This window comes from Anabas testudineus, chromosome 7, assembly GCF_900324465.2.
Source record: "Anabas testudineus chromosome 7, fAnaTes1.2, whole genome shotgun sequence".
Lineage (NCBI taxonomy): Eukaryota > Metazoa > Chordata > Actinopteri > Anabantiformes > Anabantidae > Anabas > Anabas testudineus.
In genome coordinates, this window is record NC_046616.1 from 16,288,176 (window position 1) to 16,566,680 (window position 278,505).

The following is a 278,505-nucleotide window of genomic DNA, read 5'->3' on the forward strand; positions in this document are numbered from 1 at the left end:
TGAGTCTGAAACACATCAAGAGGACATCAGCAAATACAGAAATCAAGCAAATGGCATAACCAGAGGATGACCCCAATGAAGAGCAAAAATCCAATAAAAACCCAATGACGGAATCGTTTCTCAATTGTCCCTAAATGTGTCCTTCAGCTCTTTAGCAGTCACCTGAAATGCCTTTAACTCAGTCCAGCAGTACCATAACATCATTATGTATGACTCCAAATGAACCTTTTGAACATTTTAACTATGATGCCATAGATCACCTAACAGTCCTCATGAATTCCATATTTGGACTAGTTTAGTTACTAAACTAGTTTAGTTACTAAACTAGTATGTCTCTTATGCTCCGACTTTACTGTAGAAACAGTTTAAAGTAATAATGACTGTGTGCTGGCATGTGTATAGTTTCTTTTTAGTCATAGTAGCAGTTGGTGATAAAATATCTCTAACACGGATGACGCTTTATGACTTTGTTAATCCCTTGATCTTTTTTCCTCTAACATGACTATATGGCTAAAATTTGTGATTTCATGTAAAATGTGTTATGGATGGATTATTGGGAAATTTGGTTCAGACATAAATACCCTCCATATTAACACCATTAGTCCCAGTTGCATGTTGTGTTTAGTGCTAATTGGGAATTGTTAACATGGTAAAACGTCAAGAAATCAGCCTTATTATCCTTGTGAATAAGTTAGCAGCCTTGAGAGCTGGTATATATTATTTCAAAAAGTCCCTCCAAGTAAGATAAGATGCCAGACTTGCACATAGTGTGTGGCCTATATATCTTGGAGAGTCCAATCCCTACGCAAGGTGACAAGCATATTTGGTGTAACCTGAGTAGGCGCCCTCTCTTGTTACCTCTCTGACCTAGATAATCATCACCTGTCTGTGTTTTGTGTCCCTAGCAGGCTAAGAGATTTATTAACTAGCAAGAACGTGTAAGGTCTCAGGACTGCGTTCCAGTTTTGTCCATTGGACCTGACGGTGACTGGCACTCACGCCTAAGGTGGCAGGCAGCTCTGTATCAGAAAGTCTGCATGGGCTGCCAAGTATGTGGCGTTGCACGCCTGCCTAATATCTGGTTGAGCCCCTGGGCTTACGGAGGCTGGAAATGGGGAGAAAGTGCGGAGGCCCTACATTGGGTCCCAGGTGTGCAGTTAATGCTACCTATCAATTCCTGCTCAGGATGAGGGAAACTACAAGCCAGATCAAATCATGAGTCAGAGCTGGTGGATGCATTTCAGTCTGCCTTATTGCCTGTCTAGTCACATGGTAACAGCACAGACTGAGATGGAATGAGTCAACGGCTGCAGGAATCACATCCACACATCCATCCAGGTGATATGTGGGAGAGTGTGAATTGAATCTCGACTCTTGGGCTTATCACTCAAAATTCCATGTTACAATCATATCTATGTTTAAAGACGAACAGGGAAAAAACATCAGTGGCATTCAAGGAGAAGGAATGGCAGAGTCTGAAGCTACCTATTATGTAGCTCCCCATATCCACCCACTGCTTGGTCCAAGGCTGTCTGTGCTTCTGTGCTGGGCTCACACAGGGACTCTCTGTGATACAGCAGAGCTCTCAGTGCTGGGAGCATGGCACTGAAGCCAAAGTCCTGTTGTCCAAATCCATCGGCACTGTCTCATTTAGCAGATAAGAGGCTAATATACAGGGTGGGTAGGAGGTATCTACAAATACAAGGCCTCTCTTGTCGCTTGCTTGCCATTCTCCACATTCCTGGAATGTGTATAGGCATGTACAGACAAACAAAACCTTGAGGATCTTTTTCCCTTTATCCCCCCCAGACTCAGGTGTGTTGTAATAGAATGTAAATCACAATATATTTGCTCTGCCTGAAGAGTTTCAGATATAAATCACAGTTGTCAATGAACCTACTGTTTTTATTCTGCTGTTTTATGTTGTCTAGAAAGCAAATAATCCTAGTTCCAAGCAGTAATCCAATGCTGGTTCTTTTGTATTTACTCAGTTAATCTGTGTCCAGCATGAAAATGTTGAAAACACTTTTAAAAAGGTGTCCACAAGTCTTTTCCACGGTCAATCATGAGCAAGAAAAGGCAAATGTTTGCCTTTACCAAAGTCTCACTGTCGATATGAAAAGAACACTTGTGTTTTTTTTATCTACAAAATCTTTTTAAAAAGGCCGCAAACACTTAACTACAAGCCATTTCCTAAATAAAATAATCTGGCAAAATTGTGATGTAAATCCAGGCCTGTTTGATAAAGTATTAAGTAGACAACTTGGTTTTCAACTTGCCAGTTTTGATACTCACTACTGCTGCAAAATATCAGTCGTGACAAAGAATGTGAGGGTTAATACGTGGCCCTAATCCTCAGATCAGCTGTGTATTTGCCAACAGCAGAACACTGCTTCTTTGCTAGCCAGCTTTTGATATAAATGCATAGTAGTATGAACATTTGGATCAAGACCTTTGACAACATACCTTGTTTTATGGTTTAACCGCTGCTTTTTAATACTTGCCACAGAGACTAGCTTCAGTACAGTTAGTGTTGTCACACTATAGTGAGTTTGTGCACAAGTACAGCATTGTGCTCGAGCACAGATCTCATTACCTACCAGCACGTCAGCGCGCTTTCAAGATCAAAAGCTGTTTTAAGGCTTAAGGCTCATATCTGACATATGAGACTCGGCAGATAGTCCTGTCTCTGAAGTTAAAGACAAGAGCTTTGATGGGGTCCTGGGACAGGAAGTTATCATTAAGTTACTTTATGTCACGCTTTTCTGTTTAAAAAGCAACTGAATGATTGAAGATTTACAACATAGACTCTGAACCGTTTTATCAAAAGTAATCACACAGTTTGAGGAACTTTATCAATACGTAACTTAAAAAACCTGTTATTGCTTCACTTCTGTATTTTCACGTTGGTTTATGCATTTTTAAGTTTTTGTTCTCTCCTTTGAAATAAATGCCAGAACTTCATACTTGTTTTACCATACTCATCATATCAAGTTAGGGCCCACAGGCTGTTTCCAGCCATAGAAACAGGAACTACACCCTCATAATGTTGCCTACATTGCATATTTGTGCAGTTGAGGATGACACAGTATCCTTTGGCCTGTTCAAGACATAGCCTAGAGGAGCACTTCCTCTCACATCTGCCATGATCTCATCCTCAGGTTATTTGACACTGAATTAAGGAAACTACAATCAAGGGCCTTGACTGTGTCAACTTTGATTAAAACGTAATGCAGGGGGACGCACATTACTATTGAAAGATGTAGAAATACAATAATGAATGTATCATAAAATCTATGAAGAGTTTAGTCAGTTAAGCATTCAGCGATCCAACCATGGAACATGGAATCTTTGACATTAACTTGCTTTGTCAGGTCGCACATCTTTGCTCTGTATTTATTTGCAAATAATTTGCTTTCCATGGTTTCAAAGTGCACATACAGTAGCTCTACATATACCTTTAAATTGTGTGCTAATGGGGTTGAGCAAGCAAGCGTGTGTAATAGCTGTGAGGAAGCATACAAAATTCACTTTCCAGCTCTCATTTTACTGGCCATCACTGAGATCTGACCTTTAACCTCACTGCTACTGTGACAACTAGGCCACCGCTGCTCCTTAGAAATGAGATGATATAAGAACTTAAGTAGATTAGATTCTCATGCTGACATATTTTGTCTTTTCATATTTCTGTCCATGTCAAGTACCATAACATTACTTGACGTGGGCATCAATGCTCTGTGGATGTTCTGTGACTATCAGTGGAAGAACTACTTAGATCTTTTATTTCATACTATTAAAATTAAAGTAAAGTCTCAGAATATACTTTTACTTCTAACTGTGTTGTACAGCTTGTGAATTTCCCCTATAAATTATTAAAAACATTTAACCTGTATTTATACATCATGATAATAAAATATGTAATCTGAATATGCAAAGTGGCTAGTGACTAAAGTTACTACACAACATCTACACAAAATAAACAAAAATTGAATCACATGGGAGCTTGCCATCACCAGTGCCAGTTCTGCTTGAGACAACAACATTTACAGAGCACGGCAGGCATAATCCGGGTTCTGTAAGCTATTTAATACTAAATCTCCTATTAGTAAGCTTTTCCAACTCCAGTCTGTTCTGTCTCCATTGTACAAATAAAATATTTGCTTCAAAGCCAAACATCTTCAAGGGAATATAGTATGGAAATTAGTTTTCCAATTTGCATCACCATTCTGCGTCTAATTGCAAAGGGTCACAGCTATTTTAGCAGTATACATACTAGATGCTAACATGCAGATGTTGTGTATGTATTTTATTTGTGGCTCACTCTCATTCTTCAAACAGGGGCAGCGGACACTGCAAAGCACCTGTAGGTTCTGTGGTCCTATAATGTGAATTGTGAACAAAGTAGTTTTTAAGTTGGTACTAGAAATTACTTACATCTTTAAAAAGTAAACATCAAAAAGAAATGTCAAACCGTTGCCTGAGAGGGAATCAAAGACGATTCCAGCTTTTCAAGAAGATCAAGCACAAGTTGCTTTAATGAAAGGAGGACCTACTGTGAGCTCTGCTACGAGGAAGCAGACAGAAGCTGAATGATGTTTCACTCGCCCACCCCACCTCCCATATGTCTTCAATCACTGTTTGTCAGGACAAAGTTTAAAAAAATGCTCTGAAATCCAATGCAGAGAATGTTAAGCCATGTTTGTTTCTGCATGAGAGGACTGGATGGAAGAAAAGAGACATTCCATGGCTGAGTAATTGTAGTGTTTCCCTGGTGTCATCTCCTGTTGTTTCAGTGCCATTTAGTATGAGAGGTATTTGTTAGGCTTGAATGCTCGCAGACAAACAGGGGTGATATACATTGTGTTCGTCAAAGCAAATGGCAGTCTGTACACAAGCAAATGCTTTTGTGAACGACTTCACTATCTAATTTTCAGCTCTATTTAATTTTAGAAATTACGAGGTTACAATGAAAAGCACACATGCGGAGCAACCGAGGTAAATCAGATAAGATCCAAATACTGATTCTCAGCATGTGCCTGAGTCATTAAATCCAAACATAAAATCAAAACAAAATTAACATGTAATGCTGTTTCTCTCACATCCTAAACTCAAATACGGCATCTGCATACACACACACACACACACACACACACACACACGTAGCAGGGTGAAAGTCTTATACATTTCTAAGAAATCCCACACCTAGTGCAGCTTTGTCAGCTTGTGCCGCTGTGATTCAGTGCAGATCTGACTGTGTTTATTATGGCCCTGCGTTGTATGTGGCAAGTGTACTGATGTGATCACGGTTCCTTCCCCCAGTTGATGACTGTGTCACATCCGACAGCGCACCTCAGCTGTTTTAAAGCCATGTCACCATGACTGATGGCTGGCTATGGTCTGGCTCACACACCCCTAGTGGCGGGTTTGTATTTTTTTTTTTTACCCAACAATGCACCCTGTCTCCTCAAGATGAATTAGAAATCACACAGCACCTCCTACTGTTCATAAAACAACATCTCACTTTGTCAGTAGACCAGATGGACCACAGCAAGTTATGCATTAAAGCTTTTCTACGCTTAAATGCTTGATTCATAGGATGCCATTATGTAGTAACTCTCATGGATTTGCCTCTACATGGTTGACAGATTAAACAATAATAACCCATATTATTCTCATCCCACTGCTGGCTTGAAAATTATGTTTCCCTGTCAAAAGATTTACTGTTATGTGTCTTCCCTCAAGGTTAGGGTCTAATATGGCTATCTTCACACAGTATCACTGTGCTCAGTTAGAACCATAATAACCATGTCCAATAATTGCTAATCATAAATCTGAATAAGTGATCTTGTAAGGTTTTAAAATGTGTTAAAACATAGAAGCTCCCCTACTCATAAATCTCATATTACATTTGGGAAATAAACGTAAACTTTACAAATCTGTGTGACTGTATCTGTGATAAATATTTACTTACTTAAATATAAATATAATGTCACCATCAGAGAGGCAAGGCAACAAAATGTAGGCAGTAGTAAAATGTGATGTAAAAATCAGTAATCAACAAAAGACTTTATGTAGAAATGTCAATATAGGCTCACAAAGAATGCCCTTTTTATTATTTAGTTTGAAAGAGAGGCACCTGAGAAACAACTGAGACAATTTGTGAAACAGATGGAGATGTCATACTCAAAATACCCAGTCGCCCTCTCGTTCACATCGGAGCAGCGGGAGATTGTCTTGTCTCACATCATTATGTTTAAATGAATGGGCTATTATCAGTGAACATTCATCAAGTGCATTTTGCTGTTTGTAAAAATGATTAATGTAAATCATTCTCTCCCTTTAATATTGTTTATTCACATTTCTAAAAAAAATGTGAAAGGACACCTGGCCTTTAAGGCTAAATATGCATTTATGCATTTACATTCATCAGTCCAGCCCTGTATAAAGTAAGATGCTATAGCAACTGGATGGATAGAATCAATCTTGCTCCCACGGATGATCCCTGTTTGGATTGACAAAGTGCAATATTAGGATGTGGGCACTAGATGGCGCCGTATGAGAGAAAGTTATCGATCACTAAAACTTCAAATGAAATGTGCATTTGGACCAATATTTCTATTAGAGCAGCACATCCTTCTTTGCAAACAGTAACAACCCTGTGACAATTTATCAACGGTGTGTGCAGTCTGACTCTGACGTGGATTCTGCGAGGATGTTAGTCAATTAAAAGCAACTTTATGTGTAATGAAAAAAATGTTATTTGACAGATATATAACATAAATGGAAACTTCTGCAAATAGTACAATTCCCCATGATTATACAATAGAGCACAGTCCGACTGATTCAGCAAATCACATTTCTCCGCTCATGCCATCATTTCAGAGGCTCAGTGATCCTGCATGTGTCGGAGCGACGCACGGGGAGAAGCGCGCTGTGCCCCCTGCGGAGGTCCTGCGGGGACAGAGAGGACAGCAGGGACACAAATACACTGGACGCTTGAAGGCATCTGAACCAAAGTTGATGTTTTTTTATTTTTTATTTTACCCAGAGAGCACTCGGCTCTCTCCCACGGGGTGCCTCGGTTGATGGTGATCAGGGTGAGCGGGGTGGTCCCCGCCTGCATCTCTCTCTCTCTCTGTCTGTGTCTCTCTCTCTCTCTCTCTGTCTCTCTCTCTCTCTCTCTCTCTCTCTCTCTCTGTCTCTCTGTCTCTCTCTGTGTCTCTCTGTCTCTGTCTCTCTCCCCTCCTCAGCTCACAGGCGCCCTGCTCTCCAGTCTGCTGACACACCGGGAGGACAGTGCGCACTACGCGTTCGTGTTATTGGACTCTATGTGGATACAAAACGCGGTCAACACAGATCCATGGGGATACTTTAGAGGAAACTACAGCCTGCGACCTTTTACATGAAAACAGGTAAATCACTGAGATGTGTTTTTAATTTTTTATTTTGGACAGCATGTTCCCAGCTCTTCAACTTGAAACAGCTCTGTGCCATAGGTGAGCGCGTTTATCGCTGTGTCGACTGTCAGATTTGATGTGTTGTTAAATGACAGGAAACAGAGGTGCACATTTTAAACTTATCCTACATACTCTTCTTAATAACAATCACCAAATCAACAAAATAAAAGCCAGAAATCACAGGAATCACAAATACTATAACAATTCTGCCTTTTGAAAAAAAAACTACACTAATTAAATTCTCATGGTTGTACTTGGACGCGCTCGCATGAGTATCCTGGAGCAGTCTGTAGGATGAAATGATGTGTTAAAGATCCATGCCATGGAGCTGAATTAATGATGCCATACACTGACAGTGCTGTTAAATCCAGCATATGGCAGAAAGTCGCCAGATGAGTAGGGGACACAGTGAGACAGAGGACACAATAGGGGGAATTGTGCGTGGACGGTTTTTATGACAGTGGACCGCGTTGGCCAGGCCAGTCCTGAACACAAAGATCATTCTCCACAACTCCAGCACTGTGGGCGCCTGCTTGGTGCTGAGACAGCGAGTGTGTGTGACAGCACCATTATTCACCAAGATGCGTAATTGCATTAGTCTTAGACTGGATAGGAAAGCTGGCTTGATTAGCAGGGGCCAAAATGAAAACCAAAAGTCGGTGCAGATGGATTTTGGCTCATCGTGTTTTCTCTATTGTGCTTTATTTTAAAGTGCAGTCTAGTTGTAGTACATAACTACTACAGACACTTCAGTTCACGGCTATATTTATTTGTCCTTCTCCTCATACAGTTGCCAGATTTCCAGTGTATCTGTTTGCTTGCTATAATTACAGACGGTAAATAATCATTTGTGTGTTCATTTTCATTTAGGGCACAAACAGAATTGTCTACATGTTAATTAACCACATTGAGGGTTTGTATGTTTGTATGCTTAGACCTAATCTTTGTCATTTTGAAATCCTACATACTCATCATCCACTTTAGCCTCCTCAGTTTAACAGAATCTAAAGGAAACGCCTGAGAGTGGACCAGCAGATCAATAAAGGAAATCATGAGCACACGAAATCAGGACACAATAGTAGAATTGCATATGACTTGGGGTGTTACTATAAACTGCAAGATATCAATATGGAGTAGAAATTTCCTCTGTGTGTGGTGAAGGGGGGGCGTCTGCCTGAGTGCAAACACCATATTTATTGTGGAAAGGGAATAGGACATACAGCACAATTTGGCTGACGTGAGAGGCACACACTCCACTCCAGGGGGTACAAAGACAGACCATCATGTATTGCTGCCTCTCTGCCCAAATGCAATTCCTTAATGCACTCTGAGAGTCGGAGATCTAATAAGAAGTGGAAGAGCATCTTCAATAATGAAACCCCACCTGCATCCCTGCTGCAGCGTGAGGGCTGGGGCTGAGAGGCTTCATAAATAACAGAAGCCAGACCTGACACGTGCTGCTCCAGCGTCTGGGAACTGCCAATAATCCCTCTCATCTACTAAGATGCTGTTCTTGCAGACTGAAGGGGGAGAAAAACAACCACAATGCATAGTTTTATTTCGCAGTCATCAAGCAAATGCACCCCAGTGCAGCAGCTGTACCCTATTAAACCGTTCTGCAAAGAGAGACCATGGATATTCACTCACCTTTTTACTGACCAGCAGAATACAAGGAGAGCTCTTCTGGAAAGATTTAGCCATTTACAACACTTGGGTTGCACTGTTGTTTCCACTGCTGAAACGTCTTAAATTACATGCAGATTATGTAATTAGCATAATACCTGAGTTCATATGAACATCAAACTGGTCCTACGTTGTTTCTGTTTCTCACCTACACCATGTAATAAGCGCTTCATGAAGCAGTCTCATCTTCACTCAGGCGTTCATTTTGTTGTTGTTGTTGTTGTCACAGGAGTATTGTTACGATACAAATTAATTTCCTCTCCAATATTTGAGATAAATCTCCTGTAGCAATTAACCTGCATTTGAGCAATTAACCTGTGCTTGTCGCTTTCTAATAACTACGGACCCTCGAGGCTCAGTTCCCTACTTTCTCGAGCTGTGTCGGTCAAAATGGATTTTTTTGCGATGCGTTCTTTATTCGCATGTTTTACCCTGAAGTATAGGCTATGATGTACAGGAATGGCATGATACAGTACCACATGACCAGCTGATTTATGATCTGGCGGATTCCATGAATATAAACAGAGCAGATTTCTTCTTGTTCTGCTATGAAAAGGGCCTTTCTTCTGACACAGAGCGTGACCCTCGCTGCTGTTCTTAAGACTGACCCAGTGGTTGGCAGAGCTGCGGGCTGTCCTTACCATGAAAAGATAGCACTGTGCTGAGCTCTGAAGATTGACCCAGCGGGCCACATGACTCTCCTGTTGTGTCTCGCAAAGAGTCCCATGAGCATGATTTATTTCGTTCAGAAGTTAGCCTGAAAGGGCAGCATTCATCCTGCCTATACTGTACAAAAAGTGATTTAAGCAACTGAAGGAATAAGGAAAGGTGAATGCAACACGAGCCCAAATGGGAAAGTGCTGTATATAAAGCAAATAAATGAACAGACTACCTTTGTGACAGTAATCCTCTTCGCTCTACAGTACACTAAATGGGAGGTTTTCTTTCAACTGGCCATCTGCATCAGTGTATATGTGTGTGTTTTTGTGTTGTGACCAAGGAGAGAAGCGCTTTATCCCCGCTCCCTCCCCTCAGCTGCTGAGTGCCTGAAATATTTAACAGGGACTGCACTATTTTTGGGTTTGTGCTCAGTTTGTTGTGAAGCTTATGTAATACGTAGTTTCAGCTCAACGTGCATGAGGCTGTTGTATAGCAAACAACACACCTTCAGCTTAGCTAACCTAAGCCTACTGATGCTGTAAACAGTAATTTTGCAGATGTACTGTATGTTACTTTAAAGGATAGTGTACAGTAAATCTGTGCAAGGACTCCTGCACCATCTGTGCACTGATTACTTTAATTACTGTTTTTAATACAGTGTCTTGTGCATCAAGGAAGGCAAGGTCAGTCCACATCTTCTCAGGTTACGTGTTTCTCAGAAATATCGATCAACTCGTTCTTTCTTCCCACCAACTGTCCCCGTCTCTGTCTTTCTCTCTCAGTTTGTCTCTCTCGCTACAGTTCTCCTCTGCTTTCGTCTGAGGTGTCGGATTCTCTGACTCATGCCCTGGTGTGGAGGATGGGAGGAAAGCAGGGATGAAAGAGTAGAGAGGAAAGTCATTCTGCAGATAGAGAGAGTGACCTTCATCCAGTAAGAGGGATAGGATAAAAGCTAGAGTTAATACCCTGCCAAAATGTATTCTCCACCATGCCAAAAAGCCATTCAGAATGATATATGGTCCTAATAGAAACTCTCTAATAATAAGAAGCATGCCATTGTAAGGCAAACCAAGGCAAATGACCAAAAAATTCCAGTGCTGAATGCAGAGGAATAAACACTCTGGGGAACTCAAACTGTATCATCTATTGAAAACAGCTCAGCAGCATATCGCCCAACTCCAGACAGAGGCTTTCCTAAAGTTAGTGTAGGAAATCAATAACATATAGAAGCTTAGGTCCCAACAGATTTCCCTTTTTTTTAGCATTTTGTTTTAGGTTTTAGCATCTTGAATGTAATGAGTTGCTGATTATAGAGACAAAAGTAATTGAAAAAAGCCAAATGACAAGCGTTCAGCATATGAGCCTGGACCAAACTGGCCCCCGCGCTAACTAAAGCCAACATAAATACTGTCTCAGACGGTGTCACTGTGTGTCTGGAACCAGCCGTCGCTTGGGAGCCAACAATTGACCGTCCAGAGACACAGCCTTGTAAGATTCATTTTTGTATGTTTGTTTTGTTTCATCCCTTCTGGCAATAATGAGAAGCAGAAAGGATCTCAGGTTAACCTAATGAGGAGACAGGATGCTCTGCGAAAAAACAACAGCAACACTTGATCAATGCACGTTTCATGGAGGGTGGTCATGTTCGTCAATAGTATGCACTTATTAATAAGCACTGAGCCAGAACTAACTAAATACAGCTCCAGTCCGACAGCCACAGAAACTGATGGCTTAGGATAGACCGCCATAATGGAGTGTCAATTACGGCGCTGTTCATTAGCTATTGGATTCACTTGTGATTATGCAGATTCTGCCACAGGAGGTGATGTGTGTCTAAACCGTGTAGACAGATTGACATGATTGTAAGTTGCTGTGACAAGAAGAAGCCCTGAAAGTATTGATTCACGTCACTCTGAGATATGGCAGGAAGCAACCATTTCTGATGTCAATAATTTGCACACACTCCAGCTGCCGAGCTGTCATCACGCTGCTAAAAGTGGACTGACGGTATAATGGTGAGATATAATTTGCTTTTGTGTGTTGATAAGAGACTCCCAGGTCTAATGTAGTCGAAAAATAGGTTTGGGGAATTAGAGAGATATATTATAATGTTGTGTTATAAATAACCTCAACTTCACAGAGCTTTTGTAGTTTAGAAATTCTTACATTAGTAATTTTGTGACTGCACTTTGATTTCATCTGATTTGGTTGCGTAATCTTCAGGGACATCTTGTAGCTTCATTCAGTTTTTAAAATGCCTCCGATTGTGGAATAAAAACACACTGCCTCAGGGTAATCTTATCGGTATCAGGCCACATTTAGGTGCCGTGGCTGCTGCGATCGCGGCTGTTGCTTCTTTCTGCCGCGGGGAAGCCGAGCTGGCTCCAGGAGCAGCAGGCAGCCCAGGGGTCTGATAACCCTCCCCTGGGGCATTGCGGTTGACAGGCGGCTCGCACTGCAGGCTGGCACGGTTGTGCGTTATCGCTAGATGAAGCCAGGGGTTGATAGAAGAGGACAGTCCCCTCTGTGCCGAGGGCTGACCCCTCCCATTATATGTGACAGGGTTGAGACAGACACGCTGAGAGATGAAACACTGCTCTTTAATTTCAAGCCTCTCCTATTTCACGGCGAAAGCTCCCTCCTTCTGTCGTGTTGCTCTTTTTTAGTGGAGAGACAGTGGAAGAGCAGCTTTGGCGAGGAAGCCTGTTCACACTCACACTGTGAACTTTGTTTTATAGTGTCATGTCAGAGACTTACAGGATAGATTGTATACTAAGGGCTTGAAAACATATTATGTCCTGTGTCACTATTGATGACATTATAGGTAAATTGTTATTTTATTTGAATTCTGACTGTTAAACACAAAGAATATTTTATTTTTATTTTGTTCATGAATATTTTTGTCACTGAAACAAATTTAGGATTTTGTTTTTGGACTTTCTGAGCAGCATTGTTTACCGTAGCTACAGTCAGTGGAGGATACAATATCATATTTGATTGCACACATGTATAAAGTGTGCATCATTTCTGCATGTCCTTTTTGAAGAATGACCTACCTACCGCTGGACTGTATCCCAGCTCCTTCTCAAACTATTGTTTTGTCGACTTAACTTGTAGCTCACTTCCCGTTGAGGTGGAACATAGAGTGAATAGTGAAGCGCTTTTCATTAAAAACTCCTTGAGGTGCTTCTCTGGCTCAGCGTGTAGCTCTTTTGTGCATTGCTCCGGACTAAGTCTGCCAAATGAATACGTGTGAATGTACAAAAGTGTCAGGCTGTATGTGCAGCTTCTCTCAGCAGTGTTAATAGCGCTCTGTGGCACGGCTCATAAAGCAGTATTACTGATGAATCCCAGCATGACTCGTGGCTGTGATGTGGTTAAAGCTAATCCAAACATGGAGGCCCTCTTTGAATATTTCATTCACATAGAATCGAGCTCATTTAATCAAGAAGCCCCTGCACAAAGTTGTAATTCCGCTAAAACGGAAATATCCAGCGTGTTCACCTCTGTTTAGAAGTCCTACACACACTCCTGTGTTTCAGTTTTGTTGATTGATTCATAGACAGATGCTCCACATGACAGTAAAGTTTGTTTACGTGTGTTTGTGTGTGTGTGTGTGTGTGTGTGTGTGTGTGCCTAAGTGTGCGTTTATTCTCTGAGGGTCTAATTTAAGTTTGGAGGAGATTGACTGACCGCTAGTGAAGAGGAGCCTAGAGGACCCTGTTTGTTTCCCCTCTTGTGTTTAATGTGATGTTTTCCTTATCCTCATTACCTCAGGAGTTGATGCTCTCATTGTGTCATCCCATGTACTCAAACATGGCAGTGGTTCGAGTTTGTTCATGACAGATAGCAGCAGATAGTCCTCCGGTGGAACGTCTCAGCAGATCAAAGGTTGTCCACGCTTGTGTTTCCACAGGACGCTTTTCTGTGTGTGAATTGTCGTCTGCTTTCATCCGTGCAGCTGTATGTGGCTTTGTGTGCACACAAACCCTTGAATGTGGCTGCTTTGGGTGTGTGTGTGTGTGCATGTGTGTGTGTGTGTGTGTGTGTGGAGACTTGTGGGAGCACGTGTGTGAGTGGTCCCTCACCTTTTGCCCTCACCGCACGCGTGGACACACGTTGACACCCTCTCACTTACTGCACTATATGCGCCCACTCTGGGGACACTGTATCCTCTCTGCCTCTGTGTGTTTATCAAACAGACATTCGATACTCGTGACCCTCTGTACGTACCGTTTGCAGAGGGGAACCCTGTTGCCATTTTTCACTCTGGAGACCAGGCATGTTCACATTCCTTCTTCACTTCCTCTAAGCCAGTCTGGAGCCTTCTGTTTGTTGGTTGTGGCCGGGACATGGTTGCCTCTCGGAACAGGTGTCCAGTCCTCTAGACGAGCGGGTTGTACAACATCCTTTTCATCTTCACAGTGTCTCTGGAGTGGAGGCTTCTGAAAGCATGACAACAAAAAAAACAAACTGGATTGCTGGCACCTGTCAAGGGATGGACGCTGGTTGCGTTTATCCATGACATATTTTTTTGAACGCATCATGAAAGTTAAATTTAAAAAATCATGATATGATATTATATGTTAATTCTGGTTTATGGCCTCTTTTTGTAATTGAATGGGTCTTATCTTTATTGTTGATAAATACAGTATTTAACCACTTGTTGTACCTGAGTATTAGACCTGTGAATGCCAAGCTAGACATTCTCTGACTGGGTTCAGTCGGACAGAGCAGGACCAAGGTGACACGACTGGTGACTGAGGAGCGCAACAGTAGATGGGTTCTCCATCTATATCCTGTTCGGACAGTTTTCTGGCAGCCTGGCGCTGCAGTCTGCACTTTGCTAATTCCCTGTTCTGAATCTAACGTTGAACAGAGGGGCTCTGTTCATCCTGGAACGCTGCTGCTTGGGATTCTGGAAATGAGGAGTTCAGAGGCTTACCGCCCTCACGCAGACACAGAGCACATGCCTTGTTATCAACCCACAGAGCAGCACATAATGATCCCTCCAATCATTAACTCCTAATGCAATAAAGTGGTAACATTTTAGCCATGCCCTTCAGTGCCTAAACATAATGAAGTTAGCCCACGGGTTGCACAAATGTGCTCAGTGATAACATGCGCTCAGGATGCATCGATCAACCTCGAAGTCATGACTATTCGTGCTTATATCTGCAGCTGATGGCAAACAAAATGTTCCAGTTTTTGCTGCTCTTAAGTCAACCCCCTGAGATGTATTTGGTATTGATGAAAATTGTATGGAGATGAATTTCTAACTGGTAGTCTTGTAAGTCAATTCCAATAAGCAAAAAAGTTTGATTTGATGCGATTTAACCCATCAAAAAGACACATTGTCAGTTTGTGCCACAGCCAGAAAGGGAATGCAAAACATATCCAGGCAGTCAAGCTCTGTGACATCTTAGAAAAAATTATATGAGCAATTGAATGTGTCTTTGCAAGCACCCAATTGTGATGAGTAGTTTTTGAAAATAGACATAGGCTATATAATTATTGATTTTATTGTATTTAATGTTATGTTATTGTATTAATGGCTAAGTATAGCTTTTATGTAACAGCTGGTAAAGGCAGGGCTAATGTAATTACTATGTCTCAGCCTATTGTTGGTGATTTTAACCTACAATAATGCATCCTATTTTATTAAATGAATATGCAAGCTGCTCAGGGAAAAGTGCCAGAAAGCTGTACTTAAGTACGTTAATTCAGTAACTCTAGTTAATTTTTAGCAATGTATCTATTGCATATTCACCTGCCAACCCGGTCTCTGTTGACAAATGCAAGGAAATATAAATCAGCACAAAAAAAAAAGTAATTATAATGATTCGGTGATCTAATTATACACATCATGCTGAGACTGTAAGCAGGTGACTCGCACATTAATCATCATACCATACGCCTTCTAAGTGACATGCATGTTGCTGCTGCTACATTGTCATTCTGGGATCAGTGCAGATGCTATTCGTCTGCTTTCTGTGGATTAACTCTGCTCAGTCCTCCCAGAGAAGTCAGAGCAGAGTTTCCAGCGACTGTGATGACGGAGATAAAACCAGGTCCCCAAAGAAACTCTGTGGAGTTTCAATTGCTGCTTTAAATTGAGTTTGATTAAATCTGCATGAATCTCATGCCATGCTCATCTAAAAGGACCTTTTTTTTCCTTGTTTCTAATTTTATAAATTGCTCATCTGACTGTGAGAGAAAGTTAGCCAGTTAATGAAGACACAGACACTGTAGCGTGTTAGTCTGTGATGGCCACCCACAGCCTGGTAGGACCCCAAAGCACTGATGAAATACAGCATCGCTGACACTGCTAGTGTTTATGGTCAATATCCTGCACACACCGTGGTCTTTGTTATGACTTTGTTATGGATATCTATCAATATTCCATTAACTCAAACTGTTCCTCACATATCAGATCTAGGAATACAATGTGTGAGAGGATCTTCAGTGTTTTAAATCTGATGGTTTTAGCTATGATTTGTCCTGTGATTTGAATTTCTTTTATCTCTGGAAGTGATCATTCAGTCTACCGTGAACTGGAACATGTGACATTAAATATCTTTGTGTGTAAAACCTTGAGTGGAAATCATTTATGTAGGAAATCATTTATGTATGAATATAAATGTCCATGTTTATAATGTTTATAATATAAAATATAATATAATAATATAATGTCTATGTTTAGGTGCTTGATTGGAACACTGATTTGGTACCATAGAGGTTTTGGTACAAATCAAAGTGTATTCTATTGAATAGGTTTCAGTCGTTATTTTGCTCTCTCTCTCTCAGAGCAGCACTGAAGGACCTCGGAGAGCCAGAGAACGAGAGCTGGCCTTCGTTTAACGGCGTGACCAGCGAATGAGCCTTGTTCATGCGTCTCCCTGCGTGCCACTCCCACGTCACTATGAACTGTGAGCAGGACTTTGGGGACGGGGGCCTGGGAGTGACCCTGACGCTACGACTGCTCATGCATGGAAAGGTAAAAAAGCATTCTGCTTGAGTTGTTTAGAAATGGCGGCATGCTGCAGGATTTCCTGAGGATATTCTTCACTGCCCTACAAATTATACACCAAATTCACAGGATTCCTGAATAGGAAAATGTTTTTTTTATAATAATTGTATTGGTAGTAATTGTAAGGTTTAATTATATTTATCTTTGTCTGTTTTAGGAGGTTGGCAGCATCATAGGCAAGGTGAGAATTTCTATTTTTGTTCTTCTGCACAAAATATTACATACAGTATATAAATGCACTCTTATTAAACTATGACCTGTATTATTAGATCTTTATTTGCATCTTTATTTTCTGTTATTTAATCCTTTATTGATTCATTACACTGCCCTGTGGATTCACAATGAGCTTTTACATCATAATAACAGAACATTTTATCTGCCTTAAACTAACCCTCTTAAGACCTCCCGCTATAGGCACCAATCATAATGCAACACAGTAATCCATCAAACAAAAACATTAGAGTATTGCTTGCAAGTCTCCTGTTGAAACAGAGCTCCAAAGACATAATACTGTTGGCCCCTTGTGGGCACTTTTAGTTTCTGTTCGGAAGGGCCTGGCTGAAATGTGTTGCTTTAGTATTTCCTGCCATCACGGCTTGTAATACAACACCTACAAATTGACCAATAGATGAAGAAACACAGACAAAAATGAAATAAATGAATGCAAAAAAGAGTGAGTGTTGAAAAGAAAGATATCACAATGGATGCTGCAATGTGTTACCAAAATCCAAATAGCTAGAAAATTGGAGAAAGTGAGAAAGTGAAAGATGAGTTTGGCTCAAACCGTGCAGCTCAACAGAGAGAGGCACTTAATCTGCAGTAGTTGTGCTAATAACTTGCTACTGCACCCATCGAGCCTTTTTTTCCTTACTATCAGAAACGTCTTATCTCTTTTTCGCTAATAGAAAAGCAACAGCAAAGTCGCAATGAACCACACACAAAACATTTTCCTAGAACGTGTGCTAAATAACGGTGCAGTGCAGGCTGTGAGATGGTGCTGTTTTTATAAGGAAGTGGTCGTCAGTAGGTGCATGAAGGTGTGAACAGAGGCGTGACAGCGAGGACGGACTTTAACCAAAAGATTATGGGGGAGAGGAGAGGATGTTCTTGTGCCTGGCAGGAGGCCTTCACACACATGGGATATGCAGCTAGTGTGCAGGGGAAACAGCAACAACAAAACATTTGCAGATTGAAACTCGAGCTGAAATTTCTTCTGCAAAATTTCAGTCAGACTTACGTGGTGTGAAATAGCAGGGTTTGCATGTCGTTCAAAACGAAGCACATTCAAATCTGTTTACAGCTGCCCTTCTGCATCTTCTCTTTTTCAGAAAGGAGAGACTGTGAAACGAATACGAGAAGAGGTACAGTGTGCACAGTTTTAAGCCACCGTTTTTCACCAGCAGGCCGTTTGTACTTGCATGTTTGTACTGTCTGCTTAGCATGTTATGATAATGTTGATTATATGCTTATGCCAGCGTGCCATGCAGCTTTAATGAACACACTCTGTTTCCCGTTTCCCATATAAGAGTTGATCATGAGTCTTTTATTTTCTGAATTTTTCTGTCTGTGGTCACAAGTCTAGTAGGTTCATCTCGAGAGAAAACATAATTCAATCTCAGAGGGCCCTTTAATACTGGTCAAGCTTTCTGGCAGTTGTGTGCATTAATAATAAAGCTTTAGTTTGGGAGCTTTGAATCTGAAAAGCATACAGAAGAGGTACATTGTCCAAATTGCCTTTTGGGCAATAACGGCACCTTTTTTAATTTAAATCCTCTCTCACCATCATTCACGACCTCTCCTCTAGCTCTGGCACAAAATCCTCTTTCCTGTCCTGATTCCTTTTTCTCTGTCAGCTCTTGTATTCCCTCTCTCTAAATCTCACGGGTGCAGCCAAACTAATACCGCTTGGTTAACTCTTTGTATTAAAAGTAATTAGGCTGACACTGTGGCGGCACAATTGAGTGTTTCACTGGCTGCTGAGGTTTTATGTAGTACTTTATGAGGCAGAAGGATAAACAGTTACTGTAGGTCATGGGACGACGCAGCCCAGCAAAACTGCTGGATAAATCCATAGCCCATGGTAGTCGTCTGTCCAGTTCATTAGTCAGCCAGCTTTGGCCTTTTTTACTTTCAAACTGCATCAGCCTCTTCCTGTCCATATCTCCCCAGGCCTAACAGCCACAGTGGGAGCATGAGTCACTGAGGAGGCTGGGAAAAATGGCCCAAAGGTCAGAGCACTGTCCTGTTTCTGCTCATGTGACTTTAACAAGGACACAAAATGGAAGGAGCGTAGAGCAAGGGAAATACCCTGAGGTGAAACTCTTATTAGGTTGTCAGTTTGAGATGCAGAAATGTGCCGTAGAGCTTTCATTCTCACCTGCTTCACCTCATGTCACTTGACTTTACCAGTCGTGCTGTGCTGTTCAGTACCTCTGTGGCCACTGTACATATGTGGGGCCTTAACCACAGTTTCGTATTTTTGAACGATGTGCTCATTTGCTTTTTTGGTGAGAGATGAAAAGATCAGTGTCACTTTCACGTCACATAACAGTTGGAGCCTTAGCCTCGATAGCTGTTTCCCTCTGTTTGCAGGCTTCTCAGCTAACTAGCTGCAAGAAAGCAATTAAGAAAAATGGCTAACTATTCCTTTAAAGTTGACCATTACATGAACTAGTGTCCACTGTCCCCACAGAGCAGCGCTCGGGTCAACATCTCAGAGGGTTCCTGTCCAGAGAGGATCATCACCATCACTGGCTCCACAGACAGCGTCTTCAGAGCTTTCACCATGATCACATACAAACTGGAGGAGGTGAGTGAAACTGCAATGCATGACACTGTTTATCTTCTAATGCAAGGGGTAGAAGGGCATCACACATCGCTACTGTGCTTTCACTGCTGGAAACCGAAGTGATTCATAGCAATTGAATTGTGCAAAGACACGTGGACTCTTGAATGTGGAATTCATGATGTGTGTTGTGCAGCAAGTTGATCACGCTCATCATTTTTGTCATTGCCCTTTTGGCCTCTTATGAATATCTACAGACTCGTGTGCAGCACATCCACTAAATAAAAGTGTAAATGAGACTAATTTGTACCTGTTAATGACAAGGATTTGTATATCTTCTCATGGTCTATTTGTGAGTTATAAATGACAGGGTCCTTGTGCTATTAATCCCCACAGTGACTGTCCATCGCTGCTCTAATTAATATAGTGGAATGAGAACCATCCTCACTCTGATTTAGCATCGCAGCAGATGCTGGCAAGGAAACAGGTGCTGCCTGCTCACGTCGACAGCCTTCAGTAAACACACGCTAGCTGGGAGCACAATGCAGTATTCATTAAAGATCTTTCACATTCACCTCTTTTCAACCCTGAAACTCTTGGGTTTCCATGGCAACGTGTTGGCTGACCCACTGCGTGCAGCTTCCACCGTAGTTGAGTTGTTGTATGTCCGATGCCTTTAATTAAAAAACATAGGTGAATAATGTTTTTGGTGATTCAGTATTATACTCTGTGTTTGCTTCTATCTCTGATAGTTTCACTCAGATCTTTCATTTGGCACTTGATCACTTTCTGCTTGTCTTTAAACTGCCATGTATTCTGATATCAGCAGCTATGCACTACAGTATCATACGTGTTATTTGTTTCCAGGTGTAGAGGCTTAACATGCATTAAACCACATGCTCTCCCTGTATTGGTGTCCTTACCCCAGCAGCAACAAAATATGCTTCAGGGATTTAAGCCCAGCATCTCTTTGTGGGAGTGGTGATTGTGTAGCCCAGTGTTATATCCGCCAATTTGCTCTGAGGGTCTCTTTTTGCTGAGGTGGAGCAGTAAAGTATGAAAACGTTCACAGTTGTTAAGATATGGCTCATATTTTTAGATCAAATCAAGAAAATGACACCCAGAGACTAGTGATTGTGCAGACAAGCTGTGTGCACCTCTTCTAATGAGATAAGACGTCAGAGAGCCTCACTAAATATAGACACGGAGTAGAGAGGCACAAGAGTTGCATCCGAGTATGCTTTTCAAAGTTAGAGTTCACAGTTATTGGAGATATAATGCAGCTTCCTTCATAAGTACAATCCCTCGAGGCCACACATTCATGCTGTCCCCTCTCATGTCAAACTCTAACTTTATTGGTCAATACCAATAAAGCCTCAGTACAAGCCATTCAGAACTAAGCAGTGTGCTTTTACATAGTGTCCCACATTTATCGAGTTGAATTCTGACGGGAAGAGAGACAGTGCAGTGCATTTACATTTCAAAGGTTTACAGAGACAGACTGTTCATTAATTAAATGCTCAATCTCCACCTACAGCAGAGCTGGAGGGTGTTTACTACCTGCGCTGTAATAACTCTTCAAATCAATTAGGTTCCTGGTCCAACTACTTTATATGTTATTATTAAATACCTACAGTACACCACTAGACATATTCTGCACTCATTCTGGACTGCTTGTTTTGATGTTAAAAATATAGTATCATAATTAAAGTTCCCCTACAGACATATAAAATGATCTGTTTTAACTACAAATGTTTGACTGATATGTTTTTTTTACTGAAGAAATCATGAAATTATGTGAACTACTTGTAATGTCACATAGTCATGCTTAACTATTTAAGGTAAACAATGATGATCTTTCCCCTCTTAACCATCTCTAGACTTTAACACCATATCCAATGTAAAGTAGTACAGGAGTGGAATTGATCTTCTTGTCTAATGTTCAACAAGAAAAAGACAAAGCATATTTACCAAAATTGTCAAACTATTCCTTACCCAAGGTGAGCACGTTCAGCGTCCTGGCAGTACGAAGGACATCTGGACAGTGTATTCTGCAGGGGTAAAATGCTCAAAGCATGATTTGCTCACTAGCTGTATTTCAATCAATGTTTCCCCTTTTATACAGATCTCAGGAGTCCATATAAAATTAATAAATAAGTAAAATAGCCTACACTGAACTGGAGAACATACTTTGCTGACCAGCCTCGTGTGGACTTTTCTTCCAGCTGAAACATACAGATACAGAGAAAAAGGTTAATTTGGTGGAGATGTTAGATTGCTATTTAGTCTTTCTTCCTCCAACCCAACACTTCACCTGCCACTTGGATCCTATGTCCTGTTTGTTTGATTAATCTTGATTTGGTAGAAATGAGCTTGATTGTGTGCAATTATGAAGAAATTATGAGTATAGCATAAATGCTAATAAGCAGTGAAATGTTGACTTACCCCATTATAATATGGCATATTATAATTGGAAGATTTGCATTTTACTCTTTTTGTCTGAGAACAGCATCAAGTTACTCTAGTTAATCTATAAAAATGAATCTATATTTTGATTAACGTGAATCCCAAATTAAAACCATAATACATTTGATTCAGTCCTAATTGTTGGAGTTAACATGCTTTAATGAATTATGTCTAGCTTGATTTCTAATTTGACCCCTTGCTGTCTGATCTTTTCCTGCAGGACCTGACTGCACTGGTGGCCAATGGTACCATCAGCTCCAAACCACCGGTCACCCTGCGGCTGGTCATCCCTGCCAGCCAGTGTGGCTCTCTCATTGGGAAGGGAGGGGCCAAGATAAAGGAAATCCGAGAGGTAAGTAGCCAGAACACAAATCCACTCCCTCCATCCTCCCTGTTCTCGCTGCACAGGCTGGTTGAACACTGAAAATATGAGCAGAATAAATCTGCTCCTAGAAAAGAAGAGGCTGGAGCTGGAATAGACAGATATTTAATTTCTTTGTTTGGTTGTTTTTACTCTGCTGCATGATTGCACAAATACATCTATACTTTTAATACTGTAAGTATTAAATGCTCTTATTCAGATTCACGGTAATCAAAGTTTTAGCATATAACAGTAAAATATCTGGAAAGGTGGTGATCAAGTTTATTTACTACGGCAAAATGTGATTAAAATAATTAATGCACGTATAATTTGTCACAGAACCCAAAAATTACAGTGAGTGAGGATGCAGAATTTGCATTAAATAGAACAGAATACAAAGTTGGTCAAGCATTAATAGTAAGTCAACTTAGTGAAGCAAATATAAACTGTCTGCTGTTGGACCCAAAGTGTGAAATAGTTAGTAATTAGAAATAATAGCCACTGATGAGTGATGTGTTTAATGTTCATGCTAGGACCCATTTCTGTTCTTTAGCTGTTTAATAGTCATCATAAATACATGGCTGTTTGCACAGTTTTTATTATTTATTTATTCTCTGTCCAGTAATGATGTGTTTTTATGCACACGGTTTAATTCATCTGGGATTGTTTGACATCAACATAGACTCAGACTGGTGCTGTTCCACTGTAAATTAATTTTACAGGGCCTCTTAACTTCCTGTTAGTGATCATGACAACTTGAAGCTTCTTTGTGCCTGCATTAAAAAAAGGTTTGTTAGACTGAAATCTTTAGATTGACCAAGTACAGGAAAGTCCAAGCGGCTCATTGCAGACCAGAGAAAGATGATGGCACATTTACACGCCAGCAATGTCTCTTGGAGCCATTTCTACAAACAACTGCATATTCCAAGATCTTTAGTTCAGACAATTGTACATAAATACTAGCTACTGGGAATTGTATTGACTTTCCAAGGTCCTCCAACAGGACAATGAACCCCCAAAAATATGTAGATAGATATGATAGATAAAATATGTAGACCATGCTTAAAAGTCAGCTCTACGCCAGGAAACCCAAAATCAGCACCAGTAGTAACATCAATATTCAAATGTTTGATCTGGCAATGGTGCGAGGTGAGGAGTCTTAGGATCACTAAAGTAATTTAAATTAGTTGTCCTGGGAACATGACAAATGTCATGACAATCTCTCCAGTAGTTGCTGAGACAGTTGCTAGATGTGGTTAAGTAAAAAGTCAGGATGGTAAAGTCATTAAGCAAATGACATTTCTTCACAGCTATGCTCCTATCAGGGCTAAAAATATAGCAATTCACAAAGCTAGAACGTTATAGATAAAACTGCGCAGAAGTATTTGTTGTTACAGATGGCATTTATCTGCACTTAGGCTGGCACTAGACTACAATTGGATGATGATTAAGGCAGGAAATTAGTGAGACAATGCAGCTCAGAAAGATCCTTTAACAAAACATACAGTACTGTATGACTCAGCAGTGGCAGGTTTGAAAAGGAAAAACTCCTGACTACATTTAGGCCTAGTTGAAACATTGGGATTACATTTATCAGATCTATTGCCAGAGACATCTGACTGTAACTTTAGCTCTGTACCACTCTACAAATAGTCACTCTCATTTTAGCCTTTATCTTCACCGGTAATGGCATCCAGTTGTTTTTTATGTGGTTGTATAGATTTTGTTGTCTTGTTCATATCCCAAAGTTGTTTCAGGTGCAGATTTGATTTGTTTCATTGGTTGCCACAAGATGCACGCTCTCTAACAGAAGCATTGTGTGGTTTGTGCAGTTTGACAATGGCCTTCAGTGTTCTTCAAGTCTGATAGAGACATCAATGGATGGACATACTATCTGTGAAGTTTTACTCCTTGCCTGCAGACATGCTAATTTAGGAATGTGCCAGCTAAAATTAAGAGAATGTTCTTACTGTGGGTGACTTTTCATTTATCTTTAATCTGACGGGATTTAACGTTAAAAATACTTCAGCGTCTTCGGAAAAAGGTAGAAAAATACAAGGTCGGCAGAGGCAACAGTGAGGCACGGAAAAAAGCCACAGCAGTGTAATCACGTCTTGTCTTATCTCCAGCATCAAACTAATCTTTTTTTTTTAAACCCCTATCATTTGCAGAGCACTGGAGCTCAGATACAGGTGGCAGGGGATTTACTGCCCAACTCCACTGAGCGAGGGGTGACGATATCTGGGAATCAGGACTCAGTAATCCAGTGTGTCAAGCTCATCTGCACGGTAATCCTGGAGGTAAGAATCACAGTGTTCCTCACTTTACTCCACATTTACACCAACATCTAGCTGACATTTAGTCAAAGGCAACTGCATGGAATAATTGTTGGGGACATGCACGTTTTCATTTCACTAGCATCCAGTTAATGCCTATTCCACTGCAGCGGTAGACTGCAGTCTAGTGTTATAAAATGCTGTCCATGATTTAAGCTGTAATCTGCTGGGTAAGATATCACAAGGAGTCAAAAGGTGCAGCTCTCAGGTCAGGGCTCAGTGTTGTTGGAGAGGACCCTTAGCTACTAACAGAAAACAAACTGGCCTGCAGCAAGATCTGTCCACCTTTAGACAACAGCTCTCTTGAGAAAATCGAGGAAGAGATAAGAGAAAAACAACCCCAAGCACAGTTTCTCCCTGTGTCTTCATGGAAGTGCACAAGTCCTTTTTGTTTTAGCAATGCAGCTGGACCTGACTGACTAATTGCTAGTTTGATCCAGTTTTCCAGGGCTTTCTTCAAAGGCTTGCAAGTTTCATTAGGATTCTGTACCAGCGGCTTCTTGCTTTTGGCTCCGAGATTTAAATTATGCAAAGTCATACAAAGAATTTTCTGTGACTGCTCCCACGAAACCCAAAACCGAATCACCAATACTGCAGTTACATGATCAGATATACAGTGTCATGTTCCATTTTCTTATTGGTGTTTGAAGAAATGTCTCCTTGGCAGAGGATGCTTGATTTATCCAGAGGGCAAAGCACTGCAGAACCTTGAAATCTAATACAGACTAAAACTCAGAGGTATTATCCACAAAGAGTTTTCACTATGCTTCGTCAAATTGTTAGTGAATGAACGATAAATGATTGATATTATAAAAAGAAAAACAAGGAAGGAAATAATGTCAGTGTCATAAGCAGTTTAGCTCACTATTAGTTGTCACTGATTCTTCACCATTGGCACTTACAGACTTCATTCTTTGACAGAAATGTTCACATCATTTCAGAGTATGTCTATGATATTCCCAATAAATATATAAATATAATACTACCTCTGACCCCTGGTCTTGTTTTTGACTCCTTAGTCTCCCCCAAAGGGTGCCACCATTCCCTATCGCCCAAGCCCGTCACCGGCTGCTCTCGTCATCGCAGGAAACCAGGTGAGAGTAGAGATTTTATCACAGGTTGGATAGCTTATCAAAGATAGAGTGACACTATGGTCTTCTTTGAGGATATTTAAAGTGACTAGGTTTAACAAGGAGTTATAGGTAAACTGGAGGTCTTCTTCATCTTTTCCGTCCAAAATCCACTATTGTTCTAGTTACAAGGATTTACATGAAGGTGGGGCTTGACATGACAAGGATCTGGGGGTCCACAGTTTATTAGATAGTAGTCCTCCAGTTGTTGTGGTGGTGTAGCCAGTAGTCAAAAAGGTTAAGATCTGCTGAATTAGCATTAGGGCTGACACACTTACTTTATATTTACACTGCAAATAGTCACTGAAGAAGATTTTGGAGATGGTAGTGCCATTAGTCAAACCTTTCAGCAGGGCCTTGTGGGCTAACCCTTGTGTCCAAACAAGACAGTGGAGTTTGGGCAGGTTTTGTGTGTGTAAATTTTGAGGTGTGTGCTGCTACTGTTTGAGAAGGAACAGACATCCACCCTACCATGGAGCAAGTGACAAGATTAGCAAGTGAGACTGGAGACCTGCCGTCTCCTCTGGCTGCAGCAGCAGCCAGATATCCTGCATAGCTGTCAGCAGTTCTGACGCTGTTTGTGCTCCCACAGACTCTGGTCAATTTCTGGAATGGTTTGGTATTTTGATATTGCTCATAATAAGCTATCAAATTAAACCTTGCTGGCCACTGGGAGAGGGCTTTAATGAAGGCTGCAAAGACATATGGGATGTTTGTGTAATTTGTCAGAAAAGAAAATGAAGTGGAATTGGGAAAGGGTCTGCGGGTGACTCACCACCTACAGTATAAGCCTGTTAGCTGTGTTAAAGTGTCAGAAATACAACCTCCACAGACCATCTCTGACCAAATTTGTTATGTAGTGAAAGAAAAAATTTCATTTAAATTTACTGTGGGTTTCAGGTGGTAAGAACATGTTTACTCTCAGTGCAAAAATAATGACAATCCAGACTAATATACAGTAAGATCGACACAAAGATATTCTGTAATATGCTAAATGTTTAACTTTGTATTCTTCGCATGTCTTGTTCAGGTGTTTGACGCGTCAGAATTTGCACCCCACCCACTCTACTCAGTCACCCAGGGTGCCCTGGACCTTCAGCAGGTAACTGCACAACCATTCACAATGGGTTTATGAATAAACTCCCCAAATGTTATTGTGGTTCAAACATTGGTCTTCACTGTGGAGCGGAGGAATGAGTTTCAGAGCTGTGAGGATCTGAGTGGTGAGAGAGATCAGGGGTTGTGTGGTATGTCCAAATTTACACAGTCCATCATCTGGCATGAGGCATTAAAAACAACAGCTGAGCATAAGCTGCAGCTATTGTTCTAGCTTGTCATGAGAGGCTATAACCCCCCTTGAAACACGATGCCATTGCACACCACCACCACCACCGTTCAGCCATATCTTTTTTAGTCCTCCCTAGCTCTGCATCAGAAACATTTGGGCTTTAGGAATAGTCCTCCTGGAACATGAGAGGATTTGTCAGTAGTTCCTGTATTCCAGGAAGGCGTAGATTGAAGAAATAAATTAATGAAATGTCAAGAGTTCATGATAAAGATGGCCGTTTTCTATATAAACACAGCTCTAATTCACTGAGCTCTCCTCTCTGGTTTATGACCGTATAATGTAGCATGGACTGGTAATAGTATCCAGACTGCTGGCGTCAGGCAGAATTGAGTTAAACTAAGTGCTGTCTGCTCGGACCATAACTGTAAACGAGGGAGACACCACCCTCACTAATTAGAGGAAGGTATCGATGGGTGGAGTGAGATGAAAATGAGGTTAACCAATGTAAGTCTTCATTATTTAGATAGTGTTGGGGGAGGGGCGATAATGTAGCTAATTTTTAGATGACGGTGATGTGAGAAACGAGAATAAATGAGGGCAGCTTCGCACTGGTGAAATATCAAAGCCTATGTTATATTTAACGTAAATATATCAATGTGTGTTTTTATAAAGAACAACAAAAACATAAACAGCAGCTTCCACAATGAAAAATCATCACTGACAAAAATGAATGCTCTTGTTTTAGGGTCCATGCGACACAGGGTTTAAAACATGTTGTTTTTATCAACTTCATACTTTTTGAGAATTGAGAATAAATTTGGACTTGTGACGTTTCAGTAGTGCTACTATAGAAAATGATGCAACGCCTCTGTCTCAGAGAATCCAACTGTGGACAATGGATTTTCATTTATCTGAGACTGATGTTGCCAGTAAACAGCACTCCTCCTCCCAAATCTTTCCCTCTCCACTAAATCTGTCGTTGGAGTCTTAGTTTTATTTTCCCACAGTTTTTCCTCTTTGACATCTAATTTGTCCAAAGCAATTGTGATGTGAATATGTGCAGTAGTGAAATAACCTCTTACCTTTTTCTCTCCGTGAATGACCTGCAGGTATACCTGTGTTTTATATTAAAAATGCAAAGAAGAATTGACTAAGGAAAATTATTAAGGATGATTTTGCCATTACTTTCATTAGTTTTAGACAAAGACCAATGGGATCTGGAAAAGTAAAGCCAGTCTTCAAGCTAAAACACACAGCAGTGTACTGTACTGTTGTAATATTCATGTAGTCCTCTACATATTACACCAAGAATTTGCTACTGTACATTACACTGAGAAAAAACATCTTAAAACACTGTTCACATTGAGAGTCTGTGTATTATTCAGAGGATCAGGGCCAATCTGTCCTGACAGAGATGTTATTGGTGAATCCTTTATTTATCATCACTGCTGTGAGCTCCAAAGGAGTAAAAAAAAACATTGACCTCTATTGCATTGGGCTGAAGGCAGAAATCTCTGCTTATGTATATTTCAAAACCCAGATAAATAAAACCAAGAGTATGGTAGTTCCACTGGAACAGACCACAGGAGGTAAATAAGAAATGTGGTTTTGTTATTTGGGTGTAAATGCACTCAGAGGGTTTGGACTGAACTACCAACATGCATTTCACTTATTCTGAAAAACAGGCATGTATTGACTAAGAAGTAGTTCCATTAATGGGCTGCAGATTTATTACCTGCATGTGATGTTATTTTATTGCTGCAATTTACCTAATGTAGGATGCTCTCTTTCAGGCGTACACTCTGCAAAACCAATATGGCATTCCACACTCAGAGGTATGAACATTTCTAGATATGTTATAATTTATTAAAGCATGTTTAATTTAGTGTATGCTGCATCAACTTCTTTCTATTTGTCCTTTTTTATTTTGCAGCTGGCCAAGTTGCATCAGCTGTCAATGCAGCAAAGCCTGAGTCACCTTGCCCAGCCTTCATCAACCATCATACCTGGTGTGTATAGAAGTAATAATAGTATTTGCTCTGCATTTTATTACTGCTACTCTGACAGTGAATGGTTACATTAAAATGCCTTAAGCAAGGTAAGCTTGCAGAGGTTTTTTTTTTCTTTGCATTGCTCATCTATTTGTAGCTCGTAGACATCCTACCTGCCTTTGGGTGTGAGAAGTAAAGGCTTGCTGTCATTAGCTGTCTTGACAATGTGCTTGTGCAAGTGAGGAAGGTGGAAAGAAGTCTTTATAGTGCTCTCGTATCATCCAGTCTTAGAGAGAAATTATTATATGAAATGATACGTTCTCCAAAGTCAGAGAACTGGGCGAAAGAAAAGAATGAATGCTGTGTTAAACATCAGTCCATTAAAATGGAAATGAACTCCTTTACGATATCTAGCAGTTCTCTGCTCAAAGGCTTTGTCCAGCATGTCAGTGGTGGTTTGTGTGGCTGCATTAACTAAAGGAGCTGAATGACTATTTAAATGTCTGATGTGTCAATTTTACTCAGTTGATGCCTGTATTTTCTCTCATCAGGGATGGACTCAAACTCTCAGACATCTCAGGAGCTTCTTATTCCCAATGATGTAAGGAGAAGTAACACATAACTTTTGAGCTTTTATTTTTTGTTAAGTTATGATTTTCCCATGTGAACAACATAGAAAAACAAGAGGAAGTCGGTGCTCATCTCACACGTGCACAGCTGCATAGTAGGTGATTTCATATGCGGTAGCTGCAACTGCAAAGAGACATCAAAGGGGATGAGAGACATTTTGGCAACTTACTAATTATCGTCATTACTCAAACCACAGACTAACTCAAGGTTAAAGCCGATTTTGAGCTGATATGGATCCTTTCGCATTATTGTTTGGGCTGCACTTGCAGTGTCTTAGAGTGACTCCCATGAGTGCTCAGTAAATCCTCTCATGTTCTCTGACCTACTTAGAAGCTGTCTGCTGTCAAAACAGCCAATAAGAAAACAGACGAAGATCCTTTTCGCTCTTCACTTAGCCTCCACCAGGGTTTGATGAAATGTCTCTCCAGTCTGGGAGTGGAAATCAGAATGCAAAGATTCACTTCAAAATAAAGTCAGACATTTCCCTTCACATGAGTAATCTCCTGTTACATTTGGCTGGTTTGAACAGAGAACCTCTGTTTATTAATTGTAGTGATTCACGGCTTTTTGAATTTCATTTATAAAACTTTAAAAAGAAAAAAGGCTCAGTTACAAAGTAAAATTCATAATGAAGCTATTTATAATTTATGATTTAATTTGCAGCTCTGGTGTGCAGCATTATAACAGACCCACAATCATTCAAAAAAAAAAAACTTAAACGTAGCTCAGCTTATCACACACTATTTATGGCAGTAAACAGTGTTTGTATGATTGACTCAAAATAAACTACAGTAGTCATTTTTAATCCATTATTATGAGCATGTTCATATCGATAGAGCTTATGTGTGTGTTTCTAATAATTAAATCATTTTGAATAATTGTCTTGGAGGCCTGTGTCATACAGTTTGTAAAGTTAGACACTTGTTAGTAGGATCAATCTATTGTTTGCTTTGGTCTTTTCATGGGACATAAAATTTATAGTGCAAAAAAACAAAACCTTTCAGACAATAAAATATATTTCCTTTGCTGCTTTTGTTTTACATTAGAGAAAAAAGAAAACCCACAAATTAATCTGCTCAGTGTTTCACTGTAGTGTAAAGAAAAATGCCACAACCCTACAATGCCTCAAGTAAACCCCAACATGGCAAAATGCATCAGAGGAATGAAGGAGTCCAGTGCTATACGTGGCAGGGACAGCTGTAAGCTCCAGCCATTGTTCCAGAAGAGAGGACTTACAGCCATGACTGAGCCTCCTTAGCCCTCCATCCCCCTCCTCACGCTGGCCGCACTCTCACTGTACAATATCTCTCTGTGCTCACACACTGAGCGCTGAAGGAGAGTTGTGCATTGAGAAAGTGCTTACACCCAGTCAGCAGTATGCACCGTGCTTCTGCCCAAAGAAGATTTCGCCCGAAGAAAAATGGCTGCACGCTCACCATCCCATCCCTCTTCCCTTGTCCTTTCAAATGACTGCCTCAGCAGGAACTCAACAAATGTAGGCCACTTATAGTTGAAGACCAGGACTGTACAGCATTACTGTTGTTTGTATGCTAAGGTAAAATAGTAACTAGAACAGGCATTCCTGAGGTGCCCCCTGTGTTATCTATTTAGCTGTAGTTGCATTTAAAGTGTTTTTTCAGGTTGTCCATACAGGAATGCTTTTGTCTGAGGTCATACACACCAAAGTGGGCGAGCCGTTGACAGCTGGTATCCATTGACAGCTGGTGTAAAAGGCCAGAGTCCAGTGGAGAGTCTTGGTCTTGGTGGGGGAGAGACGTTATCTGTGATTTGAGGTCTGTTGCGGCCATTGTCTCTAGAGTTGCCTTTTGGCCGCTCTCTGTAAGTCTCTCCAACCCCCCACCACCCCGCCCCAATAAACTGCTCAGACAATAATAGCCAGGCTGACCAACCAGGTCACTGTGTGACAAATCATACATTGTAAAAACAGGCTGCTTACTTCTCAGGAAAGGAATGTGTAACGCAGGGACAAGTGCAGCACACTCCATGTGTTTGTGTGTGTTGTGTTTTTCTACCTCTACACACATACTAGAGCTACTTCATCACTGTCCGTCCCACTTATTAGATATTTGGCAGTATAGCGCTGTCAGCCTTGACACTGTACACTTGAGCTGATACCCAACCCCAAACTCGAGTCTGTTAAATATCTATTGTCGTTAGTAGGCAGGGGTCCAGGTTAGGCATGAAAGCAGAACAAACGTGATAATGTATTTGAGAATGCAATAAAACTCATGTCATTGTCTAATCTGCTCTCAGCCTAGAGAACACTCAAGCCGATGAGACTGTATATTATATATTTGAGTTATTTTCCCATTATGTTTTCCATTAGTGCGGAGATGTATCTAGCCGGCATGTGTTTGGGAAGTGATTTGTTTGGGAAGTCATCACCACTCCGAGGAATCAATAACCTTTTACCCACTCAGATTAATGAGAGGCAAATGTGCCTTCTCTCGTCTCTTTTACCGGTGCACACGCAGTAGCAATTAAGGGAGTCTCGGGGGTGGAGGAAAGTGGTTTTGACATGCATGATGGATGACCACTCCACTGAAGACAAACAATGTAATTGCAATATTTGAAGTGGTCTGCATTAAGTCAGCTCAACAGCGTTGCATACTTTTCTTTGCTGGCGTTTTGCTCTTGGCCTTTTTGCCAAAAATCACTTTTATCAGCATAACATAACCAACAATGGGTAAAAGCTGTGTTCAGTCTGATGTTTATTGAACTATATCCTTGTAAAGCACGTCTTCTGTCCTCGTCTGCATATCAATACAATATCAATCATTCATCTTAGCATCTGACTGACAAATGTGTCTCCTCTTGTTCTTTTGCAGTTGATCGGCTCGATTATTGGTCGTCAGGGCACTAAGATCAACGAGATCAGGCAGGTATCAGGAGCTCAGATCAAGATCGGCAGCCAGCTGGACGGTACGAGTGACCGCCATGTCACTATCACAGGAACACCGGTCAGCATCAACTTGGCCCAGTACCTCATTACTTCCTGGTAAGGCCCAGTGGCACATACAGCCATCTAATGAATAACTGTGCAGGCCTGAGAGAAATGCAGGTTTCAAGGGCTAAAGGTTATGCTACAGAGTGACAGTGATAATGAGATATGTCCTAGTGCTGCTGGTAATTGGCCTTCAGAAAATGAGCAAAAGCAGCGTTGTAGTAACATAATATTCATAGTAACAATGTTGGAATTCAGTGTTTGTTAGAACAAATATTTCATGTCACTGTTATATGTGGGATTTTCAAAAAAGCGTGCACAGTTTAAAGATAAAGAAATGTATAGTATGGTTGGGGTCTCAGAGGTCAAGCTCTCATTTAGACTAACTGGATGAGAAGAATGAAGGTATACAAATACCTAAAAATAAGAGGAAGAATATTAAGTGCTATTATTGCTTTTGTATACAGTACAAAGTACATTTTCTGATGCAGCTTTATTAAAAGTAGAAGTTAAGGTATCTTCAAGCTGCAAACCTTGAGTAAATTTAGTTCTACTAACTCCACACCTTCAGAGATTTCAGCACCAGTGGACACTGACTAGTTTAATGGCGTCACATCAGCTTCACCCTAACACCACGAAAGGCTCTTTCACGCATTAGTATTCCCAACAACGCTCGACAACAGACTTTATGTAAAAATTGGTGGAGTTTCCCTTTAATTATTTCCCAGAGACTTCACCCACTGTTGCAGCAACAGTATAATCCTCTAATCTTCGCTTTCCGTCCTGACTCTGTGTCTCCCTATCCTCTCTCCTCCTTATAGTTTAGAGACAGCCAAATCCACGGCCCAGGCAGCCACCATGGCAACTCCGGTCGACCTCAACATGGCCTTCACCCAGCCAGCCTCCCCAGCTGCCTCCCCTGCACCCACCCTGGCCGCCGTGGGCGCCTTGACTCCAGCACATGTGTTGGGCACCCCTTATGGTGCCATGCCCCTCTCCGGCCTGCTGGGGGTGAAGTCCGTCCCCTTTCTGACTCTGTCCAGCCCCACCCCTGCTGTGTCCGTCACCGCAGCGCCCTCCCACACCACTCTGGCCGCCTACACCGCCAAAATCTCCTCAGCCAACTGCATCAAAAAGCCAGAGAGACAGAAGTTCGCACCCTACTGATGTAGCCTCTGTGTCTGGAGGGTGAGACGAAGGACAGCTGTGCAGTGTTCTTCCACAAACGCCTGATGTAGCCATATCCGCTGGCAGAGATGCTCTTGACTTTTATCCTACGACGCACCAACAGAGAAGAGACCAATGGAGATGTGGATAAAGCTATTAAGACGTATTTACGGTTATAGATAATTTGTGAGTCTCCCATGGAATCGATGGACTGCTTTCATTGTCACCTCATCACTGTTATTGATCACTCTAAAAAAGGGCTGGCACCTCGCCTGAGAGATACATGTCTAAATAACTATTTTTACATGTATCTCTCAAGTTAGAGATCGGCTATGAGTATTTATCCTTCAATAAATTTGTAAACTATACTCAGATGACAAATGCTCTACGGTATGATGCTTTTATACAATGTCTATGTTTGGCTCTTGAAGTTTTTAAGAAAATTTGTAAATGTGTGGGGGGATTTTTTTTTAATAATCTGTGCTATAGTACTGTACTTTATTGCTCAGTGTTACGTTCATTTTTGTTGGATTTTCCTTTTGAATGTGCAACTTGTTTAATCTTTATTTATTAGTATTGTTTCATTTATTAAAAATCTTTGTTTCCTGACACAGTGAATGCATCTGTCTCCGAGTTCTTGTCTACGTTTTACTTGTAAAACACAGTGTGTGTAATTGTTTTAAAGGTATTCAGATAGTGGACAGTAGATTTGAACTAAATCAGTATCAAATTAATGTAGCAGCACAGGAAGAGACATCCAGTAAGAAATCACGTGCACAATGAGATGCAATGCGAGAACCAGGATATTTTAGTTTTTTTCTAAACACGCTCTGGATGACAGCTTGTCATTCGAGTTTCCAGAATTTGAGAGATGCTTTTCACATCAATGTGCTCTTGGGCCCCAAACAATAACTGCAGAATGAGACAGGGCATCCCCGGAAGAGAAAAAGAACTCAGCCTGCATGCCAAGCAAAACACTGACATGCGTGTATGTGTGCATGTGCTAAAATTATCATATATAATTTAATTTATGCTGAATTCGGTCAACACACTGAGGCTTTAAGACATGAAAGAAATAGGACTGACAAAGAGAGAGAAGTGTAAAATAAAGAGGAGCCACAGTGATGCTGTAAAAATAAAAATCCAGTATCTGCATCAGCATGCACCACAGCATCATCATCCTCCTGAGAGGCAGCTAGGATCCTTTCATCCTAAATCTTTTTTTTTTTTTTTTGACTGCACCGTGGATATGTGAGACAGCGAGAGAGAGCACAGTCGTCACTGTTGCCAAAGACATTCAGAGGCAAACACACACACTGCCAATGCCGGCAACTTCAGTGCTACTGAGCTAAAGGCAGGTGAGCTTCGAGGCTAAATCTATCTATCTATCTATCTATCTATCTATCTATCTATCTATCTATCTCTCTATGGGACTTACAGCGTGATACACAGAGTCTCAGTGGGTCACTTCTTTTGATACTCTCAACATTTTTTTTGTTCCCATGATGTAAGCTCAGCTTGTCTTGACTTGTGGCCAGAGCACATCCACTATAGCACAGACATTACTATGCAGCCAGCCAACATTTAAAAAGCACAGTGGGGTTATTTTCTTCCAGCTGCATTTCCATATATCGAACAAAAAGAGCTGCAGTATTGCATGTGAATCTCAAAGTATAATGTAAGACACAAGAGTGAAGCTTGAGCTTGTGAGAGCAGGGACCTTAGCTGTCACTGTGACTGAAGACACTTGTTTTTGTTTTGTTTCTTTCTTATCCTTTCTTCATCTTTTTTCATCTGTCATGGACCCAGGGGTTGTGTCACATGTTATCCACACATATTCAAAACTTTCTCCTTTTTACTAACAGCAATTGTTTAACACATCTGAGTAATGTCGACACTTTGAAAGTGCATATGTCACATCAATTGTATATGTCCTGAAAATGAAAGAGAAGAGGTGAAAGACTGTATGGCTTGCTGAACTATATAGCAGTGTGTCACTGTGTGGTTGGGTCCCCACCCAAGGGTGTGGAGAGAGTTCCTACATATATACATCTAATTCCTAATAGAGAAATTACATGAACATAGACTGTTAGACCTAATAACATTACTTGATGCCATGAATGCTGCATGTGGCAACGTCAGCAGAAACATGCAAGAGGTTTAACTCTGTGCTGCAGTCACACATAATCCTTGATATTTTCTATCCGCAGTATTTCAGTTCAAACAATACCGTGCATTGTACTGTGTTGAATTTATGTATTTCAGGAAAATAAAATTGTTGTGTGACAAATGCATGTGAGCCTGGGAGGATCATGGTGCTACTGAGAGCTGCTCTCACCACTTTGCTGTCACACTTTTGAATGTCAATTTAAAACAAAGAGCGCCCCCTGCTGTTGTCTCCACATACTGCTCCAGTGGTGGCGCTTGCGAAGGTAAGAAGGAAGCATTGCAGCTGATAAAAGATTGTCTTTAATGTTTGGCATCATTAATGAATTCCATACCACAGCAGTTATGGGAGTAGGAAAACCACTTTTACAACCAAACACTGTTTGATCATGCTAACACCATATGTACAGGAAAGCACATTGAAAAGTGTATAAAGTATTTATATGAGAAGACTCAAAGTCAAGAACGGTGGAAACAGCCACAGTCTAATGGATTTGTCCTTTTTCCAAACACTGATTATAGATATTTATCAATTACATTGATCTCTGGAGTACATGTATATACACAAAACAATGATAAGCCTTTTGAGGGCGTCTTCAATAATTCTCAAAAATATTTCACAATACTGCTGTATGTACAATAACAGAATTTACATTGAAAAATTCTATTGTACCTATATTCTGAGTATCACTTCAGTCACCAGTTATCTTCAGTGCCATCAAGCTCGCAGAGATACTCACATACTGTATATGTCGAACCTCAGGTTCATCTCCATACAAAGTACAGCAGCCTGTGCAGGACCTGGGCCTTCTGTGTTGGTACGGTTTCTGAAATATGTTCACACAACTGATGATCTCACATACAAAAATAGATGTTGTCTAGTCAGCTGACAACTTGATGTACAGTAACACAAAGCGTCCACCTGCCAAAAAACAACCAGGAAAACAAGTAATTGTTAAAATATTAGCTATATCCTTCCAATCTCACTACATCACGATAAACAGCGCTGTTGGTCTGCTCCACAAAAAGTAAACCTCCTCTCTCTGTTCTTCTGCAACACATCATCGGTTTTCACACAACAGAAGGTGATTGAGAAAGAGCCGCAGGCAGAATAAGAAATATTAGCGCTACAAACCAAACAACAATCTGAAACCAAAGCTGGACAAAACCATACAAAAACATCACTAGGTAGATATCTTTTTTTTTTTCCTTCAGGAAGCATATAGTGAACAGAATGAAAAGGAGAGCGGCTGTCACTAAACAAGCTTCTCACAGTCCGGATGAGGGGTCAAACTGCATTTGAGTGCACTTAAGGCAGGTAGGCGATTCCAACACTGTCTGAGAGCGGCCCCCTCGGTCGGCCACTCAGCACGTGGGGGGTCTCGACAGTGTCATCAGACGCAATGCCACCGCAGCTGTCCAGATTCAGCCCTCACTGCTTAACATAGTCTGGCAACCGTACAACGAAGGAAAAAAGATGGAGGGAAAAGGAGAGTGAGAGAGCGGTTCGTTTTCTGCATCCGGCAGGTGTTTGAGGTGTGAAGTGGAGAGTCTTCGTTCTGTCCCTTCTCGATTCACCGTGAGCGTGAAACACGACAGGTGTAGGGCCTGTCTATCATGGTCCTCAGTTACCCCTCAGTCTGCCAAACACTCATTCCTTTTGAGATACCTTTGTCACGCAAACAAGACAAATAGAGACTTCTTCAACATAGACTGAAATTAAAGCACTTGAACAAAAAACAGGATTGCAGCTTGTGCATTACAAATAGAACATCTCATCTGAATACATTCACGTAGGTTTCCATACTCGTGGTACGGATGGGAAATCGTCAAGTTCATGTCCGTTGAGATGCCGGTCCAAGAGGAGCGCTGCAAGTCCAACCTTAGACACCTGCGTTTTATGACAGCCCGGCAGCAACACGTATTACAGTGCGCAATTTGATATGATTCACTATTAAGGAGCACTTAACAGTGTTTTGAAAAACATAATCGACATAAGCCTCTGAAATATAATGTAGCAAATTTATCAAAATAAGAATTCATATGTATGAAGCATTAAAGCAGAGAAGTCACTTCACTGTGAACAATAACCTTCTGTAGTTGCCTTGTGTCATCAAACTGACATGAAAAGCTAAATTAAGGGAGTTCAGAGCTTATACCGAACCTGGGATCATCTTGGTTATGATCACGGTCGTCGTGTTTCACAAAACTGTTGTATTATTCTCAAACGAAAAAACATGCTCACAGACGAGTTGTACAATTGTGTACAATCAATATCAATTTTGGAATAAAGTGAATCTCTTGTTGTTCAACAGATCATTTTCTCTATTAAAGAATATCTAAGAGGCCACACGGAGCAGTGATGGCAGTTGTGCCTCAGACTGTGGATTCATTCATTTCCTCCTTCTTTTCTTTCCTTCATGTGCACTGAAGTTAAAACACAGAGCAAGAAGGGTGAAGTGAGCACATTCCACCGCTTCACATTAGACGCCTTCTACTGCTGCTCCTTTAATTCAGTGCGCATGAACCGAAGAAGACAAGGAGACAAGAGCTCTAATGAGATGTAGATGGAGCCTCTTCTTCACTGCGTCTCCTCGTGCTCCTCACTGATACACTGCTCCCAGGTGTGTTTCCCCTGGTCCTCTCTGTGGCCGTGAGGGGAGTGGAAGATCCTGCGGGGCAGAGGGATGGGCTGAGGTGCCAGCTCCTCCTCAGGGATGCAGCCCTCTCTCAGATAAGGTTTAGGTGGCACAGCCGGAGGCTGAGGCCTGCGGTAGGGGATGTGGTGAGGGCCGTGAGTGGGAGGGTGGTGGTGAGGCGGTGGCCCGTGGGAGTGGCTGTCCATCCCGGGGTGGGCATGAGTGTGAGGGTGCAGGTGTGAGTGCGGGTGTGAGGCAGGGCTACGGTAATGAAAAGGGCGAACTGGGTCCATGGAGTCGATTTCTGGTCCGCCGTAATGGATGTGCAGGTAGGGAGAAGCCAGGTACTCATCAGGAGGGGACCACAGATGACTAGGAAGAGGCTCCAGGGCATCATTCCTGATGGGACCGGGGTCTGGATACTGGCCCCCGAAGTTACTCTCACTCAGAGAGGAAACCCCACTACTGGCGCTGCCTGACAGAGTGGAGTTGCTGCCCCCCAAAGCTGACTGAGGACTGGTGGGTGAGCCAGGGATTGGGTGGAGAGGAGACTAGAAAGAGAAAGAGACAGCGGGAGACACAATGGGTGTCACGGGTACATTTCTCTTAACCCACAGTCATGGACACAGTTCCCAGTGTTATCGGAGCGACCTTTAACAGTGCCCCTGCTGCCTTCACAAGCTGTCGGAAATATTGGAAATACAAGCTGCAAATGAATTAAGATACAGCGTCAACATCTATTTCATTTGTCTCAGGCAGTTGTTTGTGGCTTCACAATTATGACTTGACTAATGGAGCGACTGAGGTACTGTCTGCAATCAAACATCAGCATTGGAATGGAGTATATTTAACAAAAACTCTGTCAGATGAAAGAATGTGTATATGTTGACAGTTGGAAAAATAGAAAGTTTTATAAAAGCACAGTTGATGCAGTAAAAGACCAAAGTTGTCATTTTAAATATGTCTCTCAAGGCAAAAATCAAATCGCATATCTGTACACCTGAATGATATCTGTACCTTTCGCAGAGAACGGACAGGCAGGGCTGGGGGAGGGTCACTGTTCTGGTGGTGAAATGTGTCACAGTGCATCAGAAAATTTCCTGCACATAGAAATCAAAATAACTTATTAATTATAAAACCAGAAAAATACCCCATTTACATCTGTACCACTAAACTGTTAATACCTGGTGGGAAGGACCTGGGCGGGACAGGGGGCATCATTACCCCTCCTGTAGAGGCTGGCATGTAGGACACCTGCTCCCTGTTCTCTCCATCCAGACTCCAGCTGCTGGGAGCGTTAGAAAAGACTGTTGTGGGGGGGTCGGGGAGGGGTTGGAGAGAACATAAACACATTAGCATAATCTGTGGGACACTTTACTTACATAATAGATTCATGCACGTTTTCATAGTACTAGCTGGTGTCTTGCCTTTCTCTGGTAGATTCATGTGAGGATCAGCACACGGCTTACAAGGGCTAACTTGCTGAAGTAAGGCACGCTGCATGTGGTTGTTCTGAAAAAGAAACATGCACAGTCACAAATCACGTCCTGTCGTGTTTTTAGAAATGAACAGTTCTACAGAAAACACAGTTTCCAGTTGTGTTCACCTGTCCATTCTCTGCCATATTGTAGTACATGGAGTTGTTGGCTCTCTCACGATGAGATGGCAACAATATCATCACTTCCCGGTTGTGTTTGGCTTTATCAGGCAACGAAGGTGAGCCTGGACAAAGATATGTATTTGATTTAAGAGATATCTGTGAAAGATATTGTTTTTAATTCTCCCTTCCCTTAAACACCTGCCACTTGTTAAACCACCATGAATACATCCATGTAATAGAAACAGATACAAAAATAATGAGGTTGGTCAAAACGCGATAATGAACATTTCGGTTCCTACATTCATCTCCTGTGTGGCTTTCTGCAGCTGTGTCACTTACCTCTGGCACTCGAGGGAGCGGAGTTGATGATCTGGGAAGAGTTGGAGCGGATTGAACTCAGACTGGAGGAGGAGGGGCTCGGCTGCAAAACAGATACGATTTGAAATACGCCGCATCGCTACACCCGTGCCGGCGTGTGCTTCATTTCAAGCCTTACCTGCATGTGTAATGCCTCTTCAGGGTGCTCCCCCATCAGGCCGTCGGTCATTATGACAAGGTTGCCTGCCTCGCTGGATGTGTGAGAGGACAGGGAGGAGGATGAGTGGCGGATCGAACCCTGCAGGTTCAGGGGGCTGCAGGAGAGAGACAGTGGTATACACTCATTTATCTCTGTGTGTTTTATGATTCCAGTTTACACTTGTCTAAAATTAAGAATATACCCTGCGATGGGGAAAAAATTGCAATATACTAATACCAAAAAGTAATAAAACCGCTCCAAGTCAAGGTTTTTATATAATGTAAACCTATTTCATAACCCTGAGTCATCAGATGGAGCTGCAAATCTGGTATTTGGCATTTTTTGTTTGACCATATGAATTTCTACTGTGGTCAATGCAACTGTCCACCAATCCTATCCTTATCTAAACTGCTTATACCATTATGGGTTGTGAGGGTATTGGACTCCCAGTTGTTACTGGGCAAGAGTGGGTCGCAGGGCTGATATAGACAGATAGACAACAAATTATTAATGTATGCTCACTTTAACATCTATGGACAGTTTAGTGTCACCAACTTTCATATCTTTGAAATCTGAGCTTCTTAAAATCTATGTAAGATATACTTTAAGGCTTTCTAAGAAAACCTTCTTCACTGAATTCAGGGTCTTTTCTAGACCTGCCTCATTGTGTTATGTGACTGTGTTATATTTTGGTGTGTGACTGACCTGTGTCTGTGTATAAGCCGCACACTCTCAGGGCTCATGTGACTGTGGGAGGACAGGATTCCTCTGGGAGAGTTGACTCCTGTACAACCTGCAGGAACGAATCGATCCACGCCAGGTACACCCTGCTGGGATCCAACAATGTACTGCTCTGAATAATTACACTGCTCACACATGCATGAAAACACAGCACATACAATATGCTGCATCCTCTGCAAACATGCAAATACGTAGAAACACACATCACAAACTATATCCTGAAAAAGCAAAATATAAAAACTAAAATGGCTCCAACAAAACATGAAAACAGGAGTCCCACGTGGAACTACTCACATGATGTAAACCTGCCCTCATCATGTGAAACTGGTCTACCAGCTTTTTGTGAAGGGGACGCATCTCTGGATGCACAAGCTTCTCGTGAACAGCCAGCCCCACTCCGAGAATATGCACCTGTTGTAAAAAAATAAAAATAAAAATCAGGAGAAAAGTATGTTTACTCCGTTATCATGTGAGTCTGTTTAACCAGCAGTTTCCCACATAATAAACATCAAAGCTGAGTCCGACCTGCTCCTGCATCAGATCCTTGAGATGCGTGATCCTCTCTGTGTCCTCCGGGTGACTGCTGATGTAGTCCTTATCAAAGAAGGCCTGGCACAGAAAAGGATGAGTAAAAGATCTCTCACAACAAAGATTCATAATTTCTGCAGTCTTCTTTCTCTCCCTCCACGACGGTACCTCCTGATATCTGGCGATGCCTCCATTCACAGCAGCATCTATGACCCCATTGAGGCACATGCTTAGCGGGTTTATGTTGCCATGATGCTGCCTGTGTTGGTATTGGCTGATCAGGGTCCGCAGCTCCTGGGTCTTATTGTCCACCACATAAATGGCATTCTCCAGAGGGCTCACCTCCACCTGCAAATAGATACAAACATTCACCCCAAGCTACTGTATGATAAGAGGGGAGGAAGTCTGTGTACAGTCGAGCCCGCCCTCAGAATCGCAGTTACAAAGTTGTAAGGGAGGTCAAGGGAACTGAGCAGCATCCCTCAGGAGGCAGTATGTGAAATATAGGAATGAGCGTTTGAGCTCCTCACCACTTCTCGCCTTTCCACCTCTGCCCAGCGGGAGATCCCGGGCAAAGGACGGGAGAGTATCAGGGTTGTTCTCTCAATCCACAGACTCTGTTAAAACACGTAGACAGAGAACAGAAGCGATGAAGCTTCCTATCAACCACGTCTGGTAACACCGCAGAAGCTTGTGAAGAACAGATTGTGTGAAATACCTCATAACAGTGTTGTAACGTAGCATGTGGGTCAGTTCAGTAAAGAGAAAAAGTCCTGGTGTAATTTAGGTCACTGTGTCACATAAGACTACTGTATCATGTCTGGTACAAGTCTCTAAAGGCCTGCAGGTTGTATTCACAGTAACTTTAATTTTTTATAATTTTGTAATAATTTTAAGATTGTGTTATTATAAAGAAATTATTAAAACTGCTTGTGCCTACTTTTCCTTTTTTCCTACAGTAATGCCATTTTCTCACATGACATCATTTTGCTGTGTTAATGACTAATGCACCTACGGTTTAGTTAAGGACTATTGTAAATTACATTTCCAAAAGCTGCTACACAGTCATATGTGGACAAATATCTAGTATTGTCAGACAAAAAAATCAAGTTGCTATAAGGTTAAAGTTTCTTCCATTGTGTTCTCTTGTGTTCCTTATCCTAAAAAACCCATACAGTCAGTTTTTCAGATGCAGGTAAAGCTCCATATGACCTTCATCTAAATGTTGACATGTATTTGTACACAGAGCCGGGGAAAGTGGATTTTGTCCCTCCTCATTTATTGAAACTGATTGGAGGACAGATATCTCCAGGCTTAGATATACGGTGAATAAACCCTGTGTTCTTATAGACACATTAATATTGTTTAAAACAAACTTGAAACACTGTGAACGTTTACTTTAACATGTTTTAATACAGGCTTTTAGGGGCTTTGAAGGCATTACTGTCCACATAAGCCCTAGTGCTCCACTGGGGCCACCAGGGGGTGTTGCACCTGCTTACATCACCTGAAGCGCCTGATTTGTTTTATCTAGACAAAGAAAAATGCGCAGTTTCCACAGAGTTTAATCCATTTCATGTCTTTAACTGGTGTTATAAACCAATGCAGCATTTTGTGTGTGTGAGGAGGAAATGGACTGAGAGTGGCACTGCTGCCTCGCCATACCCTGAATTCATTCTCGCGGTCCTTGGGCCCCTTGTGAAAAGGCCTGTCATAGTGGAAACGGCTGACATTGTTTATGCGGTAGAAGCTCTTGATTCTCTCAGGCACACGCTCCAGCTGAGGCACATCAGAGATGTCTGACACTGGAGTCACAGCATAGATCTGCAAGTCTAAAAGCACAGTGTCAAGGAAGTGACAGCAAGACAGACAGAGAAGGAACAGGACGGACGGAGACGTTTGCTGGCTCCAGTTCGTTAAATGTGAGTTTTGATGTTATTGTGTTCTGTAATTCTACGATTGCAATATGAATATTTTACGTGTAAGCAAGTCATGTTTACAAACTGTCTTTTCAATCTAACATGTTTTCAGCTGTTAAGACTGTTAGGATACACTGAGCGTCACTCTGCAGGATGGTGTCGTCAGGTTGGTTGGGATGCTGCATGGCAATGGCTTGTGGGAATTCCCCCAACATCCTTTGTTGGAAGTCCTCGAGTCGTTCATAGTCATAACCACGACAGACAAACTCCTTGTTCTGCAGATTAAGGAAGATAACATCTGTTTATACACAATGCTGTATGTTTATAAAAAGACCAGTGTTAATTAATTTTTCTCTTCAGTTTTAGTTCTCATTAAAACCTGTACACATCATTTAATTCAGCTTGGATTTAGTCAATAACGCTCAGTGTTTACGCCAGTGCTTTAGACATAGCTTTAATAAGTTGTAATAGACAGTTTTCTTTTACTAGTGCAATTTTATCACATCTATTAATCTTTCCATAATTGAAAATACAGCTGACCGCAAGGGTGTTTTGCACATCTCACTTTGGTTGTACCATCAGACAAGTCATACTGTAAGTCATGACTTACAGTAAACAGCGTCCAGCACAGGTGAGTTCAAAACAATTAGAACAATGTCAGAACAATTTGTTTAATGATTTCTCATTTATCAAGCAGACTGCATTGTTTTTGTACATCTATTATATTCATAGTGACTGATTACTAAACAGTAAGCCAACAGGTTAAATATCTTAAAGCTGGATATGGATAAGTAAACTGAGTAAGTAAATAACCACTTAAAATTAAAGGGTCCCATGTGGGAACCTGTTTTCAACTTACTACACTTTATATAACTATCCAGGTAAATAAAAGTTTCTATATGCTGCTGATTTACTGATACATATTCAGTCAGATTTTTCCAGCCAGTTCTTTTTGTCCTGCACGAGCTACTGTAGTTGACATTGTTTTCTGCTGAAGCGTGAAGGAGCTGTGTAGCTGCCCACATCATCAGAATCATAACTGTGTCAGTCCAGGCCAGATGAACTAGATTTAGTAAAACTTACCCTGAGGAAAAAAGGAAACTTCCTGCCATAAAAGCCCATTCGGAAGAACTCAGGTTCAATCCTCTGCTGTTCAATGATGTTGTCATAATATGCTGCCTCCATTTTCTGTCAGAGATTGATAAACATGCAGAAGAGTCATGATAAATAATGATTTAATCACACACATTAGTACATCCTCTGCGTTTCCTGATAGGTGTGGGTGTGCACATGTAATCAGGACATAGTGTCTGATGCTCTACGTGCTTCTCACCACACAACAAAGCATGACAATGAGACAGGGAACAGAAAACTTCACCATTCCAGCATTGCAGAGGATGCTTGTTTGGTAACAATTGCAACATGCAGGACTTTACTCACCCGTATCCAGCTGAGGCTCTGATAATCATATAAAGTCTCATACTGGAAAGCCAACTCCCGGCAAAGAGAGATTCCATATTCCCAGCACTGCGAAGACACATAAATGATGAGATAGATGAGGCTAATACTGAATGGAAGAAATCATTAAAGCTTTATTTATCCTTTACAACCAAACTTAATTTTATCATTATTATGATAAAAGTTTGGAAACCTCAGAGGACGGGGTTTAAGTGGTGAATTTGGAAGGGAGGGTTAGGGTTTTATCTTTATTTTACAATCCGCAGAAGTATTGGAAGTACTCAGCTAGATGAAAACATCAACTGTGTATAGTTGTAGCTTCTAAACTTTGCATTTCATGAAGGTGAACACCATTCATATGGTGAAGCACAGTAGTGGCAACATAAATTATAGATTCAGTTTTTGATTTTGTTGTCTTAATATTTTTTTTTTTTTGGCCTTTAACAGTAGTGAGTTGCAGAGAGGCAGACTGGAAGCATGGGAAGATGCAACAAATGTCCCAAGCTGCAACCTAATCAGGGACTTTGTGGACATTGTGGACCATTGATTTTCAATACTAAAATTCCTAACAGTGTTTTTCATTGTGACATTATGAATTACTGAGTGTAGAAATTTAATTAAAGTCAATAATTTTAACAGTGGTACTGATTTGTTTAAGTTACTGACAGTGGGATCAATATTAACGATTATCAAATTAGACTGTATGAAGCATTTAATGATTTGTAACTTGTAAGGCAAAAATGTACATTTAAAATAAGCTCTGATAATGAAGATAAAAGAGCAAAAACTTTCACACAAAAGAAAATTACTTAAAGGCATTATTTTAGTCTGCAGAATAAATGTTCTATATATTATTTTATATAATATATATTTTTTATTTTAGTTTTCAAAATAGTAGAAATAGTGCAGATGTCAGTGCGCAGCGTATTGAGTAGTACTCTCTGAAAGTCTGTCCAGGCTAATATTTCAGCTTTTATATTCCACCTCAGTACATTAAACAACACAGAAGATAGCTCCTTCTGTATGAGATGATCCAAAATTTGAGCAAAAGTAATGGAACACGTGACTGACTTGTTACCCGAGTGTGTCCCGAGAGATTGATTTTCAAATGATATTAACCACATGATTTTAGACTTGGGTTTTTATCTGGAAGAACTATATTTGCTAAAAAAAAAAAAGAATAAATCAACATGAAAACCAGAGGATCGGGAGAAAAACAAGCCATTTTAAACAATTAGAGGCATTGCACTAAATACTGGGCATAGTGAATACAACTATTTTGAACGTCTTGGCAAAGAAAGGAACCACTGGCGTGCTGAGCAGCACTTACATAAGTGGTCAGCAAAGCAAAACAACAACAGCTGATAACAGAAGTACTGTGAGAGCTGTGAAGAAAAAACCTGAAACCACATCACTGGCAGCCTCCAAAGAGCACGCGAAGGACTCAGAAAGCCAGGTTGGACTTAGATGAGCAACGAAAGTTCTGGAATAAAGTGAAATGAGCTGATGACAGCAAGATTAATGTTTAGCACTGTGATGGAAGTCCCAAAGTGTGGGGGAAGAAATGATCTGATCATGATCCAAACCATACCAGCTCTTCTGTGAAGCACAGTGAATGGGGTTTCATGGCATGGGCTTGTACGGCTGCTTCTGAAAAGGGGATCACTAATCTTAGTTGATGCGATTCCTCATGGTGATAGCTGCAGGATGAATTCAGAGGTGTACGGAAACATTTTGTCAGCAAATCTAGAGAAATGCATCAAAACTAGGGGAAGAGCTTCGTCATGTAGCAAGAAGACTTTCCAAAACACAGCACCAACTCAACAAATGACTGAAGATGTGTTTGACCTGCTGAAGAGGGAATTAAAGGAAGAATAACAAACGTCAACTGAAAGAGGCTGCGGTAGAAGCTTAAAGAAGAAACCAAGAGTTTGGTGGCAGTGACCTGCAGGCTCGATGTATTTTTGCAAACAAGAGATGTAAAACCAAGTTTTCAATATGTCAGTTTCAGTACTTTTGCTCACTCCAAATTTGGGTCATCTGACACAAAAGGAGCTATATCCTTTGTCGTTTAACATGCCGTAAAATTCAACACTTTTACCTCATATCCCTCACTTGATCTTAAACACAAATGTTTTCGGTGCACAGCAAAAGCAAAGTAGTCATTTCAATACCTTCAGAGGGGACTGTGGATATAACCGATTTCAAAATTAATTTCTACACCATTAATCTAGTGGGGTCACCAACCTGCACGCTGCTTTTTAAGCTCTCAAGTTTGTCCTGGATGAACTTTAACATTCAGAGCATCATGGGACTTCACAGAATCAGAGCGGCTACTTACTTTTTAATAGAGGATCAGCAACAAAAACAAGAGATGACAAAGAGTTAATGAAGGAGGCCAATTTTATTTCTTTCTCAGCTGCTCCCAGGGTCCAGAGGGCATTGTCCTCTCCTAAGCACAGAGACCAGTCAACTAATTTAATTTTGAGGATGAATACCAGCCAGGGAGGAGTGATTCTGTGAACCAAATCACATTTGAGCAGACATCCGACCCTCACAGTGTAGCACTGTGGTGTAGGCAAAGGCAGCACGTCAGTATTTTTATTGTGATATTCAGTGTTTGCCTTGAAAACTCTTGCATGACAAGGAATAACTGATAACTGCTAATGTCAACAAGATGATTTTGCTCTGCACGGTTCTGGGTGTGCTTACAGTACTTCATAGAGCAGGTTGCTTCAGCTATAAATGTGTGGTGGAAACTAATTTGTGTATTTGCACCTCACAGAACTTTAAATTCCTGTTTCACTGTGTTTATCTGGCTTTAGTTACTACATTAGGATTAGTAATGTAAAATATATGGCCAATGATACAAAGACATTAATGTAACGACTGTATCAGTTATAAGCATCAAAAAGCATAATGTGTGATAATAACACTATGTTTCTTATGTATTACTTATATACTATGAAATCTTTACATATATTTTTTTTGCTTGTAACTGAAGATATTTACATTGTGTTGTAGCTACTTAAGTGGAGGATTTGACTACCAATGTGTAGTGACTAAGTGCTGAGTAAAGACGAATATATTGTAACAGAGCAAAACAAATCACGGTGAGTTCACAAAAAGTCTGAAAAGATTAGAAAGAAACTTTGAGAAATATTATTTTTTTAAACTACAGGATTCTCTCGCTCCATGTGTGTTAATGAGGGTAAGATGTAATTGTGCTTTGGAACAGCTGCACTGCAGATGAGAGACAGAGCCACTAGTGTTTTTCCATCACTATAAAATGTATTTTGTCTTGTGTTCTTTATTTTCATATTGTTCCACATTTCATACTGTGTTATGTTCATCTGAGTGCAGCAAAGGGCTGGAGCAGGTCAGAAATGATAGCCCTTTAACATGCCTCTGAAATTCTCGCTTGAAGTCAGTGAAAACAGGAATAAGAGATAAAGCTATAAAAATAAACACTTGCCTTGCCCTTGTTGAAGTAGTGGAGAATTTTACGACTCAGGTTTTCCTTGCGTTGCCACTCGCTCTGACACGGGTAGTGGAGAAAATCCCTCAGGGGCCGGTCCTCCCACTGCAATAACTCCCAGTACAGCAGCAGGGTGAATGCTGCCTCTGTTGCAGACAGGATACGGGTCAAAGGTCATCAGAGTGAGAAGGTATCATTGTGACGATCTGCTCTCTTGCAAAGCTACAGATGTTGCACAGTCTGCACAATCTGCCTCAGTGATGAACAGATACCTTGCAGACATTTTGAACAGATGGCCTGTGTCACAAAACGCAGTCACTGACACACAGCGCAAGTTGCCCAGAGCACAGTATGTGTGTTTTGTGTGTTGTTGTGTGTGGCCAGAGGTTCAGAGAGCACCTGCCCAGTTGAAATCATACCAGCTACTCTCACTTCCTATTACAGTTGACCTCAGTTGTTCTGGAACAAACCTCTCCTGAACGTAACTCTAAGTTAAATTGTCTCTTCTTCATTTTGGCACCTTTGTCACATAAACCATTTGTTATACTAATGCTAATACTGTCCTCATTTCAACTGTAGGTGCACAGCTATATAGCAAGTTAAACATTTGGCTGGATTTGTCTAAGGTTTTTCTTGGACACTACTGCAAAACTGTAGAAAAAAAAATAGTAACTGGACAATGCCAAGTTGCTATATAAATTAAATAGATTTGGCAAAACTAACAATGTGACATCATCTTGTGTCGTTTCTTGCAATACAAGTTCAAGTATCAAGCAAAAACTGATTCACACAATACCCACATGAGCAATCACAGCCAATTCAGCAGAAGAATAAAAAGTATTTTAATTATCTTGCCAGCTGCTTGTTTTTTGTTTTACATAAGTGATGGATAAGGGTAAGTTCAATTAGTCATATTTGGCTACATTTACACGTGCACACACACACACACACACACACGAATACAGCTCTGCCAACTGTGTGAGTAAGGCAAGAACACTTAAGCCTTTTACACAATTACATAAAACTGACAACTTGCCCTGATGTCCTATTTAAATTTAGTGGCATCACCAGGCTTTATTCAAATGTACGATAACCCGTGATGTATCCTCTGATGTACCAATGGACAAATGCGATGTAAATTTATGGGCTGCTGCTAATGTCTACATATACATAATATACATAACTCTTGTCTTTATCTTTTATCTTCTTTATCTGTGGCTGAATACGGAGTTCAGTCTGCTGTGTGTGGTAGAGTTTTGTCAGTTTTCATAAGATGCTGCCCAAAGTTGTGCTGAGGCCTTATTTCTAAGTAGACTTGAAACAAAAAAACGCTTAAAGGCCCAACAAGCTTACTTATATTTTCAGTGCCTCTCATTAATTAGACCTTTGAGCTATGCTGGGAAGTAAGTGAGGTCAATGGGCAGCACATGATAATAATAGCAATGAATGTTAAAGATAAAAATGGATTTTTCTCTGACAAAAGCAACAAAATAAACTGAAGCATAAAGAAGATGTCAATCAAATACAGTCGGAATAAACTCAAATAGTCCTGAGGGTGCTGTCACAGCAGATTTCACCTGGCAAAATTATTCAATCTCAGCAGGCAGCTTGCAACGATAGCATAAACATAAACTGCAGGAGCTACTCTAGCATGACTATCCAGCAAACAACAGCATTCCACAATGATGTGAATCACTGCATTTCTTATTAAACTGTTATTAACATGTCACTGGCCTTAATCCCACTACACACAAGCAGCATTTCTCCTTCTTTGCTACTTGTGCTGAATGAAGAGTCATTTCCAGCTTTCTTTCCAAATGGCTGAACACTGGAGAGTCTCTTGATTATTTAAGTTCACACCCAGAGCAACATGGTACAAGATGAGGCAAAAGCCTGTAGTACCTATGCAAAATGCAGCTCTAGTTTGTCTTTGTGAGGTTGCAAACCAAACATAAATACAACTTTACAAAACCATATCACAAAAATGATCCAATATCTCTTTTACCTGTGAAGTCCTCTGCTTGGAGATGGAGGTCACACAGCTTGTGGATGTAACGGATGTACATGTCCTCTTTGTTGACCTCTGATTTGTAGAAGTTCTGGGATCAAATTAAAAAGAAAACAAACAGTTAAAGTATTTTCTCAAGTGTGGAAATAATCATAAATGTGTTTATAAAATCTAGACTAAAGAACTGTGAAGAATGTCTCACCATGAGGTTGACGGAACCACCAATTTTCTTATTCTCCATTTCATCTCCTTTCATACAGTCCCTAAACAGAAAAAGTGCTCTCTAATGACATGCGATAAACGAACGTGTTAAGTGTTAAGATGTGCGACTTCATCTCAGTATACCTATAATCCAGTAATCGCTCCACAAGTCTTGTGACTGACGTGACGAACGAGATCCCCGTCTCTCTCCAGGTCTCCTGCTCGATCTTCTCTAGCAGGCTGCACAGAAAATACAGAAGACGGTCTTAGTAAAGATCAGGACCGTGAGGAGTAAACAGATATGAATCAAAATGTCTCTTGGCACTGGCTGCAAAAGGCATTACACCTCACCTTGGATAAGGACCAAACAGCTGGGTCCTGAGGTGCAAGAGCCAAGCAACACAGAGAAGTATATTAGAAGGAGATTCTACGAGAGCAGCATTATTCTGAATATCACTTCACGGGTTCACTAAACATAGGTTGGATGCTTACAAAAGGCTGAAGAGCTCTCTGTGATTATCATCGCCTTTCCCATCTGACACCATGCTGTCCAGCTTATCCATCAGCTCTGCTTCCACCTACACACACACACACACACACACACACACACACATTCAGCCAAAAGATGTAGGCATGCTGTGTGACAAAAAGCTGTCAATTTATATCACAACAACTGTCAAAGCACACAATGTGTGTTTAATAACACAATAATATTATAATGACCTGTTTGAAGTTGCCATTTTTCCTCTGCTCCCAATCCATCATGTCATGAAAGATTGGGATCATAATATTTCGAACTTCTATCTGAGGGACCAAAGTGACTCCCAGGAAGGGTCCCATCATTCCTGGGATGAAGTGGGGCTTGTTGTCACCTGGTTTCCAGAGAAATCTGCATGTTATCTCACATCATATCTATCTAAACGATAGAGTTTCAGTGTGATACACTATGTCTGTGTGTCCGTGGGGAGGAAGATGGCGAGTTGGCTTGTCTGTGTATGTATGTACACTGGGGATGATGACGCACCTAATTTTTGCCACATGCTGAAGAGCTCACATGCCATCATGACTCTCATATCTCCATGCCTACAAAGAAAAGAGTGGGTAGTCAAATGTAGTGAGCTGAATACATTATTAACCTACAGACAATGAACAGATGGTCTTTACGTACTTGTCGAGGACTTTCTTTCTCTTGGCTGGACCGAGTGCCTCCAGTTGGAGACTGGGCTGGTTGATGTAAAGCACAGTGAGGCTGAAGAAAGAGTTCCACACCTGACACACAAACAGACATGGACAATGAAATGAAAAATGCTAAATAAAACATTAAGATATGCAATAAAATATTTAGTATAAATATTTCGTTTTCTAAATAACCAGCCCCGCTCTCTCTGACACATACCTTGAAATCGAAATCTGCCTCTGAGAAGTTCTTGTGCAGCGCCGGAGACAGAAACTGTGTTGTCACTACGATGATACTGCAGAAAGCAAACATTACATTGTCAGCTTACAAAGGAGGTAGCTGCCAAAAATAGATTAAAACACTTGCAACACACGCGTCACCTTCAGAGCAGGATTATCTGAAGAGAACCTGATCTAATGTTTGGCTGTATTCCCTCACCAACTGTGGGACAAAGACTGACAGAAATGGAAAAGGAGACTCACTGACTAGTCAGAAGTCTCATGACACTCCAGTCTCGGGGGAAGATAGTCAGTTTCATGAGATTGCGGAACACGCAGAAGATCTTCAACAAGAACTCCTGCAGGGAAATAAAAAGTTTGTGCGGTCTAAGTACGTACATGTAGTAAGAAAGCCACAGAAAAATGCTATAATCTTGCTCCGCTGTGTGACTCAGAGTTTCCCACCTTCAGCTCCTCCTTGCTATGAAAATTGTTGAGTAGATGATGAAAGTGTATTTCTGTCATCTGTTGGAGCAGAGAGAGTAGACAGGATACATACTCCCCCTGCACAAGAGGAAACCACACACAATGGAAAAACATATTTTAGAAAGGTTAATCAACTAAAACTTTAAACATATTTCCTTCTTTTTTACATCAAAGAGACACATTGAGTAGATGGTTACCGTTATCTCTGCAGTGCACTGGGGACAACGTTGTCCTCTGGATGTCTCCACAGAGTGAGACTTGCTCATGATGGAAAGCAGAGTCTGCAGCAGTACATCGAGAAGACTCTCCACCATCATCTCCACCTCCTCCTGAACTGAAGACTCCTAAGATACGGAGAACAAGTTGAAAGAAGCAGATGAACGCCGAATCAAGAACAAAAGTACAGCTGCATTCCCAAGTTCAAATGAGGAAATGATGGTATTTCGAAATTTTCTAATCAATTTTAAATGTTCATCATCAAATCTATCAAATGAGATTTTCAGTCATATGTGTTTTGCGTGCATATAGTACAGTGTGTTATACCATGGAGCTCGTCTTAATTATGGCAAAGATGCTGCCAAGGATCCCAGAACAGATTAGCAGCTCCCTCTGCTGGCGCAGATGCAGGTGGATGTGATGCAGAACCACAGGCAGCAAAATACTTCGAGACTCTGAGAAAAGAGTGAAAGGAGACAAAAAGAGGAGACGGAGTGAGGATGAAAGCGAAAAGCCCTTTATAAACATTAGACTGCATTAGACTCCAAGCATCATGGACATGTATAGTTGGAAACTTTAGACAAAGGAAACTCTTGTCGAACATTCACGTTTGTCTCACCAGGGAAAAAGAAGAGGCGGCTCTCCACTGTACGAGCAATGGACTGCAGTTTGACTACATCCATAGACTGCCCGATGTCCACTGTGCTGGGCATGCTCCCTAAGGTGCCTCTAACATATTCGGCTACCTCCTGAACAGTAAACATCTGCAGCAGCTCATCAAAGATATCAGGGAAACTGTTCAACAGCGTTGCCTGAGGGGGGAAACAATGACACAGAGAAATATTTTGTACATGTGGAATAACTTGTTTCAAATAATCTACACTCTACTAAAACATCACAAAGAATATCTCATTAACAGTTTTAAATTTGCCCTGATGTTACACAGAATAGCCACAAATGAAATGGTTGGTAATCCACCAAAAGGAACAGAACCAAAATCATAAGGTAGAACGAAATATCCAATAACTAGGTAAATAGCCAAATCCAAAGCACTCACTGCATATCAGTTACTTAAGAATAGCTCATCCAGTGAGAGCAGACTGTTTGACACACAGCCTCTGCTGCACTGTGTAACCAACACAGGGGGGTGCTGAAAGTGAGATGGACGACAGCCCCGGAGCACGGCCACAGAGACGCATGCAGCTGATCACACCCCTAAACTGTCCACGAGCAGGCCAAGGATGGGGCAACAGTGGGGGGGGCGAAGCATCGACGCATCATTCACAGAATGTACAGAATGAAAAGTGAAACAAGTAACAAAAATGAAACGAGAAACAACAAACTGAAATTAATCAATGAAAATAAAGACAAAATAAGGGGATGGCCAGATGAAAAACACAAAAACACTTATAACTAATGATAACATAGGAGTGACTGAGTGAAAACTATCTGACCTGAGTGAAAACCAAGTTCTCCGAGCTGCGGCTGTCCAGGCTCAAGACGAAGCGTATGGACTGGAAGAGCTCTTGAATGCTTGCTCTGAACTGCTCCTCCTCCATCCCACAGGTGGCCCTCGAGTACAGGATACGAGACTGGACGATGAACTTGAACAGATGCTCCAGAGCCTGACGGGTTTGTTGGCAAGATTCAGAAGAAGACATGCAGTCAGGTGAGGTGCAGGTCACATCGTATCATCACTTCCCGAAAAAAGGGAAAAGTACTGAGAACTGAATGAATCAGTGGATGAAAATCAATAGGTAAAAGAAATGTTTGTAATTTCCAGGTCTCATAGCACAATATGTCTTCGCATGATCTCATCATAAAGGAAATTCAAAGACCAGGTGGAAATATTGCACTCTGCACACGTCAATATCTACACAGGTTTTTGATAACTTCCTTTCATTAGCTTCTGTCTCAGCAGGGAATTCACTTCCCGAGGCTTCATGTGGCTTCACATTTCTCCTTATCAGCCTCTTCTATTTGACCGTTTCCTCATACCTTTCTAATTAATCCCAGCAGAAGGAGCCAGACACTAACTCGTTTTACTATGCCACTCTGAAACTGACTACCTGACACCCCTGTGCATGGTACTTTACCCTCATGGCTTCCTGGATGTGGTCCTGTCGGACGACCTCAGCTGAGCGGTCCATGTACCACTTCAGACATCGAATCAGCTCTCTGTAAAAATGGTCACAGTCAATATCACAACCAACCAGGTAGGTATCTAACTTGTTTAGATTATTAGGTTTACTAGAAAGAACTGAGTTAAATGCTGTACTTGTATGCCAAAGCTCCAGCAAAGTGGTTTTGGATGTAGGAGTCCATGACAGGTCTGAAGTGGTAGAAGCGGCTGTCCCTGAGCAGGTTAATGATGAACACCTGAACACACATGTATATGAAGACGTTACACTACATCATTTAATTTATGAGTACAGTTACAGTGCCTCCTTCAATGTCCTACCAGTGACTGGAAAACCAGCGGTCCATATTTATCAGTGTTTTCATCTAAAAGACAGAAGAGCGTATCCAGGACATCTCGTAAGAACTGTGAGGAAAAAAGAAACAACTATCAGCACAACCATCGCAATAACGGCTTTGATGGTAGCTAAAATAGAAACAAAGGGTAGCCCCTCCATCCGAACGCATCATAATAAACGCTTTCTAATTCGGAAATTATAATATGTTGTGTTCATTATAATGTATAACCTAAATACTTTTTGCAGTGTGGAGCTCACGACACCCTGTTTACATCCTTGTCATGATTAGATACAACATCTGAAAACAATGACCTTGACAATCTCCTCGCCGCTGATCTGACGCAGCCGACCAAGGATGTCTAACACCCTGTCTGGATGAGCCTTCCAATTCAGCAGAGCCAGAAGGTCCACTGAGAACAGAATAAGAGCCAACGGAGTTTGTGACTGTGACTGAATAAGAAAAAAAAAAGAAGCAGAAAAAATATGGAATAGAAAAAAAAAAACCTTTAAGGTGTTGGATTACCATTTTGTGTGAGTTTGGTAGAGCAGAGTATGGTGGAGACCCAGAAGGTCTCTTTGGGGCTTCTCTGAAAAGGCAGGTTGGCCGGCAGGTTGGGGCAGCTGTTGAAATCCTCTTTACAGCAGGGCAGGCTCAGGTACAGTCCCTGGTTACTGAAGGTGGCATTCTCATCGCACTGGAGACACAAAAGCGTCACAGAAGACCCATTAAGATTTGGATTCAGTTCGGACTAAAGTAATTCATCACCTGGATCTCTACAGAGCAGGGACTCCAGTGTAAAACTGATTACAACAGCAGCGGGTTGCTCTCGTGTTGGCCCGAGCCAAGTGTCTCTGCCACTGACAAGTTAAATGAGTGGGTGTTCACTCTACTAGAAGTTACTTTGAGTCATTTTCTTTGGCTTCCAACATAGTAATGGTGCTTGTTAATGAGTGTTTGAGCTCTAAAACTTTAGTCTGAGTTATATCGATCACAATACATACAGTAATACTAGTATGTCATAAGTGTTAACTAGCCTGACACGCTGGAGGTGCAGGAGGTTTCTAAGACTGATTTATTGATGTCAGTCAAAGAACCAGGCTGGAAATTCATCATTTCACCATATTTAGTTATAGACAACTGTTTCCACCAGAGATGAAGAACCTTTTTGCTCAGACTGAAAATCATCACTTATTAAGCTACTTTGTGTATTACGTCATTTACATTATTGACATCCACTACCAGCTATTGCAATCTTTGAATTTCAGGCTTAAAACACAGGCTAAACCTTTTTGATGATGCATTTCATTTAATACTGTAAGCCACAGAGCAGGCAATGACCTAGGGTCCATAGCTTACAAAACATAATGAAGGCACTCAGGTAAGCTCAAGCTGCCTCTCAGGATGGCACCCTGACCCAGCCAACACAGAAACAGCCTGTCTCAGTTAGACCACATTTAAATATATTTTAATTTTGAAGGTAAAGACACACAGTTCAAAGACACACCAAAATGTGTCGCATCCCACCTCTCCTGGAAGCTCCAAAAGTCTCTTGTATATTAATTGCAGCTCTCTGATGTACGTAAACTACATATATATATACAAAACATTTACAATGGCCCAGAAATCTTTATATAAATAACAGGTGTTTAAGAATGAATGCATTACGCATGCATTTTCTAAACCTGCTCGTACCTTGTACACATATAGCTCATGACTCTCATCTGACAGCGTTGTCCCATCTTCTCTCATCAGAGGAGTGAAGGCAAAACCAAACAGCTTTTTCTCCCCTTTGTCCTTAGCTAAAAGAAAGTACATGAGAAAATCATGCATCACACTGTATAATTACATGACACAAAGCATACAGCTCCGAGTGGGATTCAACCTGTCTTAGTAAATTCCTGTACTGAGTGATGACTGCCACTGGGCTGCATAACTGACTCACTGGAGCAGTGTCTGAACTCAAAGCGTAGGTGGGACCCTCTGAAGCGATCTATGGGGATGGACAACTTGACCATCTCGCTCCAGCGAGGGCTGTTGTTGTGGTACAAGACAAAAGAGTGATATTCACTGATGTTGGGCTCCCCACAGCCCAAACTGATGCAGTCCTGAAAAGAAAAGGAGCGTGGCAGATTGTTTTTTTAGTCACATATGTAGTTTTGCTTATGGTACATAATCACTTGTGTACCTATGTGTCATACTTTGAGTGTGTCCCCGTCGGCGTAGAGTACATAGAGCGTGACTTCAATGTTCTTCTGGACGCTCTTGCCACCCCTTTCAAACTCCCCCCGCTCCAGGGTCAGATACAGATCATTGCGTGTGTCACCTAGGACAATTATACATGACAAATTTCATTTAAAAAAGAATTCCACCAATTTCTAATGGGAACAACATTATAGAAGTCTAACGCTAAATCAGACGAGCAGTCTTTTTGCCTCAACATCGTGTCAGCTTCCTAGCGCCAGGTTCTGCGTTACCCAGATTAGGCAAAGATTTCTCAGACATTTCCAGACTATGAATCACGTCCCCTGTTAATAAATTATAATGTATAGTGCGTGTCAGCAGCTGCTCCACAGAGGAACTTGAAGTGGGCGGCATGAATTAAACTGTCGTACGGACTAAGATGTTCACCACACGTCAATGTTTTTGTCAATGAGAGATGAACCCACTGAGTCGTAATACACTGTAGCACATGACTGCCTCAGCACCTTTTATGAGGTCAATGTTTAATGGAATAAATATCAGTGGCAACAGTGGAGGAAGATATTGCAGTTATTTATAAAATCAGATTACAGTTATTTATAACCAAGTCATTTCCTTGGGGACGGTTGAGTCACAAGCAGTGATATTGGGAGGTATTTCAGGCTAACTGGAAAGAACTGGAGAGGAGACGAGAGGATCATACATTCTCAGTTGACAAAAAGCAGAGCAGTGTTAGCTGATGAAATATACCGAAATAAACACCGTTCTTCTGTCTTTGAGTTACCTTTGAAGACCCGAGCTCTTTTTTAATTTGCTCAGCACCTGTCCTAAATGCCAAACTAACGCAAACTGGGAGAGAAGAAATGAGAGTCTTCAAAATATCAATAGCAGAGGAAGGACTGCTTCCTTGGGCAAAATTACCAGGGAACTGAAATAACACAATGACATCTGACATGTGACGAAAGTGCATAACACAAGGCCAATTTAGCATCTTTAAACATGACCAAAAGCCATTAATAGGCCACACGTTTCCTGCTGTTTGTCTTCAGTGCTTAACTTTAACTTTCTTGGCCTATCCCTCTTGTCCTTCATTTCCTTCATCTATACCCTTATCTGTGACTCTCCCTGCTTTTCATTCCTTCAAGCCATCTGGCGTCTGCTCTCCACCTACTAACTAAACCTCTCTTTGCCCATTACCTATGCAATGTTTTTGCCTTCTCACCTGGCAGGATGACATCTGGGAAACCCAGTTTGCGTGTGAGAGCCAGGGCCCTGTTGAACACAGCCTGGTTCTCTCGTCTGATCTGCTCCAGGTCACCCCGCAGCAGCTGCAGGGAAATGATGAGGCCTGGGCGGAGTGGGTGGTGTGTGTGTGTGCGTTTAAAGGGGAGGAAAGGGCAAATGAAGAGGTGTGGATTTGTGGGAGAAAAATAGAATTGAAGGGAAGAAAGCGAAGGGACAAAAAAGAAGAGACATAAAAAGAAGGGAGGACAGAGGGTATTTAAGGGACATTAGTCAGAACGTGGGGGAGGAGAAAACAGACGACAGGAGAGTGGATGGAGAGACGTGATCAGAGCCAGCGAGAACAGAGGGAGGGAGGAGAAATGGTGTTGTGGAATTACGTAAAGCAGCAAGGGAAAATACGAGTAGCCATAAATCTCGTGACAGATTTTTTTTGTGAGGCGTGAGTCACAGTTTAAACTGTGAGTTGCTCATAAAAGAGAAAGTTAATAGTGAATTAGAAGAAGTTCAGCCCCACAGTAAGTCCAGTTTTCAAATAACCACACAGCAAGTCAGTTAAACACAAAATGCACATACGGAGCTACAATATCTGGTTTATCAGCTACTGGTTTTCTGCCTCTGGTGATTATTATCATAGTGACAGGCACTGACTTGAGTATAATGTACTATCACATGCAAAATTGTAAATAGAAAATTACTTATACTAATAACAGAACAGCTCACTCACTTACAATATTGACAGTTTTAATTTTAAATGACTGGAGAGACTAGTGATCTAAAACATGATTGTTTTTGTATAATAACTACAAATCTTACAGTTAAATAAATGCTGTACACATGTAGGATATCCAACCATGTCTATGTGACCCACTGGCAGTGTTATTGATCAAGACATCCATCTCCTACCCTCTTACTCACTGTGAGCTGCTCTGGATAAAAACATCAATTTCAAACTTTCACTGCTTTTGACATGTTTCTTTTTCAAATTATCATCAATAGAAAACATAAAAGCCCAATGCTGGAGAGAGAAACAGGCAACAGATCTGTAGGGGCACAATGTTTACCGTAGTTGGTGCTAGGAGCTGAGTACTTGGTGTTGGACTTGCGAATGATGTTCTCGTGTATCTGGCACCACTCGTTCTCATTGTTACATCTGGAGAGAAAAGACAGTTGGGGAAGGACTGTTAACAACACACCCATTAGTGGGTCCAGATGGAGGGATCAGGATTGTGTGCATGGGGACTACATGAACAGCATGTGTCCCAGAGCCGATTTCCTCCTGGAGAAAAGGTAGCAGCAGGGGGAGGTGCTATCAAGCAGCACATTAGCACAAATGCACAGCACGCTAAGCAAACCTGACAGCCAGCTCTCTACCAGCCTTTTTCATTACTGTGGGCCCGTGGGCCCCTGGGAAAGGCATGGGGAAATGCACAGACTGGAGCGTTATAGGAGCCGACAGTTTGGAGGCAGCTCAGCACTGAATCACTGCTTGCTTTTTAAAGGGAAGAACTCTTCGTAACAGCGGAGAAATCCAATAAAAACGACAGCTTTCTATTCTAGAAATCTGTATTTCACACGGCGCTGTATAGTTAACCGGAAAATACCACACAAGAAAAATGTCAGATTACAGCACAGCAAACTATAGGAATAACCTCTGACCCGAAGCTGACGTTGAGTAGGACACTGCAGACACAAGGAGACGTTCAAGCTGTTGACTGACAAGAGAAAATGCTGAGCTTCGTCCTCTCCGTCCTCAAACTTTGCTCAATTATCTATGTGTCATCTCCCTCAGTCTCTTCCCCTGTCCTTCTCTGTGTCTCCTTCCTTCATTGGGTTGGCGTGTGTACAGGAGTGGCTCTCTGTGGTGAAGCCTAACAGAAGAAGCCAGATTCACAACACGCCAAGTGCCCTATCTCAGGCCGGGGGTGAGCAGCTATTGATTTTCCAGAGGACACTTCATTATCATTCTGGTCAAAACACACCGCACATCAACACTAAAGCACTAGGTTGTCATGCACAATTTCCAAAAGTATAGAATCCATGCAACTACAAGATAATTACACTGACACTTAGAGAGCAAACTGAAGCGTACACGGCAATCATCATTTCCAGTGTCTCTATTTTCACACTGGAAGATTTCAAAGGAATTCATAATCAAGGAGATGAAACGGAAGAAAGGTTTTCCATGTATACTCACGTATAAACTTTAAGCACAAAGTCCTTCTCCTCTTTGAGGTCTGTTATGGTGTGGAAAACATCACTCATGGCAAGAACAGCACAACCATAAGGCCGTCTGTACTGCACATGAGGAGGGCCTTTCTTTGAGTCATTTAGCAGCATTCGACCTGGACACAAGAAGGATAAGGAGACATTAAGCCCATCTCTAGGAAAACTAGATTGTTCAAAAAACATGCTCCTGCACATTGAAGGCTTACCGGTTCTTATGACATGTGCAACAATGTAGAGGTCTCTCTTTAAGTCTTTGCTGCTCAGGTCCTGGAGAGAAGCGCATGAGGTGCAATATGTTAGCGTATTCCTATAAATGTTGAAATGCAGAATAGTTGTATTCAGGGCTAAAAGGGACAAGAGCTTACCGTGAAGAGAGCACATAGACGGTCCACCTTCTCTGGGTTCTTTGGTCCTCCATTTTTATTCAGTTTCACCATAAACTTTTCACTGCAAAAGAGAGTATCTGTCAGTCGCAGTCAATCTGCTGGACACAGGTGTCTGTCTAGCTGCTGCATTTTGGAACCATTAAGAGCTTTGTGCACTGAAATTCCTCCACCTACCTAATCTGTTTGGCCTCACGAGTGTCATACAGGGAGAAGAAGACGTCCGCATCCTCACTGATGCTGTTGTAGGTAAAGCTCTTCAGATTGATGAAGAGGTGGTGTGACACAGGGACACGGCAACCGTCACCATGGCGTTGTCTGATGCTGTCGCCCTGGGAACAAAGAATAAAGTGACCACTAACAAGAAGGGTCCTCACTGCAAGCATGTACACTAAGGCATATGTGGTTCCTGTAAATATCAACCCTCATACTCTGGTAGCTTTGGTGTCTGTTTCCTGTGCTGCATGGCATGACACCTTGTAATTTAAATTTTATAACAAAGGAATTTAACCTTACATGCTTCTCTCATCAGTGTGCCTGGAGAAATTTGTAAATCATGACAAGGCAAGTCAACAGTAAAGTGTATAAAAGTGATAATGTCATAGCTGGAGGGCCCTGGCTTTCAGATACCTACTTTTTCTAGAATAACAATAAAATGGCAGAAGAAGAAACAGCCAGAGAATAATGTTCTGATGATTTTGTAAACGACCAGATTAGAAAAGACTGTACCTGGTTTGTGCTTTGTTGACCACAATGTCTGCTGGATACATGCTAAAAAAAAGTTCAAAGAAAAAATGTCAGATCAGTCAGCTCATAATGTTTCCACATAGCACTGTGGAAGGATGCTTCAGACACACACAGTGTGAACAATGCCCGTGTTTTCAATCTGACAAAATTTCACCTACATCCATTGCAGAGTGGCTATACTACTGCTAAAAGAAGCCCACATGAGGCAAAACGTGAGTATGTGGGAGAGGAGAGGACAAAGCCAGCATCGCCCACACACACCTCTGTGCTCAGCAGCCTAAAAGATCTCCTCTACTCTCCCACCTGAAGACGTGCCAAGGCTTTGTGCCCTGCCAAAAACAAGTTCACTTTCATCGACACTCGGCTTTTTGGCAAGGAAGAGCCACACTGTTGTTTCTGGACAGAGCATTTAGTGCACAAACATTCCGCGTGCAAAGCCGAGAAACATGGCAAGAGGATAATGGGAGGCTGCGGGGCAGTTGGAGAGTGTTTTGATCAACATATGGAGCTTCAACTACTGACCAGAAAGGATCCCCCTCTAGATAACTGTCTCCAGCAGTATTACATCAGCTTTCATAACATCTGTGCTGTAATCACATATTTCTAAAATTGGATCTGCTTCTGAAAGTGCTCTCTCTCTCTCTCTCTCTCTCTCTCTCTCTCTCCGTATGGTTTTGGAAGTCCCATCACAACAGTTGCTACATTTAAGACATTCCTTATTTATGCATCTCCAGTCTGGTTGGTGGTTTGAAGCAACCAAGACTACATTATGTAATTTATTTTAAAAAATAACAATAAAAAATTCATATGTACTATATGTATTTTCTTATTGCCTTACCTGGCCCTGTCACTTTGTATTATTTCTGCACTGCTAACTATTGCGCCTGTGAGAGTCGTGCGCATGCAAGAAAAGGGACACACTCAATATGGCGGTAGGATAAGCAAAAAATAAATAAATAAAAAACAGGTCACATGACAAAACTCCAACAGCTGAATCGTGCTCTTTCTAGTGAGTCACCTTCTTATGGATGATTTGGTAATCAGTACATTCACACTTCCCTACACATCCAACAGCACATTCTGTGCAGTAAAAAAAAAAATGTGGGTAAAAAATCCTTAAGGACTGCATCAGTTGAGTCATAGGAACACATAAGAGCCTATGCATGCTGCAGGGATATATTTGATAATATTTTTATCATACAAAAAACATATTATTCATTTAACATACCATTTTGTATAGCTCTGATACGCTGATCTGATCCGGATCCACCATCTCAAACTCCTTTCTGGGAACAAGGTCTAAACCGAGGTGCCTGGTGAGAAAAAGAACACATTAGTGAGGAGGAAGTAAGCCTTTAAAATACACAGGTTGTGGATTGAACAACATCACGTTGTTTTTTCTCACTTTCACTATGTTTTGATAATAATAATGCAAATAATAACAATAAATAGTAAGATGATCTAATAATAATACATCTAATATCTAAAATCAAGTCATCACACTTTCCTTCAAACCATCAAACCTTATCAATATACTTTTTAATGAATTTACTCAAGTGCTGTATTTTGTATAATTCTACATCTTAATAATGAGAGTGGTCATTCAACAGGTACCAGACTCAGCAGCCACTAACAGTTCTGTAGATTCTAATGTAATGTGAACTAGCATTAATGTTATTGCAAGGCTAGCAACTGCAACCTAAACAAATACAGCTGGCACTGTGCCATCTCTCCCGGGTTCTCCAGTGGCACATGTGTGTCTGTTACCTTTCTTCCTCCACCCCCATGACCTGGTGCCGCTTTGTAATTCGGGATAAATCAAAGTGGATGAACAGGTACTTTTGGAAAGCTTTCCACTTAGACTGTTCTCAGGGACAAAACACACTCTTGCCAGTGAAAGATACCAAAACAGACATATGTCTCTGAAAGGTGATGCTGATCAATTCCCAAGGTTATCATGATAATGTCGGGGTGGCTTTCCTCAAGCTGAAGTTCAGTAGATGTGGGGTAATGTAGCAGGACAATGACCATAAACCCAAACAAGCAAATCCACTACAGAATGACCCACAGGAAAGTCAGTACAGTCACTTCAGTACAGTAATGGAGTAAATGTACTTTGTTATATTGCACCATTGGCTCATGCCATGTTGTTCCCTTCACTTGAAATCGCACAGCCTCAAGTACTGTAGTAATAATTTAACCTTGAAATCAAATCTCTACATCTCTTAGATCAAGGTGCACAACAGAGTCATGACCTGAACCCAGTGTAAACTAAATATGCTGTATTTCAGACTGCTCTTTTGAGTGTGGTCTATAATAATACTTATCATTCAGGCATGATACAGGCTAATGATGACTAATTCAGTGATGAAGTTCAAAGTGAATATGCATGTACTTTTATGTGTAATTGTGCAATGAATCATTTATTAAACTAACAGATAGACCTTTCACATAAAAACTTGCACTCAGCTGAGCAGGAGTCCTCACAACTTTATGTCTGTTATGGATGCCTGTCATAGCTCAGCTGAATGGTGTTTGAAACTGGCAACAGTAAGAATATGGCTTTAAAGTTCCTCCAGGGGGTTGTGCATTGACTTTAAGCTGCTTGAGATTCACTCATCTGCTAAATGACCATAAAAATTACATCATAGAAGAAGCTGCTTCGCCCCCACACAGCCAGTGTTGTAGAGCTGTCCAGTGCCGAGGAAATGTTGTTTTCCTTGACAGCCAGCAGTTAAAAACAAATGCTAAGACATTTCACTAAGTACAGGAGTTACTCACTCGTTGCCCCAGTCAAGCCGTACAGTGATGTGCCGCTTGATCTCACGAGTCTGGTCTTGGGCGAGGTGACCCTGGATGAGCTGCCGACGCAGATCGATGAGCTCATTCATCACGTGACGGAGCTTATGGAACAGATCCACCTTGTGTTTCTATTGACATAGCCAAAAAAAGACTTTTGCTAGGACATGATCTCCTTCTAATGCAGCATTCACATAAAGGCTATTAATGAAAGAAAGTAGGGGTGTGACAATGCACTTAGCTAAATAGACAATGACGAAACCTGTGCTTGCAAAAATAGTTTGTTGAAATTCGTAAAAAAACAATGTAGGTGCAGTTTGACATGCTTTGACTAATTATATTGTGACGAATGTCAGTTCAGTTCTACTTTGTGAACTGAATTATCATATGTAGTAAAGAGTATACAAAGCGCTGTCAAAATCATGCTCTGATCACTATTGCAGACTATTGCAACTGTGCTTAAAGTCCAATAGTCTTGACAATTGAGAAAAATGAAAGACAGATCCATTGCAAGTCTGTTTTTTTCCCATCATTGTAATGAATTTCATTAACATTTCTCATAGACCAAGGACAAGGCTCGTAAGTCAGGCATTCTCTGCTCTCCCTAATGGTAGGACAAGCCCACATTACCACCCAGGTTTATTTACATAAATGCAAGGATTAAGTGGCGCCACAGTGCCCATGTAAATTTAATGAGGATAAACACTGCATGTTCTCAAAGGCTTGTAGATGCTGCAAAACAAAGATTTTTGTCAGGGTTGATGAGGCCTTTCAGACATCTATTCTGCATCTCTGAGTAATTATGTATGCTATAACAGATACACAGATATACTTAGGCCATTGCACCCTGAAGAAATACCATGAATTCTAATTAGCAACAATAAGGTGAAATGTATCAACATCTAGCCGATGCTACATCCTATTATTATGGCTGCAACTGTCGCAACATGGCCCATATCACACAGAGGGTGAGCACCAAAAGCAGCACTGTTAAATCAGCGCTTCACATTAGTCGAGCTTCAGAGGAAGTTACATCACCACACCAATGCCTCAGGCTCCTCAGTTGCTCAGAGCATGAGCAGTCCTCAGTGAGAGGTTATGTAAAAATGTACTGCCAACTCTGCAATGTATCCACTCAGCTCCAATCTTAAAACCCTACCAACCACTTCTGCCTGCCCCCTCGACACTTAGCAGGATTAAGCATGCTTTAGGTTTCCAGTAATCACTTTTGCCCCGCAAGTAAAAGCTGACTGAAGGTGGTGGATCTTAAGATGATTCAGAAACAAGGAGAGGCAGGCCAAGATCAATCAATGACAGAATGGCACAGCATGAAATTGCACACGACAGGTCTGTAGGCCATTATCTGTGTCCAAACACCATTTCTGTTCTTACTTAGATAGTATGTGAAAATGTAGGGTGACAGTCAGAACGACAAGCTGGGAAAATATCTAAAGGAGCTGTCATTATATGTTTGGGCTGTATCTCAGGGTATTCATCACTCTTGCTGGCAAACCTGGTCAGACCAGGTGTTGAATTAGGTACAGGGAAGAAAAACATAGCAGAAAAGCCTATTCCATCAAACCCCCTTAGGAGGATGAAAATGAAAAAACAATGGATGCAATTTATTTTTTCCAAAGCTGTTTTTCTCTCCAACTCACTTGGAAATCTTGGAAAGTTTCACATTGATTGCTTTGTGTTTTGTTTTGATATGAGTGAGATGTACTGTAGTATTGTGCTACTGACCACATAGAGTTGCTTCCACAAGACTCCCCATTCCTGCAGTGTGGAGGTGGTCTCTGTGATAATAGGGTCTTCAAGGGGCACCACCGTCTCACAAAGCCTGCAGCAAAAAAAAATAATAAATAAATAAGCATGTGCATAAACGTGAAGCGATTTAATGTAGTAGTGTGAGGGATTTAAATTAAAATTCAGTAAATGCATTAACATTTCTAATCACAGCAACACTTTATTACTACTAATGTCCCTTCATACTGATGGTTTGATGAAGGGCTGGTGTCATATAGTGTGCATGTTACACTACATTCTGCGACCATCATATGCATGGCGGACGTAACTGTTGCTATTAATGTTATTCTATTAAGTTACAGTCTTAAAAACAAATGGAAGTAAGAAGTGGTTTCGGATGTTTTGAAGTGTAAAGGCACCTTCTACAGAGCTCTACTGCACTGTAGTGTAATGTTAATATTTCAACTTACCCAATACACATATAACAGCTTTGAAATAAAGTTAATGAGTCTTTTAATGAGATTTTTCTGGCTGCCGTTAGGAATAGGCGAGAAATTCTCCAGCAAAAAACACAACACACACCTTTCTTGTGTAAACACACTGAGAGGGAAACTGAAGGTTAGATCTCTTGTGACTTTTTGCACTTTGCTTGCTACGCTTTGGCTTATGCTGCAAAACTGTGTCATTGTTTTTGCGACGAGGGAAACATATCCATCCATTACACAATGACTCAGGGTTATTGTGGTGGGGATGCTTTGGGAGAATTACTGAGATGCAGGAGATATGTCACCTCATTAACTCCATGAGACAGCGAAGCAGATTTCCCAAACTGCAACTCCTGGAGTGAGGAAGTATAATATTGTAAATTTCCAAGTCTGCACTTTTAATTGTTTTGAGTGCAAACAAGAGCCTCCCTCTATGTGGTAACTCAACTGGAGGGGGGAGATATAACTACAAATTCCCAGTCCACACCGAGCCGCAGATCTCAGCCTGCAGATTTAGCATCCATGAGCTCAGCCTGATAAATAGATCTGCTGCGGGTCTTTGTGTCTTTGTGTCCGTCTTTATTCTGGCCTCTACAGACAAGGCCGGCTATTGTGACAGAAATTGCAGACGACCACTGTGTGTGTGTGTGTGTGTGTGTGTGTGTGTGTGTGTGTGTGTGTGTGTGTGTGTGTGTGTGTGTGTGTGTGTGTGTGTGTGTGTGTGCATTACATGAGTGTCAGCAGCTGTCAGGTGGTAATTGTTCTAAGTCTGAGGGGGTAGGTAAAATTAGATAACACATGATCTGACATTGATCAGCTGACCATTCAGTACCACACTCCCTGGGTAATAATGAGAGCTTTCTGACAGATGTAACGGCTAATTTTCATCTGTTTTAGTAATCTGAAGTCTTTCTTATTCTGGACTCCTGGTTAGTTCATGCCCTGCCTCCTGTAGCCCCACTAGCTTTAGTTTGTGGTACTTCATTGTACATTTTAAATGTAAATCATTTAGTTCAGTTAAAAAGATAATTGACTTGTAATCTCAAGGTAATGGCAAAAGAATCCCGGTTTCTGTAAAAATGATGTAATAATGTACTGAATAAGTATTATGTTCAAATATCCATGACTACCAAGCAACTGGTAAAGCTTGTAAAAAACATTCTTATTTTTTATTTCCAAAATGTTTTACAAATAAAATCCCAGCTTTTCAGCTTCTTCAGGAGTGTGTGGGTGAGCTTTGGTCAGATTTGACCAACTGTCTGAAAAATATATAGTAAGATGATTTAAATGTGGAGTATTGTTTTTAGGTGATCTAGACCACACTGTCTTAGTTAGGCATGTGTTATGTTTACTATAAAGTGATATGCTGTTGAAGACCTAGTAGCTGTGCAAGCTTAAGTTAAAAAAAACTTTATCATATAACTTACCCTCTGTTGGTGACTGTGGATTTCTTCAAATGGACATAGCTGACTGGGAAAATACCCTGTGGATATACAAAGGAACAGAGATGTTGTGTAATGAGTATGTGGTGTAAGTATAGCAGGGTTAGTCTTAATTCATCTGGTGTAACAGCTGGTTTCCTGGTATCTCCTCCATTTTTAATACTGATGATTGATTCAGGGACAGTGCCGTGGCACAACAAGCACAGGTAGTCCGTACTGCACATATGGACTACCTGTGCACCCTGACTGGGCTGCAGGTACTCTCTCAAGCTACTAGTAGCACCAAAGACACTCGAGTTGTTCAAAACTTGAGAAAAATCACTCAGGAAGGAAGAGGAGAGAGCATTTGTCTGTAGCCACCAAATGAGGATGTCTTGTTTTTGCTTTCTTTTGCACCAAAGCAGGTGAAGCTAACTTACAGGCATTCTTTGCATCCTAAATAGACCTATTGACATCCCTGAAGTATAAATGAATTAGTGTTACAGTGTCATGAAGTGTCCCCTTAATGTTTTGGACTGTGTATGTGCTACAATCATTTTAAAAAAAGTGGTTTCACAATTTTGCTGTCAACTCATGGCATCGCCACCAGCCATCATTTCTTCCGTGTGCATTTTTCCAGTGCTTGCTTTGCAGCGTGCTAACACTTTCTGCTTTGCAAAGGGGAAAAAAAAGGATGCACACACTACAAAGACGAGAGGCAGGGCAATGTGCAGGCTCTCTATTGTGACTTGGCTTAGCAGGGGAAGGGCATGAGAGACTGAGTGGTGCCAACTGCCAACCTTGCAGTTCATCTTTCTTATTCTAATCTGCCAGATGTGAGGAATTGGCCACAGTGAGCAAAACTAATTCTCTCAGCACTGAGAGAGTACGGGGGCGAATGAATGTGGGCAGCGGAGTACATAACAAAATGGAAGGGTGTTAGTAAGAACTGTAAATAGCTGATGAGAGTAGAGAAGGACAGCATGTAGCCACTAACACCTACATTTACCAGGGCTGGACAGCTTTTGTGCTTTCTTTAAAACAGTCCGGCAAAAATCACATAATACTTCAGCTTCTGACATTTCAGCTTACGGCAGAGTGGACACACAAAATGGCAAAAATGAGCTGCTGTTGTCATGTTTCTAAGAATATATCTGGTGTGTATGTGTTTGGTAATACTACTGTTTCTACTGTGTATATGCAGACTTTACATCTTTGTTCACTTAACACGATGAATTTCCAGACTGCTCCGCTACAGGTTATCAAAGAGGCTATCTGTCATAGACATGCACCACTTAGTACTGATTTCTGTCAGAATCAGGGCTCAGTATTGTTTAGCTTTCTGCACCTATAGTCTCCTCTCATTGTGCAGCGTTCTGAGGATTTATCATGATGTTAAATGAATAAATAAATAAACCTGAGATGTTTGGATTCAATTATTCCACATGAACTTTCTTCATCAAAGATATAATATCACAAGTGGTACTGCATCTGCCACGCAGCGATCACTGAAGGAAAATATAGGGCTGTAGATTAGAACTGAACTGCAATTTTACTTATTGTGTTAAAAAAAACAAAAAGAAACTTGTTTTCGTCTAATGATGTCATTAAGATTATTAACTGCACCATCTGCTGGCTGAAAAGAAAACAAATAAAAAATACTTTTGCACGTTCTTCACAGGAGGAAAAACAATGCAGTAGCAATGCTGCACAGGACTCTGAGATTAGGCTACCACTCTGCAATCATATCCTACTCTCAGAATGGGTGGATCTGTGATTATCTTTAAAGTGACAAGGCCTCATACCAGTGAGTCATACATGTTGCAGAGCTTGTTCTGTCATATATATTTGCTGTATATTTGGGTTTACTTTACTACATTTCTTGTTAAAGATGATGCTACATTTAGTGATTGTGTGCTATGAAGACTTCACGAAAGCACCTCTGGAAATACAGGTCAGGATACTTCTATTTTTGTCAAATCAAAGCTCTATTCAATACGTTAATCAGTCATTAAGGTCTTTGTTGTCTAGACAAAGTTATTTCTAGGATGCACATTGCTCACATCATATCATCATTCACAAAGGCACATTGGTCTATTGGTCCATTTCACATCAATAGTCTGAGATAGTCAATCCTATAGACATTGTTTGGATGACAATTGTTGTCGTAACACATTCACAAATAAATGTGGCTTCAATGACAAATCACATCACTTTTTAACCAAAATATTTATCTTTATGAGCAATAAATTTTTTTCACATGAGAATTTGAATACAGAATACTGTATGTACAGTAATAAAACACACACACACACACACAAACACAAGAATGTGTGTAATTACCTTGACTGAAGGCTTCTTGGTGGAAAAGCCTCTGTACCAACCTATAGGAGGAAGAAAAAGCACATCAGAAATATAGATAGATAAGGTTTGTTTTGTGGCAGCCATTGACTTGTCATGAATCTGTGTCACCCAGTCCCAATTTACTACAAAGATTCCATCCCAAACACAACAAATACGTATTTATATTAATATTAATATTTTGATTTTTTCATATGTTAATGATGGATTTGGCTTCAAATACTTTCCCATGAAAATCAACAACTGCTTTTTAACTCAACGTCGCAGTAATATATGCGTGTGCCATCACCACTCTGCTAGGAATAATATTTAGCAGGAGAAACTGAGATATACTAATTTCTATTTTAATTATTAGACCTACAAGTAGTCCACCTACTGCTTGATATCACCCTGCCACACAGACCTGTCACAGTTATTTACAGTCAAACAGAATATCTCTGCCTCTGTTTCTCTTAAGTATACATTGCCATAGAAGGTCTGACTGCTATTACCTTCACTCTTCTCCAGAATCTGTACAGTTTCCCCAATCTCCAGGACCAGGGCCTGACATATTGACGACCGGAAGTTGCAAATCACTGTACAGAGAAAGAGAAAGAAAAAGATTATGCAACAATAATGATGAGAAAATATTTGATCATACAATAGCTTTATGTAGGTGATGGCAGTCAACAGAAATGCATTACAGATAGAGATCTTTGCAGATTGAGAATTTTCATCCTTGTAACCTTTGATTATGAAATGCACATCCCCTATAATACTGCGCTTCCACACGGCATGCGTTTTGGGGTTGTATCAGGAGAATTACTGCAGCTTTTTAATAAGCTAACGCACACATCTACACAGTGTCATACAGGAACCACTGCTTAGTGAACTGTAAACAAGCTCCCACCCTGAAGTGGGTAGTCATTTTAATAGGCAATTAATTCTTAAGCGGCCTGATTTTTGTGCAAAGTTAAGTTAATTGAACTGTCTCCAAAAATAGAGCCCACACAAGCTACTGAGTAGTATGGCTAAATGCTGCTTTATTATAAGTCCCTATTAGCATAAACCTTCCTTGCCAGTTACTTTTGCAGCATCATGCAGTTTTCGACCATGCATGCAACATCTTGTGACTCAGACCCTGATTAAGAATATGATTATTCCTCAGGGGATAGATGCCACAGTCAAGGCCTTCACAATGGGATAACTTCTGGGGGCAGCACTGCAACTCAGCAACATGAGCCATGTAACATATGAGCCTCGGTAAAAGACAAAGTTGTTTAATAATGACAGGGCTCCACTGATGAATTTAAATCTACAAATGCTAGCCCTTCAAGGAGAGTTTGGTGTGAATCATTATGCTAATGAACTAGCCAGGGGACCCAGTGAGGGGGAGGAAGGGAAGGAGGGGCCTGGGCTCGGCTCCGTTTGAGGGTAACGAGTGCTCAGTTCCTGTGCTCGGGTAACTATGGCAACAGATAATCTACAAACTGGAGGGCTTTCTTCACTGTAACTGCTGCAGGGATCTGGGAATTTTAAAATGGCAAGCTTATGGATGCTGCATGGCACTAGAGTTCAAGTCAAGCGTATTGGGCCTGTATGAGACGAAAGAGATGGATAGACTTAAAGAGCCTCCTTGTCACCTTATTCGGTTTGGCTCTGGCCCTTTTACTGACAGGGCTAAGTATTTCCTATTTGAGAGTACTATTCTTTAATGGCCTCCATTTCATTTGAATTGCAAAACCTGTACTCACACCATTTGAAAACTCTTCAGCAGAGGCCGTGTCAGAACAAAATGAGATTGTCATGTTTGAGAGAGATGGGCACATCGCACAGCCTCATAGTCCTCCCTCACAAAATCTCCAAGCTGTGTAAACACTCTTTCATTGTGTCTAAAACCTGCAGAGCATTACCATATCCTCAGAACACAACCAATAAAATTCATCTTCAAATTCAACATGTTGAACGTAGGCTGTTGGAAGGACTGACAGGACAGGCAGTGGAAAATGTTGGCAAAAGAAAACATTTCTACTCAGCAACAGCATATCAGTCCAGGCTGTCTCTTCATTCAGTTGAATTTATAGTCAACATAGCATTTTATACACTACTGTGTAACTAGTAGCTCCCTGGTAGGAATTATGAGGCTTGAGCACAGGAGGAGACTCCTGCTGTTCTCCACTTTCCTCCTCCATCCATCACATACATGACATATACATATTCTTTTGTTTATTAACTATCATGCAAATGTGATATTCATAGTTTGAGATTGAGGTACTAGCCTGTTTTCAAATGCAGTCATAAACTAGGGGAGGTTTTCAATATTTAAACTGCCACAAAACTTTGATCCTGACTCCAGATGAGGCCTGCGGAGGCCTGTACTATCAGAACAATTTCGAATTACTTGCTATTGTGTATAAATTAGTTAAAAAGGGAAGTAATGATCAAACTATCTATTTTAACTAAAAATACATTAATTATATCATACAAACATACGCTGTAGGTTAGGAAAAGTAGGCTAGGCTGTTGACATCAATGAAAGCTAATTGGAGTCAGGGGTTAGCAAACCTGAAGCTCAATCAATGAAACCAAAAGATTTGAGGTGTTGACTTCCTTCCTCTTTAACTTACAAACCCAAACGTCTTGAATTAGTTATTTACAAGCAGCTTCTGCTAATGGGAAAAAAACAGCCTCGCTAAAAAGAGATCAAAGAAGACTTTACGATAAAGAATTGTTGATTTCCACAGAGCTGGGCAATGTTACAGTAGATGTCTCAAAAAGTTTGGATATTTATTGGTCCACAGTTGGACTGTTTGTCTACAGATGGAGGGGGTATTAGGCCTAAAGCAATCGTTGGAGCTGGTTAGTGTCTCTGTTCATGAGACTACTACATAAATCATGTAGCATGGTTGCACTCAACAAGGTGTCCACGGCAGAGCATCCCTCTACATTTGAGGTTTGCCAACAGCACAACACACTGTAACTGTTCTATAGACCTGTGGTGTAATGGTGAAGTGTGCTGGAGGGGACATCGTGTTTCGGGGAACAGAAACCGATCATCGTAAAGGGCTCACATACTCTCCTTTCACAAGATGATGTTGATTTTCGTATATAATACTATTTAGTAACCATCGTTACAGGCTCTGGTGTGGAGAAAAAAAAAGATTGCTTATTTTAAGATCCATCATTAGCTGGCCTTTCTATAGTGTCACGCTTGTATTACTGAGAGTCTTAGGGAAAACATCACTTAGGGAGCATCAACCATTATAGTTTAAAATAAACATCAGATTCAGCGAACCAAAAATAAAACTGGTGCTCAATAGCAAAATAAATTTTAATGATCACTTATGCAGGCTGCATGAGAATTAATAACTCTTCTTCTCTGTTGTTCCTTTATTTTCTAACTCACTGATCTTCACCAGCAGTGCTGCCACCCATGGTGCTTAGGAAAAAAAAGGCCTAATAATTACCAATATGCTCATGTCATGAGGTAACAGATTCAGGGCTTTTGTGTGATAATTGCAGGTAAATGTGAGAATTCAGAGCAACTCCAGCTTGTTAAAAAAAAAATTGTAGCGCCACAAACGACTCTGTGTTGAGAGGCTTGGCTTATGTGGCATTAGCAAACTGCAATACCATGCATGTGCTGTCTACAATATTAACTGCACTCTGGAGGCTGCCAGTGAAAGGTAGTCTTGTTTGAGTCTAACCTTTGACCCGTTTCTCTTGTCTGCCCTTCACTTTCCTGTTTCCTGTTACTCTGTGCTGTGCAGCTCAACGCAAAAGAGAAATGTCAAGACAGATATAAGTGTTTCATCTGTAATGAAATCTATTTTTCTTTTATATAGAGGAAAACAGGGGAATTGATGCTAGGACCGTGTTCCAGGGTAGGTATTGATCATTACACGCCATCATGTCTTGAAAAATGTTTAACCGGTATATTTAATATAGAAAAGCTTAAAGAGAGCACACATGGCCTGATGGCCTTGCAGTATACTCACAATGAGACACAGACAGTACCTAAAGACATACCAAAACAGCAGTAAACACTGACTTGACTTATACGCTGTCTGCTGTTTGAGCAGCCAATTGACTGCTAACGGCAGCGCTGTAGCAAGGAACAGCAAGAGGACCCCTTGTTCATTTAAACCACAGCAGTGAAAAGAACTTTTTTCTTGGGTTTTCTTTCTTTTTTTTTTTTTGTTGTAATCACAGGCAGTACAAGTGAAGCTGAACTACTTAATGAGTGCACTTTTAAACCATTCCTGTAATGCAATGTGAGTCTGAGTCTGAAGACCACGGTCCTGCTTCTTTGGCCTGAGCAGTCCTGTCCCAGATCCAGCTAAGTTGAAAATTACTCGACAGTCTATTGGTTTCACCCACTGAGTCATGTTGCACAGCACGACTTGAATGCACACACACTTACTCGGACACATTAGTGCACCGAAGTCTTGCGAACCCAGGGATTTCTGCCACACATTGAGACGAGCCTGTCTGATCCCAAATCAGCGTCATAGAAATCTAGGCATGCTACCCAACTGCAGGGGTGTCAGCAGCTGTCAGACGTAACTTACTTACTTACTACTATCATAGAGCACTTTAAATGACAGTGTGCGTACATGACTATAATACAGGAAAGAAGACATACTGTATATTTATTGTACTGGCATGTATGCCCACAGAAAATCTGAATACCAATAGGCTTTGTGATTCAGTGCCTGTGGCAGATCACAAAGCTGAATCCAAAACATTCACTCAAACGAGGTTGAGCAACTTTATTTTGAACATTACAGCATATCAAGGCTTAAAATCATGACTAAAGCTACGGAGGAATGCTACTTTGAGCTACATTAATCTTTCTAATCCCACTCTCGTTTGAAAAATGAGCTCTATTGTTTGTTGTCATCACAACACAGTCGATCGCAGAGTTCAGATCCATTTCAGATAATGCTGGCAGTGGATTTTGTGCCTGAGCTGCGTCCATGTGGACACAGATGACGCCGGCTGATTCAATAGACGCTCTCTATCATGTGGGCAGGTACTGACTTACAGTCACAGCTCTTTCCAATAAAGGTGTAAAAATAATCTCTCAATATTTCTGCTTATATGAGACGAATTTGTCCGTGACTCATTTGTAAATAAGAAAAAAAAAAGAACTGAGCTCACACAATCAAATGATTTAAAGAGCATTGGAATAATGGATCAGTGAATTCATATTATGAAATTAATAATATATTCATGAATAATAATAATCCTACAACCTCTCAATCAACTGTTTTGTTTTTATTGTATAATGAGTATTCACTTTTGGATGCCTTTGACATTTTGCAGACTAATAACTGAGGAACAAACCCAGTAATTATAAATCAACCAGTGATCAATAAAACCAGTTGCAGTTTTACAGTAGAAGGAGCTGAGAAGAACTATGGTGCATGCAATCCGAACCGCTGCTCTCACTCTACAAATGATTTACAAAAAAAGGTTACTTCCTGCATAAATACAACCAAGAACAAAATAATGAACAGGAAGCGATTCTAGGAAAGGCATTAAGGTTTCATGAGGTGGTCTCCAACTGTTTCTTGTTTAAATTAGTCCTATTAGAATAACACAGAGGGGAAAAAAGAGGGGGGGGGGGGCTAGCTGGCTGCTGACAGACCAAAGCTGTTTTTATATGGGTGTAGGTAATACTGACAATTTGCAGGCAGTGACAAAATAAGCCAAGAAACAAGGGAAATAAGTAAAAATGGTGCTACTATTAACAGAGAGGATGCAGGAGTTGAATGGGGCCTATGGAGCTGTACCGCCTGGTAACGTTGCAGGCCAGCAGCGTGCCCCTATAGGATGGAGGAGACATGTTGAACCTAGCATGTCGACACCTTATCTGAGCCGAAGGGGGAAGTGACTGTAGTCATTTGAGCTGCCTTCAGAAGGTACATTATGTACTGTGTAGGCACACGGAGGCTCTGCTTCCCCGCATTTCAGCACCGCGGACAGCACCAGGTCACTCCGCACCGACTGATGCGGAGGCTGCGCCGAACTGTTGCTTCATCACACAAACTGCCTCCTTTTCTCCTTTTCCCTGCTTTTTCTTTCCCCCCCCCCCCCCCCCCCCCCCCCCCTCCTCGGATACTCGCACACGTATTTGCGCCTGCAAAAGAACTGCAGTGATTCTGTGTTGGATGGAAGGATGGATGGATGATTAAATGCCATAAGATCACTATACAGCCACTTGAGGTGGCGATATTGTGGAGGGATGCCGTCGGGGCTCCCATCCTGCAGTCTTTATGAAACGATCGTGGCAAATGTAAATGCCTCCAAACTAAGTGTGTGTGTGTATGTGTGGGAGGAGTGTGTGTGGGTGGGGGGGGTATCATGTGCAAGCCAGCATGAGTAGCCCTGCAAGAAGCTGTCGAGCATCTGGACATGACTCATTCCCCTAATGAAAACCCTCTATAGTAGACCTGAATCATATGCTATATACACTGTGACTGTGGGGCTCAGCAGTCACTGTATAAGAACCGTACAACGTCCTATTTTGACTCTTTGTGGATATTAGACTTGCTTTTATAAATATGTTTGGAGAACTGCTGTGCTGACTTCCGCTGGACCCTTTGGGCTCTTTGTTCAAAGGTCAAAGTGCACACACGCCTGGACGAGCTGTACAGTGAGGTACAGTGCAGCCCCTGTGTCTGCAGCAGCATCATCAGCAGCAGCAGCAGCAGCAGCAGCAGCAGCTGTCCGTCCACAGGTAGACTCTAGTTTCACTCCAGTCTACACCTGTTGGAGGGACGCAGTCACGATGCCCCCTCGTGGTTTCACCACGAATCGCGTCCCCTCCACCACCACCACCACCCCCCACCCACCCACCACCGTTCTCCCTACCAGATATGTTTATGTAAAGAAAAGGCTCAAACGCTACACTGACGCATTTTTTTTTTTTTTTTTTTTACACAACCACAAAACGAAGAGCAGCAGTGAGACTTGAAGCGCTGCCCGCGGTGCTGCACGGACTGCGATCGCATTTCTGAGGTGGTGTTGGTGTTGTAGGCTGTATCATCCCACGCAATTTCCCTTTCTATGCAGTCACTGGCCCTGTGCATCATCCATTGGAAGTGTATGTGGGGTTTTTTTTTTTTTTTCCATTGGGTGAAATGGGAATAATAATAATAACAACAACAAAAATAAAAGATGTGGATGGCACAGGCGAGATGTCGATGAACCAAACTGGGTGTTCCTCATGCAAGAACTGCGATCACAGGCGCTTTACGTTTTAAAGTCAATTAAAATAAAACAAAAGCGACAACCCCCCCCCCCCCCCCCCAAACGGTGCAAATGACCAATTAACTCACCAACTCCGATCTTCTCCTCTTCTGTAGGTATCCACATATTTGGCTATTCTCCCTGCCGTACACCAAACCACATTATGTCGATATCGTGAGATGATGCTGCTGCTGCTGCTGGATGAAGGAGAGCTGAAGGCTACAAATTGTCCTGGCCGCTCAAAACAGGGGACTGACTACATGTCTCGACCGGAATCAGTATCCTGACGTTAGTGTGTGCAAGAAGGGGGGGAGGAAGGACCATCAAAGCCTCAGTATCTCCGCTCTATTATGTCCCAGCGTGTGTCTCCAGTCTGATGCAGTCTCCGAGTCCACCTAATGTAACGCGCGCACACACGCACACAGAGGCGCACGCACACGGGCACGCACGCTTCTGGTTCTCCACCAAAGGTGTTATTGCAGCCTCATTTCGTGCAGAACAGGGAGATTTCTGGGTTTTTTTTTTCTTTTTTCCTCGAAGCTTCTTTATTTAATATCTTTGTTTCCTCTCTCTCTCTCTCTCTCTCTCTCTCCCCGCAGCTCGTTGCGCGCAGGGCCAGCTGATCCACGACAGGCTGGTCAATCAGCGGGAACGGGCTCAAGAGGTCGGGATGTCGCTCAGCGGTCCGGACTGTCGAGGTGGCGCAAGAAAAACGCGGAGGAAACTGCGATATACCATAAGCTGCGCCATCTTCATGACCGTCACATGACTCGTTTTGTCAACACTGATGTGTCAAGCTTTTGCAAATAATGCGCCCCCTTTCTCCCTCCCTCCCTCCCTCCAGCCTCACTCTCTCTACATGGCATTCATTAACACACACACACACACACACACATTGCATTTTTCCATCCTGCCGTCTTTGATTGAACGCGTTGCTCTGGGGGCTGTTCGCCATAAAGTAGCTCCCGGTGTTACAGATCAGGCCAGACCATGTGGGGAAGCACCTTTTTGGTTGAGTCATTACAAAGAGAGCAGACCCACTACCGGCGATGCTTTGTCATAGTGCAGTCATGTTCCCACACAGATGGGATGCAATTAATTCCTAACGGACAATTTCCCCTTTGACTGTTACTGAAACTGTGGATTTTCCCATTAGACCCACATCACACGACCCGCTGGCTCATTTAAAGATTTAAAGATGTCACATGCACTGAGAAAACGTCGCACTCACTCACACAGATTTGAGTTATCACTAATGAGCATGTGGACATGACATGAACTTTACTTTGAAAATATTATTTGTTCCCACGTCTTTCATGCATGCACTAAGTTCAGTTCCTTGTACTTTGTATTTCCACACGAGGGTTTAAACGCTGGTTCTGTGCCCTTGCTGGTGAACAGTGTGCAAAGTAATGATGAACACTAAGCACATTACTTTGCTGTGAACACACAAACTTTTAAACCTCACTTTGCTGTGGGAAAACAACCCACTTTTTAAAAGCTGATGTGTTAAACTCCATCAATGTACAGTATTTTCCCCCTAAATTTCAGTGTCAGTTTTTGTCTCCTCACCCATTGTTCAACGTGTGTTTAGTTATTTCGGTGCATGAAGCTGTCTCATCCTATAGACGAGGCAATCATGACTACAAAAACAGAGTGATTTGGTGAATATTGAGCGTCCAGCGAGTTTGTAGTGTGGGAGGGAGGGCAGTATTCAGCAGGGTAATTTCTCTCCATCATAGCAACGCTGTGACTGACTCCCATCTGTCTATTACTTCAAGTGGAACACTGTGGGCGGTGTTCCAATCACATACATAAAGCTGGAGGAGTGTGGGGCGTTTTATGAGATAAAAATGCATCCTAACTAATAAACCTTTAGGAAGCAATCAAACCTGACAAAATACAAGCTTCTGCCATACTTTCAGTAGGGGTAGTTCAAGTGGCAGCATCCAAGTGTTGAAAAGCTGGACCAAAAACACGTGAGAGTTATCATTTTTCGGACAATATTTCCACTTCAGGTGCTGTGACCACATTTAGTTTTGATGCAGCAGCACTGCAAGGATGAGACACCGGTCCACTGCAAACAGGGAGTGCCTAATGTAGTGAGATGTGTTTCAACACTCCCAAAGACAGGAGACAATAAAAGCCAGCTGTGTACGTAAAAAGAAGCATGTCTGACCATCTCATGTGTCACCTGCCTTCACACACACACACACACACACACTCAGGATTATACTTTTCTACAAACCTGCAGCCTGTTCACATGGAGACACACGTGCCTTTGTGAGCATACACACATACACACGCAGGCTTATTTGATTCATGTGGTTCGGGCAACTATTTTAATGAGTTCTATTATAAACTGTGGGGGAGGCCACAGCAAAATGTAGTGGTAAATCCATGCATGCACAATTCAGCAATCACGGGATCCAAGTAAATCATTTTTAAAAAGCATATTGCAGTTATAAAGATGTGATTATTCACATGCTCAGAATGTATGGCATACTGTAACTCCGCTGCCATGGTGGAATATCCAATTTCACTGGCTATCACAATAATTTAGCAAATCAAACTAGATTGTGATTTTTGCCTCCCATTTAAGGCACATCGTTTGATAGAATTAACAGAATAGTGCAACCATTATAATATTCAGGCAGACCAGTCAAGATCTCAATGTGAGATCATTCCGTTACATGGTGCTGGCATGAGCTGAAGAACTACAGTTTTAAATTTGGGAAGATGCAGATGAAATTAGCTTTAAAAAAAATATACAAGAAATAGCATTTTTTAGAAAATACTACTTCCTAGAGTATCGTCTACAAATATCTTTCATCCACAGTCTGACAAGCGAAAACATGCAGTTTAGTACTGGTGTTCAACATCATGTGCAAAAAATAAAAATGAATAAAATCTTAGCTTTTGAGCATTTTTTTTTCTTAAAACACAAAAGTTATTATTATTATTATTTAGACTGTTGATTAATTTTGTGAAAATCTGAAAATCTTTGCAGTGCTGTATGAAGCCATCAGGAGAGATCAACTTGTACTGCATCAAAACAAAGGGTAAGTCACCTACTGTTGAAAAGATTCAGATAAAGGTTTCTCCTCAGGAGCTACATACTTACAGGTGACCTGATAATAAGTTTTTGTTTTAATGAGACTGGCACGTGCATTTTGCTTTGTCAAACGTTAAGATACGTCAGATATCAAGGCTTAAAGCAAGTCTATAGGCTGAAAGCATCATTCACACTTCATTGAGAAGCACACAAATCTGATTTTGCAGCTTTATTTATAGTAAAAATACTTATAGATACATACAAGCTGTACATAAATTGTGTCAAAAAACTCAACATAAAAGTCTCCTTATGGTCAAGAAAGCTGATAAAATGAAGGCAAAAACATGAGAAAAATCATGAAATGTTTGCACTGCTTTAAAAAAGTGTGCAAGTGCTAGGCATTCAGTTTTCACACTGTGGAGATTTTGAAGTTTCCTGAACCGTCTGTCATACATTTGAAATGAATCTAATCTTTCAAGATTTAGCAACATAAACTTTATTCCATAGGATGAAGTTTATAATATCATCAGTCGTGAAGTCACTGTGAGAAATTCTCGAGGTGAAATTAAGTTTCAACGTTTCCTTCGGCCCTTTTAGGAAATATCCACTAAACCCAACTCCTTCTGAGGCTCAATAAAGGCATGTGAAATAACATAGAACGGCAGAACTGCAGAAGCCTCTGTACGTCCATCATGTGCTGACAATGACCTGGTGTGCCAATGGTTTGTTACAGTGTCCACACTAGCTATGTTTTTTTTTTTTCAGCAATTCAAGAGCACCAAGCTGATATAACTTCTCTATTTACACAAAGAATTTAAGAGGTGATGTTCAAGAATGGCACCGCTGTGCATTTTGGTCATCAATTTATGATGAAAGCAAAACTGAAGGTGGGTTTGATGCTTCATGAACCATTGGCAACATGTCTGTGAGTTACATTAGCTGCCTATTTTAATACTTTATTACTTTCTGGTGATTATACCATGTGGTATGGCAAAGTATTGTACCATCTGCCACACAAAGGCAAGTCCGCGGTCCCAATACGCAAGTTCTTTCCCCTACAAAGTCCAAAGAGGCTTACAAAGTGAATCAATATCAGATGAAAAGCTCCATTACAGAGCCATTAATGTGATAAAATATAAACCTTTCTTCATTGCATCTACACACTGGCCTTTTCATTCATCATTCCTCATCAAGCCCATTTGTTTTATAGAACTATATCACATACAATCAATTTTGCCCACCAGTCAAATTGTGAGCATTGTGTTTGTTTTTTTTTGTTTCCCCTCTCTATGTCCGTCAGATTGTTCTTTCTTGGACCTAATACTCAGCGTACCAAAGTGTGCAGACACCTACTGTTTCAAACTGGCAGTGTTCTAAGTTATCTCCCACCTTATCTGCTGATATTGCCCTCTACTCTTGCCTCCTCGTCTGTAGCTAAATGTCTATGAGGCAGAAGTCTTGACATGTTCAGTCGCTCTGACCCAGATGTCGATGTCGCCTCACTCGTTCAGGGATAAGATGATGTCATCCTCAAGGTCAGAGATGTCAGAGCTGTCTGTTTGTGTGACACACAAATGTTTAAAACAAACAAAAAAGAGACATTTAACACAGAAACAACACACGGCATGTTCAGCTCCTCACCATTGTCACCATCCAGATCCACATCGTCATTATCAGAGTCATCCTCATCATTGTCATCCTCATCATCATCCCCGACGTCAGCATCCTCTTCCAGGAGACGCGCCACCTCCTCATCAGAAGGAGAGAATTCATCATTCCCATCATCCTCCTCTTCATCATCCTCATCCTCTCCCCCGTTTTCGTTATCTAGCTCGGCGATAAGGGGATCTGTATCGACATCATCATCGGAGTCGTCGTCGTCGTCGTCGTCTTCCTCCTGATCGTCATCCTCCTGGCGTGCAGATGACAAAAAGCTCAAATAAGACTCATTTTTATCTGTTGCTAAAAAAATTAAATAGGTTCTGCTTCATCAGGCATAAAAAAACAAACCTGGTCCTCTTCATCCTCCTCCTCTTCCTCTGCGAGTCTCTGCCGGCCAACTTCATATAGCCTACACACCGTGTCAGTGTTCACAGAGTCTTGGTTCTATGGGACAGAAAATGTAATTCTTTAATATATTTCCAGGTACAGAAATTATTACAACCTTTGGCAAAACTAAAAACACAACACAACATCGTGACGAGAATTTACCTCAATTACAGCCAGGTAGCAGTCTTTGGTATCTGTGCAAAGGTCAAATATATTCCTCTTGACGTCAATAGTAGCTGAGAAAAGAACAAAGAACCCATATGTAGTTCATTTAAGAAAAAATAAAAATAAATAAATAAATAATACTGTAATGAAACAAGGATGCCAACTACTGAAAATGCATAGTACTTGGACAGCTTCAGCTTCAAAAGTAGTTTGGCTACTAAGTGTTCATTGGGTTTCTCTGAATCTCTTGAAGGTTGGTTCATGCACATAAGATTACAACATAATCAGGTATTGTACCTAGTTATTAGCTTGTCTGCCAAAATCAACACTGGCATATTCTCAAAGTCAGCACAATAAAAAGTAGAAAATGTTAACAACTGGTGGGCTCAGTGGACAAACAGAACAATCATTTGCATTTTACAGACTACACAGCAAATCAAGAATGCCCTCTGGGATGTAGGTGAAAAAATTTCCTTATCAAGGATCAAGAGAAAACATTATGACCATAAAAAGGATTTACTATAAGATACAAACAACCCCAGGGTAAACTTCAAAAACAGAAAGGTCAAGCTGCAATACACAAAAACATTTACAGTTCTGTAACAAAGCTCTATGTACACTGAAATCAAAACTTAACTTCTATCAAAACTATGTAAAGAGTGGAGGGAAAAAACATGCAATTCATGACCCAGTGCATTAGGCCATCCGTCAAGCAAGTTATGACTTGGACACGTGGCTGTCAAAGGGCAGAGCTAGAAAAGCTGTGTGTCGGCTCAAATTCAGCCAAAGTTATGTTGAAAGCAAAAAAACATATCATTATGAATTAAAGTGAGGTGGGGGCAGGAAGACTTACCGATTGGTTTGTAGTCAGTGGCATTGAAAGTCCTAAACGATGAACCAAATGGGCTTTTCATTTGCATCTCCATCATTTCGTCTTCGTCATCGGCCTGCAACATTGCTGTAATAACAAGGAGCCACAGAAAGCGAGAGAGGGAGAAAATAAAAGCCATGCACAGTGGGCTGGATAGGCGCGTTTCTGGCTCTTGAGAGGTTTCAATGGTTGTTGTATGAGCAGAGTTGTTACGGCACGGCCATGGCTCTTCCTGTGAGGTGGCATGAACCAGCTGGCTCTCTCAGTTGCCAGTCCAACTGATTCTTCTGTCCATATGGCTCTGAGTGACTGTGGCATCAAACACACGCATGCATGTGCACACACACACACACGCACCTCTACAGGCTTAGTTCACACCTCTCTCCAAATACACACATGCTCACTTTGCTCATAATTACCAGCCTTCCACTCAAACACACCTTTCACACAAGCTGACTGTGGAGCGAGTTGTAGGCTTGATGCCAAATGCTCTACATTTCCTATTTTGCAGTGAGATTTACCTCCATAGATGACGGTGCCGCTGTTGTTGAAGACTATTCTGCACTGGTCCAGAGCGGGAACTGTGTGAAGGAGATGGAAGGTCCGCAGATCCCACTGAAACTCCAGCTAAAGACCATAACATTTGTTTTTACGTGCATCAACTAAAAGAGCTACACAATTAACTACACAATAATTAAAACCGTCCTCTGGTTAGTAAATTAAATTTTTACTGCAATAAATATTTAACATTTACCAGAGAAATCAAAACACAATAGTCATCCCATCATTGGAGCGACTGCCAATTGAATCAGGGATGCATTTTTTTTTTTTGTTCGGGTTACCTTGGTCCATTTCTAAACAAGCACTTCCTAATCAATATAAACATTAATTTTAGCAATTAATTCAAACAAATAAGCTTTTTTCCTCATGGCAATTTCATTTCTTTCAAACTGAAAGGGCCATCAACACAATGAATCAAACAAATACAAAACAAACACACATTACCTTCAAAGCTCAATTAACTATTGCACTAACTCCTAATGTCCTGTACTCGTAACACTCGAGTGTCAAGGATACAATTTCTGTGTTTACGATGACCTCCAGACCATTGGGATGAAACACACCACTGATGTTCATGTTGAACTTGTCGAATTTGTGGATCGCCTGAGCCGTTCGTACATCCCACAGCACACCGTCGTTCAGTACCAGGTCATCAGTGGGGTTGAAGGTGGCACAGTTCCTTTTGTAGTTGTTAGCCAGGTCCGGGTTGTTGAGAGTCAGAGTGACCTGCCCTGTCTGAATGTCATAAATCTAGCAAAGAGAAGCACCACACGTGAACACTCAACTTATAAACGTGTTTTTCCTGAATTTGTTATTTTAAAGTGTATAGTACGTACACGTGCTACATGTTCCTTTGTCCCAATAACACGATCTTGTGAAAGCTTACTGAACTCCACGTAATGATCACCCAGAAAGGAATGCCTGAAGACAATGAAACATTTCACATTAATCAAGCAAGTGAGAGTATAAAAGGTGAGTTGTTTTATTACTTAAAGATATTGTAGAATTACTCTAAATCAATCAGCACTCCCAGTATTGTCTCAGTTAAACTAGACCACATACTGTACATGGAGGCAGTGTGGCACAGGCAGGAGCAGTCTCTAACTGAACTGACTGGCTGGTCAGGCAGGAGTCAAGTGGTACATGTGCATGTTCATCCTGAGCATTTCGTGGCCGGTACGTTTCAATATCTAAGATTTTAACTTAAGTGAATGCATTTTGTATGTAGCTGGTAAAAGTTCACTCAATTGTGCAAAAATTACTTACTTCATGATAAACACTGATTTCATGCCCCACAGTGCAGACAACGGATAACTCCAAGAAGCTGATGTTAAGAGCAGAGAACCATCCTAAAAATACAAAATATATTATATATTTTAATATTTTTTAATTATGTTAAAAAATGCTTGCTTTGAAAAATAATAAATAAATAATATAATGTAAGATTGTATGAAAACTGTTGTTCTCTTGGTAACCTTTCTCTACTGACCCGTGAGGGCTCGAGGTGAGTGATGGCTGAATTGTGACAGTTGTAGCTGGCTTCTTCCTGGCCTGTAAACACATTGTAAAGTTTGAGCTGCCCTGTGCACGTCCCAAGCATCAGGAACCGCTCTCGAGCTGAGAAGGCACAACACATGAATCCACTCTCATCTTCGTCTGCCTCCCTAAACACTGAGATGGGGCGGAACCTGAGCAAAAAATATAAAATAAAATAGAGAATGCAGAGGCATTTTTGTGGATGATGGTCAAGTAATCAGACTTAGTATTCAAGGATTTAACAAAGCCCACCTGCTGAAGATGAGGTGTCTGTCAAAGCATCCTCCATCTACTCCTCCATATTTAGGATATATAACCCTCCGTGTGTGTCGAGATGTAAAGTTGATGGGTGCTTGGCGTCTCTGTTTGGGCTCAGGGCACTGATGCGGAGTGAAGAGAGAGAAAGGAGGGCATGTTGCAACTGGGTTTTTACAGCGTGCATGCTGTTCCCTCAGGTACTCTGTGATAATGCTGTCTAATGCAGGTGGGGAGGGCAGGTGCCTGTCAAACTGCTTCTTCATGGCTGGACTCTGGCTGAATGCGCCATGGTCAGACTTCTGCCTCAGCACCCGAGGCTTCTTGCAGGTCGCTGCACCACACCCTGTTTGCCGTTCACGAGAGAAAACAATCCGGCCGATCAGTGGCGAGCCACTGTTACAGTGGGGGACAGATGTTGATGGGAAAGCAGAACAAGACCCAGTGGTCTGTGATGTACAGGCTCGTGTTTGTGAATGGCTGGATCCCGGTGTGACTGAATGAGAAGGATGGTTTCCGAGTCTTGAACCAACACCGTTGGCCAGCCGTGGTGTGCGGGGGAGAGTAGCAACAGGAGAGGCAGTTGGAGGAGGAGCAACAGGAGGGAAAGCAGAAGCTGAATGTGAGGAATGAGACAGACATGCCATCGGGAGATCTGCTTCTTTGGTGAGTGTGGTGGCCGTGTCATGAAGGCCTTTGGCCACAAGGTGGTTCCTAATAAGCAACAGCAGCTCTTTCTCAGGGAACGTGATCCTGGACTGAGCAACCACACTGGCTCTCTGGAGCCACGCTAGAGACACGTCTGTACCAATGAGCAAAGGTTTCCCAGAAATCCTTTCTATCAACTCAGCTGCGAACTTACAGAACTTGACATGTTCGCTGCGTTTGTCCTGGAGCACAGGCTCCTTCATGAGCTGCTGGATGTGTCCGCTGCTGAGCAAAGGCAGCTTGCTGATGATCTGTCTGACGGAGCTGGAGCGAGACAGACCCACCAGAGCCTTACAGGCCAGAGCTCGAATCTGATCTGCATCTGTAATGGGCATCTTCACTGTCAGCAGAGACAGCAGCACCTACAGGACAGACGCAGAATGTAAGCTGGAAACAATGGCTGACAGAACAGAGGGCATGTTTGAAAATAATTGTTTTGATTAGGAAGGCTCTCAACTGGATTAATTGACCCAGTGTTGTAGTTGCAGCCATCCTAAGACCTGCACACAAGCTCTAAATGAAAGGGAAAGGTACGTCAATGTCTCCTTTGTCATTTATTTTGTTCTAGGAAAGATAAAGGGAGACATTGTTCTTTTACAATTCCTTGTTTAGAGAGTATATAACCCACCCTGCCATAAATAATGACAAAGTGGATTTTATCTGTCTATTCAAGGTAAATATATTTGTGTAAATAAGTTAATAATCATGTGTAGCCTTGTTATTTACTGATAAACTGTCACACACTGTGGACACATCAAAAGCTTCAAACAGCAAAACGATTTGACTGATCTGTAAAAATATTCATCACTTTTTATGATCTGTAGTTTCATTGTCAGGATCCTGTACTATTACCAGCCATCTGATTGGTCAGTCATTAGGTAGTTGACAGGTTTTCATCAGATCTGCTGAATTTAACCTGCTCTGGAGCGAGTTGGCCCTGCAGCGCAGGCTTACCATGGTGATTTAGCCCTGTTAAAACTGATCCAGCTTTGTGTTTCTGGAATATTTCACTTAAGCCCAAATCAGCTGGATAACCCACTAATCTTGCTTCACAATAGAAGCCGCAGGTTAAGTTGGAGCTTCTTAGGGAGATGGTCGTCTGTTCCTAAATCCCCATTTTACAGCCTGACGTACATTTTATACCAAAGTATTTGAAGAGTTACACATCTTTTCTTCTTTCAGGATGGAAAATGTGTGTGGACGTGTGTGTGCTACTCTGGCACCACTTCATACAACTCATCTTACAGAATCAAGTAGCTCTACCTTGATGCCATTGTTGGATTGCACCACATTCCACATCTTAGTGAGCACGCTTTCATTGGCTTTGGTCTGCTGGGGCAGCCGGCGACGGGGGGTGCCTGCAATGAACTTGCCAATGCTGGACATGCGTTTGTCTGGAGCACAGACGCAGTTGATGACAACCTGCAGAGCCGACTTCTGAATCTCTGCATCATTCACAAATACCTCTCCCTCTGCTACTGCCAAGACAATACTCATTCCTGAGAGAAAAAGCCAAAAATTAAATAAAAAACAAAATTCGCAAAATTTAATTTTTTAAAAATGGAGTTGTGCCATCTCTCAGTGGAGCTGGGCACAGATTTTATGAAATGACCAAAAATTCAAAAATACAAAGCTGCTTCATAACATTGTGTGGAAGAATTAATCCCAAACGTTCTGCACTACTTTCTGAAAATGCAGTCACATACTCATTGTTCAAAGCAGGAAGTAAGTAAGTGTCCTATTGGAATGAATGTGTTAGTAACTTGACTGTATTAAAATAGTTTTACACTTTCTCTGCATAACAGCAAAACACTTCATTGTGATCATATTCTAAGCTATCCCTTATCGGTGTGCCTGATCACAACTAAAATATTATTTATTACATTTCTAAATAAGAGTTAAGTTTTAATAAATGGATGTTTGCTGTATGGACTTACCGACAGTGGAAACAGTCGATCTTTCCTCATCAAGCACAGCAACAGCCTCAGACAACAACAGCTGAGTCTTTGGAACAACTGTGAGGATGCTCAGGATGTCCAGGGCATAACGCACTGTATCACTCCTAATAATAAAATAATAAATAAATAAATGAATAAATAACTGCAACATAATATTAGAAATTAAATTTTTATTTAATTAAATTAAATAGAGAAATGGGAATTCTATGACTAAGAGGAAAATCTGTCTTGTCAGTACCTGCCATAGTAGGTCCTCCAGTCACAGGCAATGGAAATGAGTTGTAGGAGGAGCTGGACACAAGACAGCTTGTGGAAGACCTCTGCTGGTTCCCAGTACAGCCGGAGTGGACCGTACTCTATCAAAAACTCCATCATTTCCACCACCTGTTCACGGCTATAGCTGACTGCCTGGTGAACAAGACGGGAACACAAATGATCACTAAAAGAACACAAAGTCTGACATATAAAAGATAAAAAGAACAATTGTAAAATGCATTCAGAAATGTTTACATTAAGAAGTGAAGTGTTTTATAATAATAATCTCAGTTATTCTTTCTCCTTCCTTTGTGTACCTTGTAATATGGCTGGGAGTGAATAGGAGCACCACCTTCTGTGCGCTGCAGGGATTGCTTCACCTGCTCTACCTTGATTGCCAGATGGGCCTCAAAGTATCTGCGCAGAGCCATGCAGGTGTGCTTGGCCGTCTGCCTACTGGAGAAAATCTCATCATCACTCAGCAGTGCTCCCTGGTCTTCAGGATTTAAGATCTCCAGTGTGCTAATCTGGAAACAGTCGGTTGAATACACAGTCAGCATATGTGTTGCATTTTGATATTACACTGACTGCTTCTTTTATCAGTTCTCAAGATGTATTTTCATACAGATGACTAAGTTGACATGATGAGGATCATATGTAGTGGGCTGTTGCATTGTCCTACCAGATTGACAAGGCGTCGGAGCCCGTCCTGCTTGTCAAAAAGCTCCAGAACAGCGCGGAAAGAAAAAGAGATGGAGAAGAACATGGTGGCGTGGCAGCAGCCTGATGCATGTGAGCATTCCAGCAGCCACAGCGTGTAACCAACCACATCTGACAGGATGGAGTGGGGCAACATGCATACCTTGAGGGGAGAGGACACAGCAAGGATGAAAAAATGTAAACTGCTTCTATATTCAAATACCTGGCTATTAATGTAACAGAAACTTCTGAGAATCAGGATACATTAACTAGTTCTGCAAAAGAAAATGGTAGAGAAATGTGCTGTTAATTTCACTATATTGCACATATTGTGTATCAAATTCTACAGTGGCAAGAAAAAGTATGTGAACCTTTTGGAATTTCATGGTTTTCTGCATTAATCTGTCATAAAATGTGATCTGAGCTTTATCAAAGACAACCCATGTCTATACTGAGATCAACTATAAAAACCAAATGTGTTCTTTCCAAATAGTTCAATGCCCTGCTTGTTAAATGTTTTACCTACTGTAGGCTCATGAACACAGATGTTACCCAGTTCCAATGATGCCTTCAAATCTTTGACTGTCACTCTGGTTTGTTTCTTTATCTCATTGATGAGTGTTTGTTGTGCTCTTGGGGTGGTTTTGACTGACCGCCCACTTCTTGGTAGAGTAGCCACAGTCCCAAAGTGTCTCCATTTGTACATTGTTTGCCGAACTGTAAACTAGTGACTTTTTGAAATCACTTTGTAACCCTTTCCTGCTTCATGTAAATCAACAATTCTTGATCACAGATCTTCTGAAAGCTTCTAAAAGTGATATATAAAGATATGGAAGATAAGAATTTGCCGAATTTTTGGGCATTTTTTTACTGCAGAAAACCATGAAATTCCAAAAGGTTGAAATACTTTTTCTTGCCACTGTATCCTTGTGTATATATGTTATGTGTATCTGTTTAGTACCCTCTCCATGGCATCTTGGTTATAGGCAAGGTAGTAAAGACATAGAGACACTCCAGTAGCAGCCATTGATGGCCTGGGAATTTCCAGCAATTTCTGAACTCCTCCATGAGCTACAAACTCTGCTGCAAACTTCTTGTGCAACAGCAAAGATGCAAGATACTGTGAAGAGAGAATAAAAGTTATTTAAAAATTAGAGTTTGACCCCATGTCATGGCACCATGGAGCATCAGCCACAACAAAGAGTGCTTACCTTGAGAGCTTCAAAGGTAAGTTGCACATCATTGGTCTGCTTTAGATCCATATAATGCATAAGTAGCTCACGAGCTCCCATCTGCATGAATACTGCCAGCAACTGTAGGTAGAACAGGAGGAGGAATGCAAAGTGTTTTGCTTTAGTATGAAACTCTCTAAATGGCTATTTATCAGAACCTTTGGTACACCATCCAAAACAAAGCCTCGGTGTCATCAATATTTTCTGCAAAGGCAGGTGACCTGTCTAAACCATAATTAAAAAATACTGCCATCTGCTGGTAGTTCTGTGACAAAACAAGGGAAAGACCTCCACGACCTAAAGCGATAAAGTTTCATATGCTGCACAGCTACAATCTGAAAAATGCCATTTTTACCAGATCTGCTACTAACTACTAGCTACTAGCTATTATAATCATTATTTATCAATCTGCAAACTACTTTCTTTATTCATTGTCAGAAAATTGTGAAAATTGCTTCTTTTCCACAGCCCAATTTTACTAAATGAGCTTGTTTCATTATCATCACACAACATCTGTCCAAAAAACACTAGGTTTGACATATTGTATAACAAAGAATGTAAGAAATACTGTATTTGTGAATTTGAAGCCATAAAAAGTTTTGCATATTTAGCCTAAAAATATATTAACTGATTATTCAAATATTTGCAGATTACTTTTAATTAAATGAGAAATTCCTGCAGCTTTGTATTTTACTTTACAATGTGTAAGCTGATGATAGCAGACCAACCTCCTGGTACTCCCCCAGCGGAGTGAGATACTGCAGGATGAGCCTCTGCTCTATCTCTGGGGTCAGAGGGTACAGATGATAGTTGTTGCCAATCACCCAGGGGCTCATCTCAGACCAGCTGCTATTAGAGAGCTCACTGAAGTTCCTCTCCAGCTCCGGTGAAGAGAAATGTAGCTTCTGTTTTGAGGTCTTTCCACTTTCCCTCTCTGCCCTTCTTTTTAGGTAACCGCTACCATCAGACATGCCTTGGTGTATCAGTGAACCCGGGGCAGACATGGGCTTCATCATAGTTTTAACAGCCGAGCTTGCACGGCTGCTGGTTTTATGAGGGGAACTGAGACGGAACGAAAGCTCGTTTTCAGGCTCAATGGTTGAGAAAGAAATTTCACCATCATCCTCTTGCCCTGTCTTCTCCTTTTCAGTTCCATTTCTGTCCGGAGTGAAGGACTTCTCTTCAAAGCCTCCATCAACAGTCTCCTCATCCAAAGGTAGTAAAGGCTCACTCAAAGTCTTCCTGGGACTGGGTCGTTTGATTTCTCTTTTGTTCTCAGCATCCTTATCTTGAAGCTCACGCAGCCGATGCAACATTAAAGGCACCTGTCAAAGTAGAGCATGATAAACAAGTTGATGGATGCTGCTTCACACCACCTACTAATGATAGAAACGTATTCCGATGCTTTAAACTAGCTATTACTGTGAAAAGTCACATAATTTAATAATACAAAATTGACATTTGACACAACAGAATCCTTTACTGACCAAAACAGAGTTCTCCTCCCTGTAGTTGGCTGCAATGTCCTGGTTCTCCATGGCACCAGCCAATAAGCCTGTGGCATAGATTCTGAGGGGCTGCTCAGCCTCCTGAGCCCATTTAAACAGCCTTTCAACTATGCCTTCCTAAGAAACCCAAACACAAAATAATTGATAGACTTATGTAGGTAAAAGAATTCCCAATAAGAATAAATGCATTAAAATGTACAGTAGTAACTTAAAGGTTTGTGAGTCAAGTTTTTCAAATGAACCTTTGGAACACATATCACCTTAAAAGAAAACAGAGAGCCATGAGTCTATGTCCATATGTCAACAAAGAACGGTAGTTAAAGTGTAACCAATCTGCAGGCTGGACTGTGATTCCACAAACAAAAAAGACTCATGTTGTCTCTGTTTATCTAATTTTGACGTGTTATGAGCAGCGATCATGTGGTGTCTTACTTTATAACACTACTGCTTATTAGCAAAAACACATTTGAAGAAAAACATACCTTTTCCTGAAAAACAACAGCTGTCTCCAATCCAGGCATGATGTTCTGCAGCAGGCGACAAGCTGCAGCATTGAGGGAAAACTCTCGGCTGGTCATCACATAGCTATTTACCAACTGGAAGAGGAAGAGGAATTTTTTTTGCCCCCCCTCTGATTAAAACACAAGACTTATTTTGTTTTGTACAACAACAATCTCAATTCAGTAAATCAGTTCTTACTGTGTTCATGAAGTCGTCATTCTTAAAAAGGATCTTAAGTAGGTGGCCTAAGACACATTCTGGATCTGCTCTCCCTGGTGGCCAAGAGCAAAACGTGAAAATATGCACACTATTCAAACCCCCAGTGATCTAGCCATTGTTTGTTGTCTTTTCATACCTGGATGACGATCATCAAAAGGGTCTGGGTCTGCTTTGTGGTACTCCTCAGTCTCCTTCTCGACAAGCTCAGAGATTCTGAAAGATACAGCACATCAACCCATTTATCCCTCGTTAAGTTGCCCTCAACTAATGCTAATAAAACATAAACAAAAAGCATCACCACTTACTTTGTGAGGATGTTAACAAGCTCCTGAGTGCTTCCTTGTTGATCTCTTTCCCACTGTTCTAGTAGAGCAGTCAGCTCTGCCTTGGAGTCCACACTGGCAGATGCCGACGCCATAGCGATGTCTATCAGGACAGCATGCATTTAATATATCTATCTATCTCTAAGAGTGGAAGTAGTATTCTCTGTTTTACTAGTAAATGTACTAATACTATTTCCTAAAACGATGTACTTTTTAACAGAACTCAAGGCAGAAACATTGCCTCTGTGGTTATTATAATTATATTATTATTAGTTATGTGTCACTTACTTCATGTAAATAATTAGTTTTTAGAAGCTCTTCTAATGCTTTGTATGCAACAATCATATATTTTTAACTAACAAGTAACTGAAACTATGACACATTGATACACAGTTTACAGTCCACATTTAACCACTACAAAGTACATCAGACAAAGTGCTTCTGCTTTTTGTGACTTAATAAAAAGTAAACAATAACACCACTGAGACACAAAATACAGCTTGACAGTTGTTCAGCCGGCCGAAACAGTCGCAAGATGTGTTTCGCTAAGCTCGAGAGAACAAAGAGCGAAGGAGATGATTCACCCCACCGCAACAAAACATCACACAGCTGAGTGTGCAGGTGCAACAGCCCTCCGGGGATTGCAACTGTCAAACAAGCAGCACTGCAGCTTGTAGTATGCTCTGCTGTTAGCATACACAAAATACCTTAGCATACATTTTTTCTTTGATTGGGAACTACACTCTCAGCTCTAACATTTGGCATGATCTCCTGTAGTCAATTACAGCTCATACTTAGCATCCCTGGCAGCTGCAAACTCAGACACTGCCTGTTGCGATGTTTGGCTAACTAGACTCTGGCTAAACAAGGAAGCTAATCTACTTAGCTCTTCAGTGATACCCTTAAACTAGCTACTTTTGAATTCCGCTCCTACATATAACGTTGAACCTGAGTTCACCTGAGAATCCGGACGTATTGTGTCAGACTTAAATCACACTCAAACCAACGAAACCTTCCACCAGAGGTAACCTAACACTGAGGTATTAGCTACACCAAAGGTAAACCTGGCTACGTAGCTAGCATGCTAACTTTACCTCGTTGCTCCGCTCAGTTCTTCTTCGGTTTTAACAAATTTACCAACACTTGTGTCCACCGATATCAGCCCAAACCTGATTGTGCCCAGGTAAATATCTTCGTATCGATCACTGTATCACAGCCAAAGCTTAATTAGCTGTATAGCAGCTTTGTGTTCACGGTTTATTATCATTATGGCAAACACGTTCCTCACGTCATTTCAAATGCGACCGTCTGCTTTTAATGACGAAACGATTGACTAGCAAAACACTTTGAAATGTATTTTTTATATCATGTATCTGCGTTTGATAACTTTACAATTTCCTTTCCACCAATTTTATTTTTCGTGTTGATTTACTTTTACCATGTTTTTTTCTGTAACGTTTGACGTCTAGTCCTGACAGCACTACTGTGACCGTACGCACCATGTGTTGTAATGCTCCTGTTAAATAAAGCACAGAAAGTAAATTACTATTACTATTTATTAAAATTGCGGATTCATTGCAAAGTCTCACATATTTTAATCTTGCAAGATAATACAAGAAAATAAAGACCCACAAGAAACATATACAAATCACTTAGATTAAAAAACGCTTCTGTAAAAAAAAAAAAAAATGCTCATGTGTTATTATGGATGAAGAAGCTATCAGTACATTAAAGGCTGAACACCTATACTAAAGCTTTAGTATTTTTTCAATGATGATATTAATATAAAGGGATTCAGCATATAAAGCTACACCTTTGGTGGAAGTAAAGTTTTTAACACTGAAAAGGGGGATGAGGATGTGAACAACACAAGGATTTTCACACAGTCAAACAAGAATCTCAATGGACTACAAATGTGTTATATTTATTGAAGACAAAATAAAACATACAAGAGAATGAGAAAACAGATTTGAACAATTTTAAAATATTCAGTCTGACCAAAAAAAAGTTAACACTGGGATTTCACTAAGTAAATGGGTAAGAATGAATGGGTAAGAACAATCACTGCAGCAATACATGTTTCACCTGGCAACACAATTGGGTCAAGTGATTATCTGAAGGTGCTAAATGACCATTTGTTTTCATTAGCAAATTGTGATTGATTATGAAAGAAAATGGTAACTATCTATAAACCAGGTACAAATCTAAGCTTGGATATGAGTTATAGGCCAATAACTTTAATATATCATAGGGAAAATCATGGAAAAAATTATCGAGGAAAGATCAGAAACTAGAGTGATTAAAAAAACAACTCTTAACCATAAAATAATCTCAGTAAGAGTCTGGAATTATTTAGTAGAAACGGATCAGAGGATGTGTTCTTGTAAATCTGGTTTAACAATTAAAAATTAAATATTTAATAGATATATGCCAGATTTATTATTTGCTAAAGACAATGTCATGTGAAAAAGACCTGCACCCTAACCCTCACACCTGCACCAGCCTGGACACTCCTAACGATCCATTTTAGGTGATGGGAGAGGTTTTCAGAGGTGTGAAATTACATCCTCCCCTTCCATTTTTTCACCTAACGAGCTTATTCAAGTGGTGAAACCAATCCTGGAGCATAACTTTGTGATCTCTAACCAACTAACTTCAGACTGAAGAAGCTACTTCGATGAATAGTGAAACGTTTCGACCTAACAAGAAAGACCTAACAACTTCCAGATAACTTCACCTGGATGACTGATTTCTTGGTTAATACATAAGGAAAATAATACAAAAATTGTAAAAAGTAAGTCATTTAATTGTCATTGCGGAAACATTCCTGACATCATGTCATCATGAGGCCTAATTATAATGACATTATATTGAGAAATAAAATTTTTTCAAATGGATGGATTATTGGAAAGAAGAAACACAAATATTTGTCCTCTAAAATCATTAATATTTAACAAATGATTCATGCAAAAAAAAGAAGAAAAATGTCGCCATGACAAAAATCACGTGAGATTACAATATATATTACAAACATAAGCAAGAAAAAACTGTATCAATATTTTTTTTCAATCAGTTTTAATACGTTTTTTTAGGATTCAGGAAGTATAGTATAATAATGGTATATGACAAACCTGTGTCAGTTAGGGGTTTGCCTACATGCATACAAAAGGCACAACAGCAACACTAAAAATGATTGGCTTAACATTAATAGCAGTAAATCAAAGGTACACTGAAAACAAGTAGAAAGTACAAGTACAAAACCATAACATTTGTTGATTCATGAATAAACATCCCTTCCACTGACTGTTAGATTTAAATTCGTTAAATGCCTTTTAGTAAATCTGTTAAACATTAAAATTTCACAAGGTCATGATTAATACCGTATTTTGTCAGATCTTTGGAAAAAAACTCATCCACATCCACTGCATTTACATTACAGTACAGCAGCAGGTAGCAGGGTAGTCATCTGCATTGACTTCAAACTCATTCCCGTAAACAAAGTAAATGTGTGACTTCCCTTTCCACGTGTAGGTCACCTTGGTAATGGGAATCAGCTCTATGGTTTGACGCTGCACACACAATGAACAGGCATAATGACGTGGCACAAACACAAATTCTTCAATCACAAGAACTGCCCTGTCCAAACTTAATCATGTTTTTTTATTATTTTATAATGACATTATAAATACCTGTTGTAGAATACGTGACGTCTGGGAGAACTTGACCTGGTGGTCATTCACAAGGCGCTGAGCAGCTTGCATTACGTCAGGGTTTGGGAAGCCTATCACTGGGTACACCTGCACATGGTGATCAGAAAAATACTGTGCTTAATCACTATCATATTTTAATTATGTTCATTTGTTGATTGCTAGATTAAGCAGCATAGCAAAGGTTTCCATGTGTAGTACAGGGTGAAGTATGAATGTAGTACGCCAACAGCACCAGTGTCACACAGGATGTTTTCAGCAACACCCTTCAGTGAGACCACAATGCTAAGTGATGCTTACAGTATGCATGCATAGTGTATATGCATGTAGTTACATGGAAGAAAACTTTAAGCCTTAAAACACTATTATGTTAAAATATAACATGCATGTTAGCTGACTGTCAATGTTTCCTGTTAACTATTTATTTCTTTTATCTTAGCATCCTGCAATCCCACTTGTATCCTGTGAACCTAGAGAAAGTCAGAAACACCCTCTTACCATGTACTGAGAGTCCCTGTAAAGCTCCTTGCCAGACACCTTGCTAAGTTTGTTCATCTGCAGTCCACTCAACTGTTCTACCACGTAATCATTCGAGTTGTTGGTCCTGTAAACAGACACACAAAAAAGACAAAATCCAGTATAGATTTCTAAGTGTTAAACTGTAAATATCTAGTAACCAGAAGTGTTGATGATCTTCAGATCATATTCCTCACTTTAGTTAAGTCAGATATTTTTTATAGGTTAACCATATTAAGAAAACAGCACCATTTTACTGTGAGGTTGATGAAAACCAGAAGCTGTGCTTTCCCACGGCATGTGTCACATTTCCTCGATCCTTGTCCACTACAGCTGATGCAACTATAACAGAACAAAGTAAACAGCTATCAGTAGATATTTAGGATTTAGAAAAAGTAGAGACTGTGCTGTGTAGAAATTACTATTAGTGATGCCTACTTGTTTCTCCCTCTTCCATTGCAGTGATGGCATCGATCACTGCCTTTGAAACCAGACCCATTGCACACCCAACAAAGTTTCTGGAAGGAGCACAAAAAAAGTGATGTCATCACATCACATACTTAAAGTGACCATTTTACTGGGTTCTGAGGACGTTACTTACACTTCCAGTACCAGTACATTCTTTGCATGGCCTTCTGCCCATTCCCAAACACTCGTGGCAGTTCTGTAGACGAAATGTCTCTTAATAAGAAAAACATCTTAAAGCATTTACCGTATTTTCTGCACTATAAGGCGCACCTAAAAGCCTTCAATTTTCTCAAAAGCCGACAGTGCGCCTTATAATCCGGTGCGCCTTATATATGGATCAATATTGAGCCGCAACAAGTCTCGCAACTACGGTAAACAGCCGCCGAGTCCATTTTCCCTCGTAGAAGAAGTAGTTGTTATGCCGAGTTTTGCATGCCTGCAGACATAGCTCCTATTAAGAGACAGGGTTACGACGCAGAGTTTAAACTCAAGTCGATCAGTCAGCAGTGAATAGACGTTTAACATTTATGAATCAATGGTGCGGTTTGTTGTCTTTACTGGAGTTGTGAACTGAAGAGCACATTGCTCTCAACTACATTTTATTCTATCTTTTCTTTATGTAACTGAAAGAAACTAAATAAAAAAATAATACACATCGTTACACATTTGGTATGTTACACTCGCACACGCTAGCTTGACTTGAATGAAGCTAATTACAATAACACGCACACCTAACTTATCACATGTAACAACTAAGATACTTCTAATGACAACAAACATGTTAATACTTACAAAGACAAATGTTTTCCAAGGCACAAACGTATAAATCACACTCAGCATAAACATGAACCCGTTGGTTTTACTGTGGAAACTAAACTAGTTTAATTTACCGACGGAGAAAATACGTCAAAGCTGTTCTATTGAACAGAGAGTGGAAAGAGCGCTCACTCTGCAACTAATTATCTTAACAAAGACCAACTAAAATAAACTCTCACTCTGACAAATTTTAAGAACAATACTATAATACTTTTTAGCTGACTTTGTCACAACTTATTGTTATTCATTTATCACTTGAACTGAAAGGCATGACACGGCCAGAGCACATCATCAACATCATTTTGGGCGTGAACAGAGTTGTCAGAACTCTGGTTTGTAATCTATTAATAAAGTTTGACCGACCTATCTGACTGTTTTGTTGACATTCCCTTTAGCGCAGCTCCATCTAATGTTGCATAATGTAACGCCACCCTCTACTGTAGCGTCTATTCTATGCGCCTTATAATGCGGTGTTTGAGTAATAATGATTTACTCACTGATTTATAATTTTCTTATTACAATGTTACTTCACTCATAAGGATAATTTCTTGTTTTTTTACCTATTGTCATTATGAAGGATACATGTGTTTGATGTTTAATCCTGTAAGCAACAGGAGCATGTTGTACTCTGCTGAAGCTGCACTTTGCACACAGACAGGAAACAGGAAAGGTCAAGGAAAGGTCAGCGGCCTGGGAGTTGAACAGTTCTTGTTGCTATACGCCTATAACCAATGTTTTATCCTTGTATGGAGTTCTTTTTCTTGCAATATGATCATCCTATATTCATCATGTAACCATAGCATACACCAACATCTGTAACTTCAGGGTGTGTCTCATCTTTAATAAAAAGCTTGTACAAAGGGGAGACGGACGGAGTCGGAGGTGGAAATTCCTGGGTGAAGCATTTATGATGCTAAGATCTCAGGCCGGCTCCCCTTGCAAGTAAAAAGGCCAAAGAGTGTCCTTGTTGTGCTTTATTGTCTTTGTCTCTCAGCATATGAAAAGTGTTGTGGCTATTTTAGACCCGATATGGTGCGCCTTATATATGAAAAAAGTTTTAAAATAGGCCATTCATTGAAGGTGCGGCTCATGATGCGGTGCGCCTTATAGTGCGGAAAATACGGTACATGATCTTTATCTTTTCCAAATACATTTTATATCACGTATTATTTAATAATTTACCTTCACAGACGACGTGTAGGGAACTTTGATCATCTGTTTGTCGTCCACAAAAAAGTTTGGGGTTCTAGCAGGAATCTCCCAAGGCCCTGGAGGTGGTTGGACGTAGGCATCCACTGGCTGGCCTGGTTCACATAACAACACATAACATATTAGACTGTTGCCAAGGTGTCACGCTAAATAGGTTGATAGACTTGAGTAGTGTTCAAACAGTTTAGTGAAAATTGTCACTGTTTTCTGACAGTTTATAGTCTAAAAGAGTAATTAGAAAAGGAAATCAAAAAGTTAGTCAAAAAGAAAAATGACAGTTACGGATCATGCACAGCAGAAGCACACATACCATTGTACGGCTCATGACTCCACTCAGTAGATCTTGTCTCAGTAAAGGTTTCTAGGCGGTACTAAAACAAAATCAGGGAGGAGAAAATACAGCAGATCAGAACTTTCTTGCACTTTCTTGTCTGATTTCATTAAACAATCCACTAATCTATTGTTTCCATATGCTGAAGATCTCTAACTAGCACTTAAACTATTGTTTCTACTGAGATTCTTGTTCTGTGGGTTTTCTAATAGACCTCTTCTTACCCTGTATGTATTGAATGCCTCCATGTGGGTGATCACACCATCTTTTGCTGGTCCTGAACTGTAGCAGCACTTGTTGGAGGCAAACTGGATAAAAGCATCCCGGGCAATGTCTTCAGTTATAGATGGGATACTGCAGTTAAAGAATGTCATTCAGCTTAATCTTTTAAAAGGAAGTCTAAAAGTATATATTTGTCATAGCACCTGAGGCATTATGATTGCTTAAAATTTTTAACACATCATGGAAAACACAGTTGTTGCTAAACATCATTGCAAAACTATGTTGAAAGAAAGGTAAAAGTCTTACTTCCAGTGTGGTTGTTCAGGTCCAGGCACGGGCTGAGGAACTGGGAAAGCAGGCACTGGAGGAGGCAGAAATCCACCTACAAAATATATTTGAAGTTTTACTTAGCTAACCGTCATTGCTGTGTCTTATTCCTCGTGCTTCTTTTACATATAGTACTTTCACTTGTTATGTTACTTAGAAACTATACCACCAATAGTACTACTAGTACACACTGGGTGCTTTGGACATGACTTGGTATTAAAAGATTTAAACAATTTAAGTATAATACAGTACAGGACAACACCACAACTAATAGTTACCAACATACAGTATCAGAAAGCCTAGTACCCTTTGTATAGACAAAGTTGCTGTACTGGAATGGCATTAGACTGTCTCACTGTGCAAACAGGACTGCTAAAGAATGTAAAACATAATGTACCTCCTCCTGCCACCGTCCCTTCATACCCGGGCATGCTGTCAAACATGCTGGCTGGAGGAGCACTTGGGCCATAGGATTCAGCTGCGGGTGGGACAAACGTCGCTAAAACAAAAAAGAACTATTTCAGTCATGGGCACAAATGTCGATTCAAATCAAAGTTTAAATGTAAAACACACACGACTCAGAAGAGGCCATGTCAGATTCTGCTGCATATAAAAACCATATTAAAAAATCTCAGGTGAATTCAGTTCTTGGGTTCCTCAAATTCCTACATGACTGTATGTAAGACTATGTAGGAGAGAATGACTTACCATAACCCTCTGCTGCCATTCAGAGATTTTACAGCTAGACTAAAGCTTCACTAACAGGAAACAGTCCTGTAACAGCTACTGAACTTCACTTCAACTACACTCAGCTCCCACTGTGTGCAGAAGGTGACTAACGTCAACGTGCAGCGTGTGACGTTACACTATGAAGATGGGATTCCTGATGATATAGCTCTACGTCCATCACATAATAAAATGAATTCACAATCTGTGCAGAGCCTTTAAAACACGTCCATGGATCATACCTGGTCCCCCCTGTGCTGCTGGGACATAGCCAGGATTGGCTACTCCGTAGTTTCGGTTCTGACTGTGAGAGGAAATAAAAATTAGGCCAATCAGATGGAAATAATCCTACATTTATGTTACATTTAACGCACAATAAAGCTTGACTCACCTCAAAATCGGCTGATTCTCCATTTCAAAGCGACGGAAAACAACTGAACGAGAGAATAAACACCGTCTAAGTGTTCGTCCGTGTTGTAATCACACACAAGGAGTTTATTATAAAAATCATGTGACAGCATTCACATCATTTACCTATGACACCCCTCCCACGCCGTTTTCAACAAGTGTCACTCAGGTGACACCTATTCTCGTCTGACAATTAAACAGGAACAACGCTTCCCTTTTGTGGTCCTTGGCTTGTGTTTAATGACCCGTCTATTATAAATCGCTCATTTGCTCGTTGCAGTTAGCAGAAACAGAAAGTTTGCTCTGTTCAGGAAGTGCGCAACAATCACGGGCTCTAAAGAAATGTGAAGTGGGCGTTCAGCTGTATGCAAAGTTTAAAACATGATATAACATTTTGTGAAAAATGTACGCGCTAAAGGATTTCTAATGTTTACCTGAGTAATCTTTCATAAATAAAATTGTGAATTCCTGTAAACCTTAGGGGACTTTAGCGTTGCAGGTCACTCGTCTGAAAATACAATACCCATAAGCCTTTGCAACACTCGCGGAAGTCCTTTTCTTTCTTTCCGGTGTCGTTGAAGTCCCTTTTGGATTTACATCGGCGGGTGAGTTGATACAATCTACGTGAATCCGAGCAATATAAAGCATTATTTGATCATCTTCCCATGGTTTACCAAACACAGAGACTCAGTGTACATATAGTTGATGAAAGTTACTGTTTTATGTTTTCATACCGTATTTTATGTGTAGTTATGCAGCAGCTTAGCGGCAGGCTGCCTGCTCTCTCTCGGCAAAATGGGGTTGTAGTAGTCATGTAGGGCCCGCTGTACAGCGTGACTTTCAGATAAGCATTGCAAAGTAACATCGAGAATCTGTCAGTATTCGACTTATGAGCCTTTTTTTCTTTTCAAGACAAAGTGGTTTGAACAGAGTAGCATGGCTAACTAGCTAAACAGTCCACAGTGTTACTAAGAAGCTAACTAGTTAGCTATCGCTGTTCAACACGTTTACCTTAAGTCTCACTCAACTCAGACAAGTGATGTATACTTAATATATTGTGGTCAGTAACCGGCAATGTGGACATTTTGTCAATTATATAAATGTGGTGGTGAATAGTTCGAAGCACCTCCACATTTTGTTAATGTGGCTCACAAAACCACTAGCATCTGCTAGTTAGCAACGTGTGTGTGCTAGCAGGTTCCCAGCAGTGTGTATAGGGTGTAATTTTATAACACCTCTACATTATCAATCTGACTTTTGTTATGAACCTTTTTTTTCTGTCTGCAGTCACCATGGCAGCCCTCAGGCCCCTCACAAAGCCCAAGATTGTCAAAAAGCGAACCAAGAAGTTCATTCGCCATCAATCTGACAGATATGTCAAGATTGCGGTAAGTCTGTTTGTATGCCATACAAGACGCTGAGAAACCACCGTTTTACTTGGATGGGTAATTTAATTCTCTTACCTTTGGGTCACATAGATAATGTTGAACTGGATTCTGTGATAGATCAGTTACTGCTTTTAGATGGATGCAGGTAGCTTTTAAATATTTGATATCTAAAATTTATTTCTACTCATCTAAACAACTGGGAGAAACAAGGTTCCGTTCATTTAAAATGATTTTTAACTTGTTTCCCAGGTTGTGCTCCTTTTTCTTAATCAAAACAAACATTATAGGCCACCATCAGGCTGATGGGAAACTGTTGTAACTTGAGGTAATGAGTTTTAAAAAAACTGCATTACTGGGGGGAAATGCACTTCTAAAGGCAAATACACAGAGTGCTGTTTTGTTGAACTCAATAGATTACACATTAGATTTTCAGAAATTCTGTATAATATTGTCACTGATGAATTCTGGGATTGTCTGACAATACATCCTGGAGCTCTGTTGGCATATCTCAATATATGCCAGTAAATTAAGCGCACAAACTGTGGTTAGGGAGGATGGCCAATTAGTAATGTTGAATGCCCTTTTTCAAATCTCTTACAGAAAAACTGGCGTAAGCCCAGAGGTATTGACAACAGGGTCCGCAGGCGGTTCAAGGGTCAGATGCTGATGCCCAACATCGGTTATGGTAGCAACAAGAAGACTAAGTACATGCTGCCAACTGGCTTCAAGAAGTTCCTGGTGCACAATGTCAAGGAGCTTGAGGTCCTGATGATGAGTAACAAGTAAGTTGTACATGCACATAGTGAGAAATAATGTAGATTACTTTGTTCACATCACATTTATTGATATCCGGCTTGCACATTGTTTGTCATGTTTAAAGAGATTTATTGATAATCAAATTGGATTTTTGCTGCCACTTTAGTATCATAGATGAGAAGGAACTATTCTAAGTGGTCTCCAAAGAGCTGAAAGCAATGTCCTAGTTACAAAATGATTAGTAGGTTAGTGCTGTGACTATTTTGTCTGGTTAATTAGTTTTTTTTAGATGTGTTAATTTTGTGATACTGTTATTACACGACTGAATTTTGTTCTTCTGAAAAGTCTATACATTTGTTATAATTTTAATGTTTCTTGGAAGACATGGGACATTTTTGAGTAGTTCTATTTTGTTCTATTTAATTTGCAGGTAATATGCTTGTTTCAGAATTTTTGTCAAGTTGTGTAAAACATTTTTTGGGCCTCTAAAATTAAAATGCTTAGTGATAATGATGCAATTCATGTTTTATATGGTGAGTGCGTTGGCAATTGGAAACAAGACATAATTTGCTTAAACTTTCCAATCTTGTCTCCCTGGCACATGTTGCCACATGTTGGTGTTCAGTTTCTTGAACACCATGAAAGAAATTATTTTCATGTCCAGGTTGTTGAGGTGGCAGAAGTACACTCAGTTAACAGTTGAGCACATGTATTCTGTAAGTCAGTCAGAAAATCTAAATTATATCCTATTTACCCTGCTTTGCAACAACTACCTCAACATGATTTTAAAGCTTGATAGCCCTCAAAGCAGTCCTCCAAAGTCCTGTTTCTGTACCTGTTGGTTTCTATGAATCAGCCACAGGATTGTTTTGCTTTTTGTCATAGATTGATCTTGTTTTCTTAATTCTGGAAGAAGTTTTGATTGAAAGAGGAGATGTTGCTTATCTTCTAGCAAGAAATGGTTGTTTATTACTACTAAATGCTAAAATAATTCTACAGCTTGGGCAAGTATCTCGAGTTGTTGAGTAAAACCCTGACATGACTCGTGCTCTGCTATAAACTATATGGGCACATGGATTACTGATTTTGTACAGTGTCTAAAATCCTGATCTTTAGTGTTGAAATTGCAAGGACAACCTGTAAGACCAAAATGAACTGGTGCGAACTGTAGTCAAGTTCAAATTGAAAAAGTAGAATGCATAACTTTATAAGTGGTTAGATGTAATGGAACAAGCAAAATGTAGTCAGCCAAAGTTTAAAAAACCAGAGTTGAGATGAAATTGGCTCATTGATATCAACAGCCCCCCAAACTTTGGTCGCAGATTTTTTTTATCCCTTATAGTCATATGGACTACGGATGGAAGCATTTTCAATCTCTTGATGCATTCTGTCAATGCTTTGAGCCACATTTAGTTTAATTGATCATTCATGATATTTACAACTGGCTGAGATTTCAACATTAACATAATTAATTGACTATATATTCACATACGAAACGTGATTTCTGCAACTAATTGATTTATATTAAAGTTTTCAAATTGGTTCAGTCATTTAACATGGCTTTATTGTGTTACAGTTTCTTGTGACATTAGGTTGATGCTATCATGTTGAATCAAATTGCAGCACAAACTTTTACTTCAGTATTGTTTCAGTCAATGTCTCTATCAACTGGTCCTATCTGTTCATCTCTGCAGGACTCACTGTGCTGAGATCGCCCACAACGTTTCCTCCAAGAACAGGAAGCTGATCGTGGAGAGGGCTGCTCAGCTGGCCATCAAGATCACCAACCCCAACGCCAGGCTCAGGAGTGAGGAGAATGAATAAACTGATGATTCAAAATAAATGTCCTAAAAAAACTGGCTTTTGGGTCATTTCTCTGCACATCCTTTGTCAGGGTTGTTTCACTGGAAATTCGAAGACTGTGAAATGCATTTAGGTTAAAATACAGGTTTGTGTTTGCTAGAAAAGGCCAAGACAAACATAACTTTAGTGGATTGTTTGTTGCAAGTTTTAGAGAAATGGTTCATGCAGTTCAAGATCATTTGTGGCCATTAGTGAAAACTGAGGTTAATAGAGAGAGAGAGAGAGAATCCAATACTTCAATGGGGCTGCCTTTTTAAAAAAGATTTCTTTAGCTGATGGAGGAGAGTCACATTTCTAAATGTTTGTAAACAGGTGTTAGAGACAACAGGGAGGCAAAAATGTAGTTAATTTAAAGCCTGATACTGCAGCGAACAGCTGAGCAGAATAAATGGTGGTGGGTTATTCCCCGTCTAGTCCTGAAAGCACTACGTTCAATGTGGCCGTACGCACCATGTGTTGTAATGCTCCTGTTACATAAAGCACACAAGCACAGAAAGTAAATTACATTTATTAAAATTGCGGATTCATTGCAAAGTCTCACATATTTTAATCTTGCAAGATATAACAAGAAAATAAAGACCCACAAGAAACATATACAAATCATCACAGATTATAAAACGCTTCTGTAAAAATAAATCAATGCTCATGTGTTACTATGGATAAAGAAGCTATCAGTACATTAAGGGCTGAACACCTATACTAAAGCTTTAGTATTTTTTCAATGATGATATTAATATAAAGGGATTCAGCATATAAAGCTACACCTTTGGTGGAAGTAAAGTTTTTAACACTGAAAAGGAGGATGTGAACAACAAAAAGATTTTCACACAGTCAAACAAGAATCTCAATGGACTACAAATATGTTATATTTATTGAAGACAAAATAAAACATACAAGGGAATGAGAAAACAGATTTTAACAAGTTTAAAATATTCAACTTTATAATCACTGCAGCAATACATGTTTCACCTGGCAACACAATCGGGTCAAGTGATTATCTGAAGGTGCTAAATGACCATTTGTTTCCATTAGCAAGCTTCCAGATTGCACAGACATATTCCAAGATGATAATGGCAGGATTCATCGTATTCAAATTGTGATTGATTATAAAAGAAAACTGTCAATATAAGGAATATAATAAAGATTTCAAGAATTTGAAGAAATGTTTGAACCATTAGGAAGAAGGTTAGGCCATTAGAGTTTGAAATACTGTCAGATAAAAAAAAATAGATAGTCAAAGAGGATGGCAAAGTGATTATACACAATGGAAAAAGGATTCATTATTTGTTACATTAGGAGTTTGCATTAAAAAATATATCTGAATGGAAATAAATCTGTTACTGTAACTATCTATAAACCAGGTACAAATCTAAGCTTGGATATGAGTTATAGGCCAATAACTTTAATATATCATAGGGAAAATTATGGAAAAAAATACTGAGGAAAGATCAGAAACTAGAACTGGTGATGAGAGAGGTTTTCAGAGGTGTGAAATTACATCCTCCCCTTCCATTTTTTAACCTAACGAGCTTATTCAAGTGGTGAAACCAATCCTGGAGCATAACTTTGTGATCTCTAACCAACTAACTTCAGACTGAAGAAGCTACTTAGATGAATAGTGAAACGTTTCGACCTAACAAGAAAGAAATCAAGTGACTCAACTTCCAGAAAACTTCACCTGGATGACTGAGAATCGTCACTGACATTTCTTGGTTAATACATAAGGAAAATAATACAAAAATTTTAAAAAGTCATTTGTCATTACAGAAACATTCTTCACATTATGTCATCATGAGGCCTAATTATAATGATATTATATTGAGAAATACAATTTTGGATTATTGGAAAGAAGAAACACAAATATTTGTCCTCTAAAATCATTAATATTTAAGAAATGATTCATGCAAAAAAAAAAAAAAAAAAGAAAAGTGTCGCCATGACAAAAATCACGAGATTACAATATATATTACAAACATAAGCAAGAAAAAGTTTTAATACGTTTTTTAGGATTCAGGAAGTATAGTATAACTAGATAAAGCATTTCCTGAAGAAAATACACTGTGAATGTTGTAACGCTGAATCGATTCATGAAGAACTGCTGAAAGTTGATGAATCGTTTTAAAACGCTGCTGAAATTAGCTGAAGAGAAACAGGAAGTGTTTTAACAGAGCTTACATAATATATATATATATATATATATATATATATATATATATATTAAGAAGAAGCTGAAACAGCTGAATGTCAACTTTAAAAAAAGCTGAAATAGATTTGCTGAAGTTGATAAAACATAGCTGAATTTATCTAAATATATAAGTTAAAGGTTAAGTTAAACAGTTTAGTTAAAAGGAGTTGAAAGTATGTCAAAGAAACTGAAGCAGGTTAGCAAAGAGACGCTAGCATAGACATGCTAACTACACAGGAGCCTGTACAAGTGTCTGAGCCTGATTTATAAACAGCCCTGATCACGTAATGGGAGAGCTGAGGGGGACTCCCGTCAGTCTGAGGCTCATAGAGAAAAAACGATTTGTCTCTCAGCTTTCACAAATAGCTTATCAGAATCAGGACAAGTTTACCTACATTTCTGTGAAGAAACTATTCAGAAAGAGTGAAAATTGCGGCCGTGCTGACAGTTTATTCAGACAGATTTTGGTTTTGAAAAATCGGCCTCTCCACTCTAAGCTGTGACGTCATCCACTCTAGCTGCACCAACGTTCCATCATTCACTCCCATTATAAAGTCCAAAATCAGCCAAAAACATCATGTTAGATAAACTGTAATTATGGAAAAACCATAAAAAGATATTAAAAAACTGAATGGAAGATTAAAAGAGCAGAAATAGCTGAACATTTTGATACCTGAATGATTTCTGTAGCTGAAAGTATGCTGAAGTAGTTAAAGCTGAAAGAAGAGGAAGTTGAAGAGTTGCTGAAGAGACTCTCCCATAAGAATCCATTATAAAAAATTGTTATTAAAAGTTAAATATTATAAAAAGTATAAAAGTTATAAAACTTCTGAATGGTGGCACACTAGTCCTTAAAAAGCTGAACATGTTGATACCTGAACGGTTTCTGTAGCTCAAAGTAAGAGGTAGTTACGCGCCGAAAAACGTACGGAAGAATAATAATAAAGATTTGGAAAACAATACTGATGACGTTATATGACAAACCTGTGTCAGTTAGGAGTTTGCCTACATGCATACAAAAGGCACAACATGTATAGCAGTAAATCAAAGGTACACTGACAACAAGTAGAAAGTACAAGTACAAAACCATAACATTTGTTGATTCATGAATAAACATCCCTTCCACTGACTGTTAGAGTTAAATTCGTTAAATGCCTTTGAGTAAATCTGTTAAACATCAAAATTTCACAAGGTCATGATTAATACCGTATTTTGTCAGATCTTTGGAAAAAAAACTCATCCACATCCACTGCATTTACATTACAGTACAGCAGCAGGTAGCAGGGTAGTGATTCGCATCGACTTCAAACTCATTCCCGTAAACATAGTAAATGTGTGACTTCCCTTTCCACGTGTAGGTCACCTTGGTAATGGGAATCAGCTGTATGGTTTGACGCTGCAGACACAAAGAAGAGGCATAATGACGTGGCACAAACACAAATTCTTCAATCACAAGAACTGCCCTGTCCAAACTTAATCATGTTTTTTTTATTATTTTATTATGACATTATAAATACCTGTTGTAGAATACGTGACGTCTGGGAGAACTTGACCCGGTGGTCATTCACAAGATGCTGTGCAGCTTGCATTACGTCAGGGTTTGGGAAGCCTATCACTGGGTACACCTGCACATGGTGATCAGAAAAATACTGTGCTTAATCACTATCATATTTTAATTATGTTCATTTGTTGATTGCTAGATTAAGCAGCATAGCAAAGGTTTCCATGTGTAGTACAGGGTGAAGTATGAATGTAGTACGCCAACAGCACCAGTGTCACACAGGATGTTTTCAGCAACACACTTCAGTGAGACCACAATGCCAAGTGATGCTTACAGTATGTATGCATAGTGTATATGCATGTAGTTACATGGAAGAAAACCTTAAGCCTTAAAACACTATTATGTTAAAATATAACATGCATGTTAGCTGACTGTCAATGTTTCCTGTTAACTATTTATTTCTTTTATCTTAGCATCCTGCAATCCCACTTGTATCCTGTGAACCTAGAGAAAGTCAGAAACACCCTCTTACCATGTACTGAGAGTCCCTGTAAAGCTCCTTGCCAGACACCTTGCTAAGTTTGTTCATCTGCAGTCCACTCAACTGTTCTACCACGTAATCATTCGAGTTGTTGGTCCTGTAAACAGACACACAAAAAAGACAAAATCCAGTATAGATTAAGTGTTAAACTGTACATATCTAGTAACCAGAAGTGTTGATGATCTTCAGATCATATTCCTCACTTTAGTTAAGTCAGATATTTTTGATAGGTTAACCATATTAAGAAAACAGCACCATTTTACTGTGAGTTTGATGAAAACCAGAAGCTGTGCTTTCCCATGGCATGTTTCACATATCCTCGATCCTTGTCCACTACAGTTGCTGCAACTATAACAGAACAAAGTAAACAGCTATCAGTAGATATTTAGGATTTAGAAAAAGTAGAGACTGTGCTGTGTAGAAATTACTATTAGTGATGCCTACTTGTTTCTCCCTCTTCCATTGCAGTGATGGCATCGATCACTGTCTTTGAAACCAGACCCATTGCACACCCAACAAAGTTTCTGGAAGGAGCACAAAAAAAGTGATGTCATCACATCACATACCTAAAGTGACCATTTTATTGGGTTCTGACGAAGAACTTACACTTCCAGTACCAGTACATTCTTTGCACGGCCTTCTGCCCATTCCCAAACACTCGTGGCACTTCTGTAGACGAAATGTCTCTTAATAAGAAAAACATCTTAAAGCATTTACATGATCTTTATCTTTTCCAAATACATTTTATATCACGTATTATTTAATAATTGACCTTCACAGACGACGTGTAGGGAACTTTGATCATCTGTTTGTCGTCCACAAAAAAGTTTGGGGTTTTAGCAGGAATATCCCAAGGCCCTGGAGGTGGTTGGACGTAGGCATCCACTGGCTGGCCTGGTTCACATAACAACACATAACATATTAGACTGTTGCGAAGGTGTCACGCTAAATAAGTTGATAGACATGAGTAGTGTTCAAACAATTTAGTGAAAATTGTCACTGTTTGATGACAGTTTATAGTCTAAAAAAGTAATCAGAAAGGAAATAAACAAGTTAGTCAAAAAGAAAAATAACAGTTATGGATCATGCACAGTAGAAGCACACATACCAATATACGGCTTATGAGTCCACTCAGTAGATCTTGTCTCAGTAAAGGTTTCTAGGCGGTACTAAAACAAAATCAGGGAGGAGAAAATACAGCAGATCAGAACTTTCTTGCACTTTCTTGTCTGATTTCATTAAACAATCCACTAATCTATTGTTTCCATATGCTGAAGATCTCTAACTAGCACTTAAACTATTGTTTCTACTGAGATTCTTGTTCTGTGGGTTTTCTAATAGACCTCTTCTTACCCTGTATGTATTGAATGCCTCCATGTGGGTGATCACACCATCTTTTGCTGGTCCTGAACTGTAGCAGCACTTGTTGGAGGCAAACTGGATAAAAGCATCCCGGGCAATGTCTTCAGTTATAGATGGGATACTGCAGTTAAAGAATGTCATTCAGCTTAATCTTTTAAAAGGAAGTCTAAAAGTATATATTTGTCATAGCACCTAAGGCATTATGATTGCTTTAATTTTTAACACATCATGGAAAACACAGTTGTTGCTAAACATCATTGCAAAACTATGTTGAAAGAAAGGTAAAAGTCTTACTTCCAGTGTGGTTGTTCAGGTCCAGGCACGGGCTGAGGAACTGGGAAAGCAGGCACTGGAGGAGGCAGAAATCCACCTACAAAATGTATTTGAAGTTTTACTTAGCTAACCGTCATTGCTGTGTCTTATTCCTAGTGCTTCTTTTACATATAGTACTTTCACTTGTTATGTTACTTATAAACTATACTACCAATAGTACTAGTAGTACACACTGGGTGCTTTGGACATGACTTGGTATTAAAAGATTTAAACAATTTAAGTATAATACAGTACAGGACAACACCACAACTAATAGTTACCATGCTAAAGAATGTAAAACATAATGTACCTCCTCCTGCCACCGTCCCTTCATACCCGGGCATGCTGTCAAACATGCTGGCTGGAGGAGCACTTGGGCCACAGGATTCAGCTGCGGGTGGGACAAACGTCGCTAAAACAAAAAAGAACTATTTCAGTCATATGCACAAATGTCGATTCAAATCTAAGTTTAAATGTAAAACACACACGACTCAGAAGAGGCCATGTCAGATTCTGCTGCATATAAAAACCATATTAAAAAATCTCAGGTGAATTCAGTTCTTGGGTTCCTCAAATTCCTACATGACTGTATGTAAGACTATGTAGGAGAGAATGACTTACAATAACCCTCTGCTGCCATTCAGAGATTTTACAGCTAGACTAAAGCCTCACTAACAGGAAACAGTCCTGTAACAGCTACTGAACTTCACTTTAACTACACTCAGCTCCCACTGTGTGCAGAAGGTGACTAACGTCAACGTGCAGCGTGTGAAGTTACACTATGAAGATGGGATTCCTGATGATATAGATTTACGTCCATCACATAATAAAATGAATTCACAATCTGTGCAGAGCCTTTAAAACACGTCCATGGATCATACCTGGTCCCCCCTGTGCTGCTGGGACATAACAAGGATTGGCTACTCCGTAGGCTCCGAACTGACTGTGAGGGGAAAACAAAAGTTAGGAAAGATGGAAATAAAACTACATTTACGTTACATTTAACGCACAATAAAGACAATAAAACTCGACTCACCTAAAAATCGGATGATTCTTCATTTCAAAGCGACGGAAAACAACTGAACGAGAGAATAAACACGGTGTTAAGTGTTCGTCTGTGCTGTTTTCACACACAAGGAGTTGCTCTTTTTCAGGAAGTGCGTAACAATCAGGGGCTGCAAAGAAAAGTGGAGTGGGCGTTCAGCTGGATGCAAAGTTAAAAACATCATATAACATGTTATTAAAAATGTACGCGCTAAAGGATTCCTAATGTTTAACTAAGTAATCTTTCATAAATAAAATTGTGAATTCATGTAGGGCGACTTTCAGATAAGCATTGCAAAGTAAGAATCTGTCAGTATTTGACTTATGAGCCTTTTTAGCATGGCTAACTATCTAAACAGTCCACAGTGTTACTAAGAAGCTAACTAGTTAGCTATCGCTGTTCAACACGTTTACCTTAAGTCTCACTCAACTCAGACAAGTGATGTATACTTAATATATTGTGGTCAGTAACCGGCAATGTGGACATTTTGTCAATTATATAAATGTGTTTTTTCTGTCTGCAGTCACCATGGCAGCCCTCAGGCCCCTCACAAAGCCCAAGATTGTCAAAAAGCGAACCAAGAAGTTCATTCGCCATCAATCTGACAGATATGTCAAGATTGCGGTAAGTCTGTTTGTATGCCATACAAGACGCTGAGAAACCACCGTTTTACTTGGATGGGTAATTTAATTCACTTACCTTTGGGTCACATAGATAATGTTGAACTGGATTCTGTGATAGATCAGTTACTGCTTTTAGATGGATGCAGGTAGCTTTTAAATATTTGATATCTAAAATTTATTTCTACTCATCTAAACAACTGGGAGAAACAAGGTTCATTTAAAATGATTTTTAACTTGTTTCCCAGGTTGTGCTCATTTTTATAATCAAAACAAACATTATAGGCCACCATCAGGCTGATGGGAAACTGTTGTAACTTGAGGTAATGAGCTTTAAAAAACTGCATTACTGGGGGGAAATGCACTTCTAAAGGCAAATACACAGAGTGCTGTTTTGTTGAACTCAATAGATTACACATTAGATTTTCAGAAATTCTGTATAATATTGTCACTGATGAATTCTGGGATTGTCTGACAATACATCCTGGAGCTCTGTTGGCATATCTCACTATATGCCTGTATATTAAGCGTCCCTTCCTAAACCTATCTGTCCTATCTGTTCATCTCTGCAGGACTCACTGTGCTGAGATCGCCCACAACGTTTCCTCCAAGAACAGGAAGCTGATCGTGGAGAGGGCTGCTCAGCTGGCCATCAAGATCACCAACCCCAACGCCAGGCTCAGGAGTGAGGAGAATGAATAAACTGATGATTCAAAATAAATGTCCTAAAAAAACTGGCTCTTGGGTCATTTCTCTGCACATCCTTTGTCAGGGTTGTTTCACTGGAAATTCGAAGACTGTGAAATGCATTTAGGTTAAAATACAGGTTTGTGTTTGCTAGAAAAGGCCAAGAAAAACATAACTTTAGTGGATTGTTTGTTGCAAGTACTAAACACAATTAAAAATGTATCATAGAATCTAATAGTAGAACAATATCTCTGACCATACTGCCTAAATAATACTTGTCCTTTATTTTAAATGTTCTTGCTATATAATACTTGTATGAATAATCATAAAATACTTAATGTGTTGTGGTAGTGCTCAGGCAGTTTATGATGCTGCTTTTCTGTTTGAGCTTTGACCTTATGGGTTTTTTTGGGCACTAGATTAATAGACTTGTACTTTAAGACCTTGGACCTTCAGGAAGTCCTTGAAAAATGTACAGATGCCAGTTCAGTCTGCTTGCAGGTTTTGGACTAATGGCTCAGAGTCAGCTTGGCATCATCTATCTGCATGTGAAGAAAGCCTCAGCTGAGACTCCTCTAATTGTTTTGCTTGCTAAATCTAGAAATTAATAGAACATTATTTCAGTCATTGCGTTGAAATGGCCAGCTCAGGTTTGTATATGTTGCAATGCTCCGAGCGGGCTCCCTGCAGAGAAAGTTTCCATTGCATTCTGGCAGACAAGCTGTGCCCCACAGCCCTGAGCCCTCTGCCATCTGCTCCTGTAACACTGACATTGCCAGAGATGCAAAAGCATAATATTTATTTAGCCAGTCAGCTTGTGGCTGTTTGGACGTGGAAATGAGTTAAACAGGCACAGTGTTGGATCTGAGTCTTTCCTATATTCAGAACCTACACACCTGTTTCTGGAGCACGCTTGTAAGACTCACCTGAGAGGCCTGGAAGTTCTCCAGAAACGGAGGAGAACAGCAGGCCAAGCCACAGAGACTGAGCTGTCTGAGAGATGGTGAGAGGACCAGCGAGAGGACAGCATCAATAATTTCCTCGTCACTGGTCAGAACATGAACATGTCAGCAAGGGTAGTGTTTGGGAAGGGACGCCTCACTCCCAAGCAGCTCTCCGTCGCCTTTCCTCAGACAGATTCCCTGAGGAAAGGAGGTCGATGTGGAGGGGGAAAGAGGAGGATGTTCTCTTTTTCTCTCAGATGTCGGCTGGGCATCATCAGAGGGAGAACCAAAGGTAAAACTGTCTGTGAAGTGGTCATTCATTCAGCTGCTGTCTGGAATATTTTAATGTTGGTGTTAATGAACTTTGAATGTGTAGTATATAAGCATTAAATAAATGGTTTACAAATGCTTTAATGTAGCAGATGTAAAGGTTTAGCATTTTAGCAGTTTGTATATGTCTTATAAATGATACAAAGTGGGTTAACAAAAGAGTTTTGTGTCCTTTGTAAATTGACTTGATTTTGAGAGGATTCCCTGTAAAGTGTAGTTTCCTGAGTTAATTGAAAACAGTAAAGATGTCTGTGTGTTTGCAGGAGGTTTTTGACTAACCTTAAAAATGAGCACGAAAAGCCATGAGTATTTGTGACACATCTTTATCCTCTGGCTCTTTTTCTGTCACACACTGATCTGTCCTGGCCGACAAGCGTCTTTAGTCATTTTGGTCTTTTCGATCCTTACTTGCAACTGGAGCTGTTCACCAAGAGATGGCAGTGTGGTCAGTTTGATAGACAGGAGGCTCAGACTTCTGCTGTTCATCAGGAAATAGCCATATTGTCAGAGTGAAATGAAAAACGTAGGGTTTAAAAACCCATTATAAACCACTGCTAATATACGGCTATCACTGATAAAACACTTTTTATCTTGAGACGTGCACTTTTGCAGTCTTTCAAAACTACTGTATGCCTTTCCTTCCCAACACCTCTCGCATCCACTTACTTCCTAAGGTGAATGCAAAAATCTTCTATTTCCAGTCTTATCATGACATTATCACTCGCCGAGCTCCCATCATGTTGATTTGTGGTCTAGTGCAGAACAGTCTATTTTTACATAACCTAACAATTGTTGCCGTGTTCCCAGAGATATTATCAGTTCAACACACTGCTCTGTCTCTCAATTGACTTTATTCTGTTAGAAATTAATTAGTCTCGCTCTAAAAGACTACGCCGCCTCACACTGTACATGGTATATTGAGGACAAAAGTCTCCAAGGAAATTATCTACACCAAAGCGTATTGTGTCCACTGCAACACCCGGCTAATTATGCTCCATGCAACAGCAGGTAGAAACATGGAAATGTTTGTTTGTAACCACTTTGCACATCTGGAATATAAACAGCTGTAGATTTGATGGTGTAATCCCATCATTTGTATAATTTGCGGGCAGTAGCTTAAATAAATGAGGGAGATGAGGATAAGAGAGAGGTTGGAAGTGAGGCTGGAAGAAGGTGTCTGTTTTATTGGTGGTTGCAGTGAGGGTGAGTGGGGGGTGTGGGGCGTCGAGGCTTGTGTGCAAGACAAATGGTCAGACAGGTGTGACGACAGGTCAGTCGGCAGACCCGTTTGTCTTTCTGTGTTTGGGTGGAGGGGCCTCGGTGGGCTCAGGATTAGCAGAGGGTCCTTTCACCCTCCTGAGAGGGAAACATGATATGTGTGCCTTTAGACGACATGTATTTAATTATCACGCAGTCTAAATTCTTGTTTTTCCTCCTGTTTAGTGTTGAGTTATTTTCACAGCCTGTATCTGTCACCAGAGCCCCGTGCTTAACTCCATTTTTTTTTTTGAATGAATTTTTCAGCTGTCAGACGTGTTCTCATACAGGCAGCTGTTCCGCAACAGGAATTGTGCATATGCGTTTGCTATTTGTGTGCTTGGGAATGCGAGACAGAGAAAAGACAGATACTAGAATTGTGTAGATACGAGCTCAGTGAAATAGAGTGCCATCTCTATGTGAGAGAAACGTGACACTGTGCGGGGCGAAGTCTAACAGTGAATATTCAGGTGGTAATTGTGCTGAGAGTGTGTGCAGCTTTGTCTAATCTCAATGTGTGTATATGTGTGGGGATGTGTTTGACTTGGTGGGAAATGGATAATGAGTGTGTGTAGGTGTGTGTGTGTGTGTGTGTGTGTGTGTGCTGGGGGAGGGAGTAACTATCGTGTGTGTGCCTGCCTCACTGAACCCCTCTGGCAGAGGGAGAGCGCACACACTCACTCGAGCTCTGTAGGAGAGAGAAGGGTTATGTGTGAGCTCATGTGAGTGCATGAAAAAGGGGATGATAAATCCTGTGGAAAAAGGAAAACGCTTAGAAAGAATAACTCAAAAGAAGGAACCACGGGAAGATGGCAAGAAAAGGACATAAGCTGCTTCCATCCCTGCAGTGGATTTTATAGAAAGACACAGTGTAGAAGATGTGTGTTTTTAAGGATTGAGAAGAATTGTTTAATGCTGGCATCTCTTTGCCACCAAGTGTCAACAGAGAGTTGGACTAGAGAGCATCTGAAGAGCAGCATCACTGGGATTTACAACAGGGACAAGGGTTAAGCAAATGTTGGACTTAAAAAGAAAAGGAATGAAGACACAAAGGTGGTGTAGCAGCTGAGACGCAGTCTATCTGGCCACTTACTTTACTCAGCTCTCTGTCGACCAATAAAGATCAGCAAGGTTACTTTTCAAGAGTGGCTACGCTGACTAAACTACAGCCATGCTGTGTGGTCTGAGGAGAGACACCAAGAACAGCATCGGTAAGAGCACCACATTTGTATCAGAGCAACACGGGGTGAAGGGGGAAAGCTTGTGTGTTGTAGCTGAGGAGGTCCGTGATCGTCTAACTAACATGTAACGAGTTGCTTCTGTCTTAAATGTGTTGATTTCAGGGCCAAAAATGACAATACTGGAATCCCATTTAAATGAAATGCCAATGTGTTGATATAGTGAAAGAGATTTTAACGTCAGCTGACTGAAACACCCGCTCTTCTAACCATCCTGCCGTGTGTAATTAGGGCAGATAATGCAACATAAACTGGGTCTAGCAGGGCCAAGCTTATAAATAAAGTTTTACATCTGAAAATAGCATTATGATTTCATTGCCATTGTCAGCACTGCCCCCATATTTAACCTACATTCTGATTGGTTATGGGAGGGATGGCATTCAGTGCCCTAAATCAGGACTTAATTAACTCACCCCATATTTATGTGAGAGTGAGTAATTTTATTTTTACTCTCTGGTCTTTCACACGCAGCTTCTCCTTATCCAACTCCATCCTAGAGCTGGAAACTCTGTAAAGGCAGCAGAGCTGACAATGTTTTTTAAATAGTTGCTTCATTGTCATGGCTGTTTATTAATCAGCTCCATCCTGATCCTAATTCTGGCCAATGGGGTGAGTGATGGTTATTTTAAGCTGGAGGAGGATGGTTCAGGGACGGCTTGATGGTACAGTAGCATCCAGTCACGTGCGGAGCATGGGGTCTGCGTAACCCAGAGCTAAAGTTGCCTTTTGACTGCAATGACAGCTGCTGGACTGTCAGGGCCCGCAGGAGCCAGTGTAGTTATAAAGCTTTTGCCCAGCTTAATGTGTTTGTGATGTCATTCACTTTGTATATGTGTGTTTGTGTCTCACAGCTGCTGGACATTTGTGCAAGGATGTGTGTAAATCAGTGCCAAAATACCATGCCGTGCATTTGTCTGTTCTATACCATGCATCACTCAAACATCAAAGTCCAGTAAAGATATTTCTGCTGTTGAGGTCTGAATCATGCAGCTGTGAGCGCAGGAAGGCTGCATTTCTATCTTTGCTCTCCTCATGTCCAGGGCCTGCCCGAAGGCTTCAGGTCAGAGAACGTTTGACAAAGCATCCATGCCTCTCAGTTGTCTAAAGGGCTCATCTTCAGTTGGGCAGATGTAGAGATTTGATGTGCACAGCGAGAGGAGACAGTGGGTTTGATGGCCCCTGAGGACTTGATTTCCCCATTCAGTCATTATGAGTTTTCAGAGGCATTGAAATGTCAATTATCTTGTCCAACGGATATAGTCTCAGGCCTGAGATGTTACCTTTTATATGATGACAAATCTATTTTCTGTTAGCAGATCCTGCTTGCAACCTACCCATGGGTGTACAGCTAACTATGACAGGATTTGTTTAATACTGAAGAAAACTTGAATATACAATGGTTCTCAGGAATAAACATGTTGACCCTTGTTGAGTCCATATTATCTTTGGACATTGTGGCCACGTGGAATCTGAGTTATGTGTATTATGTCTGTTGATTGAGTGATGACACAAAGAAAAAGTACCATATTTGATAATTGAGCTTCTTGATTGCCTATAGCCACTGCTGTTAGTCAATAATAATAAATAATAAGACACTTATTTTGTCCACACTCTACTTTTCCCTTCTTTTTAGAATACCAACCTGTATGGGTGAGCCTCACAGTTTGTGAATATCTGGTTTATAGGTTACACAGTCTATGACCAAGTAGTAAAAACATCATTCAAGTGTCTGTACTGTGGAGTATTAAAGTAGTGATGACTTAATGTAGTATACATAAACCTTCGACATGTAAAAAAAGACAACCTGGCACAGCACTTAAATTTGTAACATTGTTGTTTAATCACTGTGCTGGACGGCTAAGAGGTAATCCGCAGTGGACCGGATTAGAGAAGTGCCAAGTCAGTTTCCTCATCACTACGGGTGCTGACATGCTTGCATGGCTGCATTCAGGTTCAGATGGCTGGGCAGTAGCTCTGCTAATCTAAGTCCAGCCCAGTGCTGTGTCAGAAATGGGTCCCACTGTGGGTAAAAAAAAAAAAAAAAAAGGTTAAAAACAGTTTAAAAAACACATTTCCCCTGCAGACCATATTGAACATTTTCCCAGCTATCTGTAGCAGCTGCTGTAAATGACATTAAAGTGATGATTTCTTTTTCTCTCCATGCCCGAACAGTCCATTAACTGCATGCTGTTCCTTTAGGAAACTTCCCATGCATACATCAAGTTTGCTACCAATGTCTTCCTGTGTTAAATTAAAGGTTTTCAACCATCTTTGTAGCAGAGATGTGTTAGTTTTAACCACTGACTCTCTTATAGGACAGTCATGAAAACCATGAGTCCATCAAGACTCCCAATTTCACTGTGATCATTTCCTTTAAGCTAAAAATGACAGATGGATGCGACTGTTTATTTAGAGCTGTTTCCCTCCCAGAGCCCACCCATTACCCAGGGTTCAGTTCAAGGCAATAAAGTGTGGGCAGCTGTCACGATGTGCAATCAAGGGCTGTGTTCATTTAGCCTTCTGATGGCTGGAGAGCTGCACCTTCATACCTCTTTGCTGTCTCATTAGATGAAGGACCATACTCAAAAGGGAGCAAGGAGTCCGGGGCAACTGACCAATCACATTCATCCAGGAGGCGCAGCCTTTCAGGTATAATAGAGTCAAACCTGACTGTACATCATTTTGTTTTCAGTCTGCTGTGTGATTCATGCTGCTTCATCCAATTCACCTGTGTCCTTAAAAAGAAGACGAGTCATACCCTATCTGCCATACTTTGTTTTTATCTTGCTTTTTGCCATTTGTGTTTATGTTTAAGCTTATATATGAGCCTTGTGTCTGCCCTGTTCTGCTTGATGTTGCCTTGTTCTGAATGCTTAGATAAGGTGGAAGAAAAAAAAAATGCTTGTGTGGGATACCTGTCATTGGTATTAAACCGCACAGCAGCACAGCGGAGCACAACATGGACCACATGACAGAATGAGTCCTCTGATGACAACGTTTAAACACATATCCATCAGAGTTCATGTCAAACTCAATTTCAGTCACTTAAGAATACAGCTGGATTTAAATTTATGACCTGATGAGTCCACCACGATTTTCAGGGATTGCATTTTTCTTCTTTTATCAGTATTTATAATGGCCTAAAATGAAACGGCACACTCCAAGACTCCATACTCCTCCTCCTCTTTCTTCTGAAGCCGTCACAAAGATTCACTCAGGCTGAGAGATTTGAAGGAACAAGGAAAAGACAGGAAAGTGAGAGAATAAAGAGTGCGGTCGTGTGTCGGAGAGCATTTCAGTGAAAGACAAAAAAAAAAAAGAAAAAGAGATGAAGAGTCTTTTGTTGCCTTTCAGACAGGGTTATTCTGTCAAGCAGACGCTAATGCTGATCTGTGTCTGTGTCCGCATCTGTCAGCAGAAGAGTACAGAGGAGTGACCACTGTAGACCTGATGAAAAGGGAAGGCAGCAGTCTTGGCCTCACCATCTCTGGAGGGTCCGATAAGGATGGCAAACCCAGAGTGTCAAACCTACGGCCAGGTGGGCTAGCTGCCAGGTGAGATCTCTGCTCTGTGATGTGGTTAAAACCTGGCAAACATGCCAAGCTGTCTGGACGCGTTATTCTGCTCCCACACACATGCACATGTTGCAAACTTACACCAGCTCGCCCTAACTGCAGGACTGTAGGTGCTAGATCAGCTTGATGCTGACCCTCAGCGTAAAATCTGACAGGGTTTATCTTTATGTCGCCAAGAAACCATATAGAACATGTCCAGAAATGAATCATAGTGTTTTGTCATGTTTAATTCACTGGTAATTACTTTTACTATAAATCATGTGTGCTTGTTTTGTGTCTTCGACGATGGTTTAATTAAGCCTCAATTAAATAAATTTTCCCCAACATCAACAACATTAAACTTATTTTCCTCAACATCGACCCCATGACAGAAAGATGCAGTGGAAGCCTCACGTTTCACGATGATTAAGCAGCGTGTGACTAAAGACGAGCTCACACGCACGCACGCGCAAACGCACGCACACATTTGTGCGAGTGACACAGCCCCTCTGAAAATGTCTTGACCAAATGTGCCACTGCTTGTCAAGTCCGGGGAGGTATAAAGACAGACACTGTGCTAATTCTTCCAAGCAGCTTGTCTTCCCACAGCTGAGTTCATGCTCGTGTGGAAGTGCTAGCTAATTTACTGGGTGGAGAGACACGTAGGCAGACAGGAAAGAGACTGGCAGTGACAATGTGTGATGAGACTGGACTGGGTGACAGGCCGGCCGGCTCTGATGGTAAAGATGTCTCTCTGTCTGCTGTCAGTGCTGATTGGCAGTAGCCCAAAGGTGAGAGGGGTGAACAGGGCAGAACATCTACTTAATTAATGAGCTCCCCAATGAGCAATGTGTTGACTCAGAATGTCATATGTGAGACACCATGTACAATCATCTCTGTCAGTGTCTGCAGAGGAGAGGCGCTCCCACTCCATCCCACCCCAGTATGCGCTTGCTATTCTATACTGCTGACTCTGTGTGTTAGACTACAGCTATATCGCCCCAGTTACTGCATATGGACACAAATTAAAACCTATCCATGATCATGTGATGAAAATGTGCTTGAACAATCTGAATAATTAGCTCACATTAACGGGCGCATCTCATTTTGAATGATATTTTTCTCTGGCCACGCTGTAATTAAACTGTGACTAGTGAAGATGTTATTTGAGGATAAAAGTGGCTAAAAGTAGTTGACAGCACTCTGTGGGCTCATTGCTACAAGACACATCTGTCAGGTTACAGATGTTTGCAGTTTTAAGGTGTTAACTTACACCTTACACTTTAGTAGTACATATTTTGGAACATAAAAAAATAATATAAACAGCTTTTAAAAGCCTGTAAATCTGCAGCTTTTGGTGTCTCTGGCAATTTGTTCATCATTTTCCTCAGGAGCGACCAGCTGAATGTAGGAGACTACATCAAGTCCGTGAATGGCATCAACCTGTCAAAGCTCCGCCATGACGAGATTATCAGCCTGCTCAAGAACATCGGGGAGCGAGTTGTGCTGGAGGTGGAATATGAGCTTCCTCCATTTGGTAGGTGAAGCCTGTGAGGAGAGAAAGCCATGTCAAAGATTAAAAAATGTAAATAAATAAATAAATAATAGTTTATTATAGCTGCAGACCATAAAGAGCCATAGCTCATGACCTGGAAACCAGTGACATTCAACCAAAATAAGTTAACATGATGTAATGTAAAACATTCAGCCTTTTTCTTCTTTAATAATTGATTAATAATTGTTAATGGTACAGATATTTTTCTATGTGTATTTTTGTGCACTTATAGAAACAAGGAAGCCTTGCAAGTGCAGCAGTGAAATCTAAAGTGAATCCTTCAATTAACACACACATTGTGTCTTCAAATTCCAACAAGTAGGAAAAGATGTTGATAATTGAACCTCGAGATAAGAAAAGGAAACAAAATAAACTCAGTCCAAATGATCTAATCAGTACGTATAATGAATATGCTCTCCTCAGACACAGAGTGGATCCCTTGGTGCTGCCCTGTGGAGGTCCACTGCTCTTTCCCAATTAACATCTATTAAATACTAATGCTGAGTTCATTTTCCCAGTACAATTAACTAAACATAAAATATTTTCTTTCTCATGATTCAGAAATGAATTAAAGTTTAGGTGGAATCATTTCATGAAACTGTCATTTTCTCTCTACTTTTTAGTCCAGACCCCGTCAGGAGTCATAACCAAAACTATTGAAGTGTGTTTACACAAGGAGGGCAACAGCTTCGGGTTTGTTATGAGAGGTACATGAGGATTTTATTTTGAAAGGCATATACATATACAAATAAATCCTTCAGTAAAAATACTTATCTTTAGTGTTTTAGCACTCATTCTCTGTGGGTTTCTTTAGGAGGCTTCCATGAAGACTGGCACAGGTCTCGTCCTCTGGTGGTTACCTATGTCAGACCCGGGGGTCCTGCTGACAGGTGAGGACGTAGCTGGTGTTCATGTGTATAGCCACATGTACAGTATTAGATATTTATTCACGTTTGGTTTGTAGAGATAGATTATATTAAGCTTCTGCACGAGTGACTGCCTACTATTGACAAATTTTGAATTTGCATGCTTGCATATTTCTATATTACGTTTGTATAGATCTTTGTCCACAGTGAAAATATTTGCCTGTCCCATGTGGAATTAGAATTGTATAAATAATAAATCCAAAAAATCAGCAACATTTTTATGTGCACATTATTGTTCCTTTTGGAATAATGTGTGCTCAGTCCACTGAATGAAACTTTGGCTCCAACACATCTAGAGCACATTATCTTCAAAGCAAAAAGGCCACTGCTCATCCCGAGGCTAATGCAACGTTGCAAATATTCCCATAAAATCGGAGAGAACCAAAACACTGGAGCAAACATAATTCACCATCAAAGACTTTATGTGTTTATCTCATTTATCCTTCATCTTACCTGGGAGGGAATACTCATGTGGAACTGTTTAATGATTTACTGTAACTGGTGCTTAAACGCTCTTATTTATTTTTACTCTCTTTGTCCAGAGAGGGCACTTTGAAGGCCGGAGACAGAGTATTGAGCATAGATGGGATGCCTTTAAACAGAGAGAAGCACGCTGATGCTTTGACCATGCTGATGCAGAGTGGCCAGGAAGCACTGTTCCTGATTGAGTATGACGTCTCTCTCATGGGTAAGCACACACACACACACACACACACACACTCACACATGGACAGACACAGGGAAAATGTGGAGGCGTGGTAGGGCAGCATCGCTCTGAGGGTAAATAATGTGGCTGTTTGGCTGCATGGATGTGAGTTTGTGTTGGTGCTGGAGACCCCACCAGGGAGTCACACAGGCCCAAGAGCACACTTCAACAGAGAAAGGGTAGCTGGGTGATGTGTTTTATCATAATCTGTGTGTCGCTCTCCTCTCCTGAATCATAGCAATCGAGTATTTTTGTGCATCAGAGTCATTGTTGAACTGGACTTTATTATTTAGGCAGTGTATGTCACTCAGGAAAACTTTCAGGAACTGTTTTTTTTTTTTAAACATGACCTCAATAAATCAAGGTTGGACATGAGCAATGGGCAGACATTTTATGTTTTGTCCCCATGCCCTCATGATGCTGCATATTTCAAGCGACAACATGACAAACTTTCAAGGCAGTGTCAAACAAAAAAAAGCCACTCCAGTGATTTAACATTGCATTTCTAGACATTTTGTTTATTTACAAAGACAATTTTATAAAAGAATTATCACCAATATATGCTTTTAGTGGTGTTTTCTACAAAGAGCCTATCCTAACCTCCAAAAATGCTGAAAAATAAATTTCCCGATGCAAATGTAGGGTCTATATAGGGCTATAAGTAAAATAGAGTACAACAACCAGATCAAAGCAGGATTACTTCAAGCACATTTGTCAGGAGCATTATTTATATGAGTTGTATCATTTTGGGTCAGAAAGAAGTCAAATGTGCCACAAAACGCAGGAATTATAACGTCCATTTAGTCACGGTGACTAATTCTCAGGATCACACACTTTGCTCTGGTCTGTGTAAATCAGGGCAGGTCACCAAGGACAGTTGGAGCACATTCATTTCTGGTTTTGGAAATTTAGGATGTCTCCAGACTGTAAGTGGTAAGGAAAGTAAATGTTTTATTGGTGAAACGCAATCATCACACAATTTTACACAGAGCAGCCCAGCTCTTCATTTGTCCTGAAAACCAACAGTTTTTCCAGTCTGAAAGAAAATAACTTCATCTTATGTATATAATTATCTAAAATGATATGGCCCTTTATCGTTGTTAAAGTCAGAACAGCTGCAGTAAATGTTTAAGATGAATAATAAAAGAAAACTGTGGTTCTAAACAGTATTTATATTTATAAACAGTCATTTATCTCATATACAATAACCAAATATGAAATAATAAATGTGGTCGCAGTGGGCATAACTCATAATGTTCTGTATTGTGTTCTTGGTTTTAGGTGTATCCAGTTAATTTGATGTTCTCTGTTGTTTGTTTGTGTGTGTGTGTGTGTGTGTGTGTGTGATCTGTTTCAGAGGCAGTGCAGCAAGCCTCAGGCCCTCTGCTGGTGGAGATAGTGAAAAGCCCCTCTGCCAGCCTGGGGATCAGCCTCACCACAACAATCTACAGGGGCAAACAAGTGATTATTATTGACAAGATAAAGGCAGCCAGTGTGGTGGAAAGGTGATCTCAGCCTCTTATATTTCACTGCTCCACACACAGTTTCCTCCCAGACTTTCTTGACACCGTCTAACTCTGGCTCCCCCTCTCAGGTGTGGAGCGCTGCACATAGGTGACATCCTCCTGTCCATAGACGGCACCAGCACAGAGCACTGCTCCCTGATGGAGGCCACACAGCTACTAGCCAGCGCCGCAGATACCGTCAAACTAGAGATTCTTCCAGCCAGTCAGAGCAGACTTCCTGTCAGGCCGCAAGACACAGGTGTGTTCTTCAGGTGGCATAAAAAAACACAGGAAACGAGTGCGACACAGTGCATAATAAAATAGAGAAGGAGATACATAGATATAATATAAGTGGAACCCCTAATGACGCTATGTGCAACACACATAACTGGAACATTAGTTTTCTTGAATAATCAGCTCATCTTTTAGTTAATTAAACTGTGTAGTAAAAATGACCCATCACAATTTTCCAAAGACCATCCTGAAACAGGTTTTTGTCCAACCACCTATCAAAATTTACAATCATCTTTGATATCTTCATAATCTTATAATTAACTAGTTTGTCAAGGACTGGAATTAATGCTTCTGGTTATGGATGGGTTGATTGATTATTGATGATTGATTACCCAGAAGTTACACCTTCACAAATCCTCAAAATTTATTAAAAATAAATTACAGAAAAAAACAATAAAACAAACAAAAACAAAAAAACAAACAAACATTTGAAACCCTACTAACTTAAGTACACTGTTTGGATACCTGTACTACACAGTGCACTACTGTACTCGGACTCCGCTGGCTCCATTGAATCAAGTCAAAATGTACAGCACAGACAGCATTTCTATATGATATTACTGGCACGTGCCTTGTCTTCTAAAATTTCAATTCAATAATGATTCAGTTCCTGAATAACGTGTTGTGATAATATGACAAGACATTATTTCCACTGCTTCTTCTATCCCTCGGGATAAGAACGATTATACGATGCAATTTGGCTAATCTCCTCTGGGGATTTAATAAGACTAAGATGGCCAATAAGAGATTAGGAGTTGATGTTTCTTTCCAGCAGCATAGATTGAAAACGCCATTTCTCAGCGATCTTCCCCTAGGTGAGCTTAATATAAGCCAGCAGAGACAGAGCTTTACAGGTTTGATTGAGCCCAATAGAAACTGGCTCTCTGAAAAAGGGCCGGAGGTTCTTCTTCATGTACTCTGATTACATACGATGGGAATTAATCAGGTTACCAGAATACGGAAGATGTACCAAGCACCACCATTCATGTTATCACGTTATCCATGTTTCCAGCAAATCCTCCATCCATGTTAGCAAACTGTCAGAGATTAGACCTCTGAAAATGAAGCGCCCTGGATTACTGTCACATGTAACGTTCAATGACAAATTTAGCTGCATAAATCTGGAGGAGAAAGTTAATTATTGAGGTGTGTGTCACCGTCGGGTCAGTTGTTTCCTTTCAAATGCTTCAAAAATACTGTTGGACTGATTTTTCTTACACAGGTTTTGACATAGTGGCATAAGATGCCATTCAGAATTAACATCCATCTTTCCTCTGTGTTTCATTCAAAGCGGGAAAGTCAACAGAAATGCTAAAAAAAATTATAAAATAATTAAAATGACGTGAGTAAAAGATTTAAAACATTTAGACCAAAGTGTCTGTCGGTCACACACACACACACACACACACACACACACACACACACACACACACACACACGTCCTGCATCATTAGCAATTAAGCTTTCAGCTGTGCCCAATCAGGCTACATGCCTCCTAACAGCCAGAATCACTTACTCACTATACCCAGCAGTCAACTTGCTCAGAGTGATTTTGTACATTCAGACTCTTTTGAAAATGAAATTACAAAAATGATCTCCAGTTTGCACTCAGCTTTTTGGAAGCTTGCAAAGAAAAGTAAGATTTTTTTATTTTTTCCTCCAAGAGCCCTGCACCATTTCCCATTCAGTGTGTCTAACTGATTTTCAGAAAATACATTAAACCACAGGATTTAATCTAGTGTACCATGAAGAAAACATTAAATATCAATTACTCCGCTCTGAATCATCCTCCAGGCACTGTGTGGTGTGGTACAAATTTAGACATGGGAATGAACGCAGGATTTCACGGGTGGAATTTAGCAGTGTACAACAGAGGAGTGGATCTGTTTTACTTAATGGATGTGTTTGCTCCTTGGTGCTGCAGTAAAAGTGCAGAAGAGCAACCATCATCACTGGGACCAAAGCAGCAACTACTGCCATCCCCCACATGCCAGCCACAGCAAGACATGGAGCAGCCCAAGCCACCCACACAACCAGCAGGACCTCTGCAAATGTAAGTTATCACTTGTGACAGCACTGCTGCTGGCGAGACACCATAGCAGGAGCCTTTTCTTCTGCGTTTGTTACATTTATTTTTTCTAAAGGGTTTTCTCCAACCCACATTTCTTTCTTTTGTTGCATGTTCACAAGTATATCGTGCTTCTGCCCATGTGGGTGTGAATAAACTGTCACAGCGATGTGGTTTACTCTCACTGTACCAGTCTATTGATACGTGTCGTGCCGTGTCTGCTTTCAGCTATGGTGAGTGGCGGCTTCTCCCCTTCCTCCACCGCCACCTCGGGCTTCAGCAGCCAGGGGAGTAACACTCTGCCCTGCCCCATCCAGCCAATCGCTCCAACCAGCCCCCACAGCTCGACGGGCAAGAGGAGGCACAGGAAGAAGGACCACAAGAGCTCACGTATGCAACTTGACTGAAGTCACCCTTTAAAATGTCACCGTGGAGCTGGTAAAACACCTCTCCTTGTGTGAACAGATTTGACTGATCATTGACGCAAACCTAACTGATGTAATCAGTGATGAGTGACTCATTCCCTTTCCACTCCCATGCCATCTCTGTGGGCGCACATCTCTTCCCCTTTGCCTCCTGCATTTTTTTTTTTTTGTCTCCTGCAGTCCCTCTCCTGCTCCATTCATCTGCCACTTCTCCACTAATATCTCCCTCACTGATACATGCCCTCTCTCTCTCTCTCTCTCTCTTTCCCTCCCTCAGTATCTCTGGCGTCCAGTTCTGTCGGCCCAGGGGGTCAGGTTTTTCATGTGGAAACAAGTGAGATCATCCTGAGGGGGGATCCACTCACAGGTTTTGGGATTCAGCTGCAGGGGGGTGTTTTTGCCACAGAAACCCTGTCTGCTCCCCCAGTCATCCGCTTTATTGAGCCCGACAGCCCAGCTGAGAGGTAACGCACTGAGACACCTCACGAGTAAACAAATATCATATAGAGAGTCACCTTGAACTAGAGGGCGTAGATGCTAGTCATTCAGCCTGGCAATGAAACGCCACATGTGGAAAAGGCTAATTTTAGCCTGGTGTCACAGTGATGTTTTGTGTGAAGGCAGCAACATTAGGCCTTGTTCAGACAGAGTTTGACTAGATTAGGGCTGCTTCTGTGTAATGGAGTACTGGTTCAAAAACTGTTGCGCTTGGTGAAAAACCCACTTTGAGAATTAAAAGACATTAAAAGAAAAAAAGTCTGCTAAGTTATAGAGTTTTTTTAAAATAATAATTTTAGCTGTGCTAATGCATGGCCGTATGGATAACAGTGGGAGTCTATAGCTGGGTTGGTATCTTCACCACTTCTGGTATTGGGTATGGTCCCATTAGGAGTGCTGCTTTGACAAAAGCCTCTTTTCTCCTGTGATCTTAAAGACGTCCTAATAATAACCTCCACCGTCATTGTAAAGGCAATAAACACCATGATGTTTACCTTTTGCTGCTGCCAGAAATACAGATTGAAATCCTTGGCTTGTTCCTTTTTTTTTTTTTCAGTTTTTTTTCCTTTCCTCAGGGTTATGAAGATTTTAGGTCATTTTGCAGGACTTTGTTCTCTTTCATCACAACTGTGCCGTCTCTTCACGCTGAGTTGTTCTCACTCAGACAACTGTGTCCTGCCTGCATCACTATCTTTACAGCTGCATTTTTCTAATTCTCATGTACCTCAAACCTGACCGACCAACCCTCAACTGACCCTTACAGCTGTTACGAGGAACATATCAAATCAAAATCAATCAAATTGCCTGTTACTGGATTTAACTTGACTGTCCCTACTGACTTGGGACTTCTGTGAATGCCATTATCATTTGAACAGTCCAGCTGTTATTTCTACCTGTGTGACTTGATTCACCCTGTTAGTAACCAGTTAGTCTGGAAAATTACAACTCTGTACTACTGCTTTTTGTAAAGTGCGAATCTTGATCCTCGAACAGAAGTGCAAGCATGACAATAACTCCTACTCTTCTTTGACTTTAAAGATGATTCTAAGAAAAGTGTGTAGTATCTGTCTTTGTCTTGCAAGATTAATCCAGAAGCAGTTAGCTCAAGTAGAGCATCTGTGATGTTGGAGTCTCGGCCTCCTCGTGCAAGGGTAATGAGCATAGTAGATGGTGAATTAACATCAGCTGACAGTGTTCTGTGTTTGCAACTCCTCCCCTCTGTTTTTATATTTTCCAGCTGAGTAATTTTCACGTTTAAATAAGGTCATTTTTTAATTTATTAATGTTACGCCTGGTGCATATATTCCATTTTATTTTATTTATATTTTGATAAACATGACATGTGATGTTAAAGTTAATGATACAGTGTGACTGGTCAGAATCCTCTCATCTAAATCGTAAAACTAGTGCCGTATGAAAAATCTTGAATAACTGATTAATACTATGAAGCAAAAAATGACAAACATTTGCAGGTTCTGGCTTCTCAAATGTCAAAGGTTGATTAAATAAACAAATATACATAATCAAAATATAAACAATATTAACTTCAATAATGAGCCATTTTATAGGTACAGTATTTAAGACTTATTATATTTCTTTAGTTTTATATTAACTGATGTTAAGAGAATGGACTCTTGTCTTGGAAATGTATTGATGTATTTCTACTAATTGTCTTTTTGTTGTTGTTGTGAAGGTGTGGACTGCTGCAGGTTGGAGACAGACTGTTGTCCATTAACGGGATCCCGACTGAAGATGGCACTTTGGAGGAAGCCCATCAGCTGCTCAGAGACTCCGCTCTGGCCAATAAGGTCACACTGGAGATTGAGTTTGATGTTGCAGGTATCGTAAAGGAAAACAAATTTGTTATTGTAATATATTGTACAGTTTTATCTTCCTGCGTATATTAACCTTTACTTTAAATCCAAATTAGAGTCAGTGGTTCCCAGCAGTGGCACCTTCCACGTTAAACTACCCAAGAGGAGAGGAGTGGAGCTGGGCATCACCATCAGTGGTGAGTTAGTTGGTAGTGAGAGATACAGCAGGGGGCAGTGTTGCTCAAGAAAACCTCACAGACCTGCAAACTGGAAATCCTTTAAATCAATGTTCTGTGATCCATAAAACACAGGCTTGCAAAAGCATGAGGGTACATACTTCATTACTTCTGAATAATACTGGCCTGAGCTAGCATTCGTCATTACCCTTTATGCTCTAGCTGACTCTGAAATAACACAAACAGGAAGCCAAATATGACAATTCTAACAAAAGGAGAAGGTTAGTTAGAAGTTATTTAATTTTTTTTAGAGGTCAACTTTCTCATTATCTTTCCAAAAAAGACAAAAGACTTTACACAACTTAAACTTTTCTTCTGTTTTTTCAGCAAGTAAGAAACCTGGCAAACCACTCATCATCTCTGATATCAGAAAAGGAAGCATAGCACACAGGTATGTCCTATCATTTGGTTGTTTCAGCTTTCAAATAAGCAAGTAATATCTTTTGTTTTTTCTTTTAAATACACTGTGTTTTTAGTGAAGGTCACATGAGGGAGACATAATTTCTCAGCACTTTAAAGTTCAGGGTGATGCAGGTTTTCTAGGCTTATGTGGGATTATTCATGAACACAATAAAACTGTGGTGAATCCACTGTGTAATACAAGCCTAATTGGATTGAGCTATCAAAACTGGATCAGTAGGGCAGAGCAATGTCATTTTAGAAGGTAGCTCAGCGTTGAGGGTGACGGTGAGGTCACAGTCACCTCCACAGATCCCACGAAGACACCAGGCTAATAGGATTCTGGCAGTGAGTCAGGAGGAGCAGCTCCCTGGGCCCAGTTAATCGTTGTGATTCTCTTGCTCCTGTGTCTGGTAGAACAGGCACCCTGGAGCCTGGGGACAGGCTGTTGGCCATCGACAGTGTGCGTCTGGAAAACTGCACCATGGAGGACGCCATGCACGTCCTGCAGCAGGCCGAAGACATGGTCAGACTGCGAATCCAGAAGGACGAGGACAACATTGGTACTAACATTCACTCACAACAAACTTGTACGCAAGCAGTGGTAGAAAGTGACCAAGTTAATTTATTGAAGTAAAATACTAATTTTGAGGTACCTTAACTATATCTGGGTATTTTTTATTAGCATCTTCGCCAAAATTCTTGTATAGATTCATTTAAACTGTTCAAAGCCCAAAGAAATAAAATGTTCCTGGTTTTCATAATAAAGAAGATGATGGTAGGGAAGTTAAAAATATTTGTAGTTTGTAGTTTACATAGTTTTCCTACTTGCTAACTTGTTTGGAATCCAATGGATATGCTAATAATAATCAATCATTAATTAATATTTATATAAGATAATTCCTTAATTGTTGTATATAAACATCAGTAAATGGCATCAAATGTCTATCACAGGTTCTCAGGGCTCAAGTTGTATATTCATATACCAAGTTCAATAAGACACAGTTTTAAACTGGACTAAATAAACAAATTGTATATTCAAACTCAATAATAATATGTCATAAATAACCACGTGCCATTCACAGGGGACATTTAAAAGCAGCTCAGTGAGAGTAAAATGAGAAATAAAGGTGTAAATATTGTCTGGAGTTACATAGCCCCTTTTATTTGTCAGAGTAAATGAGCCCCTCAACCCCATCAGATGTGTTCTTGTGCTCTGAGCTCTCAAACTCATGATAAGCTGGAGTTGCTCATTGCTTCTTTCCACAAATCATTTTAGATAAATATTTTTTCCTGATAAGTTTGTATTTTAACACGGTTCAATACAACTTCCTGTATATGATGTTGTCTCATGCATAATGTCTAATGTTTGTCTATTTGAAGATGAATTGGAGATGTCAGGCTCCATAATCTACACAGTTGAGCTGAAGAGATACAACGGACCGCTGGGCATCACAATTTCTGGCACTGAGGAGCCCTTTGACCCCATCGTCATTTCTGGCCTAACCAGGAAAGGCCTGGCAGAGAGGTGAGGAAAGGTTGAGGGAAAGGCTGAGTTTGACTGGTCAGGGGGTAAAGGTCGTTATTTGAGAGGATCATTATACCTCAATTAGGATTGAACTAAGGCCAGTAGGGTCTCTAGGGGACCTGCTTTTATTTCTACTTTTTAAAACTTTTTTTTTTTTTTAAATAAACGAGACAGTAAACAATGTCTCTTCCTTTTCTACAACAAGAAGCCTCTTTGTTTCTGTCTCGGGTAGCAATCTGGCAGCCCGACAAGTTTCCTGAACCGTGTCTCAGTACTGTCTGGTATCTGTCTGCTCTGCTCTCCTAACCCTGCAGGACTGGGGCCATCCATATAGGGGACAGAGTCCTGGCCATCAATGGGGTCAGTCTAAAAGGAAAACCGCTGAGCGAGGCCATCCACCTTCTGCAGATGGCCGGAGAATCTGTGACCCTTAAGATCAAGAAAAAAGCAGACCGTAGGTTTTGTTGTTGTTTTAACTTAGGAAACTATATTTGATGAGTAGGTGCTTCGTATTTTCATTTTGTTTGTTTAAGATTACTTTTTTTTCCCACTTCCTTTAATCTGCTTGTCAGAGCCAATAACTCTACTTGATGATCTCATAGCACAAAATAAGCTTTATTTACGTAGCACTTTACAAAAGGTTACAAAGCACTTTACAGGAAGAAAAAGAGAATGAGGGGCACAACACATAAAACAAATACACGAAGCCCAAATCAGGCAAAGTAAGGCAGTAAAATGATGGAAATGAGTTTTAATGGTTTTCAAGCTGTACATTGATTAAACTTTTTCTGAGGCTTATACACAGTAAAAGTGATGTAAAAGTTTACTACCGTGTTTCTTATTTTATGCTCACTTAAGTCAGTGTTTCGTTCCCAGAGTCTGATGGTCGGCCACCCCAGGACAGAGAGGCTGGGTTTCTAAGTGACACAGAGGATGAACTGACAGACTCCCAGAGGACCGGTAAACACTCAGAGGTCTACTCTGCCACTGTGCCCAGTATAGACTCTGCCATGAGCTCCTGGGATAGCTCAGGGTTTGATGCAGGCTACGGTAGCCAAGGTGAGGCCCCCTGGAAAGTAGCTGTCTTAAGAATTACTCATTTCCATTCTCTCATCTGACGAGATCAGTTTCTTATTTATTTATTTATTTATTTTAGGGACATATCTTCACAAAACATCTGATCTCCTGCTCAATCCAAATGAGTGGAGGCGCACGAAGCACAGGACCCAAACCAGTTCTAGCTCTGCAGGTTTAATCCACCACACGGCACTTTATGATGGGAGATTCAATGAGGTTGAATGGGACAAGATCCCAGGGTAAGTTCACACGCCTGCAGTTTCCTTCCTGCCAACATCTTGTTTTACAACAGTGCAGCTTTAAGTGTTTTTGATTTCACAGCAAAGAGTATGTTTTACTTGAAGTAGTTATTTAAGTAACTTGAAGAATCTCCATTTTATTTCCATTTCATTTTCTTGCTACACCACGTTTTAGAAGGAAATACACTTTTTATTTCAACCTAAACATTTATAAAAACACACTACACATTAAAGCAGTAGTTTCCAACACTTTGGACTAGTGACCTGAAAAAGCAGCATTTGAATGGAGTGCTGGTGACAGATATATTATTATGAGTTTTTAATAGTAACTGTATTTATCGATTACTGTATACAACTATACTATACAATTGCTTAACTTGAACGCAGGATTTTTACATGCACATTGTTGCATTGGTAATTCTACTAAAGGAGCTGTTTCCACCGCTGTAAAAAAGTGTTTTTTTTTTTTTTTTTTTTTTTTTGCCCTGTTTCGGTTCAATGACAAAACCAAACGGCCCTGTCTCTTATTTTCTGTTCATTTTCTGTTTTGCGTGTTCATGTTTCGTGCTTTTCCAAACTGTCCTTTTCTCTTTTTTTCTCAGGTATTCTCTTTCTCATCTGCTTTACTAACTGCCCACGGTGTTTCACATAGATACGTCTTTTTCTGTCACCCCTTGTCCACACCAAAAACAGAAAGCACCTAAAGCGCCCCCCAAGGATCAGCCTTATCTGTCTCTGCACACTTGACTTCTTTTTGTTTTTTTTCCCCCCCTTGAACTTTTCTGTCACATGCTTTCGATTTTCAGCTTTTTTTGGGGGGGTTTTGTGAAATTGAACTCTTTATCTAATCTAGTGGACTCCTCTGTGTTTAGCTGTACAAGAGAGAATTTACAGTAAGCTCTCTCTGTGGTCCTGAGAGATTTTCGAAGGGACTCTCCAGCGTGCAGCCCAAAAACTGCATTTCCCATGCTGCTTTTGTACGCAGCACCGGCCTCCAGGCTGCAGGGCTACTCTCACGTTGTGGTTCCTGCATTGTCATAGATTCGTCAGTCCACCTCGTTGCCATGGCACCCTGAATCAGGAGGACAGCTTCTGGTCCCAGGCTCTGCAGGACCTTGAGACCTGCGGCCAGTCCGAGATTCTCAGGGAGCTGGAGGTAGGCCTGCCCCTCCTGCTCTTGTTTCCTCTCCTCCTCCATCTGCTTTGTCCTACTCATGTATTCATAGACCACTGTTGGCCTAAATGATCATGCCAGATGAAGCATTAGAGTATAATCTGTTATTAAATCTGACAAGACAGACCAGGCACCTGCTGCTGCACTGACCAAGGAAGGCTTTTGTGCAGTGTCTGTGCCTCTAATCAGGCTCTTTGCACAGTGTGTGTGTTTTGGTGGTTGTCCAAATTTCCCCCATCTTTTGATTAGAACTCTAATAAACACTTTCATTTTGTGCTCTTTCAGGCATCCATGACAGGTAGCGCTCTTAGTCTGTACCTAGAGGAGACCAAGACCAGCGAAGACTCAGTGTTTCAATCTGAAATGAGTCCTATTAAAAGTGAAGCCGTCCGTGCTGAGTCTAAGAACAAAAGAAACCTGAACATGTCAACTGGCACCAGAGGCGTACCCTCCAGGGGCAAAGGGGACCCCTGCGATATTTTGTCCCCTACAGCTCTGGCACTGCATAAGGTAGTTCAGTGTTACTTGTTCATTTTTAAAGATGCACGTCTCTTCCTGCACTAGCTGAATGTTTTGATCTCCAGCATCGATAAGAGACAAAAAAAAACTAGTACCGGTAATAGTTTCCCAGACTACTGTAATTAATAAAATTAGGGGTACGCAGTTCTTACAATATTTTAAAATTGTGAATTTGTTCCTTCTTACTAGCATATCCAGTAAGTATGTTATTGATACCCTAAATGTAATTGTCACACTGTAATCTAAACTTTGAGGGGAAAATATGATGATTAATCAGTCATCTGCGCACACAGCTCAACGGGCAATGTACAAAACTGTCCTGAAGAAATCTGCACTGTAGAAGCCTGTGTGCCTTCCTCTTTTGACTCACCATTCCTGTTAGTACAGTGTAACTGGATCCAGTGGACGCCTGGCCAGTCTGGACTTGCACTGTGTGTATGACAACAACACACAACACTCATTAGACCACATTACCTGAGCAGCTGCACGAGTTGTGAAGCCAGACTGTGCCTTCGCGTTCCCTGAGATGTCTGAGTTCAGTATCATGTTCATCAAACCGTGTCGTGCTTGACTGTGGTGAAGCTAATGCAGTAATAACGGAACAATGTGGAAATAAAAAGTGTTTTCACTTGACACATCCTACATTATATCATGGAAAGTAATCTCAATCCCTCATTAAAGCTCTTTCTTGTTTATGATTAAACTGCTGACCTTGGTATAGTTTAGCTCCAAATACTAATGAATGACACTTGTGAGTACTGCAACTGTTTTTTATATATATATATATATATATATATATATAGATATGTATAAGATAAATTCATTACATTTATTTAGCTAAAACGATGTTTAAATGTCTCCTTGTGTGCCTTTTTAATAGAAAAAATATATAATTTGTGGCAAATCAGGATACCTTGACCTCTGCTTTTATTGATGTTTGATAATCCTTTTTTTAAAAATCTGTCTCTGCACAATTACCCAATTTCTGGAGTGCATTTTACAAAGTCGAGGTCTGGTACAGTATATCGTGAGTATGTGCTGTGCTGTACAAACCTTTTGACTCGAAGGCTCTCGTGTTTGCAGGTGACCATAAAGAAGGACCTTGAGAGCCATGACTTTGGTTTCAGTTTATCTGATGCGTTGCTGGAGAAAGGTGTTTATGTCAACATGATCCGCCCGGATGGCCCAGCTGACCAGGCAGGGCTAAAACCTTTCGACCGCATTCTCCAGGTATTATTTGTGTTTGGAAATCTCATCCTTAAACACATAATTCGTCAATTTAGAAAATATACTTATTTCTTTTGCTTTCAAAAAAGGCAATTAAATAATTCATAGTGGATGTATTTGTAATGGTGTGATCTATAAGACTGGGTTAAAAACACAGCTTAAGAAAGCATAGCTTAGCATCAAATGCTAAAGTGTTATTTCAAAATGTATATTAAAATATATATAGATTTTTTTAATGTGTTTCTCAGCTCTTATGTATGAAGGGTGTGCTTGTTAATATTGTTTTACTTTAGTTGTGAAAGACAGTTCTTTACTGAGTCCAGCTCTCAGCTTGTGTTGGGGTTTTAATTTCATTTTCACAATGCCATGCTCTGTTATCGCTGCTGTCACTGTAAAAATGGAATTGAAGTCTCACCAATGAAGCGATGAGCACAAAAATGTGAATGTAGTAACTTGCTGAATGGTTTTAATTAGTTTTAGTTTTCCAGGTGAACCGTGTGAGGACCAGGGACTTTGACTGCTGTCTAACTGTGCCTCTAATTGTGGAGGCTGGAAACAGCCTGGACTTGGTCATTAGCAGGAATCCACTGGCACCAGAAGACGCCGGGCTGTCCAGCAACTGTGAGGAACCTTCAAACTCACTGTTCTGCTTTCCCGAACACAGGACCAACAGCATCGCCCTGTGAACACAAAAGACAGACACTGGCTGACGAAGCACTGCAGCGCGGGGACCTGAACGGTTACGCTTGTCACATTGTACCTCTCAGAGAGACCTTCACACTCATGTTCAACACGTAGAGCAGAGTCCTCTCACATGCACACACCACCGCTCGCCACCGCCTGAAAGCATCTCTCACTCACAAAGTTACGAGTGCATGTGTTCACTCTTGCCGGTTTTAGTCACTGTGTTCACATGATGCAGTAAAGAGGAGGCTCTGGCTTCGGGGGGAACACCCCCTCCTCACCTCCCCTCCCATCTCCTCTCCAGAGGCAAAGCCACATGCCAGGTTATATAACATGGGAGTCATAGCTTCTGATTGAGCCAGGATGTCAACACTCACGCCCCTCAGCTCTGGAGAGGGTCAAATGCTGCAAACACGCACTGCATAAATTTCCAATCTTTTGCTTTAATGGGCTTCGTGTTCTCATTGGAAGAACATTAACCCGGCTGTATTGTTGATTTATTTCTTGTTTTGCACACATAAGATCTTATATGAATCTAAAACACACACACACACACTAGGACACTAAGGGTGATCGTGAACTCAAGGTTCAAGGCACGTTGCATTTATTTGAGTTATTTCAGCCACATCTTGGCGCACCGCCCTCGTTTCCAGCCTCTCCTCCGCACTGCGCGCCCTACAGAAGGGACACATGCCTCCAAAATAGACAGAACGCTCTCTGCTACTTGCCAAGTATCATTAACTATAGCTTAAAGCCCCTTATATCTTAATACCACGAATGCTTGTGAAGACACTCGATCCTTTCCGTTTGAAAGGGAGCGTCCACTGACTGGTTAATAGTTTCTGAATGGTTCCACAGAGACTCCAGTCTTCAGAGACATTGGGTTTAGACGAAGAAGTCTTGTTTTTGCAGTTTCACAGCTCTTTGTTTGCACACAACCCACAGTTCTCTAATATGATCGATAATCATTTCAAATCTCCCTTTTCACTTGTTCACATTTCATTTACACTGACTGAATTACACCAAAATTACTTGTAAGTGGGTTCATTTTGAACCACTGATGCTTCCTTACACAAGTCACATACTATCCTGAATAAAGGATAAATTGCCTTTCATTTTCCAGTGATTAATGGTTTTGCACTCCATCTATTTGGATTGATCAGCAGCTTGTTCCTGCTTTTCCCTGCCAGTGTCTAACAGCATGTAAAGCATGCATAAGGTTTGTCCTCGGCGCGTAGCTTTTCTGTGTGTAATGAATATTGGAGTCGGTTCGCTCCAACAGGGTATTTGTGACAGTGATCCCTTTTTTTTTTTTTTTTTTTATATAAATATTTAAAGCACTTGTGCAACAAATCAGGCCTGCCGATCAAGCTGCCTCTCTGGAAATAAACATTTGTTTTCTTTCATGTTGTGACTGATGTGAAGATGTTGTGAGATATTGTGAGTCTTATTTAGAGCAGCCTTAGAGACTGATTCAACCTCAGCTGGTTCAGCTTCTGATCTCAGACTCATGCCATCTAGTACAGGTCATATACAGAGGCCTATTTTTAAAGGTTTTATATTAATTTATTGTATTGTACCTTTATTTTTTACTGTACATTGTATTCGGATATGCATTGCTTTGTTTTTCTTTACAGCACGTGCACCTGCTGTGTAGTATCTTTATGCAAGCTGTCGTGCTGAATGTGGCATCAGTTTTTTTTTTCTTTAGTTGACTTCCACATCCTCACTGAATATGTCAGGAGTCAGTTCAAAGAAACTTATTGGACATTTTATTTTTGTTATTTAATTTATTATAAACTAAGAAATGCATTTCTTTTTATGAGAATAAACTTATTAAACCTCTGTTTATTTGGCTTTGGCTTTTTTTTGTGTCAGCCACTCCAACACTAACGTCCAGATTGAACTATATCAATTATTGGATGGATTGTACATTCATGATTTTGTTAGATTTCTGTTTATTTTATAGTGATATATTGTGATGAAGTTTGCTTCACATATTGTTCCATTATTGCTGAGGCTTTAGTGGACACCTGACTTTTCATCTATCACCATCAGGTCAACATTTAAACCTGTCCAACAATTTAGTTTACACAACCAAGTTATCCATTAATCTCAGCTGCACTTTGTGTTTACTGCTAATTAGCACTTGGTGAACATGGTAAATATTACCTGCTCAAGGTCATACTGCGTTTATGTCATTTAGTTTAAATTCTGTAGTTTTTCCTTGCTCACAACGTAATTGTAAAATTCTAGGAACTGTCTTTTTTGTTTTTTCTTATAATTTTCATGAGCTGTTTCCCCACCACTCACATTCATTAACATAACACAACATTATAATGTATTGTGGGAGACTATTGTACTGCATTTAGTCTGCATAATTTGAATAAGTATATTTTGTCCCTTTTCTAATGTGAAACACTAACACATGTATGTAGTATGGATTGGACTGTGTTTGCCAACCTCCTCGATGAATAGGTCCAGTGTCTGATTGACTCTTATAGATTTTTAGTGTCAAACTCTCACAGTAAGCACCCTTTGTTTATATTCAGTCAGCCAGTTTACGTTTCTCCTTGTCCTGTCACTGTCAGCTGCCGCTTCAGACCCGTTTCCTGTTTTGTCTGCTCCACTTTCCCACCAGTGCTGCCACATGCTGCTCCATCCACCGACTCATAAACGTTCCGTGACCCCTTTAACTCCCTCAGTACATATATGTATATATAGTTAACAGTTCACAGGAATGCATTTAGAAGACCTCTTAGCATGACTTTTGAAGGTACTGTCCAATTTGGTGACCTGACATTCCCACACTGACGTCAACAGTGATCATGCAGGTGGCTTAAATCTTCTAGTGGCATTAGAGATGTCAATGCGACTCTCAGGTACTGGGGGAATTAGATTGTTAGAAGCATTGGAGGATTGAACTGTAAGAACCGTCAGAATCTATAAGGTTTCACAGAACGTGTATAAGTTTGTGAAAGCACTAAAAGAGATTTCAGAGAGACAAAAGAGACATAAACTCAGATAAAGATGTTTATTTGTATTCTACATAGAAATTATGTAGTGTACATGTGGAAGGGGACAATTGTTAGAAAAATACTTTGGTACACTTGAATTTTATAGTATAGCAATGGCTGTGGTACTTAATGCAAACTGATCCATTAGATTTTCTTTGTAACTGTGCAACATGTTTCATAACTGCAAGTTATCCAGTTACTCTTAATGTTGTTGGTTAATTTTGAATGAATAGAAGTCGAATCAGTGTTGCACACCGAAGAATAAATCAGTGATGGTGTTCATATGATAACACGGTATAAAAGTGTTACAAAAAGGCATATGTGATTTACAAACAATTCAAATATCCTACATAGAAATATCTGAACATTAGAAACTAGAATCCAGTGGTAGTTCTGCTACAGAAATGAGCACAGTGGAACGAGCTGTCAAGACATAAAAAAAGTCATTTTATGTGATGTTCTCACAGGTTGTATTAATAGTGATGAACCCGAATATTTGATGTCATGTCTCTATTCTATCTTGCCTTAGCAAGAAGACAACTCAATACCATATATCAAAGTTTACAATATGAAAAAGTTAGAAGCTAGATTATTTCCTCCTGAAATGTGCTGCAAATGTACCTGCAAAACAGTAAAAACAAATACTAGAATAAAGATCAAACAACATATAAAGTGCAAAGAGCGGATTCAATAAATGCACTGGGACTGACTATAGTAGTCACACAGGCAGTGTACAAATACTCTAAAAATATCACTTCCTTTTCTCCTACTTCTTCCTTAGCTCTTATTATCTTTTATTTTGTCTTAGTTCTTTTTGAGGATGGGTGTTCTTGAATGCATATCTCACAGTACTTAGTCAAGGCCTTGTGCAGCTTGTAACTCAAAGGACGTCAAGCAAGGTTAGCTCTATACACTGCATGTTACTATTGCTATCTACTAGTATCTGCCACTAGTGGAAGTACATTCAATTTCACTGCGGGATAAACAGACTGATTGAAACTGCCATGACCACACGAGCATGTCTAAATGTTTTCTACCTTTTGGACGGTTAATTACTTGTTTAGTTTACTGAATTTATGAGAAGTCAGAACTTTATCTTACAAAAAAAACGACATTTCCCATCCCTCTGTAATCAACAGAGAGGTAGTAAACAATGAACATCATCTATCTCAAAATACTGCCCAAACTGAGATCAGTGCCAACTACAGCATTAATAATTGTAACATTAACAATATAGATATAGTAAAAAAAAATGCAAGAGAAAAAAAATTACCACAATAAAATATAATTCTCTTTACAGAAATCAAACCAATGTTTTACTAACGTGAATATATTGGACAATGTAAACCTACCATAATTAACGTTAGCAAATATAATAACACAGAAAGCACATCAATCTTGTTCCTCTCACAGAGAGCGCTCACATCATTGTTTCTACAATGGTGTGGGTGGGCTTGATTAAGCCATTGTTCCCATTTGGGTCCAGGGGCTGTGTCAGCTCGCTGCCCTTCAAGTTATACTCTTTCGGGCGAGAGCTCACACCTGACTTCGCCGGGGCTGCCACTGCTTTGATCCTCTGAGGGAATGAAATGAAAGGTTAGATTAATAATCTTTAGAAGTTGGGGCAGTTTAGGACTTTAAATGAAAGTTATCAATTTTAAAAAGGCAAGCACCTTAATTCAACCTGTATATAATCTGCATTTGCGTACATGTTAAATAATTATAATATAATTAACAACATTTATTTTGTTGTTATTAATGGAAATACTTATTTGTGTTAATGCTAGGAGTTAGATGGGAAGATCAATATCGTGACACTCTCCTGCCTGTGTGGTAAATACGAAGCTACAGCCTGCCGCCGATTAGCGTATTGTAGCACAAAGGCTGGAAGCGAGGAGGAAACAGCTATAGCCTGGCTGTCTGGCAGAGGTGGAGCTCATGAAAGTCACTCTGTTATGTGCAGATACCCATTCTGTTTTTTGAGGGTCTTAATAACCAGAGGTTGTGTTTGCATTGAGATACAAAAGGGATATGTTGTCACAGTTTGGAGAGAAAGATGAATAAATATCCCATGCAAAGTTGCCTTATGTGCTATATGTACCAAAGTATTCTTTGAAGGACGTGTCATCTCACCTCAATTAGGGGTCCCTCAGACTGCAAGATCTTGACAACCATCACCATGGGTATGGAGATCATGGAGGCCAGGGCCAAACACCAGCCCAGACCAATGGCCCAGTCAGGGTATTCATACACTTTGTTATAAGTCAAAGGCTTGTACTTTACCAGGGAGAAGACAAAGCAGCCCTGGGAACAAACACATGCTGCTTTTAGCACAACTTCCTGTGGACCTGTGGAAGGTCCAGCTACCAATAGTTGTCACATGTCATCAACAGCACTGTAAAGTGACACTGTGATCTCTCACCATGCAGAGGATGGGAGTGATAAAGGTCCAGCTCCATTTCATCCAAGGGTTTGGTCTGTAGCCAATCATGTCCTCAATTCCGTCATAGAAATTATCAACCCCTATTCAATAAAAAGAGAATAAAGGACATACGTAAATAGACCTGCGATAGATAGCGCAACCTGGTGGGAGGAAACCCTTGATAGCCAATCACAATCTACCCCTCCCCTCCCCGCAGCCCCACCAAAACATCACCCTTCCCCTGCATGCAGTTAAACCTATTTACTACTTATGTGGGAAAAAACACAAGGACACCTTTGTTGAAAACAGAGATCATCACTGTCCCTCACACTGTCCATCACTTTCTTCTTCCTTTTAAACACACACTATACAAATCTGTCACATAAAGTTACTTCCACTTACCATAAACCCAGGCTACAGCAATGCATTCAAAGAATGCAACCCACAAAAGGCACACACCACTGGCTGCATAGTAGTCAAAGAGTTGAAAAACATACATGCCACCCTGGAAAAAGAAAAGACGGAGAAAAAAAAATGCATTAATTATCTGTGTGATGTGTGTAAAAAGAAAGAAGGCATTACAACTGAACAGGCAGAGCTTGTTGAAGGCAGGACACAAGAATCCTGGCAGCCTACCAACAGAGAGTTCAACAGGTGCTGAGAAGTCACTGAAACATGGTTATCTGTTAAATGGAAAACAGCATTGCAAATTGTTCCATTCAGACGCACAGGATGTGATTCGTGAACATGGTGGGAAGCCATATTTGGTTGTCACAATGCAGCAGCTCTTCTACACAGGATGTGCTGCGAAAGTAGTGAGTAGCGAGGCTCAGTGATGAGACACTGAACTTACTTTTGTCACCATGGCGAGTCCCAGGAGATAGCTTATGAAACATATCACAGCTATGAAGATCTCTCGACGATAACCCTTCCTGAGGAGGGCGGGATACAGATCCACAATGGAGGTGATCTGTCCTTCCACTTCAACAAACTGCGGGGACAAAGGCAACTATTATAAGTTTTCGGGGAGGGAAAAAAAAAAAATCAGCGTGTCTATTTGTATGCATGCAGCTCTTGTTGTGCTTCTATAAACCACTGATGAGAGAATGAGAGCTGTCTTTGTTGGGCAGTAATGAGAATTTAAACAAGGCTCCTCTCTGCAACACTGGGTTGTTGCAACCAGGACAGAACAGAGGAAAACAACAGTGAATCACTGTGTCCATCTCCCTGTCTGAGGCTCTCTTGCCCGTCTCCCGTGTCTCCTCATTGCCTCATAAGCCACACAATGTCAAAGCAAAACTCCAAAATTGTTTCTATTCATGAAATTTTTGTGTCTTTATGCACTGAGAGCTCGCTCCATTGTTGCACAACAACCCAACAGTAACCACTTACATGACAGTGGCATGTATGTGTGAGCGATGTTGACAATGTATAGCATTCAGCACTACAAATCTGCTTGAAATTTATGGTCATGAAATGCACCCGCCCACCCACACGCCCACTCACGCATACTGTCACTGGCATCGCTTGCATGTGTATTTACATGAGCTCAAATTTAGAGCATCTCAGCTTGGGGTCAGCTGAGTTGGAGCAGGACTGATTTAGCACAGGAGTAGAATTACACTTAAAGGCAGGAAATGTGACCCGGAGAATCCCTTTGGTGTTCACTGGTGTTGTGTCAACTTAGATTGTCGTAATCAAAGCTCTGCCTCTCAACAAAGTTAGTTAATAGCTTGCTACAATAATGACTACCAAATATTTGGCCAGCGTCCATCCATCCGGCTCTAAAAACTTAATTTGTAGTATGATCAGTCATTAGAAGAGCTACAATCATGGTAGTAAAATGCCTTTATAGGCAGGCTGCTGTACTTGTCTGTCAGTTAACTGATACATTGGAGATCAAGATGTGGATCACAGGAACATGTGTTTTACACATTGGGGCAGACAGAAGCCAATTAACCCATGGGACATTGGAAGTGTCTGTGTGAAATTGATGGGTTCTACACCAAAAAACTATTGTGTGAACCGTTGGATTGTGAAAATACCAACCTGGCTGTCAAGGCCCAGAAGCAAAAGCATGATGAAGAAAAGGACGGCCCAGAGGGTTGGCAGCGGCATCATGGACACAGCTTTGGGGTAGGCAATGAAGGCCAAGCCAGGACCTGGAGGGGGAACAAAGAAAGGATGGGGGGAGAAGGGGCAGGGGACAGAATTAACATCTCTATCTGATTTCAGCTTTGGATGGCATACTGTGAAGGGATCAGAAAAAAATATGTAAAGAATGAGCCAGGAAGGCTGAGAGAATCTGACACTGCTGATAATCTAGAAATATGAGGGCAAAGAAAATGTGATCTAATTTGCTCAGGAATTTAATGATGGGATACATTTATTTGGTTTATGTTTGCTGATAATATTAGTACAATGGCTACAAGGACATAAAATTAATTAATATTTACTAGTGGGCAGAAAACAGCAATTCCACATAGAATACATGTTGTCACTTTTACATTATACATATCACAAAACTGCTAACTGCTTATACTTATTACTGCTAATACTAATTCTGTAAATTAGTATTTGTATTTATATCTAAATCCACTTTTGCTAAGATATTTTTTGTCTGATAAGATATCTTAGCAGGATATAGCGAGATATTACAAGATATCTTAGCATTAAAGTGCATTTGTACTAGTGTAAGGATCCTGTAATAGGATGAGGATTTTAGCAAAGCCATGAAGTAAATCAACAAAATGGAATAAGATAACCAGACACAATGTCAGCAGTCACATAAGCTAGCATCTCAGTTGAACAGCTGAGTAAAGGTCATTTCTCTCTTGAAAAAGAGCTTTAATTGATCAGTTTTGGTTCTGTGTTGTTGTACGGTATGTACACACTAACATGCTATCACAGAATTACAATTGCCGTGTGGTTTCACGTGATCAGATTCAAGTTGCCGCTTTAAAGAAAGAAAGAGTTTAACTCAACAAAGCGAGCATGCTGAAAGAAGATGCATCTCGGTCCACATGGAGAATAAAAGAAGGCAGAAACAGAACTTGCGTTGCAGACCTCACTGAGGAGATCCACAGCTTAAAAGAACTGGTCTTACAGAAATATCGCCTCAGACATACAGAAGAAGACATTGCTAAACAATGTCCCTTGGTCAAAATGATGGAAAAGAAGATACCAAATGACAGAGTGAATGTGGTACATGAAAACACCTGGTGCCATTGAACACCTGTAATTATGATGATGGTCCAACAGATGAGCTCTTTAAAACCACATTCAGTCTTTTGTTCATTGTGTTGTTACGATACAGCATTTAAACAGTGAAATAAGTCCTCAGGAAAGTGGAAATTTTTCACGCTTCTGTTTCTTTGAGGCCTTTAATCAAGGAGTGTGCAATTGCCGATACCTCTACATTTCAGCATCATCGTTTCCAAGATTGCCAGAAGTACTTCATTGACTTTTTCCCCCAAATTTGCTGTTGTTTCAGTGACTTGTGTCCAAGTTTCCAATTGTCTGTTTTTTTTTTTTTTTGCTTTTGTTTTGTGACAGCAGCGCCCACCATCACTGCTGCATCACCTTGGACCCTCGTACCTGACTCTGCCACATCGGCAATGTCCACCCCTTGTTCTTGTGCCATGAAGCCCAGGACGGAAAATATTGCGAAGCCAGACACAAAACTGGTACCGCTGTTGAGGCCTCCCAGCAGCAAACAGTCCCTATGTCACACATATGTCATGGAGGTTGTTAATGAACACAGATGGAACTGAAGTTCCCATTTTCCTTTCACGCAACCGTCTCTGGCACGAGTTGCTGTCACTACTACAGTTCCACTCCCCCCAACAGAAACACAACTCACCTATAGCAGTTGTACTTGTACTTGTTGTAGCTCCCCAGTGATGTCATGGCTCCCAGGCAAATGGCATAGGAGAAGAAAATCTGGGTTCCTGCATCAATCCACACCTGAGTGCATAGAAGTGATTGTTTATTTTCACAATTTCCATATTATCAAAGCTTCTGCACTGCAAACATAACTGTAGAGGTACTAATCGGGGTACAGTGAAATGATGAGATGTCAGTAATTGTATTTGTAATCTTATGAAAAAAATGTGCTCTTTGATTTCTGAACCTTAGTTTAGATAAATGCCACTCTTATTATTTATTTATTAATTATGATGCTAGTTACATTCAGCAGGTGATTAGCCTAGCTTTGTAAGGATTTGTTTTAAGTTTTGGACCTAGAAATGCAAACACATCACAGGGGCTTTAGGTTTAAGTTTATTGTAAAATAAAACCAGTGATGAGTGTGGGAGTAAAGACAGAGTGAAATGATTGTGGTGAAAGAGGACATGGCGCCAGAGATGACAGTTAATCTTGGCTGGAAAAAATCCTGGGCAACACAAAAGAGTTTCTCAAGAGATAATATACAAGTGACCAGATCATTAATGTGATTGTGTTTTGACAAATAATATTTGTAACATGTGTTGTAATGTAATCGCAAAGGAGAGGTTCACAGATCAGTGGTGTAGAAGACGGTGGCATTGAACAGCAGGTAAGTAGAGAAGACACAGCAGAGTTTCTCTGGAAAGACAAACACTTTTCCACAGCACAAGATGAGTTGCACAAAAAGGCCAGACTATCTTCAGAAGAATAAACGCACATCCAATGTATGCAACAACCAGCCCAAATCTAAAGTCACATAGTAATCAGAATCCTCTTCTTCTCTATAGTCCAGAAAATGGTCCAGAATTCAATCATATCAATCTTTAACATATGTCCATAATCTAATAATGTCTATATCCACCTCCCAATCACCAACTGATTCGATCATCTACAGATCCTTATCAAGTCCTTATCATTATTCAAAACTCAAAACAGAGAGCAAACTTAGAGTGAAGTGGCAGAGCCTGAGGCAGACCCAGGATCAGTGTTCTATGGATGGGGGTACGATTGTGACTCAGTTGGTAGGGCAGTTGTCTATGAACCCCAGGGTTGGTGGTTCAGTTCCCTGTTACAGCCTGATTCCTGGCCACCAATCAAAGTGTCCCTGGACAACTCACTGAACCCTAAATCCTTGGCACATCAAGGGGAAGCCTTTCCACAAAGAATTTCTCCAAAGGTATTAATAAAGTATTACGTATTGCTATTTATTATAACCTCTCAGGATAAGACATTGACTACAGACAGGCCCCAGTGGGGATGCTAGGTAGCAGGTCAATGGTGCAAGAGGCACAAAGAGAGGTAGAGGAAGAGAGACAGGTGGTGCACCACCACAAAACCTTTGTTTGTTTGTTTGTTTGTTATGCTAGGCGAGGCTGACTATGTGCAGCAAAGCAAATAACTATTTCCCAAACTATTCCTTTAATACCAAGTGACAGACAGAAAAATATTCAGGGTAGGAAAAGAGGACAAGAAGAGTTGTCAACTCTACCTCTGGATCCTGAAGGCGGGTCAGATCAGGGTAAAGATAAAATTTGATCCCTTCAGCTGCACCGGGCAGGGTCACTCCACGCACCAACAGCACAATCAGCATCACAAATGGGAAAGTTGCTGTTATGTACACTACCTGGAAAGGACAAAGGAATTATTAGCCAAAATACAGTTTCTGACTTGACTAATCAACCTTGAGCTACAGAAACAACACTCTTTAATTCACATTAGTCTGGAGTACAAAGGAAACATTGTTCTGTGTTAGTTAACCCCTCTGCAAACAGAAGTCATTATGAGAGTTTAAGGTGTTTAAGTGTAATAGAGCATGAAGCCCTTTGTACCCTGCATGAAGGCTTCTTATGTTCTAAACTGCAGTGTGGTTAAATATTAGGTTGATGATTTTAAGTCACAATGGTCATAACAATTAATTAAAAATGCATCAAATATGGACATAATCTCACTAATAGTTATTAATAGGGTTAATTATTTTCCTCACAGACTTCCTCCTCTTGGCTCTGGCCAAGTTTATCTCACACTTACACAAACAGAGAGATGGCTAAGGAGCACCACTCAACTGTTTACAGCCGACAGTAAGTCTGGCCAAAAAGCAACTTCCAGGATAGCACAGAGTCTTGTGTCTCTAAATCTACTAAATGAACCTTGCTTCCAAGCAAGTGGGTTTTCTCTGAGCAACCATGTGTGTCACTAACTTGCAGAGGTAGAAAGTAAAGGCCAAACAGCACCCAGGCAACAAAACAAGTACAGGTTATGTCTACATCTCTGCACTCACTTTCCCAGTGGACTTGACTCCCTTCCAGATGCAGAAGAAGCAGATAACCCACACTGCCAGGAGACACAGAGCCAGATCCCACTTTAAAGGCCCTATTTCCTCAATCCCAGAGGAGATACTCAGGACGTTGCGTCTGCAGATGACACAGAACGGGTTAATGACAGTTTGTGGGTGAGAGGTTATCTATCGCATTTTGAGACACACCCAAGGAGACAGGTAATGTACAAACTCTAGACTACACCATGACTATTAAAGGCTCATTTAAAGTCAATAATAGTGGAGGTCAAACAGGCACATGACTTGGCTTCTCTGTGTGTCTTTGAAGCTGGAAGCTTGAAGCTGGAGCCTTTAAGATTGTGATGCTGCATTAAAGTGATGAATTGTCAAGTCTACACGTGTATCAAAGCAAATGAGCATAAAAACATTAGGATTTCCATTTGGTGTTTCAGTTTAGACAACTTAAGTCAAACTTGATCTGCATTTGACATGTGAAAGGTGCAGTACAAATAACGATTATAATAAACTGGCAGAAAAATAAAAGGACTACAAGTAAACTGCCTTCTGAAGGAATCGTGCCTGTTCAAACACATCTACGCAAGCAAGATAAAGTTGTGGTGTTACTATAGTGTATTCTCAAGAATGTGAGTCAGTGACTCATGCCGTCAGATATCACTTACTCCCAAAATTCGGTGACAGGGGAGGTAAAGTTGGTAACATTGGCTGCCAGCCAAAGGGTCTTATTCTTGCGAACTGTGTCCTCCACACAGTGCTCTGTGTTCCAGGGTTGATTGCATTTAGCCCAGGGAAGCTCTGGCTGAAAGCACTGAAACAGGTAATAGAGCCCCCAGGCCAAGATCACAATGTAGTAGATGTTTAGTAGAGATACGATCACAATAGAGGCGTAGCCGATACCTGGAGACAAGGAAAAGAGAGGACAGATTTTAACATCAGCTCTAGATATCACAGAGGAGAGCATTATGGTCACAAAGACACATTCTAACAATACACTTTTGATGGTGCAAAGGTTTTCTTTAAAGCTGGAAGAGCTGTAGTAGCAGTTGTTTTACCACTTGGGGCAGCAAAACCTATCTGTGCAGATAACACTGACATACAGTATAATTACCTTTGAGATTGATATGGTAACTGTAACAAACTGTTGCCTACATACACAGTAGTAATGATTGAACATTAGTATCTAGATGGAGTAGTGTATGTGGTCAATATAAATAAATTCAACATTCACTCTTTTAGCTCTGTTTTTGGACGTCACTCCACCCTTTAACAAAACCTCCCCATCTTCACACTGCTATCCGCCGTTATAATAGTCTTGTGTTTTCATGCTATTCTTAGATGACTTTGCCACGAACCTGCACACAGAAATTCCCAGTACTCTTCCACTGCTCTGGAATATTTTTAAACTCACCATCTCTTTAGCCCCCACCTCCTCATTCCCACATATCAAATGCAAACTGATAACTAAGTGCTGTGTGTGTGTGTGTGTGTGTGTAGCCATTTGTGACTGGCCAGTTTTTGTGGGCCCTGCCAGACACTTCACCAGATGGACAGACGACATCCTCAGCTCTCCTTGAATAGCGGAGACCACCAGCAGCTGACAGGGATCTGCAGTTTCGGCACTTTTCATTTGACATCCCACGCGTGAACATGAGTAACGGTGTCAAGGCAGCTGCTGATTGCGTGGGCCCTCAGTTGTTGTCACCAGCTGTCATGAGCGACCCTGGGGTGTCTTAGAGAATCCATAGTTCATGATGGCAAACAAGAGGCCAATGGGAAAACTACAGCACCGTCCCAGAGGATATTTAGTATTTATTTATTAATTTATTTTAATTTATCTTCTTAATTAAAACAACGTACTTGGATCCACATTGCCGCTCTGTACCAACAACGATGATCGTGCTTTTTTCATGCAGAACAACCCATTGCTGGGCAACTTGATTTATTTCTTAGTTCTTTTTGCTGATCCGTTTCCATAGCAAACAAGAACACATGAATCCACACCAGATATGTAATCCAAGGATGACTTTTTGTCTTGGAGGTGTCTTCAAGCACACAGCAATTGCATGCCTTTCTTTATGCCTTTGTAATCGTGTGTGCATGAATGTATATGTGTACCTGAAACTTAACCTGCAGGTTTGCTAAAAATCATTCATCCCGATCCGTCATGTTCAATGTGCTTCACTTTGCTGTGGAATGTTTACGCAACACAAAGCATCCTAATGAAGTGAGACTGGCCCAATAAGCTCAGGGAGTGGTTTTCCAAAGCCCATCATAATGTCTGGCTGATGTGCACTGGCCCGAAACAGGAAGCAAATCAGGGCAGAATTCTTGTTCAGACAAATTAGGCTTTTACTGAGCATTAAATATTAAGTGATCTTGTCAGGGAGGATTTGTGCTACGATGCAGACTGTCGGGTTTTCTGTCTGCTTGTGTGAATATATTCGGTGTTTATGCATTTGGACTGACCAGTAAAGATGGGACAGAGCTTGGCCCAGCAGGTGATTCCTCCCTCAGATGTGTACTGGCCCAGTGCAACTTCCAGGAAGAACACAGGCAGTCCACCCCCAAACAGAAAAATGAAGTAAGGGATGAGAAATGCACCTAGCAGAAGAACACAGAAGTCAAGTCAGAGTTATATTCTTGTTAGAATCACCATGTTTTGGCTTTAGTGTCTGTATCGTCTGCCTACCTCCACCATTTTTATAACAAAGGTAAGGAAACCGCCAGACATTTCCTAATCCGACGAAGCCTCCTGCCACAGACAGGACAAAGTCGAGCTTACTGGCCCATTTCTCTCTTTGAGGGGCTTTGCCTTCGGCTTCATCCTCGGGCCGCGTGCCTGGACTCTTCCCCGGTGAAGGTTTCAGGGTGTCCTTGTGAAAGTCCTTCAGGCATTGGAGCTTCTCTTTTTGTGCCATGCTGTAAAAGGCATAAAGGAAAAGGACACATGAGATGGAGACAGAGACAAAAAGAGACACAGGTGAGAGGGATAAGACATAAGTACAGACACGCATTAAGGGGATAATACTGTCTCCTGATTGCATTACAGCGTGCTGTGTGATTACATGATATACAGTACAGTCCTAATCTTGTTAATCTGAAAGAGACTGGAGAAATGTTTGGGGAGCTGAAATGAAACATGTGAAAACTAGAGCAATAAAACAGGACAACTACTATGTTTCTTTATCTCCCTCTGTCTTCCAGTTATTCAAAAAACATCTATATGTATCGTATATGTGTGCAGTAAGTAAAACAGCAGTCAAACCCAAAATCACCTGATGACAGCATGTTCACATGTTTTTATAGCTCTCTGATTTTCCAACTTTACTCTCAGGTGATTTTTTTTTACTGCACAGAGGGGGGCACATTGTCACTGAGGGAAAGGGAAGAGAGGGTTTCGAAACAATACACGCCTTTATGACCTCGCCTGAACCTGACGGGTTTTTTTTTTTTTTTTTTTTTAACTTTCTGTCATGCCATCATGTTCACAACAAATCCCCCTGCATTTTCAAAGCCCTGGCTGCTTGCTGAAAGATCCTTGAGCGTACAGTATGTGTTTGTTTATGGGACAGGATGTGTTTTTACTGACCAAAGTGTCCCGTTTCCCCGTATGAGTCAAAGAAGAGATAAGAAACTCTCATAGCACAGGAATACCTGTGTGAGACATGTCAGGACTAAATGGGAATTAAGCTCCCAGCCTGCATATAATGATAAACGAAGGCATGTGACTGTGAGGAGCTACAATTAATGATACATTATAAGATTGTGACACTCATGTAAAAGGTTTCCTCTTTTATTGTGAGGAGAAGTTGGCAGAGCAACTTCAAATACTTCCCCTTAACTCTTTCCTGCCTCACATTGAATATCAACTCACCAACGTATTATACAGCATTGTCTCCTTGTTGAGACCAAGTGGGAACTATGACAGTTCAATGTAAATAATGAAAAATCCAAATATATAATTACTATTATTATATTATAATAACAATCATCACAGTAATGGTTATTAAGTGATAGTTCTTAGGAATGGGCATTTCTGTTAACAACAGCCTCCCTGAACACAGTCACATTCCTGCCAGGAACTGCATCTCCTCATTTAACCAACACACGAACAACATCACTCTGTGTGCACATTGTCCCATCAGTTCCAAGTTTTCCCTCTTCCTGTTATGCTTGACAAGTCAACTTGAACTGCTTTGAATTCTCAAACATCCTTACATAACTGGATCAGTTCTTGTCCGCTCTGTTTCTCATCCTGTTTCTCACTTTCTCTCTGCCTGTCTGACAGGTAAGATTTAAAGCTTCAAACTGTCCTTGGGAATGAACCCAGACACACTTCAGCAAAAATGATTTAAATTACAAAATAAACATTTTCTACTTCCAAAAAGACAGCACTGAACCCTTCATTCTTTATTTAACCTTTTTAACACACAAAGAAAATTCTTACAATATCAAATGGAGCACTAGACAGATTTTGTGTTGTCCATTTTAAGCCTATTCGTGCAGAAAAAAAAAAAAGACTAAACACATGCAAATCCTGAAAAATCAAGTCTCCTTTACAACAAAGCAATTCAGAAAACTTACATTTCCTTCATGGCTGCGACTATGTATAGAGTTCCTCTCTCTCAGCTGTTACCATTCCTCTGTACTGAATGCCTTTATGCCGACACAGATCACAGAAGTGGAGTTGACAGCAGGGCCCGCCCCTTGGCTAAAGACAATTAAATCCAAAGTGGAGATTGGACATAGCCCGGTTGTGACAGACAGCTCAGGTACCAGCGTGAGAGACTGTAAATTTCCACTCGAAAATATTCCCTGCCCACAAATATACCCACAGCCATGTTGCAGGGATGAGAGTGTGTCACCCATGCTTACACACACGTTTTATTCATGTTGGAGAGACTGAGGGCAAGTCAGAGGAAAGTCATGCTGTTGAATTATGAGCTGGTACAAATGAATGAACTGAAGGCAGTGTTGACAGTTCTTCTGGCGTTTGGGGCATTTTGAATGACGGACGGTCGTCCTCTCTTTCATGTGGACATGTGGTTTGTTATGTAGGAAAAGTAAACCAGCTCTGTATGAGTTTGTAACAGTGCCTAATAAGGTAATGTATCTCCTCTGGTTGTTCATGGTGTGTTTAGATATCATTCACTACTCTCTGAGAGCCTACAATGGCTAGACAGAGGCTGGCAGGCGTGAGTGAATGAAAAAACCAAAAATTCCTCTGCAGGACTCAAACAATGAATTCGGGGATAAGGATCAGCTGAGGATAAGCAGCACATGCCCACACACACAGCTTTGACACTTCTTAGTTTTTTTTTTTTTTTTTTACAATGCCACAGTCCATCATATTTGGCTATTTTCCTCAGTGTCATGCTCTGTGTTCTACTTTGGTTATGTAACCTGCAACAGATGCTGTCTAATCTTTGGTGTCAGAGGTAAGAAAAGTGTTTTTCACATGATTCAGTAGATAAAATCAAACAGCGTTACCTGTAATGGCATGAAAACCAGTTTTCTTTATAATTCATACAACACAGAAAGAGCGTGAGAGGGGTTTGGTTATTTCTGACGGAAGGTTAAATCATATTAGAATGAATCTACAGGAAGAACACGCTCATACTGTTACAGATTCTAGCTACAGTAGCATTACCTTTGTTTTTCCTGAGGCTATTGTAAGTTTTTTTTAATTTTGTCTTTGCCTTGCCTTTATTTAGGGTTTGAATTACTTTTATGGTACTGTGTTGGTCTAATGTGTTTTCAGCTATCACATAATAGCACACAGGTGTATCGCATTTCACACTAAAGTGTTGAGGCATTAACTGGGAATGTCACATTTTAACAGCATAAGTAACTTAATGTAAATGATTTAGTTTATAATAAATTATTTATTATTTAGATTCCTAAAATGTCCTAGAGTCCCAGTTTGGAGTTTTTTTTTTTTTTTTACACTAACACCTAAAAAAGGTCCAGTGACCCCTCACGCGTCGCCTTATGGAAAGGCGGCTTGGGGTTATGGAAGGACACACGTCAGTCAATCATACACTGCAGGGCGGACACAGAGGAAGTAGGTTAAGTATGTACTATAATCTTATGTTAGAACTCTTCATCAGATCTATTCTCATCTGAAGGCTGCGTGACATTAATTCTGTCATTCATTCTGTGCAAAACATGTGAATATGAAGAATGCAGGTGTATCCAAAGCCTGCACGATACAGTACCCACAAAAAGAAATCCTCACTGTGGAGCCCAGATGCACCTGAACGCATCACAGCAGTCTTAAAACACTGATCAAACAGAAACGAGGAACAGGCTCTTATCAGCAATAAACACAGGAAACTGGGTTCAAAGGGCAAATCTGTTTTTTGTAGCTAACCAAAACATTATTTACTGAAGTTATTTTTAAGCCGTGTTGAACCACAGATCTTGTTTTATTTTCTTTTTCAGCAGAAGCATCATGTGGAACAAAAAGAGCGAATGGGATCTGTGTATAGAAGAATACATGTTTAGAGAATAAAACCAAATGCAAGATACAGTAACCACTGGCGTAATACAGTACAATACAAAACTAATATTACAATTCTGTCACTTATTTTCTGTCGCCCCGTTTGTTACACCACCACCTCACACACGAACACACACGCACAACCAGAGAGTCCACCTCTCTCCCCACCCACAGTGTAATTCAAAGCCTGCCTGGTCAGTTTGAGTGGAAAATCACCAGCTTCTCCGTGCTACAACTTAAAGTGACAGCCTCCCTCTGTTGGCCCTTCACCTGCTTCTCCACAGCCACACTGATAATAACTGGCCAAATGAATGACCTCTCACATATTGTTGTGTTTACTATATATTTGTCAACTAGCCAAAGCACACAGAAGAGTGAACATTTCTAACAGGCATTGTAGTTTATGTCAATGTCCAGTATGCTTGGTGAAACTAAAAAAATGTGTAGCAGATTATCATTAATGAAGTGTTTTACAATCCAGTAGATGTGTAATTATTGCTGCTTTCCCCAACTTGGCAACACAGAAGTTAATTATTATTAATTCTACAACATACCAATATTTGAATCCTCACTATATAAAAATAGCTGCATTATTCTAAAGTTATTCTCCGCAAATAACTTTGGTTCCATCTTCTTTTAAGGCAGACATTAAGAGGCTCTGCAAAACCAATGACAGTCCCACCAGCCCCTTCTACATGATACAACTTAAATATCTTTTATCAAAATAGTGGCTCACTGTGGCCTGCTATTGTCCTTTAACTGTTCTTGCCTTGAAGGAGGAAGTGAGGGTATTTTCACTAATACTGAGAATGACCAAATCACGAAAACTGTTTTTGATGTTGAACCAAAATGAGGCAAGTCATGGGGTTGTGCAATGTTTTTGAACAAAACAGGATATTGTGTTCCTGATTTTTATGTGTGTTTTAAACTGCATGTTTTCTATAGCCTCAGTATGCAGCTCATGTTAGTTTGAAGCGACCGAGTCCCCTCAAGTTTCAGAGAACAAAAATGTAGTCAGCACAACAACAGCTTTCTGATGCCTGCGGCTGAAACGGTCAGGAAACAGGAAAGTGGCTGAAAGTTTGGACGCTCACCATTTGTAGCTGCAACAACAAACAACCTTGAATCTAAAGTAGCTGAACACACAAGAAACAAGAAAAGGTTTTCTGTTACTGGTGTCAAGTTACGGCACGAATATGGAGAGAAGGCCCTAACCATTATGATATAGTTATGTTAATAAAACAATCAAACAATGTTAATTTTTATTACTCTGATGAGGCAATAATCATGTTAAGAGACTATGTGACTTTACAGAATTTAAAAGTTTGAACATTTGTTCTAACGATGCATTATTATCCACCTATTTTCTTAACAACTTGTTCATTCAAGGGTCACAGGAGTTCTGAAGCCTATCCCAGTTATCATAGGGTAGGGTACACGCGATGTACATCACACAGAAAGCCGGAGTACCCGCAGAGAGAACGCACGGGGAGAACAAGCAAACTCCATACAGAAAGGCTGCCTGCCGACCCGTGTTCAGTTTGGCAGATAGGTATTTCCCAACTGAAACATACAAAAGAAAAGATATATAAATCAACCATAACAAAATTGACTGAACATTTAAATATCAAATGACAATGAAAGTGTGCCATGGTGTACTAATACTGAGGGCTAAACCCCCCTAAGGATGAAATCCTAGAACCGCCCCTGTTACCTGGATAGATTTAGCCTGCCTTTTGGTAGAGGTCTGTCTAAGGGCAGACCAATCACGTGGTACCAAAGTAATCCTGTCTCACATGCAGACGCTGCTTGTCTCTGTCTCTCTCTCTCTCTCTCTCTCTCCAGAGCTGACTGTGTTTTCTATTGGCAACCTTGCAACTCACCTTGGTTGAAGATTTAAAGTGTACCGTACACAAACATACAAACAAGACAGGCACATGGTGGAGGATATGCTTAGAGATTTATCCCATGAATAAAGTCACAGATCAAGTGACCTGTTCTGCAGCTAGTGGTGCATTGTACCAGTGATTTGGTTAGGCAAAGGCCAGGTATGTTTACTCAGCCTTCTCAGAGAACACACCTTCTTCGACAAAGCTGACTAATAAGACCACTGCACACATGCTTGCCTGCGTCCTGGCTGCTAATACTTCAAGGGAGAGCATAAGGCTTAATCCCATATTACAGTGGCTATGTTAAGTTGAAATATCTGACTGTCACACATTTCCAGGAGGAGTTGCCATAAAGAGCAGAGAGACAAACAGAATTCCTGGCTGATTATCTTGAGCGTTAATCTGGGTTAATGGAATTTCATAAGCATTTACAGCCTGGTGTTTGACTGACATGACAGGGGAAAGTGAAGGGCTGCTGAACTCCTTTCAGTTCAAGACAATCCTATAACGAGATCTGGCTTGGCTGGAACCTGTCGTTCTCTGTCGTACATATGTCTTCTTTACGGTGCCATTTCTTACATAATGGCTGGCTGGGACTGGGCGACACAGGCCTAAGTCTGTTTACATGAAATGTAAACAGTGGCTTTCTATGCCACCAAACTAGAGGTGAAATTAGAATATACAGGCAAACATGATGCACCAGGTTTTTCTCAGATCAGTCTCTAGGCGGGTATGACCTTACCTCTCTCTCTCTCTATCTCTCTCAGGTGGTAAATAAAAGCTAATTAGGATGTTGTCAGTGATTGCAGCAGTGACTCAGTGAAGGACATGTCAATACAAGGTCGCAAATGTGCAGCTCTGTCAATCACAGGACGTGACACAATGTGGCTAATACCTCTAGGACAGATATCAGTTCATGTCAGTAACTGTACAGCAGCAACATACAACATCCAGTGAGCACTAGAGGGTTTTTTTTCTATTAATTCTCATCTATTTTTCTTCTTTTATTTGTTTACAACTGTATTCTGTGTCCTTTTTAATTAATTATTTGTGTGATTTGTGTGTTTCGTCTTCTTCTGGTATGAATGGCACTACCCTGCATGTTTTGTGAAACTTTATGATGACACAGCAAAACCAAAATCAACCAAAACCACAAACAAATATGCTGAAAAGGTTGAAATGAAAAATGACACACTGTGACCAGAACCACACCATATTAACATAACAATCCTTGACATGTTGTTATTGTGAACCTCCAAACAATGGTCGTTGCTGCCAGCATTTATTACAACAACATGCAGGCAGACTTTATTGACAGGAGGGTGAAAAAATGAGCAATATAAACAGACAAAAAAAAAAAGTATTTGTCTGGTAAATTTCTGCTTTTTGAGATTCAAACAGATGTCACTGTGAAGTCTCTGTGAGTTACATGTTAGCGTGAGTAAAGAGCTGTTTACTACCCTCTTCAAGATTTTTGTTTCACCAAAAACACATGAAAGGTGCAAATGGTGAGTCTAATAATGTTAAGACTATGGTGTGTGTCATTATCAAAGCAATGTAAAACAGCTGTCCATAGGTCACATTAAATTAGATTACTTAGTGCAGGCTGGTGAGAAGATTCATGCCACCACAGTCAGAATAAAATCATTCGTGCCAGCTGAGAAGGACAACTAGCATTAAAACTAAAGACACTGATGTCGCAACTTTTATTATGAGTCATTAAAGGGCTCTATTACCGAAAATGTCATTACACAGGACAAAAGGGCAACCTGGTTAATTGCTTGACATGCTGCAACCGGGGGTTATTGCTGCTTTATTTTATCAAGAAACATACTGACCATGACTTCCATGTGTGAGTCAAAAAAGTTGTGCAATTAGGAGACAAGTAGGACATCTTATTTCAGCATTGCATGATAACTTGGCACCAAATACATGTAATTGCTTTTTTGCAGATACAGTATTTGGTCATATAAAGATATACTGCTGATATAAAGAGTGGCCACTAAAGTGGTGGACTGTCCTACATTGCCAAGCCGAGAGCAATGTCAGTCTTCAGCTAAATCCAGGCTCACAGTTTTCAGTCTCCCTCTGATCTGCTCTGACCTGGGGCCAGTGTAAAGGTGCTGAATGGGAACGAACAGACATTAAGCTTTTATCAGACAGCAGCTCGTTTGCTTTGCAAACAGTGTCTCCATGGAAACTGAAGAAAATGATGAGAAATGTAAGTGCTTCCTGTACGGTGCTTAAATATCCATTTGTTTGGTCTGAAACAGATTCACTGGACTGTCCCACCAAAGGCCAAAACTGCACACATGTTTACTCTTTGCTTTTCACATGTAAGCGTTTAAGGCACTGGGCTGGATGTCAAGGGTTTTGCTGTCTAATGGATAACGTTGGTGTCTTCTTACAGCTGATCTGCTCTCTTTTGGGATTTGGGCTTATACACTGTTCAGAGCTCAGGTGAGGTGACATACAGCTTTGTCTTCACCTCCAAAACTCTTTGAAATCAGAATGATGGCGATCACAGGGACTCCAGTTATAAACTACAGAGCAGGGACAGTGATGTGCACGTTTAAATCACTGCTAACAGTGCCTCAGTATTTCATTCACTTTAAACACCTTTGTCAACTTGTGATGAATGATGATTTGTCAAACTGCCTCAGTCAGGAAATGTTCCCATGACTTCAGAGACATGGGTAAAAGATAAATTTGTTTCCTGCAATAGAAGATGAAACGTGTTTCCTCCAAGAGACAGTTTGTGAGAAAAGTCTATCAGTGCGAAACAACCACTGAGAAATGGCGCCATCTATCAGTGATCTGAAAACGTAAATTCAAGGAACGTGTTCTGAGTTTGTTTGTTTGTTTGTTTGTTTTTGTTTTTTCATTAAAACAATAAACAAACAGAGGTCAGATTTGTTGTTTTTATTTTTATTCCAACAATTTCCTAATATAAATAGGAAACGTATACATATTATTATAAATTCAAACCTGTCACGACTAAGAGTCCACAGCAGCTTTCTAGGACTAGTAAAGGTTAGTTACTCCAACATGCTCACAGTAATCAGGGGTAATGTTTTCTTTATCCAGTTAGGTTAAAAGGGTAACATGTTGCATGTTCCAAATATTTCTACTTCAAAATGCCATGAAATGTACATACAACTTAATTTAGTGTGGCTTAAGCAACTTATCTAGTGAGCAATGTGGTGTCAGTGTAGGTTCAGCTGATGTGAATGTCATTCATTTAGCAGAACATTTGTCATAAACCACAGACTGAATTGCTAAATACAGGACAATTTAAAGCATTACCCACGTTACACTTAGAGGGGTATAACTGTTTATTCTAAATGTTATGCCCCTTCAATCCAATGTTTGAGCTACCTAAAACCTGATGGTGGCATTAGAGGATAAGTCTTGGGTCACAGAGGCTTCATTTGTTCAATGGGATGTCTAAACAAAATATCACTGCAATCCAACCACTAGTTGTTGATACTTTTTTTATCTGGACCAAAGTTGTGGATCAGCCTACAAGTATTGCCCCCCATGGTTCAGTTACACTGCTGACACAGCTATAAAATCATTCAAAATTCATTGAATAAAACACTACTCATACTCATGCACCACATTTAATTTCCAAAACCATAAGCAGTTATTTTTCTAACAGCAGCCGTGTGAAACTGGGAAACTAATTATATATATATATATCACAAGGATTTTACATGCAAGCAGTTTGTTAACAGCTTTATTTTTAACAGTGGGTGGTACTGTAGGGTAAAGGGAAATAAATCCTATAAGAAATAACATTATTTCATGAGGCTTAAAGAAAGTGCAGGAGTACGTCAGAAAGGAAACAGGTAAAAGTTTTCACACTAGAGAAATCCAATCCTACAAAATAAAAGCTGCAGCAGTGCCATAACTGCTTCTGAGCATGAAATACACAATAAAGATATTTTATGTAACTTCAAAATAACAGTTGTAAGTTAAAATATTTTCTGAATAATGAAGCATACGTAATATTTAAGTGCAGGTCAGTACACTGAATGGACCAATTTGATTTTCTTTTAGCATCAATTTGTCAATATTTCATGGAGTTTGTTTTAAGGGGCAGTGCTGAAGCTTGTTGGGGATCAATATTTAAAAAAAGCTAAATAAATAGTAACCTAAATTCATGCATTTCCAATGCAATTATATTCTGATTAGTACTCGATTTCCTCAAAACCCAATGGGAAGAAACTTAACAACAAGGTCACATGATACTTTCTAACAAATATCTTTTCTCACATTTATGTGTCTCATTCATACAAGTCTTAAGCACAGAACATAAACAGCCTTTTCTGATTATGCCCCTATAACAACAGAACTCCTTTCAAAATATATATTCTGGATTATATACTGTCATAAAAACTCAAACATACAGAATCATATTCATCATATGTTATCATACTTTTTTGTGATTTCAGCTCTTACAGTTTTTTTTTTTTCTAACTATAGATGTTTGCAGCACTAGACGCCCCCTTCCAACATATCCAGACTTTGAACTCTGCTGCAACTGCAGCCATAAACCATGACTTGCCAACCCTTCAGCAGTCGATATTAATGCTGGACAACAGCTCCTCCAAGGCCTCCAGTTTCTGATTGGCCTCCTCAATCGCGCTGTAAGTCTGCACATTGCTGGCAATGTGGTAGCGGATGTCATCCACCAGGGGCACAGAGTCTGTCTCCTGTCGCTCCTCCAATGATGCAGCGTCCTCTTTGATCATCTCAGCAAACTCAGCCTGCTCCACCAGCTGGAACAGACAGGTACGACAGGTACACGGCAGGTACACAGGTGTAAATTTTAATTTTTAAAATTCAGACAGCAGCATATTTGTATGTATTTCCAATTTAACTCTTGTAATTAAAATCGTATTCTTCAAACAAAGAAATAAATAAATGATAAACAAACAGCAAGAATTACTTCATTATCTAAACTGTGACATGCAAGAATTAAAAGATTCTGGTTAAGACACATAAATGGCTATAAACTATAAACTACAATTAAACATTTGAATTAAATGTTTCTATTTGAGGTAGACCACCCTGCGTCTTCCTAAATAATATCCCAAACAGTATACAGTATCTTACTAACCTCAACACAATCACAGAGCAAAAGACCTTTCTAAACCTTTCCATTGCACACCATTCAACCTAGCTGGTGGTCTGCCCAAACCCTCTCCAACTAACCAGACATAACATAGCCTCCTCCAGTGTCAACACAAAGAAACAGACACCCACCCGCTCAATAATCTTGGCCATGAACTCTGTGCACTGATCCTCCAGCCGAGAGAGACGGAAAAGCTTGGCCGTCTTCCACATCTGAAGAACATTATCTTCACATATAGTCTTAGCAAGCGTCTTCCCACACAAGCGCTTGAGTCCTGGCAGCAGATACATGTCGGCCACGCACAGCACGTCAAACACGTTCTCCATCATTAGCTGGACATGAGGAACAGCCATTAGTTGTCAAACAATAATGACCTCTGCATTGCTAATACACAAATCCTCAAAACTAAACGTTCTGTCAGAAATTGTGCTAACCTCTGCGGAATCAGTGTAGATGTAATACATGACGTGGATGAAGATTTCATAGGTAATATTGTGCAAAGTAATCACTGGGATGCTGGGGTGGGACTGCAGCTGCTCTCCCTCACTGAAGTGGTCCTCCAGTAAAGCCTTAAAGTAATCACTACGTCCGCAGAAAAAAGCCTGGAGACACACACATATAGCAGAAAATTAATTCATTTTAGTGAAAGCTTCTGAGCGGGACCTAAGAGTCTGAAGAATGTGGTGTGACCCTTGTAGTTTGTACCTTATGACATAAAAAATTGTAGCCCTCCACTCTGAAGCAGATGTCGGGATAAGTAGGAAAGCAGTTAACTCTGTTAAAGGGAAGTTCTCCAAACCCAACCTGGGAAGAATCAACAACATCATTCAGTCTGCAGCTACAGTGTGTTTAACCCGGTTTGTTTTTTGGTTGTCCTATCGTGTTCTTACTCTTAGTTCGGTGGGCAGAGCACAGTCGGCTAATTGAGCCATGTCCTCCTGAATTTGACAACTCGGAGACTCCAGGCTGAGAACTTTCACACAGATTCCCGGCTTGTTGGACACTTTGACAGGAAGACGGAAAAGAGACAGAGAGATTTCAGTCATGACGAAAACCATCAAAGTTGGTCCAGATTTAATGTGCTGCAGATTTTTGAAAAGGCTCTGTGACATGAGAAGAGTGTAGAAGTGAACCACTGTCTTACCGAATTCATACACATGTTTGCATTTATTCTCCAGCTCTTCTATGACATCTGCCATCTTACACTGCTTAGCGAGTCGTCTGCAGTCCTCCACGAGGCTTACATCAATATCCATTCGCCCTGTAACGACCATAGTTACAATCACAGCTTTTTACTTGATTCATTTTTTTCATAGACTGGACGAGTACGAGCAAAGTGTTTGTTTGTTTTTTGCAATTTTACATTTAGTACAATTCTTCTTTCTCCTTCAGTGATAAAGTTAAAACGGTTTTCTAAATGGTTTGTTAAACTTTGTCAAAATTAATGTAAGTCTGTCTTATTGGTGGTTTTACAAAAGGTTTTTAAGCTTGCTTAATGTCACTTTTTTTGTTGTTTTTCAATGTGATGATAAAATGGAACAAACAAATGGGCACTTTGTAGTTAATTAGGTATGGTAAATGTTTGTTATTCATGCAGATAGTGTTGAAATCTAAGTGTGATGATAGAAGCTCTTACCTGTATAGAAATATTGCAGGATGGCTCCAAAGGCTGCAGGGTTGATCTGAAATCAAAGGATACAGGTAGCTAAAAATGAAAGTATCACACTTTATCAACACACGTGACAATGTCATAACTATACACAACAGCAACTTATGTACCAAAGGGTGTTTGAGGGTGATCAAGTTCTTCCATTTCCACTTGGTCTCAAACATTTCAGTGAAGTACTCCGAGCGTGAGCTGAGGACACATCGGTGAGCTGGAAATGTTTGACCATGAACCAGAAACTTGATGTCACTGTATTGACCCTGCTCCAGTAACCTGAAGCAAAAACACACAAATGTTTCCTTTGGATTAGACGAACAACTTGTATGGAGGTGGCCCCGCATGTTTCCAGTAGAAACTACTGTACCAGCTGACGAAAAAAACAGCAGAGACGCTGGATAACTGTAATGAATAACTATCAGGCACGAGAGACTTACATGTGCAGAAAGTAGTTAAAATCATCCCGCTGCATGGCACGCACACTGACGCACTTATAGTCTTTGAGCAGTCGTCGAACAGTGTCGTTTAGGGAGCCATACATACACCTCTCGCCATCAAACGTGTTGGCTTCACACTTGGCACCTGATAGCAAAGCAAAGAAAAATAAATCTGAAAAAAGCAGTTAACTCTGTGAAAATATAATGAGACAAGACTGCTGAATGATAGTGCACCAGTTAGAGTTTTAATGTGTCTGTGGTTAAGTTCAGCATAGAAATCAAATTTCAGCCTTACCACTGGACAACAGGTACTGGACCAGCTCCTCGTGACCACAGAGGCAGGCGTAATACCTGAAGAGCAAGTAAACATCAGTTCACATTTCAAAAGGTAAAAGTAATGGTGCTGTGTAAGATTCAGAGAAATACTGACAAAGTACTTACAAAGGAGTACTGTCCCATTTATCTCTTACATTGAGGTCCACATCTCTTTGTTCAACAAGGTATCTAAGAGAGAGAAGAAATCAGTGGTTAGTGATGAACTGCAGTCTACACATTAACAAATTAAAATATATACAAAAGTCAAATGACGTGGGGAAGTTAAATTGATGCGCCTCATGACAAAAGCAAACACTTGCACATATTTTGAATCTGTTGCATGATTCACTATAAAACGAGGGAGAAACACGATTTGGATCTGCTTCGCTGCCTCTGGGCCTGGACAGCTTGCTTTGTTGGAGGGGAGCATGAATTTCCTAGATTCCAGGTTTCTCACAGGATACCGTCAGGATGGGTGTGAGATGTGTATGAGAACCTTTATAGGCGTTTAAGTTAGAGGACTTATTAGAAACTCAGTGCTCACCACAGAGCTTAACCCAAAACTGTGGAGGGACCTCAAGAGTCATTCACACTAGACGTACTAGTGTTAGAGTCAGTTCAGTGAGGAGGGATGATCCAGACTGGACTATTTCATGGATATGAACAAATCAGCCCTGCTACATCCTGCAGAGCTGCAGAAAAGCAAAGTGTCCCAGCTCAGTCAAAGTGTGGGTTTAGCTCTACAGCTCTTAACTTCACCATCGCGTTGGGCGCCGACAGCTCGTTTGCATCTGGAAACTGGGAAGCTGCCGTGCAAACACAAGGTAAAGTTACCTGCGCGGTCGTCGAGGTTAATGTTAGCACCCTAGTGTTTCCCTTAGCTGCATCACTGCAGGCCAACACAGGGAGGCTGGTGTTTGGTGGGACGGGGCTAGAATTAGGAGCTGGGAAGGCTACTGTAAAGTACATTTAATTAGATTTCAGCACATCTGCGATGACAACCGAGCCAGAGTCCCGTCCCCCGAGCAGCTGGTGGACTCACCTAACTCTACAGACGTCGCCCTTTCTGCAGCTGCTAAACAAATCGCACACATCCATGACGCCCTCGGTGTTTTTTGTCCTCTGTGATGCATTGAGACGGCCTGTCTGCAGGACAGGTGACAGGTGAGCAGCGACTTGGTGAATCTGTCGATCGGTCCACGCAGAGAAAGTTGTTTGCCTGTTTGTTTTGCACTGTTGTTGACAAGCTGGTCGCGTCCTCTGTTTTGGTCGAAGAGGATCCGGCAGTCACGTGACCACGGCGTCCCCTTCACGTGTTGAACGGAATATAGGTGAACGCAGCACGCTTCACGAGACAGCGGATGTTTATTACCCGTCATCCACCGTGAGTTGCATACACCGTTTTGTTTTACGTCATATTAATATTAATTGAACAAACCGTATTTTACTACAAGTTGTCTACGTTATTATTCACACACATTACCCGAATGAGTAGTATGGAACATTTTCTGTTAATGACCACATAACCCCGAAAATCGGAGCCAAATGCGGGTCACGTGAATGCAGCATACGTTATTTGTTTAACAATATTTTTTTGCCTTGAAAATTATTGAGTTTTTATTTTATACTTTGATTCCCTTAAAAAAACGAATATGTATCTCCCATTGTCACTTAAAGTTTTTTTGTCCTTTGGTTTCCTTAAAGTTTTCCACATAAAAAAAACTGTTCCTGTCATGGATGGAAACTGTTTTGGCTTCAGGACAGACTCACTGCCCCTGGCTCCAATCATCATCTGACTAAACAAACCTTGCAACAGGACATATAAAGTCTTATATGAAGACATTCTATTTAATATAAGTTCAATGTACCTCGTTAAATAAATGAACTGCAACATGTGTATTAATGGTTTTGTAGGCTCATAACAAAATGTTAAACAATATAATATAAAAAATAGGTTTGGAAAAAATGTTCTACTCATGCTTCCAGTTGCAGTGTGACAGGCTGCCATTTTAGTAAGGTGATCTAAAGTTTTTCTAATTTTTCCTGCAAACACTGTGAGAATCCATGTGAAACATATTCATTGTTATAATATATAGGTGCCACGTCTTTCGACTGTGGGAGGAAGGAGGAGTTCCATCCTTGAGGCACGTGCTTTAAAAATGTTTTGGTCTTTTTTATGGAATAAACCTTTTACGTTGGGAGACATTTCTAAATTCCAAGCATTCCTTCTAATTATTTGCACACATGGCGCCAAGCTAAGCATCAAGAAAGTCTGTCTTAGTCGGTCTTATCTCAAATGTTTCACGCCATTTCTGTCAGAGAGTGGGGTAAATTACAGTGTTCTCTGTTCCTGTGACAGCTCTGTTAAGTGATGCTCACTGGGTATTAACAACACCTCAGGAAGGAGGAGGAGCCCTGCTTTCGACCTCAGCAGGGTAGTGGTTGCTTACTGCAGGGAGGTGCCTATACTGAAGAAGTTACAGTCTATCCACAAGTGAATAAATGTACAGCCGTCATGGGCTAGAAACTGAATTCTGTTTTGCTGATCGTCCATCATGTGTTCTCCATGCATACCAGTACTATTAGAAGTATACATCAATGTAAAATACGTATGTAAAAGTGTACATTTTCTTACTGGCAGAAGTCTCTCTCAGCTTGTTGTTTTGCCATGAACAAAATCTACGAAAATAATTTCATGACTTAGGTATGTTAATATACACATGCTTGTCATGCTTGTACTATAGATGTGTGCTAGTGTGAATTCCTGTCCTGCCAGCTACAGAACATAGTGTTGGATTGGCATTCAGCCCATGTCCCTCAGGCACACTGCACTAAAATCATCATTAATCTCTTTAACTTCCGCTTTACATTTCCACAGTAACCTGTTGATGCTGAAAAAAATGGCAAAACATCAGTGGCACACTGTAAACCTGCACTGAAACATAGTTATCTGTATCTGTTTTCTTATCGGAGCAGGAATTAGTGAGCAATTGGTGTCAAGAGTGAGAGAGGATGAGTTTAAAAATAAACAAAGTCAGACTGAGTGAGAGGACAGACTAGTTTGTTATTTATTGTTATGTCTGTAGCGTCATTTTCACTGTTAACTTCTCAGTGTGATGTTATCAGGTTGGAAAAAAAAAAGAAAACCTAAAAACAAATCACAAAGGCTACAGTATTTTTGTAAATATTGTCAACTTTGTGAAAGTTTCCTGACAGACATGGTTAGAAATGGTACATGGGCTGTACTTGCTATCGGACAGTTTCCCTTTCATTTTCCCATTCTAATAACCACTCAAGCACACCAATCAATAAGATTTTCCCAAAGCAAGTGTATTACACAGGTTTTTATGATATGTGGGTTGTCTAGATAATCTGAACAGTCTGTCTATCATTGATTATTGGTTTAAGCTGTTTGTGTGGCCTTCCGTCTTCATGAAAAAATTAAATCAGTATAAATCACTTGAAACTCAGCTAATAGTTACTTGGCCTTTCGCCATCTGATGTTTTAAAAAGAGCTACTGTAGTTTCATTTGGACACAAAGCCAATTTAAATGCCTGTTGTGACTACATACACTCAGGAATAATTTTTAATTTTTTAATTTTTTATTTTTTTTATTTGACTTGATGACTTACTTCATCGCAGTACCGACTTTGATTCTAATTATCTGTGGACCCAGTGCTTATCTCAAGAAAATCATTTCATGCATTGTTCAAATGCATCAGACCCAAAGCTGCAGGGCAGGTACAAGCATAACAAGAGCAACAATGCAATCCTTACAGTGGGGTAGGGGGGAGAAACTGTCAAACGGGTTTACCCACATTTAGGAGTCACATAACTTCACTATCATTCCACACCCACTCCTGCCTATAAAATAGTACCCAGAAGATAAGAGATGCACAGCAGAGCTTAACCAGTGCCTGACCTCTGCAACATCAGCAGTGAAAACTCTAATTACAGCACCACTATGAGTCTAAAGAGGAAGCCCATCCACCAGCAGAGACTGCATGTGTCCTCGAGAAACTTCAGCAGCCTTTCCATGGGGGCCTACTCCATCCCTAAGATCAGCACTGGGATTTCCCAAGGGGCCCCAGTTACACCTGTGACGATCAACAGGAGCCTGCTCGCCCCACTGAAAATAGACATCGATCCTGCGGTGCAAGCTGTTCGCACCCAGGAGAAGGAGCAGATAAAGAGTCTCAACAACCGCTTCGCCTCATTCATTGAAAAGGTAGGGACCATCACTAAATGTTTTGCTAATGAATGTTGAGTGTCACTTTGATTTATTCTGATAATTCATTTACATGATGTTTGTTATGTGAATGTTTAAAGCTCAAAAAGCTTCATTTAAAGATATGTTTGGATTAGTTTATACTTCCTCCTTCATAGGTCAGATTCCTGGAACAGCAGAACAAAATGTTGGAAACCAAGTGGAAGCTGCTTCAGGAACAGACTGCCACCGCCAACAACACCGAGCCCATGCTGAAGTCCTACATCGCCAAACTGCAAAAACAGCTGGACCTCCTCAACAATGACAAGCAAAAACTTGACATGGAGAAGGATTTCATGCACAAAAACGTGGCGAACTACCAGACAAAGTAAGATATTTTTTTATGAGAGAAAATGAAGTTGTGGTGAGCAGTTTAGATGTGTGGTGAGTAGTTGCATGCTGACAGAATCTGCATGAGTAACCTGATATTTGTGTGCTATTTTAGGTATGAGCAAGAGAGCAACAAGAGGAATAATGCAGAGATGGAGTTTGTCATGCTCAAAAAGGTACACTATGCTATATTTATCTATCTCAGTACACGTTAAAGTGATGAATGATGTGTTCTGTAAAGGAAAGATAAACAAAAACTAATTAATTTCCTATTACAGTGTTATAAGAAATATCTCCACCAATAAAAAACTATAAAATCATTGTTGTGCCCATTGAGGAATGTTCAATTTTTACTGTATGTCTACAGGACGTGGACATAGGCTATCTGTCCAAGATGAATCTACATGACATGGTGTCTGCTCTCAGCAGTGAAATCATGTTTTTCAGGGCTGTTTATGATGAGGTACAATCAAATAATGAAAAACAAAACAACTAAAACTACAGTATGTGTGATTGTGTTGTATTCTGGATTTAGTCTTCTTACTGTAGCTGTTTGTTTTGCTTTATAAAAGGAGATCCGTGAGATGCAGGAGAGCCTGAAGGAGACATCTGTGGTATTGCAGATGGACAACTCCCGTGGCCTGAACATGGATCATGTCATAGCTGAGGTTAAGGCCCAGTATGAGGAGATCGCTGCCCACAGCCGCAAAGAAGTTGAAAACTCGTACAAGACCAAGGTGAAGAACATAGATGATGCACTTTGAATACTTACATATCACTGCACCTGTAAAGGTAGATTTCCTGTTAAGCTAGAAAAACAAACCTGTTTCATGGTTAGTTAGAGCTCATGAATCAACGTTTTTCTCAGGAGCCACTCTTGCCAAACCTGATAATTAATGATCTTACACGTTTATTCCTGTTTGACGTTTGCCGGCACCAGTTCAACCAGATGGCTGCCAACGCTGACCAGTATGCTAATGAGCTGCGTACAACAAAGGGAGAAATATCTGGGCTCACACGAACAATCAATCACCTTCGGAATGAGATCGAGATCGCACAAGTGCAGGTGAGTCAAAGACTGACAACTTGTCCAATGTTTTTAAAGTAAAAGATATCCTACAAATTGTTTTTGTAGAGGGTTGTGTGCCCAGCCGGCATGCTTATGACATACTTACAGTATAACCATTCCTAATTATTGCTATCAATCAGGTTATCCAGTAGTCTCTAACTGTTTTGGTCTAGATGTTACCACACGTCAAGCCAACAAAATCCCATTTAACACAGTGGAATAGTAAGAGAATATCTGGCCCTCTGTCTCAAAGAAGTGGTTAATAGGTTTGGATCTCATTGTGTGCTCACACCATTTATCTTTGCACTTTTCTTTAGCGTGGGAATTTTGAAGCCAAGGTAGCTCAAGCAGAACAGTCTGGGGTGGAGGCCGTGCAAGATGCTAAGGCTCGAATCGGGGATCTGGAGAAAGCTCTGCAGAGGGCCAAGCAGGGCATGGCACGCCAGATCAGAGAGTACCAGGAGCTGATGAATGTGAAGCTGGCCCTGGACATAGAGATCTCCACCTATAAGAAACTGCTGGAGGGAGAGGAGGAAAGGTGAGTGGTATGGATGGGCTAATTAAAGAGCTTTAAATAGCTTTTGTCAGTTTAGCATTGCACTTGTGCAGTTTTACTCCCCAAAACCTAAAGGGAGATTGGTAATATCCCCCTAAACAATGTCAATGATTAAAGTGTGTTTCCCACTTTCTCCCTGACAGACTTGGACAGGGATCTCTAGTCAATATCAAAATGGTGCCCATGAAATGTAAGTAAGTGAAGAGGGCATTATTATCAGAATGATTACAAGCATCCTGCCCTGTTTGTGTATCTAACTTTTAAATCACCTTTATTTCCAACAGCTGTCCAGGTTGAAAACCATAACACCCACACACAGCGAAAGCCAGGTCCAGTTTTCATCAAGACAGTGGAGACCCAGGACACATTGTACAGCCAAGACAGAAAAGACACTGCAGATAGAATGTAGAATTAATCTACTACCTTGTTAAATGGCTACCTACTGTACCTATCTACACCATCTCACTTAATCTCTGACCTACAATAAGACATCTGTACCAATAAGCTAAATGTGTGTGTTATTTGTTTCTTTGACTTCTTGTATTTGAGTTGACTTTATGACCAGTTTTTGTGTTTAAAATAAATATGAACTTTACTGCATGATCATCTGTGTCCTGTATATCAGTATACGACAACAAATTCAAATTTTTAAAGAATGCAGCTTCATGAAGGGAACAAAAAAAGTTCCTGTCTTTTTGTTTGCATGTAAATAAGATCTGTGAAAAAAAACCTTTTGGTACAACTGTCCAATTGGAGTCAGTGATGAACTATTTCGATTGTGATGGTCAAAATCTCAAAGTTTAAAGTCACAGTCGGGCCTCACATAGATCACAGACTACTGCAGAACAAACTCAGGATTTTGGTCTATCATTCACTCTTGTTTAGATGTACAGCACATTAATTCACATGTCTGTTATCGTTTCCAATACTGGAACATGTCCACAGATCGTTTTACTTAAGGTGACACAGAAATAGTAGTTTGTAGAAATAGTACAATGTAAGCACAATGTAAATGTAAATGTAAAGGTTACTAAAGATGTATAAACATTACCAGGTAAATGTACTTAAAGCACAGACAAAGTATAGAAAAGTGCTCCTGTTGACATAAAAACATCTTTGAAATACTAAAAGTACTGGTCATGCAGAGTAGTTTCAGAATAGACCTAAATATCATATTAGATCACTTTAATACTGCAGCTGGTAAACGTGGCATTAATTATTACTTTTTATAGAACCGCATGTGCTGTAGGTTAATTGATCATAATAATGTAATTGCTAGTTTGCTTCATCAATCTGGATCTGTAGTAACTAAGTAACTGTGGAAAAACTGGAGTAAAAGGTTCAACGTATTCCCGTGTGAAATACAGTGGAGTAAAGTAAGAAAAGGATAAAGTACTTTCCTTTACGCCTGTGAGGCAGCGTCCGGGGTTTAATATCACAGCTCGTACTTCCTGTTTCGCGCCTTCCCGGAAGAACTCCACAACAAAAAAACACGTCGTCTGCTCTGTAAGTGAAGTTTTGTCTTGATGACACTTCAAAGCTGTTATGACAGTGATAATTACATAGTACTACACTGCAGACGTGGCGTAGACAGCAGTAAAGTTCATTGCGCTGTATTTGATTTGCATGAATGACATGTTCTCTCGCTAAAGCCTAGTTTTAATTGTAAGTAACATTTTCTGTCGTCAGTGTTCAACAGAATGGACAAAGACACGGTGCTGACTCGCATCCTCAGCTCAAAGGGCATATGGACCCTTCTAGGAGGAAAGCCCCCTGCCAGTGTGATAAACAACAATGAGTACATATCTCCACTGACTTCTGAAGCTCAGGTCACAGACAGCAGCAGCCCGCCCTCCGCTGACCAGGCCATCCACAAGGCTCTGTGTGGTGAAACCAAAACAGTGATGCTGGTCGGTGCAGAGGGATCAGGGAAAACCACTGCTCTGGAAAAGCTAGTTGTGGACTGGGCAAAAGGAGAACACCTTCAAAACTTTTCTTATGTTTTCTATTTCCCGATAAGGGAGATCAATTCTCTTGAGGCGACCTTGTCATTGGAGAGTTTGCTGCAACGCCATCACGGTCACATCCCTGCCGAGTCCATGCCCCTACTTCTGCAGAGACCTGAGGATGTGCTGTTTCTTTTTGACGATCTAGATCAATACAGACACAGCCTGGACCCCTCCGTCCACACCCTGTGCTCGGACCCCTCCCAGGCAGCCCCGGTGTCATGTTTAATGGCCAGTCTGCTTCACGGATCACTGCTGAAAGGAGCTGCGTTTGTCGTATCAGCCAAGGGTTGTTTGGAGTTTCTGAGCGGCACCACTGTAAAAGTATTAGGGTTTCTAAAGCCCCAGAGGGAGTCTTACTTTAATGGGTTCTTTACTGACCCAACTTCTGCCAACAAAGCACTGATGCACATGGAAAGGACTCTGGGCTTCTACGACTTCTGTGCCTCTCCTAGATTTTGTTGGACTGTTTGCTCTATTTACAAGCGTCTGATGGAGGCTGGCAGAAAACTTCCTGAAACATTATCCCAGCTCTATGTAGATATTCTGGTCCACCTGATGCAAGCGCTGTCACTTAACAAGTCCAGCATCAGAGAACTGGTGTCGGCCCTCGGCAGAATGGCTTCTCATTGCTGTCTTGACCGGCATACAGGCTGCACCAAAGAGGAAATGAATGCCTTTGGCTTTCAACAGTTTCTTTCCTCAGTTGTTGACTTCTTGAAAGTAGACGGCGACCTAGAGGAAAATACGTGTGTCTTCTCGTTCCACTCCCAACTGATGCTGGAGTTTATCTTGGCCATGTCTTTCTTTTTGGACAAATCCATGTGTGACGGAGTGGAGAAGATGTTGGAAAAGCACAAGGGTCGTGTGGAGTTTCTGGATCTCTTCCTCTCTGGGCTCTCAGAGCCGATTCAGCGCAGGCCTATGGAGACCCTGCTGGGGGAGTTGAACTCTGATCAGATCATGAATTTCAAATTCTGGTTTAAAAGCAGCACAGAGGCAACACTGAAGGGGTGCTACAAAGACATGCACTGCCGCTGCTTCCACCTCCTTTATCAAGCTCAAAATAAGAGCTTGGTGAAGGAGATCATCACCTCTTCAGCACCAATGGGTATCAGCTATGGTGACCTGAGCCTCCAGGACTGTGTTGCTCTGAATTATGTCGTCACGTGTCTCGGTGAAATGAAGCAGTTGAATCTGTACAATACAAGGAATTTTACAGAGGAGCAAGCAGAAGTCCTGGCTCCAACTATGAGCATGTCACACAACATAATGTGAGTTATTACAAACATGCATATGCCCAGGCACCATTTATGTCATATTTGAAGTTTCTTTCTTGTGTTTCCCAGCTTGTCAAACAGCTCCTTGAGTACTGGGGCTGTTCCTCATGTGGCTTCAGCTCTCAGCAGAGGTGTTACCACAAACCTGGATCTCTCTCATACGTATCTCGGAGATGAAAAGTTCAGCGTACTTTGTGCTGGACTCAGAGACTGCAAACTGCGTGAATTAAAGTAAGATTATCCTGGTTTACGACTTGTAATTTTGTCATTTTAACAGACGTTTCTCACGGATACCACTTCAATTGATATGTATTTGTATGTTTTTTGATTTACCCAGCCTTTTATCATGTAACTTGACAAGCTGTGAAGATCTGGTGTCTGTGTTGACCTCAGGCACCTCTCAGCTGTGCGTGTTGAATATGATGTTTAATCAAATTGGGGACCAGGCCTTCATTGAATTGTGCAAAGCACTACACAGTCCTCACTGCAAGCTCCAGGAGCTCTGGTATGTACTTGAACAGGGTGGTATTTTGGTACAGCTGGTCATATATGTTTAAATTATTGACTTGAAGGTTTGAAAATTATTATATTTTATTTATTAAAAGGCTAAGAAGGTGTGAGTTAACGGCAGCATCAATGGAGGCCTTATCAGCGGCTTTGTGTTCTGGCAAATCAGAGCTGAGAAAAGTGGACCTGACACAAAACACAGTTGGTGACAGTGGAGTGGAGACTTTGAGCAAGTGCCTGCAGCACCCACTCTGTAAACTGCAGAGCCTCATGTAAGTCAATGTGCTGCATGTTTAACAAAAGTATTAAAAACATAGAAAATGTAACTTCTTATCTAAATGTCTAGGTGTCCTCAGATCATTTCTGCCTGAGTAAAAAACAAAGGCCATATTCATTTTTCAGGCAGTCAGAAAAATCGTATCGGTGAGATATTACTCAAACAGCGTGTTAGATTGTAACTTTTTATTTATCCTTTTTTTCCTCTATCTAGACTGTTTGACACTGAGCTGACAGGTGCCTGCTGTCCTCATCTGATGCAGGCCTTGATGTCAGAGCACTGCTCTCTGACAGAGCTCGACCTGTCAGTGAATGATTTGGGCCAGGAAGGGGCGCTGTTGCTCTGCCAAGCCCTCAGTCGACCCGGATGTCCCTTAGAAAACCTTGGGTAGAGTCACCTTTTGTTAACGCTGATTTTCAGTGATAAAGGTCCACCTTCCACAAATACTCGGTGAAATTCGGATAACAACATATGTTTATTTGTGTGCTCCACCCTACAGGTTGAAACGATGCGAGTTAACCCAGTCTGTTTTCCAGGAATTGGGCTCAGTGCTGAGAAGTGGGACTTCTCAACTTAAATCCCTCAATGTAGGCATTAATAAAGTAGGGGATCAAGGCATTAAGCATATTTGGGATGCTGTCGCACATCCAAGTTGTCTGCTAGAGGAACTGGAGTGAGTAGTTGACAGAAAAACAAACCAACACTGTTGTTTTTGATCATCACATTACAGCGCACTACATAAACATCTGTCTATCTCCTCCTCTATCACAGTGTTGAAATGACTGACTTGACAGACGCCTGTGTTGAGGACTTGTGTGCTGCCATAAGAGCCAACAAGACTTTAAAGAGTCTGGAGTTGAGAAACAACTCGCTGACTGATGTTTCCGTCCCAGCCCTTGTACAGGTCATGCAGAACAGTGACAACATGCAGGAGATGAAGTAAGCGTGACTTATTTTGGTTAATTATAAACTCTTCTTGAGTCAGTATACTTTACATAAATTTAGTAACAAATCGTCACTGAACAAAAACCCAACCACTGCTTTTGCTCTTTCAGCCTGAAGTACAACGACTTCAGTGAAGACGTTTTTGACATGTTGGAAGAGTGTGACAGAATACGATACTGAAGTAAGCCGATTAGTCCATCCAGCTCACAGACTGCTACAGGATCACATTTGCTGCAATGCTTAAAGTACAGCTGAAACAACCATTGATGTGTAAGCTAGCAAGCATTTTGCATCTATAGGCCAAACTGTTCATTGAGGAAGTAATCTCCACATTAATCAGTGATGAATGTAATCATCAGCTGCAGCTTACAAGTTCACCATCTATAAGATAATAAACCCATTATATCCCTGATTTGCTGCAGTACTATTTTATTAAGAAACCTTTGGTATTTTGAAGAGACATATTTGATATTTAAAACATCACAAACTTACAAAAGATTAAGCAGTATTTTCCAGGCAAATGATGTAATTTGTTTTAGAGCTGTAAAATACATGTTTAAATTCACTAATCAAATCTTTGTGTTTGACAGTAGCAGTGTGGATATTATATATTTCAAATTTTTAGAACTACACGCACAGTGAGGTGCACAGACCACACAGTCTGTTCCTGTCAACACAAAGCAGGTGTAAACTTCACCCAGTTTAAATCTGAGTACAAACTGGGCTGTGTGTACTCCACACATTGAGAGTGAGTCCTCTCTCCATATAGTCAACTCAGCACATCTTTCAAAGTAGAAAACATTAATGTCTTTTCAGGAGGTCAGAGTGAGATGATGGTTCTCACGGGTATGCAGGAGGTGAAGGGAGGTCATTCTACAAGTAAACTTCCCCTTGTTGGTATTCAGTGGGTATGAGTTTCTCATTTATCACCGTGACTGCTGTTTGTAGTCGAATATGTCTCCTCATCCGAACTGCTCTCAATGTCACTACGGTCATCTTTTGACACCTGTAAAACAAAACATGAATGTGAAGGCAGTAAACACCAAGCTCAGTGGTAACACCATGGTTAAGACTAGTGACGATGTTACTAGTCAGAGTATTAATGTACAAATTAATGTCATGGATAGCGGTGCTAATTGAATAATCATAGTAGTAAACTGGCCAACATTTGCCTCTTAAATGTAAGAATTTGTTGCTTTCCTTTGTTCGACATGATAATAATTTGCAATTTTGGTTTTTGGTCAGACAACACAAGACATCTAAGAATGCCACCATTGGTTGATCGATCATAAAACAATGAATTAAATAATCAAGAAAGTACAGCTCAGATTATTTAACACTTGAGTGTTGCCGTGTTAATTAAAATTCACCCTGAGGAAAATGTGAACATGAATTTCAAGACAACAAAGTCTAATAGAAATTTATCTTATAATTGCAAATTTAAATCTGCAGATGACTCAGACTCAGGATTACAAAATACAGAAGGATTCATGCTCTGGGGACCACGAATAGCTACACAAAAATGTATGACAGTTCATTTAGTAGGTCTGGAGATAATTCACAGGGTAAGTTAAACTTTTGATCTTTGGATGGTGCTAGAGTTAAAGTCGGGATAACAAAAATCCACTGAGGGCCATGAACTTTGCACAAACTTTCATTGCAATTCATCAAATGGTTGTTGAGAGATTTTACTAAAAACAGAAGAACCTCATGGTAGTGCTAAAGAAAACATCAGAGGATTGCCAAAGTCAGCAGGGACCTCAAATGATTGAATTTTGGTACAAGATGTAATGTTGTTTCATAGTATAGCCTGAACTGTCTGACTAACCTTTCCCTTGAATATTGCTTTAATTGCAATGCGAGTGATGAGGTAGAACCAGATGATGTGAAGCGTCTGCAGGACCAGCAGCAAACCATTGAGCAGCCACCAGGCCTGATACGGGCCAATGATCTCCCAGCTCTCAAACAGAACGCTGTAAATAATCCTAAAACAAATACACACATACAGAGATTACATATACATATATATATATATATATATATATAAGAGATATAAATAGTAATTCCCAGAGTAGAACATAGCTCAAATAAGAGAGATATTATAGAAACAGCATGTAAAATCATAGAAAACAGATAGAATACAGAAATATATACATAGATATACATAAATATAATAGACCTATAAAAGCTATTATATATATATATACACACACACACCACACACACATACATATATATATATATATATATATATATATATATATATATATATATATATATATATATATATATATATATATATATATATATATATATATATATATATATATGTGACAAAAAACAATAAAATATGCCATTCAATATTTGTCTCACCAGAATGGATAGATGACAAGTCGAGTGACGAAAAAGCTTATGCTAAACACCAAAAACAGGGCATCACATAGCTTCTGGTATTTGGCATAGTTGGCCAGCTTGGCTGCCTAAGGGAATAAATGAGGCATCAGTGATTCTCACAGTTATATTATTTCCCATGCTTTGTTCACCTATATCTTGTACAGCACTGTGTGAATTTGCTAAGTGAAACTCAGGACAGACTTATCTACCTCAAGGAAGATGTCTGATGCATCATGCAAACACATGACCAAAGTCCCAGCTCTTAGCATATTGTTTGCGTAGGAGAATGTGATGAGGATTATGGTGGCCATGTGGTGGACAAGCATGATGATGAAATCCTGTCATCAGTTTAAAAAAGAAAAAGAAAAAAACAGATGAGGTAAAGAAAGATGGCGCTTAAGCCAAAACAAACTCCTGCACCTAAAGAACAATGGCAAGACGTTGTTGGTTGTAGAATAATCCCCATTTGTTGGTCTTTGTACATAAAGACTGGTTACCGCAACCGAATGAGATGACAGACTGATGATAGCTACACAGCCCTGTAGCTATAAGCACCAATATAGATTTTTATGACACTGCAGCCTTTCACTGCCTAACCTGTTCTGCGTGTGAAAGGTGAGCTTGCAAATGCACGATCAAAGACAGTGAGAAGAATGCATATGAAATAAAGTGAATATGAAAAGCTGGAAAAACAGCGCCGATACAAAGGACAGAGTGAGGCTATTGAAGGCACAATAGAGGTTGCAAAGCTGATGCTGACTCACCTTACGTTTAATGTCTGTGAACTGGGAAAACATCAGAGACCAATAGAATGCCAGCTCAGCTACATAGTAGTTGTACTGTCCAGAAGTTAGAGGCTTGGGGAGGGAGCGAAACAAAAACACCTTTAACAAATATGTAGCCACGCTGACCTGCCAACATTATGGTGCTGAAGTGATTAGAGTGACAATATGGGCAGCCAAATGTGATGTTAGTCAAAAAACCAAACAAACCTGAAAAGGATAGTTATGCCAACACTGTCTGGTATCCCACATCCAAGGCGACTGAGGAACACAGATAAAAGTGTATGAATTAAGGATAGGTTCACGTTTTGAAGTCTTTGTTAAACAGGAACAAGTTGGCAATTTGAATATTGCCACAGTTTAATATAACTATATATACAGTTTTGTGAGTACAGTACAGTTTTCCCGATCCTCCTGTCTGGTGCCATAACACCTCTGCAGAAGATGAGGGCTTACGAGCTGCGACATAATTAGTAGAGTCCAATTTCAAATGTTGGAGAACCATGTGATGGCAATTAGGCATTCATGTTTGTTTCATGTTTCAATTTATGGAACTATACAGTGCTGCTACACACACTGATGTTTCATGCGCTGCTACAGTATTTTATAAACAAGGACGTTCTAATTTAGTTGCATTTTGTTTTCAATTGATACATCCACTTTAGACCTTTTCAATTGATACAGCCACCTTAGCTAAGCCTAAAAAAGCTTTCTTTATCATTTTAACTTAAGTTTTTTTGGCTCAGACTTAAAATACACACAAAGGTGGGTGGATGAAAACACGCTCACTGTGAGTACTTTAGAAAGGCATCTATTTACTGTCAGGAAGAATAATTACTGACTTGAGAACTGTGAACCGACTTGCAGCCCAATACGATCAGCAGATGTTAACCTTTCAATGAAATGTGTACATTATGTCAGTGTGTACTGCTCAAAAGCATACAGTATGCCAGTTCAACTCACCACCCACAAATGGCGAATGGCATAGATAAAAATGCCCAGGTAAAATGTAAATCGCCACCTGTAATGAAAGAAAAGAGGAGGAGACAATGAACTCTTTCAAAATGACTTTTACATGTGCTGTAGTACGTATGCTTTACTCGTGAACTGCATTTCCACTACCCCACAATCTAGTAGGAACCTTTGTAGAGACCTACATGCTCTCACAGAACTTTTTCTGCATGCTGGGCCTGTCTTGGTTCCGACGGATGCGAAACCATCTCTGTATTTTCCGCACATCCCAGTCCAGCTGTTTGGAGAGTCCCTCCAGTTGCCTTGTGTCTGGACACTGAAGGGGACAATACACAACTATTACAAATGACTTGCTTTCCATAATCTCTACTTGTAAAACCATAATACCAGTAGGTGTGGCTGTCACACCACAAGAGGTATTTAGTGAACATATCATTATGTGTTACAATGTGTGGAGGAATATTTGATGGACTACAGAACTAACGTGAGCCTTATGTACCGTTTTGGACTGATACAGCCCCTCCAGGACAGTGTTGGGCTGAGCTTGCCGAGGCACTCCCGCCTGAATCTGAAGTATGTGGGCACAGGGCTTGGCCACTAGCCTGTATACACACGCACAGAGGCAAAAAAGAGAGGGAGGGGACAGAGAGGTGGTGTGGTATTAAGAGACACATTCAAACAGGGCAAAAGTCTGAGAGACCTTGTGCAGCCTATAGAAACAGATGCATTGTTAGACAATCTTTGCAAGTAGATACTTTAAGTGACGTTTTGCACTTTGGCCATGAAGTTTAGTTTGACATGTATGTTTGTGTCCTAGAGGGAGGGACAGAGAACATAATAGAGGCTATAGGAGGGACACAGGCATCCTGGGGAATGTAGCACCTGGTCTAACCAGAGTGTGATGATCACCTCTAAAAGACTGATGAGTGTCACAAGATCATCTGGTTGTTCTTGTTCGAACTCAGAGCCATTTATCACATCTCAATCCAAGAACACCCCACTTATCTGGAGTTAACAACATGGAAAAGACTAAATAAATCAAAGTACAGGTTGGGCTGTGGTTTGCCTATCAGCTGTGATTGTACTTTAAATGAAGCACTCTCCACAAAGTCCACATCATTTGCACAACTTTAAATTTAGCCAAATGTTGCTGCTCACAGAAAATTTTATTTGAATGTATAAAGTTGGCATAGGGGGATTTTTAACTTAAAAAGCACAATCTCAAGCACCACACACTTACAGACATGAGTGAGTTATATTTATATGCTGCATCTTTTTGGGGCTGTTTTTTGAAAACTGTTATTGGTTAACCAGATCAACATGTGTCTCAAGCCGGTGTAGTCATTTCCATCTGTTCACACAACATTTAAATTCCATAACCTCAGTACAGTAACATTTATATTGTATATTTTTATAGCTATGTGTTCCCCTCTCATATGATCAACAGTTTCCACATAAGCCTGAATCTCTCAGCAGTCACCCACATCTAGCAGAAGCTACAATAACAAACAAGGATCTAATTTACCTCTCAAAAAGTCGTCTCACTAGATGAACTCCTGCAGCCAGCGGCAGGGCGTACAGCATGTGTCCCACTCGGGGATACTCCACACCAGGAGGTGGATGCTCCATGTCCGCCCAGGAAACATTTTCAGGAAGCCAAAATCTCTCACTCCAAATCCAGGCTGAGATTGAGGAAGTCATCGGGCACCAGAAAATACTCAGACAGCTAAAAACGTGAACTCAACCGTGCAGATATTTACTTGTGGGACATCTGATGAAGAGTCTTAACTAACTAAAAAGCCTTTGCAGTGACGCACCCACCTCCTGTGTATAGTAAGCATCAGTTTCTGGTTAACTCCTATTGAGTAAACTGCACCGGACGCGTCAGGCTGAGAGGAAACACCCACTGCACTGATTAGGCAACTTTCAATCAAGTCCTCACTTCAAGCATGAACACACTGTTTCTGAGATAGTAGTATCTGAGATCCCTGTCCCCTCAAAGTCCAAGCATAGTTACGACGAGACACACTCCTGCACTGTAGGTGGCGAATTAAGCCTTTCCCGTTTGTTTGTAGCCCGAATTTAACTCTGAAGAATAACAGTCGCTCCCATAATAATCATGATGATGATCATAGATATCCGTGTCATGCTATAGCCCTAATATCGAGGTTTCACTCGTGGATGTATTTCATTTTCATTTGAAATGATTGTAATCATAACTTGTAATTAAGCTACATAATTCAGTTTCTGTATGATATTTGTTTTGCGTTTGCATTTTTTGTCTGTGTGGTGCTGATAAAACAATAATAAACCGACTTTATTTCTTTGTTTATAGTTGGTGGCACACTGAACACATGACCACTGATCATTTTAGCAAACCCCATAGAGAAATAATCTTATTGACAGTTATAGATCAATATAAATTCACTCTATAACCAAGGGCACAACTTGACTTTATCATTTTACACTTTATTTCCAAACATGTTATGGAAGTGGTTTATTATTCAATCCAGTTTTATTTGTACAACAGAAGTCATCTCAAGGCACTTTACAGTGTTTAAGACCTTACAAAATATAATGCACTTATATATATATAAGTGCATTATATTCTGGAGGCGACTTTACACGCTTTTCCATTTTTGTTTACACGCTTCGTCTTTTAGAATCTATTTTGGCTGCTCCAAGCACCCGTACCGTAATTACAGGAAAAGACGCGCAACATAATCTTAACAGCTGAGCCTGACCGCAGTCAATTAGCAATTAACGAAGAACGTCATTTAATTAGCTGTGGCTAGTTAAGCTAATGATAAACTAATCATATTTTCGAGTTTTTTGGTGGTAAGTTGCAACAACTAACATACTCAGTGCGTTTAGCCACGTTTAAGCCTGTAACTTGTTTAAAGTAACTTTTAAGTCAAGCTAACGGGCAATCAAACAAGCAACGTTAGTTATTTAGCTAGCTAACGTTATCCAGTAATGTTCAGTGATGTCAAGTCAACTAGCGTTAAGCTAGCTAACCTAACTGCATTGTAACGTTACTAGTGTGAAAAAATCAATTTAACTTAAGACTTAAGACACTAAAACTACGGTTAATAGTTTACTCTGGGGAATATCCTATCAGAGTTAAAATAAAAATTGCTAACGTCAATGTTCAGTTGAGCATTTACAAACAAATAGAACAATAAATATAATACTGCACAACTTGCTTTAGCCAGCCTTAGCTAAGTCCATTTTTATTTGGGTGTGTACTGTCATTTAACTAGTTGAAAAAATTACAGTTTACTGAAATTTATTTATTTGTCTTATCCTTTATGTAAGAAGTTGAACTGGTTTAAGAAAAAGCATTGAAGCTACATCAGTTTTTTTTTTTTTTACTTTGTGTATGATGAACATTTTTCTACTTAATTTTAAGTGAATGTCAGCAAAAACCTGTCTCCCCTTTTAAACCTGCATCATAACTGGCATGTCTGTTTATGGACTTCATACATTATTCAAAGACTTTATGATGTGACACAAAGTAGTAATGAAAGCTCCTGACCTGACAGATGCATTTTTTTTTTTTAAAGAAATCTAAAGTGAAAATCAATGGCCTAGAGGTCAAAAAAGGCTTATGCAGTACATGCATGACACACACACACACTCTGAGCAGTGCCTATTCTATGTCATTTATACATCAGTACCAACTGGTCAGAGAGTAACACAGCACCCTGAACAAAACCTCTCTGTGTCAGTATGCAGCTGCAGCTTCTGAGATGCCCTACTGGGATACATGACCTAGTGTGGAGGGGCTGGGGACTGCTGCCACAAAACAGGGGGGTCGTGTTTTTGACTGCTTTCATTTTTATTTATTTCTAGTGTAGCTTTTTAACAATACTTAAAGTATTTATCCGTTTACGTATGCCCGTTCTTCACTGATCTCAGTCCACCAATAGCAGGGATGACTGGTACATCGTGTCTGTCATCCCCTGAGTGTCCTCCCCTCACTGTTTGGACTGCTCCATTTCGCATCTGAAAAAAATCTGATAGTTGGAAAAGAGTTCTTCATGTCAGGGACTGCTGTAGCCTCAGCACATAGCGTACTGTAGCTCCTGGATCACATAAGGTAATATTTCTGGTTTAAGATTTATTCTTAACCTCTTAGGTCATTTTCTCTGACTTAATCCTCAAAATAAATTTCTCAGCAGCTATGCAGATGTCTATTCCAAAATTACTTGTGTTCACAAATGAGCATGTATTTTTGTGTTCATCTTTAGAAAATACTCAATAACCACTATTCATATAGTTATTTTTGTGGATGTGTATTCCTAAAATGTGTTTTTAACTTGATTTATGTCTATCTATGGGTACTTGTCCATATGTCATGTAGTTACACTTTTTTTTTTTTAAACAGATAAAATGGAAGGGAAAGATCTGAGTGATCCTCTGAATAACGTGTCACTGATTGAAGGTAACCCAGGTGTATTTTTATTTTTTTCTAGATATGGACTGACAGAATGTAGGGGAATGACTTGGCATTTTTTTTTTTTTTTTGCTTGTTTGGCTTGTACCTGTCACAGCGTGTCCTCTAAACTGACTGTGAGGGGTGAAAGAAGCCTGAGTCACAGTTGGACAGTTAGTTTCCTTTGGAGCTTACGGTGCTGTGGATGGCCTTGTTTTAGAGGCTGATTTCTCTAGTGTCAACAACTTAATAGAAGATGGAGTCTCTTGGCACATCAGCTGACCAGCATGGTAGCTCTGACATTTAGGGTGACTGATTAAAATAGAATGCCAGAGATAATGCAATGACGGTGCAATACAGGGAACATAAGAATCAACAGGGACATTGATGACAAAATACGTAAATCAATTTTGCATGATAAATTAATTTGAAATGCTACACTGCACGGTGTAAAAGCAGGACAAAGCAAACTGTGTCCTTGCAGAACAGTAGATCAGTCATTTCAGGATGAGGGTATTTCTCGGCTTCAGTCATATATTAAGGTGTAAATTAATATGCCATGCTTGCAGTCTGATGAACAGTTTTATAGAGATTGCGTGAATAGTGTGGACACTCGGTGCGAACAAACACTCAGATTCAATCAAAGAATGCCGTCACATTTATTGGGAACGAAACGGACAGCGGGCAAAGATGGACCACGAAGGCTCTAGCCTTCAGCACTTGAGCTAAAAAAAGATTTTCTCCTACATTCTTTTCTGTCATCACTTGAGGCACTGTGATGCTCAAAATCCCCAACTAGTCAGAGAGGTATATTTATGCACAGACTAATCTCATTATTATTTTGACAGGTGTCATTTGGTGGTAATAGCCACTCACTGTATAAGATAAAACTTAAATGATCCCCCCAAGGGAGAAATTCACTTGTTACAGCCACACAGTGACAAGAAAGGAGATGAAAAGTAAAACCATAAGGACAATTGAAAGAATAAAGTAACCAAGATACATATCATTATTAAAGATTTTTTGAAGGAAATTTAAATATTAATAATAAAATTAAAGAAATAATGATACAGATTTGCCATAAATATTTACAGTAAATGCACTGTGATGTAAAGTTTTTGGGTGTTTTGATATGTCAGAATTATGTGAATGACGACATGTCTGTTATTGTTCAGATGGTGCAGTCTTGTACAGTCCTACAGCACTGGGCACAACTTCCCATTTGCCACAGTCCATGGTAGAATGGGTGAGATGGATTTGTCCTGGATGATACTGAATTTGTCCACTATCCTCCTGTCTTCTACGGCCTCCAGAAAGACAAATTCTAGTCAAACTACAGATTTTGCCTTCTAGATTAATTTGTTCAGTCTGTTGGCTTCATCAACCTTGATGCTACCTTTCCAGCACAGCAAAGAACATGACAGTTGTGACTATAGACTGTTATAACATCTTTAGTACCCTGTTTGTTGATTTGGACATATGTATGTTCTTTGATTTTACTGATGCTGATATTTAACCTGCACCACTCTGCAAAGCTCTTCATCATGTCTGTAGTCAGTTATAGTTATTGTTAGACTCAACGATTGAGTGATCAAAGGACTTGAGGTGGCAGGTTACTGAGTTGTAGCAAATGTCAGATGTGTAGAATATGAACAGGAATCGGGCCAATACAATTTCAGGAGGTGCACTGATGCTGCTCATTACCACCTCAAATACACAGCTGTCTAGGCAAAAAATACTGCAGACATTATAATAGTTATATTTTGTAAAGTCTTAAACCTTACCCTCTTCTGAAATAGTCTTTATCCCCCATGTTCTCTTCAGAGATGAGCCCACTTGCATTGTGACTCTCACTCATACATATGCATGGATGAAGGAACACACAACCTCATACACACATGGTGGACAGAGCACTGCCCACCCATCCTTTGTCTGGCACACACAAGGTGATCATGTGCTTGAGTCAGAGGGTGCTTCCAGCGTCCATCAGTAGCCTAATACCTGTTAATTTTAGGGGCATTTATCAGAGCCTATGTTTGTGTGTATTTATACAGTGTGTTTATGCAACCATGTGTGCTAGACACAATGAAACCATTGTTTTCTAAACAAATGCAGCCTTTCACAGCAGTCTCAGTCCTCTGTGTCCATTTATGGTACACATGCTTGACCTGTCCCTCCTCTTGTTTTCGCCTCTGCCAAATGCTCGGTCTGAGATGAGGTCATCTCTTTTCCTAGCCATGGTAGATTAGGGGATCAAGATTGTCACTGGGCAATGGCAAAACACAAGTATTTGTGGAGCTTGTTTCTACCTCTAGAAAATAACAGGTACTTGACAAGTTGGCTAGCCCGCATTATGCATTATTTACAGTATCCTACTGTTAACAGACAGTGTAGTCATCAGAGACTCTTGCATCACTGGGAAAATGGACAACTTGGAATGAAAGCTTGGATTTAAAGTGCATATAAGGGTCTATTTCTGGGTTGGCAATTAGTTTATGTAATAGGGCCATTTTAATATCTTGGGAAATCATCTAGTCAGACAGTCCTGGTTAAATATTTGGGAGTGAAGCAGAATTAATATGATGGAACTATGAGTTATTCTTCTATTTTTATAGTATTGTGTTGCCATGATTACTGCCTGATGTCTCATTATGATTTTAACTTAACTTTCTTGTGTTACTTTATTCTATATAAAGTGTTTGCAGATGGAAACTCAAATAAATCCTTTATTTAAGAAATTTTTTTGTTCTGTCAGATGACCTGACCAGGTCAAACATGGGATCCTCTGGAGATTCAGAAAAAATTATCCAGCGCTTGAGTGATGAACTTAGGGAAGCCCAGGACCAAGCAAATGCTCAGAAACACAAATCCATTGAGCTACAAGGTAAAATTTTAAATCCTTGATGTTAAATACACAGTTCACTTCATACTGTACAACTAACCACAAATGCATTAAATAAATGAAATTATATTTTGTAGGTATCCTGGAGGAAGAGAGAAAAGACAATAAAAAACAAGCTGATGAATCTGCAAAACAAATAAAACGTCTTCAAGGTAAATGTGATATGTTTTCTGAAGCCACTTTTTCTTGCTTGCTGTTTGGTTGGAGAGTAAAGTAGCTGAATTGTACTACTATCTTGTACGTATAAAAGTCAACAATACTGTTTTGAAATGCTGATTCTGCCTTTGACAGGTCAAGTGCAGCATCTCCAAGATGAAATGGGCTTTCTCAGAGAGCAAATCGATGTCTCCTCCAGTTCACGTGATGAGCTACAAAGCGCACGTGATGAGCTAAAGTCACTGAAACGTGCCCTCGAGTCGACCACTGCTGAGAGGGAACGTGACATTGCTGCCATCCAGAGTAACCTGGCAACCGCCTTGAAGGATCTGGACAAATGGCGTCAAACTGCGAACAAATATGAGCGGGAGATTGACAACCTACAGCATGAACTTGAGCAGCAGAGCAAGCAGTGGCAGAAAACTGCAGAAATACAAGGTACTACACAGTTTAAATAGAGCTACACTAAGACAGTAGCTTTTAAAAAGGAGATGACAGATGACACAATGGTTGTAGCGTTTATTTAAATAGACCTACACATTCCTGAGCTTGACAGTTATATTAGTATTAAACATTGTTAAAATCATTGTAAAACATGTTTCTAACTTCATCTGTTCATCATTAATCAAACAATGCACCATTACATAAAATGTTTTTTTTTCCACAGCTAGTGAGCTCCAGTCAGTGCAGGTGGAGTGTAATGGCCATCAGAAGGAATGTTCTGTCCTGCGATCTGAGAAACAGGATATGATGAGCAAACACCAAAAGGAAATAAGCAGTCTGCAAAATGAATGTGCTTCTCTCAGGACTGACAAGGAGGAACTCCTGAAGAGTCACCAGAAAGAGAAGGGCAACCTACTCAGTGAATCTGCAACTCTGCGCTCAGAGAAAGAGGCACTGCTCCAAAAACAACAGCACCTGGAGAAGGACCTTATCAGGTTAGTGAGCAACATTCACCTCAAACCATTGTTCGCTCTGTTTTGTTTACTTGACTCTGCATATTGATATTGCTATACAGTATACCACAGGTCATACTTGTTACTCTGTTGTTTTGTTTCTGGTAGCTCACGTACCCAAAACACTGAGCTGAGTAACAGTCTCAGAGGCCTAGAGAGATCCCAGCAGGAGTTGGAGAAGAGTCTGGTGGCTCTACAGCTCCAGCACCAGCAGGATAGCACCATCCTGCAATCCCAACTGGATGAGGCAGACAACCGCAGCAAGGGTCTACAGAGAGAGGTATGTTGTCAAAACAAAACAAAGACATCCACCTGAGTCAGGTTAGGCCTAAGAATAGTCCAGTCATAGTCCTGACTTTTTAAAAATCCTGTTACAATAACTGAGCAAACATTTGGATTCAACTTTTCTTCTGCATGATCAAGTAGGGTGACCCCGATTGGTACAAATTCTTTGATATTACAGTGAAATTGATGTTACAGTACAGTATTATGGTACAAAATGTGTTCTTCTTTCAATTAAATGTTGTAATTTGCTTTATGCAGTTTGAGGAAGCTAAGTCGGAGCTGTCAGACCTAAAAGAAAAGTATGAAAAGACTGAGCAGGAAAAACAGTTGCTTGCCGATGAACTTGATGAATGCAAAGCCAACCTCAAGGAGTTACAGGAGAAAGGAACAAAGGTCAGTGCTGGTCTCTCAATCACTCAACAGAAAGGATAAGCTAGTCTTTCATCAAAAGCACATATATTAATGTAAAATAACGTGAAAGGTGCATAAAGTATAGAATCAGTCACTGCATTTAAGGTAAAAATCAAATCATAGCTTTTATGTCCATAAGAAGCCGTTGTCTGCGGTTGTACTGAAGCATGAGCTTTGCTTCAGATTTTCCACCAGTAGTGAACATGTGAAATGTTTTTGTAGATTGATTTTATTTATCCATTTTTGTGATGTGTCTCCATAAATAAATAAATAAAAGGTGAATCTTTTTGTGAGATTCACAGTTTTCTTTTCCCTCTCTCAGTACAGCTCCTACCCTACTCATCCACTTCTTCTTCTTTTTTTTTTTTTTTTTTCTTTTGCTTTTAATCATTGACAGTCATGTGTGACTTTAGATTTTTTTTTATAAACACCAATTACAGACACAAACTACTTACTGGGGGGTGTATTAATAAAGCCATGCCCAACTAAAGTATGTGCCGTTGCAGTTGAATACTATAATATCCCTTCCCTTCTGTAGACTTCCCTATTGCTGCCTGTTCAAGCCATAGTCATCGGCCTTATCCTGGCTTTGCTGTATTGGTGCTTCGGCGCATTGTGGTAGTAAGGTACACATTACTCCTGTCAAGTTGGCCTACATCTTTCATTCTCATCAGTGTTTTTTGGATCATTGCATGACTTAATCAGGTTTTCCTCATTCCTGAGAATGCCTTCCTTGAGGAAAACTCCAAAAATTAAAGTCTAAGAAACTCTAACCTCTCTAATCATTCTGTTCCAACATCTGACATCTGTTTGTCTTGTCTGAGTGGCTAATGCTTAACAACTGTTTCTCTCCGTTGCCTTGGATGGGCTTATCTTTTATCTGAAAGAGCCGTTTTTAACTGGCGTTCTGTGCGCTATGCATTGGTCTCAGTGGCGAGCTCCCACTGTCAAAGCTTTGGCAATCCTTGGATGGGTGTTTTCATGTCGTGATGCTTATGTATCCATCTCTGTGTCACCACTTGTTTCAGAAACCGTGGATGATCTGGGGCCCTGTGGTTGCTGTGGCTGTAACAGCTGTGACTGCTGCTGTGCTCTTCAGGACCTGAGGGCAACTCACTCAAACACACACATGAATCCATATTTGTCTGCACTGAAACTGAAAAACTTGCCCCCCTCATCATATCAGCGCTATTAATTAGGAGGGCTCATACTTAACACTGTTTAATTTTTAAGATGCTCTATTTTAGATGGCAGAGATGTTAATAAAAGAATGTTAGTTTTGTGTGCATTTAAATCAAATGGTATGTCTATTATTTGAAGGAACTCTATTTGGGGGATATCTATACTACACTTAAAGGATTATTCATTGATGACTGTACACATTCTCTACACACTAATTCAAAATGTGTATGATGGTATTTTTGGTAGACTGTCTGGGGTTTGAATTTCCTAAATGTAATATGTCTCTGTAACTGTCAGAATAATAAATATTATCACAATAATTTAGCCCCAGATCGAGTGCAAGATGAATGCCCTAGACATGGTTACAGCATACCAATAGTGATTGGCACTGCTATGATGTTGGGGAAAATGAATATTGATAAAAGGCCTGATCAGCACATTTTACACTGGAAAGCTATTTAAGAAGAGTTTATCTAAGCTATAGATTTATATTGTTTTATGAGTTTGTCGTTCAGGGCTGCAGATATCAAACTTGGTGTGTTTGATTTCTTCTTATTTAAAATATATGATGAAACAATGCTCACTTTACCTGAGACATTTTTTTTGTTTCTGAACATGTTACCATCCACTCACATTCAGATGACATTGTAACATTAAATCTGAAAGAGGAAAAAAAACAAATAAGATTTTGCAATCTTGATGCACAGCAGTAAAGTGCCACTGAAAATACAGACAAGCAGAAGTGAGGTGCAGCATATTTTATTGATAATGGCAAGCAACTATAGACTATAAATAATTACATATCACAATATTATTTAAAAACATGGTATTGATAATGAATAATTGATAGTTGAATACTATTACATGGGTTTTTAAAACTCATAAATGAACTGAACCTAATCTAAACTATAAATAATTTCAAAGCTAAACATATTCAAAGTTGTCATATTGGTTAAATGTTTACATGCTTTTAACCAGTCTATACATGCCAAATTTCAACACTGACTATATGTATTCATTTGCTGAAAGTTTATTCAATTTGAATTTAAAAAAGATCTTTAACCTGATGATTGCACTTATTGTATATTCACTGCATTAGTGTGCACAACTTGAAGCCACCATGGAGATGACGTCAGACCTGCTGTTTCTAAGCTTGAGGTTGTTTTTTTTTTTAACATTCAAATCAGCATCCCACTGAGTACATTACAACCCTGCATAGCAACACTGCTTGCATACAGCATAAACCCGTATCGTGATATGTGTTTACTATGTTTCAATGTAAAGACAGGGAACATATATTTTGATAGAAAAAAAAAAGTTCTGTCCTTTGGCATTTGTTATGTTGGCTCTTTCCAGATCTCACGTTCCCTTTTCTTGTTCTAAAAGCTGCCCTGTTTTGCAGATGGCATTTTAAGATGCTGGCAGCAGGGAGCACAGAGTGTTTTCTTCTGAGAGAGGTTTTCTCAGGTGAATGCAGTATGTACATGAGCAGGCCAACAATGCACCATGGAAAACTATGAAATGTGTCTACAGCATTTACGAAGAGAGGGCACTATGTGGACAAATTCTTGACCTGTATGACAGAATGACCCCTTTTTGTCCTCTGGTGAACGGCAGATTACTTTTTTCAAGAGACAAGACTGGATAATTCACATACTACAGTGTGTATTTATTAGAGATAGAAAAGTGGAGACATCACATAAACATTCTCAAGTCTTCTGTCATCACAAAACATTTATTTTGACTTTGGACCAGAAAATGAGGCGTCAGTCTGTGGTTGAACAGAGGACCAGAGTGCTGTCATCACTGGACACAACCACATTAGGTGAAAGTAAGTGCCAAGATGTTTTTGGTACTTAATGGTGCACATTACAGAACAAGAGCCATCATATTTCCTACTTATTTTACAAGTCTCATGCAGTTTATTAAGGCTCTCGTTTGACATTTCACATGATTTCTCATTTTTCTTCCTGGTTTCAGGTATGTTTAATAGTAGCAATGGTCTTCTTGATAAACAGATGGTTATATATTTACAAATCATCACTTACATAGGCATTGATGGTTGTCATGAAATTTTCTGCCATTCTCATATAATGGTAATGGATCTAATGAGTCTTGAGTTGTAGGAAATGATACCAGTGGGTTCGGGAAATGTGAAACTCATTCTGCAATTGCTAAAAGTATTTTAGTTTCAATGCAAATTGATCTAACATTGAAACACTATCTAAGCATGTTTTTTTATCAGTCTATTGTAAGACATTAACTTTATGGAAGCATAATATTAAATGGCTGCAGTATGTCTTTAAGGGGATTAAGACATTACATAATATTACACAAGAACATTTCGATCCTCACAGTACTGTTTGTCGTGCGGTGTCCTTTAATTCTGCTGTATGATTATAGGGTTGAGAGCTCAGTGCAGTTACACCCTTTGCACTGACCAAACTTATGGCAGATCTGTGCTGGAGGATTCATTATATTATGACCAGTCCGTTGCATGATTTTGTCCATAAGGTGATGGCTGCAGACAGCGCAGTCTACATTTGACCCACATTTTGTGTTGCATTGATTTGTCGTTTCTGTTCTGCAGGTTTTGCAGTGTCAAGGGTCTTTCTCAAGCTATAACATGATGACTAGGATGATGTGCCAAATGTGACGTTCCTCAGACAACCTGGGGAATAACCTGTGTATGTGACATGCGAGCAGATTGAGGACAACCCCTCCGCCCTATATAAACCCAAATATGGAACTCATTCCCATGCAAGGCAAGCCTCTCTGTAGAGTTGCCATGTCCATTTGTTCTGCTCTAGTTTGTATGTAGGTCATCTGTAGCAGACCAGCAGCAGAATGGCAGCCTTACGCTGCATTAAATTGTATTTTAACAAAGTAATCCTGAGCTTCATATAGCTCTAGTTTCCATATTGATTAATGCTTAATGCTTTTTAACAAACCTCTATGTCAAATTTTAACGAGTCGGCGCTCAGACAAGAATTTGCAGATTCACCCACTTATCCATCATTTTCGTTGGGTTTGACATCTTGAAAATCTCGGTCTCTTAGTTGTGATATACATACATGTTTTTTTTAGACCAGCACATGTGTGAACACTGGTATGAACTTTTTAATAGCAGCAGGCTTTTTAACAAACACTGGACAGTTGAATCAGCACAGCAGAGGTGAGGCTCCACTGGTTCAAGGAAACTCCTTCAAAATGCATCTTAAAAGAATATAAAACAGAGGTCAAAGTTTGTAGCCACAGCTTTAAGTGTTTCCAAATGACTGAAATCTTCACTGTCGGCTTAGGGAGACGTGATGCCTCAGTCTGTACGAGTCATTGCTTCCGGTGGTTCATGCAAAAAGCCCTCAGATCTCCTCTACTGGCTGCAGCAAATGGGTCAGACTCACAGTCTGTCTCTATCATGACACCCAGTGGTAAGTGTTGGACTTCTAGCTCAAGTTTCAAAACGTAGTTACATGTGGGCGGAAGTCTGAAACAAAGACTTTGAAACATGATGTGAAAAACTTCATCTCTTTTACAAAATGTGACTCAGAGGCTCAGTCAAATCATTTAACTTGGACCTCCATTTTTTTTTCATGTGGCATATGGTTTTGTCGAAAATGGAATATAAATGGGATATATTCGTTACTGACTAAACATTATTGGTATTTATTATTGTTGTGTGTGTCCAGTATGTGTCAAGATGTTTGCATAACTGATATTTGCTTGTAAACTTTGCCAAAACACATTTGCAATAAAATATATACTATTAAATTGTTAAAAATCAGTAAAAGTTCTTACTGTAGATGTCTTAGGTTAATTTTACTGACTATGCTGACTAGTAGAAAGTTTCATCTACATAATATTATACAAAATATTCCACTGGAAGCCAAATCTAATCTGTACGTTCACTTTAAAAGCTTGACCGAATAATGTTGTGGCCCGGTTTTCCCTAGTGATGGCTAATAATCAATGGCTTTATCCAGAGCAAACATAATCTGCTGGGACTAACTGCACTCCACAGGGACTTCAATTTCACATTTCAGGAAGATAAGTTGATTTGTTTACACTATCTACACATCAGCAGTACCTGCAAATAACGTATTTGCATATAAAACTAAACATCATTAAAATTGAGCGAGCAGTCAAATGTGTTTGTCTGTGGAACAAGAAAGAACGAGGAAAAAGATCATCTGAAAAGTAAGTTTTCACATTTTTTAAAGCTTAAAAATGCTTTACTCACTTAAACTGTGCCTCATATTGTTAAATTTGGTATACAATCATTCTTAAAGACACTGTTTGTCAAATGTTTTTTTCTCTATGCTGCTGTTAGCAGAAATTAAATCATATCATACTAAAAATCACACCACATGTTTGTGTATATTTTACGTGAGGCAGCCATGGCAGCTGATCTAGATGTGGTGAATCTGTTTATCATCGCTGGGGGAACCTTGGCTATTCCCATCCTGGCTTTTATTGTTTCCTTCCTTCTCTGGCCCTCAGCTCTCATCAAACTATATTACTGGTAAGGTAATTCACTTTTTTGGTCATGTTGAAAGTGTTGTTGGTCACCCCTGTTCATACTTTCAGTTTACGTGATTGGGGACAAGATCTGTGGTCCATGTATAAAATTACTACTCTAAACATAGGCTAAAACACTAAATGTAGTTACCTTTGTCCTATATCACAGGCCTTTTAATGTCAAGTTCCCTATTGGTGTTACTGCCCCTCTGCTAATTCTCAGAAGGCAAGGAAGAGAAAGTCCAAGGGAATTTCCCACAGAACAGAATGTGATCTGGACACACAGTCACTTGATTTGACCAACTAAACTCTCGTACTGTGTGCTCCAAATTAAATAATGAACATTATGTTGTTGGTAACCTTTTCAATGTGCATGTTGACATCTGGCTTCAAAAGTGAGCCCTTATTTTTAGGCCCAATTTTAGAGTCCAGTGCAGTTAATGTGGACAAAGTCAGACATATCTGCTCCTCAACAGGTATTGGAGGAGGACTCTAGGCCTACAGGTTCGCTATGCAGACTGTGGAGGTTATCGTTTCTGCTACTCCTGCAGAGGAAAGCCTGGGATGAGACCCTCCATTTTAATGTTGCATGGATTCTCTGCTCACAAAGACTCATGGCTCACTGTTGTCAAGGTCAGGGTGACACTAAACATCACAGTTTTTTGCTCTGAAGTTGTGGGAATATCACTCCACTGACGTCACCTGAAGATATATTTCACTTGGTGGATTAAACAGACTGCAACTCCAAATGAATACAAATATTGTTCTGTTGATGTGGGATTGAGCGGTCAAAACAGTTTTTTCCTAACTCAGTGTACAGTTTCTTAAAGAAATTCACATTTTTCCAACCTCTCCAACCTCCAAACATACATTCATGTTTTAAGCTGTGTTTTGTCTCTTCTACTGCTCCAGTATTTGCCAAGACATCTGCACATTGTGTGTGTGGACATGCCTGGCCACGAGGGAACAACACGCACTGACACAGAGGATTATTCAATTCAAGGGCAGGCCAGGAGGATCCATCAGGTGAGCTGAAGACATAGGCATGAAATATGGGAGTACGTGTCAGCCCTCTGGATCATTACACTTAAAATCTGTTTTTGCTGCTCTTTCTTCTCAGTTTGTGGAGACAATTGGCCTGAACAGAAAGCCTTTCCATCTGGTGGGAACATCAATGGGAGGCAACGTAGCTGGGGTTTATGCAGCCTGCTATCCCTCAGAAACCTGTAGCATAACTCTTATTTGTCCAGATGGTCAGTTGCTGTGTGTGTTTTGGTCTGTGTGCATGTATGTGTGTGTTGCACGTTCACACCTTTAAACCCTTCTCCATGTAACACACAGGAAGAATCTAAAAAAAACGCTATTGTGTAGCTTATGGGAAATGTAGTTTTAGTGTCTCCAGGCTCCAGTTTTGACCTCTCCTGTTTTTAAAACATGTGTCTTTCAACTCAAATTTCTAGAGGTGTAATGCTAAAGCTCTCATTTAAAATCAGATGCATTCACACAGAGCAATGATTACTTTAATACCTACAATTATCAGCCGACATTTTATTTGATAGCATGTTTTTCCGACACTGATTGTAAAGAATAACAGCACCACATCTACTACAGTCAAGATTCTTGTAATGAATAATGAAATTGAAATTTTGGACAGGAAGCCACTAGAAATAAAATATGTTTTGATTGCGTCATTAAATTTGTCATAACAGTCACTCATAATTGTCTAAAAACCCGGAGTCAAAATGAATCAGTTCAATTGTTGAAATTGTTTTAAAGAGGGATCAGCTATGTAGTTATGAATGATCTGTTGTATGTTGGTTTATGAAACATTTTTTGTTTTTAAATTGTATTTTCCACATTGTGTTTTGTGATATTCTGTGTGTATTTTATAGTTGGCTTTACAAAACCTATCTAGGGACAGGTAATGCAAATTTATTTATAACTTCACAGTATGTAGCATTAGTTCATGAACACACCCTTATTTATTTTATATTTTCTGTTTTACAAATCATGTCAGTGTGTGTAATCAGCTTCTCATCAGGAAACTCCTTAATCCTTCAGGCATAAGACACCCTCGTGAGACCAAATTTGACAATCATCTGCAGGACCTGGAGCACAGCAATTACACATTGAACATCCCACTGATCCCCACTACACCTGAAGAGATGGAGGACATGTTCAGACTTTGCTCCCACGTCCGCTTTAAAATCCCTCAGCAGGTCAGGTCCACATTTGAAAGTGTTTTGAATTTCATTTAGTATGCACTCGCAGTGAATGACAATCACAGACAGAGCTACAGTACAGAATAATGTTCACTAAGTCTGAAAAGGTCGCTACATTTTCTCTTGGTAAAAGGTGTTTTCATTGTTTAGATTCTTCAAGGACTGGTAGATGTTCAGCAGCCTCACATCACATTTTACCAAGAAGGTTAGCTCACAGTCATCTGAAAAAATGTATCATGTTTTCCATGTGACCTGCCAGTAACTATGCTCCTTTTTTTTTTATCAGTATTCATGGAGATCTTTGGTGAGAAGTCAAGATATGCCTTACAGGAGCACTTACATTTGATCACTGCACCTTTGCAAGTGATATGGGGCAAACAAGACCAGGTAACTATAATGTTCCACTAATACAGTGACTCAGCAAAGCTTATAAATACAGGGGTGATTACCTGGTGGCTATTGCTCCAAACCTAATCCTAAAATTCATATGCCTATGTGCCAAATTGTAACCCGAAGGTGGTGGCTCAGGTTTAACTAGCTACACTTCCTGAATAGAGGAACTAGTCTCATTTCTACAAAGACATGAAAATTGACCCACATTTGCCAGGTGGTGGATGTCTCTGGAGCTACAGTCATTGCAGAGGAACTGTCTGGGTGCAGAGTGGACCTGCTGGATAACTGTGGCCACTCTGTGGTGATGGAGAGGCCTTGTCAGACAGCCAAACTCATCCTGGAGTTCATCATTATGCAGCAAGATGCCCGGGGCAGCAAAAAGAAATCTTCCTGAACAAAAGACTTTTAAGCACTTTCTTTCAATGCACCTCTTCACTTCTTCCTCGTCCATGACATACGCAGGTAGACAAGGGCCCCACTTCAACACATTTCCCTTAACGCAGTAAAGGTTTATAGTGTGAAATCATTGCTTCAGGTGTTTCAATAAGATAAATAACATGGCATTTGTAATGTAAGCTGGATCGTGATAATAAAAAAGTCCAAAGGGTGTTATCTGTATGTGACTTTGTTGGGATGGTTGAATGGATGTATTCATGCAGAGGTGCCTGTGCCCCCCCTCTCCTCCTCCTCTGTGGGTGCGCAGTCTCGCTGCAGCCTGGAGCTCAGCACAGCTGCCCGGTGCGACCAGCGGCAAACATCAATGACCACCGCACTGCACCGTTAAATGCCAACCACAGGCCGCTGTTAAAGGACCAAACGAGACGAGTAGGCAAGAAACGGAGCCGGTGAGGATTTGTTCTAACGTGCACTTTACTTTCAGGTCGTGGATAATTGGTATCCTGGCGTCAACCTTGTAGTAGCAGCAGCTAACGTCAATGGATCAGGGACGGCTAGTTCTGTTAGCTCGCTAGCTAGCAAGGAAGCAGCAATCTGCTAGCTAGCTGGCTAAACGATAAACATCTCCACTGTGGTACTCGGATTGGAATTACTCGCATTGTAGTTATACTCTCAGTACATTTAGTCTGTCTTTACAATTTAATAATGTTGATCGTTACAAAATTACATCTTGGTGTTTGCGAGCTAAGCTCGTTAGCCAGCTTGCTCCATAGCAGACAGTGAAATGCATTGATGATCGTGCCAGCGTTAGCTATCAAACAAACATTAGCTGGCTTCGCTACCATTCCCCACTTTATTACATAGTTTAGTCGCAATGTTTCTAACTGAGTAACTTGAAATCTGTAAATTACTGTGTTTTTATTGGGGCGGCAGGTTTCACTTTCAACGAAGAGGCTGTATGATTTTAATCACATTGAAATCACTTCCTCTCCTGATTCTTTGAACACTAAAGTCACTCACACGAGGTTTACGATTAACTCCTGACTTTGGAAACAACAGCTGACTGAACTGTTTTCATTAAATTGTTTTCCTGGACCTTTCGACCATGTTACATTATACTAATCAGCATAAATGGGCTTTGCCAGTCGTCATGGGAGTGAATAGGTTCACATTTCATTGTTCAGAGCACTTATTATGCAGTTATTAATCAATAAACAAATTATACATAACTTATTTTAATAGTTGGTGAATCAGCTTAGTCGTTTATCAAGCAAAACTGACAATTATTTGAGGCTCTCTAATGTGAAGATTGGATGTATTTCCTTGATGTCATCATGGTGGTACTACATCATAGTAAGCTAAAAATATTTGGGATTTCACTGAGCTGTCAGAAATTAGAATGGGTATTTTAGTGTAGCCATGCAAATAATCGAACTCGCATTGCATGACTGGAACATAACTCACAAATGCTTGAACACAGTATGTTCATTTAATCCACAAGGTAAGTTTCGCCTTCTAAGTAAACAGACTCATGTAATCCAAGACAAGCATGTGAAGTTACTTTAGGGTTTTAGGGCTGTAAATGTGTTGTTTATATTATCTCACTTATATGTCGATTATTTTCGGAGTTAGTTTGTAGTCTGCAAAATCTCAGAAACCCGCAGCAAATTTCTCCGTCAGTTTGTCACAGTTCAAAGTGATATCTTCACATGTCTTATCACATGTGAGAAGCTGAAACCAGATGTGTCTTACTCTATTGCTTTAAAGATGATTCAGAACAGTTACCATTTGTTACAAAAGCACGTATTTACTAATCATTACAACTTTATATAAGGCTGCATAACTGTGTGCATCATGTTCTGTATAAGTTTGTTACAGCTCATGTTATAGTTACATTGTTTTGTTTTGTTTTTCACAGGCAAAATAAAAGTTAAAACGAAACCTGTTCCCTCTCTGTTTTGGTTCTGACCAAGTGGGTATAAATCTACAAATGGATAATGGAGACTGGGGCCATAGGGTAAGAGATGAATAAGACTGACTTGTAAGATAAATTTCACATATTGTCTGTTGTTTTATAGAAACGGTTTTAAATAGGGATGTAGTTTGTGATGCTGCTGCATAAAAGTGTAAAGAAAATAAAAAGTGGACAGAAATACAGTGCTATTACAAGGGATTTTCTTTGTGCCTCACAAAAAGCAGTCATGGACGGTTTGTCTGTGTTTAAAAAACACCTGTCACCGTAATGCTGTACAGTTTAACTCTGCAGCATATCAAACTGCAGAAATAATCCGTTTTCTACTCCATTTGTTTTAGTTTCAGGATCCTAATAAATTGTATTGAAGTTCACACTTTATTTGCATTATATATAAAAACAATGTGATCCTAATCCTCTGCTCTTTCTTTAGATGACCACTCCTGTTACCTTGAACGTGGGAGGCCACCTGTACACAACAAGTTTATCCACCCTACAGCGCTATCCAGACTCCATGTTGGGCGCCATGTTCAGAGGAGATTTCCCCACAACTCGGGATTCCCAAGGGAATTATTTCATCGATCGGGATGGGACACTTTTCCGGTACATCCTGAACTTCCTGCGGACATCAGAGCTTACACTTCCAGTGGACTTCACAGAGACAGACCTCCTGAGGAAGGAGGCAGATTTCTACCAGATCGAACCTTTGATCCAGTGCCTCAATGATCCCAAGCCGCTGTATCCTCCTGACATCTTCGAGCAGGTAGTAGAGCTCTCTAGCACCCGGAAATTGTCAAAATACTCAAATCCAGTCGCTGTGATCATCACGCAGCTCACCATAACTACGAAGGTTCACGCACTCCTGGAAGGTATCTCCAACAACTTTACCAAGTGGAACAAACACATGATGGACACCAGGGACTGCCAGGTGTCCTTCACATTTGGACCATGTGACTATCATCAAGAGGTGTCCCTAAGGGTTCACCTCATGGACTACATTATGAAACAAGGCTTCACCATCCGGAACACGCGTGTGCATCACATGAGTGAGCGTGCAAATGAGAACACGGTGGAGCATCACTGGACTTTCTGTCGACCAGCTCACAAAGTTGAAGACTGAGCTACAGCACAGTTGTTCTGGATGGTGTTATTGTTTCATTTGTCTTCATGTTACACAAATCATCATCAGATAAAAGAACAAATTTGACTTCTGTTTCAGTATCCAAAGTATTTTTTTCTTCTTCCTATTTTGATCAATGTAGTACAATGCATTAAGCTTCAAGTCCAGAGAGATAGCATTTTAAATGATAAAAATGCAAATTCTTGACTAATTCACCTGTCTTGCTACCACTACATGTTTAACATTTCTTGAAAGAGGAGAATTTCTTTGAGTTGACAAAGCAGTAACAGTATTTCTTATCAAGCAGAAAATCCATATAGGTACTGTTTATTCATACAGTGACACTGTATTGTACCTTAATGATGCTAAACTTGATTTTTATATGAATAATTGTCCTTTTAATGTAGTTATATAATAGCTGCACCTGGTTATTACAAAGTCTGTAATAAAGTGATTGTAAACAGGTAGCTATGATTTGAGACTCTGCACCTATATATGGTGTCAAATCTGCATTCATGTAAATTTATACCACAATTTGGAAGAAAAAAGTCTTGGTTAAGTTATTTTCTGGACCAGAGACACAAAGACCTTTTTTGGATCTCAAAGTGTCAGGAGTCTTCTTTTTTTATAATAATTATGATAATAAATTATAATTATGTTTAGCTTATTTTGTTTCTGGTAAGTTTAGAATAGAAAACTAGATTCTTAGCTATCTATTATCTCCTTGTACGGTACTTTTTCTGAAAATCTTAGTAGATGTTGCATGTGTCTAATTGTCTTGTGTATGAATATGTATCTTCTGTGTTCGCTGTGCAGTATTATGTCATACTGTCACACGTAAGAGTTCATATCAACAGTGCTTCATTCTCTCAGCCAAAATAAACCTATTTGTGTATTTGTCATTTAGTTTGGTTTATAATTGAATTTTTTACATTGAATCTCACATTTTGCATTGCAGTTTGTATGTTGTTTCAGTTATTTCAAACCTGAGCCAATTCAAAATCCCCCTTCGTTGTATGTACTAAAATTCACAAGTTACACCACAGTGACATCCTACTGAAGGCCTCATTGCTGTGTAAAACTTATTAAATTCATGAAACCATAAAAGGTTTTAGCTGTTTTATTGCATTTTTACCAGCAGACCACATCAGACCAGGTCTAAATCAGAAACTTTTGACAGGGATACCCTTTCACTGTAGTAAATTAGTAAATGGTTCAATATTAAAGTAGTGAAATCACGTTGTAACTTATGTTTGCTTTAAGTTTACCCTTAACCTTAACTGGTAGATTGGAAGCTAAGAATCAGGGCCTAAATATATTGTCCATCTTATTAACTATGCTTTTAAATTTTAATTGGGTCCTTTCAGCTAAGTTAGGCAAGTTACATTATAAAGAGTATAATAGACAAAATCCACGTTAAGCATATAACCCGTAAAGTACAAATTAAGATTATGCCAATATCTTCAGTATTTCCACGTGAGCAAAATAATTTCTTTAACAATAATTCATTGGAGTAATAAATAGTAATTTTGGTCATTCATGAGGAGGAAAGCTCTGTGTGTTTGTATGAATGTTTCTCATGAGCAGTCACAGTTACCTGTGTAACTACGATTTACATGATAAACTCGAATGCAGCATTTCGACTTACTTGGGGATGTTCGTTTTTATTTCCGTCCACCGCCTGCCAGACGTCTCCTCTTACATTTTACAGGACTCCGCTCATTTGCTTTTATACCAGGTGACGAAACGAGCGCCCCCCATTTACGTCCGTTGCTCTTGTACCATCTGTAGAGGACAAGTGAGAGGTCCATGCCGGCCTATCTTTAAAATAACATAGCTACCTTACTTGAGACTAACTCCACAGCTTTGTTAAGTGTTTATCGAGAAATTCGGGATGTTTCACAGAAGTAAGAACCTAAAACATTTACTCAGCCTTGTCCCAGGTAAACAGCGATTTGGGATGTACAGGTTCCTTCCTGTGTTTTTTTGCATCGGTGGCGTCTTGGAGTGGGTCATGATCAACGTGAGGATAGGAAGAGAGTCTTTCTGTGAGTGAACCGTGGCGACGATCAGTGTCTTAACTTGATTTCCAGTTAGCATGATGCATGTTAGCCCGTGCCTCAGTACGTGACGCTAGCTGTTTGGTGTCTGTGATTGTTTAACACAAACTGGGTTATCTGAATTTGTCAGATATGCGTTCAGCGTTAACACGTAACAAGAGTATGGGTAGCCTTATGTAACTATTACAGTTTTAAATGGTTGCTCTTTGAGAAATGTGCTTCAATTAACTAGACGTTTAAGCTAGCGAGACGTGGAAGTTGCCATTTTGCAGTACAGCGTGTTTCCCACGAGTTTACATTCAGGTTAACTTGTTTACATTCAGGTTAACTTGTTTACATTCAGGTTAACTTGTTTACATTCAGGTTAACTTGTTTACATTCAGGTTAACTTGTTTACTGTCAGGTTAACTTGTTTACATTCAGGTTAACTTGTTTACAGTCAGGTTAACTTGTTTACATTCAGGTTAACTTGTTTACTGTCAGGTTAACTTGTTTACAGTCAGGTTAACTTGTTTACATTCAGGTTAACTTGTTTACATTCAGGTTAACTTGTTTACATTCAGGTTAACTTGTTTACATTCAGGTTAACTTGTTTACTGTCAGGTTAACTTGTTTACATTCAGGTTAACTTGTTTACAGTCAGGTTAACTTGTTTACATTTAGGTTAACTTGTTTACTGTCAGGTTAACTTGTTTACATGTAGGTTAACTTGTTTACAGTCAGGTTAACTTGTTTACTGTCAGGTTAACTTGTTTACAGTCAGGTTAACTTGTTTACATTCAGGTTAACTTGTTTACAGTCAGGTTAGCTTGTTTACATTCAGGTTAACTTGTTTACATTCAGGTTAACTTGTTTACATTCAGGTTAACTTGTTTACATTCAGGTTAACTTGTTTACTGTCAGGTTAACTTGTTTACAGTCAGGTTAACTTGTTTACAGTCAGGTTAACTTGTTTACTTTCAGGTTAACTTTACAGTCAGGTTAACTTGTTTACTGTCAGGTTAACTTGTTTACAGTCAGGTTAACTTGTTTACATTCAGGTTAACTTGTTTACAGTCAGGTTAACTTGTTTACAGTCAGGTTAACTTGTTTACAGTCAGGTTAACTTGTTTACTGTCAGGTTAACTTGTTTACAGTCAGGTTAACTTGTTTACTGTCAGGTTAACTTGTTTACATTCAGGTTAACTTGTTTACATTCAGGTTAACTTGTTTACAGTCAGGTTAACTTGTTTACTGTCAGGTTAACTTGTTTACATTCAGGTTAACTTGTTTACAGTCAGGTTAACTTGTTTACATTCAGGTTAACTTGTTTACTGTCAGGTTAACTTGTTTACAGTCAGGTTAACTTGTTTACAGTCAGGTTAACTTGTTTACATTCAGGTTAACTTGTTTACATTCAGGTTAACTTGTTTACATTCAGGTTAACTTGTTTACTGTCAGGTTAACTTGTTTACATTCAGGTTAACTTGTTTACAGTCAGGTTAACTTGTTTACATTCAGGTTAACTTGTTTACTGTCAGGTTAACTTGTTTACATTTAGGTTAACTTGTTTACTGTCAGGTTAACTTGTTTACATGTAGGTTAACTTGTTTACAGTCAGGTTAACTTGTTTACTGTCAGGTTAACTTGTTTACAGTCAGGTTAACTTGTTTACATTCAGGTTAACTTGTTTACAGTCAGGTTAGCTTGTTTACATTCAGGTTAACTTGTTTACATTCAGGTTAACTTGTTTACATTCAGGTTAACTTGTTTACATTCAGGTTAACTTGTTTACTGTCAGGTTAACTTGTTTACAGTCAGGTTAACTTGTTTACAGTCAGGTTAACTTGTTTACTTTCAGGTTAACTTTACAGTCAGGTTAACTTGTTTACTGTCAGGTTAACTTGTTTACAGTCAGGTTAACTTGTTTACATTCAGGTTAACTTGTTTACAGTCAGGTTAACTTGTTTACAGTCAGGTTAACTTGTTTACTGTCAGGTTAACTTGTTTACAGTCAGGTTAACTTGTTTACTGTCAGGTTAACTTGTTTACAGTCAGGTTAACTTGTTTACTGTCAGGTTAACTTGTTTACAGTCAGGTTGACTTGTTTACATTCAGGTTAACTTGTTTACTTTCAGGTTAACTTGTTTACAGACAGTCAGTATATATACGTTTATTTAGGAAGCCACCACAACTGGTATCTCTAAAAAGGGCAGAAAAACATGGATAGACTCACTAACAAGCCCATTAAGGCCAGGTTGAAATAAAACCAACCTGTGAGGATAAATCTGTGATCTACAACCAAATATCCTCATTATACATTTGAAATTTGAATATCAGAAAATCTCCAGTAGTATTCTAACTTGTGAAGTTAACTTGTGTGACTTTAAATACCCTTTTACAATCAAATGTAAATGGTTCACAGTTGAATATATATATATCAACAAATGCCCAAAGTAAATAATTGTGTATCCACTACTGTAGGTTTCATTGAATATGATTCATATTTTGACTTGTATGGCAGTGAAACACATGACGTTATATTCCAAATGCTATAAATAATGAAACTTCACTTGGGGAACCTGTAGAAACCACGTTATGTCAAAAAAACATCGAGAACTTTAAGATAATCCCCTTAAATGAATACAAAGCACACAGTGAATGTTTTACATCACTGTACATCACCATCATGATATTTGCTTTTTATATAGATATATATTATATATCTTTACATATATAAAGATATGTCTTTTGCTGGTTCTGCAGAAAATATACTGAATGTTACTCAAACGATTGTAGAGAAAAAGAACCTGAATGTGCTTCTGCTCTGAGTGGAGTCATATAAAATTATTCCAGATGGGTTAAAATGTGCTGTGTCAAGAGAACTAAAATGGCTCAAATCCTCCCGTGTTAAAAAAAAATGGAAAAAACTGCCCTTGACATTTTATCCTCTACTGTTGTGAGGCCATTTAGGGATACACAGAAACGTTTTCATGGGCAGAAAACCGTTTCTGAGCTTCTAGTTTCATTCCCCAGAAATGAACATCCAGATATGCCAAAAAAAAAAATAATACAGCGCATTCCATCTGCTTTGATTTCACAGTCATGGTATAGATATTTTTCACTGCAGAGACTTTGACTTGCCTCTGCATGAAAAGCACAGCTGCAACAAATCTTGCTAATGAAGGCTCAGTTCCAAGTGTCCCAAAAAGCAGAGCCAGTGATCCAGCAGAACCTGGCTCACCTAAATGGGACACATTGGTTATTATTGTTTCTACACCTGTGTTTTTCTTGCCATGGCAAGCCAAAAGGGCTGCTGTGGAAAATGGTCTGTTGTACATATTAGCTCACCGTCAAGGGGCACTTGAAAAGAACAGAGGCACTGTTAATGTAATTAGTACCACCTGTACTTTTTCTACTGTGACACGTCAAAAGCAACAAGTATCAACCAGACACAGTTCAGACTCAGGAGTCACTTCTTTTGTTCGCTGCAGGTATCTTACATTAAAAGTCTTTTCTATATGTGTCTTATTGCAGTCTCTCTATTTCTTTTCCAGATGATGTCTACCGAAGAAAGCGATCAGAACGGGAGTACCAGCAGAAGATAGCAGATGGACTGATGGTTCCTAATGAGCCTGCAGCCAAGTGAACGACGATCAGATTTAATTTGGACTTAACGTGTTGTCTAAGGACACATTATTGGACTATTTGCTCCCAACTTTGTTTTAGTCAGGCTGAAATACACCTATAGTATGTGACCGGGTTACAACAGCACAGCTATGAATGTTATTACGGAATCAAGAGTGAATGGCTAATGGAGAACTCATTTTGAACATGCAAGCTTTATTATTTATATGGTCTTCAGTTTAAGAAAACAGTAACAGCACAGCAGAGATAATACGATAGGTGTGATGATAACCATACCAAGGTCTCACTATTTATTTGTCAGTGAGTCTATGTTGATATGTTAAAAATGTTGCATAGCACGCGCCAAGACAGAACAGTCTCAGCCAAATTGCAATAAAAGAAAATATACAAAAAAGTGGTTGTATATATACCAATCGGGGACAATTTTGCACACGTGTTCATGCTGGCAGATGGCCCTGACACAAACTCTTTCACTTCCTTTCGTTAAATGTTTGTTTTATAATTCAGTCTAATTATAAAAGACATTGAAAGGTCTGGAACTTTATGGTTGCTGTATTAACTATATAAATTGTACCTCTGTGAGGAGCAGGTTTTGTACACTGTATCTATATTTTGTGTCTCTCTTTCACTTTACAGTAACATCCCCCTTCTCTGTAAGAAACATGCTCTGGTAATATCATTTGTACCATCCAATCGGAAGAGACAGCAGACAGATGAAACTGTTTGGGTTCTCCGACAGGTTGATAGGGTTCTCATTGAGTCTCACCTCGTCCAATTGGCTCCGAATATAGTAACTGTTGTTACCTTTGCAGAACGTCTCATCTGTGATTGTTGATATCTTGTTATTCTGCAGGAAACAGAATGAACCTTAGTGTATTTACATCTGGATCCACTGGCATCCTATTGTCTCTGCAGAGCTGCTGTAGGTTAATTTGTGTTTGCAGTGAATAACAGATAAACTTACGTTCAGATATACAACATGTAGAGACTCTGGAAGTTGGGGCACTGCTGTCAGTTCATTATTTCCAAGATACAGATATGCCAGTTTTGTGAGTTTCTGCAAAAAGACAAAAGCGCTCTATCAGGCATCAGAAGTACAAAATGTCTACAGCAATTAAGCATAAGAAAGTAGCTTACTTTAAAAGCAGTTGCCTTTACACCTTGGGTTTTAAGCCTGTTGAAACTGGCATCGAAAAAGTGTAGTTTGGTGGGAAGCGCAGGAAGTTTAGTCAGTCTGTTTTGTGAGAGATTGAGCTCCTCAAGGTTGGGAAGTTTTAAAAAAGCCCCATCTTCTATCTCAGAAATTGAATTCCCTGTTAGGTCAATTCTCCTTAATGTAGCTGGGGAGAACAGAAAAAAGAGAGAGAGCTTGAACCATGACATTCAATAGTGGAAAATTAGATGAGTACTTGAAATGAGACTTGTATTCACCCATGTCTGCAAAATCTCTGTTGCTTATTTTTCTAATTTTGTTGAAACGTGCGTAGAGATATGCTGTTTCCTTTGGCAGAGCTGGGACAGCTGTCATTTCAGGTGACACCTCCTCACAGTAAACCGATCCACTCAGGCAAACACAAAGAAGACATGTAGGCAATTCTGCGAACAACAATGACATCGCTTTATTTTATACACAAAGCGTTTTCTTGTATTTCTGTCTTGAAGAAACTCATTTTTTAGGTCTCGATTGTGCGACAGCAGCTTGAAATACTCTACAGACAGGTTAGATGAGGATAGTTGATCAGCCCTATTATTACATAATACAGGCTTTAACTACATTCACAAAAATGTGGAACAATGCCTCAGTAACTGTTGCATAATCAGCTTTGAAGCTGTTGTTGAAAACTATCTAACTAACCTTACCATTGGGTTTTCGAGCTACTGCTTGGTCAGTGCCCGAGTCTTGGGGGAAACCGTCGTGATCATAGTTTACAGTGTCTATCTGCAAAAACAAGAACCATAATAATAGCAGGACTCAGACTGTTATGCACTTCTTCCACTTGCTCTTTAACATAGGTTTAAACCCTAAAAAAATTTGCTTACCTTGGGCTTTTTTGCTTCCATGTATTCATCTTTTACTGTAAAAGACATTATCCAAGGGACCATAACAGTTGCAAAAATTAAAGTTGTTAATTGCTTCATGGTGTCTTAGTTGTAGGTGAGAGAAGAAGTTGCTGTCTGCGAGGCTGGAATCTGAGGTCCATGTGAGCAGGAAAATTTTCCATGCAGCTTTTATTAGGCTGGCTGAATAGTGCTGAGTAAGACAACTCAAACTTTAACTCAATGCACACTGCATCAGTGGTCACTAAGTGGTAATGGTCATTTTTTGAGACTATAATTCAATATTTATTTTCTTGTAAATAAATAGAGTAGTGTGTGGTAAGTAGATCATATTGTGCAACAAAAAAGCACTGCTTAACTGTTAGAAACGTCTATTTCTGTAGGGACAGACATTTTTGAGCCTAATAGAATCATTAGCTTTGTTAATCAGTTGATGATTTAGCCTCTTTAAAATGTTGCTATTACACTATACAATGCTATGTATGCAATTGTATCCCTTTTCTGAATTATGTTAAATTTTTACTTTCATGCAGCTAAACAACAGACAATGCAGCTTTGTTTCTTAAATCCTAAGAAACTTCTCACCTGGAAAATGTATGTAGTTGTAGATTACAACAGCCCAATACAACTGTGCTGCTTTGAGGGAATGGCCACCAAATACTACTCAGTCTGAAACTTTTAAAAAATCATGCTAAACTGATATAGTATTAGTAAATTAATGATTAATTTCATTACTAAGACCTTTAATCACCAACAATTTTAATTATTCATTAATCGTTTATTTCCTTTATGAATCAAAGATGCTTAAAATGTCTTATAATAGCATCTCAATCATAAATTTTCTGTTTATCACTCTTTTTATTACTGTAAATTAAATATCTTTGGGGTTTGGATTGCTGTTGAAATATAGCAAACTATTCATTGAATCAAATTATAAACAGGTTGCAAATATCAAATGTCATGCAATTTAAAGATGATTCCCAACATACTGCTTGTGCTGCAGACTGTTTTATGATCACAGAATCTAAACGTCCTGCAGTGATAAGTATCTGCTAAGAAGTCACAGAGCGAAACACTGAAGTTCCAGAAATGCTACCTCTGCTAGTGACCTTCACCTTTGACCTTGCTGTGAAGATGCTGTGCTGATAAAATTAGTATATACCTTTTAACCAGTGTGACCCTCCCACTCATCTGCCCATAACTGTTAAACTGTAATGTGTTTAAATGGTACAGACCATAATTAGCTTTAATGCTAAAGATGCGAAGTAATTTAGCCTTATCAAATGATCACAGGACAAAACTTATAAAAATGTTTTGATAACTAACGTAAGCAGCAAAAAGAGTAAGCCGCAACTAAACACCCTGGTGTGGAAGTGAAAAGTTATAATGTTATAATGCAAAATTGGATTTAATAACATATACATTACGAAAAATCATTATGTAGCCGAAATACCAGTCCAAATAAACCAACCAGTGAACGTGGTGGTATAGATTTTATTTTTAAACAATAACATTAAAACCAGAATGCGTCCATTAAAAAAAATCTCTACGTTTTGTTAAATTAATATTCTTTTTTTTTTTTTAATGAGCTTTTCTAGTGTATGAGCAGTGAGTGCATTACGTAAGGCAGATGTGTGGTGAGAAAAGAGGAAACAGAAGAACCAGAGTAGCGGAAGTGGTACTGCCCTGAACGATACGCTGAGCGAGACGGAGGACGGAGGTTGAATCGTCCAGAGAGAGAAAAAAAGCAGGATTAAAAGTCCCTAATATTGTAAGTGTAATGTCCTCGGACGTATGTGTAGCGTTTTTAGTACTACATTTGAATTCGTAGCTTAATGTTAGAACGGTTGTTTCATCGTGCCTGATTGAGTCCTATTGAGAAGCCATCATTGTAACGGAGCAGGCTAGCTTGGTTTGTCAAAGGCTAGTCGGTTAGCTCGCAGGCTAAAAGCTAATGCTAGCCAGCAAGCTAACGGATTCCATGACACTTTGTTCTGACAGGCTCGGCAGCCTGGGCGGGCCGCAGCATTGCTGTTGAAAATGAATTAAACGCAAAAGTAATGCATTACGACACCAGATGTTCTGTTCAGTTCATGATTAAAATGGCGAATGTTGATTGCCAGCAACATAACCGGTATCTTTAAATGAAACGATGTCGTTTCTTTTGCTGGCCTAGCTAATGAACGTTACCGTTAAATAGCGGTAACGCTACAGTAGACGATGGTAGCTAGCTGCTAACATGTCTACTCGCTTTGTATTATCATGAATACGACAGATTAGCAGCCGCAACGTTATCTAATCCAAGTGGGTCGCTAACATAAATAGGAACAAAGCAAATTTCAAATCAGATCTGTCGCATTTGTCGAGGTAACGTTAACATCAATTAGCGAATGTATCCGCTAGCGTTGCTAGCAACACAAGGGGAGGGCATTAAAACTTGACCCGGGAGGGCTGGTGTAGTGATTGTCGGTAAAAATAAGGTGTAACCAGTCAGTAAAAACGTTGTGTATAACTAATTTCGTGTACCAGGTGTTGCCGAGATTGAATTGAATTCAGTTCTATATAGACTAAAATAGGCTAGGCTAGGAAAGATGAGAACAGGGCAGGATTGCAGAACCCTATTAAACCGCTTGCAGCTAACCTTAGCAAGTGGTGTGTAGGGTTGACCCACTTGCCAAGGGCCCCAGTTCGCAATGCTTCTCCTCACTTTACACTGAATTCAGTGGCTTCATTACTGGAAAACTCTGCTAAAGAAATATACATCCAGATGCTTATATTTCATAGCACACATAAGTGGCACATGAATAGGCATTGTGTGGACTACTGTACAACTTGCATTTAATTAACTGAACATAACTACTTTTAATACTGTACTTTCTCTTTCACAGTCTAGAAAATGGATAAGAACGACCTGGTACAGAAGGCCAAGCTCGCTGAGCAGGCTGAGCGCTATGATGACATGGCCGCAGCTATGAAGTCGGTGACAGAGCAAGGTGCAGAGCTGTCAAACGAGGAGCGCAACCTTCTTTCTGTTGCCTACAAGAATGTGGTAGGAGCTCGCCGTTCATCCTGGCGTGTCATCTCCAGCATTGAGCAGAAGACTGAGGGCAACGACAAAAAACAGCAGATGGCACGTGAATATCGGGAGAAGATTGAATCTGAGCTGCAGGAAATCTGCCATGATGTGCTCGTAAGGGCTTCTAATTATTTTTTAGGTTTCTTAAAACTTTCCTAATTGATACTGTTTCATCGACTGTACATATGTGCTGTTTAGCCTGATTATTCCAAAATTTATAAAATGTGATTATTGTTTTCAGGGGCTACTGGACAACTATCTCATTGCCAATGCATCTGCTGCTGAGAGCAAGGTGTTCTATCTGAAAATGAAAGGAGATTATTATAGATACCTGTCTGAGGTTGCATCTGGGGATACTAAGAAGGGTAAGTGAGGACATAATTTACATTATATTTCTGTTGTAACATTATTTTTTTTATAACAGCATATTAAATAATTTTATGATGGAATGAGCCTGCAGAGCATTAACCAACATTTTCTTATCTATGTAGCCATATATATATATATATATATATATATATATATATATATATATATATATAGCTAGCCAGCCCCATTTTTCCTTGGTGGAGACTAAAATAAAGCTAAAAGAAGAGCAAATACTAGAATTACACTTGCTACTTGGGGGGAAAAAAACATGATATGCTAATGCTCTGTCTCCTCAATATGTAATGGCTAAAAAAAAAAAAAAAAGTCACTTCAGAAGGTCACAGCACATGCTATTGTTATTTGCCTGCTCCACTGCCCCCAGGTGGCCAAAAAAACCATTAATATTGCCTCACAATGTATTGCAAATGGTACAGTTTGATTGATTGTTGTTTTGTTTTTGTTTTTTATTTAATTTAATTTTTTTTTCTGCCTAAAGACACAGTGGAGAATTCCCAGCAGGCGTACCAGCAAGCTTTTGACATTAGCAAGGGGGAGATGCAGCCAACGCACCCTATCAGGCTTGGCCTTGCCCTCAACTTCTCAGTCTTCTACTATGAAATTCTTAACAACCCGGACAAGGCCTGTAGCCTGGCTAAGACGGTATGAACTGAAGCTTAATTTAAGCCACCATTTGGAATGTTTGTAGGTTAATCATATTTTTAAGACAATAGTTGACAGTCACATTTAATTTAAAACATTTAATTACCTACATTGAGTTGAATGGACTTTTATTTTTCAGTGTCTGCTAGTTCAAAAGAGTCTTTTTCAGTCACTGCCATCTAGTGTTTAGAGAATACTGCTGGACTATACAAGTTTAAATAAAAAAAAAATTATCTTTATACATCAGGCATTTGATGAAGCCATCGCTGAACTTGACACTTTGAACGAGGATTCTTACAAAGACAGCACCCTGATCATGCAACTACTAAGGGACAACCTGACTGTGAGTTTAAAGCCCAGACTTAAGCCCACAGGCTTTTCCTCAGATTGATCTTGATATGTTTTTATTCACAGCAATGCGTAACTGTTTCCTTTCTCTGTTCCCAGCTGTGGACATCAGAAAACCAGGCAGATGAGGGAGAGACCGCAGAAGTGGACAACGAATGAAATTGCACTGTTAATCCACCTACACTCTTATCTTAAACACAGACAGCTTATATACATCCCCCTCCACTCCATCAGCCCCTCCCACTTCTGTATGACAAGCAGCCTGAATTGCTCCTGACCAACTAGTTTACCCCTCTCAGTTCTCTGTGAGGTGACAGGGTAATTTTCAGTTGTTAGCAGTTTCAGTCACTTTGTGGAAACATGTTGTATTAATTAGTGAGTCCATGTTGCTGTTGTTTTTTTGTCAGCTTTGTGTGTCTGTATGTAGTGAGTGAGCAAGTGTGAATGGATGTGAAAGACTGCAATGGTCTGGGGGGGGAGGGGAGGGAGGTGTTGTGAATTCTAATCGTCCTTCCAAATTCCTTTGTCCCAGCTAGTTTGTTGTGCATTTTCCTTTTTTTGTTACTTATTTGTGGTTCCTCATAATATTTACAGGTTTTATTGTATGGTAATAAAACTGGCAGTTGATTTCCACCAAACACTGTGATGGTAGGCGTTCCATTTGCTTCACAACCCCAAAACTATTTTGTGTTTGAATCTCCAGACACACGTACAATCCTGTATTCAACTAACTGCAATTCTGCTGTGGGCTCATACAGAAAGGAGGCAGGCTATATTGTGACACTGACATCTTGGTGTAATGCTCCTTGATCATGTTCACAAATTCACAGTTTCAAAGTTCTAAGGGACCCCTTAAATTGTCATGTTAGATTTGTTCAGACATAAGACATTCCACATTATTAGGCTTTTGGAAAGGCAGTGCTTTTTTTTTTTTTTTTTCTTTTTGAACTAAGTATGGATTGTCATTGTAGTTTTACTCACTGTTCAGGTGCTGCTTGATCTCAGTACAATGAAAATTGTATGTGCGTAAATGTGGTTCCATGTATTTTGCAAGATTGACTATCATCTGTATGTAAAACCTAAAATAACCTTTTATTGATGTTAATTGAAAATGTCTTACCACACTGTATCAACCCTGCTTGCAAAATATTCCTCTTAAAGCGGTTGTTTTCTCCAAACACATTTTTGTGCCTGGCTTTCTCTTGCAGCCTCTGTATTTTCATTTAGGCGGCAGCATCTGCTTGTTTTAGAAATCTTTGAAGAACGAGTTAGACAAGGCAAACTTAAAATTGGTAAATGTTGGCCTCGGTTTTTACCCATGTTCACCTGTTAAAGATAGTTGGTGTGAATGATGGCATCAAAAATCTATTTTGGAAACTATTTTGGGAAGGTGCAGTTTGGAGAAGTCCATCACTTTGGAAAGAAGCTCAGTGTCACAATACCATGTATCACCACTACATTCCACATATTGTAGTTGAAGGCACCATTCCACATCATAGCTGACAGTCTGTTTACTCTGACAATGCTCCAATGAATTTAAATAATTTTCTGTTGAATAAAATCATGTCAGTTTATTGTTATGCTTGATGAAAATGCAGTTAGTGAATGTGGAACGAAGCCTGTCTGTATATCAGGTATCTACTTGCTTTGTTTTTACTGACAAGTCTTATGGCTAAAATTTGCTTCTGTAACAGTCTATTACCCAGTGCACACACGTGGTTGTGAAAATTTAGATTAGCTCTAAAAAGCAATGATGAAATGGAGATAAACAATGGTTGGTGTAATTCTAGCTTTGTGTTTATGTATCTTAAAACCATTCTAGTTTCACTATACATGTAAGAAATAGGAAAGTGTCAAAGACCATTCAGTGAAATAAAGTTTCGTTTAAGATAACAGGCAAATTACGTCTTCATTTTTGTTCACAAGGAATGTTATGAAGGTGGTGGTAGTTATGAGAAATAAATATAATTCAGAAAAACTGCATCAGGTCACTGCACAACCACAGGGTTAACAAATTGTGTTTTACGAGAACTACTTTTCGTCGAGGAGTGTTACGTACAATAACCTCTAACCTCGGCTTAATTGAAATACTTTGGCGCGGAGGAACGCTGCAGGTGTTCCACGGTCATAATTAAACGAAAACAACCTCCCGCTCTCACAAAGTTGTGACCCTGCTCCTCTGAAAGTCCTAAAGACTACACCGACAGTCCGACGCCTTAGTTATTTAAACGCTGTAAGTAATGTTAATTTTGTCGCTTTTGATCCGTTTGATTAGCCAAAAATGTGGCGGCTTCACTCGTAGCGAATACGAGCTAATTTTGATTTTCAGTGCACAAAGACACCATGTAAATCCACGCTAGCTGACTTTAGCTCGCTCTTAGCTTAGTGGCTAGCTAATTAAAATAAAACAAGTGTCCATCAAACTCCAATTTCTGTAGATTTTAATATGTTAAAGTATTTTTAAACAATGTAACCCTGTTAAATGTTAATTTAGCCTAGGTTTCTGCAAATTTTCACTAACATCTCATTCAACAAACTTGAGTGATGTGGCCTGGATGAGGAGAAAGACGAGCTGGGTTTTAAAGTACTTCAGCTCATCTGTTTGTCTGAGTCTCTTCAGGTTTATCAACAATAGGTTCAACTTTAATACTATAAATTTATTTATTTTTAATTAAATTAATTAAGTAAATAATTGATTTATTTTTATTAATTTTAATTGAATTTAAATTAAAATTTTTAACCAGATCTTTTTTAGTTAGGGTGTGAGAAAAGGCAGTGAAATCACTTAATGAATATAATGTTCAATGACTTCTGAACAATCTCAGTAATTGTTGATTTGTCTTTGACCACATTTTGGAGGCTGTAGTTTGTGCTGCTGCTTAATTGCACACAAGATACAGAGATGATTTTGTGTTATTTAGCTGACCCTTGCTGATATAAATGGAGAATAGCATATAACTGGCTAATGATTGTGTAAATTGTTAAAACAAAGCCTATATTTTGTGTCACATCTGTATTAAAAATGTACCAAGCACATGCATAAATGCACACAAAACCGGCAAGCTTACTGGCAAACCTTAGATTATTTGAAATTATGCATTATGACAACATGTTTAATCCAAAAATGGTTACCACACTATGTATACTAAGCAGTTACAATAGCACTGGCATATAATAATTAAGGGTGACATAATGCAGTGTAATACAACAGTGTAATACAATTCTTTCATATAGGTTATGCCAAATGACCACAGAGCCAAATCCACTTGTCTTGCAACAGTAGCTTTTACTAAAATGCAATACAGTACTCATAATAAGTTTTTTGTTCTTTCTTAAAGTAGCTGTTACCAAAGATGAACAGCAGTGGGCCAACGTATCCCCTTGCCTCTTTGTATGTGGGTGACCTGCACCCTGACGTTACAGAGGCCATGCTCTACCAGAAATTTTCTCCTGCTGGACCCATCATGTCAATCCGTGTGTGCCGAGATATAATCACTCGCAGATCTCTGGGATATGCCTACATTAACTTCCAGCAACCAGCTGATGGTAAGGTACCCACTTAGGTTAAATTAACCTAAATTCAATAACTAGTTTTGTCCAAAAGTCAAAGACTGATTGTGTTTGCTATATTAAAATACTAATATGAACTTTTGACTTTTTTATTTACTTAAAAATTAAAGTAATATGAAAGGAGATTCCAGTTAATATGAATAAAAATATAATTCTCTTACATTACTCCTACTACCAATGAGCTGAGAGTCACTGTAGATATTTTGTAGGTCAACATAAAATCTAGATCAGCTGGTTGTGGCACATTAGATATAGGAGGCGTCCAGTTAAATTAGCAGAACATTGAATTAGGACCACCATTATTAAATAGTAAATGTCGGTGAATATCAGCTATGGCTGGGTGATGCAAACAACATGAATTTATCATGATTGATGGATAGCATATATCAACAACATTACAGAGTGCAATTCCAACCAAAGATAGTTTTAGGATCTGCTAACATACACCCAACTAACACTCATCTGTTTGGTTGAGTTAGAACACACACATGCACCTGTTTTGGTAATACAGCCATTAATGATATTAAGAGAGCTTAATGTGCTGCCTTTCAGCCAGTTTTTAGATCTACAGTTGTTCCAGAACAATCAAAATAGGTGATCTGCTCCTAATTCAGGTTGGGGCTACAGGGTGTAATATTTATTTATACTATATTAATGTTGAGTTCAAAGCTGCCACTAAAACCTGCAGCATCCCTGCTGTCTTGGTTACAACATATCTAAACTGAATAATTGAGTTGTTGCAAATCTTTGGGCAAAATGATAAAAGCTTGAATGATTTTTATTTTGTTATAGCGGAATGCGCCCTGGACACAATGAACTATGATGTTATCAAAGGTCGGCCAATCCGAATAATGTGGTCTCAGCGTGACCCAGGACTCAGGAAGTCTGGTGTGGGCAACATCTTTATTAAGAACATGGATGAGTCTATTGACAATAAGGCCCTGTATGATACCTTCTCAGCTTTTGGAAATATTTTGTCTTGCAAGGTAAGTGGCTAGTGTTATTGTTTTGACCATAGAAGGGTTGTTGTAGCTCTCGGATCTTAAAGGGCAGCTGCTGTTTTTGGGCAGTATATTTTGTTAAACTGTAACACGATCGTATCACTCTGACTCATTTGCATTAAAGTCTGACAAGTGATATCACTGAATTATGATTTGAATCCTTTGTCTTTGTAGGTTGTTTGTGATGAAAAGGGATCCAAAGGCTATGGCTTTGTTCACTTTGAGACTCAGGAGGCTGCAAACCGGGCCATTGAAACTATGAATGGGATGCTGCTGAATGACAGGAAAGTGTGAGTGAACTAAATACTTGATTTGACCAGTTTAGTTTTTCAAACTGTGACAAATATAAAAGTTAAAATAATGTCTTGAGGCAAATAGCCATGTTGAATATAGACTGTATATATAGATATACTAACTATATAAGTTGCAGATGACTTTTTCATGTGTTTCTTGCTCAGTGGAAAGACAGGTAGACATCAGTTGGAATCTGGCTTTTCCAAACCAAAGACCAATTTCCTGGGGGGAAAATGTCAGTTGTCCTCGCTTAGATCAGTGAATAGGTAGGATCTATTTCTAGGTTTGTTGTATTGTTGGTCTTGTAAAGATAGGACTGAATGCAGGCTTGCATAAAGTAGTACCGTTATAATGCTGTCATTCGTAGGCTTTTTCTTAATGCACGCACACACATTTTTGTATAGCAGTCAGTGTGAGGACATTCATTGACTTTAAGCATTCCCCACCCCCTACTGTCCCATAGGCCATGTTAATCTACTCTACTCTACTACTTTCAATTTTTCATTTATCGCACATAGTGCCTTACCCAACTCTAACCATCACAAATAACTGCCTCACCCTAAACCAGGTGTCGGCAACCTTTAACACCGAAAGAGCCATTTGGAATCGGTTTCCATGGAAAAAACCCACTGGGAGCTGCAAATACTTTTTTATATCTAAAATGAAGATAATAATATTTTTTTTAACCTTTACGCTTTGTATAAACATGTGTTTCTTATAGCATTTATGAAGTGAAACAGAGAAAATTTAATTAAATTTATTTAGTTCATATTTAGTTACATACATACAAACATGCAGAGTTGAAGGTCTTTTTCAAATGAATTAAAAAGCTGAAATTAAATTATCCATGCAGCAAACAAAAGAGATGCCGTGAGCCGTCATCCTTATATTGCCTTTGGGCTGTCGAAGCGTGTATCGGAGCCTTGACATGAATTTAAAAAGTAAATTGGAAAAAAAAGCACTACGTCACCAAACAATAAAAAAATAAATATTTGCAAAACATCTGCATACACATTTATTTTACCTGCTTCTGAACCTCTGCGCATAGTGTCTGCAAATTGGAGCAATACGAAGTCACTTTCATCTTTACGCAGGACTGTAAGCTGGACCTGAAGATCGACAGGACTCCAAATGCATATTTCTTTATGTTTATGTAGGTGTCGGGGATGAATTCCATGTTTCAAACACAAGTTTGTCTGGTTTTGGAAGGTTCCTAGTATCACTGTGATCCTGTGTTCAATTAAATACTTATAATTTATTTTCCCAAGCCACGCGGAGCCGCAGTATAAGGATGAAAGAGCCGCATGTGGCTCCGGAGCCGCAGGTTGCCGACCCCTGCCCTAAACATTTCCCTGAACTGATTCTAAACCTAACCATTAAACCTAGTCTTAACACCCTTCTCAGTATGAAGACCGGCAAATGTCTTCAATCCGATGGTTAAAAATGTTAAAAATTCTTCGCAATGATAGCCATACAAACACACATACATGTACACGCACACACACAAACACAAACAATTCTTTTGTTGTGGAAAAAATACATTTCATCTTTCCTCTTCAACCACTTGAACATAATTATGTTTTGGAGTGCAGCGACTCGGGTGCTCGAGTGACTTAACCAGAGCAGCAGCTTAGAGTTGTCTATCCCCATCAGCATCTCAGTGATTTTTTTTTTTTTTTTTTTTTTTTTTTTTTCCAGCCAAATTTAGGTGAAGGTCATGAATCATCTCATTATTTTTCCTATGGCTAATGGGTTACTTTTTGTCTGAAGGTTTGTTGGCCATTTTAAGTCCCGCAAGGAAAGAGAGGTGGAGTTTGGAACCAAAGCTATGAAATTCACAAATGTCTACATCAAAAACTTTGGTGAAGACTACACTGATGAGAAACTCAAAGAAGTATTCTCTGCATTTGGTGAGAAAGCCCTTTTTAATTGTTTTTGTTGCTCCTGGACTGTGGCGTTTCCAGAATAAATTATGTTTATAATAAAAAAAAAAAAAACTCAATATCACTCATATCATTGTCTGCTTTGTGTGCTCAGGAAGGACTCTCAGTGTGCGGGTGATGAAGGATGAGAGGGGGCGTTCACGAGGATTTGGTTTTGTAAACTATGCTAACCATGAGGATGCTCAGAAGGTAATACATGCAATATTTCTATCTTCTTAGATAGAAATATGTCTAATATATAAAATGGATACTTGCCAGCAGTATTGCCAACAGACTGGGTCTGCAGCACTGACTTATCATTTTACCCAAAAATCACCCACAATCAAGAAAATGTTTTGTCTTTTATTTTATTTATTTTTTTGGTTGTTGTTGTTTCAAGATTTCAAGTTGTGATGAATGATTTTTTAATATCGGGGCCCCTAAAGAGGGCTTTTCTTCTCCAACGTTGGGAATGATTGCATGTTCACTGATCAGTCTGTAAATAGTTAGCATAATCTTTCCACTACATTCAAAACATGTACAAGCACAATGAGGAGCCAGTGAAAGGTGAAATGTAAAGTATGCTCTCTGAAGTATGTTAAGTCTTATGATTGCTCTGATTTCAATGATTGCTTGCAAAGTATGCTGCATCCATAGTTGGATTGACTTCCTGGTCCAATGTCATTCAAGTCTTCTCTTGAGACAGAGAGTCAAGAGACTGAGTAAGCAAAATATGATAATGAAATGAAGCAAAACTCATAACAACAACATAACACATGTACACGGTCATTAGGTTGATGTGAATCATGGCTGGAAAATTGGACAACCAGCATACACAGGAAAAACTAATTTGACACACATACAGCTAGTGTGTGTAGATCTTTACCTTGTAATATTTGTCCTGGTTTTAGGGACAGAACATTATTAAAACACAACACACTTTATGATTTATATCTCTGGGCTGTCAATAGCCAGTATATGTGTGTCAACCCTCAAAGCTATTATTTGCAGTTGTTAGGTAAAGGTGTTGATGATGATGTTGATTACCTGAAAGGCACTATGAGTGTTGGCAAACTAAATTAAATTATAGAAGCATACTTGTTTGTCATGACTTTCTTCTGTTGATGCTTCTCTTGTTTTCCCAGGCAGTTGATGAAATGAATGGAAAGGAGGTCAATGGGAAAATCATCTATGTAGGGCGGGCTCAGAAGCGCCTGGAACGACAAGGAGAGCTCAAACGCAAGTTTGACCAGATAAAACAGGACCGCATTCAGCGTTATCAGGTAATTGAGGATTTTGCACTCAACTAGTTTGTCATCTGAAAACTTGATGAATTTACTGAAGTAATTGTATTTTTTAACTTTAACAGTCTCTACAGTTTGTAATTTGAATGTTTTTAAAGGACACACGTTCATTTATACATATGCAATTATCGTGACATTTTGGGAAATTTGCACATTTTCCACAAATGGTTTGTTTTGATTATTTACCCCTGTATACTGCTTTCAGCTAACTGACAAGCAATTAAGAATTGAGTGGGTCCACTATCCAGAGGTTGCTCTTCTGATATCAAATACAATCTTTGGCTTGTTCTCCAGGCTGAAACAGTTTGATTCCTAGTCTGTACTTGCATGAAAAATTTTACTTAATACGTGGCTATAGGATATAAAATGAAAGTATAATTCCTTCATTTACGTATTTTTTAAGCTGGCTCTAAATTACAACAAACATCTCAATGCACTTAACATAGAAGGGAAGTAAGGTAAGTGAGACCTTATATAATTAGAGAAAAAAAAACAACAATTAGCAAGCTGAAAACACTTTTTAACACAGCAAGGGCATGGCAATGCAGGAGAGAAACCCCGGCATAACCAGGGTCACACTGCATGTACACAGGAAGCATAGCATAAACTTGTGCAACCTGAGCAACAGCAAAAGCGTTAGTCGTGTTTGTGTGTCTACATAGGAAGTGTTTCATTAAGTGGAAGTGCTCAGAGCCCAATACAAGCACAGTTTGTATGTGTTATGTTTGAATTTGATCCTCTGCACTTTTATGTTTATTAAATGGTTGGAAGTTGATTTCTCACTTCTGTTTCCAGGGAGTGAATCTTTATGTAAAGAACCTGGATGACAGCATAGATGACGAGAGACTCCGTAAGGAGTTTGCTCCTTATGGCACCATTACCAGTGCGAAGGTATTGTAATGAGTCAAGACTTTGGCTGGTTACTATAAACAGGGAATTATGTGTGCATGCTTGAATAATTTGAATGTATTTTTCTTTAATTTGTATTTTTATTTTTTAATTATCAGAGGAAGGTACTACAAAACAAAAAACACACATAATACAAAATACACTAAATATCTTTGTATACAAGACCACTAGAGTTAATTGTCTTAATAATTAATAATGAAGGGAAGTATTCAAAGCACTAAATACATTCCTGGAACTATTCCCCCAGCATAATTTTACTTCTACATACATATACATCAATACTTCAGAACAAAATGTGGTTACATTTAAACAACAGATACATACTTACAAATAAGTATACAAGCTTATTTGTACGTTTTGCAACACGAAAGTCATGTTTCAACATTTCTTAGTTTAAAATACAAAGGAGGCCACATTGCACCTAACTTTTCTGGGTCACCCAGAAGTGCAAGGAATCTTATATCAGAAACAATATTTTAACAAAAAATGTTATTCTATATAAAACCTGGCAAAAGTCAATGCACATTATGGAAATGCTCTGTTGCTGTATAAAGTAGCAATACTAACACATCCACCTAGAAACCATGAAAAATAATCCAAGTAGGGTAAATAAAAATATGTTGACATTTAGTTTGGCAATAAATAAAACAAATTATGTAATCAGAAATTGGATGACATAATAAACATTCTTGTCACTCATATCAATGAATAAAACAAAGTAGAATGTACATCTGAGTAGACTCAACTGTGATTTAATAAAAACTCTTCAACTCTATAAAGAGGAAAGGTATGTTGACTGTAAGTCAATGTACAGCCTGTATACAACATTTTATTATGCACTTCCCCAAAATACAAATTTTGAATATGTACAGTAAATAGAGCTCCTAATTGGTGTGCGTTGATTAAAATGATTGACAGTGATTTTTTTTTTCCTATAGGTGATGACAGATGGGTCTCAAAGCAAGGGCTTTGGCTTTGTCTGTTTCTCTTCACCTGAGGAAGCAACAAAAGCAGTGACTGAGATGAATGGTAGAATTGTTGCAACCAAGCCGCTGTATGTGGCTCTGGCTCAGCGGAGGGAGGAGCGTAAAGCAATCCTGACCAACAAATACATGCAGAGACTCGCTACCCTGAGGACCATGACCAGTCCCATCATTGACTCCTACCAGCAAGCTGGATACTACATGACTGTACCACAGGTATGGATATTTGAACACTGACACAAGACAGGGAATGCTATTTTCCCTTTCCCTAGCTACAGGAGTCAGAAGGAAGTCGTTTGACGCTGGCGTTCTGTTTGGGGTTGTTGATATGCTTCACAGTAAATCTGCAATTAATTAGATGCTGCCCTAGTGGTGTTACATAATATAGCATCTGAAGTAAACTAAAAACATTACGGTAATGCATTTACAATTGTTAATTTGGGAGCAATTGAACATCCATTCAATTCTTCTTGTAGCATTAAGGCCTGTAATGTGAACTTGTTATGGTTAGGTTTAAATTAAAATTGTATATGATATAATACCACACTCAATAGCTGCCCAGATTTAACATGAAAACAATCAGTACTCCTGTTAACCACTCTGTGGGGGAAAAAGAATTGGACGTGAGTCACTTTGGGACAAAAATGGATTTTGGCCACTTCATCACTTCATGTGAGCACAGACTTGGTCACCAGTGATTAAAAGATGCTGCAGATATCCTCAGAATGGAGTTGGAGTGAAATTGTGTTTCATATTTTACAACTTACTTTTCCACTTTGTATATTTATTATATATATCTTTTATATTTAGATAAAAAACAGACAAATTCATAAATCCTTGGATACACTTAAATATTTTTGCTGACGTTTTCAACATTTACCACTCTGGCAGAAGTGTTTTCATTCGAGCTGGTGCCATTGGACAACTAATTTGCATTTCACTTTGCAAGGGCTTCTAGTGCAAACATTTTGCTTACAGATGCAGAAATGGAGAAATTCTAAAGAGTTTACAAACTTTCAAGCACCACAGCCTATTGTTTTTCTTTTAAACCAAAAAATTGTCCATAATGTTTCTGCAGTGCTCCCAAAATCTAAGCATGTAACGTTGGTATGCTTTATTTATGCTTATGCTTTATTCCTTTATTAGAATCTGCTGAAATAAATGTAAAATTAATTATTCATTAAATTAAATGTTAAAATCAGCTATGCATTCTGTCTGAACACACAGTCAACTTTGTCATTCAGAAGGTGAACTCTAATTTGATATCCTATAGTTTAAACTGATGTTTATCTTATAGCCTCCCACTCGCTCCTTCTACAACCACAATGCTGTCAGCAACATGAGACCAGTACCTTGTTGGGCAGGACAACCACCGAGACCACAGGGTAAATGAATGTAAATAGTGATGTGCGTGTATGTGAATATACATACAGTATAAACTATGTAACTATGGTGCTGTCAAATTTCAGGCCCCTACTCAACCCAGTTTGTTGGTAGTTCTGTTCCTCGACGTGGGTCGACTGCCATTGCTACAGTCAGACAGGCTTCTACCCAGGCTCCACGTATTGTCAGTTCTACACAGAAGACAAGTGTGTATTTAAATTATGACAACACGATAATCTCCAACCTTAATGTGGCGTAATGTAGATATGTCTCGCCTCTGCCTTTGTTTAGACAACATTGGGACCCAGACTGTAGGAGGACGTACAGACATGCCTGTCATAACTAGAAGCGGTCAGTACAAGTACTCGTCTGCAGTGAGGAACCCTCAGGTCGTTCCTGTACCTGCACCTATGACCAGAATACAGGTACCTTCTTTAGAGCACTGTAAATGAATATTAGGCTAAAAATAAAACATAATCATGATGACAAAGAGTGGAGATTCATTTTATAAACTCAAAATTAAATGGGAGCTAGTAATATCCTTTTTAAATACTGCATTCTTCTGTGTAAGATTATTGACATTGAGGTTGAACTTGTAGTTCATGATAAAATATAACATTGATTTCATGTATTACAAAATAAGTACTTATTAGTGTTATTCCTCAATGTCTGTAGGTTGTTCCTGCTCCTGTGAAGGAACCACCAGTGCATGTTCCAGGCCAAGAGCCGCTCACTGCCTCGATGCTGGCTGCAGCTCCACTCATGGATCAGAAACAACTTCTGGGTGTGGTATAATTTATTTCCATTTGGGTTTTTTAATATAGATTGAAACAACCTATATTTAGGATTCCTCATCTCCCTCTCTGCTTTGTCATGAAGGAGAGCGATTGTATCCGCTGATTCATGCCCTTCACCCAAACTTGGCTGGAAAAATCACTGGGATGCTGCTGGAGATAGACAACTCAGAGCTGCTGCACATGTTGAAATCACCCGAGTCCCTGCACTCTAAGGCATAATTATGTTCACTTTTCTACAAAGTGGTTAAAGAGGAAAGATGAAATGTATTTATTTATTTATTTTTAGAAATGTGAGTGTGTGCCTGTGTGTTTGTTTGTATGACTATCATTGTGAGGACCAGCATGAATTTTTAACCATTGAACTGGGGACATTCTTGCAAAATGTGGACATTTTAGCAAGTCCTCCTAATAAGAAAGGTGTTTAAAGAGCAATTTCGGGGTTAAGACTAGGTGTCAGAATTAGGTTTTGGTTAGGGTAAAGTTTAGGGTGAGGCAGTTAGTTGTGATGGTTAGTTAGGGTAAGGCACTACGTGTGATCAATTAAAATTTGAAACGGTAGATGAATATGGCCTACAGGACAGTAGGGGGCTAGGGAATGCTTAAAGTGAATAAATTTCCTCACACTGACTGCCATACAAAAGTGTGTGTGTGTGTGTGTAGGATTTGATTTCTGTTCAGAATTAGCTTTTGCTTAGACTTTAAAGTTAGGATGAGTTAAATCCTCTTGGTCCTCCATAAACATGAAGTAAAATTTTATCCATCTGTAAGTACCTGATATGAAGGAGTGAGATTGAGTTTAAGAAACCTAAAATGAGGCATTTTCATATTTTTAACTCAAATCGGTTTCTCTCTAACCACTCCTCCATAAAGGTTAGCTCTGGAGAGACCAGTTCAGTTTTGGTCACCTGTTAAAAAAAAATTCTTTCTTGAAGTGGGACATGTGTGACAGAGGTGATCTATTTAAAATGTTATTTACAATAAAGGGAACAAAACCGTGAAGGCATCTAAAACTCTCTAAATCAAAATGCTTGTAGTAGTTGCTGTAACTGTAGAAATGCAAGATAAAGTATCATTTGTAGTGTCTGTGAAGATTCCAGGTCATGGTTGGCCTAAAATATGCTGTTCAGTGACAACTGGAGTTGTCAGTGAGAATGTCTAAAGAAGTTGAAGTCCATTTGCCACTGAACAATAAATAATTAAGGGACATAATTTGCAGTGTTTAAAACCTATAAGAACAATTTGTGGAACACATTTATGCCCTTGTCTTTTTCATCTTCTTTGGTCAGGTGGACGAGGCGATTGCTGTCCTCCAGGCTCACCAGGCAAAGGAATGCTCTCCCAAGAAATGAAGAGCCCCTTCAGGTCAGCAACGACTTGTATTCCTCTGGTGAGATACTTTTTCAGCAGTGGATGCATCATTATAGCACCTTGTCATACAAAGCATATGCAATATTCAAGCTTTTTATTTACTGTAAATTTGAATCGCGTATTTCATCATCATTGCTTATTTTGGACTCAGGTGGGTGTGTTGTATTTGGCTGCTGTTAACTGCAGGGAATTTTGGGTGTAGGACTTTTTCTGAATTGTGGAAGATTTAACGCACATCTGAGCTTACCAATCCCGTATCTGCATCAAGTTAAATAATTATTTTTCTTTACTCTGCTCAAGACAGTATTACCTAGGGGAAATATGGAGAAGTTAGGATTTTGACTGTTTGAAAAATTGTATTGTGTTACAGAAGACTAAACCATGTCAATTTTTTCCCCCAGATGTCAAATTACTGGAGGAGGAAAAAAATTACAAAGACTAAATTTCAAAAAGTAAAAAAGAGGAAACTGTTCTATATAGGATTAAACTGATAGAAGAAAGATTTAAAGTTAAAAGCAATTTTGTTGTTGCAATACCTTTTGTTAGAAGATAAAGTATATGCATTCAACCTGCCTTGTGTCATTTGTTAACTGTCAGGAGCAGCACATCTGCTTTTGGTTTGAATTTATTCTTGTTCATGATGGTTTCCATAGACAGCTTGATAAAGGGCTGCTCTTTATTAGGTAAGATGGTTACCCAACTAGTTGTACACTGCAGTCCTATTAAAAAAAAAAAAAAAAAAACCCTACACAACTAGGGGAATCATAAATTAAACAAATCCTCTCTGGTTGTACTGCAGTGTCTGTGCCACTTCAGTCCTGTTGAGGTTGCAATTTTGGAATAATGTTTGACCCCCATCACAGACAACTGCATGGTTCTCAAGTCCAATTTGCTTAATATATTGCATAGCAGACTTTTTTATTGTCGCTCAAAACAAGAAATTTTCAAATTTGCCAAAGTTTATTTGGAGCCTTCATACAAAAAATGAAATTATGGCTGTAAAAAGTTACAAAGGATTGTTGACAGTGATGTACTTAACATACTTGTCTTAAGGCCTACTAATCCAACACATTTTGTAACTCTTGGCTATTTATTTTAAATCTAAAACAGTTGATTTAAACAAGCAGATAAGACAGTAATATTTAAAAACATACAGACCAATAGATACCTGCAGATTACTTCTCAGTGGTACTTTACAACACAAACCCACAAAAAATTTGAAAAGCAACTGAAGGGAGAAAAAAAAAAAAAAAAAAAAGCCTAATTATCAACTGTGAACATGAACTCGAGCCAACTTTTATTACACACAGCCAACTAATTTCATTTTCTCTGTTCCAATGACACTTCCATAGATGCAAACAAATGTATTTACACTGACTTTCATAAGCATGTGTCAGACTATCGACGTGTTGGCATTAGAAGCTGTTTTGCCGTTACTGAATCAGGGAAAAGGTTGTGGTAGGTGGGCAAAGGAACGTAGGCAGCTGTTATCATTTTGCCTGTGAGGGAAAGAAGGAAGAAAGAAAATTACAATTTGGAATCTCTTGTACTGTAATATTTCAAAGCTACTAAACCAAATGACATTACATACCTGCAAACCAGCGTCCATGAAGTGCATTTACAGTTGCCATCGCTGCTGGTATTGAGGGACACTTCACGTACACATTACCCTATGTGAACAGAAAAACTCCTTTAACACTCAGACCGTATCTTAACAAGACACATGTCAGAATCCTGAAACTGTTCAGTGAGGTCTGTAGATAAACAATACAGTTTTAAAGGTGTAATTAACTGAATTAAAAGTAATTGCATTCTGTATGATAAAGTTTGACTATTGTGTTGGTACTTTTATCCAACTTACTTGAGCAGAGTTCTTGTCAACATAAATGTGAACAATGCCTCCATGTTTGTTGCACTCCTCAATCACATCATCTTGGATCTCAGTCGCCCAGTTGGGATCATTTTCTCTGCAAAAGATTGAGCAATGTCAAAAAGTCAGTGGCTTCAAAGACTGTCAGTGATTCTTAACCCAATACTGATGTCAGAACCATCTAGAGCTGGATTCTGTACTCCACTGCTTACACTTCTTGAAAGACAACTGGCCAAAAAAGGAAGCAATTTGAATGATCCTTACGCTTGTGGGTTGAACAGGTTGGACAGCTGAAGGCAGTGTGTGGCCAATGGCTGTGATGGGAGATTCAAAGCCTGGCTTGGAGCAGGAGTTGGAACAGCTGAAACAAAAATAATTTATCAGTGAATTTCTACTAAGCAAAAACACATGCGCAACATGTTTTCCGTGATTTGCAGCCTCACCTGCTGGAGCACTGATGTTTCCAAATGGTATGGATCCAGTCATCTGTAGAGCCTGCTGAGCAGCAGGAGGTATCTTCAGACCAGTTCCTGTGGTGAGGGGAAATTTTTTATTTTTATTTTTTTAATAAAAAGCTGTAATTTAAGATACTAAATCTAGCATCTGTTTCGAGATACCGAGAGAAATTGTGACATTTAGCAAAAGCTGATTATAGAAATGCACTGCAACCCTGAACTTTAAGACATTACCTGCAGGAGCTGTATACCAGGGCACAAATGTCTGAGTCAGCCCAGACTTTTTGTAGCCATGTGGGTAAGTTTTGGGCTCAAAAATTGTAAGCCATGATTAGCAGAACTTCAGGGTGCATACAGATTTTAACCAATGGATTTCTGTGTCTTTTCCATTACCAATTTTTCCAAACCAAACATTGTGAATTCTGTTTATACAAGAAGTACAAGTCAGCTTTGGAATGGAAACATTTTTCACCACAATCTTTGTAATTCGTCAGTTGGACAAATCTAGTATAGTGAGTATGTTTGACAAACTAAGCTATTAATCAAAATGATTAGCTGGCCACCCTAACCTCAGTAAACAAGGGTAACCCACTTTCTGGGTTAAAACATCTTTTTTGTGCCACAACATCACTGAAACAAAAAAGGATGCAAGTTATAACAAACCTTCTGCTAGTCGAGCCATAAGCTGTAGACGCCCAGTGGTGCCAAGGTCGATGCCAGTCCTCTCTAGCTCATCGTTGTCCAAGAACGAGCTGGCTGTTGACGAGTCAGAGCGCTCTGTAACATGCCCCACCTTCATTGGACGGCCGGCCAGCTCAAAGCCGTTCAGTTGCTCTAGGGCCTTTTTTGCACATTCTGCATCTGCAAACTTCAAAAAGAAAAGAGATTGGAGTTAAACTAACTAAACACAGTGAAACAGTGACAATGATAAACACACGCTTTACCTACCGATATGAAGCCATATCCTTTGGATCGTCCAGTTTCACTGTCCATCATAAGCTGGATTCCCTCAATCTTTGCAAACAAAGCACACAGATAATTGCAATAAATGCATAACAAACAAAATGTATCCACAAAAAAAAAAAAAAAAAAAAAAAAAAAAAAAAGAAATCCTCATGTGTTTGTGAAACTTTCTGACCTTTCCAAATGGCTCAAAGATCCCCCGAAGCATCTCTTCAGTGATGTTGAAGTGCAGTGAGCCCACATACAGCCGCATTGGCCCCGAACTGCCCTTCTGTAGATTATTGGCAGCAGCTGCGGCTCTATTTTTCTCTGCCTGCAATCACATTCAAAAAGTATAATGCAACAACGCCATTTCAATATATCAAACATCAGGAACCATGATGTAGAAATATCTCATTTATTCCAAACTACTCTGAACTAATGGTTTCATGTTTGAAAAATCCAACATTCTGTTACACGGAAAAGCAATAATCCAGTTGCACTATTTTAGATAGAAGTTACAGTCAAGTCACCCACCTGAGAGGCTTGAACGATGATGGGGACTCCTAACAGTCTCTGGCCAGTCAGTCCTATTGCCAGAGGAACTGAAGAAGCCTCAACAAACTCTATGTATGCAATGCCCTTTGATCTCCTGGAGTTTCTGTCTGAGATCATTCTGACATCTCTGACCTATGGAGAGAAACAGCAACATTTTAGGCAATCATTTCAACATACAGACTCTGATTACACATGCCAATATTTACAAAAGAAATAAACTGACTTTTCCAACAGCTGAGAAGAAATCTTCTAGATCTCGAGCTCTGATTCTTGCAGCGAGCTGCATGCAGAAAACTGTGCGAGCATCCCTCTCTTCTGGTGTTAGATTGTCAATTGGTTGCCTGAAAAAAAAAGAAAAAAAAAAGCACATTCCTGAGTATTCCTGCATATGTAATAATATTACATTAACAAACCATTTAATAATACATTAAACTAACCACAATTAATTCATTAGTAAATAATATGGTGACACTCCATGTGTTTGTTATGGTGCCAATCATTAAAACTGCTTGTTCCAAAATTTGTTATTGTACTAATTAATGTGAATAACTGTCTCACCTGATGGGACTCTTCTCTTTTTTGAAGGGACTGCGACTTTTGGAACGTTTCCGGCTGGTGTATACAAAAACAAAAAACACAGTTGCAATAAACATGGGGATGAGAAAACAAAAGCAGCTCTGTCTTGAAACTACACATGGTGACATTTAAATTCTGTCCTGTTTACACAGACGTCTGCAGCAGTAAGCTTACTAAGTTACTAGGTTGAGAGTCATTCCATTCTGCCTAGTTGTCCATTGAGTACTTGTATTTACACGCTAACACATTAGGGTATTTCCTCAACATATTTGTGTCTCCATCCAAGATAAGGGCAAAACGTTAAAAGCTATCTTTGCAAATACTCCCTGGTCTCCTTATTAGGAACACCTGTACGATTTAATGCAATCCCATTTCAAGAGCTGTGCTCCATATTCCTTCTTTATAAAGCTTTTAAGGTCAGAATTTGTTTAAATGTTCAGAGAAATGTTGAGTTAACTACAACTGTATGAATCCCTTCAACATGATCTTTCTAAAGGCAGAATTTATTGCAGAGCAATTTATGTCTTTGCATTAGGTTACAGATGTACAGATGCACCTAATAAAGTGACCCGAGTGTATAGACATATTTAAAAGGTTACATACATGGGGCTCTTGCGTGCTTTGTACCGCCCAGATCGTTCCTTGCTACGGGAGCGGCTGCGATGGCGCTCTCTGCTGCGACTTTGTTTTCTTTCACGGCTCCGGCTCCTCTTCTTACCCTTCTTCTTGTCTTTGCTTCTGCTTCTTCGTTTCCTAGAGCCTGGGCTTCGGCTCCGGCTTTTGCTTCGGCTCCTCCTTTTCCTTAAAACGAACAGATAAAAAAACAAAACAAGTTACATCTTGTGGTGCAATCTAAACAATTATATATTAAAAGCTTCAAACCAATATAAAATCAAAGTACCAACTTACTTCTTGTTCTGGTCATCATGTCCGTTAGCATGAGAGGACTTGATCTCATCCTAAGCAAGGTTGATAGAAGAACATCATGAGGACGTAGATGAAACATTTCAAGGCGTCAAGGTAAAGGGGAAGGGGTGGGACAAGAAAAGATGCAGAATATATTCAATTAATAATACTTCAAACTTCCTACTGTCATGCCTGGACAGTGTCCTTCCACCACCCCAATAACTTCCCATCCCACTCCTGTTCTTTTTTCTAATTTTTTTTTTTTTTTTTTTAAAACAAGGCTGCTCAGTATTTAATGCAACAAAGCAAAGTTAAGGGAGATTGTCCAACATTAGCTGAGTTCAGGAAGCTTTGACAAGTGCCAAGTCATGTCCACCATTCCCCCTCTAATAGGTCGTACCAATGCCACTATTTGTGCCTAAACATGTGACCACGCATGGCCACTAAAAGAGATCCTGTGTGGATGGTGTCAGTCCAGTGATCTTCACCCATTTTCGTTCTTGGACTGTAAGAGCTCGATGCCACCTCTGTCACACATCTTGCCCTGAAGCAAACAGGGATTCACACTTCTTAGTAATATTGACGCCCAAGAAAATAAAATAAAAGTAAAATAAATAAATCCATTATTTCAGCCATGTGTTAGACTACCATTATATTTAGTTTGCATTACAAAGCATTACTTGTAACCTCTTGACTTCAGAAGGAATTAATACTGAAAGTAACTCACTTTATAATACAATGAAGCTAGACAGAAGTATCAATACCAGTTATTCTAGTAATAAATCAATATCTGTGGAGTTTTGTAGCATGCAAAAATCAAGATGCTAATTCACATTGACTAAGGCAAAGAGGCAGTATTCATATTTACTAGAAAGACAAAATGATTATTAACCTGCATTTAGCCATGAAAATACGACATGTCTCATTTTTCATTTTCGTATACGTCACTGTAAGAGTACAACTTTCGGTTATAGTTTGATAAAACGCAATTCGGTTTCCCTAAATAGACACACTTAAGACGCATTTTTTACTAAAGAACAATTTGATGAACGCTAAATTACCTACATTATGATGGCGGAGTGATGTGTTCTTGACAAACTGGAGCATTTCTGTTCGCCATTTTATAACAAAACTCTAATCTGATTGTAAGCGTCTGCACATCCAAAAACACTGACGGCATGCAGATTGTAAATCTGAATACTGCCTCCTTTGCTGGACAGGTACAGATGGGCTTATTACCACTGGCATTCACCTTGCTGCAACCGAATAGGGATTGGATGTTCTAGGTTGAATCTCTTTTAGTCCTAAGGTGAACCACAGTACATCAGTATATGCGCAATAACTACCTTCCTTTTTTTCACAGTTCACAGTGGAATCAAAGATGAATTCATGGGAGTAGAGGTGAGATATCATTAGGGAAGTCTATAAAGAGAGATAGATGCGGATTTATTTATAATTCTGTATTGCGTTTTAAATACTCAATCACACACCACACAACATTCAAGTAAACTCTGTGACAGTAGCAAATATAAGGACTCAAGAGTAAATCATAACAGTAAACAGACCTCGTCTCTGTAATCTGTTACCCACCTTTCTGTAAGGAGCCTCCAGCATGGCCTCAACGTCAAACTCGTCAGCCATGATGATCCTGGAGAAAAAAAAAAACAATGATCATGTTTAACTACACCAGAGCATGTTGCTGTAAGTAATCACTTTAGAACAAGAAACCGGATAGTGTGATAATGCGTTTGGCAAGTCGAGTAGTTAGCTAAGGCTGATTCTGACCAATAGGAAGACCCAGCAAAAAGAATCTCGATGTCTGTATTTTGTAATTGTTTTTAAATTAAGTTTGTTGAATTTTGGAGAGTTGCCAGATCACCTCCATTATAAACGTACAATGACAATAAAATTATGTTAGATTAGCCAAAAATTAAGCAACGATTAAATCCAAGTTTGCGCAGTCTATAGTGGACTCATACAGATATTTTATTTTGACTAATAGTCACGACTTAAAGTACACATATTACCTTAATATAGTATGATTTATTTCGCCAAAATTAAGCACTTTTGCTTAAGTCAGTAATCGACGATCAGACAGTTAAATTGTTACAGATAACCAAGATCAAAATGAACGTTGGCTAAAATGTGTGAAATGGCGAAGGCAACAGACGAAGTGTTTCAAGTAGCTAGTTAACTTCCTCCAGTTTCTCTCGATACCACAAATTTGATGCAATGCGATAACGTTAAACACAAAAAACAGAGGGTTACGTTTAAGTCGTACGGTTACAGAATAGGTTTAGTTAAGAATACCACATATAACCTTTCTTAATATTCGAGTTAATGCCACATAAATGATGAACACGCGTTGCACCCAACACGAAGCTAATGCTAACTAGGCACCTCTAGAAGCTACACCTCCGTGGCTCCAACGTTAGCTTATTACAATGACCCGTCTTATTGAAATCACCGCCACATCTGACTCGTTTGATAATATAAATATCAATAATACTACAAAATCGTATATTACGCATGTAACTCTCATCTTCCCACCCTTTATACACGAGCACAAACACTATTTACTTGTAAAGAACGAGCGCTAAGTCAACAGTGTTAGGCCAACATGGCCAGCTAACAACGTCGGAGCGACAACGAGTTAGCTTCATAACCAAACATGGACGTTACCGTTCGGATTTGGTCAACAGATGTGCCAAAGTCAAAATATCAGGAAAAGTGTGCTGCTGAAGAGAATCTTTTCGACGGCTGGCTCTCGGTAGATCACAAAAGTTACGATGAAAACCCGATTTTCGAAGTTATGTAAGCCCTTTTTTCAGCGGGTCGTGGCCTGTTACTAAAATGCGCTCCTTCCTCCTTCTCGCTCGTCTCGTTCTTCTTCTTCCTTAACCGTTTTTTACGGAAGCGGCACAGCTCGGGGAAGTCGCATGACCGCCATCTAGCGGTAGTTGGAGCGCTGGTCCTCCAGCATTTGACCCGCTGCTGCTGCTGTTTTCATTTAGAGGCACTGAAACTGCTCAATAGATTTAATGTTACATAAATGTTGAATATAAATAATATATACATATATAATATGAGTGAAATTCAGGTGGAACTGTCAAGGCTTACCTCAGCTGTATTTTCTTATTACCAAAAAGTGACAACAGACAATATCTTCTCTTTTTCTTTTTCTTTCTTTTTTCTTCTTCCCATACAGGTTGTTTCTACCTCAGTTTGATTTGCTTTCACTGTTATTGTTTATATTTTAACTAAAATGAAACTCCTACCAAGTATTTTATTTGGTAAAGATATTCTCTTATTCGCTTAAATGGAACTTGCCAGTGGTGAGAGTGAATGTGAAGGGAAGAGGAAAAGACCAACATGAGAGTCCACAAATCCAGTTTCCTTTACAGTGACAATAAAAACATATGTCTTTAACACACATATGGTGTGAACTAGTACAGATGAGCACAGGTTACTTTAATGTTGTACAGTCTTTTGGTTTATTTGTTGCTCCTGGTATTGCAGAAACAGGCTCTTCATCATAAAGCTTTTCATTAAAAAATAATCCTGGATATAACCTTCATTATCTGAACACGCCTCTTCTCCTCCTGCAAAACACAACCGAGGGCACATTAACCCGTGAAGTTCGAAATCACGCCTTTTCACGCGATAACAGCCACGCCAGTTTGTTCCACGGCCATCTGTCGCCATCTAGTGACTGTTAAAGATAAATGTCGACCTTTTCACTATGTCTTGACATCTAAGTGAGAAAAAGTAAAATACAGCTACATATTATTGTGTTTTTTCCGTTTTACATAATGTCATAACTACTGTTTTCATGACTTGAAAACATCTTGAATCATTTTCCTTTGAACTCTTTAGTTTTTAAATATCTTTACTGTCATATTTGATTATATTTTGGATCTTGTCTTTTTCTTGCTGTTACTGTGTTTTCTATTTTATTGCCTAAAAACACACATATAGAAGAGATTAGAGCATCTCAAGGGGCTTATTGTTAATATCCAATGCTGACACTTTGAAGCTGTGGCACTGCTCTCCCTCTGCACAGATGGAATTTGAGACATAATTACAAGAAAATAATACACAATGCTTAAAAAAGAGTTTATTTCACATCATAAAGATGTGACCTATTGGCCTAGAGAACTCTCACACTCAAGTTCTCTTAATATATGTATAGAATATTTATAGCACCTTTACCAGATGTATAACACAGTGTTGGACAGTAAAATTGTTCTTCATTGTTAGATTATTTACAGTGTAATAGGTATAAACATTTACCTTTTACCACTTTTCAACCACTGTTGATCACTGATATGACACCTGATTGTTGAGTGTCAAACAGCAGAGTCCTCAGCTGTGATTATGTTATTGATTTTAAGTGGTGCATCATAGTCTGGAGGAACTTCAAAGAACGGCTCGTCATCAAAACAGAAATCATCAGATGGTGATGCAAGGTATGGCAGTTTTAAGACAAAGCCTGTGAGGATACCACCCAATGCTGAGACACCTATGGTGGAGAACACAGCAGCGACCTGGAAGAGAGCCTGTTCTTTGGCAGTCCTCCCCAAGCCTGGCTGTAAACCAGGGATCAACATTTGCAGCTCTTGCAGCTTAGGGTCCCCTTCCACTGGTGCTCTATGGGCAAAGATCTCATACAAACTGGGGCCATAAACCTCCTCGCTAGCCATTAGTATGGCACATATTCCTGCAGTGCAGGATATAAGTCCTGTTAGACCGTGCAAGTTATGTATTCCACACTGATCTTGGATTCTGCAGTGCCGTGCTAAAAAGGGGCTAAGGTACTTATAGCCTAGCATGCATGCAGCACAGCCCATCATACCCAAAGCATATGCAGCTGCAGGTGAGATCATCATATCCACAGATGCCCCAACTGTCACTCCTCCAGCCAGTGTCACATTCTGGATGTCGGCCATGGTGATCTTGCCATTTTTGTTCAGCATCACAGAGAGAGCAAAGGCTGTGAGTGTGGAGGCACTGAGGCCTATGAAGGTGTGGAGGATGGCTCTGTGCTGGTCGTCTCCTTTTAGGGTCAATGCTGAGTTGAAGGAGGGCCAGAACACCCAGAGAAACAAGGTCCCAATGGCAGCAAGGATGTCAGACTGGTAGCTGGTGTTCTCCTTTGCGTGGCCGTTATTAAGGTGAGGTCTGTACAGTACAAACGTTACACCCAAACCAAAATAACAGGCAAAGAGGTGAATGAGAATAGATCCACCTGCATCGTTGATCTTCAGATAAGTCAGCACAACCCACTCCGTGACTGCAAAAACCGGCACTTCCAGCAGAGCCATGATCAGCAGCTGCAATGGACTCGTCTTCCCCAGCACTGCCCCAAAAGAAATCAGCACCACAGCACAGGCAAACTCTGCATTGATGAGGTTGATCACTCCAAGGTGGATCTTACCGTCATGGCTAAACTGAAAGTACCCCTGCACCAAAATGGCCCACTGGATGGCAAAAGTAGCGGTGAGGAAGTTAAAAACCATTCCCCCAAAGCCATAGAGCCGGAAAAATGCCAACAAGCATCCAAAGCCAAGGAATATCATGACCTGTATGTCAGTGAAGAAAGGGTAGTCCTTGTACATTGCATTGTTCATAGGGTTGGTCTCATTGGTCTGAAATCTGGCATCAGTGTGCTCATCGTAGGTGACAAAGACGGCATACAGCACAACAATGATCACCTCTGCGACAAACACAAACGCAGGTAGCTTCACACGAAGGCTGGTTGATTGCGTCTTCATCCTGACAGCTCTTTGGTGCAAATGACAGAAAACTGTTTTGCAGTCTGGGTCTGAATAATGTCTGTTTAGATAAGGCAGGTCAAAGGCTTGGTCAAAAAAAAAAAAAAAAAAAAAGCCACCACAGGCCTATCCCCCTCAGGGAGAAATACTGCTGCATGTACTTTGACCACTGTAATAAGACATGTAACAGTTCTGATACATCAGCAGTTTAGTGGTTATTTTATGGCCTAATTCAGCATGTATGTACATGCATTTATGATCTCACAATAGCTTATTGTGTAAAATACTGTGGGGTTTTTTTGTCAGATACATAAAGAGATTTACCAGAAATAGATGATGACTGATAAAGTTTGATGACATTCTATCAACAATGGACTTTATGTGGAATCACTCACCCGCTTCTGTCTCCTGACAGTCAGGCCACCAAACCGCATTAAGGACAGTAAACACAGCAGGGGACAGTTAAGCTCCTACTGAGCCAGTTGAAACTTTAAATAAAGGTCACTCAGTTTGACAGTATTACAGTTGTGATGGCGTTTTGTCTGTGCATGCATTGTGTGCCTACTGAAACGTGCAGGTAGATGGTAAATCATGAGCATGAGTTTAAGAAAGTAAGTCCTGGGGCACTGCAGTGTCTCATGAAGCTGAATAGGAGCTGAAAGAGACGCTGAGTCGCCTAAGACAGGGGTGATTGTGGCAACAGTTCTTCTGAATCCAACCTGCAGTCAGGATCCTGCAAACAGCAAAGAGTGTAGTCGAACCACAGGTGTGTGTGAATATATGGATCCAATTACCACTCAGTTTGGTAATTCATGGAAAATGATTAAAACCACTTATTTAATGTATGTATGAGCTCTTGTTTCATTCTTACTACATGCAATATTTGCACAGACTAAATGGGGTTTTTTATTCTGTTAAAGTTGTCTTAAAATTTGCTCCTTTGACTTATTTCTTATGTGCCCTGTTGTGACCCACATGATGTCCCAAGCTAAACTTTGCACCAATAATACTGAATACTGTTCATTTATCACTTTACACGCACATTTGAGACCTGTCCCTACTAGCTTGAAAACTGCTGTGGTTAAACCTCTACTATGGAAACCACACCTTTATCCAGTGTCTCTTAATAATTATTGACCAGTCTCTACCCTGGTATTCTTTCCAAAGCTACTAAGAGGACATGTGTCTCAGCAGCTCTCAGTACACATATCTAACAGGATTTTGAACCTAAGCGTTTTTACTCTATGGTCATGGTCTGTCACTCCACCTTGGTGTCTATCCTACTCAAACATTTGACAGCAGAGATCATTGTATAATCTCATACTGATGGGAAAATCTATTTAGTGACTGTGCCTGGCTCATGTGCGATTAAAGTCTTACACCTCCATCACACTGACACATTACAACACTACATGGTGTGTTTTTACAGCAACTGCAGTTGTGTGATTTGTCAACAAAAAAGTTTTTTTATCCATATGTAACATTTTGTACTGCACACTAGTGTCATCTGTGGGTTATTATATTGTATTATTAGGCCAACTACAGTACACAGTACTAAAAGTCAGCAAATGGTTCAGCAGCTACTGAATCCAGGGAATGGGACCACGTTACACTAACGTCAACCTCACTTCACTGGCCTTATTAGCTAAATGAACGTGCTTCTTCATTTCCGCCTGCTCTCCTAAACCTCTATATATTACATTATCCGTGATGTTAGAATAAAGAGCTTCTGTCTGTCTTTTTAGAATAAAATCAACTGGCTACAGGGTCATTTCCTTTTGTGGCCCCTACTCTAAATACATCAGACAGTCTGACTCCAGGGAGGCATTTAAATCCAAACTTCCAAACTCACTGCAGATGTTCTGGATCTGGATATTTGTATGCTCATGTTGTTTCTCCTATATGTTGTGATGGCTTCAAGGGTGCTTATTGCATTGTGAATTAATGTTATAAATGTGATTATTTGAAACAGAAAAGAGCTCAGAGTGTCCCTGAGAAACCCAACCAAAGCAAATAGAGCATCAAGACACCTGAAGCTTGAGAAACATGTAGATACTTACCCAAGAAGCTGCAGTTACTGTCTTTTACAAGGGCTTTTACAAAGTACTGAATTAAGAATTTGCATTACATTGCATTTCCAAATAAACTGTGCAGACATCAGTAAGAAATGATGAATACACACAGAGATGGTTGAACTGTTAACGCTGTAATAAAATTAGTTTAATCTTATTGCTTTTTGTGGCAACATATAAAATGGTTTGTTTGTTTAAACCATTACTTGTACATCATTTCATAAGACATGGTAGAAGCTAAAACAGAGGCTGTCATTTTAAAAGACAATTCAAACTGCTAATGTAATGGTGCTAAAACCTGTACCGGCTCATATGACACGTACTATCTCTAAAACTATTATCACAGATCCATTTACAAATGATACACACTGTCCTCACTTATGCATACAGCACACACACACACACACACACACACACACACACACACACACACACACACACACACACACACACACAGGTTAAGGGAGTCAACCAGGGAACGGTATACATTGTACTGCAAACTACCATTACAAGTAAATACAGAACTACTCAGATGTAGAAATGTTATTTTTTGTTCCTTTGTTATTGCTGATGTTGTGTAATTATAAGGGAAACACTGCAGCCTGTGCAGATACAGTATCTACCAAAGAGATGTATGTGTGATGGGTAGAAGTAAAATACTTGGGGAAGAGAGAAATACAATCATACACACATATAGTACCTGTTTGGATTAAAATGTCCAGTGTAAACTATTCATACTAAACAAATGATCATAAACTAGATATATACATACAGCCTGTGGTACTGGTGATATATTACTAACAGCAAAGTGTGAATATCTGTGCCAGAACAGCTCATATCAATTTAGATAGTTGAGAGTTAGTGTTCAAAAATACACAGAACAAAAGATATCAGAAAAACACATCTTTTGTACCCACGAACAGTGTCAAAGAGGAACTGTGCTGAATGACGTGATTTTGAAATTTGTGTAAAATACTTATTTTTTGTATCCACGTTTTCTGCAGACATCTGCTTTATCTATATTACAGCTAATGTCACTAGTCTACCAACTAATCTGCCAAGACTTGGCTCCTGTTGGTTAGCGCCTCCACACTATTTACACTTCAGTCTGGCTTTAACATGTTTCAACATGGGACTTTCTATTTAACGAAAGTTGTACCCCGATTTCCATCACAAATGTTTTTTGTCTGATTAGTAACATCAAGCGAGGAAACTGCTTTTGCAACAGCCTTTTATCAACGGTCCATGAAACTGTCAACTTTGTGCTGTGATTGAATCACTCATTGGCCTTGTGTGTGTGTGTGTGTGTGTGTGTGTGTGTGTGTGTGTGTGTGGGGGGGGGGGGGTTGTTGTAAGGTTGTTGTATATATATATATATATATATATATATATATATATATATATATATATCGTTGTTCTCAATAAAGTCATGAAAGATCTGAATTTGTTTGTGTTATTATTTTAGGCACATTATATTTGTTGACTTAGATGACGATCAGATGAGCGTTTACGACAAACCAATTCAGAAATCCATGAAATTCCAAAAGGTTCACATACTTTTTCTTGCCACTGTACATCTCATTTACAGCCACATTATTAACAAAGTAACATGGGTGCGGTTTCAAACTCATCAAACTTTCAGCAAAAAAAGTGAATTAACATATGGCAAAAATGTAATATTTCTTTAATACTGTGCACTTCCCACACAAACTGTCTAAACTGTCTATATGAACATATATACATACAATTGATCACATATTATCCATGTGAGAAACAGTAGTCTATCTGATTTATCTATCTGTCTATCTAGTCATCTATCTGATCACTTTAAACATCTTATATAGTCTTATGTTTCATGTGTACAAACATAGATATGTATAATAAAATACTGAATGCTTCTACAGAACTATAAAAGTTGAATAAATAAAATTCTATCAATTCTTGTAAGATTACTTTACTTTAGTAGACATAATGTATTGGTTATTCTAAGCTATTTCTGTAAAGACAAAATCCTGCAACTGATTTTAATTTATAATTTGAAGTCAAATACAAGTTGTGCTACAAAGTTTGAGAAATGTAGTCCAAATATTATACTATGAAAACAACAGACACAAGTACATCCTGACAACATGTGTATGAGTCCATTCAATCCACATTAGAGCAATGCTGACAAATAAATTACCAGATAACTCCCTACATCAATGTGGATATGCATAAGTCACGGATGTTTGTGGTCTGGGCATAAACAGGAAACCTCACATATCACCCGTGTATTTCACAGACAGTGTAACGTTAAGCTCGGGGCGCTACAGCGAGTGAAACCTAGAGGTAAATCTAAATGATTCAGTTGGTCTTTGTCAGTTTGGGGTTCTTTGTACATATTTACAGCTCCCAGCTCTGCGTTTTCAATCCTACAGTCAAATAATGTTAATGCAGAGTAGGTATAAAGGAAGATATCATATAATCACCAGTGCTCTCCTATTGACATGTGAGCTTTCAAACATACAATGAAAGAAAAAACAAACAAACACACAAACAAACAGACCAGGACAACGACAGATGTGACTGATAAATACATAAATATACTAAATAATAAATAATACAAAATAAGAGAAACACACAATCCTTTTTTACAAATGATCAGGAACAAAAGGAAATGGAGGATCAATAATAATCTTATTTGCTTTTGTATTATCTCATCACTCAGCTTTATCATGGATAGGTTACACAGTCTCCTGATTACATAATTTTACTGTATGTGTCTTGGTTTATCAAATTCCTGAGGATAAGTGAAGCTTTTTGAGTCTTTTGATTTTTCTGAAGTAACAATAAAACCCATCAGTTGTTATCAGCTGACACGTTAAGAACACAAAATGTGACTGTTGCACAACTCTTCATGTTATAGTTAGACAGTAACAGCTGGACGGGCGTGGTCGGATTTTACTGGAGGGATATAGAAGGTGGAGAGGACAGAGTCCATATAGGTGCTGTTAAAAACCCCTCAGGAGTAGATGGTGATTACTTCACGTCCACCTCCACGCACCAGGAGGACCCGATTGAGACCTTCAGTGAGCACCTCAAGAAACTCCATGTCTGAGAAGCAATCACAGTGAAGGACTAAAGTGATTTCATTTGACATGAATGTAAAATCAAGACATGTATTAATGCAACATAGTGTAGAGCAGTGGTTCCATATGTAGAGAAGAAAATATACGAAACACAGTGTGCAAGTTGTAGGATACAGTTTTCGTTGCCCATGCGATTCTTAGGTGGTCCAGGCATGTTGAGCAGAACAAGTTTAGCCTCTTTGGACTTCTTCGTGATGACCTCGTTGAGCCTCATTGCTGTATGCATGCGCCTCACATCGGTCTGGTTCCTGACGCAAGAAATCCTCTGTCATTTTGGGTTTGGTTTACAAATTGCTCTGTTAGCTGCTCGGTTCAGAAAGCATCGAGTCCTGCTACAAAATGCTAATACTTACAAGTTCTCCCATTCCCTGCAGCAGCATGTGCAGAGGAAAATAATAATGAGTTAATTAAATGTAGGTCATCTAGGAAGCTGCTTTTGTCAGTGGGTTAAGTACAAAGTTTTGTTTGTCATCTCTTCCAATCCTGGAAAACGGGTCGATAAATACTAATATTTACCACTGACCCACAACCTTGTCTTTCTGCCATATGTCACAACATACACACAAGACATACAGCATGCTGACCTACAGTTACTGTACTGAGTCTGATCTGTGACACAGTTTTCATCAAGTGTACACTGTCAGCTTTATTAAGGCCTTTGGTCAAAATATTGGATGAACTGTGTAGGAATTAAAACCACTTAATTAATAAATGGACTCCCAGTTCTAACCTAGAGCACGTTTGGTTTGATGTTTCATATTAAATCCACTTTGGTGGTGCACAGGACCAAAATGATGAAAACTGTGTCACTGTTCAAATACTTATTGACCTGACTGTAAGTGAACCTGGGAGGTGACTCACGGCTTCATGTTAAAGATGTCTTTGCCTCCTTCTGGATTTGCTGCTAAAAGGGTCTTCCCCTTGTCCATAGCTGTGCTCTGTGCAGGTGCAGCAGGGATTGTGGGGCTTGTGGGGCTGGTCGGTGTGGAGGCGTTCTTACCGTGGATCAGCTGTCCCTGTTTTGGGTCGGAGGCATCCGCTAACTGAGAGAAGGACACCGTGACAAGACAGTGTGACAGGTTGAAAGAGATAAAAAACAGAGACACCTGTCAGTATAGATGAACTCTGGAAACCAGTGGTCAGTTGGAAATGAATTTTGCTTTGTTAGCTTCTTTTGTGAAAACAAGCTGGAGCACAGGGAGACAACAGGGAACTAGGACAGAATTACTGGAAACAAACACAACATCTCTCCCAAAGGTGTAAGAGCAGCATTACCTCCTCCTCTGGTTTTTCTGCCAGGCTGGCTCCCTCCTCAACACTATGCTGGGAACGCAGGGCAGATGGGTTTTTACGCCGAATGGACCCACGGGATGAATCTGTAATGCTTTGGATCTACAATGTAAAAAAAACAAACAAACAGGTAATGACAACAACATGTTCAGTTTTTAATTTCCCTTCAGAATTGAGTCTGTCTTATAAACAGGCCCAAACACCTCATTATGAACCGGTTCCAGAGCACATCCTTTAACAGCTCAGAGTCTTCAGGAAAAAGTCTGAATTAATATTCCTTGAGGTGCTATGTGATTTGACATTGACATTTGTTACATATGATACAAGTGTTTCTGATTTACCTCTCTCTCCATCTCATTCTTGGTCAAATGCATCTGTTTTAGGATCTGCGATCGTTGTTCCATTACCAGCGTCTTCTCGTAGGTGTATGCTGAGATGTCACTGTCATGCTTCGAAGAGAAGACACATTTCCATATATGTAACAGCGCTATACGGTATTTTGGAGATATATTTTTATTCTGTGGTTAAAGACTGCTCTTTTAAGAAAAAAGTTTCCCAAACAAAAGTCCTACAGGATCGATTTACGAAGTTATTGGTGTGTCAGACAAGTCTCTCACCATTTCTACCACCTCCACTTCAGCATCAATGCGCAGGTGATAGAGGAAGATCATAAGGTCTTTTTTCATCTGGATACTGTTGTCATCCATCTGAGCTACAGTGAAAATGCGCATTTTGCATTTCCTCCACACCTACATAAAGAAAAAACAACACAAAACAGACACAGGTACTGTAATAAATTCATCTGACATGTTGTGCGCAGACATTTGTTTTAAAAAATGTCCTATTTGAGAGGATTATTTTATAATGGCTTGTTTCCCACCTTATGCTGGCGCAGCAGGAAGGGCAAAAGCATCAGCATGCCTCCATCATGGACAACCCACCACACATCAATGTGTCCTTCAGTGAAGCGCTCTCCGTTGGACGGGTAACTGGAGATGTTCTTAGGAACCAGCAAGGCCAGACTGGCTATAGTTGTCTCTCTCACCACCTCTGCAGAAGAGCGTAACAAATGGATTTCTTATAAAATCAACTTCTCGGTTGATCTTTCAAGTGATAACTTTTAATAAACATGACACATGATCAACATACAGTATATAATGTTATTTTTATGTTGAAAAATAAACTTCCGAACTCCATGGTGGACAAACTGTTAATTATTTCCCTCAAAGCTGAAAACCCGGGTTATCATTGTGTATCAGAGCAACCAGACAAACATCCAACGACTTACTCTTCTCTCTATATCAACCATTATTCTACCTGTCCGCCAGACCTACCAATAAAGTTCCTAAACTGTTGGTGGCATTCGGGCTGTTTCCAGTTACGTGGCCAGCTGATCATCACAGTGTTGTGCTTCAGTCCTCCCAGTCCTCCAATCTGGATCAAGTGAGACATCCCATCTCGCAGGTTGGAGGAGATGACCACCTGAGAGAAGCCCTTTACCTTCTCTGTCTCCATCAGCTTTCGCAAAGACTACACAGACGCAGAAAGGGGAAGACAGCTGTTGGTGAGTCTGGACAGAACCGGCCATGTTTGTGTACATACAGTATGTGTTGTGTGCTAGGGATGAATTAACGCTGGGCAGACCTGATCTGCCCTCTGGGCCTCAGCGTAGTTGTCCAGGAAGGTTCCTTGAACTGAAGTGCCAACAATGGTGAGACCCTTCCCAGCTTTCAGCTGATTGGTCAGGGAGAGCAGACGAGGCTGCTCCACATTCTGCTCAGCGTCCACACTTACCAGAACCAGGATCTGAGGCCTGACACAAAACAGTGCAGAAGGAGAGATTGAAAGCCATTACGTTTAGTAAGTAGTCTTCTTGCAGTCAAAAATGATTAAGATATCAGGCATGCTTAACGTTTGACTGATAGCATTTGTCAGACACTAACTCAGGTTGTCACAGTGCTACACAGTTACACAGCAGGAAATGAGAGCCAAAGTAAACAAACTTTGGTTTCAGCAACGTCATGGATAGACAAAATGTTGTTAGTGCTACTGAAGAGCATTGACCACACCGACTGACCTCCAGTTTTTGGTGTGTGGTGGTCCCTCCTCCAGCCTCATGAGGGCAAAGCGTGCAGCGCTGAGTGAAATGCCACGTATCCCATCACCCCACTCCTTCTCAGCTCTGTCACACATTAGTGGAGTAACATATACAGTTTGTATGTACTGTGCACATGGTGATACATGGCTATTGAAAACTGTCATCAAATAAAACAATAACCACTTGAAAAATTCAAGTGCTGCAGTTTCAATTTTGCTTTTGTCTAATTCCTGAGCTGCAGTGATGATTACTTACCCACAGAACTCAATGTATTTGTAGATGCAGGAAGCAATGCCCATGGCAACTATGGCGTAATACCAGGAACAGATGAACATGAGTGACAGGCACAGACTCATACCCAGAAAAGACAGAGCCCTGCAGGAACAGGATGTCACATACATATTTGTTTTATTTGGGATTTTCTGCCAGCTTCACAGTACTGGCAATGACCACAGCTTTTCTTAGTTTTAGCTTGTCTATTAAGGAAAGTCCAGTATGTGCACAGACAGGCTTCCGATGGTGATTCAAATTTAATACCAAAGGTTCTTGCTGTTCCTAAGATAAAAACCACTGCTGTCAGATTTTGCAAATTTGTATTAAATGCAAGCAAAACAGGATCTGTCTGTAAATGTATTTCAGCTGAGCCTAAGCCTGAAAACTCTTGATGATTGTGACCCAACATCCCACTTATTTGCTTTTGATGCACATGTAGCTAAATGTTGATTTATTACACATAAAATAACCAAAAAGGCACTCACACACAAACTCACCAGTGGTAAAACTTAAAGCGTGGCCTCCAGTTTGGTGTCCTCAGCAGAGTCTGCAGGGCACAGGCAAGATTGACGAACATGTAGCACATCAAGAAAAACCTAAACAAAGAAGAACAGATGAAGAGAGAAAGGAGGACAATCAGAAAAAAAGAAAAGAAAAATGCAAACATAGAACAGTGAAAATGATCTTACTGTACATACAGCAATAAGTCCAATGTATGTGTAAATGAGAGTGTAAGCCTACTTACATGGAGAGGATGGGTGCAACTGAATCCAGGGAAGCAATGATGATGCCAATCTCACAGATACTAGCTGTAAGCAAGAGAGCCCAGGTGGGCTCCCCATTGGCTTTGCCGTGCCCAAACACCTACACCAACATACAAAGGGATTAAATAAAACCACATTTTACAGCAGGTTGTTGAAAAGAAAGCGCTGTACAAATAAAGTTGTGGATTTCAAGAAGTGTACAAATGTTAAAATGTTTTTTTCTCACATCCCTTCACTTAAATTTCTCTGCAGCTGATGCATACATCCAGTCTTTTCTGCCTTAACAATAGAAATGCATTTGAATGCTGCTATGTGGTCTTACTCTAAGAAATGGGATGATGCCATCTCTTGAGATAGCCTGCAGAAGACGTGGCGCTCCTGTCAGACTCTGAAGCCCAGCTCCGCAAGTGGAAAAGAAGGAACCAAACACGATGACCCATGGAGACGGCCATGCCAGTGTACCAATCACTAGATTACCACTGACCCCTTCACCAAACCTGAGGAGAAAGGTGAAGATGTAATACATGAAAGCTATAACAACACATCCATTCTAGCAGATAACTAACTGCTGCCTAGTCATTTAGTTTATATAACATTTACCAGTTTTTGGCTGGTACTGTATACTGATGATGATTTATTTAACTTTTAATGAAATAAAGTGAATTAATTAATTCTATGGTTTGGAGAGAGATTCATTACTACCATTTATTTACTGACTATCACTATCTGATTGTGCAATCACTATTTAGGGGAAGATTTCTTTGGTTTGACGGGATTTAAATATGTGCCTTGATAAAAATAAATACATAAATAAATAAAAAATCTTTATAAATCTACACAATTAGACATACTTGTCCCGTAGGACGACTCCTTCTATACATGCACCAAACAGAATCACACAGGACATGTCTGGGAAGAAGACAGTTAAAGAATATATTGTTCAGCATATCTGACACAAACACTATAATGACAAATGAAAAATGTTTTATTAATTATCAATTACCAATTTCAGACCACAAACTTAATTTTTAAATATCCCTCGACCCAATGAAGGATACACACAGTAGATGTTGTGCTGATGGCTGCAATGGTGCCAATAGGAATTGACTTTTGAGCATCACGCAAGTCTCCAGAGCGGTTGGAGCCAGCCATGATACCTGTGGAGCAAAGAAATGGAATCATTAGGAACTTTTACTGTACACCTGTACTGGAAGATAATATTTCCTTTTCTTTTCTGTCCACAAGAATCAACACAGTGTGATATAGACTGGAACTAGAGTAACTTCTCTGGTTAATGAAGGACAATACCTGCAGCCTGTATTAAATCTAAATCTTAATCTAAAACCTCTTCAAAAATCACACTAACATTTTAAACATATAAAAACATTGCTAATGCTGAAGCGGTCCACTATGATGCTAACCTGTGACAGATGGGAAGTATATCCCCACCAACAGAGTGAAGAAGCTGGTGATGTCAGCCAGGACGTATCGGTTGGAGCTGGATGTGGGACTGTTAGGATCCACCTCTGACGCAAGCCCACGCTTCTCCAGGATCATCCCTTTTTCCAGGTAGTTACCAAACAGGTTCTCTGAAAAATGGAAGGGCATTTAAAATGTGCGTGTGAGATGGATTGATTGTAGAAGGTGTCATTCATACTGATAAGTCATCTGTTACCTGCCAGTATGCCACTGGTGATCCCTGGGATCCCCTGTATCTCTGTGACGTTGTTGTTGGTGAAGTATTCATCACAAGTTGCATTCAGGGAATCGGAATCACAGAAAGATCTCCACAGTTTCGTGGTGACAGTTTCATTGTCTATTTCGATGACTTTTGCACAGATGTCATATCCTTTGGAGACAAGAGTTCGATTCCCCAGGAGGCAGACACTGCAAAGGAAGTCAACAAAAGCTTCATTGGTACATACTTGAATTTGAAGACTTTGACTATCAAATAAACTAATCACTTACGGGAAGACAGGCGGGTCGATGGCAGTCTTGATGACTCCAGCGTAAACAGCCACGATGGAGAGTATGACGCAGGCCAGAAAGACCAATGCCAACTTGTTGACGTATTTGACCCCCACAAACACCACCACTGCCATTAAGCTCAGGACAATGGTACCATACACCCTCATGTTGTTGAGGAGAGCTGCCTCAGCCTCTGGCCCCTCCAGGCCCTCAATCTTAAAGATGGCTGCCTGAGGAACGATATAAATCTGAACGATTGGAAAGATGGAGGGAGAGAGATGCATGATGGGGGAGGCACAGGAAAGAGAGTACACACAGTGTTGTCAATCAGCAGGATGATCCTGTTTCCAAGTGAAAATAGTCGACACGTTTGATACTTCCAGACTGGACTACTGTAATTCCCAGTAACTCCCTACAAAACATCTAATGCAAAATGCTAAAGTCAGAGTTCTGGCTGGACGCAGCAACATTAGCTTGTAAAATCAAGAACAGAATTTAAAATCCTTCGCCTTACATACAAAGCACTTAATGATGAAGCACCATCTTATCTTAAAAACCTCATAGTGCCATATTATCTCAATAGAACACTTCGATCTCAGAGTGCAGGTCTACTTGTGGTGTCTAGAGTGCTGCTACTGCAACATCTGAGACAACACGTTACACGTAAGGTGTAAGGTGTGTTTTATGTATTACTTTCTTCCTTTTTTCATGAAACCATATCCATTGTGTATTGTTTCTAGTTGTGGAAATTAAAACTGATTAAACCATATCTCATCTCTTACTGAACTGACAATCCAGCCACTAGACAGTCCTCACAGGGGACACAGGGGCACCTAAGATAGCTCCTCATGTTTAGCATCTCTCTTGTAATATTTAATGTTAATCTAAAGTGTTCTTTGCTTTGTGAGTAGATGTTTACAAATGAAGTTGTTCATATGTTGGACATCTGAAGTCATTATCATGTTTTTGTCTTGTCCTTAGGAAAATCACAGGTGCATGATATGAATAATGCATCTGTTCCATTTAAACATCGTTTTAAGTATCCTCTAGTGGCCAACAGCATACACAATATTACGACCCTGGAGCTGACACACTTGAAGTCAATGAAGCCAAATTTGATTAATTAATTTCTACGACTGAAATATCTGCAATAAAAGAGGCACATACAGAGCAGCATGCAGCATGCAAAACAAAAAAAGTTATTTGATAAATAGGACAACTTACCAGCAGGATTTCAATACAGCCAAGAATGTACATGGCACCTGCAAAAGTGGTGCCCAGGTAGAAACAGATTCCAACAGCCCCACCAAACTCAGGCCCCAGAGAGCGAGATATCATGTAATATGAACCTCCAGCTGTGAGTCGCAAACGCACAAAGGAGTCACTGCAGTGTTCTGTGCCATACAAACACACTATGTGCTGCGCATGACCTCAGACGTGCACTCACCTGGTACGACTCCGTTTGTTGCAATGGCACTCATGGAGATAGCTGTGAGCATGGTCTGGAAAAGCAACAGAGGCAAGTTACAGAACTCTGAGACGCTGCAATGGAGACAGAGGTGATGTTCTGTTGTTGTTGAACATGAACCTTACAGACGTGTTGATTCAACTGAATAATAATTTTAGCTGGTGTATTTTAGGTGTTTCAATTGTAATTTTTCCACCCTATTTATATCAGTAGGTCGACAACAGAAACACTTGGTATTTTAAGTTGCAAACCAGGAAATATCAGCCATAGATCAAGATGAGTGTTCCAGAAATAACAGCAAAACAATCAAACTGTGCTCTTTGAAAACACTGAAGATTGGACCTTTTGAATGAGCGATTGAGCCACAAAACAGCAGTTGCTTTCTGTTTAGGTTATATAACAGCATGAATGAGAGTGGAGCTTTGTTTTAGGGGCATTTGCAGATGAACTACACCTCTAATGCTGCTGATGTTAATTCTGAGATTAAAGAGTTTCTATGTTCCATCATAAGCAGCAGACAGAAAACAATAAAGGGTTATAAAATTATCATTTGACATTTGATATTCTTAAGTAAAGCCAGTGGAACGTCTCACCCGTGGCACCATTATGACAAATGAAGATGAAGCTCACATACTTTGCTGATCCCCTGATTTCCTAGTAATGGCATCGTAATGTTGACATTTGTAGTTCTGAGTGAAAAAAGCACATGCTTTATGTCCTCCTCTGGATCGATTAACTTTGATGATCCCATGATTTTTCATCTAGTAGACCAGGTGAAATTGCAGTGTGTCCAGTGTTTTCCAACCCAAATTTACAATATGTCATGCAATTCATTATTTAAACTGAGACACTGACTGAGCTGCAATCACTGATTCTAACAGGGGAAAAGTGGTGGTGGGATTTTAGTGGGTTTATTGGCAGAAGTCCTAAAGCTAGGATTTACTGTGTCACCTTCAGCATCTGTGCAATGCAAATTGTAATTATGATGGCTGTTATATATTATATTATATCATCAGTTTATTTATTTATTTATTGTTAACAGTTTAATCACACAGTCCACCGGTTAGATGTGCGCTCAGCAACCACTTAAAGTTGGTGTACATGTCTTAAATATAACAGTAACATCTGTTTCCTCAAGTTTTACTCACTGTGGAACAACACATGAAGACAATTATAAAGGAGCCAAAGACACCTCCAATCCCAACCATCCAAGTCATCCGCAGGAAGAGGATCACTCCAAAAATATTCTGGATACATGGTAAGTATACTCCCATCAGAGTGCCCAGCTGTGGAGCCTGGAAAACACAAAAACATCAAAACTTGCCAGTTGAAAATTGTGGGGCCTTTGTTTTTCACCTGCCTCATCTTATTTTTCACTTTGCTTGTTGTCTCTGCTTTAAACAGAACAACACCATAATCCTTTTAGGTTAGAACTGGTTGTTATAACTATTCAGAAGAGAAAGGGGAAGAGAAATTGAATTCATGGAAGACAGGACATTTATTCATACATTTATATGTATCAATATTAAGTGAAAACAATGAAAACTTCAAAACTAATTTGAAATATTAATTTCTTATTTGCCCTTGTTGAAGTTCTGAAGTATACATGAGGTGATGAGTGGTGTCAGAAGGAACCAAAAGATAAACAGTCAGATGCAAATCACTGCTTGTGTTTTGGCATTGACCTCCTGCAGGATCCTTCAGGTTTCTCAGTCTGAGCAGTTTCTTAATACTGCACTGACCCTTATTTATCATCTTCTAACTAGATCTTCTGACTGTTGGAGCAAATACGCAAAATAAATTCTGTTGAATTGTGTGATTTCCTTGCTTTATGGCCTTGCACTTTATGTGGTGTTATATTTCATATTTTCTTTTTCTTCATATTATTTCCCATCTATTTTATTTTAAAATTGACTTAGGAACAAATTCAGTTTGAAAGTTACTGTTACCAATATAATTTTTAGGCATCAAAAAACAGGTTTGAGGTTTGTTTTTAGTGCAAATTAGCAGATGTTTGTGAAAATATGTTATATAGCTGGTGAGGTGCTTAGCTCAAAGCTCAAAGTGCAGCCCCATAGAGCTACTAACATGGCTGCAGTCTTGTACCACACCTTGATAGGTTTTTTAGATGTACGTGCCCCCTCCTCATTATTTTCGGCCTCTTCGTGCTCTTTGCTTCCTGTTGGTAGGTTGGAGTAGTTGGCTAAACTGCTGAGCAGAGAGGAAACCATTGGACTGGTATCCATCTCCTCCTGTAACACACACACAGAAACACACAGTTATAATACTGGAGATCTAGAGAGCTACTGGGAACATCAATACAGTTAGCTCAGATAAGATGTTTTAATACTTCACACTAATAAGCTCAGTATGATTGTTGCTAGTAGCTGAAAACTGTTCACACCTCAAACAGAGCCATGTTCTTGCCGTCATAGTGTTGGCTCTTCTCCACATTGCTGGCTGCACTGCTGTTGATGAAGGGGCTGCTTTCCTTGGGGTTCCCATCACCTAAATGCAGAAACATCAACTAGCAGCATTAGTGATGTATCTTCAAAGACATTTACTTTGTAATTCATATTTAAACTGTTATAATATACATAATAGATGTAGTCATTTGGTCCTTGTTGATAATGACTAGTGTTACGAAAACCTTACTGGAGGACAGAAAAACAGCTGGTGCTGAGCAGTCAACATGAATTTATGACACTTTTTAGCTGAAAACAACCATATAAAGACGATCCTGCTGGTGAGACAGTATCAAAACAGTCATGGGCTGTAAAACCAAAGCAATAAAGCTGAAAAGCCAGTAATTAAAATAGGTTCTATTAGTAATAGTCATTCTTAGTCAAAGAGCCACACACGACTACTCAAAGGAACACAAGCAATTTGCCCTTTTTCATTTCCCAAGTTGAAGCAATGTTACACACGAATCGAGTCCAATGGTGGCCAAAGTGTTCTCATGCAGCACAAAATCTTCTGGCTTTGAAAGCATTTCAGTTTTACTGTATGGTGTGTCATTTAGAATTTGTGTAAAGTATTTAGCATTTACTGAGTTCCAGCAATACCGTAGCATTATCAGTACTACTAGTAGTAATAGCAGTTGGAAACGAAGAAACATTTAATTAGCACGATCAATACATAGATCCGACTGCACAGCAAACAATAATGAAGATCTGTTGTAATGAGGCCAAACTACATTTGATAACATTACGACCTACAGCAGATATTGTGTTAAACTCAACTACCTCTGAGTCCTCTGTGATCCATTAATATTTTTGAGTCTGCATCTGAAGCTCATTTCAACCGTTTAACCATGTTTTATTAAGAGCAGTTGTCTATAAACCCCAGGGTTAATGGTTGGATTCCACCTAGCTATGTGTCGAGGTGTCAAGAATACTTTTTTTTACGTTCCTCTTATTCTGTTGTATTTGACTTATTTCGTGTGCTACAGCTGCACATTTGTGCAACACAGAGTTTGATGATCATACAATTGAAAATGTTCCATCTCAACAAACACCTTTCACTCTGCCTCCTGACCTAAGTAAGCTGCTCTAAAACATGTTTCACATGTTACAAAGATTCAGAACTAAGCTTTTGCTGTTGGCCCTGAGCAGTGTAGTATGACCCTGCACATGTCAGTGATGTGCGACTATTTACAAACTGCACAAAAATAAACCTCACACCCTCATCATCCAAAAACCATTAGTCCAGTTTTGTGTGTTGTGTCTTAATATGAATTGTTACCAATGTGATGGTAACAATTCATATTAAGGTGCATGTAGCAACATGTAAATGTTTCAATCTGACTAGTTAACACAAATAGCTTTGTATTACTTCGAGAATGGTTCTGCTTTCACACAGGCTGACCAGATACATGGGTCTGAAATCCTGAAGCTGCATGTTAATATTCCCTAAGTGATGATCCATTAAGTGTTAACATAGCACACAAGTGACTTCATTACTTCACAACAGTGAATAGTGAGCAACAGGAATGTATGGCATACACAAAAATAACTAAAGACAAAGGCAAACAAATGAGAAAATGTATGGTGAGGCAGTCACTTTTTTTTTTGCAACAGTTGCAAAATGATTACAGATATCAAATAGATGCAAAATTACAAAAAACAAAGAGACGTAAAAAAAAAAAAGCACAAAATCATAGATGAAGCGGAACGGGCAACAAGAAATGAAAAAGCCAAACTAAAATTGTACCCAAAGCTACTAAGTATAGACACAAAATGCAACAAGACACAAAACTACAACCACCACAAATGTTGAGGTATTTTTATCTCTTTCAATCTGGGTGTGAAACCTTGTAGGAGCGGTTGGGGCTGTCTATAGGTCTCTGCTGGGAAGAAACTGTCACCAATCTGTCAGTGTTAGAGTAGGTGTCATATTCAACATTTCTACCTCTGGCCTGACAGACCATGAGAAGGACAGGGTTGGTTTTAGTTTTCTTACTTCGCAGTCGAAGTCCTGCATCCTCCACAGCCGACTTTGCTGCTCCTAATGTGAAACACAACAATGAGTCCTTTTCTCCTGTAGGTCTCCTTTTGTTTGAGTTTGTTTGAGCGCACAAAGATGTGCATCCATCATTAACTGGGCCACTGGCATGCACTGCAAAGACCTGCAAATTTTAGTAAGCCAGTGAATTTGCCTTTATTTCTTAACATAGGTGGAAACTGTTACTGTTCATTTGTCTTTGACAGCCTCTTCTTTTGTAGTTGGAGTTTAGAAAATAAAAGACAAAAATAACTAATTTGTTTTGCATGTTTTGCAGTCTTATTATAAGCACGGAGTTGTTCAGTCATTTAAGGTTTATATATATAAATAACTCAATATATTTGAAAATCTGATTATGAATAACTTGCTCTAAGATGAACTCTTCAAAGTGCTTTTTTGAAAGATCATCTTCTTTTCTTCTAACTGGGACTAAAACCCTACCCACGACGCTTCATCTCTAAAAAATCCCGGGAATATTTTTGCATTCATTTTAAGATTTTACTCCTGTTTCATAAAGCTCTTAATGGCCGTGCTGTATGTTTTAAACATACTTATTCTTTGTAGCTTTATCTGGTCTGGGCTCATCAGTCAGTGCATTAGTTTTATTGTTTGTTTTGCAGAATAACAATTCTGATCTTAGGCTTCCTTTTTTCTGACAAATTTAGTTTGAGCTCATAAATAGCTAAATTATTCAGCTAATCCAAGAAATGACTCAAGGATGAAGGAGTAAAGGAACCCATGAAACGATGTTCATGTCGGTGGCGTTAGTCTAGAGCTAGTCTAGAACCCAATGAATTTGCCCAAGTTAGATGAAAACAAAGCACAGACTTCCCTTTTCTTTGATTACGCAACACAGAGGAATCATTGATTGGGAGATTAAATATTGTCAAATGTGACCTACATAGATAAATTTCTGCAACTGGACAGTACTGTAAGGTTTATAGGGCTGTTACCGGCACTCAGTATCATCTGCATTCAGTTATAAAAGCTGATATTTCTGTGAAGATACAAAAAGTGGCCGCACAGAGGCACAACTGACAAACATATAGAAAAAGGATGACCATAAAAAGTGCCCATTTAAGAAGGTAGCAGAGAATGTATTTGACCTGACAGGTAACTGTGACTGATGTGAAGATGGGAAGTAATATGCGTTCTCCTAAAAATTAAGTGAAAACTTAATTGACCTCCCTCCTGTACCAAATGCGTTTGCTGGTGTAGTTTAGTTGCATACAAACATCATTTCTCAGGAGGCAGGGTTGTATCAGGACAAGCAACCTCGTCCGACTCATATTCATCATGTCCGCAGCAAATTACTGCCCCAGGATGAGCTCTTCTTTTATTCCTTTGTCTGAACGCATGTGTTAAAACACACATAAACAGGATTTCTAAGGCACTTCTGAAACAGAAAATTTAATTACCTTTCTTCCTGCATGTTAGTGAGCGCAGGGATGGAAGGGAAGTTAAAAAGGCAGGTTTACTAGATTATGTGAAATTATATATAATTGAAGGACACATGCACATAAGGTAAAAATAGAGCTCCTTCCCAAACTGTATTACAAACAACCTGAAGCCCGATGAAGCGATCATGATGCAAAATAGTCAGATCATTGAGATCAGGCTGATGTTACCCATCAGACTGGTTTGAGGGAGATTTATGTGTCAAAACACAAAGACATTCAAAAAGAAATAGAAATAGGCGAATTACACAAAATGTTTCATTCAATAATACACCGAAGAGGACACAAACAAAAGTTTGTGGCACACTGCAACCACCAACATATCCCTGTGTTCACCTCAGGACACACTGTCATGACATATTGATAACTGGTGATCAGCTCAAAAGCATGTTAATGTCTATGCAGCCAGAGCTATGACTGTGACTTGACTGCAACATGCAGATGAAAGGTTGTCAGCGGTGCAGATTTGTTCCCTTGATGTGACATGGCTATTACAAAATGGACAGTTTATACCGGCTTTTAAAAGCTTAATAGGACACAGGCTCAAGGGGATTATCCAGCAGCTGCTGGAGTAACAGAGAGGCAGAAATTAACTTCTGCATGTGACCGAACTGCACCAGTCAGCTGCACAGCAACCTCACAATTACATTAACCACACATACCTCATTCATTTTCACCTCGCCTTCTGCAAGTAAGAATTAAAGCTAATTCCATGAACTCATTTGTTTAATTCAAATTTCTCCCCTCACTGGCACTTGCTGTCGCTGTGTGGGCCACGGTCTGTTGGCCGGTCTGGCTGTGTTTCTTTCTGTCAGACAGACTCCAGTGAGCAGGGGTGACACTGAACTGTGATGAGTTCTGCCAAAAATGGATCAGATTTAAATGCTAAACATGAAAACAAGAATAAGGACAGAATATTGAGTTAAACATGATAAATCATATTGTCACATGGATCTATCTATAGCCTGTTTATCCTGCTCTTGTGAGTGGTTAATAATTTAATGCAAAACAGTTGAGTCCCCTGAATTCTCTCCTGAACTAGAAGTGATTCGCCAGAGACAGGACTGCAGGACTAGCTGGGCCAATGATGCATCTCTCACTTGTCTAACATCATCAGGGAAAGTATCCAGTACTTCAAGATAAGATAAGCTTAACAACTTTGATCCCATAAGAGGAAACTGTCAGAACACCAGGTGATACAGATATGTGCACTCTGTACACCAATTGTAAATGTATACAGACATACAGGACACATATATACATGCATGTGTACCCAGAACCTCAGTGTCCTCTGTTACGTTTGTTAAAATAAAGTATCATCATATCATTGCCTATCTTAAAGGGTTAAACTCAAGTTAGTGCAGGTTAAAATTTCACTAAAGTGAAATAGTTCTGCTGCTGCAGATACTTCAGGAAATCATTTCAAGAGGGTGGATGATAAAATAAGGAAGAGGATGAGGAAAACAGTTTCTATCTTACATGAAAGGACTCCCTCTTTCATCTTTAAAGATGCTGTTGACACACTGATTGCAACTATTGACAGATTGGGAGTCTAAAGCTAATGATACTGACACTGATAAGCCTGCTGACATGTACACAATCAGTATGTGTGCAGCCTTGTATAGCGCTCACTCTGCTTTTTAATCGTGTGATACAGTAATATCGTAAATCAGGCTTCTTTTCTGCTTCTCCTGGTTAATTTCTCTCTAAAATCACATGTTAAACATTGTTGAATTCACAACAAATCTGGATGTTCAGTATGAAGACACAGAAAAATGGCTTCTCGACAGCTGCCATACTTGAAGTAGTTGGTTAATTTCACTGACCAGACAAACTATTTTAGCCATGGCACTTTCATCCAAACTTAAATATCTCAACTACTGGACGGACAGCCATTAAAATATATGCAGACATGGATCAAGAGGATTTTAATCATCATCATCAATCAATCAATCTTTATTTTCCTCTATGGCTATTTATGGCATTTAATGAAATGTATTGACTGTTGAATTGCTTCATGTTCCTCTTTGGCCCCATCATCAGGCCTGTACCGTACTTAGGTTGACAGTCACTTATCTTTAAAACTAGTAACATTCCCACGAGCCTCACCTGCACTTTGGGTTCACTGTTAATGAGCAAATGCTGTGGTGCTACTACTCTAGATGGTGAACATGATGAACATAAGCATTGTTGCCTTTATGAATAGCAGCATAATAATACTGCAGCCAATAATAGCTATCAAGTAGCAGTAGTGGTAAAAACAGAATATCATAGAAAAATAAAAGAACCAAAAATCTCCCACACATCTCCCATGATGAGCAACATGTAATATACAGAAGAGGACCACATCCTTCAACATTTCAAAACATCTTATCATCGAGTCAACAACAAGAAAAACAAGGAGGAAAAAATTCAAAGCAGCCTTAGACTTTCCAGATGTGGAGCATTTTTTGGGTTAAACACCACACAGTCTTGTTACCTCTGAAATCAATTTACACTTCTGCTGCTCTAACACAGACGCATATGTTCACCAAAGAGCATAGCAGCAAGTTCCTGGTGAAAATTGGCATTTTCTGCAGATAATGAGACCACGCTGTTCCTGTTTGTTCCCATGCCTGTAAGCCAACAAAGGCTTGGTGAGAAGATGCAATGTGATAAACAGCCAACACAACACCTACAGAACAACACGCATTGTGTTGTATAAAGTACTATACTCTACAAATACACGGCATCAAACCTGTATGCAGGCCTCCCGTGGTTTAGCAAATGCTAGTTAAAGTAAATAATGCACATGTTTGGGATAAATTTCAGCTGCAGATTTCGTGGTCAAGTGAGTATTTCTGGGAATATGTAGGGCTGAAAAACAAATCACAATTCGCTTTCAACTTCTTAACCTACATCAATGATACTGGCAAAGACAGTGAACCACAATCAGCACCAGGAAGGGAAAGTTTTGTCCATGTTTCTTTCATTCTCCGATCTTATGTGACCTTTCTCTCTCAGTGAAATCACACAAATTCAGATTCCAACACCAATGGATGAGCTAATGACATGTGGTAAACAGACTGAGTCCATCTCAGCATGAAGCTGTTGTGTTCTGCAGGGAGGAAGATGCATTTGTATTAGACAAACTCATTGTGATCAATATGAAATCACCCTCAGCCTGAGATTTGAATGAGAGAACGGATACAACTCTCATATCTTTCAGTTAAATATGAAGCTACAGGCAGGAGAACGTTTGCTTAACATAGCACAAAGACTGGACATTGAGGGAAACAGCTCCCCTAGCTCTTCCAAAGCTTACTAATTAACTAACATGTTATATCTCTTTTGCTTAATGTGTAAAAAAAAAAAATCTCATAAAGCCAGTCAAGGCATAGTCCAGCACAAACCACCTGTACAACCAGAATGTGTTTTCATCTTTCGGTTTTTATACAGAGATATAACATGTTAATATTTGTAGGTGGTGGTAGGTGATACATAAATCTGAGGCATCATGAGATTAGTTAATTAACGGGTGTGCAAAACAGAAACCAGCATATTACTGTGTCAGCATGTTATATAGACTTTTCTTTAATGTTTGACTTTTTTCTTGTGAATTAATGGACAGTGTAACCGCTATGGGTCTCACTGAATGAGGACGGTTGGTCTGTGGTCAACAGATCAAGCTCACTGACTTTTTCTCTGGTACTATCATTACTATTGACAATCTTAGCCTAATAACTTAAGGCCCTCAGAGGATACAGTCGAATGACTTTACTGATCCTCTTAACCTCTGGTGCCACCATCAGGTCACAATTTACTACAGAATGTTAATGAGAAGTTCCTATACGACTAAACTGCAATCACAAACAGATCTTTGTAGGGTGCCGGTAATTGTAACAGGATTACGTTTTCTGTTAACAATAATGATCATATGTTCACAATTAACGTAAATGACAAGTTGCAAATATGATGATACTTAACATCAATGAAATATACTGTCAATGTTTTTGACCTCCAAAATATCAGATTTTCCACAAAAATATCCAATGTGGCAGTTCAACAACATGTGTGTAGCTAATGTTGTTAAGGTTTTTTGTGGTTGGGTTCAGGTTAATAGACAAATATCCAACAGTGACTTCACACACACAATGTCTGTATTAAAATTTAAACCAAAACACAATCTTTCGCTAACCCGAACCTCAGCCTCACAGAGCATGCTCCTCCCCCCTGTATCCTGTTTGCTTGAAACACCAACCTACATACCCAAAGCTACAGCAATGTTGGTTTATTTGTCTGTTTTAAGTTATTTTGTACACAGTATATTATTATTTTATATTATTATATATGAATATCTATCTATTAGCTCCTGGTTTATGATAAATCATCACTCCTGACCTTGCATTGCTCACATGATGTTATTACATACTTTTATATAAACACTGCCAATAATGTGACGTTGACATGACCTTTTTATTATATACTCTACAAGCTGAAACATATGCTGACACTACAACAGGACCATGAAATGAGGGACCATGAGACCCTCGTGTTGCACATTGAATTGACTAAATGGAAAAATGAAAGTTTGACATGATCACATGAGCAATTTCTCAGTAGGTTCACTACATTTGAGAATACGCACTGATGTCATCGTTTGCTTTTCCTGAACCAATCATGTGCAGAACATCTCACTAATCAGTATTTGTGATTTTGTTATCAACCAGTGTTACCCACCCCATCCCATCAGTAGCTGGAGGATAACACATCTCAAAAACACGTTATGTCTTTGTGTCAGAGATATTCAACATCAGGTCTTAAAACATGTTTCTTTGTTTTTATTTTATCTTTCCTGTTATGCTACTTTACCTTTTTTTGTGCTTTAATTTTTATACATTCAGAATTTAGAGTTTAAAAAATCTGTGCTGTGTAGAAGCAGATCTGCATCGGGACTGAATCACTCATCCATTGTCCATCTCACTGTCAGTCCTGTTGAGCTTATTGATCAGAACTAATCCAGTGTATTTCTGTGACAGTGTGCAGCCTCCTCATTAGTAAACTCATCTACACCCCAATTTTCTCAACTGCAAGGTGGCGGTGTTGCTCAAATCACAACCTTTAAAAAGCAAAAGGTCAATGGCTCATACACAATGAGTTTCTGCTCAATGCAACTGCAATGCCTGTTTGGATTAACATGCTTTTAAATACAGTATTTACTTGTTACCACAATTAAACATTTGTAAAACAATGTCACACACAGAAAAAAAAGAGAACCACTGAATTCAGCATCACATGTGACATAAATTCAAAGATTAGATTAACTGGTGACTCAAAATTGCTAATAGGTGTGAATGTCTGTCTGTATGTGTCAGCCCCAAGTGCTGTGAACAGCCTTCAAATTCAACTCTACTGTTATTTGTTTCTAAAGGTGAAAACCCCAACACAGTGTGCACTAGACAGGACTACTGTTTCCCCTTGAGAAGATGTGGATGTATTCAAGCTCTTATTTAAATTGATGGGCAGTTCTAAGATAATGCAGATCCCATTTTGTGATGGGTTAGGGAAAAAAAAACATAAGACAAAAGAAGACAAAGGCCCAAAATGGACCAAAACTAGTCAAGATTACTGTGCCAAATTAACTTCTTTATCAAGATATAAGCAAAGAAAGGAAAGGTATGTAAGCAGCAGTGCAGTGACATAACTGTAAACACAGAAACTGAGTAAAACTAACTAGTGTGAATATCACAGGTTTCAAAATATCATCACCATCATTGTGATTTGTATATTATTATTAACAAACATTTATTAGGTTCAAACCCCCCCCCACAATGTTTTTAACGTGCTTGATCTGTTTGACCTACAGTAAAAATCCCAAAGATATTAACTGTTATCCTGCGTATGACAAATAAAAACCTCACAAAACTCACAAAGTTCAAATTCAAGCAGTCGCTTTGTGTTAGATCATAATTGCAGTAATAAGTAATTCAATAAGTAATGAAAACACACAAGTGTTAAAACAGATGTGGGTTAATAAAAGTTAAACAACATCCCAGTATTTCTATGCAAACGGATCTGACACCCAAACAACACACACACACACACAGACACACACACACTTTGGACCATTATGAAAGGCCGCTTTCGCCTCTGGGCGAGATGTTCATGACGCATAGAGACTTGAATGAGTTGGAGAATGAAAAAAACAAACTGGTTTTCCCAGACATCCTGCTGCTTAAAGTGTCTGACATGGACATGAGAATTCACAGGCGTAGGATAAACATCTGGCAGATCCATCGACCGCATCAGGATGGCAAGTTTATCCACTCTTTGACCAAAACAGAATCATTTTAACAACCAGCACCAAACCAGACAAAACTTTTGCACTTGTTGAAACATACAACAACAACAGAAGGTGCAATTCATGAGACCCAGTGTAGAAGCAGATGGATCCTTGACTGCAGCATCTTTCCTTTCCTTTCCCTCAGCATTTGCGTAAAACATATTTTTATGAAGTGTAAATGTTTCATCTGTCCATTTCCGTCTTGCTCAGTTCTTCACACCCAAACAAAGCGGATGCCACTCGGCTCTGAATCCGTGACATTACATAATCTTATTTCTCTAACTTCCTTCAACTCACACATGTGCTGTCGCACCTTTAGCAGCCGTGCACGTGGCACGCGGACGTGTGCAAGTTGGTGCACCGACACACACACACACACACACACACTCACACAGACACACGCTTCTCTCGTCAGTCTGCTGCAGGTTTCGTCACTCACCCTGGCTGTTGGGTCCCCCCTCTCCCTCTTCGCCGTCAGTCATGTTGTTCAGCATCCTCTCTCCTCCTCAGGCTGTGCACACTGAGCACAGCTCCTCAGCTTGTTGCTGAGAAAAAAAAAATGCTCTGGATGGATGTGTTATACTTCTTGTTACCTTTCGGTTTATTATCAGTTTTCAAACAAAGCTCTGAGAAAAGAATTGTGTTTTAGCCTCTCTTTTAATTGTCTGTTGTGTGATTCCCGCTGTCTCTCGTCGGGAGCAGAATGGAGAGACTGAGAGTGGTTGCAGGGGAGAGTTGGTGATGGTGTGCTCAGTGACACTCACATGCACGCCCTCAGTCTCTGTGCGCCACTCACCCCCCAGTCAGTTTAAGCCTGATGACTACATTCATCATGTATTCAGGAGGTATTATCCTTCTCTTCCTCCCTCCCTCCCCCCTCTCTTTCTCTCCCTCATGCATGTTCATCATCATCTATCTCATCATGAGAGAGTTGGATGGATGGAGAGGGATTGGGAGAAAGAGGGGACACACGTCAGATGACAAAATTTTGCCTCCTGAGATTAAGAATCTCCTTTGATGATCTTTTCAGATGGAAGACGAGATTCCATTTCATTATTGTGCTCATCCCGCTTTTGTTATTTCTCCCTCATCCTACTTCTCTCTTTTATATTTTCCTGCATGGCCATGACCCATTAACTGTAGAAGAGCTGCAGGCTGCACTTGTATAACTCTGTGAACTTGAAACGCAGTTACACAGTGGTTGATCTGCCTTAGTGTATATGATTATTTTTGGCTTGGATAAGTTTTCTTTTCATTTAAATCTTAGTCTAAATTGGAAAAGAATATGAAAGACTTGTTTATAGGCACTGGTACTGTTTTAGATTCTGGTTACAAAGGGGAAAATTAAATTTGCAAGAGCTTCAATCAAGTGATAATAACAAAATCTAGATGCTGTATACAGTGTTTTATCAAAACTATGCATGATTGTGAGTAAAATATCTGTCAGTGCGTTATAATTATTGTATGGGAGTTTACTGAAAGGACACAGAACTCGAGTGCAATTGCAATTTGTGAGACAGCATCACGTAGGTGACGAGCGGTGGTTTAATGAATAATTATAGACTGAGAGAGCAAAAGACAAGAAGGGAAAAAAGAGGTGGCAGAGCTGGGTGACGGAACAAATAGGAAACAAGATTAAGGGAGTAAAGTGAGGAGAGGCAATTAACAAGCATACTGTACAGAAAGGAGACTTTCAGATGGTTGTTAATATAATTATATAAAATACTAAAAAGCTCCGGGATGACAGATTATACATTCCTGTGTGGTGCGTGTATCATCCCATACTGAAGTTTAGAGAGCATCACTAATCCACACCACCTGCCTAGTGACAAATATAGCATGGCAAAAACACAACCAGCATTTAATGGATGAAAGGAGAAAAAAAAAAAAAGAAGCTTTTTTCAAACCATTAGAATTTGTATGCTTGATATTATGTCACAGTGAACTGCGTGTCCGTCACTGGTTAGAGGAGCTCTGTGTTTTGGCAGATGTTCAGAGAGATTTTATCCCCATTGACTGAAACCAGCTACAGACGCCACCATTTCACTGGTGTCACGTCATGGTGCTCAGGCCTGTTTGATATTTGAAACACAATGCGTTCTGCTACAGCTCCATTGTGAACCACACAAGAAAGATGGGCCGGTGTCTGAGTGGCAGGAAGATCAAGGAGGACAAAGAAAACACCACTATAGAGAAAAAATGAAGACGATGGATACAGCTTTATGAAGATAATAGGGCACGAAACTATTAATTAAACTATAATTATTTTAATTTAATGCAAGCATAATTGACAGAAGCTGTATCCCAGATTTAGCAGGAGCAAGTTCCATGATGTACAATACAAGCTGAGACGTTGTGTTGGTTTCTTATATACTGTATCTACAAAGCACATAAAGGAAAACTGGCAGAGGTCTGCCACTTTCTATTTATTTCCCAGTAACCACCTGAGAAGCCATATATTTTATGGAGTAATTGTAGTAAATGAAGCTGATGCACTTCCAGGTATTTCTAAATGCTAACATACCACCATCTATTTAATCGTGGAATAAAAGTAGAGCTACACATGCAAACTGTAAAAAGCATGTACAAACAAGCATACTGTTCATCATAAATGAGGAATAAACTTTTATACCTTTTTTTTTACCTATAATAAATAATAGATTTACAAATGTTCACTGGTGTTTCAATTGAGTAGTTTTATTCATAAAATTGACAACACATGTAAGTCAATAATAAACTACACTATATAATAAAGTGCCCAAAACTGCTGTCTATATTATAGAGTATAAACTGTGCTCCTTTTAATAAATGATTAGGAAATAATAGAAGTGTTAAATAAAAGGCATATGACAGGTCAGGTTTTCTGCTATGTGTGTCTGATCCCTGTTTAACCAGTTTTACATTAAAAAGTAAAAAACAAAACAACAAAAATTTCAATTGCGTCCAAATGGCTAAAAATGTTCTTATGTAAACGAATGATATATTTTAAGTAGAGCCTTTACTCTTTGTGTCCCTAATGCTCTGTTACCTGTACCATTCAGTGTCTGCACAGCTGTAGGCTGCATGTCCAGTATTTGTGTGGCCTAACTCACCGTTTCCCTGCCCAGTCAGCGAGAGTGGGCTGTTGGCTGGGCTTTCACTGGCAGAGAGCCTGAGTGCCATCTTCATCTGGGCCAAGCGGCTTTAGCTCTTAACCCATGAGCGCCTCCCTCCATCTTTCCCTCTCACCTCTGTCTGTCTGTCTGTCTGTCTGTCTGTCTGTCTTGTGCTGCACATGCACATCCTGGCGTTTACAAAATCATTCACACCTGTACAAAATCGTGCAGGCACATGACATTTACATGTACGTTACCCAGAAAGATAAACACAAGTACACAAACACACTTGCGTACACACAGATACAAACACTGCAGAGCCGAACTTTCTGACACTCTAATCCTGCAGATTAAGGCCATTGAGCTCTGGGTCAAAATCCACTTTTTCTCTTTCCCGATCAAGTGCAATTTCTGCTCTGCACCTCTTGCAGCTTCTCTAGCACTACACTGTCACCTTCCCACTTGTATAGCAGCTGTTTACACAAGAAACAACAACAACAACGAAAAGAACAGACAAGTTTGATCAATTAGTGCAGCTTTAAATTATATTCGCTGTTTAATCAGAGGTTTTGTCAAACACTGGAAAAACACATGATCTTTTCCATTTGGTTTGAATTGACCTAAACTAAATCATTCACAGCTCATATGCAACATCTGAAGCACATTTGATGATGTAATGACTATAAATATAGGCTATACGGCACACACAGCATGAATCCTATACTCACATAAAATTGACTGGTCGTAACAGAAAGGTTCCAAGTTTTCTTAAAATGTAGAAAGAGCTACACTGTAAAACATTAGGCAGGAATTTAGTTGAATCAACTAAGCTTTTCTTGTTAGGGGAATATGTAAGTTAATTAAATGTACTATAAAATGTACAGGCTCAGTTTAAACAGCAGCCTCTCGTAGGAAATTGTACCTTCTATTGATAACTAATGAAGAAATAGCAATTAGCATGTTAACACTAAGTGTAGGATGGTGTCATCATATCATATGTAGCTTATCATATAACCTTTTTTTGAACTGAGAAAGACACATTATGGCAGCCCTTCAGCAAAATTCAACTGCACTACATTAAGCATGTCACTGCCTCCTATTGTAAATACGCTGTTGTGCATCTTATTGCATTAATAAAAAAATATACTAGAAAGACTACATATGACCAAAGATGACTTGTTGTTGCTGGCTAACAAATTGACTATTGCTCCATCTGTCTGGCAAAATCACAAGCTGCCTGTCCTTGAGAGTCCTTAATGAATGATAATAATCTAAAAACATGTCAAAACAGAATGGCAGTAGATTAATTCAAAATGACAGGGCTATAAAATAAAAATAGTTGATTGAGGGATGGAAAGAAACCAAGGAGTCTCAGTTTATCAAAGTCCGAGAGACAATTGAAATGACACGTTATGTCTCCATCTCCCTTATAATGTCAGTATGTTTTCATGTGAGACAGACAAAATTTTCAGCAGATTTCCTGCAGGGATGCAAAACTAGAACTGAGTGAACACAGATGTGCTCAGTGCCTGCGCTGGAAACTACTGTCACTGAATCTCCCAGCTGGTGAGAGCGCTGATCACGTCTATTTAATAAAAAGATGCCGAGTCATGTGGGCTAGAAATCCTCTGATTTTAAATGTCTTTAGTTTTCTGTGTAACCAGGGATTCAGGGTTTATGTTTTAGGGGGTTGTCCTCTGAATGACCCCAGTTTAATCTTTGGGATTCTATAAGATGTGCCCGAGGCGATTCAGTAAAGCTGGCAGGTCACGAAATTGAGCAGTATGGATTTCACATAGGAGTATAAAGTAGACTGTAAAAAAGTCACTTCGCTATGGGTAATTTACTGAGCAAGGCTACTGAGCACAGACCCGCGGAGCTAGAAGCACCACAAAGAAATTCAAAATGACTAAACATAGACACAAAACAACCACAGTGGGATGTGGAGAACAATAAGTAATACAAGGCACAAAATAACCACAAAACAACGCTCTTTAGTACATAATTATAATTATAAGTATAGTAATATAATTATAGCCATGGTATGTGATTCCTTTGGTATTTCAAATCAGCACTTCATTCCTACTGGTTGAATGAATTGAAAGCAACATCTGATGGGCAACAACTGGAACTGATAAACAATAAATCCACTCCACCACAGTGATGTGGACAGCTGAATGGGTAGTGTTACATTACACTGCACACAGGGACAAATCATATTTACATTAAAGAGTCCTTTTAATGTGCCACAGTCATAAATCTCTGTCCTCAAATAATCTTTCATCCATCCTTGATTGAGCCACACATCAATCCCACAGGAACATAACCAGCACCAAAAATATTCTGAATTGATCTGCTTTCGTCACAGATTTATTTTTTTGGGCCAGTTAAGCAGTTTTGGTCAGGAAAAAAAAATGTCAAGTGGTGTAATCCTTTTTAGCAGTGCAATCCTCTCACGATGATGACATCGTATCGCCAGCATGATGGATCAGAGACTGCCAGCCACATCTCCTGAGTTTGAACCATGTTCTCGAACACTCGCTGCCTGAGCTGTACGATACTTACTTCCTTTCTTGCTGATTGATTATTGTGTGTGGACATTCAACATGAAGCTACAAGCAGCAGCTGGTGATGTTAGCTCAGCACAAAGACACTAGCTCTAACAAAAATCTTCTTTGGAGGTACTTTTGGGACTTGATGATGTAATAAGTATATAATTCACAGCAGTACTTGCTCTGATGATGGGGCAATTTAAAAAAAAACACTTGCAACAATGTGCTGGATAATTTGGCTTAACAAATGTTAGCTCATTTTCAGTGCAGTTCAGTTTTACAGTGTATCCATTTACCTACACCACTGCATTTTCTGCGCCTCTGATAAATACTATGGTTGTAAAGCTCTCGCGTGAGGCTATATCACAAATTAGGGTTCAAACTGTGACTACTCTGACACAGATCCAACAGCTTCAAAATTTATGGCTTCAAGCGTTTTATTGCAGACCTCCCGGACTGGATAACATTACTGTTCGGACCTTGTGAAGTGTTCCCTGTATGTGTTGCTGCTCTTTGTTCTTGTTGTGCTGGCTGCTGACCAACAGATGGCGACAGAGACTGTGTGCCTCTACTGCTGAAAACTGTTGATTATTTGCACCTTTTTAATAAAGAGATACATCTTATCCTTTATTATTTTTTATTAACCAATTAATCTCTATTACTGCTGTGCTTAACCCACTGTGTAGGTTCATAGCACTATATTCTCGTCAGCTCCTCGTCTTCTTGTGTCCTATTGTGTCCTAAACTCTTTTCAGAAATGTAATCATCTTTATGTTTTCATTTCTTGTGTGACATCTGCCTTCTGTAAGTTCTAGTTTTGAGGTTTTTACTGTCCTGCCACTCTTAGACACTCATCTGGAAGGATTATTGGGGTTCATAACTATCATACACCAGTTAAAAAAGTCCTTTCATCTTTTCATATTTCATGACAAGCTTACAGAGCCCTAGCGGTGACACTGAAATGATACAATTTTGTTGGTAATAATATTGCGACCCATAGTAGATTATCCATAGAGTCATGTTGATGATGACAGCTGACAAACAGATGCACCAGATTCGTATTTTCTATAACTACATCCACACCATTTTGGTCTTCTCATCCTCTCAGCAGTGAATCCTCAGTTAACCTGAAGTTATGCAATCAACAAGTCTCTTATCTAAATCAAAAGTGATTCGAGTGAAAAAAACAAACACAAAAACATAATCTAGCGTTAGACATGCAACGATCAAAGAGTGATAACTCAAAATACCTTTGCTGTTAATATGAAAATCTCAAATGTTCTTAATTTTTCAAAATGCCCGACAAGTAGGCACCAGTTTTCAAAACAATGAGACGACAACAACACAACAAAGGAAAATAAATCTATTGAGTGGTTTTGGCAGAAGTGGCAAAAGAAGGTCTATATGTTGAGAAATAAAGTGGGAATGCAGGTTTTATAGTGACAGGAAAGATCGAGAAGAGACAACCTGATAATAGAGACGATAATCTGCTACATGACACCACAACATCATCTTTTTCTAACACGCTAGCGAATGCCAAATACAGATTTCAGAAATGTTTAAAAACATCTTTCCTAATCACTGGCTTACGGCCTTATATAACCTCTGCACCACACAGTAATCACAGTCATATTTTTTGTGCACTGTTGTTGGCACAGCATCAGTAAACCCAGATATCTTCTCAGTGGGTGGCTGCGGGGAGGAGCATGGACCCCTGCTGCATGCTCAGCTAAGTAGAGCCAGAGCACTGTGGGCAGCATGGGAAGAATTCAGAACGTGTGAATTATTAGATGACCCTCATGCAGCCATGAGACATGAAATTCTCCCCGGATGAGCCATTCAACTTTGCAAAGGGGGAGATCACAGAAACCTGGTTTCCATGGCACGGGGGCATCACGTCTAACATAGCAACCAGCGCACATCTGTGAAGGTTTTTCTTCTTCTCTGCTAATTCGTCTTTGTTTCTGTTCAGTTGAGCACCGACCTGCTGGGAAACCCCTCGACAGCCAGCAAAACAATTAAACAGCTTGTTTAGTATAGAAACAGCCAGAATAGAAATAATTACAATGCACTTAACAGTACAAAAAACAGATTGTTGTGGTTTTCCATTGGAGATGCAAATAATAGTCTAAGGTGTCAGGAGGTCAAGATACAAAACAAACAAAAACAAATTCTTCTCGCTCTCGCTTCTTATTTAATGCATATCCATAACAGTTTCACCTGCCAATTAGCTATCCAAGTAACAAATTTCCCGTGGCAACACTGGTGATTGATGAAACATCTTCTGGTGAAACAAATAAGAGTCAGCTAGGCAGCTATTATTGCCAATATCTGATCAGACGTCCTCGACACGGAAGCGGCCGCACTGACTTGAAACCAAAATATGTGAGCTGATTCACGCAGATAGTTTCATAATTCAATACCCTATTAGTCATCACAGTGATTGTACTTGAAAACAAATTAATACAGTTCACATGTTGCTTCTATTAGCTTCAGAGACATTTCCTGCATTTTTAATCCATTAGTCACAAGATATTTGAGCATATATCATCCTCTGTATCGCCGAGAACAGTCTCTTCATCATCACAGCAGGTGGGACATCTGGACACAGAGGGACTTGAGTAAAAGCCTCAAATGATATTTTCTTTTTTTACAAAAGGTTGAGCATTGCTAGTATGTCTGTACTTCAGGAACCACTTTATGCAAATTAAATGCACGTAAGTGCAAAGCATTCGTAGCACAGATATACCGAAAATCACTGCTAACCAATTAGAGACACTACAAATACAAAACTCCCTTTACTCAGAAACAACTTTAAAAGTTTGGGACAAATCCAACTAAATAAAAAATATTTAAAAACAAATACACAATGATAAAATATACAACCCTGATACCACAAATGTTGGGACACGGTGTAAAATCTACGATCTAAGATAGCAGAGCCGATCAAAAAGCAAAAATCTCATAATTATGAACCTTGAAAAAAGGTCATTTTAAAATTGATGGCAGCAACACTCACTCAGAAAAGTTAGGAATTCTGTTTATATGGAGAATTTGGGGTTGTAAGCATAGAAGAAACTCAAGGACACACAACACAATAACTAAATGCAGACTAAAAAGTGGGATGGGTGGGAACAATGGGATGCAAAAAGATTAAACAAGATGCAACAAAGAGTTCCTTTTAATCTGCTGAACTTGCTCTTATGTAGATGGAGAGCCTTTACATGTCAGGGCCCGGAGGCCCATGGTCTAATAATCTGTTCATGTCACGTTACTTGACTGCTCAGTCAAGATGTCTCCACGGTCAACAGTGTAAGAGGACTGGAAAGGTTTTCCAGCATCAGACAAACAGATGGCTTTAGAAAACATGACGTGCACAGATAGCAAGGTAACAAAAAACAACATTTAAATGACTGGAAAATAGCAGATTATTTCCCACATTGTGACTGTAAACAGTTTTTGCTGAACTGATCCAAATTGGATCCTCAAACATCTAAATATCAGGACATCTGACTCAAAATGAGTCCACCCTGTAATTAGGCCACATCAACTGACTCAGGCATCCCTGTCAGCTTCATATTCAAATGTGCAGATCCTTGGCTCATTGCTGCTCTATCTGCAGAGTTTTCACCAAATCGACTGTGACACTTTGGTTTGGAACAGACACACAAGCCACAAACAATAGTCTGTTTCCATTCTTACGCATAGAGTGTGATTAAACTCACATGTTCACGGGGCATCCTGGTGGTTTAATTTTATGGTTTAAAAGGCTTTTTACATATCGTGCATAATGTTTGGGTTGACCGTGGAGGTTATGACCTTTCGTAAAGAAACAGCTGAAGAGCGTATTGTGGTAACTCTTGTTATTAATTACAAACAAGAAGGACTGATTCAGCTTCTGAACTTTCTCTTTGGCCCAAATCATCTGATTACAATGAAAATACACTCTGAGACAGTCTGCAGATAGGGCTGACAACCTCGGACCCCGAAATATGCAGTAGTGGAAATCCACCAGAAAAGAGCTTCAAGGGACTTGTCATGGCGAGAGATACTGATCTGGCAACTTAATCGAATGGAGAGTCAATCTTTTCTGCCATGAATTACTCGATCTGCCTTTTGCATCAGCTTTTTTGCATTGATGCATTTATGGTCCCAGATCTTTCTGGAGTTCCACTTCAAATATAGACCCTTTAGGTGCAGGATTTTGGGGCATTGTATGCAGATCAGATCTAGAGTTTTGATTTGAATTAAAGAGGGCAGGTTTTGAGCATGGTTTCATAATTCGTTTGCTCCATTTCTGTTCAACTTCAACTTTTACCAGCTCTGATTTCTTGTTCCCCAGCTCAGACCTTTCTCTTTGAACTGAAGCTACTGCTGCATCCTTGCAAAAGCTCTACTCGTGGATCCCTGCTGCTCACGCTTGGATGATGTAAATGTAAATATAATGTTACTAACATGAGATACCAACATGTAGACAGGTGACTGCGCTGTGATTTCCATTTGTACTCTTTTACAGCAGGTTGCATGTATTCAAGAAGTTGAATGTGAGCTTCTCCTCACAGATTATAGATAAACAACACAATGCTGCAGTGCTTCGTGCTAAATAAGTAGGCTACGTGAGACTCATCTGTCCATCTGCATCCTCGCTTGCTCTTGAATTTCCAATTAAATCCTATATTTTCATGGAAGTCAGTTTGAATTCAATATGAGCCCTGAAGTGAAGGTGCATGACTGCCAGCTTTATTGTTGCCCTTACATTCCTGGAGCTCTTTCCTGATTTAGGTTTTAGGAATTTGTTTATTTAATCCTTATTTCACAAACAGGCAAGCATGCAGTGCCTTCATTTAATCAGGTCCTAGATTAAGTTAAATGGTGCATTACTTACTGCCACTGATAACATTAAGGAAGGGAGTAGCCAATGGACTTTTCTACCTGCAAACCACTTTGCTGTGCGTGCTGTAATGCAGGAAATGAGTTTAGCATTTCTTTTGACTTTCTTTTCATGACTGAAGTCACTTCAAAGCATTATGCACACAGGTAAATGTTACCTCACGCAACACAGAAGAAAAACTGACACAAACATTTCTGCTGTACAATAAAACAACATAATGATCAACAGTCCTCTTTTTGTTGAACACTGAAGAAAACAAATAAATCTGTGCTAATCTCTGCGGATGCATTCACCATAAACACCCTTTTAATCAACATCACACCAGGCTGCCATGGTTTGCATGTTAAGATGAGGTAGGCGTGGCCATCTTGTGCTTAAACATACAGAGTGAGGAGGCTTCTCTGATCCTGCATTGTGTGGCACCAACTTTGCCGTGAGAGGATATGAACCTCGACTTCAAGCTGTTTTCTATCTGCCCTAGCAGCAGTGAGCACCCCCTGTAAGTGCATGTCACAGTTAGAGGCTGGCAGGTTTCAGATTAAAATACTTGATGATTTTATATGTTTAATATGGCGGCCTGGTGGCTCAATCAGGGAACCTTCTGTATCTCTTTGGGCTGAGATACAGAATGGTTCGGGGTTCAAACCCCATCACAGACACCAGGTGTGTCCTTGAGCAAGATGCTCCCCGGGTGCTGTATGTAGCTGCCCACTGCATCTGAGGACAAATTTCATCTGTAACATGTAAATGTGATAAATGACAAATAAAGGCTGTCTCTGCTGACACAAATCCCTTCCTCAGCCAACACTATCACCTACACTATACACTACAAGTTTGTACAGGTGCACTTTAGTTGAAGAAGAGAGGAACTTATTTCATGGCAGTCATAAACACAATTAAATTTTCTTTATTGCTGTGTTTTACTCACTCTGTCCCACCTTTAAAAAAGGGAGAAGACTTCTCCACCATGTTAACAACCCTAACAGCCATCTGCACTGTTCGATATGTGAGTTTATTTGTCAAAATCTATTTCCTACAGTCAGTTTCCATATCTTAAGCAAAAACAAACTAGACCAATTTTAACAGCAAATGTCTTCTGTTCTTTAAATTGACTTAAATGTACAATAGATTGAATATTTCTAATTTGTTTATATGTGACATATTTAGACTTTCTTCATGTACACAATAAAGATTAAGAATAAAATATGTTTTCCTTAATTTTCACAGTTTTTAATTAAGCTATTAGATTACTATTGGTTGTACAACTTTCTTGCAGAAAGTCAACAATACACTGTAAAGCACAAATTAGCATAAGCCATGGGCATCGAAGGAAAATGTAAAATGCTGATTGTGCGATTTAGTTTTACAAATATGCCCAGAAATCAACACGTGTGTATAACAGACATGACATATTAATGCACTAACCCAACTTTATGGCAATGGGCATTGTGCTCCGGTATTTATCTGTTTATCTGTTGTTCAACAATCAGAAACAGGATTTGTAAAAGTACTGGGAAACATGTCCTTCTATTCCAAGTGAAATTGCAATCCTGGGTGTAAAACATTGCGGGAGAACTATCTTGACTGTCTTCGGGGGAAACCAGATGCCAGACGTCTTTTACCAGTACACCATCCTCAAAACCACTACAAAAAGATTGAGAAAGCAAAACTGCAGCTGGAATGCCAGATCAGAGACCACATCCACCATCAGTCACCACAGAGACCTGACCTCAACATAGCTGAGGTCATAAAATTGCACACAGCCTCAATGAAAATCGTCTTCACCACAGAAAACAAAAAGCCAATTTTTATGTTAAGAAATGCATGAGGTATATTTTTATTACATTTTCACTGTTTTTGTTTTCAACCGAGTGATATGCAAAACAACAAATATCCCAAAATGCGCTGGTTAATGTTGTTGTCTTAGAACCACTTTGTTGGACTTTGAATAATCCCCTACTCAGCCTTCATAAACAGCAGAGGGGAACACTTGCCCTGAGCTTATTACTAACACTTGCACCCTTGTGTGAGGCCTCTGCTCCTCAATAGGAGGACAGGATTTGCACTGCTTGAGCCTGGAGGGTGTTTAATGTTTACTGGCCCATTAAAATACTTTTTTTTTTTAGATGATAACTTTTTTTCTTA

The 278,505-nt window shown here is 39.8% G+C and overlaps 22 protein-coding genes, 3 long non-coding RNA genes and 1 pseudogene across 39 annotated transcripts; 14 read left to right on the forward strand and 12 right to left on the reverse strand.

Moving 5' to 3' along the window:
• The first annotated feature begins 7,235 nt into the window (after positions 1-7,235).
• LOC113167546 (poly(rC)-binding protein 4-like) lies at positions 7,236-34,550 on the forward strand. The gene is made up of 14 exons (XM_026368257.1): positions 7,236-7,412; positions 16,608-16,797; positions 16,988-17,011; positions 18,159-18,191; positions 19,523-19,639; positions 22,302-22,433; positions 24,614-24,742; positions 25,798-25,872; positions 26,939-27,010; positions 28,990-29,031; positions 29,130-29,205; positions 29,739-29,788; positions 32,667-32,836; positions 33,604-34,550. Exons 2-14 carry the CDS (start codon positions 16,690-16,692, stop codon positions 33,947-33,949), a joined length of 1,374 nt encoding a protein of 457 aa, XP_026224042.1. The 5' UTR covers positions 7,236-7,412; positions 16,608-16,689; the 3' UTR covers positions 33,950-34,550.
• Positions 34,551-38,696: 4,146 nt separating this feature from the next.
• Positions 38,697-79,201, reverse strand: LOC113167976 (dedicator of cytokinesis protein 3-like). Of its 2 annotated transcripts, none has more exons than XM_026368977.1 (54): positions 78,717-79,201; positions 71,883-71,966; positions 71,374-71,414; positions 69,037-69,092; positions 67,122-67,218; positions 65,361-65,509; positions 63,808-63,892; positions 62,562-62,603; positions 62,010-62,164; positions 61,815-61,896; positions 61,656-61,716; positions 61,418-61,565; positions 60,285-60,373; positions 59,201-59,326; positions 57,978-58,102; positions 57,722-57,884; positions 57,472-57,578; positions 56,302-56,473; positions 56,091-56,188; positions 55,763-55,846; positions 55,580-55,680; positions 55,398-55,479; positions 54,756-54,926; positions 53,921-54,113; positions 53,629-53,756; positions 53,283-53,429; positions 53,065-53,163; positions 52,864-52,958; positions 52,601-52,676; positions 52,373-52,473; positions 52,229-52,287; positions 51,928-52,076; positions 51,697-51,782; positions 51,556-51,582; positions 51,349-51,444; positions 51,206-51,266; positions 51,001-51,094; positions 48,993-49,141; positions 45,500-45,586; positions 45,143-45,247; positions 44,193-44,334; positions 43,806-43,972; positions 42,671-42,757; positions 42,309-42,488; positions 42,138-42,221; positions 41,907-42,023; positions 41,577-41,701; positions 40,851-40,986; positions 40,694-40,775; positions 40,361-40,476; positions 40,182-40,266; positions 39,939-40,061; positions 39,772-39,854; positions 38,697-39,305 (listed from the first exon to the last, which is right to left on the reverse strand). In XM_026368977.1, the coding sequence occupies exons 1-54, from the start codon at positions 78,751-78,753 to the stop codon at positions 38,697-38,699; spliced, it is 6,243 nt and encodes a 2,080-aa protein (XP_026224762.1). In that variant the 5' UTR covers positions 78,754-79,201. The 2 variants fall into 2 exon arrangements, with proteins under 2 accessions (XP_026224762.1, XP_026224761.1); XM_026368976.1 differs by having other exon boundaries at positions 41,577-41,719.
• Positions 79,202-81,896: 2,695 nt separating this feature from the next.
• LOC113167383 (DDB1- and CUL4-associated factor 1) lies at positions 81,897-95,821 on the reverse strand. Its single transcript, XM_026367947.2, has 25 exons — positions 95,617-95,821; positions 94,505-94,625; positions 94,336-94,412; positions 94,179-94,252; positions 93,962-94,075; positions 93,459-93,596; positions 92,700-93,296; positions 91,951-92,052; positions 91,701-91,859; positions 90,723-90,902; positions 90,358-90,567; positions 90,024-90,193; positions 89,765-89,889; positions 89,091-89,326; positions 87,117-88,189; positions 86,818-87,016; positions 86,595-86,677; positions 86,165-86,249; positions 85,845-86,078; positions 85,289-85,382; positions 84,750-84,854; positions 83,894-83,967; positions 83,693-83,788; positions 83,324-83,594; positions 81,897-83,237 (listed from the first exon to the last, which is right to left on the reverse strand). Exons 2-25 carry the CDS (start codon positions 94,615-94,617, stop codon positions 83,182-83,184), a joined length of 4,665 nt encoding a protein of 1,554 aa, XP_026223732.1. The 5' UTR covers positions 94,618-94,625; positions 95,617-95,821; the 3' UTR covers positions 81,897-83,181.
• Positions 95,822-96,425: 604 nt separating this feature from the next.
• LOC117152874 lies at positions 96,426-109,007 on the reverse strand. The gene is made up of 2 exons (XR_004463387.1): positions 108,938-109,007; positions 96,426-97,259 (listed from the first exon to the last, which is right to left on the reverse strand). It is a non-coding gene; the product is annotated as an uncharacterized LOC117152874 (long non-coding RNA).
• Positions 96,995-109,186, forward strand: LOC113167156. Its single transcript, XR_003299265.1, has 2 exons — positions 96,995-97,064; positions 108,736-109,186. It is a non-coding gene; the product is annotated as an uncharacterized LOC113167156 (long non-coding RNA).
• Positions 97,579-103,753, reverse strand: LOC113167152 (protein SSUH2 homolog). Of its 4 annotated transcripts, XM_026367563.1 has the most exons (15): positions 103,687-103,753; positions 103,379-103,584; positions 103,236-103,278; positions 103,087-103,148; positions 102,516-102,617; positions 102,098-102,173; positions 101,794-101,923; positions 101,549-101,609; positions 101,212-101,333; positions 99,347-99,409; positions 99,184-99,263; positions 98,995-99,087; positions 98,728-98,833; positions 98,212-98,319; positions 97,951-98,091 (listed from the first exon to the last, which is right to left on the reverse strand). In XM_026367563.1, the coding sequence occupies exons 3-15, from the start codon at positions 103,256-103,258 to the stop codon at positions 97,951-97,953; spliced, it is 1,167 nt and encodes a 388-aa protein (XP_026223348.1). In that variant the 5' UTR covers positions 103,259-103,278; positions 103,379-103,584; positions 103,687-103,753. The 4 variants fall into 4 exon arrangements, with proteins under 4 accessions (XP_026223347.1, XP_026223348.1, XP_026223349.1 ...); XM_026367564.1 differs by lacking the exon at positions 103,687-103,753 and having other exon boundaries at positions 103,379-103,587; XM_026367562.2 differs by lacking the exons at positions 103,379-103,584; positions 103,687-103,753 and having other exon boundaries at positions 97,579-98,091; positions 103,236-103,338.
• rpl32 (ribosomal protein L32) lies at positions 103,774-107,255 on the forward strand. The gene is made up of 4 exons (XM_026367568.1): positions 103,774-103,857; positions 104,540-104,640; positions 105,241-105,422; positions 107,091-107,255. Exons 2-4 carry the CDS (start codon positions 104,545-104,547, stop codon positions 107,218-107,220), a joined length of 408 nt encoding a protein of 135 aa, XP_026223353.1. The 5' UTR covers positions 103,774-103,857; positions 104,540-104,544; the 3' UTR covers positions 107,221-107,255.
• Positions 109,187-110,177: 991 nt separating the features above from the next.
• LOC113167153 (protein SSUH2 homolog) lies at positions 110,178-114,306 on the reverse strand. Of its 2 annotated transcripts, XM_026367566.1 has the most exons (13): positions 114,197-114,306; positions 114,042-114,103; positions 113,471-113,572; positions 113,143-113,218; positions 112,840-112,969; positions 112,595-112,655; positions 112,259-112,380; positions 112,093-112,155; positions 111,931-112,010; positions 111,742-111,834; positions 111,478-111,583; positions 110,962-111,069; positions 110,178-110,840 (listed from the first exon to the last, which is right to left on the reverse strand). In XM_026367566.1, exons 1-13 carry the CDS (start codon positions 114,217-114,219, stop codon positions 110,700-110,702), a joined length of 1,167 nt encoding a protein of 388 aa, XP_026223351.1. In that variant the 5' UTR covers positions 114,220-114,306; the 3' UTR covers positions 110,178-110,699. The 2 variants fall into 2 exon arrangements, with proteins under 2 accessions (XP_026223351.1, XP_026223352.1); XM_026367567.1 differs by lacking the exons at positions 114,042-114,103; positions 114,197-114,306 and adding an exon at positions 113,782-113,909 and having other exon boundaries at positions 110,700-110,840.
• Positions 114,307-114,720: 414 nt separating this feature from the next.
• Positions 114,721-115,562, forward strand: LOC113167190 (60S ribosomal protein L32-like). The gene is made up of 2 exons (XM_026367606.1): positions 114,721-114,859; positions 115,354-115,562. The coding sequence occupies exons 1-2, from the start codon at positions 114,734-114,736 to the stop codon at positions 115,525-115,527; spliced, it is 300 nt and encodes a 99-aa protein (XP_026223391.1). The 5' UTR covers positions 114,721-114,733; the 3' UTR covers positions 115,528-115,562.
• Positions 115,563-116,693: 1,131 nt separating this feature from the next.
• LOC113166755 lies at positions 116,694-141,529 on the forward strand (annotated as a pseudogene).
• A 1,200-nt stretch (positions 141,530-142,729) lies between these two features.
• Positions 142,730-156,077, reverse strand: LOC113166756 (sodium- and chloride-dependent taurine transporter-like). Its single transcript, XM_026366898.1, has 14 exons — positions 155,971-156,077; positions 154,076-154,305; positions 153,853-153,987; positions 152,049-152,283; positions 151,372-151,504; positions 150,583-150,717; positions 149,011-149,114; positions 148,746-148,870; positions 147,198-147,310; positions 146,002-146,139; positions 145,551-145,653; positions 145,149-145,249; positions 144,860-145,030; positions 142,730-144,302 (listed from the first exon to the last, which is right to left on the reverse strand). The coding sequence occupies exons 1-14, from the start codon at positions 155,979-155,981 to the stop codon at positions 144,147-144,149; spliced, it is 1,890 nt and encodes a 629-aa protein (XP_026222683.1). The 5' UTR covers positions 155,982-156,077; the 3' UTR covers positions 142,730-144,146.
• Positions 156,078-156,762: 685 nt separating this feature from the next.
• On the forward strand, positions 156,763-158,246 carry LOC113167787. Its single transcript, XR_003299305.1, has 3 exons — positions 156,763-156,824; positions 157,351-157,450; positions 157,831-158,246. It is a non-coding gene; the product is annotated as an uncharacterized LOC113167787 (long non-coding RNA).
• A 5,044-nt stretch (positions 158,247-163,290) lies between these two features.
• Positions 163,291-168,631, reverse strand: abtb1 (ankyrin repeat and BTB (POZ) domain containing 1). The gene is made up of 12 exons (XM_026368277.1): positions 168,375-168,631; positions 167,459-167,521; positions 167,313-167,368; positions 167,018-167,162; positions 166,697-166,856; positions 166,554-166,599; positions 166,062-166,178; positions 165,808-165,920; positions 165,623-165,721; positions 165,352-165,519; positions 165,049-165,249; positions 163,291-164,561 (listed from the first exon to the last, which is right to left on the reverse strand). The coding sequence occupies exons 1-12, from the start codon at positions 168,428-168,430 to the stop codon at positions 164,355-164,357; spliced, it is 1,431 nt and encodes a 476-aa protein (XP_026224062.1). The 5' UTR covers positions 168,431-168,631; the 3' UTR covers positions 163,291-164,354.
• Positions 168,632-171,208: 2,577 nt separating this feature from the next.
• Positions 171,209-174,159, forward strand: LOC113167554 (keratin, type II cytoskeletal 8-like). Its single transcript, XM_026368278.1, has 9 exons — positions 171,209-171,561; positions 171,720-171,928; positions 172,046-172,106; positions 172,298-172,393; positions 172,503-172,667; positions 172,871-172,996; positions 173,317-173,537; positions 173,699-173,745; positions 173,840-174,159. The coding sequence occupies exons 1-9, from the start codon at positions 171,298-171,300 to the stop codon at positions 173,962-173,964; spliced, it is 1,314 nt and encodes a 437-aa protein (XP_026224063.1). The 5' UTR covers positions 171,209-171,297; the 3' UTR covers positions 173,965-174,159.
• Positions 174,160-175,020: 861 nt separating this feature from the next.
• si:ch73-233m11.2 (NACHT, LRR and PYD domains-containing protein 3) lies at positions 175,021-178,982 on the forward strand. The gene is made up of 9 exons (XM_026368564.1): positions 175,021-175,061; positions 175,245-176,835; positions 176,911-177,072; positions 177,179-177,346; positions 177,447-177,620; positions 177,839-178,012; positions 178,125-178,298; positions 178,397-178,564; positions 178,681-178,982. Exons 2-9 carry the CDS (start codon positions 175,256-175,258, stop codon positions 178,748-178,750), a joined length of 2,670 nt encoding a protein of 889 aa, XP_026224349.1. The 5' UTR covers positions 175,021-175,061; positions 175,245-175,255; the 3' UTR covers positions 178,751-178,982.
• Positions 178,983-179,077: 95 nt separating this feature from the next.
• Positions 179,078-184,724, reverse strand: LOC113167742 (ceramide synthase 5-like). The gene is made up of 10 exons (XM_026368565.1): positions 184,244-184,724; positions 183,218-183,320; positions 182,904-183,034; positions 182,710-182,767; positions 181,957-182,007; positions 181,729-181,821; positions 181,174-181,302; positions 180,944-181,050; positions 180,399-180,555; positions 179,078-179,576 (listed from the first exon to the last, which is right to left on the reverse strand). The coding sequence occupies exons 1-10, from the start codon at positions 184,417-184,419 to the stop codon at positions 179,490-179,492; spliced, it is 1,092 nt and encodes a 363-aa protein (XP_026224350.1). The 5' UTR covers positions 184,420-184,724; the 3' UTR covers positions 179,078-179,489.
• Positions 184,725-185,427: 703 nt separating this feature from the next.
• slmapb (sarcolemma associated protein b) lies at positions 185,428-193,372 on the forward strand. 5 transcript variants are annotated; one of them, XM_026366842.1, is made up of 11 exons: positions 185,428-185,556; positions 186,640-186,820; positions 187,109-187,165; positions 189,912-190,040; positions 190,136-190,210; positions 190,350-190,652; positions 190,882-191,152; positions 191,279-191,450; positions 191,714-191,848; positions 192,405-192,492; positions 192,895-193,372. In XM_026366842.1, the coding sequence occupies exons 3-10, from the start codon at positions 187,114-187,116 to the stop codon at positions 192,486-192,488; spliced, it is 1,221 nt and encodes a 406-aa protein (XP_026222627.1). In that variant the 5' UTR covers positions 185,428-185,556; positions 186,640-186,820; positions 187,109-187,113; the 3' UTR covers positions 192,489-192,492; positions 192,895-193,372. The 5 variants fall into 5 exon arrangements, with proteins under 5 accessions (XP_026222627.1, XP_026222631.1, XP_026222628.1 ...); XM_026366843.1 differs by having other exon boundaries at positions 185,438-185,556; positions 186,450-186,820; XM_026366844.1 differs by having other exon boundaries at positions 185,476-185,556; positions 186,651-186,820.
• A 4,043-nt stretch (positions 193,373-197,415) lies between these two features.
• abhd6b (abhydrolase domain containing 6, acylglycerol lipase b) lies at positions 197,416-200,648 on the forward strand. Its single transcript, XM_026368569.1, has 8 exons — positions 197,416-197,570; positions 198,043-198,199; positions 198,479-198,592; positions 198,687-198,819; positions 199,628-199,785; positions 199,939-199,993; positions 200,075-200,175; positions 200,396-200,648. Exons 1-8 carry the CDS (start codon positions 197,416-197,418, stop codon positions 200,573-200,575), a joined length of 1,053 nt encoding a protein of 350 aa, XP_026224354.1. The 3' UTR covers positions 200,576-200,648.
• A 236-nt stretch (positions 200,649-200,884) lies between these two features.
• kctd6b (potassium channel tetramerization domain containing 6b) lies at positions 200,885-204,575 on the forward strand. Its single transcript, XM_026369091.1, has 3 exons — positions 200,885-201,026; positions 202,496-202,594; positions 202,983-204,575. The coding sequence occupies exons 2-3, from the start codon at positions 202,568-202,570 to the stop codon at positions 203,667-203,669; spliced, it is 714 nt and encodes a 237-aa protein (XP_026224876.1). The 5' UTR covers positions 200,885-201,026; positions 202,496-202,567; the 3' UTR covers positions 203,670-204,575.
• Positions 204,576-205,413: 838 nt separating this feature from the next.
• On the forward strand, positions 205,414-209,750 carry LOC113167975 (small integral membrane protein 4). The gene is made up of 2 exons (XM_026368974.1): positions 205,414-205,717; positions 209,266-209,750. Exons 1-2 carry the CDS (start codon positions 205,564-205,566, stop codon positions 209,355-209,357), a joined length of 246 nt encoding a protein of 81 aa, XP_026224759.1. The 5' UTR covers positions 205,414-205,563; the 3' UTR covers positions 209,358-209,750.
• ognb (osteoglycin, paralog b) lies at positions 209,532-212,262 on the reverse strand. Its single transcript, XM_026368973.1, has 6 exons — positions 211,397-212,262; positions 211,217-211,295; positions 210,788-210,952; positions 210,494-210,696; positions 210,321-210,413; positions 209,532-210,203 (listed from the first exon to the last, which is right to left on the reverse strand). The coding sequence occupies exons 1-6, from the start codon at positions 211,493-211,495 to the stop codon at positions 210,033-210,035; spliced, it is 810 nt and encodes a 269-aa protein (XP_026224758.1). The 5' UTR covers positions 211,496-212,262; the 3' UTR covers positions 209,532-210,032.
• A 792-nt stretch (positions 212,263-213,054) lies between these two features.
• Positions 213,055-217,760, forward strand: LOC113167790 (14-3-3 protein beta/alpha-1). The gene is made up of 6 exons (XM_026368654.1): positions 213,055-213,185; positions 214,303-214,604; positions 214,732-214,855; positions 215,356-215,519; positions 215,767-215,862; positions 215,967-217,760. The coding sequence occupies exons 2-6, from the start codon at positions 214,311-214,313 to the stop codon at positions 216,024-216,026; spliced, it is 738 nt and encodes a 245-aa protein (XP_026224439.1). The 5' UTR covers positions 213,055-213,185; positions 214,303-214,310; the 3' UTR covers positions 216,027-217,760.
• Positions 217,761-217,987: 227 nt separating this feature from the next.
• Positions 217,988-229,955, forward strand: LOC113166881 (embryonic polyadenylate-binding protein-like). 6 transcript variants are annotated; one of them, XM_026367072.1, is made up of 17 exons: positions 217,988-218,100; positions 219,206-219,413; positions 220,230-220,423; positions 220,613-220,728; positions 220,897-220,998; positions 222,503-222,642; positions 222,770-222,864; positions 223,800-223,937; positions 224,754-224,849; positions 225,806-226,066; positions 227,148-227,235; positions 227,320-227,439; positions 227,498-227,658; positions 227,909-228,017; positions 228,113-228,243; positions 229,317-229,417; positions 229,800-229,955. In XM_026367072.1, the coding sequence occupies exons 2-16, from the start codon at positions 219,221-219,223 to the stop codon at positions 229,377-229,379; spliced, it is 2,007 nt and encodes a 668-aa protein (XP_026222857.1). In that variant the 5' UTR covers positions 217,988-218,100; positions 219,206-219,220; the 3' UTR covers positions 229,380-229,417; positions 229,800-229,955. The 6 variants fall into 6 exon arrangements, with proteins under 6 accessions (XP_026222857.1, XP_026222860.1, XP_026222858.1 ...); XM_026367075.1 differs by having other exon boundaries at positions 227,525-227,658; XM_026367073.1 differs by having other exon boundaries at positions 229,317-229,392; positions 229,800-229,810.
• Positions 229,956-230,339: 384 nt separating this feature from the next.
• LOC113167482 (RNA-binding protein 39-like) lies at positions 230,340-237,602 on the reverse strand. Its single transcript, XM_026368124.1, has 15 exons — positions 237,388-237,602; positions 236,296-236,353; positions 234,709-234,758; positions 234,403-234,600; positions 233,782-233,835; positions 233,447-233,564; positions 233,203-233,355; positions 232,862-232,999; positions 232,672-232,737; positions 232,387-232,591; positions 231,712-231,798; positions 231,533-231,629; positions 231,260-231,365; positions 230,990-231,068; positions 230,340-230,897 (listed from the first exon to the last, which is right to left on the reverse strand). The coding sequence occupies exons 2-15, from the start codon at positions 236,344-236,346 to the stop codon at positions 230,797-230,799; spliced, it is 1,503 nt and encodes a 500-aa protein (XP_026223909.1). The 5' UTR covers positions 236,347-236,353; positions 237,388-237,602; the 3' UTR covers positions 230,340-230,796.
• A 1,452-nt stretch (positions 237,603-239,054) lies between these two features.
• Positions 239,055-240,495, reverse strand: rh50 (Rh50-like protein). Its single transcript, XM_026368247.1, has one exon. The coding sequence runs from the start codon at positions 240,477-240,479 to the stop codon at positions 239,055-239,057; it is 1,425 nt and encodes a 474-aa protein (XP_026224032.1). The 5' UTR covers positions 240,480-240,495.
• A 5,057-nt stretch (positions 240,496-245,552) lies between these two features.
• slc12a5b (solute carrier family 12 member 5b) lies at positions 245,553-256,064 on the reverse strand. Its single transcript, XM_026367607.1, has 25 exons — positions 255,945-256,064; positions 255,652-255,792; positions 254,689-254,835; positions 253,520-253,574; positions 253,297-253,427; positions 252,073-252,320; positions 251,780-251,991; positions 251,526-251,693; positions 251,163-251,261; positions 250,956-251,013; positions 250,427-250,601; positions 250,086-250,204; positions 249,838-249,936; positions 249,323-249,442; positions 249,047-249,151; positions 248,614-248,782; positions 248,304-248,499; positions 247,850-248,019; positions 247,587-247,718; positions 247,311-247,418; positions 246,955-247,071; positions 246,541-246,722; positions 246,033-246,047; positions 245,794-245,927; positions 245,553-245,644 (listed from the first exon to the last, which is right to left on the reverse strand). Exons 1-25 carry the CDS (start codon positions 256,062-256,064, stop codon positions 245,553-245,555), a joined length of 3,312 nt encoding a protein of 1,103 aa, XP_026223392.1.
• Positions 256,065-278,505: the final 22,441 nt, after the last annotated feature.

Bases quoted from the DNA above. Each gene is read 5' to 3' on its own strand.
- LOC113167546 (XM_026368257.1), top strand. From the start codon at position 16,690: ATGCGTCTCCCTGCGTGCCACTCCCACGTCACTATGAACTGTGAGCAG. The intron at 19,640-22,301 runs GTGAGTGAAACT...CTTTTCCTGCAG, and splicing joins TCACATACAAACTGGAGGAG to GACCTGACTGCACTGGTGGC. The intron at 27,011-28,989 runs GTAACTGCACAA...GCTCTCTTTCAG, and splicing joins GTGCCCTGGACCTTCAGCAG to GCGTACACTCTGCAAAACCA.
- LOC113167975 (XM_026368974.1), top strand. From the start codon at position 205,564: ATGTTTCACAGAAGTAAGAACCTAAAACATTTACTCAGCCTTGTCCCA. The intron at 205,718-209,265 runs GTGAGTGAACCG...TTTCTTTTCCAG, and splicing joins GATAGGAAGAGAGTCTTTCT to ATGATGTCTACCGAAGAAAG.
- LOC113166756 (XM_026366898.1), bottom strand. The intron at 151,505-152,048 runs GTAAGTGATATC...TGTCATCTGCAG, and splicing joins CCTGTCACCGAATTTTGGGA to ACGCAACGTCCTGAGTATCT. The intron at 145,654-146,001 runs GTAAGTTCAGTG...TTCTTTTTCCAG, and splicing joins GACTCGCCATGGTGACAAAA to GGTGGCATGTATGTTTTTCA.
- slmapb (XM_026366842.1), top strand. From the start codon at position 187,114: ATGGAAGGGAAAGATCTGAGTGATCCTCTGAATAACGTGTCACTGATT. The intron at 190,041-190,135 runs GTAAAATTTTAA...TATATTTTGTAG, and splicing joins CAAATCCATTGAGCTACAAG to GTATCCTGGAGGAAGAGAGA. The intron at 190,211-190,349 runs GTAAATGTGATA...TGCCTTTGACAG, and splicing joins ACAAATAAAACGTCTTCAAG to GTCAAGTGCAGCATCTCCAA.
- si:ch73-233m11.2 (XM_026368564.1), top strand. From the start codon at position 175,256: ATGGACAAAGACACGGTGCTGACTCGCATCCTCAGCTCAAAGGGCATA. The intron at 177,621-177,838 runs GTAAGTCAATGT...TCCTCTATCTAG, and splicing joins TGTAAACTGCAGAGCCTCAT to ACTGTTTGACACTGAGCTGA. The intron at 178,299-178,396 runs GTGAGTAGTTGA...CCTCTATCACAG, and splicing joins TGTCTGCTAGAGGAACTGGA to TGTTGAAATGACTGACTTGA.
- abhd6b (XM_026368569.1), top strand. From the start codon at position 197,416: ATGTTTGTGTATATTTTACGTGAGGCAGCCATGGCAGCTGATCTAGAT. The intron at 198,820-199,627 runs GTCAGTTGCTGT...TTAATCCTTCAG, and splicing joins AACTCTTATTTGTCCAGATG to GCATAAGACACCCTCGTGAG. The intron at 199,994-200,074 runs GTTAGCTCACAG...TTTTTTTATCAG, and splicing joins CATCACATTTTACCAAGAAG to TATTCATGGAGATCTTTGGT.
- kctd6b (XM_026369091.1), top strand. From the start codon at position 202,568: ATGGATAATGGAGACTGGGGCCATAGG. The intron at 202,595-202,982 runs GTAAGAGATGAA...CTCTTTCTTTAG, and splicing joins ATGGAGACTGGGGCCATAGG to ATGACCACTCCTGTTACCTT.
- slc12a5b (XM_026367607.1), bottom strand. From the start codon at position 256,064: ATGTTTCTGCATTTAGGTGATGGGAACCCCAAGGAAAGCAGCCCCTTC. The intron at 250,602-250,955 runs GTATGTCTAATT...CTTTCTCCTCAG, and splicing joins GGAGTCGTCCTACGGGACAA to GTTTGGTGAAGGGGTCAGTG. The intron at 248,500-248,613 runs GTCTGCCCAGCG...GCGTCTGTGTAG, and splicing joins AGGCCCAGAGGGCAGATCAG to TCTTTGCGAAAGCTGATGGA.
- LOC113167742 (XM_026368565.1), bottom strand. From the start codon at position 184,419: ATGACTTCCTCAATCTCAGCCTGGATTTGGAGTGAGAGATTTTGGCTT. The intron at 182,008-182,709 runs GTGAGTTGAACT...TGTGTTCCTCAG, and splicing joins CCATTCGCCATTTGTGGGTG to TCGCCTTGGATGTGGGATAC. The intron at 181,051-181,173 runs GTAGATAAGTCT...TTATTCCCTTAG, and splicing joins CATCAGACATCTTCCTTGAG to GCAGCCAAGCTGGCCAACTA.
- LOC113167482 (XM_026368124.1), bottom strand. From the start codon at position 236,346: ATGGCTGACGAGTTTGACGTTGAGGCCATGCTGGAGGCTCCTTACAGA. The intron at 233,836-234,402 runs GTATGTAACCTT...TGTATACACCAG, and splicing joins AAAGCACGCAAGAGCCCCAT to CCGGAAACGTTCCAAAAGTC. The intron at 233,000-233,202 runs GTGGGTGACTTG...ATGTGATTGCAG, and splicing joins TCATCGTTCAAGCCTCTCAG to GCAGAGAAAAATAGAGCCGC.
- rh50 (XM_026368247.1), bottom strand. From the start codon at position 240,479: ATGAAGACGCAATCAACCAGCCTTCGTGTGAAGCTACCTGCGTTTGTG.
- LOC113167152 (XM_026367562.2), bottom strand. From the start codon at position 103,258: ATGGAGAATCAGCCGATTTTGAG. The intron at 103,149-103,235 runs GTGAGTCAAGCT...TTCCTCTCACAG, and splicing joins GAGAATCAGCCGATTTTGAG to TCAGAACCGAAACTACGGAG. The intron at 101,924-102,097 runs GTAAGACTTTTA...CTTTAACTGCAG, and splicing joins CCTGAACAACCACACTGGAA to TATCCCATCTATAACTGAAG.
- LOC113166881 (XM_026367072.1), top strand. From the start codon at position 219,221: ATGAACAGCAGTGGGCCAACGTATCCCCTTGCCTCTTTGTATGTGGGT. The intron at 222,643-222,769 runs GTGAGAAAGCCC...TTGTGTGCTCAG, and splicing joins AGAAGTATTCTCTGCATTTG to GAAGGACTCTCAGTGTGCGG. The intron at 224,850-225,805 runs GTATTGTAATGA...TTTTTCCTATAG, and splicing joins GCACCATTACCAGTGCGAAG to GTGATGACAGATGGGTCTCA.
- ognb (XM_026368973.1), bottom strand. From the start codon at position 211,495: ATGAAGCAATTAACAACTTTAATTTTTGCAACTGTTATGGTCCCTTGG. The intron at 210,953-211,216 runs GTAAGGTTAGTT...TGTTGTTCGCAG, and splicing joins AGTAGCTCGAAAACCCAATG to AATTGCCTACATGTCTTCTT. The intron at 210,204-210,320 runs GTAAGTTTATCT...TGTTTCCTGCAG, and splicing joins TACATGTTGTATATCTGAAC to AATAACAAGATATCAACAAT.
- LOC113167976 (XM_026368976.1), bottom strand. From the start codon at position 78,753: ATGTGGATACCTACAGAAGAGGAGAAGATCGGAGTTG. The intron at 61,717-61,814 runs GTAAGCTCTTGT...GCTTCTCTCCAG, and splicing joins GTCTATGTGCTCTCTTCACG to GACCTGAGCAGCAAAGACTT. The intron at 52,288-52,372 runs GTACGTAAAGAC...TTTTCTTTGTAG, and splicing joins AGAAAGAAAGTCCTCGACAA to GCATGGAGATATGAGAGTCA.
- LOC113167190 (XM_026367606.1), top strand. From the start codon at position 114,734: ATGGCAGCCCTCAGGCCCCTCACAAAGCCCAAGATTGTCAAAAAGCGA. The intron at 114,860-115,353 runs TGAGAAACCACC...CTGTATATTAAG, and splicing joins TTGTATGCCATACAAGACGC to CGTCCCTTCCTAAACCTATC.
- LOC113167790 (XM_026368654.1), top strand. From the start codon at position 214,311: ATGGATAAGAACGACCTGGTACAGAAGGCCAAGCTCGCTGAGCAGGCT. The intron at 214,605-214,731 runs GTAAGGGCTTCT...TATTGTTTTCAG, and splicing joins AAATCTGCCATGATGTGCTC to GGGCTACTGGACAACTATCT. The intron at 214,856-215,355 runs GTAAGTGAGGAC...TTCTGCCTAAAG, and splicing joins ATCTGGGGATACTAAGAAGG to ACACAGTGGAGAATTCCCAG.
- abtb1 (XM_026368277.1), bottom strand. From the start codon at position 168,430: ATGGATGTGTGCGATTTGTTTAGCAGCTGCAGAAAGGGCGACGTCTGT. The intron at 166,179-166,553 runs GTAAGAGCTTCT...TGGTCGTTACAG, and splicing joins CCTGCAATATTTCTATACAG to GGCGAATGGATATTGATGTA. The intron at 165,520-165,622 runs GTACAAACTACA...GTGTGTCTCCAG, and splicing joins ACAATTTTTTATGTCATAAG to GCTTTTTTCTGCGGACGTAG.
- LOC113167153 (XM_026367566.1), bottom strand. From the start codon at position 114,219: ATGAAGAATCATCCGATTTTTAG. The intron at 112,156-112,258 runs GTCAATTATTAA...TTTCGTCTACAG, and splicing joins CCTACACGTCGTCTGTGAAG to AAGTGCCACGAGTGTTTGGG. The intron at 110,841-110,961 runs GTATTTATAATG...TTGTGTCTGCAG, and splicing joins CGTCACGTATTCTACAACAG to CGTCAAACCATACAGCTGAT.
- rpl32 (XM_026367568.1), top strand. From the start codon at position 104,545: ATGGCAGCCCTCAGGCCCCTCACAAAGCCCAAGATTGTCAAAAAGCGA. The intron at 104,641-105,240 runs GTAAGTCTGTTT...AATCTCTTACAG, and splicing joins ACAGATATGTCAAGATTGCG to AAAAACTGGCGTAAGCCCAG. The intron at 105,423-107,090 runs GTAAGTTGTACA...TCATCTCTGCAG, and splicing joins GTCCTGATGATGAGTAACAA to GACTCACTGTGCTGAGATCG.
- LOC113167383 (XM_026367947.2), bottom strand. From the start codon at position 94,617: ATGGCGTCGGCATCTGCCAGTGTGGACTCCAAGGCAGAGCTGACTGCT. The intron at 86,678-86,817 runs GTCAGTAGAGAA...TTGTATTTTTAG, and splicing joins CTCACCTCGAGCCCTCACGG to GATGGTTCTCTGCTCTTAAC. The intron at 86,250-86,594 runs GTAAGTAATTTT...CATTGTCTTCAG, and splicing joins AAATCAGTGTTTATCATGAA to GCATTCCTTTCTGGGTGATC.
- LOC113167554 (XM_026368278.1), top strand. From the start codon at position 171,298: ATGAGTCTAAAGAGGAAGCCCATCCACCAGCAGAGACTGCATGTGTCC. The intron at 172,997-173,316 runs GTGAGTCAAAGA...ACTTTTCTTTAG, and splicing joins TCGAGATCGCACAAGTGCAG to CGTGGGAATTTTGAAGCCAA. The intron at 173,746-173,839 runs GTAAGTAAGTGA...TATTTCCAACAG, and splicing joins CAAAATGGTGCCCATGAAAT to CTGTCCAGGTTGAAAACCAT.